The 288,358-nt window shown below is 39.8% G+C and overlaps 6 protein-coding genes across 16 annotated transcripts; 3 read left to right on the forward strand and 3 right to left on the reverse strand.

Annotated features, from left to right (window-relative positions):
- The first annotated feature begins 41,005 nt into the window (after positions 1-41,005).
- Positions 41,006-126,769, forward strand: ASAP2 (ArfGAP with SH3 domain, ankyrin repeat and PH domain 2). The gene is made up of 28 exons (XM_030447807.1): positions 41,006-41,326; positions 63,461-63,533; positions 66,999-67,144; positions 75,655-75,729; positions 77,395-77,444; positions 84,856-84,985; positions 87,079-87,164; positions 88,523-88,598; positions 89,094-89,180; positions 94,753-94,856; positions 94,970-95,039; positions 99,167-99,254; positions 101,007-101,055; positions 101,165-101,331; positions 102,817-102,950; positions 103,694-103,788; positions 105,418-105,607; positions 106,400-106,485; positions 106,684-106,799; positions 107,256-107,323; positions 109,105-109,218; positions 112,943-113,198; positions 115,610-115,771; positions 116,662-116,830; positions 118,009-118,076; positions 119,701-119,807; positions 123,705-123,827; positions 124,718-126,769. The coding sequence occupies exons 1-28, from the start codon at positions 41,201-41,203 to the stop codon at positions 124,790-124,792; spliced, it is 3,090 nt and encodes a 1,029-aa protein (XP_030303667.1). The 5' UTR covers positions 41,006-41,200; the 3' UTR covers positions 124,793-126,769.
- Positions 126,770-127,497: 728 nt separating this feature from the next.
- Positions 127,498-136,755, reverse strand: ITGB1BP1 (integrin subunit beta 1 binding protein 1). 7 transcript variants are annotated; one of them, XM_030448623.1, is made up of 7 exons: positions 136,674-136,755; positions 135,034-135,134; positions 134,109-134,187; positions 133,294-133,430; positions 132,001-132,093; positions 128,590-128,739; positions 127,498-127,888 (listed from the first exon to the last, which is right to left on the reverse strand). In XM_030448623.1, exons 2-7 carry the CDS (start codon positions 135,103-135,105, stop codon positions 127,817-127,819), a joined length of 603 nt encoding a protein of 200 aa, XP_030304483.1. In that variant the 5' UTR covers positions 135,106-135,134; positions 136,674-136,755; the 3' UTR covers positions 127,498-127,816. The 7 variants fall into 7 exon arrangements, with proteins under 7 accessions (XP_030304483.1, XP_030304485.1, XP_030304484.1 ...); XM_030448625.1 differs by having other exon boundaries at positions 135,034-135,131; positions 136,674-136,754; XM_030448624.1 differs by lacking the exon at positions 136,674-136,755 and adding an exon at positions 136,407-136,506.
- A 21-nt stretch (positions 136,756-136,776) lies between these two features.
- Positions 136,777-156,246, forward strand: CPSF3 (cleavage and polyadenylation specific factor 3). 2 transcript variants are annotated; one of them, XM_030448129.1, is made up of 18 exons: positions 136,777-136,878; positions 137,696-137,759; positions 138,419-138,516; positions 139,436-139,564; positions 141,358-141,535; positions 142,921-143,010; positions 143,992-144,142; positions 146,330-146,505; positions 146,877-147,035; positions 147,809-147,955; positions 148,946-149,098; positions 149,510-149,618; positions 150,353-150,451; positions 151,316-151,410; positions 151,930-152,017; positions 154,507-154,576; positions 155,093-155,189; positions 156,050-156,246. In XM_030448129.1, the coding sequence occupies exons 1-18, from the start codon at positions 136,808-136,810 to the stop codon at positions 156,149-156,151; spliced, it is 2,076 nt and encodes a 691-aa protein (XP_030303989.1). In that variant the 5' UTR covers positions 136,777-136,807; the 3' UTR covers positions 156,152-156,246. The 2 variants fall into 2 exon arrangements, with proteins under 2 accessions (XP_030303989.1, XP_030303990.1); XM_030448130.1 differs by lacking the exons at positions 136,777-136,878; positions 137,696-137,759; positions 138,419-138,516 and having other exon boundaries at positions 139,513-139,564; positions 141,486-141,535.
- A 779-nt stretch (positions 156,247-157,025) lies between these two features.
- IAH1 (isoamyl acetate hydrolyzing esterase 1 (putative)) lies at positions 157,026-164,695 on the forward strand. 2 transcript variants are annotated; one of them, XM_030448621.1, is made up of 6 exons: positions 157,026-157,293; positions 158,663-158,715; positions 159,160-159,308; positions 160,127-160,288; positions 163,589-163,707; positions 164,356-164,695. In XM_030448621.1, the coding sequence occupies exons 1-6, from the start codon at positions 157,213-157,215 to the stop codon at positions 164,521-164,523; spliced, it is 732 nt and encodes a 243-aa protein (XP_030304481.1). In that variant the 5' UTR covers positions 157,026-157,212; the 3' UTR covers positions 164,524-164,695. The 2 variants fall into 2 exon arrangements, with proteins under 2 accessions (XP_030304481.1, XP_030304482.1); XM_030448622.1 differs by having other exon boundaries at positions 157,211-157,293; positions 159,192-159,308.
- Positions 164,696-167,607: 2,912 nt separating this feature from the next.
- On the reverse strand, positions 167,608-202,459 carry ADAM17 (ADAM metallopeptidase domain 17). 3 transcript variants are annotated; one of them, XM_030448063.1, is made up of 19 exons: positions 202,267-202,459; positions 190,142-190,274; positions 188,571-188,704; positions 187,523-187,611; positions 185,819-185,987; positions 184,887-185,017; positions 183,356-183,445; positions 182,119-182,232; positions 181,465-181,609; positions 180,864-180,952; positions 178,645-178,797; positions 176,767-176,966; positions 175,653-175,756; positions 174,850-174,984; positions 172,988-173,118; positions 171,877-171,955; positions 170,862-170,950; positions 170,160-170,216; positions 167,608-168,349 (listed from the first exon to the last, which is right to left on the reverse strand). In XM_030448063.1, exons 1-19 carry the CDS (start codon positions 202,361-202,363, stop codon positions 167,999-168,001), a joined length of 2,490 nt encoding a protein of 829 aa, XP_030303923.1. In that variant the 5' UTR covers positions 202,364-202,459; the 3' UTR covers positions 167,608-167,998. The 3 variants fall into 3 exon arrangements, with proteins under 3 accessions (XP_030303923.1, XP_030303924.1, XP_030303925.1); XM_030448064.1 differs by lacking the exon at positions 202,267-202,459 and adding an exon at positions 191,542-191,627; XM_030448065.1 differs by lacking the exon at positions 174,850-174,984.
- Positions 202,460-225,729: 23,270 nt separating this feature from the next.
- Positions 225,730-248,699, reverse strand: YWHAQ (tyrosine 3-monooxygenase/tryptophan 5-monooxygenase activation protein theta). The gene is made up of 6 exons (XM_030446589.1): positions 248,522-248,699; positions 246,991-247,375; positions 231,674-231,797; positions 228,544-228,707; positions 228,058-228,153; positions 225,730-227,056 (listed from the first exon to the last, which is right to left on the reverse strand). The coding sequence occupies exons 2-6, from the start codon at positions 247,282-247,284 to the stop codon at positions 226,997-226,999; spliced, it is 738 nt and encodes a 245-aa protein (XP_030302449.1). The 5' UTR covers positions 247,285-247,375; positions 248,522-248,699; the 3' UTR covers positions 225,730-226,996.
- Between the last annotated feature and the right edge of the window lie 39,659 nt (positions 248,700-288,358).

The following is a 288,358-nucleotide window of genomic DNA, read 5'->3' on the forward strand; positions in this document are numbered from 1 at the left end:
ATTTATCTACCTTTTTAAATACTAGTTTTCTTGGTGGAAATCATAACCAATGGAACTTGCAGATCATCCATGGATTGTATACTTAAGAACAAAGTAATCTTGTAAAAATTAACACAAGTTCAGTGACAAAATAAAAATATAGAGAGTACAAAGGAAACTTACTGTGTATTTGTAGGGGGAAAACAGGATACATGACATAAAATATTCAGCACTTGCATTCCTACATTTCTATGATGTCAAGTACATGAAAAAAGAAATTACTAATATAGACTGGCATTTTAATAATCTTTAGCTGATGGGCAAACTGTGGTATGGGGTAGTTGGGGCAAATATTTGCAAGCAATGCAACTGATCTGAGCTTCTCACTTCTTAGACACATATTGTGTGCAAGTGGAGTGTGATATGAAGAGGTATTTATCCCATCCTTCTGGTCATGTGCTAATAAATGTAATACCAGTTCATGCACCTGAACACTTCAAGTCCCAGCATCATTATGTAATGGGGTGTTCAGCTGTTATTCACAGTAACTGCTGCTTTGCAGGCACTTTCAAGGTTAACAGTTTCAAAGCTGCTGTTCCCTTCTGTACAAGTATAACCTTTCATTCTTTTAAACTATTTGTCAATATTAAAACACAGGGTGCTTTTAGCACTGTGTCCACCAGGTGATACAGATTTTTCCTATAAATACTAGGCTTGCATTCTTAGTTTACATTCCATTAGGCTTTGAGCTGCACTAGGATATTACAGCTGCTTCAGTACACACCCAGGTTGCTGAGCAAACCCATGCTCCCAGCTGTCTCCAGGACTGACCAGTTCCCTTCAGCCACGTACCAGCTTTAAAGTACACAACACTTCTCCGTCAGTTCAATAGCTGGCAAGGAACAGATCTGGATGGATAAGTGGAATTTGTCTGCAATTTGCTAGCCATAACCAGAGAAGTGACATATTAGTGCTGCTCCCCGAATTGGCTGAGCTAGCAGAGTCAGAGAGAGGTTGGGACACTTCTTACCACCTTTTGTTGAACTATGTGAACATAATCTTTCTCTTCTCTCTAAATCTTAGGAGCAAATATTTTGTATAGTCTTCAAAGTTCCTGCTTCAAAATTTAGTTTGATGTATAGCTGCTTATGTACTTTAAATTCTGTAGTGGAGTTAAATCATGAAACTGAGTAAGAAGGGGGGAGTGTTTTCTCTACCCCACCTCAATTCAAATTCATCCAATTCAGTACATTATGTCTGCAAAAGCTTTATGCTAAAGTTTGGAGACAACTGTTGTATACAGAATCACAGAATCATAAACTGGCTTGGGTTGGAAGGGACCTTAAAGATCATCTAGTTCCAGCCCCTCTGCCATGGTAAGGACACCTCCCACTAGACCAGGTTGCTCAAGGCCCATTTGACCTGAACTTCAGCACTTCCATTGAGGAGGCATCCACAACTTCTCAGGGCAACCCATTTTAGTAGGTTCCTTGTTTAAAAATTTGCTGGTATGATAAGGTCAACGATGTGCAATGCCTGATATATAATGCATTGAATCTAAAGATTCTTCACACTAGGCTTCTGTTTTCCAGGAAGAAGACAGGGAAAGCAGTTCCCTCAGTTCTGGATGTGCAGGGAGAGCTGACTCCATTCTTCTTATGCACCTCTAGCATCTGCTATTTATAGATGTATATATTCTTTGTTCACAAGGATGGAGTCAACTATGTGGTCAGTGTAGTGTGACCTCCTGGTTGCACAGGGCTACCCAGCATTAGCTCTTGTAAACTAGAGCACAAATATGCTGTCTTGATGTTAATAGAAATGAACAAGGAATTGCAACTTTTAAATGCTTACAGTGTTATAAAATTGATCTTTTTTTTAATAGTCAGAATACATCTAGCATCAGTGTCATCTATATGTAATGTAGACAGGTATTTCTCCCCTGCAATCAGTATATCCATTTATTAAGGCAATCCCAGTCCTGCCTAGAAGCTACCAGTCTGTCATTCCTTGTGTTCCACTGGAACACATGGAATTTGCCTCAGCAGCTCTGCTCAATGTAATCTACCTTGTAAAATACTTCTACAGTCACATTTGGATCACCCACTTCATCAATTATTTCTTTAGTTTTTGAACTAAGACTTAGTGCCAAACACATAGCTTCATACTTATAAACTGAAGCAAGAAAAGTAGAATATAGACCAGCACAGGGACAAAGATGGCAGACATTTAAACAACATAGAAAACTGCAGATCTGCTTTATTCTTTCTCAGAACATTCAGGAAATATTTTGTTATATTTGATATTCTCTTAATTCAAAGATAATCTAATTGAATAAATATTGTAGCAGTGAAAATCCTTCCATCAAGCAAAAAAAGGTTTTGTGGTAAAACTAGAAATGCAAGAAGCTATCCAGACCATTATGACATATGCCCATCTCACTAGCTTGGTAGAGCTGATTTATTAATGTCTACCTAAACAGACTGTCATTTGTCTTAATTTTAATAAGTATCTTAAATATATGTAAACTCCACCTAAATGCTGAATATTCTGATCTTTAAGCCTGTCTTGCTACTGAACAACAGGCCCAGCTTGTTAAGAGAATTCCCTGTGCTACATACAACACAGTGGGCAGAGAGCGTGATGGGAGAAAGTAAATCTTGGGGATTTTCAGACTACCTCTCCTACATATGAACTGAGTTATTAGTTTCATTACTCAGATTTTTTCCTTGAGCTCTCAAAATCAATTCACCTGCATAGTTCTTGTTTAGCATGGATGATCTGATTAATGATGTGACCACCAAGATTTTTTATGTGGAGTTGTCCTGGTTTGGGCCAGGATAAAGGTGATTTTCTGTCTTGTATTTTCGCTTTCATCTAGGTCTCTTGTAAGTAGCTGCACTTGCTGAAATTAACAGCAAGTTTCTCAGACAGTGTGTGCTTCTAGGACTGATAACACTCGATGTTTATAGTTACTGCTAGAGACTGGTGTGCAGAGCCAAGGACACTGCTCAGCTCTGAGGAACATTTTACCCTCCAGAAGGAAGAAAGAGGTCCCACCTGCAGCCCTTCTTTGGGGAGGAACATACAAGATAGATGCCAGAACTGATCAAACAGAGTATTCCACCCCATACATGTCATACTCAGTATAAATTTGAGGGATCACAAGAGCTTCCAGCTTCTGGCCTCCTGCCCTTCCTGCCTTTCCTGCTTCCCTTTCTTCACCCGTTCCCTGTTTCCTTTGGCATCCTGGGAGGATTGCATCCGTTCATCTGCCTGTGGTCCTGATCCGTGCCAGCCCATATCTGTGTGTTCCTGCCTCCAGCTCCCGACTGCTGCCGACTCCAGGAGTCCAACCTGGACTTTCCCAGGGCTGCCCCGCAGCCTCGCTGGTGACGTGAGAGTTATTGGGGGAAAATGAGGGAGCAACGTGGTATCAATTTTCCTGTATATTTTTATATATTTAGCAATTTTAGTCTCTCTCCCTTATTCTCTCTCCTTTCTTTATCTGGGAGGAGAGAGATTAAAAGAGAGCATCTGTCACTCGGTTTAATTGCCAGGCCAGTGTTAAACCTTGACAGGAGTTTTTCTGTTCTTTGCTCATCATACTCAGCAATAATCCCAAATGTAGCCATACAGCCATAAGCATCCCTGCAACAATACTCAGCAAATCATATAGATCTACATATTCATTTCAAATTATGCCTTGTTTGTCAATCATATGGGTGTACAATTTGTAATTCACCAACAACATTCTGCTATTCCCCATGTTACTCAGTTTATTGCTGAACATTTTACTATTTTAGTTTATTTTTCATCAATTTACTGTTAAACAGTTAAGCAAGGGCACACATACATGGACACTGAGAAGAGTAAAGGAGCCAACATTTTCAGTTCATGGTCAGCTTACTATTTTCGCCTTCTAGCAGAAAGGTAGTATCCAGACTCCAAAATAAGATACTAATATTTTATTGCCAATGTTTGTCTGGCTATGGATAATAGATTTAAGGTCTTATAGTCCTAATGAGTTCACCACAGTAACTTAAATAAGCAACTGAACATGACAGGCAGTGCATTGTATGGGGACTATTGCATGCCTTCAATAAACCATACAATACAAAGCAAAAGATTTACACTACCAAGAAACCTTTGAAAAAAAAAATCTCCTGGCTGCCTTGTTGAAGCAAAAGAAACTAATGGAATTTTAAGAAAGCGGAAAAGAAAATAGATCAGTCTTGCATTTAGCAGTCTGAGGATATTTATCACCACTTGAAAAATCCGCCCAGAATACTGCAGTTATTTCTCATAGCAGGTTACATGGTGATTTTTACCCTAGAACCAGAAAATTAAGCAAGCAATGGTTTACTATGAGGTCTCATTGAGGTAAATTCAGTCTTCAGTATCTGAACAGCTCTGATTTCTCCCTATTGGATACTTGATCGGTGTCAAGCATAAGCAGCACTTAGGTACCAACGTTTTCATTTGATAGAGTCTTTACTGTATCTATATTGTATTGTATTTTGAAGGCAATTAAAAAATCAAACCATAAACTTCATCTTCATCTTTCTCCCCACATAGTCCTTGGAATTACCACTGGTATCAAATATCTCCTTCCCATCTTATATTTGATGTCAGTGAGAAACTGTCTTCACAGCACAATGTGATGTCCATTGAAGAGCAGCAGAGCAAGAGATGGAATTGTCAGCTTATCATGGAGTTAGCAAGTGGTCAAAATTAAGAAGGTGCCATTTCTATTTACTTAGCTGACACTTGGACAATAACAGAGATATGAGACCATGCCAGTGAAGGAGAAAGGGAGCTGTGAAGGTGCCTGATGCACTCCTCCTCTCAGTCCTCACCTCCATGCCATGGAGGCATTTCTGCCACTCACACCAGGGCAAGGACTGACATTCCCTTTGTTTCCTTTTCCTGTTATGTGTCTGTTATGCTCTCTTCCTTGAGCTGAAGATAATCACATTAGGAATTTACTGTGCTTTCTGTGTTTAGATCTCTAATTAGTTTACTCAGTAGGGTAAGCATAATTAGACTCATTTTGAGCCATCTAAGAAGATGAAACAATTCGCTCAATATCTCACCCTAAATCATTTTTATGTATGCTTTTATGTCTATGAAAATCCTATCAACCCATCTCTTTCAGTAATACCTTGTCACAGTTAGTTCCACATGGTAACTGTGTGACACAGCTCAATGTCAAGCATTTATTTCCAAGGAAACTCCAAACTAGATTTCTGCCCACCTTATGCCAGACAACTCACTGCAGAGGGTGAGAGGCACAGCCACACAGCAACAGCAGTGAAGCAACCTGCCCCATGGGGCACCTTGTCCTCTGCAAGGTAAGCAATGAAAAATGAATTTCTCCCTGTTTACTCTGATAATCCAGAGGAAAAAAACTCAACAGATTTATGTTGATATTTAATTTCTCCCAGTCAGCTATTTGTAAGCACACCACGTCTCAGTGCACATATGAAGTGACGCATACAGAGGTTAACTAATCTTAAAAAGACAGTTTGTGCTTGATGAATCCTAACCCAGGTTTCTGACCACTTGTATTGGACAGAAAATTTGGACTCATAAGCCACAGTCATTCAGAAAGTTCATCTTTCTTGGGTGGTTTTTTTGGTTTGTTGTTGGTTTTTTTGTGTGTGTGTGTCAGCTCTGGTTTATTGGATTTTTTCTTAAAGAAGAGAATGTTCAAAAGAACCTTGAAAAAAGTTTTTGGCAGTCACCTCCACAGAGGCACACGTATTCTGTTCAGCATGGTCATTATGTTGGAACACACAAAAACCCAGCTTTCATTCGTTGAGACTGACTTTTAAAAGGTTTTTCATCAGACCATACAATTTTGTCTGTGTGTACTCTTTTGTAGCCTTTATTAACTCCTAGTGTGGGCTATAAACCCAAGCTTCCTTACATGGTGCCAACTGGCATCTGTTGCCACTCTCTCCTTATCTTCTACCTCTGCCAGTTCCCAGTGTTAAATCAGGCCACTCCACGCTTCCGTTCGGATTAAACCTAATGCACTGAGTTCTATCTGCTGTGTTTATTTTTACCAACTTATTTAGATTTCCAGTCTGGGCATCTGAGCTCCAGAAATGCTGGTGGTTTAATAAGCAGTAAATCCACACAGATGCAAAGCCTGACTATTTTCTCTCGTATTTGTCCATGTGTTCTTAGAGAGCACAGAGGAGATGCAAAATCCTGCAGCCCAGGAGGCTCTGCGAGGGTTACTTCCATACCACTGCCATGTGTGTGTCCAGGGGCTAGAAGGACCAGGGAACACAAGGCAGGGCAATTGCCTGCCTGTGATGGGGGGCACCTGGAGCAGATTCAGCTAATGCTGTGCAGCTGTGACTAGAGAACTCCACTCCTATAGTTTCCTAGACTCGGTGTGTCCTCATTAGATACTAGGACATAAAATGGAGAAGCAGATAAGTGGATTTATAACTTCCTCTCATATAGAATAATGATTAGCTAAAAACTTTGTGATTGTTGTGGTTTAACCCCAGCCAGCAACTAAGCCCCAGACAGATACTCACTCACTCCCTGTGCATATAGATAGAAAGCTTTTATACATTACAAGAAATTATACAAGAAATTAGATAAATGAAAGAAAAACACTTCAAATACTGTGAAACAGGAAGATATCACCTCTCAGCAAGTCATTGCTGATCACTGAAGGATGTGTGCTGAGCTGGGAGTCACTGCATGCTTTCCTTGCTTGTCTGCTGCTTCCCAAACATCTTGTGTCAGCCACTTTCAAGGAAGGATTAATGAACTGGATGGACCTCTGGCTTGATTCAGTACATCAGTTCTTATGATTTTATTACCCATTTGGGGTGGGTGGATTGCTTGTTTGATTGATTTCATTTATCTACTATATCACACAGAAAGTCTGCCAAGAAAACAAATTGCTATATCTATCATAATGTTGCTGCGATGGAGGTCAACAGTGCAGAGCAGCATTTCTGGAAGGATAAAGGCATAGCTTGACAGCCTTGGGAGGGAGTTTCAGAAAGAGGTGCCCAAGGTGTGTGCTTGTGCGGATAAGAGATAAAGAGTGGGCAAGTTGCTCAGATTTTGCTCTTCACATAACTTGCATAAGTGAAAGTCCCATGACAGATGATTGATACTTCTCTGTAAGGTGGGTGAACTGGGAAATCAAGTAGCACCACATTTACAGGGCCCAAGTGAGAGGCAGTGATGATGATGAGCTCCCCTGTGCAGAGCTGCGAGGTGGTGCTGGAAGGAGCTGAAAGCATCAAGCATGAGTCAGCTCCATCAGTGCCTGTGCCAGCAGGATCCCCTGCCCATCAAAGCCCAGTGCTCCTTACCTGCAAAACATCAGCCCCCCGCAGTGCCACACTGCTTTAAGCTGAAGAGGACTCATGTTTTCCCTGCATGAAGTTCATCAGGATGAGCTCCAAGTCACTGGCTGAGGTTCTACTGGCTGAAACTTGTACTTTCAGGCCATTACAGCCTCAAGACCACACCTATGCACAGATTCGCCTTTCCTCATTTTCTTCTTTTTCTGTTTCACTCAACATCAATACTTGGCTTGTATCATTCTCAGAGCAAGGTAATTGAGGGTAAGTGTCCTCAGCTTAGCAACTCTACTTGGGTCAGTAGAAAGCGAAACAGTTGATGGAGACACAGAGAAACAAACCAGACTGGTTTCAGATCTCTGTTTTCTTATCACTTCATAGAAAACTATATTTATGTGGTCCAAGGAAAGATATTTAGATATTAAAGATATTTTTATTTAAATACTTTTAAAATTTTAAATTAAAAAAATCAGACTACTGACATTTCAAAAATAAACAATATTTTACAGCACTGGATTGTTTCTGTAAGCTTAAGTGCAGTAATTGATTTAGAAATATTAAGCCTAAACACATGATATATGGAAGAAAAACTGTGCAAACTGGTCATCCTTCAGCTTGATCCATTCTCACCTGGCATAATAGACCTCTGTCACATGCCAGGCATTGCAATTTACAGTCCTCACCAGTCAAATGCAGCTTCTGACTTTATCTCTCCATAAACAGATCCAGACATTAGAGGGCTAATAATTATTCAATTCTTGGAGTTTACTAGTTTTATTATTTTAGAAGATTTTTATCTGTCTACCAACATGGCAAAAGTAGGATTCATAGATCAATTACACACTGTTTTCTTGATAATTTAATATATGAGCTATGATAGTGACAAACATCTATGTTTCTCCATGCAGGCTATTTTTTCTTTTGGGGGAAGGGAAAAAATATTGCCTCTTTGTGACTACCAGTTTCAGTGCCCTGATACACTTTACTCCTATTTTTCTGTACTTTTTACCTTTCCAACATCTAAAATACTTGGGCCATGTACTCCACTCCACATGGTTTCATACTTGCTGAGGACAATTCTCAAGAGCCCATGAGTAAGAGAGAGCCTTGTTCATCTATTTGGTTTTACCTTACAAAACCAAAGCCAGATTGTATTAAATTATGTATTCAATTGTATTATAATAATCTTAGTAGATGTGTCTGCAGTAGTCAGCAGCTTACAAACATATATAAATAGGTTTATGCTTGAGATATTGACAGTGGTTAGGGGTTATTCAAGTATGGACATCCTCAAGTGTGTCTGTGCAAGGAAGGATCAGGGTCACAGCTTTCTGGGAAGTAATTTCTAGACAGGAACATGATAGGTTGTGCTTCACACTGTGACAGATCTCGTAGTAATACTCAAGTCTTCAAGAAAGATTCTCACCAGACTGTGACTCAAACCGGCCTCGACTGTCAGCATGAGTAAAGGTCAAATGCTCAGAAAAAAAAGAAGAAATAAAGCAAGAAACCAAAGCAGTGTAGCAATTCTGTAGCTATTTGAAGAGCAAAACCCAGCAGCCACCTGCCTTACATAGAGTTGGTGGTTGCCAATTAAAAGGAAAAATAAAGCTAATGAAGAATGTCAAATGGAGAATTAGTTAAGGGGTTTACATAATCTGACTTTGCCTTAAACTAGATGATCAGAGATAAACCACAATAACTCATGAACAACATATTTGATGTGTTCAGTCTTTGCAGAGATCAGAAAAACCTCCTTTTGAGGTCTGGTCTTTCTAACTATAAGAGCACAGATATAATTTGCAAGTTAATATTTATACAAAATATTTTTCATGACAAAAACTATTAAAAATTAAATATTTTCACAAAGAAGGACTGAATTTTCTATTTTCAATCCCACCTCCAGAATTACTGAGCACTGGAACAAGCTCCCCAGGGAAGTGGTCACAGCACAGCACCTGAGTTCAAGAAATGCTGGATGATGCTCTCAGGCACATGGTGTGATTATTGGGGTCTCCTACACAGGGACAGGAGTTGGACTTGATGATCCTGATAGGTCCCATCCCACTCAGCATATTCTATGATTACATTTACCACATTTAGTATTTACTTTTTTTTGAGGGAAGGTGAGCGTAGAAGGTTTTCTACATTATTTTGACTTGATAATTGAAAATTCTATTTCTCTCTGAAGTGTTGCTGTATTGTGCCTTTTGTCGTTGTATTAGATAAATGAAAAATATTTTTAGTTGAATCAGTGTAGCCATGTGAAGTTACAAACTTAATTGAATCATTGTAGCCATGTGAAGTCACAAACTCCTTATGACTGAGCAATATGTTATGGATGTACTTGCAGCCTATCACCTAGCCCTGTGCTCTAGACCTCTAACAATCCTGACAGCCTGCCATCCATTTTCTCAGCATCCATCCTAACTGCACAAGCCCTTCAATACACCTCGCTGGTGACAAAACTGAAAAACTATCAAATATATTAAATTAACTCTTTGTCTAGTACAGAAAAATGTAGCTACCTTTTATTATTATTTTTTTTTATTAATTACCTTTTTATTATTAATTACCTGAGATTTGCTCAGCTATTGCACATCTCTGAAGGAGTTTGGGTTTTTGTGTTGACTCTTTGGTTCTGGTACCACTCTTCAATATATAACAGTTGTTACTCATGTTTATTGTCATCCTTGGGGTTCTTCAGTCAGCACCATCTTTTCTGCTGTTCTCTGCTCACCATAATTGCTGAGATGTTACATAGAGCTATGGTGCTGCCTCTTCAGGGGTTTCATCACATGTGCCATGCCTCCTCAACATCCCCTCCTACTCATTGTTGATGCCATTGATGCCAACATTAAACCAGGTTAGTACAAGTAGAATTCTGGAAAAATTCATCACAGCTCACTCCAGGGGAACAGCATCTCAAAACCCTGTTATGACATATTTTCATTCAAATAGGTATAACCACAATCCAGTGAATTTAACTCCCTGAATTCAAAACACCTCAGGGATTTGCTTCCTGTTTACACCATCTCTTTGTGACTACAGCTGTTCCTCTATGTCTCTGTACGCTGCTCTTTGCTATGTCAGGAATTCCAGACACTCAGTAATGTCTACATATCCAGCATGAAAATTCAGTATTGCCTTCTCATGTAATGAATGATGGCTGGATGTAGTGAAGGCTTCTCCACATGACTGGGGTTACTGGGTCTGTGAACACCACAGCTTTTCCCACAGCTGGAGGGATTAGGATGTTTTTTCCAGTTCAGATTCTCTCTCTCCACCAATTACAGGTGAACTCATACTGCAGCTGCTCCCTCAGCCACGGTATTTATAGCTCCTGTCACCGCGCCCTAGCCGCGTAGTTTCATGAAACTCTAAGGAATCCGGGGTGGAACAAAGGAGCTCGGTTTAGGCACTCGGATTTAGATGGGAAGGATCTCCCTCTGGAGGCCTTCAACAGCAACTGCTTCTCTCCTGGGGTTTCAGAGTCCTGGCGTAGAAAGTTTTGATGGAGTCAAAATGTTGCTGCAAACCAGATACCTGAATGTCATTGCTTTCTGATTCTCCTCAGAACCCCAATGCTTTTGCCAAATGTGGCTGCACTTATCCAGAGGCTTCAAAAGCTCGTGGAAAACACCTCTTCTCCCTCCATCCCAAATGGAAAAGCAGAGAGAAGAGATGAGGCTGTTCCTGTGCGGTGGGCAGGGGGCTGAGGGCTGCCCAAGAGCAGCGGGGCTCCTCCTGTGGTTTGGCTCAGGAGGCCACGATCCCACCTGATCGGATGAGGAACACCAAGGTCAGAATGGGAATAAGGACGTCTGATAGAAACTGAGTCTCACAAAGAAGCTGAGGAACCAGAGGAAACTCTGAACCAAAATAAAATGACACTTCTCATGCAAACGTTTGACAAACATAAAAGAAACCCAGAATTTACTACTTAGGTCTTTGGATATGTTCAAAGATTAGTGCCAGGCATTTTACAGAGTTTTAAACTTACTTCATTATTATAGTCCCCCATCTGAACTATTGAATCACTTTTTTTCTTTTTTTTTCTTTTTTTTTTTTTTTTCTTCTTTTTTTTCCTTTTTTTTCTTTTTTTCTTTTTTTTTTCCCTTTTCCCCCCTTTTTTCTCTTTTCTCTTTTCTTCTTTTTATTTTATTTTTTCTTTTCTTTTCTCTTTTCTTTTTTCTTTTTTTGCCAGTATTTCTGGGCATAGGAAGAAAGACACTTAGGCTACCAGTTTTTCCAAAGAAAATGTTCTTGATGTTATAAAAACTTCACAGTTGTGAGTGTAAAAATAACAAAAATGCCCTTTTTTCCTGTTAACTAGAGTAATCCGTATCCTTCATTGTGGAGACCATGTTGGATTAAATCAGTTCTGCCCAGTACCTTCCACTTGTTTTACATTCCTTTTTTTTCTTTCACATCCAAACAACTAATTTGCATCTGTTGAATGCATGGTAATAATAAGATGGCCTTTGTTACACAGGTTATCATTGGTCTACTCCAATGAGCTGCAGAAGTAGGTATACCTAAAGGTATACCATTATATCAATATTTCTGTGTAAATGACAGGCTCCCATTTAATTTCTTAGCTGGTATAAAATTCCCTACTAAAGAAGAATTCAGATTGCAACCTTTTCTGAAATTCTAGTGGTCAGCAAATAGAACATGACGTAGGAAAAATAATCTTTAATACATTGAAGATGAGAAATTTAAAATAATATAATAGATTTTTCACGGACTTTAAAAGTATATCTAAGCTAAAAAAAAAAAAATACTAATTATAAGTGTCAGCCTATGATCTGAAAGTGAGATTGCAGTGCAAGCCCATGCAGAGCCATAAATGTAAAAAGAACTTTAGCTTGAATAGGAAGAATAATTCTCAGATGTAAGTGGTTGGAAGTTTGAACGTTTATCTGCTATGTTAATGACTTTGGAATCAAGCAAAGAGAAGACAAGCGGAAGTATTTTTGCTTCTATACTAACTAAATGCAGGGTTTACTTCTATCACTAAGAGGCGCTGCTGCATAAGATCCATGAGCTACTCCTGCCCACCACCCTGTTGAGGTGTAGACAAGACTAAGTATCTGCAATACACAGATGTTATTTATTTTATGCTGTAATATGTATGTATTATCAGTATATACATATATATGTCTGAATAATAATGTTGTTTCAATTAAAAACCTAAGATATTTCAATGAGAATAACCCATTTTTCTGCACGGCTCCTGTACCCTCCTTAAAAAATAATCCTTAATTTTCATTTAGTTATGGAAGGTTTACTGTTGGACTTAAAATCCTTCAGAAGTCATTCTGAAAGTTATGATGAAACAGACAGCAAACTCTTTGTGTCTGGGGCTGGTATTTTACAATAAAAGGAATTTTAGACCTAGGCAGTCAACATCATTTTCATGAGAGGATCTAAGGCCAGGCTCGCAGTGCTTTTACACTGTGATACACAGAGCATATCAAGCAATGTTTTACTCCTTCAACTGCAAAGATGGAGTTTCAGGAAGGGACATAGCTAAGTCAGGAAAAAACATAACTATTGTTAGAACTGATTATACAGGTAAGTTAACTGTTAACAGCTGGTACAACTTGTTCTAAATTGGCAAGGAGTTTTCCCCTCAGAGTTCACAGCAAGCTGGATGTGAACTGTGATGGAGCAGGGTAGGAAACCTGCCAAGAGTTGGCAGGTGAAGAAGGTGAATACACCTGTAAAACTCATTTTCAGTTCAAGACTAGACTGGCCACAGCTTTATTGCCTTTCCACTAAATTTCAGGTCTCTTATCCTCAATCTGCTTTTAACAGACCAAGCAGTTGGTTTTGAAAAGAAATAACTAAATCAATAGCAAGTAAAAAAAGAAGAGGGACCTAACCTTTAACCATTTGCTCTGTAGTAGAGAGAAAGAATCCTACTTATCCCTGACTTCACGTAACAGAGTAAAATATGTGTTCAAAAGCATTTTAGCTATAGTAATACTAAAGGTGTTGGTTGGAAATTCTGCCTAATTTCCAATATATCTTTGTATAATTGTCATTGTAACAAATTATCAAAACGTCATCAAAGCAGGCCACATGTAGGACTTTTTGGTATCTGTCTTCAGCAGTTGTCATGAAATGGCACATCCTTCAGAGGGTGAGAGTACACCAGCAGGAATGGCTTCAGAATTTGTTTTCATCTACCAGCATCAAGAGTTTGGCAGAAAACATTCTGAATAATAATTAATTGATGATATAATTATTGTATTTGTGCAAGTATTTTGCTTTCCCATGAGCTGAGTCTTTAACCACAGCACAGCATTAGCAGTGTCTGTCTTTGCTTTATTGTTCAAGTTCAGTCATTCTTTCCATTTCCAGAGTCACCACAGAATTTACAATTGAACAATTCCATGTAAAGGAAAAGTGTCTCCTGCTATAATTAAACACTCTCTGTGCTGCAAACATCATAATAATCAACAGGCTGAAATCTGTTCAAATAACTATAATTCTTGTATCTCAAACTCTGATAATGGTCCCCTAAATTCAAAGCTATAAACGACAGTTAAATATGAAATAATCTAAAGGAACAGAAAAGGAAAGAAAAAGGCAGTTTCTCTGGAAATAAAGTAGCCATGTTGTATTACATCCAAAAATGTCTAGCAACAGCAAGGCACTGACTTTATGTTAATCACTGAGCAAATTAAATAGCTTTTCTCTTTTGCTTTCCCCTGGTATAAAATTTGGAATAATAATCTTGCTGCATATTGCAGCTCCTACTTAAGTTCCACTGTAGGTTTTAATTCTGTAAGGATCTAAAACACATAAGCTCTTCTGCTAGTCCCACACAATAGGTAGCACAGAAGTGTAGAAACTCTAGATTGAACTTCAGAATGTCTGTAATTTTCCTTCTATCACTTCTAGAACTGGACCTTCAGAAGAAAATAGTCCCAAGACTGTGATAAAATCAGCAAAATTAGCACAGCATGGAAATCTAGCATTTTAGGAATATTACACAGTGAAGATGGAAAACTACAGTGGAAGAGGTAAAAGCAATTCTACATGCAGTACAGCAGTCACTTCAAGTTTAAACATTGTTTGTGTCACAGACATTCTTCTCTGTGCTGATTCATCCACACATCACATCATGTCTGTTCTTTCCCAATTAAATAAAATGCAATCTTACTATCTGATTGTTTTTCTGGCAAGGACACAGTGTTTTCCTCTTGCTCTTCTTAAAAAGAGATGCAGATTTTAAAACAGCTGGGCATCCAACAGAAATGATCTCATAAATCTGTAGCATCAAAACAAGACAGAAATAATCTTTGAGTGCAATGAATAATTTTTTACAAGATTAAGGTCCCACGTAGAAAATGGAATACAGAATTGGTTTTTAATTTTTTAATATGCAGAGGAAAGCTGAATTGACTTTTGGAAAGAAAGGATGAAGTGGACATTTTCACAAGGCTCTACCACAATTAAAGTTATTGTTGACAGGCTAATTGACAGGCTAATTCATACTAAAAGCTTCTGCTTTCTCCTTTGACTGCATGAGGAATTAGACTGCAGGATGGAGTAAGATTTTCAAGTACCCTTGGTAAGCTCTGCTCTTCCTCCCCATTACTGAAGCCATTTTTTACCTGAGTGTAGTTCTCAGCTGCAGTTTACACTGAGAGGAGAGCTCTCAAAAGTTACTGAAACAAATTCCAGAATATTGTGACTTGTCCTACAGGCAGAGCTGTAAATCATCATGCCCGTAAAGGGTAACCTTGAAAAAATAAGCTTTGTATTCCTAAGAAACTAGAATTTTAACATAAACTGTGAAATACCATGGTTTCCCAGGGTTAAGGTCCTCAGCTCCCGCTTTGTGCACAACTGCTTACTACCAAAGCATTAGATGATTTTAGATGATTTTCAGAAATGAGTGGGCTAGCCTAGTTTGCTTTTCTCAGGAGTTTTAGGGGATTTTCAGTTTAGTGGGTTGGTTTTTTTTTGGCTTTTTGTTTTTTTTTTTCCTGGCTCAGGAATTTTGATAAATTTTTTGGGTAAGCTGGAAGAGACTAAACCTCCAAGAATGAGAGGAACAGCTGTGAATGGAAATGTGCCTGCTCAGAATGGTCTGGTTTTCTCACATTTACTTGAAAAGTAGTTAAGCTTCTGTACATAGAATATAATTTATTTTAACAACAAACCATGGTCTCTGGGAACTGCAGCAGGGGGCTTCAGAGCAGCTGTGTGGAACGAGCTACATCTTTCCCTCAGCAGGCAGTGAGAAGAGCAGCCAGCCCAGTGCAAAGCTCAGCAGAGCCAGGGCTCTTGGTTAACCTCAGGCTACATCCCCCTGAATCCCTGCAGCAAACAGCATCTGATGGACTGTGACCAATCTGCCACAGAGGCTGCTTACACCCTGACTCTCTGACCCAAGCTCTCCCTTTTCCCACCATCCTGACAGTCACTCAGGCCATAAAAGAGGGGCTAAGTGTCTTTGCTCTTTTTTGGGGTGAGAGGGAATTTAAGAGGAGGCAGGAGTTTTGAGGCTGGTCTCTGTGTGAGGAGGACCACTGCCATGTGGGTCATGGAGAACCACATACAGCAAATTGTGCTTTCAGAATCCCATGGATTCAAGTGTCAGAATATAGTCCTCCAGATGGAAACAAACCAGCTGTCCCGTGTAAGCATTTCAGGGCCAGGCTGTCTTGTGTGCTGCTGTCACAGGCTCAAAATGACTTGGAACCAAGGACTATAAATACGTATGGGTTATGTCCTCCTTACTGAGTTCACAGTTTGCTCAGAGAGATGGCAAAATTGCTTGAAAATAAAGCAGCTTTGCCTGTAGAACTGGTTACAAAAAACCCAAACACTGAGACTTTTAAAACATTTTTCCCTAAATCATGATAAAAAGTAGATTTTTTTTCCTAAAATTACGAACAATAATAATTTTAATTATAAGGATAGAAATTAAACATTTCCTTCTCTGAATCATTAACTTTTTATGGAGAAAACAAAACAATTTTTTTTGTTGTTGTTGTTTTTTGTTTCGTTTTGTTTTTTCTTTTTTAATATTCCACTGAATGGATAAGAGACCAGCAAAACATCTTGATTTTCTAATGACCACTCTACAGGGGAATCACTCTGCACCAGAGTTTTTAATCACATCATCAGGTGATGTTTTAAATTATGTGGAAGGGGTTGAAAGGAGAGTAGCAATAAAAACAATAACACAGCAACATTCACCATCAGGATACTTCCCAAAATAACTTTTCTTCAACACATGTGTGAGATTTATGGTTTGTTTTTTTTTAACCTGGTGTTAATCCATTTTAGAGAGAGGATATTGAAACAGATAAATCTGTTTCAGACACCATCATCATGCAGCCACCATGATGGCCTCTTATCCGGCACCTTGTATCACTTCGGTGCACAATGAGACATGTCCTGGTTTGAGCTACTGCAATGGGAAATCACACCTTTTTTGTCAATCAGGATTGTCTCATAGAGATATGAAATGGGAAGAGCTATGGATTTAAACTAGAGGAGGGTAGATTTAGATTGGAAGTTAGGACAAAGTTCTTCACCATGAGGGTGGTGAGACACTGGAGCACATTGCCCAAGAGGTGGTGGAAGCCCCATCCCTACAAGTGTTTAGGACCAGGCTGGACAGGGCTCTGAGCAACCTGATCTGGTGGGAGGTCTCCTGCCCATGGCAGGGGGGTTGGAACTTCCAAATTCCAGCCCTGGAAATTCTATGATTCTATTCCAAAAGCTGAAGGAACTTTGTGAGACCAGGTTGAGCAGCCTCATGATCTCACTCAAAATGCTCTATGAAAGGAGACACACCAAACCTTGCTGCATGAGAAAATCTATGGATATGATTTGCATATTCTATTTTTTATGTTTTTCTAAGAACCAGTGCCTTGGAAAACATATGGTTCTTCAAGTAACCTCTTCTATCTAGAATTCTCTGAAGAATGAAAGATAAATGTGAGAAAACCTCAAATGCTGTAGGACACTGCTTCAGTTCCAGTCAATTACTCCATGTTTTTATGTATTTTCTGGGATTGTTTTTTCTCAGCACAAGAGCCCAAGTCACTACTTCATATTAGCGCCCACCTATCCTGGAATATGGTGACTGGCTTCATGAGCAACTTCTCACTGATACAAAGGTCCCCCAGGGACCTCTTTGGTGGACTACAAATCCCACTTGGATGCAAAACTGCAAAGTCTACAATCAGGAGAAGCTTTCTGCAACATAGGAAAGTGTTTTCAGAAGCCAGCTCTTGAGCATATTTTGGACACAGAAAAGCCTTATGTCTGCTCTTCTGTCTGCCCATTTATCACAAGTCTTTTAAATGGAAAAGCAAAGTTTACATAATTTATCAGAGCTTCTTTTGCTCAGCAGCTCAGAATTCAAGCCCCTTCTGCAGAACCATCAGTCTGGTCCCTGCTCTGACCTCCCTTTTTAAATTTCAAACTGCACCCAAATACATCTGAGCTGATCCCCCTACCACTGTCCTGGGCTCAGGAGAAGAAGAAGGAAGAAGTTTCTTGCCCTAGCAGTAATGAGAAGGGATGTTTTGCCTGTTGTCCTCTACTGTGTTTCCAAATTAAATCTTCTGTTCGAAATGTACCCTGGCAGATATACCTGACTGACTCCATCTGTTATTCCTGTGCTGGGGGAAAGAAAGTAATCTCTTCAGTCTCTGTAGGGAACCTGAGAGAAAGAAATTCTGAGAACCTAGTTGCTGTCTCTAATATACTGTGAAGGCTTAAACCAAGATATTTATATCTTGAGTTACATTAAATTTAGGCTGTTGGCAAATGCCCAAATCTTTATGCAAGTTGTTGCAAACATTTGTTGCCAATAAATATGTGACATGAGTATCCAGGATGTCTACTAGGAAGAGGTGTTAAAACAACATTTCTGCAGACAACTGCTTATATTTATCCTTGGAAAACTTGTAGCTGAAAAAAAATTTCTTTTTTTAAAAATGAGAATGTGCTCGAGAATGTGCTCAATAATGTGCTCAATGTTAAAACAACCAAAAAAACTGAGGGGGTAAGACAACTTAAGACTATGACCATGAAAACTAAACCCCCCTTATAGGAGTCCTGCTCTACACTTTGTCCTTTCAGTCAGGCTACAGCATATATGCATTGCTTTATTGTGATGCTTTGGGTCTATTAGATTTTTATCTGAACTTATAAAGAAGGGTGAATGCTTAAGAAAAAAAAAAAAGAATGTTAGTTAAATGTACCATAATTAACAAGATGGATTTCATAAGGAACATTGCTGAGAAGCTTGAACGATTTTTAATAAAATGTGTACTTCAGTTCCTGGGAGCTAAAAAGAAATTAATGAGTGCTTAAAGCTTGAAATGTTAGAACTTATTCATAAAAAGTCTGGAGGGTGGTAAGCTACAATAGTGGATACTAATATTCCTACTTTCTCTGCTCTAAGGAGAAATATCGTCATAGCTGTGAAATCTGTAGCTTAGAAAATTCTTAAATTACACGCTGTGTAGCTTTATTGGCTGCTTTATTCAAGCAACAGTTGGTTACACTGACATAGTAGTGTCAGAGGCTGTTTGCTTCATAAAACATTGCTCTGATTAGACTGTGGGCAGATATCTTGGCAGAAAAGCTACTCAGCTGTGGTTAATTTCATTGAGTTTTAGGAAGACATTTTCCTTAAGCATTTTATTTCTTCCTTCAGATAGTAAAATTAGGACTAGACATATATTCATCTTTCTTTTATCAAGGAATATTGTGATGGATCTCCCACACAGCCCTTATTGTTACTGTGACAAGAACCCAATGCTTCTCCAGTAAACACCCCCTTGAAAGGGACCTCAAACCTTTTTCTGAAAGATCTGTTCCTAGATTAAATTTCTCTTTTTCAAGATAGCAGTACTCTGTGGGTGACTGGGGCTTCCCTGTCTTTCCTGTTACTTTTTTCCCACTACTTCCAAGTAATGGGACAGGATCAACATCTTTCTGGAAGTTATTCAGCAGTTTCCAGAAGTGCTAAGTCATAATTAGGCATGAAGTACCATGCACCACAGATATTCTGCCAGCCATAGGGCAAGACTTAATGTCTTGTTTTCTGAAGACATCTTCATCACTGCCCTGAACCTGGTACTAATTTATATCCTAGAAAGTAAATATTAAGAAGTATCTATCAGAGAAGTATTATATTTATCTCAAATTTATAGCAATATGTATTACCTAGCAAAGTAAAGGGCAAAGGGAATCCATGTCCTCTATACCATAGAGCCAGCATATCATTGTGTTAAGAGATTTCCACATGGAATGTCTACACTTAACACAATTTTGAAGGTCATTCTCATGGTCTGCTACAGTGGTGGTAAATGGAACACAGTCTTAAAAAAAAAATACCAGCTACCAACAGACATTACGGTATCAATAGTAATCAGTAAGGCTAAGAGATTTCTGTGAAGACTGAAAAAGGTAAGTACTCTCTAGTCATAATTAACTCCAGTCCTGTGGACAGTAAAGGTCAAAACTAAAATATCTGGCAGACTCAGAGACTTACTGGATGTTGCCATGACCTAATTCTATCCAACTTACTACAGAGACTTCTTTATCACAACCAGCAAAATGATCCAGTTACAACAGAAAAAAATATCTGGTGATTTCTACAGTTTCTCTATTGTATAATAAAAGAGAAAATAACATCTCTGAGCTGTCTATCATCACCACAGTGAACTTGTATCACCACAGAAATGCAGTGGCAGAAAATATTTCCTCGCTCACTTAAAAGTGACTGTGATGAGATACTTAAATATTTTATCCTCTGTTATATGATTGCTTACATGTAAAAGAGATTTAATGCCTTCGAGGCTGGCAGCATACATGTAAACACATCAAATAATACCTTCTCAATAAGTAAACCCAAAGGTGCCTCTAGACACAAACTATTGCAGCCAGACTGCAAGGATTGGCCAGTGGGCAAAAATGGAGGCAGCAACTGGTATGTATGGAATTGAATTGTAATGGTCTCGAGCCATTTCTTTCCTCTGAAAAATGTGGAATGAAAGACTGAGTGGCCTTTTTTCGTTATTTAGTTCTTACTAATTGAGATTATTTCTGTAGTTCCTCTGCCATGTGCATTTTTTTTCTCGGCTTTCAGCTCACCACTGAAATGAATGGTTAAACAGAGAGTGCCTGTGAGGCAGGGTTAGTGCTGCAAGTAAGGAGGTGTAAAGCAGTGAGATGAAAGAACAAACATACTATTTTAAAGATTAACACTGAACATGCCATAACACAGCATGAATATATCAAGGCTTACTCTGGGAGCAGCTGGATTTGCAGCTCCAACTGCTTATCAATGTGTGCAGGGAGCTATTGTAAACAATGTGAGCTTTACTGCCATAAGGACACTACATACATGTTCCACTTCCACAAAGAAAAGCAGAAAGGGCTTTGCTGGTTGCAAAACTATGGAAAACAGTCACCACTAATGAAGCTTTGCTTTTTTGCTTTTCTGTGAAAAAAAGTCAACAGATCTTTTCAATTCACATGCAGGAAAGAGAGGGTATAGGAAGATGCTGACTTCCAGGCTCTGTTCATGCTAACAGAAAATGTAGTCCAGTGATTGGTAACTTATTTCTTGTCATTCTGTTATGAAATCACCATATTAATTTCTGACCAGTGTGGAAGGATTAGATACCATGGTGGTGTTAAGTGTCAAAAAAAATTCCCTCCAAAGGTCAATTAAATTTTCCCTGAAAGTGCTCATTGTCTTGGTATATGAGAATCCATTAATACTGCAAAGGTAGGATGCAGTAGGGATGGATGCATTTTAGGAGAGATTTACTTGAAACCAGTGGAAGACAGGTACAAAACCTAGCTGGATAACAATATGCTAAGAGTAATTATCAATGGACCATCACTAACAATGAGAGATTGTTCAAATTTTATTTTTATATCAAGCTGGGGGCTATAGGAATCTGGTCCAGATCCAGTTTCATTCAAACTTTCAATTGCAACCTGATTGATGGACTAGAGAACATTTCTATTAAGTTTGCACACAACATGAAACCGTGAGGGACTGAACTGACAGGATTAGAATTCAGAATTATTTTGACATGTTGTAAAAATATTCAGAAGATGACTGAGAGGAAATTCAGAGGAAGTAATACTAAGCTGTACACATAGCCCTTGTTTCCAAAGTTGTAAGTGTGAGATGTAGGCCATGTTTCTATAGTCCTAAGTGGAAGATCTGTGTGTTGTTCTGTTACCTACCATTACCACCTAGCTCTGCAGCAGATGAGTTTTACCTTAGCATTTGTAACTTACTACCACAGGAGCAACACACCAGTTTCACCTCTCCCATGAGCAGCAGCAGCAAGCTGGTTATCTACCTGGAAGCGATCTGAGAGCTTCGTGAAGAAGCACAGACCCATTCAAAGCACATTACATTCATCGAGATGAGTATGTGCAGAAATGGCCAATGAAATTATATGGTAGTCAATGGTATTTAATCTGAGCTGCTGTAGTCCTGCCATCTGCTGGACTTTATGACTACTTTCCCATCCTTTTCCTTTAGCTAGCAGTGCTTCTAATGCAGCCACATGCTGAGGCAGTTCAGGGGGCTGACAGCTGGCTCCACCAAGAAAGCGATAATTTCCCAGCCAGAGTATCTACTACAACCAGCTCATCAGATGAATACATGAGTTTGTGCAACACAGAGGACAGGAACATGCATCTAGGGTAGAGGAATACAGCAGCTCAGATGCAATCAGCATCAGGTACCACAGCAGTGTAAAAAGAGAGGACTCAGCTAAAACTTTGCAGTGAAGAGTTTACTCTAGCCATGAAGATAAATTGATTCCCCCTCCAAAACCACCTTATCCCAGGAGAAAAGATATGTCTCATAGCTATGAAACAAGCCCCAAATATGAGAGGATTTGCTGTAGAAAATGTGTTTGATCACCTGAAAGCCAGGGGAATAGCCCTTAAAAGGGAGAGAGTCAGGTCTCAGACTAACTTCAGCAGGATCCTGCTTCTCTGCTCTCTGCTGAATGGTATTTGCAGGAGCAAAGAGGAGCAGATGGCACAAGGCAGAAAGTGAGAGGCCCAAATGGAGCCACAGTCACCACCTGTGCCTGCCACAGCTTGTTCACTCACCCGGAATAAATGGGAGGGGCAAATTGTGCAGAATGCCCTGGCCGACTACTTTATGCAAAATCCCTGACTGCTGCTTGCTGTGCTGTGAAATTATGCATATGCTGGAGTGAAAGCAATAAACTATTGTTTCCTGCAAGTCTTGCTCCCAGTATTTTTTTAATGGTGCTTGCCCTGCTTCACAGCCCAGACCTCCAGCCCTCGGCAGACCAGGCACAGGTCTGGCAGAGCCTCTGTTCCAGCCGCTGTGTTATTCCATTGTTTATTCTCAGCGCTGTTTCAGTAGCCCCCAAAATAATCATGGCAACTTTTCCAAGTCTGTTAAAGTGTAACAGAATTTGTTAAAATGTAACAAAGGGCTGAGCTACACAAAGACAACTTCAGGTTCTCACAGACACAGAGTCTATGGGCAACTGCAAAGGTTTGAACCCCAGGATTAGTGCATGTGTCCTGCTACACCATCCCATCTTGTGACCCTTACAATCTGCTGTTCCTCCAGAGAAGGTAATTTTCAACTGCGCTACTTAGGGCACAAATGCTGAGGGTGGCACAGTGGAGGAAGCTGCAGATTTGCAGACTGTGGCAGACAGTGCTGTGGTCCCTTGGCCACTGGCACTAACTCTCCATCATCTACCTGCTCTCACTTCAACAAAGCCATAGAAGACACAATTATTTGGACAGAATCCATAAGGGAGCAATAAGAGTAACTGGAGTTCTAGAAACATAAGGAAAGATTAGAAAAATATACTGTGGAGGAAAAACAAAGGAAACCCTAAAAACAGTCTTCAAAACTTCCTAACAGTAAGAGGCAGAGAACTGGAATAAAGTGATTGCAGTGATGACACTCACCCTTAAGTCTTCAGGACCTGCTCAGACAAGGTCCTGTGAGGAATGATGATGGTACAATCTTGGAATGAATTGGGGGGCTGTGCCATCTCTGCCTAAATTTTTATGTTTTTATAATTAATACACATCATTGCATTTACATCCTAGAGTAGACAAAGCAACAAGGAGATTTACTAGGTAGGGAAGAGGATCAGGGGATTTAGTTAAGAATATTGCTGTAATCAGTGTCCCCTCTTATTACACTGAAAGGACTTTGGCTCAGAAATCAGAGGCCCAGACAATTGCAACCCATACCACTGATGCCATTCCTCTTCAATCTTCAAGTTATGATTCAACTGCTCTTTCAAGTACATTTATTATATATTTTTTTCAATAATAATAAAGACCTACTCATATTTACCAAAACTAAAAGTGTTTCATAACTTGGATTTGGTTAAACAGAATTTGTATAACTAGAATACATTTTCACCTATTTGGACATTCTGTGCATTTAGTACTTCTAAACCACATTAAGTTCTTCATCCAAATTTTCTTAAGTCCTTCAGTACTTGCACTAACAAGGATGCTCTGGATAAATGCTTCTGGAATCACCTCCTGTCTTTTAAGATAGCATCAGAATGGTTCCAGTACTTATTCTGAATGTCACTTAGTTCTATTTTAGTGAACTGCCTGCATGATCTGGCTTGACTATGCAGTGATGATAACAATGAAACAGAAGAATAGAAAAGGAACTGCTTCACTGACTCCTCACTTAGATCCCTCTATGGAAACATTGATTTTGCTAAATGTCTCCTCTTTTTGCCTAAGCAGAAAGAAAGCACCCTTTCACTGGTGCATTTGTGTACCTGAATCTTATTCTTTGCTTCATTTCAGAAGGAGGAAGCAGCTCAGGTTGCCTCCAAAACAGACAAGCTAAAATGTTGTTTAGTGCTTTGATACTGCTTATGGTCCAGTGCTGAATGACAATGTAGAATAGAAATTATGATCATCTGATTCCAGATTTCGTGGTGGTAAAATGACCCTTGGGAGAACAGACATCTTGGCACACTGCAGATTTATTCTGGATCCTACTAATACTTCCAATTCCCTGCTTCAAAATACACACCCAAATATCTTCCATCTGCAACCTGACTTAAAATGTCATTTTCTTTCTCAGTTCTTTTCTCCGCTCATGTACCAAACTTCTGTGATGAAAGCAATCATTTCATTTTTCAGCTGAATTTTGCAGAGGTTTCAAATATGCTTAAATTAGCTCTGTAGGCTCTATTTGCTGTATTTCCCTTGGTCTTTGTCTGCTCTTCTGTTTATTTACACTATATTAGACCTTTCAGCAACACTCAATAAATAATCATTTCCTTTCTGCTAAAATCTACCACTGTATAATGTTTATTCCAATGCATGTTTACTGCTGTTCTAGCTGAAAACCACCATCACCACACCAGCCTGAGGAAGCTTAATTCAAGAAATTGTTAGTGCAGGCTAGTGATTAAGAACTTAGCTCACAGAAATCAGGTAAATTAAAGCAAATGCAGCTACAGTTCAGCAATGTAGTATACACAGTCCTGCATGAAGTAAATGAAAGTCAAATAATTAATTGTTTATAATAACATTGTATACAAAATCCAGATATTCTTAGTGTAATAGCATTTTTTTTAACCATAGGACAGAAGAAGCCCGCAGAAATCTATTTACCATTGATATTGAGTAAGTAAGTCTGATTCAGCAATTTGCAGACCCAATGGACTTCCAGTCCTAGTGGAAGAAAGGCTAACTGCATGTTCTTCCATCAAAAACTCCTCAGAAAGAACAAACTAGACCTCAGGACTTCTGAGATCTTTAAGAGATTTACGTGTCCTGCTCATTTAAAATACAGCTTTGTGTTCATTAAGCAGAATAGTTCTTCCCTTTTCTCAGGTAGAAAATAAAAAGTGCAATGAGAGGTTTCATGCTGAAATCACTGTGGCACGCAGTATCTCAGCTAGCAGGTGACAAAAGCAGCTTAGAAAATGAGTTTCCAGCAAGATATTCAGTCTTGCTATAGTGCACCTTTAATATGCTACTCATGTAGGCATTCATCTGCCAATGCAGTTTTACTACTGCCTCCCCACAGTCATACCAGTAAGCACATTTTCTTCCTTTGAAACAACACACTTTGCTGTATGTACATGTCTCATCTGAAAATCATCCTGGGACCTCCCTAGCAAGGCAGACCCTAACATACAGTCTTTCTTTAAACCTTTGTTGGCAGGTTCCTCAGGAGACATACAATAAATGCACTCAAATGAAAAAAACAGGTCATCCCTCTGCATCCTGCTACTGAACCATTGCATATCTCCTGCTCCTGTGCCTCAGATGCAGGTACTGGGTTTTGCCACTCCATTATGTTTTATCTACTTTCCTTTCATAAAGTGATTCCAAAGCATCAAGTCAAAGTTCTCCACTTGTTCTGATGATACGTTTTATAATTTCTTATCATAAATGAAAGTTTTGCTACAAGAAGAGGTCATTAAAGGACTCCTATATTATGTCACTAAAGAGCTCATACAGCACTCATTATACATTATCCACTATTAAAAAGGAGCTACCAGAAAAAAAAACATGACAATGGCAAGGGTAATGATAATGATGCTTAGTTACCTCACAGTTGTTTGCAGATTTCCAGAAAAACATGGCTTTTCAAGCAAACAGAAAATCAGAGGCTGCTAATAATACCTTATAAAAATGACCAACTGTTTTGCAAAAAACCAAACATTAGGTTGATGCTTAAAGTCTAAACATTCTTTTGGACTAGAAAATTACCCCCAGTGTGCTTCTGGAAAAGCAGAATTGTACAAAGGAGAACTGCACTAGCTCAGACACATGTTCAAATAGTGGCACAACTGAGACCTCAATGCTTGTGAGTACATTTTATTATTGCTGTAAAAGAATAATAACTTGTGGTAACATGAGACAGAACATTTCTGCTGCAAACTCCTGTAACATTGCATTCATTTTAATTCCCAGAGTTTTCCAGACAGTGATTGTAGTCTATAGCAGAGCTGAGCTAGGATCACACAGCACCAGGGAAAAGCAGAGGATTATAACAAATAATGGACACAGGCTGTCACAGGGAACTTAGAATGAGGATAGAGAAAGGTTAAGCACCAGCAAGAGGTCATTTTATGTAAATAGAAGCAGAGAGCACTGTGTTTAGTCAGCTGATTATTTATCTCATATTAAATTTTGCTTGAACATTTGGCTGTGGGATATAAAAATGCTAATGTGACTCTGTGGATATTCTTGAGAGCATAATAAATTTGAAGAGTAGATAGATAATTTCATAGAAATAAATAATTTGGACCATGCTAAAATGGCACTCACGACAATACCATTTTGACATTAGGGATATTACAATAATTGGTTTCATGTAAAACTGATAGCTAAAGACATTGGATTGGTTCCCAGGAGTGTACTAGAAGACATCATTGAAGATAGGTTCTTTAATTGAATGCATATAGGAATAGATATAACAGCTTGAGCCATAAACAGTATTTCACAAACCTTAACAATCATGGCTACATTTCACTTAGCACACCATCCCATCCTCATAAAATAATTTGTTTCAAATTTAAAGGTACAGAAACAAATCTATTTGCTTAAGTGGAATTTTATATTCTTTGAGAAAGGAAATACATCATCCAGCTTTGTCTTGAAAAGAACCTAGTGCAGTCCTGGAGCAATATAAATAATAAATCTCTCTCTTACTCATTTATAAAGCATCCATCAGTATGATACATATTTAACATATGCACTTTAGATTTCATTATATATGTACGTGGACATTATCTCCACTTTCTAGGTTTCTATAAGCTGATGCGTATAACTGGCTTGTAAGTATGGGCAATGTATTTTTATTTTCCTTTTTTTTTAGTACATTTATAGAAGCTGAAAAACTGTTTGGAGCTATGTTTATTCTTTTCCTACTTGGGCAAAGTGGTATCTCTCTTTTTTTTTTTTTTTTTTTTTTAAAGGAACTGCCAATATCTAGACTTTTTTTTAAAGTAAGTGCAGGAAATGAAGAATTCTCTTTGGTAGAGTATATCTACTTTGTTCTGATTTTGCAGTCATAATATGAAAATGTGAATACAGAGCTACTCAAGCCAGAAGGACTACAAACTGCTGTGATCAAATAAATAGAAAACTGCACTGAAGAATTTCCTTCAATTCTTAATTTTTTTTTCCACAGTTAGGTATCATAAAGAGAATCATCTCTACCTTCAGCCAAAACCAACTGTGCACTATAATGGCTCTCCTATGAGAGTTATCACAAGACAGTAGCTTTGGAAATAAAGTGTTAGTGTAAAGATAGTGAAAATATGTGAATGGAAATCATGTGACTTCCTTGGCATGTTAAATGAAATCTCTTGACTACCTCTCAGATTGCTTTCAATTTACTGCACTAATTCTTTTCTCTTGGTTAGAGGCTTACCCAGCAGGTTTTACCACATTTAAAAAATGCTTCAGAAAAAGTCTGATCTGCTTTCAAAATGGCAGACGTACTTCAAATCATATGCTGGAATTTATTATAAGTTTTTGCAGAATCTGTTATTCTTACATAGGACCAAACTAGATTGTAAATGTCAATAAAAATCAAATTACTTTGCTTACAGTTGGCACCAGGGTGGCCTCACTTCAGAGGTGTTCAGAAACCACACACTCCACTCAAAACTGTGGAAACTACTGCCTCTGTTCTTTTGAACTTAATTTTGGACCATGTTGCATTATTTATAGATACTGTTAGCCTAAACCCATATGAATCATACAAAAATAATGATAACTTTTTTTTTTAATTCACAAATACAATCTAATTCAGGTGAGAAAGACCGGTCATATGGATAACAAAGCAAGAAAGATTTAGATTTGCATCTGTAAGTTTAATAAAAGCACAATTCAGGTATTTTCAGCTTAGGCAAATAAAAGCTAACAGTCAATATGCTGAGCTCAGAAAGCCTGGATCTCCTGGCAGGAGATCCTGTTGGTCTGAAGAGGGAATGGTTGCATCAGTTCTCCAACCAATGAAGAGCCTCTCTGTGACACACACATGGCAAGGATGGGCAAATTATTATGGTCATTGGTCATACTCTGACCCATATGTACAGTTCAGTTGTATGAAGCCAGATTTTCTGCATGTACTGCTCCTTGGGATGCCAGTGCAGAGGAATTAAAGGGCTGCCTTAGGCAGACTTCACCAAACTGTGTGGTGAAGTCAACATGCTGGAGAGAAGGGATGGCATCCAGAGGGACCTCGACAGGCTTGAGAAGTGGGCTTGTGCAAATTGCATCAAGTTCAACAAGGCCAAGTGCAAGGTTCTGCACAAGGGTCGAGGCAATCCTATGCAGAGATACAGGTTGGGAGGAGAAAGGATTGTGGACTGCCCTGAGGAGAAGGACTTGGGGAAGAGGGTGGATCAGAAGCTCAACATGAGTCAGTGTGTGCTTGCAGCTCAGAAAACCAGCCAGGTCCTGGGCTGCACCAAAAGAAGCACAGACAGTGGTCAAGGGAGGGGATTCTCCCCCTGTGAGACCCCACCTGGAGTGCTGTGTCCAGTTCTTGGAGTCCCCAACATAAGAAGGACACAGAGCTCCTTGAACATGTCCAGAGGAGAGCCACTAAAATGCTCAGAGGGCTGGAGCACCTCCCCTATGGAGACAGGCTAAAGAAGTGGGGGTTGTTCAACCTGGAGAAGAGGAGGCTGAGAGGTGACCTTGTAGCAACTTTCCAATAGCAGAAAGGGGCCTACAAGAAAGCTGGGGTAGGGCTTTTTACACAACAGGACAAGGGGCAATGGTTTAAAACTTGGAGAGGGGAGATTCAGGTTAGATATTGGGAAGAAATTCTTTTCTTGTGAGAGTGGTGAAACACTGGAACAGGTTGCCCAGGGAAGTTGTGGCTTCCCCTTCCCTGGAAGTGTTCAAAGCCAGGTTGGTTGGGGCCTTGAGCAACCTAGTCTAGTGTCCCAGCAAGGGGCTGGAACCAGATGACCTTGAAGGTTCCATCCAACCCTAGCCATTCCATGATTCTATGATTCTGTGAAATGAAGGGATGTTAAAAATAATTTTTTAATCAGATATACTACACACCAAGGAACATGCTGGCATGTGATTTCATTAATAATATGCTCAAAGCTTTTTGTGCCAAGGCACGAAAAGTTCATTTCTTAGTGTGAGCACAGGGCATTATATCTCCTTGGATTCTAAGGATCTGCATTTTCTTGATGGACTATTTAAACCATTTTTTTGAGGCACTAATCTCTCTCTTTTTTTTTTTTTTTTTTTTTTTTCTATTTTAAGGCACACCATGATTGTGTCCCTTTTTCGTTTTCTATCTAGACTTCACCAATGGATTGTTTTCTTGTTTTTCTCTGAGTACTGATGAAACATTTTTAGCCACTGAGAACTGTGCACTCATTAGCACTTTTCACCACCCTTTAGTCATTACATAGTAACATGAAAAGAAAGACTGGTAGATACCTTAAGAGAGTTAATGCAATGCTGCTCAAACACAAATAAAGCTGACGTTAAAGGACTGAACTTTGTGGCATCCACAAGTCTGTACATTTCTACTGAAGTTCGTCACTGTCTGCCACTAATCCTACAAAGCTTGGTAGGGATCAGCTGCTGATAACACCAATGAAAGAGGGTCTTTGTTATAACACTCCTGGGTTTTTGTACATATTGAAGACCTTGTAAACCTTATTCAGATTGTCAGTTACTTACCAAACATTAACAGTGTATATAATTCAGTGCTTCAGACAAATCTATATTTTTCTCTTTTTTTCCTGTTCTTTCCATTAAACACAAATGTTTTTATTTACAATTCATGCTTATGATTTAATTGTCTATTCACAAAAAATGTCTCATAAATAAACATCTGAGGTTTTTGGCCTTCTCTTGAGTCACAAAATAATGAATGAATTGATAAAGTTCAAAGCTAGAATGTTTTGCCTGTAGTGGATTTCTTATTACCATTATAAATGTTATCTTCAAAGAGTCTAGTTAGTTAGTTACCCCAGTCCTCCATGTTTAATGGAATTATTTTGTTTCCTTAAACTGTATTTAATAAGTAATAAAGGAGACTGGAAAACTAATATACATCTTGCTGCATTGATTTAGTTTTAGTTCATTCTGTTTTCTCTCTGAAGTCTATAAGCCTTCAGGTCCTATACAGTTTATTCATTTTTAACATGCACATTTTTCTACTGCCGAAGCACCTCTGCTGTCGAAACAGTCTCAGAGATTATTTAAACCCTTACATTTTGCTTTTTCAGCTGTTTACAGTTTCCCACATAATTTTATTAACCACTTCAAAATAGTATAATTGTAATCTAAGAAACTCTATTAGCATATCAAACCTAACTTAACATTGAACAGCATTATCCAAGCATTATCCCTGCATCCATTGTCCTGCAACTGCAGGGAAACAGCCAGACCCTTCTATGAATTCTAAAAGCAGCTGGCAGCAATTTCATACGTATGACTACATTTTAAAATTCATATCTACTAGTGTTGCAAAGTAATGACTTAGTAATAGGTTGTGCATAAATAGGTTAAGATGCAAGCAAAATTAAGACTGTAGTGCTATGATTAGTGCAGTGAGAACAGACTGTGTAATTATTTAGATGACAGCATAGGAAATACACGTGCTTAAAACACACAAAATGCTAAATTCAAACGTACAGCATGCAGGGCCACTGTGACAGAAGAACCTAGATTTAGCAAAGTGAGGTGCCAGCCACAGCATTAGTTAATATATTTAGGATGAGTGCAACAGTTTTGGGAGAGATCCACATTCAAAAATAGCTTCCCAAACATGATGCCAAGAGGAAAAGGGTGAAAAATCAATCTCTATACATCAGTCTCACTCTTTTATGGATATCAGACATAAAGAGATGGATAAGCATTTCATCAGTTAAACTGAGAGCAGGGATTGTATTGAACAAATTACTTTTTATTTAATTTTTCTCAAAGGAAATTAAAAATGCCTTCTTTGATTAATTTTATTTTTAAATTGGAATTTGAATTTTTCACTTTCTGAAGCCAAATACCAAAGAAGGGAGGTTAGATTCCTAGAACTGCTGCTGAAGAAAAATCTGGTTTTGAAGTTCAATGATTGCAACACTCTTACAGTCATTCTCAAAGTTTTTGTCTGTCTTAAATGACTTTAAAACAAAAATTCTAAACCTATGCAAGAGACTGTTCTAACAACTTAGCAGCATGGCAGACTACCCTCCAGAACCCATGCTATAGTTTTGTACCTTTAACTTACCTCTACAGATGTGATAAGCTGTCCTTCTCTATGTAGAATCACCATGATGTTTTTCAGTGAAGCTGTTCTCAGTTGTGCCTGCTGATTATGTTCAGTTGCATCGATTACTTAAATGTTTTCTGAAAAGAAAAAAGGACAATGTCTCAAGTCTAGAAGGCAGAGAACTCAGTTAAGGTAAGATTAAAATTGTTGGCTTCTGTATCTCAAGATAAACTCCCTAATGTAAAAAAAATATCTTAATTTGATAATTCCATACAATCAGATCCACAATGGAATCAAAGTTTTATAACTAAAATCCTTATACACAAAGCACAGCCAAAAATGTAAGATTGAAATGATGCACTTACACTACCTTGTAAACTCATCCTCAGAGATACCACCAAGGTAAAACCAACCAATGATGATTAATCCAGAGAGAAAATACCCTTGCATGGAATGTCTGACACATCCCCACTCATCTTAGCCCAAGGTTGCTAGCCACTCAACAGCTGCCTTCTATACTGTGTGCTGTGCAGAAGCCTGTCTGTTGTGATGTGCTACCTCAATTCCATTTCCTCAAGCAGGAGCAACTGAGATAGACACTGATAACACTCTTGAATAATTGCTACTTCTGCCTATAGCCATATAGCAAGAACATAAAAGCACACAAGTAGAAATATGACATTAATTCCAGACTGAATATTCTCCACACTGCCAAGGGAATGCAGTGTGTGGCTTAGAGCTGATCTGCCTCTTGTGTCATCTCCAGTCTGCCACTTTTCAGCACAGAAACAGACTGGAAATATACTGTAGAGATGAGATTAAGTTCTCCTTTGTCTTTCCAGGAGCCATGAAACTCTATGGACATCTCAGCTCTAATTTTTAAGATGTTACAAATACAGTTAATCAGGTGGCCCTGTGTTAATGTGACTCATCCTGAAGGATAGACAGACAGGATCACTGCTCCTTCATCGTCACTCTCTTTCTATCCTCATCATTTCCTCTACTTTTTCACATCTTGACCTTCCTTGCTATCACATACTTCAATGCTACTGGCTATTAATTCTCAAACTCTGGTACAAGTTCTGTGAGGCCCCTCAGATCACACAGGTCCATTTCCAAGGAGCTGGACAGTCAGGCTGGAACTCCATGTGGGAGCTTAAGACCTGGGCTGCTATGCAAACCTTTAGGAAAAGGGGTTTTATTGACTCAAGTTGATGTCTCATGCTCCACAATCTCATGCTATAATGGTATCATAAAGTGGGTATCATTGATGTTCTGACACTGTGATGCCTGACAAAGCATCTCCTTGTTAGGATACCTTAGAAGCATGGAAAGTAGTCCATATCAGCAACAGTGAAGACAGCACTAATCCATAAGGACAACCTAATCCTAACTTTTGTCCACTCCTAGCCTTTACTCTCAGTTCCCCTTTCTTTAGTAGTTAACTCTTGGGCTGAAGTTTGCAGACCATTAAGACACCTCACACTAACTTATTCCATATATCATTATGCCATGTAGAAGAAGATAATATTAAGAAAAAAAAACAAATACAGATGGAAATTTATTAAAAGATAGCAAAAAAATTTTGTGGAGATTAGATTCAGAAGTGAGAATTGAGGCTTTCTGTTGACAAAGGTCAGCAGTCAATTGAACCATGTCTAAACCAGCAGTGTTTTGTTGCTTTATGAAGATAATGTGGGTAATAAAACAGTATTGGTCATCAACTATAAAAGCAAGAGAGAATGGATCTTCTTGCACTGGACCCACTTTACAAAAGTTTTCACCCACAGCTGTGCTAGTATTTTTTACAAATTTGTGAAAACTACATAAGATTTCCTCCCTAGTAGTCTTGTCACATCTTAGCAATCCGCAAGGAAAATTTAGAGGTTTTTTTTTTCCCTGTCATTACCTATATTCACTGAGCCTGCTGTTGATAGGAAACTCAGTAAGTCAGTCAGGTGTCTTGGCAGTGAAGAGGGCAAACTGCATCCTGGGGTGCATCAAACACCATACAAACAGCCAGTCAAAAGAGGTGATTGTCCCACTCTATCTGTAGGTGAGGCCTCACCTTGAGTGCTCTGTGCAGCTCTGGGCCTCATATTGTAATAAGGATTTGAGGGTCCTTAAATGCATCCAGGGGAAGACAACAAAGCTGGTGAAAAGGCTGGAAGGCATGTCCTTTCAGGAGTAGCTGAAGTTTTTAGCTTTGTCTAGTTTGGAGAAAAGGAAGCTGAGGTCTGACCTCATTGCTCTCTACAGCTTCTTGAAAAAGGGAAGTGGAGAGGGAGGTTTCTTCAGAGGTAGGATACATGGATAGGGTTCAAAGCTATGCCAGGGGAAGTTTAGACTTGAAATTAGTAAGCATTTATTTACCAAGAAGGTGGTCAAACACTGGAACAGGCTTCCTAGAGAAGAGAGGTGGTCAATGCCCCAAGCCTGTCAGTGTTTAAAGAGAAATTTGGACAATGCCCTTAATAATGTGCTTTAACTTTTGGTCAGTCCTGAAGTGATGAGGCAGTTGGACTGGATGATTGTTGTAGGTCCCTTCTAACTGAAATACTCCATTCTGTTCCATTCATACAGTCCTAATGCTGTGCTCTACAAACTACGTCTTCTCAGCAAAACTCAGGTGATTACCTTCTCCCCAGAATCAGTCCTGCCTAAGAGCTTCTTAGGCATGAGGTTGCTCCAAGTTGTACAGATTCTGGAGGCTCCTTCCCTACTACTCTGAGCTGCTATAAGCACTTTCCCAAGGAGAATACAGGCCCTTCATAGGTCTGAAGTGACAAACTAGCCAAGTTCATGTGTCAGGAGCACCTGTAGAGCAGGACCTTGCTCAGGCAGAATTCCAGAGCAGAACCATGACCTCTGAAGGGAATTCCCTTCTGCATCACCCAGGGCCTGCCATAACCCCCATTAACAAGCAGTTCTCCTGCCATGCAAACTAACATTTCCTAACACTTTCCATGGATTCCAGATCATCAGCTGCAGGCAAGCAATCAATGTAGCAGGGGATTGCCCCTGAAATGCATCCAAGGAAGTTATTCCATCACTGCCAGATACTCCCATTCAAAGCAGGTGAAAAAGTTTGGCAAAAGTTTGAAGAAGAGAGGACTTTAACCATAAAAGGATAGAAGAATTAAGGTCCAAAGATTTATTTTTGTTTCCAAATGTACTCTCCACTTTAAAGGTCATCATATTTAATAGACATTCACCAAGTACATGATCATATATGATTCACTTTTGATTCTGGGAGATGAAATAAAGTTATGGTCTTTTGTTAAATTCTACTTCTTTTTTTCCTACTTTTTCTTCATTGTAGTGGGGCAACTTTGAATTTCTACGCTTATTTTCCACGTTAAAGCCAGGTGAACTGCAGTCCTAGTTCCCTTTTTTGACAGTCTTTCTTTCTCTGTCCTGCTCAGGCCTAAGCCAGATGAAACTGCATTTAATTTTTTAGCGTTTCATAGTATTCAAAGCTGTGTTTTTGAAGAGAGACCACTTCCTAGTTTCCAAATTCCAGAGGGGCAAGAGAGCACTGTTGTGTTCTAAAATGACTTCCAGAAGTCTCTCCTTGACAGCAAATTTACAAGAGAAGTAAAGGTACTTTGGTAACAATCCAGGTTTCTTTTTCCCTCTTCCTAAAAATGCTAAAGTCCTGAGACATTCTTCTTGTCTATTTGTGTCTCTTAATTGTGGGAACTTATGTCTCAATTCCTAAACTGGATTCAGTTGTCTTCCTGTCACCTGAAACTCTACTGATTGTGGGACTGATTTGTAATTCTGCAATTCCTCAAAAAAGACATGACCTTTTTCAAACTTATACATCAAGGATTTAATGCAATAGAGAGCAGTGCATTCTATATGGCCTGACAAGAGCAAAAGCAGTGAACAGAGAGCTCATTTTGACTATTTGCATTGATGATGTGGAGCTGCAGGGTCAGAGTAAGATCAAAAAGCCACACCTAGAAAGGCAGTCTACTTCCATTGTGTTATATTTTTCCAGCAAAGCTGAGCTTTCTACAGATAGAATGGGATTCGGGGTGACATGAGGCTTCAGAAGTGAGTTTCAATGATATGCTTGTTGTTGTGAATATTGTGATGGCTGTTGTGTTTAAGATTACTTGGTACTAAGAAGATCAAGTTTCCCACTCCTGATGATACCTGAGAGGTTGTAATGGATCCAGTAATGGATAATGGCAATCATGGAATCTGTACAGTATAAACATTAGAAGAAGCTTTCTGGGACTGTAGTAAGATAACTCTTCAGCTCTCAGTATCCCTGAGGTTCTCCCATCTCCCATCCTAGAGATGGCCCAGGGGCCTGCAGCTTGATCCATACAACACAATCCAGCCTGAGGTCCATGAGAGGGAGGCACCTGAGGGCATCTTGAATGAGTGGTGCAAACATACTCAGCCTGACACACTGAAACAAACACTGGATTCCAAAACCCTGGAACAGTCTTGCATAACACATGGGAGGACACATAGCTATCCAGAGCATACTTTACAAATACTGTGACCAGAAGATATTATAACAAAAACAAACAAAAACCCGAAGAAATCCAAACCTCAGTAAGCAAATTTCCCGTACATGTTCAAAGATGCACAAACTCAGTGCATTCCAGTTTCACCCTTTACATGACATGTTTCCACACTACTGGTTAAAAAAATGTCTTTGAGAGTTTTGAGAGAAACAGCACAAAAAGACCAACACTCTTCTCCATGTTTTCTTTCTTGCCTTTGTCTTCATGCTACCACTTATTTTCAGGGGGTGTTGTTACTATTACTGCTAGAGAAATCAGATCTTTGTAAATTGTCTGCAAAAGCCTGTGAGAGCAAAGGAAGGGAACATGATTACATGGTTAGGGTGGAAGGGTACATGATTACATGGTTAGGGTGAGGAAGCAGATGCTTGTAACAGAGGTTCCCAAGTAGACACTTCCAAATGTGAAAAGGACCTTAAAAATATAATCTTCTGAAGTAATTTTTTTCAGTTTGCAGAATTTGCATGTATTTGTAGAAATAAATTGCTAGAAATATAATGGCAAGTACATGATCAAATAGAAAGTATTTAACAGAATAATGACTTGAGTTCCTTCTTAAACAGCAGATATATTTGCTATTCTACATGCTGTAATCAGTATCATGAAAACATGAATTAGACCTCCCAAATCAGAAAAAAAAATTGGTTAATAATAACCAAATATCTGCTCTTTTGAGTGTTTGTGCCTTTAGAAATCATGAGAAGCATTCTTACAAAACTGTGAGAACTGATTTTCAAAAGTGGAATTTGTTTAGAAAGTGTTTATCTGAACACTCATCACCAGGGATTGATACTTACATTATTTGCATGTTTATTTTTTAAGTTCAAAGATAAGCAACAAAGGCAATGAGATTTTCCATGAACCACCTTCTTGTTGCGTTCCTTCCAATCAAATTTATGGAATTATCAAATACACTCCATCTTTGTAAAGGGAAGGTCAAGAAAAAAATTTGCTCAGACTATCTGAAGCTACCAAATAAAGAAATTCTATGAAAAAACTCTTAATATCCAAGAAAGACAGAGAGCACAAATCCTATGAAACTGTCCCCGAGCGATTCAGTGAAGGGCAACAATGACATGAGTGCTGTGGAAAAAAAAATTCCTTACATATCGAGTCCTATCCCAGGCAGCTGCTTGAGGGATCATGGAATATGTTAGCCAGCTCATCATGTTCTCTCCCTGCTATTCTCACAACTCCTTTAGCATGCCTTTTAATTAAACAGGCATTAATTTCTGCTTCTGTTTGATCCATGACCTTAACCTGCAACTCTCAGCCCTTAAATTTCAAGGACACAAAGTCTCATGCACATTCTCTCACCCTGACTGTCATTTTTGTAATATTTCCCCCCTTAAACATCCTAATCTGTCTCATAATCTGTCTTGAAAACCTGTCTTAAAATGTTTTAAGGAACATTTGGGCAACAGTGTGTGAAGATCAAAGACTGTCATACAGACCGATAATGGGCCAGTATTTCCTTATATTCACTCAATTGCCTTTTCAGCAGCTAATTTTAGATGCTCAGATCTCCAGAGGCTGCCTTATTGTTCTGTTTGTATAGCACCTGGTCCTTGGTTTGGTTTCTCACTTACTGGCAGTTAGGCAAATGTTTTGATATACAGATAAGATTTCTAGAGGCTAAAAAATACCCCAAAACAAACCAAAACAATAAACAGAAAAACAACCCAGAGAATAAAATTAGGTATTTTAAAATCTATCTTGTTATTCTGAAGGTCTCAGGTTTTTAACAACACTAACAGATGAACTCATTATACTGGTCAATGTGGAAATCAATGTTACACAAATCAAGTATTCTGATTTTCATCTCTTCTGCAAGGGAAAGAGACCTAAAGCCTGGTATTTTACACTGTTTTACACAGTTGTAGTCTATGCATAAGACAAGAAGCTTTTCAGCAGAGCAACATGCAGTACTCGGATGTTTGGAAAGTATTTTTGCTATTTATTTCCTTCAGCAGAAGAACTCCTAACTGCATGGCTGGGTAAAAGATGACAGTGGCATTTTATCTAGTATTAATTGCAGATAAGAAAGAAAAAAAAATTGAGTGTCTAAAGACAGAGGAGAAGGAGCAACGGTGAGCAAGCAAGCAGAAAAAACCTAAGAGACAAAACAGTAGTAGCAAAATGCCACATAGCCTCATTCACAGCTGTCCAGTATCCCACCACTCCACTGCAACACTTACTCATAGATTCCAAGAATGGGGCTGGATGCTGGAAGTTGCACTCAAAAATATCTAGAGTCCAGAGTGGACAGGTAGATACTATGATATTGGGACCAGAAAGTCTAATCACATTCTTTAATGTAACAGTGAAGGAGCAGAGAACCAGAATAATAATTTATTGAAGTATTACAACTATAAAAATGATTGAACAGCTGAGAAAATATCCTCTCACTGAGAGATGTAGTACTCTCACAGAGTAATAAAAGTGTTACTCCAGAGTAACGAGTTGCCACATTTCAGTTGACCCACAGTCACCATCTGTGTACTCAATCTTGGTTTGTAGCCAATGCAAAGCAATTCAAATTAGCGTCACCCTCTTTAAAAAAAGGGGAGATGATCAGCTTGGTTTATCAAGAAACAAAACTGAGAAATTATTTCATCACAGTGTACAAGAATGCTCATAGGGAGATAAGTCTGTATACCAAGTACTGAATAGCTCTTTGCCCTAGTGAAAAAATGGTAATATCAAGCAGAAGCCGAAGACATTGCAATCATGACCACCTATTGCTGCACAACATTAACAGTAGCAATGGATTCTACAAACTGTTAAGTCTTTATAACAAGACTAAATGACTTCTAGAAGGTTTGCCTAAGCACAAGCTTTTAGCTTCAGGAAAAGGAGAGCTGAGCAAAATGCTGTCTGTCAGCAAAAAGGCCTTGAGTTTCATTGGGATAGTAAGTTTTTTAATCTATTCAGTTAAAGAGCAGAAGATATCACTGCAATCATCTAACCTAACCTGATGTGCAAATATGATCTATAGACTGTCAGGGCCCAGCATTAAACCATGACAAGAATTTAAAGACACATTACACAATATTGTCTTAGTTGTATATGCTCCAATATCAAACTGAAGATGCAGCCACTAGATATTACATTGTTGTGCTGCAGATACAGACTACACCTGAAAGAAAAGCTGTTTCAAAAAAGCAAAAATCTAGTATTATTTGCCTTGCAGACCCCAACAGGGCAAAACAACATTTCTAAATAAATATGCTGCATTGGGAGATAGTTTAAGAGTGCTAGTTTAGGTTATAGTGTGAATAAATATTGCTTTAAAGGCATCATCATCAGCTGAAGCAAAAATGAAGATGTAACATCACACATAATATTAGCAATAATTAATATTTACATTCAACTTGGTCACAAATATACTAATTTATTATGTGACACAATTACAGACAAAAAGTTTAATGATTAGCATAGGAACAGTTTATACCTATACATGCCCCATTAACGGAAGTTTATGATACAAAATTGTTTGGAGGCAGAAATTAAAAGCAAAACAACGCTGGTGGATTTTTTATGAGAGAAACTGAAGACCAATTAGAATGGAAAAATAAGAGAATAAGGAAAGAACACACAGGTACTGCTCATTTATCTGCTTTACTACAGCCACTAAACAAATGCAGTTGACAAGCTTCATCATTCATGTTAAAGGAGAACTTTGTGTAAAAGTAACAAGGATTGCAAAGGGCAGTAAACATCTGAGTAGGCCTGTGGTTATTTATTCGGACATTTTACAAGCTGCAGCAAGAGTACCTGCTTACTCATCTCAATTCCCTGGAGAGCTTTAAATCACAGTAATAAAGAATCACTTATAAAAAGCTAGTAACTGTATCACCAGGGGGGAGTCAAAGAGCCACAGGAGAGCTGCTGGGCCAAAATACAGAGTTCTAAAGCTTTCTGCACTAACAGCCTGCAAGTCCTAAGGACTTCGAAGCCAACAGAAACCACTCCTCCTGTGCCCATCGGAAGTAAGCACCTTGCCCTACAGCTCCCCGATCTCCCTTCTGCCCCACAAACGCCACTGCTGCGGCTGAGTTTTGCACTTTCTGCCTCGATTAATCCTGTCGGTTCATAATAAACAACAAAGTGTCTCCTTCTCTGATAACAACACTTGTTCTTCAAGTACAGAAGAAGCTTTCTAAGAATTTAGATACAAAAGTTACTTAGGCTACAAGTGTTTTTGCACAGACATCTGGGGAACAACAGCGTTTCTCAGCTTTAGCTCCCTTGAAACTAGGCAGTGAACTCGTAAAAAAGATTAAACTGTTAAGATACAGATTATGAACTATGAGGAAAGAGACTGCCCCTGCCACCTCCAGGCAGCGACAGAGGGACCAGTATGATCACCTGCCCTGTGGGCTTCCTCCACCCGTCCTCCTTCCACAGGTAGGCATCGCACCTCACCTTCCCCTGCCCTTGCCTTCTTGTTGTTGACAAACACCATTTTAATTACACGGCTGGATTTGCCCTGCCTGTCCCCGGGATTACCGGGCCGGTGCCTGCCGTTAGAGCCGCACCGTTCCTCCGCCTTCGCCCGCTCCCCTCTCCGCAGCAGAGCTCGGGAGGATGAAAGGAGGGGGCCGCCATCTTCTTAAGGCGGGCGCCGGGGGGCGAGTGCGTGGCCGCAGGTCTCCTCCGGGAGTGCGGAGACTGAACGGGGCGGGGGGTGGTGGGGTGTGTGTTCATGCGGCCGCGCCTCGGCCCGCCTCCGCTCTGTGTGTGTGTGAGGGAGAAAGCGAGAGGGAGGGCGGGGTGTGGAGGCAGCTCCCGCCGCCGCCTCCCCCCGGTTCGCCGCTGGGCGTGTGCCCGGCCCCCGGTGCTGCGTGACCGCGCGGAGAGGAGGAGTGTGGGTGCGGGGAATTTCCTTGTGCAGCGACGGAGGAACAACACCGCTGCAGACGGCGGGGCTGCGAGGAGGGCGCTGCCGCCGCCGGTTGCCGAGCGATGTGAGGGGGGAGCCCCCTCTGGGCCCTCCCCTCCCCCCGGAGCCGCCTGCTTTCACCCCCTCCCCTCGCCCCACTCATCCCCGCCCCGCCATGCCGGACCAGATCTCCGTGTCGGAATTCGTGTCCGAGACCAATGAGGATTACAAGTCACCTACCGCCTCCAACTTCACCACCCGGATGGCCCAGTGCAGGAACACGGTGGCGGCCATCGAGGAGGTGAGCCCCGGGAGGGGAGGTGCGGCGGGGCGGGGGCCGGGCTGCGCAGCCCCCTCCGGCCTGGCTGCCCGCCGTGGCGGCAGCAGAGAACAAGGCGCTACCGGCGCTGGCTTCTGCCGCTCCCTCTCCCCGCCCGGCCCTGAGGAGCGCCCTCGGCTGCCGCCGAGAGGAAATGGGGCTCGTCCGGGTAGAGAGGGGAAGAAAAGGAGCGGGGGGGAAGGCTGAGGCGATGCTGCCCCCCTGCCCGCGGGGCTCGCGCTCTGCTCGCCTCTCTCGCTCGGAGCTCGCCCCTCAGCGCAGGGCAGGGGCGCCGGCTGCGCTCAGCCCCCCTTCTCTCAGCCTGGGGGCAGGGGAGCCTGAGTCTTAGTGTTTCCCTCTCCACCTGGAACCAAAGGAGCCTTGGGCCAGGCGGTTCCACCCGCCCTCCTGCTCGGGGGAGAACTTGGACTCTCCAGCCGCCCTCTGCCCCTTTATTCGCAGCGACACCTGAACCGCCTCGGCCCCGCCAGCCGCCGTGTGGGGCTTGCGCCCTGGCGGCACGGGAGGCTGGAGCGTTCTATTCCCCGTGTGTGTGCCTGCCTCCTGGCACAGGTGGGATTTAATCATCTTCCCAGTCCCCGCCCATGGATATTTAAACACCCTCCCCCACCTCGGGCATATCCTTAAAGGTCGCCTTCCATCAGGAACTTCTTCTCCGGGGTCGTGAGGCGATGCCTGCGCTTCCCTGAGAAGCGAGACCACGCTGTGCGGTGCGCGGGAGCCTGAGCCCCCGCTCTTTTTTGCCTCCTCTTGTGCTGCCTGTGCTGCGGACACTCCGTGTGAGCCGCTTTTTTAACGCGAGGAAAGCTGTTTGGGTTTTTTCCCCCCCGTCTTTAAAGATCCTCGAAACGTGCAGTTGAACCTGAGCGTAGGAGCCCTCCGTAGCACAGAGCGTGGCTGCCAGCGCTGGGGAGAGTCTCGCTTCTCTCCTGTTTCAAATGAGGGAAATCTGGGACAGGTCTGAACACAGTGAGAGCACATTCCACATCCTAGTCATATGCACAATGAAATGAGAAGCGACTCTGTATCTCGATTCCTCTGGCAGCTTCTCTGAAGTAACTTGTGGGAGCCGGGGAGGCTTATTTGTGATGTAGATTAATTTGTTCCATCTACCTGTTACCTCACTTTTTGCAGTGTGTATTTAGTTGGGGTTTTTTTGTTTTGTTTTGGTGTTTTTTTCAGTAAGCAGGTATTTTAAAAAGAACCTCTAAAGCAAAAATAATCTTGTCAGTAGCTGACGTCCCTTTTTACAAAAGAACTGCCACTAGCAATGGATTATTAACGTGTCTTCAGTGAACAAAACCCAGGCTAGGTGTTTAAACACCTTTTTCAAGATTTTCCTGTTTTGTCAGTTCCCAGAACCACTAAAGCAAGGAGTTGAATTCAAAATAATCTGCACAGAAGGAATTACTGTTTTGTTCCTGAGGTAATTTTCTTCCCTGCAAGCTTACACTTAAATGCCTGAATTTAATCATGCCTTAGTAGCCTGTGATAGTTTTAAAATCAACAATTCTCTATCAAAGGCAACGTTTTCCTAAATAATTTATAATACTGAACCATTTTTGTTGTACAGTAGAATTGCTTAATAATTGATTGATTAAAAATCAAAGTTATTTCAAGCATTTGGATCAAAATCAGTTTTGATAGATTGAGAGATTTTTATCATGAGTGTGATGAAAACTGTGGTTTCTTTAAGTCTCATTGTCTAAAGCTGTATGGTTGCAAAAATGTATGTCTCAGAAAAACATGAAAAAAGGTTTAGTTTTTCATTCTCATGGCTGATTACACAAAATTTATATATGATGACATGAAATTTGTAACACATCTTATGGTCTTTTAAAGGGTCAACTCAGTTGCATCTTTAAGACTTTTTTACAGTACAAGAATGATACGCATTTAAAAATTTAATATTTAATTAATATGGTGGATTCCTTATTTAATCTGCTTGGCATTTGTGTCATATCTCTGATACCCTGCTATTTGATTTTTAATGAAACTCAGTCAGTGTGTTAAATCTTTGTATCTCTGCATACTTCAGATATTAGACACTGCTGCTAGCTTAGGTATAAAAATTATCTTTAATTATGAGGAATGCGCCTACTGTCTTTCAGATCTAAGTAAAGTTTTCAAGGCAGGAGATGAGAGATTCCGCTGGCTATAGCCATTTTTAATAGTATTGGTGTGTCTAGTGCTTGTGCTAAATTTCAGGGGTTGCTGCCTCTTCATCCTGCTGTCCTAAAACATGTGTTAAAATGACTACTGATTTTTTTTTTCATTTGTGATTTATCAAGAGCACCAAACAAGTTTGCATGGTTTCAAAACTAAAATATTTTTTTCAGACTTGGACTTCTTTGGTTTGGAAATACTTAGGTCTTTTAGCACAAGTGTCTGGTTTTTCAGGTTAAATGTGATCCTTTGATAAAAAGTTGTCTGTTAATTGTGTAACAGAGAAATCAGGGCTCAGCACCTTTTTTCTAAAAGGCTTGGCACGAATTAGTTCTTTGGCTTGTTGTGAACAGAGATTTGGTAAAGAATTCAAGATGTATGGGTAATACAGAGAACCTGTGCATTTCCAGTGTCATAAATACTGAGAAGCATCAGTTTCCAGTGTGTGCTGCTCTGTACAAGTAGACAGAATGGTTCTGAAAACTAGGAAGCCTGTCTGTGTGTGACATGGGGAACGTGTTACTCAAAACAGTTAATATGAGAGTTGAAACCATGCTGACTGGAAGCCTTGTGTGTGCATGGATTTTAAGAAGTAAGAGCTGGTTTATTAGCTGAAGACGGTTAAGTTTTTGTTTTCCAGGATATTGTATGCATGTATTATATCAACAGATTAGCTATTTAATACTGATACTTTGAGGATGTCTCTTAACGATTTTACTCAGCAAATCTGGTTCTGCAAAGGCCTGCATGAATCCAGCTTAATTCTCCCTCGGAAGCAGAGGCACAGGGGGAGGCAGTGCACAGGAGGTGGGGGCTACTGTGCCTTGTTAGCCTCAGCTCAGCTCTGTACAAACACAGATAAATAACTGTTTCCACATCCCAATGGGAACTATTTTGCACTCACCCTTAAAACTGCTGGCTGCCAGTTTTGTAATTCTGTCTTAGTTAATTAGCACGAGTCTAATAGTGTCTTAAAAGTTTAGTTAATAAGGCCTTGCTTTCAGTGGTGGAGTGGAAAAGGCTTGTTCAGTGAGAAAGTAAGTAACAAGTTGGACAATTGTGTGTAATTTACCGATGTATCTCTGGGCAGTGGTATTGCCTTTTCTGAACTTGGATTAATTAACCTCTGTCAGTTGCAGAACATGACTGGTTTTTAGTATCAGTTGACAACAGTTGGAGTTTTACTGTTTTATGCGATTGTACACACTAATTACAAACCCTGGATTATGGCCTTTGAGATCACCAGAAGTGCCTACCTTGCATTTTGGGAACTGGTGCCTATTCAAACTCTTGGAGAAGGAGAATCTGATCCTTTGCTTTTGGTAGTGGAAAAGGGATTAGGAAAAGCGTGCTTGTGTGTGATTTCAAAGGAAAAGCAGTCATGTAATTCCTGCATTGTTCTCAGATTAGGATGTTTCTTAGCAAAATGTTTAGAATATTTAGCTTCTGCTAAAGCAAAGTGAGCAGTATATGCCACAGGCTTTTACAGGTTACTGTTTAATCTTTGCAGGTATGATAGTGACTAAGATTAAACAAGTTTTAATTGATAGAATGCAGAGTTTAGTCACATGACTGGGGGAGGGGTTGCTTGAAGTCAGTAATCTAGTCTGACAAATGCAATCTTTTTTGCTTGACTGTTTCCATTAAAGGCTCCAGGATCTAAAAATGTGTGGTGACCACTCTTAAGTTATGAACTTTTAAAAATCTGATTTTAGTACTGCTGTTACTTAGAACTTATGTCTTGCTTTTAGATGCTGGATGTAAAATAGGCTCTAAATTCAATGGAGTCTGCAAGGTTTTTAGAACATTATTTTGCAGAGTGATTTAATGAATTAGAATCCCTTTTTTATTTTCTATATATTTTCTATATATCTATATGTTGTTGTTGTTGTTGTTGTTGTTTTTTTTTTTTTTTTTTTTTTTTTAGCAGTGGAATAAGTTTTACAACACAGACTGGAACTGAAGCCCATAAAAATTCTACTTACTTATTTCTGTCCTACCTGTTTACCTTGTTCCAGTGATTCTGGACCAAGAAGAAGGGCAGAGGGCTGTGGTGCAGGCTGCTATGTAAACAGTGTAGCAGACAGTTATGTGCTGGAGACATTTCCATCTAAATCGGGACTTGAGGTGCAAAGTTTACCCCACCTACTAGAAGTTCACTCTACACAGATTTTTCCTATAAAGACAGGAGACTGGAAATGTTGGGAGGAGTTAAACAGGTTACTGCAGCATCCTCCCCAGCATAGTAGTACTTGCTACTGGGATGAATGTGTGGTAAGCAGTAGACAGGACAAATGTGTGGTGGGAAGATTTAAAACATACAATCAAAAAACAGTATAGTGGTACCAAAGATGGTCTTCATTCTTTGGAAAGAAATAGATTTTATTTGTTTGGGACATATTTAAAAGCTACTCTCCAGGAATTTCTGTAAAATCTGTGATATTAATATTTAAGCTGTAACTTGTAATATCAGGTGTCTACTTGCCTTTGTTCTGCAGGTCCTGTTCCATGGTTGTTACACCTCAATGATTCTCTGATTCTTACAGTTTAAAAGAGTTTATTTTGGTAACTTCCTCTAATAGGAATTCAGCATGTCGTTTCATTATCAAAACTTTTTCTTCCTCACTGTCAATTATAACACAAGTTTTTTGTAAGAAATGGTAGCAATTTCTTGCCACCTAAGGCAGTCTCTCAGTTTTCAGCTGGCTTGAAGAAGCGCAAAGGATCAATGTTTATTGAATTTCATTCCCTTTTGTATGCTAAAATTCTGTAATATTCTCTACTCCATTTTGATTTTGCAAAGCTAACAAGGGCAAGATGTGATAGCTTGGTGGAGTGGGGGAATGTAAGACAGAAGAAGTGCATACACTTAGTGCAAATTTTTAAGTATTTTAAAACGTGTCTTTAACATTTGATTTTTGCTTGATAGGTCTTTAGGACTGGAATTCTGTCTTCCTATATTGCATGATTCTTTCTTGCTTTTGGAAGCTATCTTAAGAAGGTGGTTTTGTATACTTTGAGAAGCAGTAGGAAGCATCACATGCTGTAGTCCATTTGGAAAATATATTTTGGGAACTATTATTTGTATATTTCCTTTTGATGAAATATACCTTTGAGCCAACTATGATGTGCTCTTCAGTAGAATGTATTTGCCTTCTTTTCTTACCTCATTACTGAATACAGTTCCATAAACACATGTTGTTTAAAACTTTTTTGTGTTCCACTTCTGCTTCCTTTCTGGAATCATCATTCTCTGTCATCAGCATCCAAAGGGGTTTCTGGAGAAGTCATTATGACACAAATGAGATCATGATTTCAAAAGGACTGTGGGATTTTTTGTTTTGTTTTTGAGAGGAGTTAGAGGATGGAAGTAGCAAATACAGGAACAAATCTGTAGGTCTTCAGCTGGAGCTTTGTGCATATATTAAAATACAGAATTCAGACCTTAAACCTTTAAAGGATAGACAATGTGTAATCAGTTAAAATAATTTCAAGCCTTTTATGTAGGATGCCATGCACCTGACTTGGTGCATCTGCTTCTTATTACAAAATGCCCCCATTCCCCATAGGGCAAAATTTCTGAAGTATTTCACTAACTGTGGCTTTTTTTTGATTTTTCCATAGTGCTGCTGCATTTCTCAGAGGTATCTCATCTAGTATCTTATCTGGATTTGGTGTACTTAATACCAATGCTAAAAGAGAATAGATGTGTAAAGGGGCTAATTCTGCTTAAATTTAACCCACCCAATTCAACTTCTTTTCAGTACAAGTCTCACCTTTACCTAGCATTGTCATATATTATGGTGCACAGAGAGCAACATGAAGGTGAGAAGAAGAAGAAGTGAAAGTGGGTTAAATTTAAGCAGAATTAGGTCCTGTGAAGACTGGACATGTGGCCTGTGTGCACTTTGGACTTTTTGTCTTGTCAGGTAGACATCTCTGATGAATACAGGTAGAGGAATCCAAGAAAACTTGATGCAGCTGGACTAGTATACTGTGTTCATACCTGAACAACTGTGGAGAGGTTTCTTTTTATTCATATTCATTAGAGTAGCAGTTCTTAAACATTTTTGTTCAACTTTCAAATCTTTTATTTTTTTAGAATTTGCACCTTCCATATGTGTCTATGTATATTTATTTATATGACATACAGTTATTCCTTGTCTAAACTCAGCTTCTGAGCATCATCCTTAATGACCCACATGATCTGTCTACCAAGAAGCAGCATTTGCAGCTGAAGCACCAGAAAAATTGAGCCTAGCCCTTTGTAGGGTAGTTCTTTCATCTGTTGTCTTGGGTACCAGGTGTTTCTATGCTTTCCCAGTTTTTAGTCTCTCCTTAGCTGTCTTAATTTCTTGATACTCCTTTGCTACAGGGGTTCTTAGTACTTTGCCCACCCTTGGTGGAGCTCCCCAGCATTGCCTCCTCCCCACCACTGCAGCCTTGGTCCATCCCTGTCCATGGTACAAAAGGTGTGGGGCTCAGTGGGGTTCACCCTAAGCTGGGGGATCCTCATGGATGGGCTGGAAGCACAAATGCTCATTGGCTCTAAATAGGTGTTTTGTTCTTCATGAAGTTTCTAGGGAGGGAAGAAGAGATGTTCTCTGGGTGAAATCTTTATGCAGCTTCTCCAGCTATGGGGATATCTTCCATCCTTGTTCCCCTTCTCACTCTATGTTCAGTGATCTGTGTGTCTCAGAAGTTTGTGGATGGTATAAAACTTAAGTGTTGGTAAGAGATATATGAACTAAGTGTTGGTTGGAAAACATGAAGGTGTGATTCTAAAAAAAACCAAAAAGTGTTTATCACTGAATTAGCCTGACTGGAGTGAGGGGGAGTCATGAGTGAGCATGAGGTTATTGGTGTTGCCTGCTAGTAATTATTAGACTCAAATTACACTTGATGCTCTTACAAGAAGGACTGTAAGAAGGATTACAGAAGGATTCATTGCACAGAACATGAAATGAAAGGTTTGGTATCTTGAGTGGATGTGACTGAGGGAGACCATATTTGCCAAGGCCCAAATGTTGAAATAATCTAAGATGAATGATATGATCATTGCTGAAAACCTTAGCTTAGAGCTAAGGCTTTATTTTAGAGCTTTTGTGCAGAAGGATTGCGTGATAGCCATGAATGACTGCTAGATTGCATAGTTCCATGATAGGTATGCATGGTTGATTGATAAGACAGGTTCCAGTTTAAGAGAACCTGTTGATTATGGTCTGGTAAGGCAGGCTGTCTGCTAACATTGCAGTCATGGAGGACAAGTGAAAGAGGAATAAACAGGAGCTGTATTTCAGCCACGTTATGGTGTCTGACAAGCCAAGATGCTGACTTTAACAGAAGGAAACAGGAGCAGGAGAAGCTAATGTGAGAATAGCTGATTTAAAGGCTGGAATCAAGAGGATGTTAGGCATGAGAGAATACAAGTGAAGAGTTTGTTGAATGGTTGGGGTTCAATTCATTATGTACTAAAGGCAAAAAAAAAGTTAAAAGCAAAATCGCTGCAAAACATTAATATTTAGGGAAGAAGTCCTTGAACTGCGAGCTGATGAGGTCAGCAGAACTGAAGAGTTTGTGTACTAGAGCATGAAGAATGTTTATGGAGTATCCTAAGAAAGGAGAAAATTACAGGGAAAACTGCAGGCTTGAAACACCCTGAGAAGCATGTCACAAATTAACAAAGCCTGTCAGAAATGAGAATAATAGCAAGGTAGTCAGAGGGAAGTTTTGCATTAAAGTATGTGTAAAGATAAAAGACAACTTTATAAAAGTAGGAATGACAGCACACAGTAATGAAAACAAAAACACTCTTTAAGCACATCAGATTGTAAGGAAAAAAAAGAAAGGATAATACGCAGTTGGAATGTAGTAAAATTCAAGACGAGGTCGGTACTGCCAGATCTAAATGAGTGCTTGAGTGCAGTTTTTGTGCTCAAAGTGTGAGAGAAGGTAGAATGAATAGTGGGAATAGAGACTCAAGGAAGCAAACCAGTAAACCAAATGTAGGGTTTAAGCACTCTCTTTATTGGGGCTGCTTAACTTATTTTAGAAGATTCTGGAAGAACTAGGATGGTAACTAGCAAATACTCCTAACAAATCCTCTGAAGTCCTCTCAGTTAAATGTTAAATTGTGGAGAGGTGTTCTTACTCAAATATGGCAAATATCGCTGGATGAGTGTCAGATTAGCAAAGTAACCAGTTCCCTTCCTGATTCCAGAAATGCTTGGAGAATATTGTAAACAAGTATTTACAGCAACTGCCACTGCTTTGCAAGAGGACATCACTTTAATATTTGCTTTCATTTTATCAGACGTGGAAGATCTTCACATTGGGAGAAATTGTACAGCTTCTTGTTTACTCTTGCATTGGTGCTGCCAATTTCTTATGGAAAAACAATTACAGAAAATCATACATGTAAATCTGTAGAGGGCGATTACACCCAGGTTCACATGAAGTTAAAATTTCTACTTTGGTCCATTTTAATTGAGACAAGTTTTATTCCCTACTCCTACTCCCTTGCCCCTCCCCTTAAACCCAGCTGGAAAATGGAGATCGAGTTATGGGACAAACAGAAGTTTGGTGTTTGTAACTGTTTTATTGCAAGCTGATGGTAGGATTGTTTTTCTCTTTTTCCTAGTCTTTTCCCTACACAGTCACACACATTTGTTAGCACCACACTCAGGCTCTGCTGTATGCCGTGTACTTACTGTTCGTAGTTTTTCTCTGTGGGGACAGAGATATAAGCTGAAAGAGTTTTGGTATTAGATATGAGATTTTATGTGATTAAGATGACTACTAGCTTCTCTTATTTGGACTAAATCCAGGTTTCTTTCAGGAAGCTTACATCAATGTAGGGATTAAGTTGAGGGAGTAAGTTTGTCTAGGAAACAACAAAAAATGGGAACACAAGAAAAAACAAAACTCTGGAAGTAATAGGCAACTGAAACATCTAAGAGGGAATAGGATGATTGGTCAAAAGTAAAGAGCGAGAAAATGGAATATGAATTAAAAGACAAACTGGGAGTCAAGAGTGTCATCCAGAGACAGAAGTACTGTAAGCAAGTTGAATCAGGGGAGGTTTAGGTTAGGTATGAGGAAAAGGTTTTTAACCAGAGGGTGGCTGAGCACTGGAACAAGCTTCCCAGGGAAGTGGTCACAACCCCAAGCCTGCCTGAGTTCAAGAAGTGTTGGGATGACACTCTAAAGCACATGGTATGATTCTGGGGGTGCCCTACACAGGGACAGGAGCTGGACTTGATGATCCTGATGGATCCCTTCCAACTCGGCAGATTCTATGGTTCTGTGATACTGTGATGGTGTATGAGGAGTGGAAGGTCAGGAATTGGCATATAGTCAGAAACATTAAGGAGGGGATTAGGAAATGCATCAAGAGTCTAAGGAAGTTCAAAGGAATCAGAATTAACAGGAACAGCAAAGGAAGGGGGAGTGTGGCAGTGTTTATGCAGGAAGTAAGATGAAAACACCAGACAGAGTATGTGGAGGGAAGGCTAATGTGAAAACAATCAGTGTAGTGTGGAGGCAGACAGGGGCATAAGGAAGGGACAGTGGTGGAGAAAACTGTGTAATGGTGATACAGCTACAACCTATTGTTAATCTGCCTGTAGTGGAAGAAGAGTTCTGCACGTTGTATATCCAGAAAATGGGACATAGTAGTAAGTACTAAGTAGGCATTATGACCTCTTGTATATATCTCAGTTTTATTTGGAAAGAGAAAATTTACTTTTTAGGCAAGAATTTATTGATGGAAGACCTGAGGTATGTAATGGAATAGCTTTTTTTCTCACGGGAAGTGCTGCTTTGCAGGAAATAAACTTCGGCAGGGTGATTCAGTACTTTTCATCTAGAGCAGTAGGCTTTGTTTTCAAGTGAGTAGGTGTTGGACAGAATTTGAAAAATTTGCTGCTTTGTATTTGTGAACTCTTTCACAATAATATTTACTGTCGAAGTGAAATGCTGTGCAGTGAAGTGTTATTTCTTTGGAATATATTCTTTAAGAGGTGGCTGTAATAGTTAACATGAATGAATGAACCTTAGGTATAAATCCTGGCATCTGACTTGTGAAAGAGAGAGAGAACTGAGAGCTGAAGCTCTGCTCCTCATTGTCTTGGGGCAGTATGGTGTATAGAACCACCTGCTATTTGTGGACCCCTCAGCTATCCCTGATTAAAGATCAGATTATCAATGTAGTTCTAGTCTGAAATCTATAATTCTGTCTGGGCATTATGCTAAGTGTGTGTGTAAATACATCAAAACAGCTGAAGTGATTAGAGCTGAACAAATTACTTTTACATTCCTGAGTGCTTTGCTCTAGATTTAGAAGGCATATAGGAGGAGAGAAAAAGTAGCAAAACAATGTGAATGTTTGTTTGGATTCTTTCTCATGTTTTATGGTTTCTGTTCTTTGTTAGTGAAATATTTCTTTTGTGGGATATGCAATTTCAAGGAAACTTGAAAATTCAAGGAAACTTAGATTGCATTCTAGGGAAGTCAACTTAGAAACAAATGCATTTACTAATCATTTTAAGCCCCTTCAGTTGAACAGGATTACTGTTTGGCTATAGAAATAAGAGTGGAAGTTTTCTTACTGTATGCAAACATGGAGTTCTTGCTCTGTGTCACTTGCAAAACAGGCAGTATTGAGTCTTTCAAAGCACCTTTTTAATAATTTGTTCATTTTCCAGAACTGTAGGTGTATGTTAAACAAAACGAGAAAACCTGTGGAGTCCTCCTACACTTTGAGCTCAATGTAGACTGCAGTGATGCTGGCTGTGCTGAAGAGCATAGCATGGAAGAAGCAATGAAATAGTAAATATTTTGCAAGTTGCTTTTTGCTTGGTTTCGTTAATTCTTTTGCTTAGTTCATTCTGTTCTGTTCTGTTGCTTTCCTGCTCTAGTTGTGGATTGTAAGCTTTTCATGTAGATATTTCCAGTCAGTGTTCTCTGTACTAAGGATGGAGTTGTGGTGTTTGCTATTGCCTTCCATGTCCCCCAGGCCACATGGATGTGGTGAAGGTGCCAGGACATGTGGTGCTTGGTGACATAAATACAGGCATTTGCCACTTCAGTTTCTCTCATTTCATTCCTATGTATTTCAAGAGCACAATAGAGGTGCTGACAGGCCTGGACCTGGATCTCTGCTCCAAACTTCTGTAATTTTAAATGCAGTTGTTGTTCAGTTTTTTGTTCCAGGTAGCAGCTGTGTATGAATTTACCTTCCTAATGCTCAGTGGCATACTAATTATTTTATCAATATCTTCTATGTACCTTCTAATGATTTTAGAATTAAGGTCACCTTAGGGAGGACAGGTTTTATTTTTACATCAGATATGATATGAATGGGTGTTTTACATCTCCTGTTTGCTACAGTAATAATTGTGTGACTTAAGATTCAGTTAAAATTTTAGGAAGCTGTTCTTAGTGACAGGAGTGCCTGAACTGTTACTTTTAGTTAAAGATATTGAAATTCCAGCAGAATTTAAGATTGTTGTATTCAAAACTGTAATATTGGGATTTCTTTAGTTGGGCACCTAAAATCAATGACAATATATGATAGTTTGGATGCCTTCCTTTATTTAAGAACATTTTCCCAACCTGAAATTCACATAATGTTTTGTTTATGCATTTATACAACAAGAACTCAAACTCTTTACCAAAAGCATGACAAAGCATCAATAAAATGAAGTCAGTGCAATTTATTTTTTCCATTTAACCATAAGACGAAGACACTGATGTTATAAAATGTTTGATTGCCATAAGTTTGCTTATCTCATATTTGCATTAGCTACTGTAATTATGCTATCATGCATTTACTTTTTAATGAAGAAAAACATATTTATACTGAGAAACCATGCAGAGATTTTCAAAAGTTGTATACTGAAATAAAGAGAGGTTGGAGTGAAAATCACAGGCATAAGTCTGGAAGCCACTGTAGACTAGAAATAATTCTGGTGTTTCAAGAGTAAATGAGTTTTGCCATTTGACACTGGGCTTGCATGTGAGAAACTGTAAGATTAACTACACAAAATTTATTAAATTCTAAAAGGAAACACCCCCCCACTGAAGAAGAGTAAGCTGTAGTAAACACCACAGGTTACAGGTAGATGCCTTTCATAAATTTCCACCCTGCTAGTAGAGAAGTGGTGTCTGATGTATTGCTTATTGACCTCTGCTTATCCTGATATTGACAGCTTCCTTCAGTGTTTTCCTAGGAATACTTGTTACATTTGAGGTGATTTGTCTTTGTCTCTTCTGGAATGCCCTCTGTTTACCTGCTGTTTTTTGTTGTGGGATTGTGCTGTCTGAAGGTCGTAGGTGTGTCATGAACTAGATAAAGTTTGTGTGCCTTTTATTCCCATTCAGAATGACTACTTCATTTAAATGTCTGCCAAAAGGGTTTGTAGCACAGGTTTGATTATTTATTTCCATTACAAAGTTCTCAGAGGCCTGTTAAGCTTGAGGTTTGATTGTGCTATGTTGCTGTAGACTCTTCATTTTTAGGGTACAGTAAGAGCATCGTAGGTAGGGAAAACATAATATTTAATTTGCCTAACTTTAGAGATATTGCAACTGGGATGCCTGCCTGGTTCAAGTAGAGGGTTTGAAGACTACTTAAACCAAATCAGACCTTTGACATGGGAACTTCTGAGTATCTGGAAAGTGTTTCATTTGTCGATTACTCCAATAAATAACTAAAAATTCTCTATTCAAAAAGCTTGTCATGTGCAGAATAAAAGGGCATTATGTTCTGCAAAGATTAGTTTTTGTTGGCTCTGATGGCTTATAAAAGGATTTAATACTAGGAAAAAGAGTACTGAATTGAGACATCTGTAAAAGGAAAATCCATCAGCCTAGCTTATCATAAATGCTGTAGAGTGATACAGGGTGAGGATCAGACTCCTCCAACAGCTGGGCTCCGAACCATAAAGGGCTTTGATAGATGCTGACAGCAGGCAGAAATGCAAAAACATGAAGCTAGAGAAGAGTCTTGGAGGCTGAGGACCAGAGAATTTTGACATGGATAAAGGGATGATAAAATTCACTTGGCTCTTCAGGACAGTTTTCATTGGAACTTTATCTTACTATCTGTGTTACTTTGTTTTACATAATGATGCTGAGGATGCTTAGGATGCTGAGGCATGTGATAAATGGATATTTGGAACTGGCAAGTGCATCTGGAAAACTAAACAACTAAGTAATAAATAAGGGAGCTTTATTTACATGCTCTTTAAAAAAGAGACACTGTAAAGAGTAATCACATTAGTTTATTATGTTTGTTTTGAGATCTGTATGTAAAGTCCAGTTATCTTGTCTTTGAAAGCAGGTAGCTATGATGTAGGTGGTGGAATTATGAAAAGAGAAGGGAAATATGTTTCTCTAAGTATATCTAAGTATAAAAGTTGGATAACGCAATAGGTGGATGCTGCTTAAATATCTGTTGCCTTTCCAAATTTCTGTTGAGAGGGAAGCATGTGGAAATCAAATCATTAATACGCAGATGCAGCACCTTTCTTGTTCAGTGAGCAACAGTATCATGTAGTGACTTGTATTAATGATGTAACATTTTGTAGGCTCTGAACCTTATAAATTTCTCTTCGCTGGTAGAAGTGGTTTGTTAGAGAATTCTAATTTTTAAACAATTTCCTTTTTTTTTTTTTTTTTTTTTTTTTTGTACAAAGTCATCATGCTCAAGTGTGGTTTTGTATACAACAGACAGCAGTGTCAGATTTTCTCATCTTTTACCTTTGCAACAGAATTCCCTTTCACTTACCACTGCTTTGGGAAATGAATGCTTTTATTACCTCTTTCCACCTTAGCTGTATGCACAGCATTTTAGAGCTGAAGTGTTTACTAAGTATTCCTGCCAGATAGACCAGTGCTTGTTCAAACAGATTGCCTTGGCAGTGGGCCCACAAGAACCACAAACCCAGATGCTGGAGAAATAATGCTTTTGTGGAAAGGGACTTTGCAGAGACAATCCTGCCTTAAACCCTGTCGTTTTTATTGTGTCTGTCTCTGTACCTTTGCAGTCTCCAAAGCAGACGTGTCTTACACCTAAGAGCTTACTTATACAAATTAACTGTTACAGCTACTGCAGAATATAATGTGCTGGAAAATTTCTTCACCTGCACAATCCAAACAAAGTAATTGCCCTAAACTGAAGTTTTTATAGCTGTCATTCTTCTAAAATGCATTCAGAGTCTAGAATGCCTTGCCCCAGAAAAATGCAGTGAGGGTTTTTTCCACCCATTGTATCAGTGCCTCCCAGCATGTGCCAGGTGATCAGTAGAAGGAAACTGGAGAGGATTTAGGAAAGAAACTAACACAGGGAGGGAGGAAATGACATAACAGTAGGAGAATGGGAAGAGAGGTTTTTTGGAGGGGGAATAACAGTTTAGGATGTTTTATACTCTCTTCTGTAACAGAAAAGTGGATTGAAGCCAACAGTAGAGACAGTTCATTTTTATTAAAAAAAATAACAAACAGAGATAGAATGTCTGTGGGTATCTCTGATCATTTGAGTCAGGGAGGATTAATTACAGTAAGTATCAGATTGCCTGTAAAGATACACCAGAAAAGCCAAATGATTGTGCTTGTTTGGTATGAGTATTCAAAACTTGACCTTCTTACTTTTTAGACAAGACCAGTTCAGTAAAGCACAAGAGGTGATACCTGCTCTGCCATCGCATGTACACATTATTGTCTCAATAATAATTTGATCACTTCTCTTTTCCTTACTAACTGACCAAACTTCCTCCTGCATCCTTTTGTTTTTGGAAAGGATGATCCTCTGTGTGTTCAGCGTCTGCAGCATCCTCTGGCATTATTTGTCATACTGAAATAGTGGAATGGGTGAAGTATACAAGAATTTCTGGCTATCGAGTAGCCCCATATTAATACAAATTCTGTAAATTGAGACCAAGATTAGATTTTGTTTTAAAGATATAATGAGTAAGGTGATTGTTAAGTTTTGGTTTAAAGTTGATATTTTTTATGTCAACTAGATGTGCAGTATGGGTAAGAACACGTAGGTTTCTGTCTCCAGGATTATTTTTCATATTACTTTAGGACTTATTTCCCCAGATTTTACTACTGCTTTAGCTGTACTTCTAAGCATTTTTGTTGTACTTGTTGTTCGAATGAACTCTTTTATTTCTTTAAAGAGGAGAAAAACACCTCAAGTAATTTGTTACCTAGAGACTTTTTATAAATTTAGATCTAGTTCTGTGAATACTTTCAGCAGTAAGTCCATCCAAATGACCAAAAATGTGAAATAGTTAATTTTAGCATGTCTGAAATGAAGCTACAGTGGGTAAGAAGAAAGGAATGTATAAGAGACTTTTAACTGTTTTAAATAAAAAATAGGGCAAAGATGATGCCTCCTCCTTCCCCTTCCTCCCTCACTGCTTCCCACAGTGGACTGTCCTGCAGTCATGAAGACTCTTACACTGTGCTGAAAGAAATCAAGTTCAGTTTTTTCTTTTCCCTTGCCTGAAGTTAGAAAACTGGGGATTCATGTTTCTCTTGAAAATATTTTGTTGCACTATGTTTCTAGACTCTCTCAGTCTTTTTAAACCGATTGCTGGGAACTGGGAGATGATCCTTGGGAAAGGATGTGAACCTGCTTTTATTTGCTTGCCGCCCCAAGCATCTCTTGTTGGCCACTACCAATAGAGGATATTGGGTTAAATGGAATGTTGATCTGACCCAATTAAATGTAAATAATTATTTTCTGAGCCACAAAGAAATAAGGCACTGGTGTAAGGACACTTGCATAAGATAATGACCCAGACTTCTGCCCTAAGTTTGGCATAAAAGTTGTTTAATGAACATCTAACCACTAGAGCTTGGGGCCTCTCCATTTATGCTGGTACTGTCCTTGTTTTCCCCACACCCTTTGATTCGGTAGAGTGCCAAAATCATCTTTAGGATGTTCAGTTACTTAGTTTCTGCATTCCTGCTTTTTTTTCCACACCCAATTAAAAATAGAAAAGTTTGTTTTCCCCCCACTCCACTGAAATGAGCAAATAATACATTCATTTTTATGTCGATACGTTAAATATATTAATTTGAGCTGATACCCTTTCCAGAAGAAAGAATCCTGTCTATTGCAAAGATCTATTTAGACAATACAGATTTTTGGATTGCTGGTTTTGAGGTTCTTTTTTTTTTGAGGTTGGGGGAAGGAAGCAGCAATGAACTGTTTGAACAGTGTTATTTCCTAGTGGGCTTAAATCTTTCTAGGCAACATGAACAGGTTTTTTGGTGTTTTTTTTAATGTGTGGCAAGGCAGATTTGTGGCATACAAATTAGGATGCAGAATAACATTTCAGGAAGTTTCAGTAACCTCAGCCTGATTTCTTCCTGGTGAGACATGTTTGGTTCTAATTACTTGGCACATTTTATTGTTCAGAGTAGAAAGCTTCGAAGCAGTTAAAATGGAAATTGGCCTTTGGCAAGTGAAACTGGACCTTGTTCATACATGAGGAAAAAAAGCTTTGCTGCTGATCACTGAGTTGTCTCTAGGGCTCATAAAAGCTGTGTTTTCTTCTGTGTTTATTTTCATATGCTTGTCCCTATCCCTGGTATACCTATTACAGACATGCTTGTTTCTAAATTCCTTTTAGGCATGTAGAACTTAAAAAAAAAAAAAGTGTGTAATTATTTCAATTGCTTCTTCTACACTCTGTATGGGCCTCAGAAATGTATTTTTGTCATCACTCTAATTTTGAAATTTTTGGCCTGTGGCACCCCAACACCTGACACTTGTGCTACTGAATACCTTGTGAAAAATACATAAGCATTGTGTCCAAAGTGTATTTGTGATGGGTGCCAAAATGCTAGTCTTCAAAAAATGCTAGTTTTCAAAAAAGTTGCATTTTGCAGGTAATTTTAGTTGTTTTGGGGTTTTTTTAAATTTTGTTTTGCTTTTTTTCTAGTGTATATGATCATGCGTGGTAAATGCACAGAGAGGTGAGCTAATTGAAGATACAGCAATAAAAAAAGAAAAATTACAGATTTTTCAAGCATAGCAAATAAATTTTGGCATCTTTTGTAATAATTTTCACAGTGTAGCCCCAGGTTGTAAATTAGAACAGTTTTCAAACTAAATCATGTTTCTATGGCATTTTAAGAGAAGTTAGCCATGCATTGTGAAAAATACTACTAATATGAGCACCAGGTTTGGTATTAGATTTCCTGACATTCGTGTATTTTTATCCAATTTGCCATTTATTGAGAGGCCTTGAAATTCATGTTAAGAGAACAAGATCAGTCAGTACCAGACTGATCATAGCATATTTGGTTTAGACATGTCAAACAAGTGATCTCTATGATCCCTGTATGTGCTACAGCAGCACCACATGGATTCTGATAGAGAAAGTAATTTACCTTTAAAATGGTTTCAGAAGATTAACATTACAAGTCACATTAAAGTAAATTACCAGAAGGCCTAAATACTGTGGAAGATTATTGTATGGACACACTCTGAGTTTATGTTTCAGTTAAGGTTGCATAGCACCACCTATACAGTAATTTAACTTCTGATGTTCTGTATAGAATTTGCTGTTTGCTGTTTGTTTTCTCCCTAAATCAAAGATATATTTAATGTTTTTTAAAAGAGAGAGCTCTCATCTGTAGAAACTGAGTAGGACTATGAATATTATTTACGTGGCCTCTTTGACTACATTGCTCTGAAATAAAGGTTACAAAATAAACAGTCTTACCATAGAGGTTTTTTACTTAAAACTAGAAGCACTACATGAGAGGACAAAAAGATCCCACCATGCAAATTACATGGTCGCTTTCCTTCTGGTTCAGAGGTTTCCTGGGCAAATGAAGAGGGTAAAAAGAAATGCTAGAATATGCAGCATCAGAAGCCTTTTTAACTTTCACTGCTTTGGACACTAATGAAAGTGCACGAAGCAGCTGAATCCAGGGAGGGCATCATCTTAGCATTTGTGTGTGTGCATCAGTGTAGTGTGTGTACATTTCAGAAAAAGTACAGGATTAAAAATTCAAAGCCTAACAAAGCTACAGCTGTATTTCATAAACTGATTTCTAAGTGCTAAGAATTTGGACAAAGAAAAGAATGAAGAAATATGAAGAACAGTACTAAAGACAAGAACTAACATTTTCAAATTTTATGCTGAAATTACTCCTTTGAAACATGAGTTGTAGGCACTGGTGTCTTCTGATTAAGTGGAGGCCCCCTCCCCATTTTTTGTTCTATAAGCAAAATTAAAATCCGGTATTAAAGATACAAAGCTCTTCAGTATTTTGTCCATTAATCTGTAGGCATACATAACCATCATTAAATGCAACATTATCAAAAGATTTCACAAAGGAATAGAGCACTAGAAGAAACCTCCTGCAGGAGCAAGCCTGGTTTCTTACCACAATTGGAAACAACATAGTAATATTTCATAAATTTATGCAGGTCCCTCTGAAAATGGTTAGAAATCTGTTACCCCTTTATCTTCTGTTCAGAAAGCTTTCCAGAACTGGATTTGTTTTTCTCAATTTCTAGTCACAGCTTGTTCAAATACAGTTTTTTCTAATTCTAATGTTATCTTGTAAAGTAAATATTTCATCATGTTTATGCCTTACAGTTCTTTGTTACTACCAGAAAGGAATTTAGGTAGGACATAGATAACAGCCCAAACACCTTGGATAGCCAGGGATTGTTTGAGGAAGGCAGCCCATTCATCATAAGCTTTATGCTTTTTAATTTAAAAATGTATTAATTTAAGCATTTTCTGCTTTTTATTTATTTATGTTTGTGTGGTGAGCACATTCCAGTTTCCTCTAGCTATCTGCTTGCGATAGCCAGTTTTAAGTTAGCTACAGCTTATTCCCAGTAATCTAATTACAAAACCAGAGCAGTTCAAGAGACTTTTTATTCCATTCCATAGCTCACGTACTGGTGGATGAAAGCAGCATTGGCTCCCATTTTGTGTGTGTGTTTAGCAGAATCAAAAAATCCAGTGTTACATTCAGAGAGACACATCAGCTGTCAAGACCAAACTTTTGGACCTACACATTTTTTATTTCTTTTTTCTACTCATTAGTTTCCTTGTCTCTGGTGGAAGCAGATCTCCTGTATCTTTGTTTTTCTTTTTCATGACTGTGTCACTTTGGCACCCTGTGGTGATTCTGCAATTGTCTGGTAAGCCAAACCACTTTATTCTCCTTAGGTTATTCAGATTGATCTGTCAGTTCATATATGTATTTTCCCTTGGACACACAACACAGCAGTCTTCACCACTGGATTTTTTCCCATTCTCATTAATCACAGCAGTGAATCGAATGAACAATAAAACACTCATATTTTTGAAGAATGAAGCAGTTTGTTTTTGTGACAGTTTGTTAATTTTGCCAATTGCAATATTCTCTTAGGTTTCATATGCAAATAGAATTGCATGGAGTATTGAATATCACAAATTGCTTCAGCTCCTCATTTTTTAATGTTTTTTTTCTTTTGTTTTCTTTTTTTACTGGGAGAGGGAAGAAAGTGCAAGTTGAGTCCATGTTACCCTTATACAAAGGTAGAATACTTAGCTACTGGGATAATATTTCTGTTCTCCATGGCTTTGGAACGGATAATCCACCTTAAAAGCTGAGCTAGTTCCTCAGATAGCTAACTTAGTGTTAGTCAAGGTAGTATTTAACCTGCTTCAGTTGTTTTGGTTCCCTGGATGTTTCAGTGTCATTCTACAGACCCACTGTTTGCTATCACCAGAAAAATATGGTAACAGTTTCCAGACAAACTGAGCTTAAAAAATCTGTTGTCTTGTGGTGAATGAACATGTGAAGATCCGATGAGACTGATATAATGCTAAGGGTTAAAAAAAAAAAAGTATCTGATAGAAATAACAGTGTAGTAAAAGTGGTCACCACATTCATGCAGCTACTGAATTCTTGTTCAGATCAACATCTGAAACCCTGGAGGTTTCTTCAGCAGGAGCACCTGGCCTGTGTTGGTCTTCCTGCTCATTCCTTTTATTTCCATTGTCTTTTCTCTTGGCTTGTGTTGTATCAAGGGGCTGCCTGATAGCCAGAGTTGGAAACTTGTCCCATCTGAAAAATAAGTCTTTTTTTGCCTATGCATCACAGTAGGCAGGGATTTCTTGTCTCTTGGGCTTTATGATGCATCCCCAAAAGCGACTGCACTGCCACAACTGAAAAGGTAAAGGGAGAAGGGAGGACTCAAAACAGCCTGACCCAGCAGTCCTGTACATTTTCACCACATCAGGGCTTCTGGGTTTTGCTTGTTCTGCTGCTCTCAATACTGTCTATGAGGTTTTTTTCCCCTGTCATCCTGGTTTTGAATTTTTATGTGGCTGAAATGTGGCTGGCTGAAATAGCTCAGTGCTTCAATTGTTATCACTGGCGTGGTAGGGGCATTAGCTATCCTTTCTGTTCCACCCAGGCTATAGTGGGCATTATGGGTTTGCTCTTCTGTTGCCTAATCCTAATGGAAGCAGGAGCTGGCTAAGAGAAGTTGAAAACTGAAATGGTTGTTTTGGTTGAGGAAGAGGGCTTGGAAGTATTTGCTTTACTGAGAGTCTGTGCTCTTTGAGAGAGCCATGGGCTGGAAGGAAGATTTTATGAGTTCCTAGGTCTGTCTGGATCCCTTACCACAGTAGTGCAAGTAGCTCATAACTTGTCCAATGTGTTTATCTTTCCAACACTTCTCTTTTTTTAAGAAGTACTGTCTTTTTTTCTTCCTTCACTTCCCCAAACTCAGGTGCAGAACTGAAATAATTTATTAACTGCTCAAACAAATCTGAGACTTAGCTGGGAAGTGGATCTGTGACTTTTAAGTCTCTGGCCATCAACTTTCTTTTTTGGACTTTCATTTGTAATGCTTGTATTTAGAGATATTCTTTTGGCTTTGTCTCTGAGAGGGTAATTGCCCTTTGATGAAGTCTTTGATGAAATTATCATTCCTCTGTAGTCAGCTGATTGGATGGTGCTTTTCTGAGGTTATTTTTAGAAGTCACTGAATATACAATGAGGGAGTTTACTTTGTGTAGTCCCATCCAGACAGGTGATGAATCTAGCATTTGAGATCTCACTCTATATAGGTTTGTTACAGTGAATGCAGTTCAAATTGATGAAGAGGGTGAAGAGAGCCGTGTGTGACTTTCACAAACTTTCTTGTTGGTTTGGTTTTTTTCCCCTCTGTACTTCAGAATTTCAGGTGAAAAGACCTTTGCATTTTTCTCCTAGTATGTTTCAGATGTGGCCCATAAAGATGCTGGAGGTAAAACTTCCAATGGATATAGCAGTACCATGACACTAAAATATTGAAACAAATTGGCTATAAGTACTTGAGTATTCTGGACAGGATTTAAACTTTATTGTTGTGTTGGTGAAAACTTTGCTTAGTGATAAAACGTGCAGAAGATACTAGAGAGATATACAGTTTATTTTGTTCAGCATTGCAGTCAGAAAGTTCATATGGTTGGAAGTGCAGTTAACTAAACTATCCAGGAAAACTGAAATAAAATTGCATTTTTAATATTCTGCCTTGGGAAGCAATGCTGCTTATTCCTTCTGCAGTGTCAGAACATAAAGTGGGTTGAAAATGTTATACACTTTAACAGTTTAACACAGGAAGAAGAAATGTGTAAATAGTTTCATTTTAGATAGTATTGGTATATGTGATGCTGGTCACCAGAAAAAAAAAAGGGGGAAGGGGGGGAGGGAGGGCGTATATTAATGGTAAGGGAACAGAATAAGTTATATGGATGGGTGTGTGAGCAATCATCAAGTAATTCCTTAATTATAGAAGTAAAGTTAACTAACATAATAGTGTCATAATTACAGAAGGTTTCCAGGGCACAGGTTTACCAGAGTAAAATATCCACAATTTCACATTTAATTTTTCCTCTTTTGTTTTAGGCTCTCGATGTTGATCGAACTGTTCTCTATAAAATGAAGAAATCTGTCAAAGCCATAAATATATCTGGTCTGGGTAAGTACATCATAATTCCTGGTAGTTTATATTGAAAGTGGGTGATGTAAATAATCAATTGTCTTATTGAATCAGAGAGAGCTATATATCGATATAGATATATAGTCTTCACAGAGCTATAACTCTGAGAAAAGATGCCTAGAAGAAATTCTTAGCTCATATAAAGCTGCATATGCATTGAAATCTGTATAAGTGGGATTAAGCAAGCACATGAAATGGTAAGGCTTTTAGGTATCATTGAGAGCTAAGGGCATGGGAAGGTTGAAATTACTGCTTGACAGTGCTAGGAGGTACATTGGCTCAAATTCTTTGTGAAACCTCACTCTTTCTGATTGCTTCCATTAATGTACGTAGAGAACTTCATGATGAGAGAGAGCTGATGAGCTGCAATTTTTTATTGTCATGATACACAAAGTCAGATATTGGTCTTACAACACATAAAAATACAAAGAGCAGTTGGCATGTGCATTTTTATGTGTGCCAGCCTCATAGAATTTTGTGTGTTTATCTTTCAAAAAGTAGCTAAGCTTTTGTGTTTGTGGATCAGCAGCATTTTGTGAATAACAAATTCGGTTTTGTGGATAGGAAACAGCATTCTGTTGGCTCTTGTTCTTGCTTTGCAGTTCATAGCAATTAGAGATAACAAAACATACTACATGCAAAATAGTTACACCATACAGCCTTGGAAAACCACTGATATTTGAGAACTTCTGGGTATGTTGGTGTTCTAATATAAGGCTGTAACAAGAACTGATGTTGTGGTATAATTCTTATCAGCTTATTGAAAGGAAGTTCTTTCTTGCCTAATGTAATGAGGCGGTTATCTTTGGAGATTGTGGAGGGTCACACTTAAGATTAATCTGGAGCTGTGTCTTCTGTTACATGTTTATGTGGCACCCTCCTGTGATTTTTTTTTTTTTTTTTTTTTAATTGATTTTTCTCTGTTTGGTTTTGAGTGCTTAACTATGCTTCATAATCAGCATACTTGGTAGGGAATTGCAGGAAATCAATGCCATTATTGTATAAAACCAGTACCTTGCCTAGTTTTTAAATTCATGCTGCCTACTCAAGACAAGTTTGTCAAGAGCCTCTTGTTCAGGTTTGAAGGCATTTCTCTTCCAGCAGCAGAAATATCACTAACCCGGGCACTTGTCAGCCCTTGGGCTTTCTTTTTCTTTTGAGCTGCTGGTTTATTGGCTTTGTTTAATCTGATACATAGATCCAGAAGAATGGTCCTTAGGATGATGAGGAATAGAAAACTCTTGGGGATGCTGTATGGAATAGAAAGTTCTTGTTTCCTAAGGTAAAAAGTGAATGGTTTAGCATGGTTCACCTGCTGATGGCAAATTTAACTACAGCAATTAATAGTAACAGCCTTTTCACCTGGTTTTCATGCAATGGCAGCTTTCTCTTTTTATTGTATGAATTTTGCCCCAACCTCCACCCTTACCTGACTTCGGATATGCTAAGCTGGCTGCAGGAAGTGGAGCAGAAAGCAATATGGAAATAACTCATCCTAGTGGGTAGCTCTGTCAACTTAGATGAGTTCTCACCTGCCACATCTTTTTTTTTTTTTTTTTTTCTGTCTGTGCCAGTTGGTTCAAAGATTGTTGAGGTACATCACACAATAGTAGTTGGACACCCTTACTTCATCCTTCAGTTCAAATACCAAAAAGTTTGATAAGAGTTCAGCCTCTGCTGTTGATCCTAAGAAAAAATAAATACAGTTCAGTGCTAGGACTGAGTTTTTTAATGGCTGCAGGCAATCTAGGTTTTATAGGCTGCAACTTCAAGTGCTCAAGGTAGAAATTTGTCCAATTAATGCTGTTTCTGTAACTTCAGTTCTGCATGTACATTGTCAGTCTTCAATTACACAATATTATGCCAGTACTCCACAGTGTTTTAGATTCATATATTGGAAATTAAAGAAAATTTGTAGCAACTTGAGAAATAAAGTTCTTGGATGGATGGTCAAATAGGAAAGTGAACAGAGAGGCTTGTTTTTCAGTTGGAATGTGCTAGGTTTATTAAACAGGTCGTATTGAACTAATTCATAGAAATCTGGAGAAACAACATGGCATCAAGAATCCAAATGGGCTTGAAATGAAACTGGGTCATTGATTGTTTGAGCAGATCAATCCGCTCTAAATAATCTTGTGGATTTGTGCTCATCTCATGTAATGACCAAAAAGGGATCTTTGTTATTATTAATGCATAATTTGATTTCTAGGTTTATTTCATGGTTTTGTTCGTTTTGTTTGTTTGGTTTTTTTAAAAGTTAGGAATTGGGCACAGTTCAAATAAGAAACAGGCAACTCTGACTCTCTCAGGTGTCCCCTTGGCGTGCTTTGTCCATGTGCTCGCTTCACGTGGCACTAAGCTTGGGTTCAGAAAGATGTTTTGTTCTATTGCACGACCAAATTGGCAGGGACTTTTAATGCCTTTTTATGTAAGCAAGTAATCTGATGTCTTAGGAGTGAATTGGCAGATCAAAGTAGTTAAGACTGAAGTCTTTCAGATTTCCTTTATATGTGAATCAGGGGACCTTGGTTTTGGCCTAGAGTTCATCTCATTCCTTGGGCTGAATGACACCCCCAGCACATGCAGCTAAAAACTTTCTGAAAGGAAGAAATGTTAGACAAGTGCTGGATGGCTTGTCCTGGTACAGCCAGGCAGTGATTCAGAACCTGCTGGTTCCATTATGCCCTGGATTGCTTCAGGGGCAGACTTCTGGTTTCATTGTCTCAGTAAGGAATCTGGTTGCCCTAAACCAAGCTGCATAAAAGCTGAACTGGCCTATGGTAAATGCAGACTGCTAGAATTTGTTTCAGTTTCCCACTGGTGCTCTACATTGAAGTACAAGCACAGATAGAGGTTTTGTCCTCATCTGTGACATGGTTTGTATTCTCATTTCCTAAGATGACTTGAGAGTTCTCTTTGATCTGTTGCCTCCTATTGTAAAGATCCAGGACTCTACCAACACACTTGATCTTCCCTTTGTCTTTGTCCAGCAGTTAACATAATAGCAAACTGTTAAAATTTGAGTGTCAATAAAAGACTCTAAAAGTTCATTACAGGAGTTGGGAATTATTTTGTGCTCTCTGGTATGAAGCAGAAATATTATGGGTCTTTCTAGAATGGGTATTTGTCAGATGATTTTTTTGTCTTAATGACACATTGTACTTTGTATATCGTGTAGACTAGGATTAGTGAGATACATCATTCTTCTGGTGAATCAACATTAGAATATAAATAATAAGTTCAACCTACTCTTTAGATTGAATTTCTCAATACAAGGAACCACTTTGGTCTTTGTTACCTTAGTAACAAGTAAACATTTTTAGCAAGAAATTTGTTAGAAGTTTGTCTTCATTTTTTTTTTTTTTTTTAAGAAAAGACACCTCAATTGTAATTTCAGTAACCTTTTATCTGCTGATGATATTTTCATGTTTTGCTCTTTTGAAGCTCACGTGGAAAATGAAGAACAGTATACTCAAGCACTGGAGAAATTCGGAGGCAACTGTGTTTGCAGGGATGACCCAGATTTGGGAACAGCATTTTTAAAATTTTCTGTGTTTACAAAGGAATTAACTGCACTCTTCAAAAATTTGGTAAGAATTGCTTAAGAAAAACATGTTGAAATTTTAAGGCTGTTCCAAAGGCTGTTTTTTTTTAATTATACAGCTCTTCATATTGAAGATAATTTGTGTTTTAGCAACCACTGTTCTTAAAAATTCTTGGCTCAGGAAAATGTCTCATGCCCCAGCCTTTCCACTTGCAAAACTAAAAACACCCAAAAAACCAATTCTGACATCTAAAAGTAGTTATGTATTATAAAATGTACATATCAATTTGCTTTAAAAATATGAAACCAGGAAAGCCCAACCTGGTTTACTCTGCATTACTCTGCTGCGTTTACTTTTTTGCATTTTCTGTTTGTATTTATGAGGGGAGATTTTAGCATCCCTGGAAGAGGGTCTCTTGCTTCTCAGGGAAGAGAGTCAGGAAAACAAAACCAAACATAATGCTATAATGACAGTAGTGTCCACTGGGGACCAATCCTGCAACTGAAGCCAGTAAGGCTTAAAAGCACACTCTAGTGAGCCAAATGGGATGGAGCCAAGTGGAAGAACAGGAGTTTTAATTATGAATGGAGATTTTTCAGCCTCAATTTTACATTATCAGAAGGCACAAAAAGAGCAGATTCTGACGACATCCTACTAGCTGAGTAAGCCCCAAATTTACTTGAAATGGCAGAACGCTTAAACCATGGGCTAAGAAGGGAAGATGTCCCACATTCCTACAAGCATTTAAAAGTCTGTGCCTGCTGAAAACAATGGGAAGTAGACACATCAAATGCTTTTGTGAAGTCTAGACCAAATGTCTGTAGCTCGCAGCCAGCTGCCCATAATCAGGTCTTTGGGGAATGTTTCCAGCTGATGGGATTTAGGGCAGTCCCATTCACTCCCTGGTGTCATCCTCTCTTTTTACCCAACTGAGGTATTGATGAGAGAGAATCTAGACCCAAATGTGTTTATCAACAGTGAAATGTTTTTCATATTGATCTGAATATCTCTGGATGTACAAATATTATCTGAGGTTGTGTGTCAGAAGAGGAATTCTTAATGAGCTTGAGTCTGTCAGCTATCCTGAGTCTCCCATAGAGAGGTTGTCTGCTCATGTGGAAGGGGAGATAAAATGGTTCTTCTAATTGATACCTTCTGTTGACTAAAATCCACCCCATATATTAATTGCAATATGGTGACTTCATTAGGCAAATGGATCTAGGAAATGTCATGTTTAGGTGGTTTAAAAAAGTAATCTACTAAACGCTGTGCCCCCTCCCTAGAAAAACCTTTTAATGTAATATATTTCAAAAAGACTTTTAAAATCTAAAAAATGCTGTTTTACAAAAAACCTTAGCTATTTTTTCTCTTAAAACCAGTAATTACTGGTTTTGTTTCTAACAAGAATAAAAATTTTCTTTCACAACTGGAAAGGAAAATAAAACCAAAATAAATGCCATTGGAAGTAGGATGCAAGTTGTTATTACCTTTTATTATACTGATAAGCATTTTGTATAATTCTCCAAGGAATGTTTCTAAACCTCTTCACTGTGTGCTTCTTTTTCATGAGCAACTATGTATTTTTGCTTTAGTTTGTATGTATAAGAGGGTATGTCATGAAGTAGTAGTCAAGACTTTAATTTTTCTCAATGTGTGGATTCTGATTTTCTGTATTTTTTAAGGGAATAATAATTTTTATGGATGTGAATGTAATGTGTTTTAATTTGTTTTATTTCTTTATTTTTAAGCAATGCAATAGTATAGGCACTTTCTCTCTTTAATACTGACTGGTGAAGAACAGGTCTCTTAGGTTCTGCTCTTTCCTAATATGCTCCATCTTGTTGAGGTTTGAAGCTTTTTGTTTTCTCCTGTCTAGCAAAGGAAGATTGAAGTAACAAAGGAACCTAATGGTGCTTGAATTTGTTGTTCCTCTAGGAAAATGGTTTCTTCCACTAGGAATTATTGATACTCACAGAATCAGCCAGGTTGGAAAGGACCTCTGAGATCATCAAGTCCAACTCTTAATCCACTACCACTGTGGTTACCAGACCATGGCACTGAGTGCCACATTCAGTCTCTTTTTAAAAACCTCCAGGGATGGAGAATCCATTACCTCCCTGGGCAGCCCATTCCAATGCCTGATCACCCTCTCTGCTAAGAATTTCTTCCTAATATCCAACCTAAACCTCCCCTGGCTGAGCTTAAGTCCATGCCCTCTTGTCTTACTGGTAGCTACTTGGGAGAAGAGACTCATTGCTTTGCAAATCTGTTCATAAGTTTGCTGCTGGGAGGTCTAGTTTTTTAGAGGTTAAAAGGGTACTAACTAGTGTAAAAAAAGTATCCTATAAAGTAGATGAAAACAATGATTTTTATCATAGCCATACCCACATGTGAAACACGCCCCTTGCACTTCCATGGAGTATCCAACTCTGAATGCTGTAAGCATGCTGGCAGTGGAAACATCCTTCTCCTCTGGTGCTTCCTTTTAGCACCCAACATATTTTTGTAGCAAGTAATTTCATCAAAAATGTATCAAGGGCCATACAACCTACTACTTTTTAAAAACCACTCTAAAAGATACTTTTTTTAAATAAGCCTATACCTGGAGTTTATAGGGAGCTGAATTTCCACAGAATATTTTAGCTGAAATGAGTTGGGAATGTGCAAGTGGTGAGAGAACATGTTCAGACTGGAACAGATGCCAAAGGTATTAACACTGGCAAAGCTCTAGGGCTACAGTCAAGTTTTGCTTTGTCATATATTTTGCTTTTGTTTCTAGAAGCTGATGTGTTCTGTCAGCTCTTGGCCTGGGTGGCATTTACAGCTGCAGCTCTAAAGTGCTTCTGCAAAAAAGATTTTTCTTGAACTTGTATTTAGTAAGGTAAAGAAAAATCTTTATAAAATTGTTCTAATTTAGCAGGGGGGTTCAGTTATTGTTTTCTCTAGTATTTTTAAAGGTTTCCCAAACAACATAGATGCTTTCATGGCCCTATCAAGGCATCAGTGTTTAAAAATTTCATTAACAAGTGATTTTTTTTTCTTGAAACCTAATTATTAAACTGCAAACTATTCAAATTAAAGTTCAGGTCTTAGTTAAGTGCATTAAAAAGTTATAGATATACATATTTGAGGTTGGGATATTATATGGGAAGCTTAATCATTTAAGTTCTGTTGTTTCTGTTTTTCCACTGGTACACTTGAGGAAAAGTTGGCTTAATGATGAGAGGAAAAATAAGAGGACTGTTTGATTTACACTTTTGAAGATATAAACTAAGATGTAATAATTCCTCCTTAGTGGCATGGGTTCAGCTCCGTTTGGAATCTTACCTTTATTTCTTTGCCAAAAAGATATTGATCCAACTGGAAAAAAATCAAAAGACAAAAACAAAGCAAACAAACAAACAAATTATAAGGGCTTGAATAGTTTGATTTTTGAAGAAAGCTTAGAACCATTTAGGTGTTTTAACATAGGTTAGAAAATGTGCAATTGTGAATTCTTCTCCACTCTCAAGGAAGATGGATGGGAATAGCATCAAGCCTCTTTCCTCCTTTGCTTTTGAATTTCTTCATTTTAAGTTTTTAAGAATACCTTTAAAAGTATGTTTCTTGTTATCTGTGCCATGCACTGCCTAATAGGGAAGTTCCCAGCCTGTAGTTTGTGCATTGGTGGTGGTACAGGGACTGTTTCCAAATACTACATGGTAGAAATGCTAGATAGCTAGATAGTGGAAAGGCATTATTCTAGGCAGATGAGCAGCATCTACATGTGGGCACTTGGTGGTGTTCAGCTCCAGCTTTGCTGGAGTCACTTTTCCTATGGCATACACGGGCAGTGGGTGATGTTCCACCTCAGCTACTGGCTTGGTGGGATGCAGTTTGTGCTATGGGACACACTGCATTGCAGGAGGACCAAGGGGTTAGGGCAGCTAAAAGACAGTGTTGTATCCCTGTGTGTGAAAGGGAGGCATGGTGCAAAGATGAAAGTTTGTGCTACAAGTCTGTATGTTATGGGATTTTCTGAAGACTTGGGGTCAGATGCTAAAAGCTCAAAGGTCTGACAAACAGTCTCATCTATAGCAGATGTTCTGATTTCAACTTGCTCCCTGCTGTGCTGATAGACCTTGTCCTACTAAAGGTCACATTAGTGAGAAAACTCTCGGAAAATATTAAATCAAAAGTATTAAATCAAATAGTACTTGCCATAAAAAAAAGAAAATAATTTGACAACAACTTTTCAGCAGGCACTGTCACACTACTACTGTCACTTGTGCACACCCAATTTCATTGGTTGTTGAGATGCCCACAGCAAAGTTGCATGGACTACATCTGGAATGTAGTAATGACAACAAAAGTCAAATCAAACACATGGACTGCCTGAATTTTAGTTTGAAATAGGCACATATTTTAAGGTCCACTCTGTTTATCTGCATGTTTATGAAAGTGTTTAACTTCTGAAGAAGTGAAAAGGCTTTTTTTCATTTCTTCTTTGGCTTGGATTTAGAAAACAAACCCTACTGAATACACCAGTATCCAAAGCTGTTCTGGATGAGAGTCATTAAACTAGTCAGGAGGGCTAACAAGTGAAAAGCTTCAGTGTTTAGCCATAGGCTCTTAAACTACTCGAAAATATTCTTCCCTCTTCACAAATGTTGACTTGCCTGTTGCCTCTACCATCACTTCTGGCTGCTACATGTTTGTTTATTTTTACGTTCTCCCTCCTGCCATTTCTTCTCTTCTGAGCCTTCTCCAGCTAAGGAAGTTTTAATTTACTACCCTGTCTGTGTCAACTGATCTTGCTGGAAACTGTCAGCGGAAAACTGTGAGTCTGCCAAACCAGCAGTTGTTGGAAGTGGAAACCAGGTCAACTATTTTTTTCTTCTGCTTTTTAAAACACATGAAACTTACTAGTGTTCCTCTGCCACAGGATGACTTTAACTTCTGTGAATCTTTCATAGAACAGAATAATTTGGGTTGGAAGGGACCTCTAAAGATTATCTAGAACAACTCCCCTGCAGTAAATAGGGAGATCCTCGATTAGATCAGGTTGCTCAGAGCCTTGTCAAGCCTCACCTTGAATATCTTCAGGGATGAAGCCTCAACTACCTCCCTAGGCAACCTGTTCCGTTTTTCCACTATGCTCATGGTAAAGAACTTTTTCCTAACATCCAATCTAAATATGCTCTTCTGTAATTTAAAACTGTTGCCACAGGCCCTTGCAGTCTATCTGCAGCCTTCCTGTAGCCCACTTTCAGATACTAGAAGGTCACTATTAGGTCTCCCTGGAGCCTTCTTTTCTCCATGGTGAAAAACCCCATCTCCCTCAGGCTGTCTTTGTAGGAGAGGCATTCCAGCCTCCTGATCATTTTCGTGGCCCTCATCTGGACCTGGGTCCATGTCTTTCCTGTACTGAGGGATCCAGAGCTGGATGCAGTACTCCAGGTGATATCTTACCAGAACAAAGTGACAGAATCACTGCTCTTGATCTGCTGGCCACACTTCTTTTGATGCAGCTCAGGATGTGATTGGCCTTCTGGGCTACAAATGCACACTGTTGTTTCATGTCCAGCTTCTCATTCACCAGCACTCCCAGGTCCTTTTCTGCACGGCTGCTTTCTAAAACCTCATCCCCCAGCCTGTACTGATAGTGTGGACTATTCTGACTCGGGTACAGGACCCTGCACTTGATCTTGTTAAGCCTCATGAGGTTCACCTGGGCTCACCTCCCCAGTTTGTCCAGTTCCTTCTGGATTTCTTGCACCTGGTGATTAAGATCTCTTACATTCTATGGACAGTGCCCCTGAAGATTTGCCAGCTCTGTCCTGCTCCATTGTCCCTGAGGACTGTTTCCCAGGGTGTCCTGTTGAGTAACTCTTGAAGAGCTGGAAGTTGGCTTTTCTGAAATTCAGGGTCATGACTCATGACCCTTAGCACTGTACATGCCACCAGTGTATGGTCACTGCAGCCCAGGCTGCCTCCAGTCTAGAGATCCCTAATTAGCTTCCCTGCATTGGTGACCAGCAGGTCCAGTACTGCCTCCCTTTGGGTAGGGGTGTCCATTTCTTGTCTGAGAAAATTATCATCAAGGTACTCCAGGAAACTCCTGGATTGCCTGCAGCTTGCTGTGTTACTTTTCCAGCAAATGCCAGTGTGGTTGAAGTCCTCCAGCTGGACAAGGGCCTGTGAGCATGGTGCCTCCCATAGCTGGAGTAGGAATACTTCATCAATAGGTTCCTTTTGACCAGGAGGCCCATACTAGACTCCGACCACAAGGTTCCCCTTGTTGCCTTGATCTCTAATTCCTACCCATAAGCTTTTAACTTTCTCATGGCTATTCTTTAGGGACATCTCCTTGCATTCAATCAATTTCTTAACATAGAGGGCAACACCTCTGCCCCTCCTTCCCTTCCTGTCCCTGCTGAACAGCTTATATCCATCAACAGCAACACTTCAATTGTAGGATTCATCTCACCATGTTTTAGTAATAGTCACTATGTTGTAGCCTTCCAGCAGCTTAGTAGCTTCCAACTCTTACTGTTTGTTGCCCATGCTGCATGAGGTTGTGTAAAGGCACTTCATCTGGGCAGTTGTCCATGTCACAATTCCAGAGAGATGCTTCTAAATTCCCTTAAGGTGTTTCCCTGATGTTTCCCTGTTGACTGCTCTTATCTCAGGAGCCCCTGGCTTATCTCTGTGAGACTTTGACTGTGTTGCTCTATCACGAGCATGCTCCAGGGCAACAGGCTGAGAGCCCTTCCTTGCCCCCCATCCCACCAACCTTGCTGCGTCATCTCAGTTTGCTGTATGAAAGCCTGATTATGTTATCCCCCTTCCCATTTAATTTAAAGCCCTGTTGATTACCCCTACAGTCTCCTAAGCAAAGAGTCTCTTACCCCTTGGAGAAAGGTGTCTCCTCTTAGGTGTCCACAACCCTGCCAATGGTCCTACCATTGTCAAAGAACCCAAATTTGGTGGTGGCACCAGCCACAGAGCCATGTATCTGGTCTGGATACAGTTATTCATTCCAATATCACTGCCTGTGACTGGAAAAACAGAATAAAAGATGACCTGTAAGGGATAGTAGCCTGAGGACCTCATCAGGCCAGAAAGTTTCCTAGTGATGTCTCTAACCTGGGCTCCAGGTAGGTAGCATACCTCCCTGTAAGAGGGGTCTGCCCAACATACTGGCCCATCTCTTCCTCTCAGAAGGGAGTCACCTGTGACTATAACCCTACTTGTAAATGAAGTTGTGATAGGAGTGATAGGATAGTGATAGTCTTTCTTGATTTTGAACATGCCTCTGGTGTAGGTTGCCCATCATCCATATCTGCATTTGGCTGGTCTTTCCCAGCCAGTCTCATACCTATTATTCAGTGGCACCTGGCAGGGGTGAGGTGGGAAAGGAATGAGGTTATCTGCTGCCTCGACCATGAGCTGTCCTCCATTCCTTCCCCTCATCAGTGTTACTGCCTTTGGTGTGACAGGGGCAGGAGGCAGGGGTCCTCTGGTCTTGAGTACTATCAGATGGATGCCCCATTTCTGATTCAGGAAGGGCAGGGTCTCGTTCCAGCTGTCTATCTCCCATTCTCCTCATGCTCCTGTATGAGTATGAGGATACTTTCCTGTACCTTTGTGCATGCTTAATTTAAAGAATATTTTAAAACATGAAACAGCCAAATTTTAGAGGCAGCTATATACATTTTAGCTCCCTGTATACACACAGAGTAGGACCTGCAGCATATTAATAGAAATGGGTCTATATTTTTAGATACTTCAGCTTATGCTTCTCAAGAAAGAGGAGAAAAACATGTAAGATCTTTCTTCTTTATATTGCTTGCTGATTTATAAATATGAGCTCGTATGATTCATCTGCCAAGGTTAATAATGACAAGTTCATGCATTATGTATGTTTACACTTGATGCAAATAAAATAGGAGCGTAGGGGAAGTATTGATCTTTAGGTTAGATATTTGGCTGCATCATACTGATAAAATAGAATAACAAAGCAGAAACCTTTGCATGGGATAATATGAGACCTCTTCAGCTTCTCCACCTGGACAGTAATTCTGGATGCACATACCCATAGGTGAATGTTCCACCTGTCACCTTCTAGAAGTTTTTTGTTTTTTGGTTGGTTTTTTTTTCACCAGAGTTTTCTGTGATTTAAAGCTTTTCACTTATCTCCTGTATTTAATTTTTTAATGTTTAGAGTATGATTATATTGATAAGCAGATGTTGTAGTGCTGCTGAGAACTTACAAGGTGAATGGTTTCCAGCACTGCCAGCTAAGCATGTGTAGATGCTGCTCCTTCAATTTTTATAGGAACTGTTTTTTAAAAAACTGAAGAGTTGAAATTTATCTTGTTGATTTTAAAGGGCTGTGGTTGATTACTGTGCTCTTTGATTACTGGGTGGACTGATAAACATCTTCATAAAGCACAGTTAGGAAAATAATATGTAAGATTTCCTTGTGAAACTTTCTGAAATGCGTGAATTGTGAGAGTGTATATTCTGTGTTAAAATATATATAATGTTTTGATGTAATTTTCTTGTTACAGATTCAGAACATGAACAATATAATCACTTTTCCATTGGACAGTTTGCTGAAGGGAGATCTGAAAGGAGTAAAAGGGGTATGTTTATCTTTATATATATATAAAATTATTGTTGGTACAATAAATACCATATTGTTATACCAGTGTCTGACAGGCAAAGTTTTACCAGTGTCTGACAGTTAACAGTATTTTTTGTAGTTGGCTGATCTCTTGAACTTCAGCAGAATTTCAACTGCTGCATTTTTAGCTAGTGTATTAATCATTTTTGATAAAAGGCATGGGATACTAATGTAATATATTATCTCAATAAGCAAGGGGGCTTGGGAGGCTGAGGTTTTTTCTGGTGCATTGAGTCATCCCTTCTGTTTGTGGTTTTATGCACAGCATGCTCTTCACTATATATATAAGCAACGTATAAGAAGCTTTAAAAGCAGCCCTGATACATAGAAGCAGAGAAGGAGGTGTAAGATTTAAGAGATTTATTAAGTTGAAGAGCAGGGTAGTACTTTATTTAAAAGGATTGCTATTTATTTAGCATGCTAAACTTTCCTAAAACTATATGGATTATTAAGAAAGACATAGTAGACTGAATGAGCATAGGATTTTTCTTAGCAAAGCTGAAAATTGTTTTTCACCCTAGGATATTTCCTATTTGAAAGAATAGCAGTCTAGGATTCAAATGATGATATGTTTATAGTACATTTCAAAGCCTATAGCCAACTCATTTGGCTTATGCTTCATTTACTACTGAGCAAACAGGAAGCAACTGGCAGCTATTGTTCTCGGACACTGAAGGAAGAATAATAATGTACAGAGACTAAAAATGGTCTTTGTAAATATGTCTTTGTAGAGTAAAGAGATTATTTAGTAAGATAGGCTTACTATCTTTGTATTACTTGCTTACCACATTTCACTGCTCTTGTTCTCTTTTTCTGTGCCAGAATACAATTATTACAATACAATGTTGCCCCATCTTCCTGACTTGAGAAAATAATTGTGTTGCTGTAGTTAATTTCATAATTGTCAAAATAACTGCCTGACATGTAAGAATTAGTTCCTAATCTGTAGTTGCAAAGCTTTACCGGTGTCTGACAGTTAACAGTATTTTTTGCAGTTGGCTGATCTCTTGAACTTTAGGCAGAATTTCAACTGAGGCATTTTTAGACAGTACTGAAATAATTTTACAACTTGTTAATTTTGTTTTATCTAAATTGACTTCTCAAAAAGAAAAAAACAAGGAATATGGAACACAAGTAATTCAACATTCTCACAGAATTAGTTATGTATAGCCTGTACTGTTGCTGTTAAGTCAGTGGGAAATTGATTTCTTAAGCTTTAATGTGATGAATCAAGTGCATAGCTAAGGTTATGCCACAGCCTCAGGACAGGCCCTTTTTTTGCAGTGTAGTCAGATGGAATGAGACAATAGCTGATTTGATTAATTGCATAGTGTGCTCTTGGAATAATAAAGGTAATACCTTTTAAGGAGTAAAATGGAGCTGTGAAAAGCATCTTAGGGATGCTTCTAAAAACATGAGCACATTAATTCTGTGTACAAGATCTTTTTTCCTCTGTGCAAGACTGCTTATACACAAGCCTTAGGTTAGCTACTCAAGGAAGTGTGGAGTCTGTTATTTTAGTAGGTGCTGCAAATGGCCAAGGTGTGTCTCCATTTTTAGACTGATCCACAGTATTTTTCATGTAAGTAACCAACTGGTTTGTTTGTTTGTTTTTTCTTGACAGGACTTGAAAAAACCCTTTGATAAAGCTTGGAAAGACTATGAAACAAAAGTGTATGTATCTTTTAAACTTTTAAGTAAAAGGGAAATCTAGCACAATTTTAAGATTCTTTTTTCATCTCATAAAATTATAACAATTCTCTGGTGAGCCACTGAGTTGGTGCATCTGAAGCTGTGTACTAACAGTCTTCAGCAGTTATTCCTGTAGGTGGTTTACTTACAAAAGCAACAAGTTTAGCAAGTTAGCTAAATTTCAACATTCTGTTTGTGAAAAACAATTAGAATGGTCTAATTTTACTTCTTTCTAGGCTTCGTTTGGTAAGGACCTGAGTGGCTTTTGTTTTTTGAAACTGGATTTTTGTAACGAGACATTCTGAAATATTGAGATAAACCTCTAGTTGGAGAGTCTGAATCTCTGGAAGATTGAAGCTCCAGTGTTTCCTGTTTTTAATACCAGTGAACAACCTCATTTCGTGCCATGCCATTTCTCAGCTGTTGAAGTACTTGAGATTTCTTATCATTGCCCATGGCAGTAGTTGATCTCTGAGGATCAGCTATAAAGAACAGTCCTATACAAATTTAGTCTGCTTTTGTCTACCAGTGCTTAGTTGCAGAATCTGGAAGCTTGTTTACTTAAGTATAACTTACTAATAGTGAAATCCCACAAATTTTATGTGCAGAATTTAAAATATAGTTGCACAGTGCTGGGACATGTACCAGGAACACTACTGATCTCTGATGCTTTTAGGATTTCTGGTGGAGTATTCACCAGGGTGAGTTATGTTGCAGTGGTGTAAAAATCTGTACTTTTAATCCACAGTTTAGAGCAGACAGTCTGTTACAGAAATATTTTAACTTGTTTTTTAACTTTGTTAAGGACTTGAAATGCAAAAATGCCCATGGAAATATATTTTTATATTTGGACTTTTTTTTTTTCTTTTGACCAATAATCCTTTAGAAAGCCTGTTTGATGACTTTGCTTTCAAATAGTACACCAGGTATTTGATCCAAAACAGGTCCCTTTTTCAGGTAGGGAGATACCTCTTCCCAAGTTACCTTTGTAGTGTCTGCAGGAATTTTTTTAACAGATGAATTTATGTGTCATATTATTAAAAATGCAAAAACTGAAGGTAGCACATGTTCATTAAGAAATTCTTTTAGATCCACTGCCATTTTTCTGTGATATTTCCAGGTGGTGGGCTGGTACAGTTGCTGTGTGCTCTGGTTATTTTAAGTGGTTAGATGAAAGCCTGGCATTAATGTTCCTGAGTTTAAAGCTCTTAGTCTAGCCTGTTGGAATCCTTCACTTTGATCAAGACCAAACCATCATCTTTAGGCTTGGGATAGGGAGTCTGAGAATTCTATGTACAAAAAAATTCTTTTATAACAAGGTTTTTTTTATTTGTTTGTTTTGGTAGTTAATAAATGACTTGTTGTGGTTTAAGGTTGGCAGTCAGGGAATAGTGTTTTTTTTCAGTGGAAGCTGTCTCGCTTCTACCAAGGAGCAGACCAATTTTCCATAGTTCTGTTGAGTTCAATTCAGAGTGGCACTTCCCTGAGGCTGCAGCCACTGCAGATTTGTCAGGCTCTTGCATGTAAGATCAGTTCCCAGGTAAGTTGAGATGTTGCCAGTTGTCATCATTGATCATTGGTCTTTACAAATCAGAGACACAAAGTTTAATGATGTGATTTTGAAGCTAAGGAGACAATTCTGAGACTGAATGTGTTCAGGTCAGGTTTATAATCAAAATTTTGGAAGCAGGAAAACAGTGAGGTTTTCCTGGGCTGCTTTCATACATGCCACTGAGGTTTCCTGAGATGATAACTGTTTGTGTTCTGTGGCTGTTTCACGTGGATATGAACTTCCTTATTGCGGTGCATTTGGTCATCTGTAACAGAGAGTGGATGCAGTCATCTCAAAAATTTGTACAGTTTCTGCCATAACAAAAAGGGCAAAAGGTCTGGGAGAGCTAAACACAGTCTCACCTACAACTTATCCCAGTAGTGGGATGGTGGATGTAGGTGTTAGCAGCCAGAGAACTGCTCCGTCTTCTTCAGTCTGTTACCTTAGAGGACTCCTTGTTTGGACTGTGGCTAAGACCTGTCCTACATTTATGATTAATTAGTTATCTTTTCCAGTGATACTTCTTCAAATATGTGAATATATCTTTTGTTTGTTTTGGCTTCCTTTCTTTGTCTTCTTCCTCTGGGTTCACAAGCCAAGGCTGTTTTGAGAGAGTGTTTAACATCCATTCTTGTGGTCTTGGATCACCATCCATCAATGTAGATTATTGTGCAGCTTCTTTGCTCTGTAGTTACCTAACTTGTTGAAGGATTTTCCTGAAGATCACCTTAGCTTAAGTATTTGAGGAATCTGGATCCATTTTTCTTTATACCTTTGGACTGTTCTCAAGTAAAGGAGTAAGAGGCTGATGCTTTATGCCAGCCTACCTCAACCAAAGATTTAGAACATCCTGAAGTGACATTAATGAATAATACATTTTTTCTCACTGTCAGTTATTAATATGCTTCAGTTGAAGCCATAAAGATTTAAAAATGTTTTTAAAGTAGTTAAAAGCAGTGCATGTCTCTTAGGACCTCAGTTACAGTCTTTGTTTTCCATGTAAGAGATGGGCAATGCTGCCTGCCACTACAGCACTGCAGAGGGATCAGTCTGTCTGCATCCTTTGGGTTGAATTGGTGCAGATTGGGCTCTTTTTGTTACAAAGCAGTTGCTTTCCCCCATGTACTTAAACACTAATGGCAGACCCACCGGGGAAGCATATGGAGAAGGAGTACACATGTCATAAACTGCTCATTCTCCCAGCAGGCTGACTGTATTCAATAAGGCAGTGAGCCAGATCTCACCCACATTCTTCAGTTTAATCAGTCATGTTGTGGTAGATTTTGAGGTAAAGATGTTGTATCAATTTTTCACAGGAAACAAAAACATAAATGTACTGATGCGTGTCATTTACTCCTTTTTTAGCTGAATAGTGGTGTCTGTAGCCCAGACATAAACCTGTCTTTCCTGAAAAGTAAGAATTGTTAATTTTTTTAATAGAGGTGTCTTATTTTTAGGCCTGTAAATATGTATTATCTTCAGAATTCCTCTGCTAGTAAGTGCTGTGCTAATGCTCTAACACATAAATGCTTAATGAAAACTAACAGGCTTTTCCTGGTAAGGCTGGCTTCCTCTTCTCCTTTGCCATTCTCCTTTTAAAAGCCTACCATGAGGTCTGTTATGCACAATTGAGTGAAGAGGACAAGTTGTTAGAATGTGCTTATGGGGTAATAAAATGAAGGCAGTAAGCTGAGGTACAGGAACACAAGCACTCATACCTAGATATAACACTGTCATTAATGATTTGTTTCTAAATAATTTGAATTCAAATGGAAGACTGAACAAATTCAACAGTCTTCTGTAAAGATGTCTGCATAGCTTTTTGATTATGTGATGAGGTTTCCAGCTTGATAAACTCATATTTTAAACTGTATCTAAAAGAGTTGTCTGAAAATTCTGCAAGCTTTTCTCAAATTACTTCTTCAAAGCTATTACTTGACTCAGTAGATCATTGATATTCATAGAAATTTCTGCAACATTTCTTTTTAAAGCATGCTCATATGACAAAATGGGGGTCACATCTTGAAAATAGTGGCATAGAATGAAAGTGCTAAACAAGGTAGCTTTAATAAAGAATCATAGAATAGAATCATAGAATCATTTAGGTTGTAAAGGACCTTTAAGGTTATCAATTCCAACCCTTAACCTAACACTACCAAGTCCAAAACTAAAACATGTTCCTAAGTACCACATCTACAAAAGTCATGGAGTTCCTTTCAATGCCTCCAGGGATGGTGACTCCACCACTTGCCTGGGCAGCATAATAAAGATATTAAAGAGAACTGGACCCAGCACTGAGCACTGGGGGACACCACTTGTGGCCAGCTACCAGCTGGGTTTAACTCCATTCACTGCAACTCTTTGGAACTGCCATGTTGCTCATTACGCACACTCCTTCCACATCCTCCAGTGCAGGATAAGTGCAGTGGAAAATCTTCCCAGCATTTCCAAAGGGAAAAGAAAAAGATTACTTCCTCATTCAGGACGGATTATGAGAGGGAGTCATGCTTTACTGTCAGCCTTGACAGACAGTAGGATAAAACAAGGAGGAGTCTCTCTCTCTGAAAGGTGTAGGATGCCAGGGGTGAAGTTGGGAGAGTCAGGCTGAAAAGGAAGACTAGATAAAGAAAGGATATTTGAAATTAAAATGTGTAATATTATTTTGTCAAAAAACATAGCCCTTGGAAGCACTCAAGAGTGCTCCCTGTTCAACTCTCTGCCTTCCAGGTGCTATTCCTAGTCTCTGCACCTTCTCCTATACTAACCCAGACTCAGCCTGTCTTACAGCTATTTGGAGAAGGAGGGGAACAAAGATGAAGTTGCTGCCCAGCCAGCCAGTTCAGCTGCATGCACACAGGGCATTCTAGGTGTTTCATCTTGCTCACTGGCTGAAAATGAATGCTGCTTTTCAGCATGTTCAACAGTAGAATAGGTTCTGCCCTTTAAAAAGTATTAAAAAACAAAAATGCTGAGCATGCTTATTTATACCATGACCTGTATGAGAAAATATTTTTCTTTGAAATAAAAATTTATACTGAAAAAGTTATTTCAAATTAGAGCTGTAAAAATAGTTGCATAGGGGAAAATGGGTGGGCAAGACTGTTTACTCTGTATCTGATTGACTTCTCTTGTGATTTTTCAACCTGTTTTTCAGTTTTATTTGTCTGCTACACAATCTGAGCTCACTAAGTAATAGCGTCATCAGATTTTATTCTTAGCAAAGTCTGTCTGTGATATATGCTGCATGAGCTTCAAGAACAACAGCTTTACAAAACATTTGCTTGCTTCTTAGTGCTTTATTTTTTCGTGATTATCATGTTAATTTTACCTAATTGGTCTGCCTGGAAAACCTGAATACCCTGAAATATTTGTAAATTCCCCAGTGGTACATTCTAGAGCTGTATTTGCCAGAAGGATTTGGTTAATGATACCGTAGAGTGACACTTGAAGCTTAGTTCACTCTTTCGTTTTTGGAAACACAGCTAACCTTTAGCACTCCGAAGATTTGTGTGCAAGACTGCTGTACGTGGGATTTTTTGTTTCCCTAGAAACAAAGTGTCCTATAATGTCAGTCAGATAGTTAGTAAGCTACTACTGTAGCAAAACAACAGGTTAAAACTGGATTACAAGGCTGAAAGTATAGTTAGAGACTAATACATAAATAATAAGGAAATGCAAATGTGAAATGCACCATCATGTATCTCTGGTACTTGCCACTAAGAGATGTCTTATTTTTTTTACAAAGCATCTCTTAAGCTTTTTAAGCCATGGAGCCAGAAGCTGCAGCAAATAGCTTCAAGGATGTCCTATTTCTGTGAATTACTTTGTAGATGCTGGTGGGCTTTAGTCTTGGTTTAACTACTTTCTGCCTATGGAATCCTTGAAAGAGTAGGAAGGACTCTTTCACCAAAAGCTAGCCTTCCTTTAAAAGGAATTCAGTTTCTTAAAACAAAGTGTGCTGTAATACTGTGCATAATGTTTGACTCTTGGGCAATAGCTCTCTTAATTTTAGGGGTGACTATGTCATCCTGTGTTGTATTTTTCTCTGTAAACTGTGAAAGTACAATTAAATAGCAATTGATAGTTATTATAATTCACATTTCAGTAAGTTCTCTGGCTTCATGAATTATTGATGTGTAAATTGAAAGTACTAAAATCAACCTCAATCTTTGCTCTGAGGTCTGACTTTTTTAGAACTATCAAGTTCTATAAGGTAAACTCTCTTAGAGTGGGTGCTAGAAAGGAGTTGCATCTTTGTTGTTGCCTGTGAATCTTCTTGTAATGGTTTATCTTCCTTGTTCCCAATGGATATCTGGTTAATCCTTTAGTTTGGGCTCTATATTCTGAAGCTACCAAATTACATATTTGACAGTAAGTGGGTAAGACTATAGACATTTTTAATGAAAACAGAATGTTCTAGAATCAAGCTTTTATTCAGGCAAGTGAAGGTTTTCAGAATATTTGTTTCAAAGAAGAGCTTCACTCCAAATGTCTGCTTCTGGTGGGACAGGAGGGGCTGAGCAGGAGTGCAGTGCTGGCAGGATGTGCTGGCTGCTGGAACCCTGCACAGGCTGGCTCTACAGTGCCTGCCAGTACTGAGAGCTCAGCAGGGCTTTTTGAATTGATGTTCAAAATGTTTCCCTGTGGGAGTGTTATGGGATGGGATTAATTCTAGTTTTCTTGTGATGTTTGAGGTGTAAGAGGAGACAGTTCCTCATTCTTGAGAAGTGTAAGGACAGACTATATCATTGACTGGAAGTCCTTTGACCATCTAGGACATTTCTCCATAACCTGTTAGGCTAATGTTAACATCAGGTTAGGAGAGCACTTGGGGCATATCATCTTTTCAGAGGGAGAGATGAGAGACACTTAACTGGCCAAGAGGAGGTAGGACAGTGTGTGTATTCTTTGTTCCTCTCATCTGCTTCCCGTATTCCTGTGTAATGCTTCCTCTTGTTCAGAAGCATTATAGCATTTCCTCAGGAAGCTATTTCAAGAATTTTCAGCTTCTAAACAGTACAAGTGCAAAATAGAAGTCTTTCTCCAAAAGCTAAACACCCTCATGTATCTTCTTCTATTAATATCTTGTTTCATATCTGGCTTGTCTAATTGTCTAGTGTAATTATGCCACTGCCTTCAGGAATAATATGGACAATAGCTGTAACAAATACACAAGTGTGTTTAGGGGTGTCACGCTGTATGGCAGGCCTTGGGTATTCATTTATATTCTGCAGGAGAACCTGTTTCATTCAGAACTCTTGGAAAATGTTCATGGAAACTTTTAGGGAATTAGGACAGCTGGTCTAGCAGACTTTGAAGTCTGCATCACAGCCTGCTGGCTGGCATTCCCAGTGCCAACTGGCTCAGTAGCAAGTGGAGATGGCAACTGTGATTTTGGCTTAGGAAACCTTGTATATTTAGAAGATGACTTGATGACGGGCAGGACTTAATAAATCTGGTGACATAATTGAACTCTGTTAACCTCAGTTTGGTCAGTTGGGATTAAACATCTGCCTATGTTTCAAATTAAAATCTATTACTTTTTTTCTAGATCTTTTTTCTTCAGTGCAAAAGCTTATTATCTTCCTCTCATTTGGTCTCGTCTATTGGAATATCTGTCAGGACATTATTTTAACAGATGACTGAATTAGATTTCAGCTACTGTATGCCATTACTGATCTTTAGTCATTGTCAAATTTCAAATGAAGTGTCATCTGGAAGTAAGTCATATGCAAAATTACAAGACTTTGGCTTTGCATCTGTCAATAGACTTTGTGAATAATCAGATTTCCTGAGAGGCTATGAATTTTTCACTTCATTGACTGATTCTTTGCCTTTTAGTACAAAAATAGAGAAGGAGAAAAAAGAGCATGCTAAGCTACATGGAATGATCCGTACAGAAATAAGTGGAGCTGAAATTGCAGAAGAGATGGAGAAAGAGAGAAGGTTCTTCCAGTTACAGATGTGTGAGGTAAGATTCAGTGTGAAATTCATACTGTTCTGTTAGTATTATTAGGAAGACTTTGAAAAACAAAATTGTTTAATGGCAACTGTGCTGTTAAGGTGAAATGCCAATTTATTAGTGGACTCTATTTGCTAAAACACATTTTTTTATCCTGAGGTGCTTACTTTGCAGAGAATGTAGGTATTTTCTATTTTCAAAAGTAAGTAATTAAGTTGTAGAATAATGTAAAGCTCAATTAAACACTAAGAGATCGTAACAACTAAGCCTTTACACTGCTATTTGACTAGAAGTTATTTTAAGCCCTAGACCGTTCTCTGAATTGTTCCCTGGGCTGACAGCTGTTGTGTTATTAGGAGGAGCAACTCCAGTCTAGCACATTGTTGGGTTGGTGCTGAAAAAAAAAAAGTGCCAAGGATGAAATCTTGTCTTTCAAGATTTTTCAGAATGTTTCTGCTTTGAAATCTGTGATATTGCAGTATGTTAAATCTGATGTGAATATATTCAGTTTTATTTGTTTATCTGCATGTCAGGTTCCATGGTTGGGAACACAAGTGTCTGAGCTTGTTCTTTCTCTGGTATGAACTCAAAAATATACCATGGGTGTTTCTTCTGGTTTTAGTATCATGATTAAAGGTAATTTGACTCATATGCCAACATAGCTTTACAGCAATTGTCCTGAATACCACTTTTAGTAACCACATACACTGATGCTTAGCACAAAAGCTTCACATTCCTACAGGGAGTCAGGCTGAAGTATTCAAAACTGATTAAGGGGTTTGAGTAACCAATAAACATATGGATGTTGCCAGCTAATTACCCATCTGTGTACTTTCTAACAACAAGGAACAGATGCTTCTCTCTTCCTGTGTCATAGTAAAGGAGGAGTTCAGTCAGTTGTAATGATAATAAAACCCAGGCTGAAGTCTGTGGAATTGAATCAAGTTACCTTAAATGTGGAATATCTGAAGTGTATCCTGTATTTCTTCTAATTTTGGGGAAAAGAAGTTTATGCTTGGTTGTCTCTGAGTCATCATAAAAGGGACTTTGGTTTTGTTGGCAAATCAGAAGTCTGATATATTGAAAGTACATCATGAGTACAGGGTATTTCTCTGTAAATTATGGAGGTAAACAAAAGACCAGATGCCAAGAACTCCATTTTAAATTTAGAAGAACAGGAGAGGTTGTTCTCGTAACTAAATACTATGTAGTTCTCATGTCTACATTTTAGCAAATCATCTGATCACCTGAACCAGCATAAAGAGGTGCAAGACTTAAAGCTAGCACTTGGATTCTGCTTTATTTCAGTGGGTTTGAAACATTCAGGGTGTACTGCAGACTGGGGAAAAGCAGACACATCAAAGTATTGCTAAGAAACTCATTCCTTTGCTAGGAGATCGCTGTCTAAGCAGGGGTTAAAAATTGTCAATTTAATGGGCAGTTGACTGCTGTAAATATTTGGTCAATCTTCCTGCTGCTTGCATGGCTGACATCTTTTGTGCTATGCATTCAAGGGAGGAGCTATCACTTCATAGGGACTTGGATTGTGCCTAATGCAAAAGGACACTAATCACACCTTTTTTTAACTTGACAGTAAATTTTTAAAAATCTCTTTCTAAGCTGTAATGTGCTGTAATTACCTTGTATAAAGAACCGATAGAGAAAACAATAAAATCAAGTGAAAGATTTTAAAAATTGTTAAAATAATTCCTGACTTCTTTTGAGCAAACAGCTTACTTCCTTAATGACATCTATTTAACAATGAATTTACACAACTAGAGAGATAGGTACTGAATGGGCTGCTAGGTTTAAGAATGGATTCCTAAATTTACTACAAAACCCCCTTAATGCTTCCTTTACGTAGCTTCCACTACGAGCTATGAAGGATGCTTTAACAATTTGAACTAATCGTAGTTAATTATTGGCACAGGGTAACAAAAATCAGTGGTGACAACAATTGCTTTCTTGTCATTAATGCCTGGTGCATTCTCTTTAGGGTCTTCTAAATCTGCAAGTCTAAAGTTTGAAATATAACTGAAAATAATGTTAAAAATACTGTAGCAGTAATAATTAATAACTTCTGTGAATTACTGTTTTAACAGTACCTGCTGAAAGTCAATGAAATCAAGATTAAAAAAGGAGTGGACTTGCTTCAGAACTTGATCAAGTATTTTCATGCTCAGTGCAAGTATGTTTTAATTTTGTTTTATATCTGCAAAATAACTGGAGCAGCATTTTTTTTTAAACTTCTTACATCATCATAACATGTTTCTAGATTTTTTCAAAATAAATCTAAGATTCAACTGCTCTTGGTGATATCTTTTGACAAATTGTTTTTGTCATAGATTAGTGATTGCTTTTGTTACTGTCTTCCAGAACATGTAACCAGGTTGAGCTTGTCCCATAGAGCATAACTGTCTATTTCAAAGGAGTGCCACAGAGAGTTTTGATATATTTTATAAATTGCTCTAGAAACAGCTATTATTTTGGTCTACCAGTTAGTGATCCATTCGTTTTGACTGGCTTTTTTGAGTGTATCTAGCAATAATCTAAATTAAGTCTGGGCTCAAGAAAAATAAAGTGCATAAGCAGTGGGATAAAACTATTTTGAAAGACTCTTTCTAATTAGTTGGAATGCTCAGGAATAAAACATAAAGGTCTCATTAGAATGGCGTGCTATTTAATGATAGTCTTGTAGATCAGTAATACAGCAATAAAGTCACAGCTATAAACTTGAAAGAGCTGCTGTTAACCTGTTCGGATCAGTAAGCTTTTATCTTAAAAGACCAGTCTGCATCTATGTAGGATTTTTCTCCATACAGTTTTGTTGCTTTTAAAATCAGTCCAGTTGCAGTATGTCATCATTCAATCTGTCCATTTAATATAATTTCAACAACATAAATGCTGTGTTGTCCTGTCACTTTCTTGTCTATTCCCCAGAGTGAAATTATTTTCTGTTCTAAATGACCCAGAAGTTTTAAACACCTGTAGTTGTTGTTTCTTTAAATTTATTTTTCCAATATCTTTTTTTTTTTAAGAGGAATATTTGGCATAGGTAACATTACTATGCCAATATAAAAATGCATATGATCCAATAAGATTGATCATATTCAGTTTGCTTATAGGCTGTAATTAATGCTTGAGAAAGAAAGGGGTTTTTTTTAGTAGGATTTTTGCATCAGATATGACATTATTTGGCTCCAAGAAGTCACAATTATTTTATATCTGCTAGAGCTTTTGCAGTTCTGCAAATTCAGTCTTGCTTATTCTGGGCCTTCTAAAAGTGGGATGAGAACTTGTGTTTGAGATGGCAATAAGGAAAACTGTGGCAGTGGATTATGGCAGTTCTCAATCTAATTAGGAGTTTTGCATCTTAAAATAAACTGATGGAAATAAAGAGGTGGATTGGTCAAAGATACTTCAAAAAGAAATGTTCAGTGTTTTGAAATTAATGGAATGGCTTAATAATATTCATGTCTTACTTTGGCAACTTTTAAAACAGAAAACAAGATGTTTAGTAACCGTGTGCTTGTTTTTCTTTTGAAGTTTCTTTCAGGATGGGTTAAAAGCAGTTGAAAGTCTCAAGCCTTCAATTGAGACACTCTCAACAGATCTTTATACAGTGAGTAGCAGCATTTCACATTTGTGTTGTAAACAGGTTTTACAGGAGAACTGGGATCAGAGTGGTTCGAGCTAGATGACATTTAATAGTCAGCATTTTAAGGTTTTTAGTACATTTTCTATTAAAGTTATCTTTTAATATAATATCCAGAAGCCTTAGTTTCAGTTCAGGGCCCCAGCATGTAAAATGTTAGGGAAAACAGCATTTGCTCTAAAATCTTTACTGACTAAGTGGAAAATTGATTTCAAATTGAACACAAGGAAGCAAGAACAATGTGGGACAATTGCAGTGTCTTAACCCAGCACCATCCTAGCCATTATCAGTTTTTGTGACGATATAAAGGAAAATAAACCAATCATGTTATCTTTTCTCTGTGTATTTTCATTCTTGCTGAATGTTTCTCAGGAAAATGAACCAATTGAGTAGAAAGTTTGTAAAAACTGCATTGAAAAAAACAATAATGTTATTTTTTAGCCGTGTTTTTCTTCATTCCAGATTAAACAAGCACAAGATGAGGAAAGAAGACAATTAACACAGCTTAGAGATATTTTAAAATCAGCACTCCAGGTTGATCAGAAAGAGGTGAGCATAGAAGGTGGTTTAACTACATGATGCCTATGTTAATGACTTCTAATGTAATACTCGTGTTTGAAATAGAGATATTTTAGCTTCTTCTGAACTGAATCCCCACTAAAAATATCAGACTTACTGCAAAAAATTTCTTTTTATTAGCAATATTGCAAAATACCCATATGGTGTACTCTCTGTGAATGAACAGGCAATGGTGTCTATGTTGCTCAAACTGAGAATGGGACAACTTTGGTAGTATCAAGGAGTCCCCAGTAGTAGAATGTTATCTCACAATAATACTTCAAACTGCATTAAGATTATGTAAAACTGAACTTCAAATAGAAAAACAGTTCATGTCATCATCTGTAAAGGTAACAATTAAGTTTGCTACTGGCAGTTTTCAAGTGTGCAAGAGCTGGGTCAGTTCAGCAATCTAATAAATAAGGGAATAAAGGTTCTTTGAGTTTTGATTATAATTGCTGTTAAATGTAAAGAACTCTGGAGTAATTTTACTTGGCAAACTGATTTGCAAGCAAACATCTTTTGTATAATCTAGTCCTAAATATTGAGTCTACTTTTGTATCAGATTGCTAGTGTTTCCTCGTAATATAAATAAATGCCAGCCAGCTTCCTTTGTGTGGCTGTTGGGCTATGAGTGAGTGATGAACGAACCTCCTGCCCCCTTTTCAGATTCTCTTTCTGAGAGGGATCACAATGAAACAGTTCAGTTTGTAGAGCTCAGACTCCTTTTATCTTTTCCAGTCTTGCTTTCATTTTCCCTTAAAGGCTGTGGTGACTCCCTAGCTCTTACTGGTGGCCAGATAATGGTTGTTGAGCAACCTAATCTAGTGAAAGATGTCCCTGCCCATTGCTTGGGGTTTGGACTAGGTGATCTTTAAAGATCCTTTCTACCCCAGACCATTCTGTTATTCTGTAACTTGCTGATAGGCATTCAAACAGCTTTAAACACTCTTCACTTTGAGGTCCTGTTTTTTACAGCATGAAGTTTATGATAATGACCATTTTGTACAAAGTCCAATACAGTTTGCAGGCACTTTCTTAGGTTCTGCCTGGTATTTAGGACTCACTGAGGGGTGAATTTGCAAAAACTTAAAAAACTGAGCTCTTGGAAATGAAAGACTGGTGATCCTTATGGAAATGGTGACTACTGTGGATTCACCATTGACTGCCCACTGTCAATAGGTGCTGTTCAGGTGTGTTAGCAGGCTTCCTATTTCATTCAGCTCTTTGCTCAACAGAAGTAACAGGAGCAATTTGGCGTTCATGGTTGCTAGAAATTGCTTCTCTGTGTTTACCTATTCATTAGTGATACTGATAATAAATGTATATGTGATGAGCATCCATTCTTTCACAGATTACAATAGAGTAATAATACACATAAATTGATTACTTGTATGGATTTTGTTGCATTTAAAAATATAAGTGTAGTAAGTGCTGTATGTGATATTTATTAATTCTACAAATTTAGATATAGATGTTTGCTTGCAGAGCATGAAAGGTATCATTATTTTTGAAGCTTTTTGAAGACATCAATTAGTCAGTGGGGTGCCAAATAATCCCGGTATAATTTGCTGTACCACCCACTAATATTATTCTTGTTGCACTGTAATTTCCTTTACTATAACTGATTTCTTTTTCCTTCCTGAAATGCATTTACATTTTGTGACCGAAGTCTAGGAGAGTAAGTGTTACTATGTTTTAATGAAAATAGTTGGCATGATTTCCATTCAGATTTCAAGAAACTGGATTTTTCCTCTGAGCTTTTTTCTGTTGGTATGAAAAGTCTGGCTCTTTTTTTTTTCCTCTTCCGTTTGCTGTATTAAAAAAAAAACTGTTCTCAGATTATTCTTGGGAAAGAAAATTGCTGTAAAACAAATTGGTGAATTCCTTTTCATCTCTTGAGAATTAAATCCAGTTGCTTGACTTGATGTTTTTTAAAAATTTTGAAGATATATGTATTTTTAAGTAAAATAGACTTCATATATGAAATAATAGAATGTTGAAAATTATTGTTTCTGTTCTATTTAAAAAGCAAAAAGATAAAAACACTTTTAGTGAACTTTTTTTTTGTGCTTGGATATATAGTTTCCCCTTCACAGAACCTCCTCAAATCTTGCGTGTATTGAAATTTCTTTTTGAAACCTCATTGTGTGTGTGCCTTCATAACTTTTAATTTTAAATGTTTATTTTTCAAACTGTAGAACACCTACGAGGTTTGGGGTTAACCTTAAAATTGTATTGCCTTAGTTTCTCTCCTATGTCATCTTTAATGATACCGACTGTAGTATTTAGATTTGCTTCTGCTTCTTCTACATGTTTGGTAGAACCTATAATCTACTTAGGCCATTCCAAAATTATAAATTTTGTGTTTTTTGACAAAAATTATGTTAGCTGTGCTATAGGAGAGGCTGCCTGACTGGGGTTCCAGCAAATACATCTTTTGGGGGCTCTGTGTAGCTGTAATAGATAACGGGTGGATCTCTGAAATGTCCTCTTGGCAGTGTTTATCCAAATGAAAGAGAAGCTCAGGCTCTTGAAGAGTTAAGATGGCTTTTTGGCAGCTTTATACACAGGAGTGATCCAGACAGTCTAAATTCCTGCTCCGTGTGAGTTGTGGAATGACTAGCCAAAATTTACTGTGTATAGGTTCAAGCACCTTGTGTGTGGAAAGTTCTGTTTTATTAAAATAGTGGGGCTGATAAAAATTTTTTTTAAAAAATCTCTCTTAAAAGTAGTCACAGACCATCTTTACAGTATGCTCTTTGCACATTTCTTGCATTTTTAGCTATGCTGTTCTGCTTGATTTAGAAGTTGGTTGGTCTTTGGAAGAAATAACTTCAAACCTCTTTATGGTCAGTGAAGTGGTGCACTATAAATGTACTGCAATTAAATGACTCACCTTAGTTTTGGTATGCCTATGTGCATTCTAAAGCTGATAAAGTGGACAAAGTTCAGTTTCTTAGGCTCATGTACTTCAGTCTGTTCCGATCAGAGTATTGTTAGGACAATACTCTGGGCTGGGTATGTCCTATATCCTATATCCTGCGGTGATCCTTTTCCTCCCATAGGTAATGTATATTGTTCCTCACCCCTTATCTGTGAATTGTTGTTTGAGATATGCAAACCAGAAATAAGGGGAGATCCTTTGGGGAGTCTGCATATGGAAAAGGCATGCTGAAATTGCCCGGAAGGATGTTAATTGTGATGGTGATTTGTTGTATGGCATCCTGTCTGTTAGGAGCTAGATCAAAATCATGGACTTGATTGTCAGAGCTGTGTAAAACCATCATCTCGCAGTCACTTTTATTACTTTTTAAATTACTATTTATTATTTTATGTTTATTTAGGAATGGCCTGAAAAGGGGATTTTAGGTGTAGAATCTCCTTGTTGTGTCCCTAAGTCCCTATCACAAAATAATTTAAAAATACTGTTGATCATAATGAATGTGTGGAAATACACGTCAGCTACAGCAGCTTCCTCTCTGGTTCAAATAAGGCAGGAAGCTTGTATTACTGGCTTGCCAGTCTGGCCAAACACAGCAGCTGAGCACAAACAACAGCTGAAGGGAGGTAGGTGAAATGCAGCAGAAAATATTCCACAAAAAGTAGCAGCGTAGTCTTCAGTAATGGGAATAGTGCTGTGGGCAGGCGTTGGAGGTTATCTGAAATCTTTACCTGATAGAGGACGTGGAGAACTGAAAGTAATTTCCTCTAAGGCATCTAATCTTGGGAGTGGAGTTCCTTTACTGAGTAATGGGAGGCAGAGATCAAAGGATTGGTAGGAGACAGCAGGTAGTGTCAGATCAGATTTTCTTCAGAGGTTGGTAAATATATGCGTGCAGTGATTCTTAATCAGTGAGGAGAAATTCTTTTTAAATGTTTTTCTGTCTTTATGGTGGACAGCCAGAGTGCAAAACCAAACAATTGTGTGTAAACAGGCTGGAGAGGAATGATAAACAGGCTGATTGCAATACGAAGAGATGCTTTGTCAGGCACGGACAGTTAAGTGGTGGTTTTGTAGTGTCTTTAAAAGCCTCGGATGAATGTTGTAGCTACCTGTTAGGGCTCCCTAGCTGAGAGACAGGGAAGTGGGCACAGGTTGCTTCTGCTGAAAAGGGGCACCAAGGAGTGCTGCAGCCTTGCCTTGAGCTCAGCTCACGGTTCTCAGGACCACTTACCTGCAGTGCTGCATGCAGGATCAGCCTGAAATCCTGCAGCCTGGAAGTGTGGAATCCAAAATGCCCTGGACAGGGGTGTAGGTGTTAGCTCTGCCCCTACCATCATATTTCAGACCTGTTGTGCATTGCCTCTATAGTAGAGTAGAATCCTGGACAGCTTTGACTGTGTTAGTAACTTTGGTAGCAGGATGTGCTTCTGGAGCTTGTAGAGGAGCAGAATTCCATCTGAGCTGGGAAAAAGCACTTTCTGACTGTGTTTTTAATTTTTGTTGGTCTTTTTCCTCTGCTTATATGCAGAGATGCCTTATACTTGGGCTAATAAAGTGTATGAAGCTAATTGCAATTATAGGGAAAATATCTGCTTAATACATAGTTTTTAGGTCACTGTATTTTATCATGTTTACACTCTGGAAACCCAGAATTATTTATCTTGTGATTATACTTCTAGGATATCTGAGGCACACTATCTCAGATTTAGAGTAAAAAGATTTTAAAAAATCAAATTACTTGGCTTATTTCTTAGTAGCTCAGATAGTCATTTGAGTGAGCTGCTTTCTTGTGGTTTCTTTTTTCCTTGCTGTGCTTATATTATCTGCCAAATATAACAGATGTTATTACATCCACAGAGCAAAGAGCATGGAGAACAGTAAACATTATAAGTACTAGTCATTGTTACTGTATACATTGAAAAGTCCATACCATGGTGTTACTGCTGCTAATATAGCATGACATATTATTTTTTAAGAAGCTGGACTTTTGCAGCAGTGAGTCCTACCTCTGGGTAATTCTGAGAGCAGTGAGAAGGGTTTAAGTTAACCCTTGTGTCACTTCTCCCAGAATTCTACTTTGTTTAAGCTACTTTAGTTTAAATTATAATTTCTATGGAAATAACTTTTGAGTTTTCCTGTGTGGCTCCTGAACTGTGTTTTCAGGAGGTCTCTTCTGCTTTCCAGAGAATAATTTGACTAATTTCCACAAGGAGAATTACTTTCCCAAATTTATGTATGTAATTTTTTTACAATGGAAGGGTGCACTAAGAACTGCAAGTAATAACAACCTTTAATGTTTGCACGCTGCAGTGTTTTCATGAGTTGGAAAGACCACTGCTCAATTTAAAACCCCATATATTAAGTCCAATAGTAAAAGTTAAATGAAAGCACATAAGAGGATTTTGACAGGTGACGATAATGGGTACTTCTCAGATCCTTTTTGTGCCCTCTGAAAAAAGAAATGGATCTTATTCTTTCTCACTGAGGAAGAAAAGAGTGCTTCATTTGGCCTGTAGGATTAGAGCACGAAGAAAAGGCTCTGAACCTCATTAACAGGTGGTATGTTTTGGTTGAAAGTGTGGAATGCATTACAAACTGCTGTTCTGTATATTTCAGGAATCTCAGATGCGTCAGAGTACAACTTACAGTTTACATCAACCTCAGGGAAACAAGGAACATGGCACTGAACGAAATGGCAGTTTGTACAAGAAAAGTGATGGGTAAGGACTCCTGGATTCTGTGGAAAAAATATTAGGTCCTAAGAGCTGAAGCAACGCAGTATTAAATATATTAAAATCTGAGTCACTTTTTTTTTTTTCCCCCTTTAAACCAGAATCAGAAAAGTGTGGCAGAAAAGGAAGTGCTCAGTTAAAAATGGTTTTCTTACAATTTCCCATGGTACAGTAAGTATTTGTTTACAGTATTTCATGTAGATGGTTGCTAATACAAGAAAGAAAGCTATGCTGGTCTATATTTATAAATTGGAATTAGCTGGATTCCTGAGGCAGCAGTTTGAAGATTATGGCTACATTTTTTAAGGCAGTCTTTCAGAAATATATGAAGACAAACACGGTAGCTAAAAATACAACTGTTTTAATGCTCATGACTGTTAATGGGGAAAAAAAATGTCTTTTTTAATCATTAATTTAGTTCATGTAAGACTGTTTATACTTTACCAGACTATCTAAAAGTACACAAATTCTAACTCTTTTTTTTTTTGAAAGACATGGTTGGGCATTAAGCCATCTTTTACATGTGAGTTAAACATCTTTTTTATATTTCCAAGGCAAACTGAGAGATTGTTGAATCTCTTCTCCTCCCCACATTTGCTGCTATATGGGGATTGCTGCTGGAGAAAATAAACTCTGAAGGCAACTTCTACCAGAATGACAAGAGAGAGTGTTAGAAGTCCCTCTTTCTTTGGCACTAATATTTGAAACACATTAACAAAATTTTAGTATTTATAGCTATACTCTATGCTTTCATATTTTCGACTTCTTACAGTTGGCTTTGAACTCAGATGTTTTTGATGTCCCATTACTTTTTTTATATTGCTTTCTCAAAACTTGTAAAAAAGTTTCTTAAGGCAAAAAAACCCTCATTGACAGTACTTCCCATTCTTGGTCTAATAAACAGTCCAGTTGCTTGATCCTGTTATGAACTGTTCTGTTCTTCATCCTGTTATGCCTGTTGCTATGACTACAAGCTGACCCTGGCAGCAAAAATGAATCAATCTCTCATTTGTTCATCTAATCACAAGCTATTGCCTTATGAATTGACAACCAGGAATTAAGGAGGAGTGCAAAACCAGCCTGCAAAGTAGAGTCATTACTACAATGGCTTCAGAATTGTCCATGAATTTGTCCCTGTTCTTGTTTAGGTGTCTGTAATAGAAAAGTCTACTCTTGTTTCTATACTGGTGTCCCTGTGTGCTGTAAATGTGGTTGGCATTTGACATGCTGTAGTGGTACTAGTGGAGTGTAGCCTGGGCAGCTCAGAGCTGACAGAGGCTACTAATTTTAAAATTTTAAATTTTAAAATTTAATTAAAATTAAAATTTAATTTTTAATTTTTTTTTAATTTTTAAATTTTAAATTTTAAAATGAAGAATTTTAAAACTTTCACAAGCAAGTACAGTTACTGAGTCTATGGAAATACTGTTGTTGTTCCTGTTTTATAAGCTGTCTACCAAATGGTCTCACATTTTTAGAAGTAGTAAGTTCCCAATGAAATCAGTGGAGCTGTAGCTGGAAAGCAGTTGCTGAGGCAGATACTTAAGTATGGGTTTAGATATGGGGGTTTCAAAAGTTTGGTCTTGATCTTTTTATACTACAAAATGAAGAGACTACCTTCTGGTTTTAAAATACACATCTAAAAAGTACTTTTACTTCTTTGTTCACTTTCCCCTTATGTATTGATGTCAGTTTTGTGTAAAAAAATAATGTTTTTTTCACAGGCATTGGAAAAGGTAGAAGTGATTTGTTAAGAATTTTCTGGGCCACTCTGTGTGCCTTTTGAGACTTTTGAAGCAACAACATTGATTTCCAGGCTTTCTCAGGGTTAATGCCTCTTGTTCTCTAAAATATAATGTGCCATTCTCACTTCCCAGCTGTTCATCAAAATGAACCATCTATCAGAAATTCAGTTGCCAGTTTTGGTTGCCTTGTCAAATACAAATTTGTAAAGGTTTTTCCTTTAAAGCCCAAGTATTCTTCACTGATTTCTTTTTTTTGACCACGTAGCCTCTCTTTATGAAGGACTGTTTTTTCAGCTAGTTCCTACAACAGCTAGTTCCTATCTTCAGCCAGTTGCAGGTGCTGTATTTTGGCTTAAACTTGCCCACCGAATGCTCTCCTGGTATGGATTGGGAGAGTATGGTTGGTTTGCTGTCAGACACCCAGCTATAGTGCTGAATAGATGTGTCTGCATTGGCATATGTACAAAAGTTATACTTCTAGACAACTAGAAGTTTCAATGACATCAGTATTCATAAGAGCAGCATACAAGGTAATGGCTGATGGAAAAACAGACACTCTTCTTTGTGGGATTTTCTGACATCTACCTGACCACAGTTTTAAAAGATGTGGATGAAAAAATTCTTCAAGCAGATTGAGCCATGTAAATGGGATTTCCTGAGTGATTTCCAGATCAAGAAGTCCCAAGGGAAAAACTTACATTTGAGGAACCTCAAATTCTTTGAAGTTGATTTGTGTTTACAGAGCTTAAATGGAATTTGGTGCTTGCAGAAAAGGAGTATAATAGAGGCTTATTATCAAGGAATCCTTTTTTTGTTGTGCTTTCTTTACTGCTGGAAACTTTAATCTATCATGATGATTAACTGATCAATCTTAAGGCAAGAGAATCAGATTAATCTTTTTGTATCTCAAATAAAACACTGTGATATCCAGAAAAAATAATGATTAAATCAGCCAACCAGTCTCTTAAGTAAGTGGACACACTTCTGTAAAAGTCAGCTCTATATCATAGCAGAGAATATAAGATGGTTGTCAATTAATTGTCATCTTGCTGCCTCCAAAAGCTCTCTTGGATACAATTTGGTTTACAGTTCCAGCAAGTGGCCTGCAGCTCTGTTGTTTCAAAGCATGCATGACTTGGTTATACCTGCTGCTTGTATTGGGCAAAGCATAACATGCTGTTTTTCAAGGACACCATGCCTTTTTTTTATCATTTTTTTCCCCAAGCAGGAAAAAATGTAATTGTTTCCCTTCTTATGTTTCTGCATGGATTTGATTTTTCACTGGTCTTCAGACATAGTTATGATAACATTATTTTTTGTCCAGCTACGTCGTTGTACCAGATTGTTTCAAGGAAAGAAGTACTTTTCAGACTTGTTCTCTCTTCTTCTTTGAAATAAATATTTTTGTCAATAAATTTAGAAGAGTTTGAGAAGATGTAAGTTTCTTATGATTCATTGCAAGTTAATTACATTATATGGTAGTTCAGCTTCATTTGATAATAGTTCTTGTTTAGATAATGAAATCTTGGTTTAGCAACTTGATAGATTAAAATTGTTAAAATGCAACAGTAAGGGTGGTAATGTGGATATATTACTATCTTTATAGTACTTCCTAATCTTTAGTACTTCCTAATGAGTTTTTAAAAATTATTAATTTTCAGATACTGTTGTCTAGAGCAGAGCCTCTGTAGTTAGATCTCCTTTCTGATTTACATCTTCTAAAAGAAGAGTGAAACCAGTTATCCACTCTAGCAAGTGCAAGCCATTCCTCAGGTCTGCAGGACAGGTAGCTAAATGGAAAGAAGAGATTATCACAGAGATGCTGCTTGAAAAGTCTTTGTAGCCTTTATGAGACTTGTTAAAAGTGAAGTTTGCTTGTGCATTTTTTTTTTAGTATAAGTGCCACTTTTTATTCAGTAAGGAACTGAAATAGCTGAGAGAAACTAGACTAGAAAATATGTATCTTTATAGAATATATTTTTGTTTCACTACATTTTTGATAATGAGGTATGTCAGTTTAGTTTTACATATATCTGTTGCAAGGCTACTCTTTGCAAACTTCTTGTTTTCCTTCAATGTGTCCCTTGAGTGACTTAAAAATTGAGCATTTGTTCTAAATGTGTTATCTAGGCTCTCTAATTTAAAGACATTAGTAGGAGTCAAAGTATTTGATTATTGAAAACCTAAAAAGCCAATCTCTTTTTGAAGTCAATTTCTAAATGTTAGATCAAACATACATAAAATTAATCTCTTTGTCATACTTATTCTTTCAGATAAATGTTATAGGTGAGGTGATCAGAGTAGTGATATTAACATGATTTTACCTCTCCCCCTAGCATCTATCCAATTATTAGTGAACAAAATAGCCAGATACAAGAAAACATAGCTTACATGATGCAGAAAAACACTTAAATCAAAACCTGAGTAACTTAAAAATTAAAGTAACAGCCATTTGTCAAGTCTTTTTGGATAGTGGGATGTTATTCTAGTTCTGGACTGCAGATTTCAGTCAGTATCAATATGCTAAAGTGCGTGTGCTTTGTCTTCAAATAGGCAAACCGACCTCCAGCAAAGCTCAATCTGTTAACCTGCCAAGTGAAAACAAACCCAGAGGAGAAAAAATGTTTTGACCTCATATCACGTAGGTTTGTTGTTTAGGTCCTTTTACTTGAAGCTAATATCAAAGATTTTGCACTATTTCTGTAAATGTTTCAATAATCCACTTGTTTTTAAAGCTGTCTTTGATCCTTCTTTCTATATAATTTTTTGTTAAAGTAGAGTAATAGTATTTTTACTGTGACTCTTTAAATTGAGAATTGTCACTCTTTAAATTGAGAATGTCTTAGCTGGTCATCTTGGAAAGTTAATGACTTTGTGTGATATCAGAAGAAGCTTATAAAACATGAAAAAAGATCTTAAAATTTAAGCACAGTGATTGCTTTGTAAGTGAAGAAAATAATGAAAAATTTTCTTTAGTTTTGTTGTCTCACCATAGATATTAAGGTGAGATAAAGAGGGTACACATTACAAGCAGCAATAATGAATGATTCTGGGAACTGAATGGTGTGATAAAAAATTGTGTAGTAGAATTCTTCCTTTGTTTTTTCACTGGGATGTTTTGGAATTATATTGCTGCGCTCAATAAAAATATGTTACTAAAATATATATCTCAAATTATTTGGGGAGAATATAAATCCATTCCTTGTTTGTTCCTTTGTCAGAGCATTTGTTCTTTTCTATTTGTCAATGTAAGATATGCTCCTTATGTTAATAGACTAGGACTCAAGTATGCAATGTAAAGCTTTTCTATTTCTGTACAAGAAAGTGGTCTTGCCTGTTTGCTTTTGTGCTTTTTCTCTCTTGATTACCATGTCACATTTTGCCCAATATCAGCTTCTCACATTATAATTTGTCTCATCATACACATAATAAGGCATAACAGGCCTCTTAGTTTTCTCCAGATCATTTTTTCACTTTGTTTTACTATAGGCTTTTAAACCATTCCTTGATTTTTTAAAAAATTCAGCTTGCTTGTATCATGGCAAGAGAAAATCTCTCATTCTTTGTCAGACACTTGTCTGTCCTTTCATGTACCCTCACTCACTCTCTTAAGATTTTCCATGTTTTAAACTGTCTTTTAATAAATTTTTGCCTGCATATTTTCCAAACTTTAGAAATTTTCAACCTATAATATCTTTTTGTCAGTAGCTTTGTTCCCATCAGCTATACTAATTTTAGCTCCCAACTCAATCACCAAGCTCTACTATATCCCACTTGTTTCATAGACTTAAAATGTATTATTCTTTTTTCTTTAATAGTACCCACAATACTTCGAATTACAAAAGTAGTAATCTCAAAAATTTTAGCTTGATTTAATTGAAACAGCTTGGAGTTTATCCTGATTGTAGTTTGAACTTTGTATCTGTCAAACTCTTTTTGTCATTTTTGGTTACTGTAGTTTTAAGAGCTCATTTGGAAACTTTAAGTCTTTATTATTTAAACAGAGAAACTTAAATACAGACTCTTATGTTTTAGTCACAATCCCCAGCACCCCCAGCAGAACTTTAGACTTGTGATTACTGAGATTATCCCTAGAACATGAAAAAACTTAATGTGCTCTCCTGCTGCTTATGTGATAGAAGCACAGCACTGCAGAAAACGTTTCAGTTTAAAGAACAACAACCCACCAGTGTAAATACATGTATAAACATAGCTGAACTGTAGGTAGTCTGAGTGAAACTTGCTAAATAGACTTTTTGCCTGAAAACCCCTCTTGTGATGAGACTAGAGACCTCAGGAATCGTACATTAGTTTTAGAATTTTCTGAGAGATTTCTGCAAAACCTTTTTTTCAATTGTTTTTTTAATCAGTATGTGAATTATTTATTGTGCAGACGACAGGACTTACCACTTTCAAGCAGAGGATGAACAAGAATGTCAAATGTGAGTTACTTTGCTAACTTTATTTCTGATACTGGTGTTCTGCTGAGACATTACCTTGAACTTCAGAAGTGCCAAAACATTTAATAGCAAAATATTACTGCCATTTTAGATGGACATCTGTGCTACAAAACAGCAAAGAGGAAGCTTTAAATAATGCATTCAAAGGAGATGATAACACAGGAGAAAATAATATTGTCCAGGAACTGACAAAAGAAATTATATCTGAAGTCCAGAGGATGACTGGAAATGATGTGTGTTGTGACTGTGGAGCACAAGGTGACTCAATTAAGCATACTTCTAATTGGTAAAAATTCTATGTGTCATGAGACTATTTAAGCTGGTGTTTTTACGCTTTCACTTTTACTCCTAAGATTATACACATAGTAGAATATGCTAATAATTTAATTGTACTGCTTCAGTAAGAGTGATTTGCTATATGCATATAGTCAGTGGGGAGAAAGGTTATAAAGAAGCTTATTTTTCTCTCATTTTTCTAATTATGATTTTTGCTTATATAAATCAATTGGTCTTATTTTAATAGCCCATAATTAGGTAAAAGATTTAGGTAAAACTGGGCAGCAGTAAGATGCTTCAAGCATTTTCCTAATGTGCCCTTCTTTTTTTTCTTTTGTGTTTCTTTTCTTTTGCTTTTCTTTTCTTTTGTTTTTTCCTTTTCTTTTCTTCCTCTTTTCTTTCTCATCTCTTTTTCTTTCTTTTTCCTATTTTTTTTTAAATCTTCTTTTTTTCCTTTCTTATTTTTGTTTTTACTTTTAATTTTTTGGCTTTGAGAGGATTAGCCAGGCAATATGTCTAAGACTGCACACCTGGAAAAGAATGCACCCACTATGGTTTGCAGTGTTGGTTTTGTAGATTGATGATTTTCTACTTTAATCTTCTTCAAATTATTTTTAAAATCCTACTGTTTCTTAGGCTATTTTATATTACAGAGGCACTGCAGGTCTTAAAATTTTTTATCTGTAACTGTAGCTGAAAATGTCAGACCTGAGGCTCTATGCACTTTATAAATCAATAGTAACCTCTAGCTATGGTATAAAACTGTGGGAAGAGTCAATCCTGCTGTCTTTAAAGGAGAAGATTCTACATAGCTACTACCAAACCTTTATCAAATTAATTAAATTCCTAAGATGACTAAATCTTCAGAAATTAATTATTTGTCTGGAAGATGAGGGAATGTATGGCAAGAATGCAAAACACCGGGAGAAAAGACAAGCAAGGGTGACTAAAGGAGAGGAATGAGACTTTGAAATAGTTCAGTGAGAATCAATTGTAGTGTGGTGCTGTGTTTGTATTTCAGAATCACTGCTGTCTCACTTAGTCTGAAGTCTATAGTTGAAATGAAAAAAGAAAACAAACAACCACCTGTAGACATTTTTATTCCTATTTGACCTGTACTTATACCCCCAATTGATAATGTGACACCATTATACTGGTGGTGGAAAAATGCAGTTCCAGAAAGTATGTGGAGAATTACAAACTATACCATTCAAGTACCTTGCTTGGACAGCAATGTCCATACAAAAAAAAAAATTCAGTAAAATTTGTATCTTCATTTCCTTGGCCTTTAAAAAAAATCCTGGTTTGTGTCCCCAGTAGAGTAAATTTAAATACATACTTTTAAAAAACCAGATGATTCACATACAGGAATCTTACTTTACAGCATGTTTTTTCTGCATACTACATTTTCTAGAATGAAATAATTACCTGAATAAATTTTAATTCTATGGGTGCTTTCTATTTCAGATCCTACCTGGCTTTCAACGAATTTGGGAATTTTAACTTGCATTGAATGCTCAGGAATCCATAGAGAACTTGGTGTTCACTATTCCAGAATGCAATCACTTACACTAGATGTGCTGGGAACATCTGAACTTTTGGTAATCTAATTGCTTTTATTAATTTAAAATTAGTACTATAAAATACTTCCAACAGAAGCATATTTTTGTCACTTTAATGACCTGTTATTCCAATCCTGAAAGTTGCCTCTTGCTAAAAATAATTTAAGAAAACTTAGCCTTCTGGAACCTTCTGGAGCCTTCTGGAACATAGAATCTTATAATAAACTTTGCCTGATCTTAGAATTCAAATCAAGGGAGGCTTCATATTTTTGTGTTTCCCAGTCTTTTTACACTTGGTTGCTTTTTAAAATCAACATAGCTGTTTGACATATGAATATGCCTCTCAGATTAAATATTGAAGGACTTTACAAATACTTCCCATTAATTATTTAGCATTATTCTGGAAGAGAACTTTAATCCTCAGAGGGAGGAAATGTGTTCATCTTTGCTGCACGAAGATGTTACCACATTATCAGCTGCTCTGTGACAATTCAAATGTGTGTTCTTACCCAGTACAAAGTATTTTGTGTGTATTGTGTGAACTGGTGTCTTGATGGATTATTCTGCAGTTACTTGTTCATGTACTAAATTGCAGATGAAGGCTGACATCCAAGAGGATGCCTAATCTGCTAATGATTGCTGACATAAAAGCAGAACTAGGAATTAGAAACAAAAAAAAATTCCAACTCCCATTTTCCCTTCCCACCCATTAGTATGTACATAGCCAGTAACTGAACATGTTCATTAAGAAAGCTGTGGATTTATTTTTTTTTTTAAATCAGCTTGCAAAGAATATTGGGAATGCTGGGTTTAATGAGATTATGGAATTCTGTCTGCCAGTTGATGAGATGGTCAAACCTAATCCAAGCAGTGATATGTAAGTAAAAAGCTTTACTTATGTAAGTAAAGCACTGTTCTGAAAAAGGCAGTGCTTTAGCTTAATATTGCTAATGAGTCGTGCCATTATGGTTTGCACCAGCAGGCCATGGAAGATATATATAACCTCATAGCCAAGAAGTAAACCTTCTTTCTGGTGCTTTGCATGTCTGTTTTATTTAACTTTATTGGCTTGTATCCTCCCATTATTTAACCAATACTCTGAATCATCATTTGTAGGACAGAAACTAATGACATCTGTCTTATTGGGAATTTTAAAGACACACAAAGGTAGACAGTAGAAACAAAGCTGTTAATTTTTTGCTACATAAGCACTACACAGGAACTGGAATAACATAAACATTTTACCTGAAAGATACTGAACACCTATTGGAATTCAGTCCATAACTGTGTGGCATAAAGACAAAACATTTAATTGAATTCCTCGAAAACACTGAACTGTGATGGCACAGACACAGCAAGGACAGCTGCCTACTTGGCTGGATACTACTCTGTCTTAGAAAAGCTTGTAAATGATACAGGAACAAACCCAGAAGAATTGGCTTAGGACTTTACATTATGTGAACCTTCACCATTCTGACAGAAACAGTATTGAACGCTGCAGTTTTAGTTATTTTCCACTACCACTATAAATAATACAAAATACTTATATTAATAACTAGAATTATGAATGACTTTACTGAATGCTAAATCAGCAGTATTCAAAGACTTCTAAAAACAGATATTTAAAAAAAAATTTAGTTTGATATCTCTACATATCAAATTTGTTTGGGTTTTTTTTTTGTGTGTGGTTTATTTGTTTTTTTTTTTTAATAAAATGAGAACCTGAAGATAAGTACTTCTTAAGAACTATGAAGAAATAGTCATACACGTTAGGAACAAGAGCTATCCATTAATTCCATTCAGTATTATTTGGATTTTGTAATTTGGATTTTTTCCATTGCATAGTACATAAAGGATGGCTTTACTGCATGTCCTGTGTGCCATGTCTTGTATACCTCATGAGAGCTGATGAGGAGTTAGGCCTTTGGGAGGTGTGCAAGCTCCTGTCTTCCTGTGATGGGAAGAGGAGTAGTCATTTGTTAGTTGGGTATCAACAACAAAAGTTATAACTTGTAATGATTCAAGTATATGAAGTGTTCAACTCAGTTTAGAGGCAAAACTAAAAACTCCACATCATCCTCCCTGTTATGGATGGTTGTTGTGAAGAGTTGCTTTACTGAATGTCCTCAGTGCTGTGAATACAGATCCAGAGCTTGAATGATCTGTGCCTGAGGTACAGGACAGATTTTTATATCCTATGCCTTCCATCCCTTTCCAGAATTGTGTAGAAGCACAACAAGTCAGGTAAAAATAAACCTGACAGGCTGCTGTTACAAATTAGTGGTCTGTCTTCATACTGGATACTTGATTCACTTTCTATAGCTACATTCCATACTGGGAATACAAGACTGCATGTCTTGCATGCATATTTGAAAAGAAAAATTACCATAATGAATGAGAAATCATCTTTCCCAGATTTTATTTCAAATTACTTGTGTGTATAGATGGGAATTCTAATGTGTATCTTCTGCTAAAAGTTAAAGAAGTAAATTATATTGATTTGCAGGAATGCAAGAAAAGATTATATTACTGCCAAGTATATTGAGAGAAAATATGCAAGGAAAAAGCATGCTGACAATGCAGCTAAGTTACATGCTCTTTGTGAAGCAGTTAAATCAAGAGACATTCTTGGACTAGTCCAAGTATATGCGGATGGTGTGGATCTCACAGAAAAAATTCCACTGGCCAATGGCCACGTAAGTGTTGTGTATTTTATTGAAAATTATTGTAAGATCCATGTGCTCTCATTAATTAAAAAACAACCTTTTTTCTTTTAAAAAAAATATGATTTGAAACACTGTTCTGAACACTTGTCCTTTTAATTATGTAATCTAATTATAACAAAAGGTGTTAAAGTTTACTATAACATTGTTTCCAAATAGTATTGTATTTTAAATGTGTTAAAACATGAAACATTAAATAATTCAAGAACCTGTTTGTATTGAGCCCATTTGTTTACTTTTAAGGAAAAAAAAGAAGCAGTGAAAGTCTTCGCAGGAGTTCATAGAATCATAGAATGTCAGGTTGGAAGGGACCTCAAGGATCATCTGGTCCAACCCTTACATGATAAGTCTCAGCACCCTGTTGAGCTCAGACTTAAAGTGGGGGAACCCACCACTTCCTCTGGGAGACCATTCCAATGTCTGACTGTCCTCAGGGTGAAAAATTTTCCTCTTGTGTCCAATCAGAATCTCTCCAGGGGCAACTTTTGCCCATTGCCCCTTGTCTTGTGCATGTGACTCCTTGTAAATAGGGAGTCTCCATCTTCTTTGTAGCTGCCCTTTAAATACTGGAACATGGTGATAAGGTCTCCCCTAAGCCTTCTCAAGGCTGAACAGACCCATGTTGTCTTTAGTGGTAGTTATTTTAATGGTAGCATGAGTGAATATTTTTAAATTAGATGTTTTAATTGACATAGTTTATGTCCTAATAAAATTTTCATTTCTCTGCAAATCAGCAGAAACAAATGTGTTATTTTGTTTTAATAGGAACAAGATGAAACAGCACTTCACCTCGCTGTTAGGTCAGTTGATCGAACATCCCTTCATATAGTTGACTTCTTAGTGCAGAACAGGTAAGTGTATGGAAAATTATTAAATATTATTTATACTGCTTTTATGTCGAGCAATACAAATACTAAATGAATGCAAATACTAATTCTAGCATTTGCAAATGTAATTTTACACTTTTAAAGTCTTGTATTGAGAGAAGCTCATTTCTATAAGGAAGGAAACTAAGTATAATCAGCTTTCTTCTTTTTTGTACTCAACAGTGGCAATCTAGATAAGCAAACATGTAAAGGTAGCACAGCCCTGCATTACTGCTGTCTGACAGACAACGTTGAGTGCCTCAAACTGCTGCTGAGAGGAAAGGCTTCTATTGAAATAGGTAAAAGGGTAATGTGTACCTCAATTTCATATTTGTCACTGCTTTAGATTAGAAATGGTGAAGGTGGAGTAAATTCATTTTCTCCTCAATTGTTTATTATAATGCTGTAAATATAATAATTATTTTAAAAATCAATATTTTCTGTATATCAAGTTTAAAATTTACTTATACTTGTTTTTTAAACAAATTTAGATCAGTAGGTAACAAGATTCTAAGTGATATGTTGTCTAGGTATATACTACCATATCATGGCTGTTACTCCAAATATATGGCATGTGAAGTTGCTACTGCTCATCACATTCAGAGGGTTGGTGGTAGGACAAAGTAAGAGATGAATTTTGGAGTGTATTGGTCTAGTATATACTATGTACCTGCAGGTTTGTCCTTGTCTTTACTAACAGACATGTTAAATAGTGATGCCTATAATTATAACTTCCTTTTCTTATTGTAAAACAGCTAATGAATCAGGAGAGACACCACTTGATATAGCTAAACGTTTAAAACATACTCACTGTGAAGAGTTGGTAAGTTTTGCATCTTTCTGTGTGTTTGTGCATTTATAGGCAGAATCATGTCTGAGTAGTTAACAATTTACGGTTGAATATTCAATATATGCATTCCAGATGGAATAGTTGTGTGAAATATTTACTTATATCAAGTTATATGTTTTTAAGAAGACAGTTATTTTTATGGATGCTTTGGAAATGCTAAATTTTGGGGGCCAAGGGGATGAATCCTGTTTGAGGTACTAGTCCCAGATTCACAAGTAAGATCCCCTCAGATGACACCAAGTTGGGTGGGCGTGTTTGTCTGCTTGAGGGTGCAAATGCTCTACAGAGGAATCTGGGCAGGCTGGATCAAAGAGCCAAGCCAGTTGTATGTGATTCAACAAGGCAGAGTGTCTGCTCCTGCACTTGAGTCACAACAACCTCAGGCAACCCAACAGCTTCAGGAAGGGCAGCTAGAAAGCTACGCACGGGAAAAGTACCTGGGAGTGTTGTTGACAGCCAGTATCAGGCAGCAGTGTGCCCAGGTGGCCAAAAAGGCCAGCAGCATCCTGGATTGTGTCAGGAATAATGTGGCCAGCAGGACTGGGGAAGTGATCATGCCCCTGTACTTGGCACTGGTGAGGCCTCACCTTGAACACTGTGTTCAGATTTTGAGCTCTTTACTTCAGGAAGCACACCAAGGTACTGGAGCATGTCCAGAGAAGGGCAGTGACCCTGGTGAAGGGTCTGGAAAACAAGTCTTATGAGAAGCATCTGAGGGAACTGGAGTGGTTTAGTCAGGAGAAAAGGAGGCTGAGGGGACACCATATTCCTTTCTACAACTACTGAAAGGAGGTTGTAGTGAGATGGATATTGGTCTTTTCTCCCAAGTAAGAAGTGATAGAACAAGAGGAGATGGCCTCAAGTGACCTAAGTGGGGGTTTAGGTAGGATACTAGGAAAATTTTCTTCACCAAAAAGCTTATCAAGCATTAGAAAAGGCTGCCCATGGAAGTGGTGAAGTCACCATCCCTGGAGGCATTGAATAGATATGTAGACATGGCACTTAGGGACATTGTTGAGTGTTGAACTTCACAGTGTTTGGGGTTGGTTTTGATCTTCAGGTCTGATTTTGACCTGAATGATTATGATTCTGATCACTAAAGTACTTTTTATGGGTGAAGGCTATTGGTGAAGGCCATTTTCTTGATGCCAGAGAGTTTGTAGATGCTCTGTCAATGGAAGTGCTCAATGTTAAGTTGCCTGGGTTTTTGAGCAATGTGATCCAGTGGAAGAAGTCCCTGCATGTGGCAAGAGGGGGCAAGGACTTGGTGATCTTTAAGGTCTTTTCAAACACAAACTATTCTGTGATTCCATGAGGAGAAGCTGGCTACCATCACTGTTTTTAATAAACAAGAAAAATGGATTAATGTGTGTCAAGGTTTCTTGGTAAGAGAGTCTAATTCAAAAAACCTGCCATTGCAGTTAATTTCTTTGACTTGCAATTTCTAGATCAAAATAAATAAGTTGTGCTTGTCAGAACACAGAGACAGAACCTATAATGGTTAATGAAAAGCCTTATCTATTTTAATTTATTTGTGTTGTATTTGGTCACAGAGGTTCATTATTTAGACTTAACCCAGTGCAATAACTTTCCAGATTACTGAATTCTGTTTTTTTTTTAAAAAGCAATATTTTAAAAGAAATATTAGAAACCAAGTTTCCTTCTATGTGAGTTTTTTGTTTGTTTTAAAATATTTTGTTTCAAAACAATGCTGCACATAACGTAGCTGTCAACAGTAATCTTTTTTTCCTTAGCTTACTCAAGCACTGTCTGGAAGATTTAATTCTCATGTTCATGTAGAATATGAATGGCGGTTGCTCCATGAAGATCTGGACGAAAGTGATGATGATGTTGATGAAAAGCTGCAGGTTTGTATCAATCCATTTTTATTTTTCTGTACACATATCTGTGTAAGCATACTTTTTACTATATTTATGAATACAGTGTGAAATTTAGTTCTGCAGTAAAATGTATTTTAAGTTTAATTAAATTATAGTTTGTCTTCTTTTTCCTCTTTAATATAAGCTAGAAAGCATATGACTGTGGTGAAGGTCAAATTATGATTAGCCAGATGTGATATCTTTTTCTTAATGGAGTCAACAGTTTGTTCAGTATATCAGGAATATTTAGATCTGCTGACTGTGAAGCAGAACTGACATGAACTAGGAGGATTGCCTTTACAAAGAGAGAGATGCCTTATTTTATCTCCTCAGGGTAATGAAATAGGTGTAGTTGATGGCTTTAATTTTGGAGCAGTTTATGCACTGGCATGTCTTCAGTGGAACTAAACTTGTCCATTTAATAAGCTGTGTCCATTTATAGGAGAGTAGGGTCTTAATTCTGAATCTTCATGTAAAAATATTTTTTGTTCTCTTCCTTTCCATACCTGAAATTTCTGGTGTTGTGATGGTGCCATTAGGTCCAGATTCACAGAATGTTTGAAGCTGGAAGGAACCTCTGGGAGTCATCTGATCCAACCTCCCTGCTAAAGCAGGGTCACATAGAGCCAGTTGCCCTGGCTAGAGAGTTTTTTAATATCTCCTAAGAAGGTCATTTTACAAGCATTACAAAGAATTCCAGTAGCATGGGAACTTCATTGCACTTTCAAAATGTAATTTCTCAATTTATGGACCAATTTCAAAACGTATGTAGGCACTTAATCATACAGGCAGGGAACAAACTACTATGTTTTGCTACCTGAAAAGCACCTTAAAATGGCTTAGATTTCTAGGGGGCAAGTAATTTGAAATTTTAAATACACTAGTCTAGGCTCCTAAATACTAATGACAATCTGAAACTCTCATAATTTGAAGTATTCCATTGTAAGCATTGAACACATTTTTGTTCTTCCTGTGTGTTCAGTGTTATAATTGCTTATGCCTTTTCTGCTTCCTACAGATAGTGCAAGGCATACACAATTTGCTTTAAATTAGTTAATCTTCACATTAGCACAACATTTTTCCTCTTCAAAATAGCTAACAAAAGATCCTTTCTCCTGTGAATAATGAAATTCAACTCTTTTATTTTTACAGATTTAGTAGTTTAGTAGTTTTCTCTTGCAAAGCCCCCTATCCCAGCGAGGGTGTGAGTTGCTAATGCTTACTCAGTAATGTAGAACCACATCTTGTGTGTTACATTTTTCTTTGTTTTCAGAAATATTAACCTAACAGTCATAAGTTCACTTTCTTTGCCTTCACAGAATGTCTTTAAAAATTCTAGGTCATGAGATCATTGAGCTGATTTTCTGTGTTGGAGGCTAATTTTGGCATCAGTTATGTTTCCTCTGTTGTAAAATACCATTTTTGCAAATTCTTGTTTGCAAAGGATTATTCTCCCTGTGTCCTGTCTCCTTAGTCCAAGATAGAAATTACTTGTGGTGCTTTAACTTGAAGTAGCTACCAACAAAGAGCAATAAAATAACCTGTCACAAGGCATCCCTGTCAAAGCACATTTGCTACCTTCTGGGGTGTTAAGATTTTTCTTGAGAATTTTGATATCTGTGCAAGAATCTGGTGTCTGTGAGCTGCTAAATCGAGTTCTTCTTGGTCACGTTTCAGATTATATCCAATATTTATGTATTCCTATATATTGTATCATCATTCAGAAAATAGCAGCAGTAATGATGATGTTCTAATAAAGCAGCTTGAAACTTTTTGGTTTAGAGATTTCATTTTTTTACAACTGTAAAACCTTTTGGGTTGTTTGTAACTACAATTCTTGCGAATCCCTTTCTGAGACACTCTTAAGTTTGTATTTTTGATCTGTTTTTTCCTTCACTGTGGCCAGTTGGCTTCTGCAGTTGAGTGTTCTCTTTTGGCTAAACTCACATCTTGTAGAGGAGGTTATCTGCTACTCAGAAATGAGGCTAAGGTAATAAAACTGCTACTTCACTGCCCACTATTAATAGGTTAATACTACAGGGACTTTTGAAAGGAGATTAAGGACTATTAATCACAGCCTGGTGTCTGTGACTACATCGAATACACTGGTGAATTCTGTTCCTTAATCAGAGTTCTGTTTATAGGTTGCAAGCTATTGGACTTTGACTCTTTCTGGTAAAGCAACTGAATAGGTTTTGTAGTCTTTATCAGAACAGGTTATGTCTGAAATAGAATTTTTTTTACTCCAGAAGTTTTCATATAAAAGAGATCCTACCTAACCTAAAAGAAGGCCAAGGAAATCCAGCTGTTTGCTGCTGCTGTTCCACACCCCATCAGCCTGCTTGTGCCTCATCTTTTGCCTCCATTCTGTCATACATTTATCTCTGCATTAAACTGTTTCAGTTTGGTAAACAAGTGAGAAGCTCAATCAACAAAACAAAATAAAATTTTTTGCCAGTTTAGAAAGCAAAAGCAGGTGTAGGATGAAACAAGTACCAGAACCAGGACAGTGGTGAGGTCAGGGAATGGTGAGTGTCTGCCAGTGAGGAGTGAGGCTGCTAAGCTGAAGTAAAAAGGGAGGGATTAGTGCATCTGGCTGTCACACACATCATTCTGATAAATTTCTGACCTATAATGCTTTGCTGTAGTATGTAGAAAGGCCCTCTATGATCAGTACAGAATAATAAGCATTGAATATATTCAGAGCAAGATCTATTGCTTATTTGTGATACTTTTGGTGTAAATATTTATTTTGCATGTATGCTATTACTAAAAATGATTATTTTAATTTCATGGAGATCGTGTGTCTGCAGGATGTTTATCTATTTCTAAAGGCATATTTCTACTCTCTGAGCTTTGGATTGTTACAGCCCATTCCTGTACTAGCCACACAAATTTATAACTCCAGTTCTTGTAGTTGTAATTTGATAACAATAATTGCTAAGCTTGCTGTTGAAACAAGAAAAATAATGCTAAGTGTGCATAGCAAGCAGATGACTTGCTATAAATCTCAAAGACATCTAATTAGATCTCATTTGTTAATGTACATGGGATGAGCAATGTTCTGTCCCAACTGCCAGATGAAGTAATCTCCCAAACTTGTCCAGTGATATTAGTGAGCTATAAAGAGTTCATGAGAAGTTTTGGCTTCTTATTTGTTATAGATTGAGCTACAAGTAGAGACAGTTAGATTTGGGGGTTGAGATCATGATCATCTTTTTGGATTAAAACACTGCTGAACTTCAGATGAGGCTTAGGATCCTCAGTTGTTTATTTAGTTGCTGTTTGTTATTATTTATTATTATTTTATTATTATTATTAACTAGTTGTTTATTATTATTGCCAGGCATTTTGATGCAGGGGAACATTACTTGATACAGTCTGAGTATCTGTATTGACTTACCTGTAGGAGTATAGTTCTGTGTATATAAGGATACAATATTATCCTGTAGGAGTATACTACAGGAGAAAATGAGAAAATTATAATTGTTTTGAAATGCAGCTCATATTGAATCTTTTTATTGGTAATGTGCACAATTACTTTGTCTTGAAGAAAGTGTGACGTAGGTTTAAGGTTGCTTATAAAAAGCAACAAAAATGCACTTTGGAAGCCATTTTTTCTTTCTATAAACTAACAACTTTCATCAACTAATAAATAAAATTAGTAAAATTAATGTGGTTATCAATGAATACTTTTGTTACTGTATTTAAGCAACCCAGTCCCAATCGGAGAGAGGACAGACCCGTCAGCTTCTATCAGCTTGGATCAAACCAGCTCCAGCCCAACGCAGCATCCTTGGCAAGAGATGCAGCAAACATTGCTAAGGATAAGCAAAGAGGATTTATGCCAAGTCTGTTACAGAATGAAACATATGGAGCAATACTCAGTGGCAGTCCTCCTCCTGCTCAGCCTGCAGTACCTGTTACAAGTAGTGCACCTCCTCTACCTCCAAGGAATATTGGCAAAGGTAGTAACACAGCAAAATGTTATTGTCTGTTAGAAGAATAGGATCATAACTTTTTTATTATAATTACATTTTTAGGTTTTTTTACATTTTTTCACACAGGTAAGCATTAGAACCATTTATTGATTACTTCATTTTGTATACCTGAAGTGAATCTGCACAGCCTGTTCTGAGTTTGATTTTCAGTGTACCTGCCAGAAAATACACAATTATTTGGGAAAATAATGCCTATGTAACCTCAGTGGAATTAAGCATTTTATTGAGAGGAGGGCTGTGGGCAATTTAATCCAGCATTTTATTTCTTTTTATATTCCATCTTTTCGTGCTTCTGTTTCTTAAAGGTGCCATTGTCCAAGTTCAATTTAAATGTATGATTTTAATAGCATTTAGGTCATGTGGATATCTGTTTAAGATCTGGGAAAATGGAAGGCAGATGCAGAATATGACAGATTTTAACCTTGTAAAGTCTTTTTTAAGTAGATATTTGCTTCAAAGATGTTGAAATAAAGGTGTAAATGTTATGATGTGAAGAAATGGAAGACGTTAGACAAGTAGTTACTGACTGAAAATGTATATACAAATTAATGGTTATACCCAAAGCAGCAGAACAATGAAAAATGCTCATCTCATCCTGCTCCAAAAGAGTTGCGTGCTTGCAAAACCTACTATTAAAGCTGATGCTGTGAACTTCATTTTTACCTTTATAATTAGTCTGTTTGGGTCATATTAAAGAAGCATGGACAAGTCTGTATAGGTCTGTGCAGTACATGTTTGGTGCATTTCAGTGTTTTAATATGTCTGTTAATCCAGCAGCTAATGAATGCTAAATTTATCTAAAGTTCAGTTGAAGAAAAATGAGTGTGTAAACACATAATTTTCTGTGGTGCTGTATTTCACAGTCTGTAAGAGGAGCTATGAGCAGCAATGTTCCAGGCATACGTGAATGGCTTCTGCTTTTGGAGCACTGTGCAGAGATCAGAATGTGAGACTCCATACACCAGTGTTCGTGTCTGAGTTGGCAGCCTGAACATCTGTCTGATACAAAAAGGCAGTATAGGTGTCACAGGAATGACTGCAGCATACAAATTGGATTAAAATGTGTTAGGATGGCAGAAAAACTGAGAACAATAGAACAGCATGGTATTGGGTAACTTCAAAAGGGTAGCATGAGACTGGGGAGAGTTTAGTAACCTATAAAACTTAACCAAGTTGGGTTTCCTTTATCCATCATTTTTGCATTAAGTCTAAGGTTAATATCTAGACACATGAAAGGAGTGTTTCCCCCACCAAATGGAAAAGTTCACCCAAGAAGCTTGCAGCATCTGTTTAACTGTTAGATTCTATCTCTGAATTAGTGATACAACAGTATAGTTTAAAAGCCTGGTTTACCCTTTGATATTATTTTAACTGTGGCCAACCATATTACTTTACCCACTGTTTGCCCTTGATTAAATGACGCTTTTCAAAGAGTGTCATTTTAATTTCATTCCCAACCCCAGACTTCTTGGCAGCAGTACAGTGCAACTCATGCCAAGAAAGCATGCTTACATTATTAGCTCTATTATTTACTCTAGCAATGTATTAGGCAATTATTTTATGTTTTTAGTTAAAAGCTGTAATAATATAATTGATCTTAGCTTCTTGCTGGTTGCTGATGCTGTTGATTTTATGCTTATGGTATATTATTACTCCTTTATCCTCTTAGCTTTAGGCTGTTCTCCAAGTCATCTGAGCCTTTTATGCTTTTCCCTGCAATCTAATATTTATTCATACCTTACTCTGTTTCAACTTTTCTTAATGTGATGCTCCTGTGCTGAGTAGGAAGGAGGGGCATGATATGTGCAAAATACTGACTTTATGAAGAAAACCTGTAGTCTGTTTTTAAGAAATGGGGAGGCAGCTCTTCAGCCTAAGGATGGAGTTTAGGAGTCCCTGAAGTCTTATTTTAACTATTTCATTACAAATTAATAAAGCTTCTTGGTTGGTAAAATTCAGAATTGCAGCTTTATGTCAATTCCACTTCAAAACTGATGTTTCACTTTGAGTCAGCAATGTCTGATAATGCTCATGCAAGAGCAAAGTTGTGAGATTACAGCTGTCAGTCAGGGATGAAAGAAGGTAGCAAGATTTCTGTCTTCTTGATGAGAAATTTCTGCTTCTTCCAGTGTTGACATATTTGACAATAATGACTGGAGACAAATTTTACTTAGGTAAAGTGTTAGTAAGACTACACCCCAAAATTTCTACACTATTTTTTATACCAGACTGATTTCTGCCCTGGTGTTCTGGCCAGATGACAGTCATTCCTATTGCTGACTATAGTGGCACCATTTTCAAAAGCACGGGTGTGAATATTAACACTTTGTGCTTAGGGTAAGCAATAATAATAATACAGTATTTTCCTCTCTTTTTAGTTCAGCCTTCAGTTCTTGGCAGTGGTATTCAGACAATTTCTTCATCTAATGCAATGTGGAAGACAAATTCTTTAGGAGTGGAAAGTATAAGCAGGCAGAGGTCTTCATCAGATCCACCAGCTATTCATCCCCCTGTGCCACCATTGCGTGTAACATCTACAAGTATGTTTCCACTTTCCCCTGTTTTCCCTGCTGCTGTATCTAATCATGGTTGGCTTATTTTTCCATTTCCACAACTCATATTTCCTCTTTTGGTGACTGTAGCTTTGGCCTATCTTTCCCATCCAGTAACTTTGTATGAACTGTCTTCTCAGATGTTCCAGTGAGGACTGTATGGTGTAGTGCAGGGTCAACAGGAAACACTGTCTACTACTTGAGCTAAAAAGCTTTTCACTTTTATATATAGTTTAAATAATGGATTTTTCACTTGCTGTGTTACATGTAGGCCTGGGGCTATGTCTCCACATTGTGCTTGATTCTTCCAGACAGTGGAAAGGCAACAAGATGTTTTAGTGTATTGCCAGCTGCTGTTATGGTGGTTTCAAGAATTCAACAGAAATTTTAATTAATTGCTAAGCCTAATGTGAAATTAGTTGGATGTTAATTGTGACAGGATTTTAAGAAAAAAAAATTCATCTAAATAAAAGTTTTTAGATATTATTCATTTGCTTTTCCATAAAACATAAGCTGAATGCCTTGATTGAGCCAACAATATTGGCACTTCATTAAATATATTCTGATCTACTGTTTTCAAGAATAGGACTTACTTGGGTAATAATTGTCTTTGCATGTACTTGAATGTTTAAACAAACAGAAGTATTTGCGAACTCTCTGACCTTGACTAGATGTAACAAAAGGTAAGCCTCTTCCTGAAGAGGTCCTCTTTCCAATGGAAGGATTGCTTTCTGTTCAAGTTACTGGTTTCGTATAGTAAAGCATTTTGCTTGAATAGGAGTAAATCCTCTAACAGGAAAACCTGTGGATGTGAACCCAAGAAACAAAATGGTAAACAGAACTTTAATTCCATTTCCCTGTCTAATTTTCTTCTACAGATGTGCTTTCTCCAGCACCACCACCTCCTGTGGCAAAGACAGCCAGCATTATAGAAGCTTTGAACCAGCAACCTAAACAGCAACCAGCTCCTCCACCAACCAAGCCAACCCCACCACCACTGCCTCCACAGCCTCCTAGTAGAATCTCTCAAAGAAAGCCGCTTCCTGGGTAACTATGTCGTTTTAGTACTTAATATATTTCATAATTATTAACAACCTTTCAGTTTTATGGCGTTACATGCAAGTCATCTATAAAGCATCCATGCCTTTGCCAATGATGTGCTCCAGAGTATGACAATGAACAGAAGGCAGGCACTAAGGAAGCAGACTACAAGGATTCCCACAGTAAAAATGAAACAGCCTGGTGATTAAAGATGGTGCAGAACATCTACAGAATGCTTAGCCATGCTGGAAATAAGAAGCCACAAAGAATAACCAATTTCTATGCCTCAACATATAGCAAAGAAAAGTTTATGGGATCCTATTTCTGATTGTGCCATTTATTGTTCACATGCATTGTGTAGCTTCAGTTCCATTCAGTATTTTCATTCATGGCAGGAGTAGAGAGACCTGGAACAGAAAATACTGTTTCTAAATTTGCAGGAACAAAGTTAGGAGGGACAAGTGTACTGGAAAACAGGATTATATCCAACGCGGCTTTTTTACATTTCATGATGGCTCTAAAAAATAATACTTTTGTTTAAGTTCTGTCAAGAATTGTTTAGTTAGACACTAGAAAAAGCTTTCCAAAAGTAAGCATAGGGTAGTAACTTGTTGGGGAAGTTTTTTGATTCTTTGACCCTGACAATTTGGCAGAGTACAGCCTGTACAAACTTAGATGGTTATAAGATACCTGCACACTTATCTTTATGTGAGATAAATGATATATACGGTTGGTCCTTTGTGAATGAAAGAGATAAACAACCTTTGATCTTTGATTTCCCTTTCTAGTCCTTTGTTTATATATACCATACTAAGTAAAAAGGAGATGCAGCTTCCTGAAACTTACTATAATGTGCAGATTAATATGGACACGTAATTTTAACAAGGAATTTTGTAGTAGCAGTGAAAGAAATTCCAGAATGTAGGAAAAGAAAATCTACTCTACACAAATGGCAGTAATTGAACCTACATTATTCTTCTTACATTTTTTAATTTAGTTCAACTTATGATTGGTGTAATCAAAATTGTGGCAGCAAAGTACTATTCTAAAAAAGTAAAATAGCTATCACCAAAGTGATAGTCACTCAAGGCATGACAAGAATCTTATAATTTGGCAAATACTCTGTATTCTTGCAGTTCAAAGACTTGTTTGTTTCTTAAACAAATTTCTAACTTTTTGCACAGGACTGAGAAATCATCTGGCTTAACTAACAAAGGGCAGTCCAGAGGATTTGGGTCTCTACAACAAACTGGTAATTGAAGCTTAGAGATTTATATTAATTTAATCATTAAAAGCCTAAGGGAGAGTGGGGTTCCTGTATTAAATTACACATTTAAATACAGTACCAGCTCTTGTTTCTCTTCTTTGTTGTGAATGTCTGATGCCTCAAGCCCTTCTCCATGAACAGTTATGAGCCAATTAATGTAAATAGTGGTGCCAAGTAATAAGAACAAGAATCACAGTGTGGTTGATGTTGGGAAGAACCTCTGGAGGTTATCTGGACCACCCTCTCTTCTCAAGCAGGACCACCCAGAGCTTGCAACCTAGAGTTGCCCTAGACCCTGTCCCTCGGGCTTTGCAATATCTGTAAGGATGGTGGCTCCACAGCTTCCTGGGCAGCCTGTGCCAGATCTCAGTCACCTTCACAGTAACAAAGTGTTTCCTGGTGTTCATATGGCACCTCTAGTGTTTCAGTTTGTGCTCATTGCCTCTGGCCCTGCTTTCCAGTTGGGTAGCCACCAGTGTATACTGGGGCATGGGCTTCTTCATCCCCAGGTGCAGGACTTGGCATTTCCCTGCTCCAGATTTTCCTCTCTTCTTAAGGACCTGGGGTTCCTGAAGACTGATCTCCCTAGTAAAGACCAAGGCAAAGAAGGCATTCAGGACCTGTGGCCTTTTCTGTGTCCTGTTAACCAGATCCCCCATTTAATTGAGCAATGGGCCCACGTTTCCCTAGATTTCCTTTTGTTAGCTGTGTATTTACAAAGCCCTTCTTGTTGTCTTTGACATCCCTTGCCAGTTACAATGCCAGGTGGGCTTTAGCTTAACTAACCTCACCTAAACCTCATGCAAACAAAAGGAGGCGTTATGAAAACTTCAGTTAGTTTAATGTCTTGTTTGCATGTCATTCACATTTGAGAATCGAAAAATGTGTTTCTTGTTTGAAAATCTGAAGCTCATATTATATAAAATTTAATTAAATTGCAAATAGATATTGCTCTTTTCATAATGAACAGAATTAGTTATTCATTCTGCTTTTTTCACTGCTCAAAGTGACTACTGCTTTGGGAGATTATATTAATGTCATCTCAATAAAATGTCCAAAATAAAGTTTGTGTGGATTCTGTGGTGGGTGTAGGGGAATTTCTTGTACCCATTTTCCCCTTCCACTGTATATGTTATGTTCATTGGTTCTTACTGTGATTCTGTTTTATTTCCCCTTGATATACCCAAGGAGAATTTGCTAATAACTATTTGCCATCTGTGTCAGCAGTCTTCTGTGAAGGATAAAACATCTTGATAATAATGGTCTTTACTGGGAACGAAGGGTTCTAGCATCACAAAGTCTGCAGTGAATGAACAGGGAAATGGGATATTTGATTCTGCTGTCCTCTGTTTTAAAGGCTTTTGTCTCTCTTAGCATATCTGCAGTATTAGAGGTCTTAGGTAATTTTATTGGGAAAAGTGGCCTTTTTGCTAAAAAAAAGGAAGAAAAATTCTGTTCAGTTATTTATAAAGAACCATTTAAAAAGATGACATATTCATGGGATAAAAAAATCACTTGTTTCCATTAAACAATAATTAGTTTGGTGTGTGTTTGTATCTATCATTTATTTTTAAAGCATGCCTAAAATTTACTTTTTCACTTACCTTAGCAGGAGGAGAGTCTGTATGCGAAATTCCAGTAACACAAACTGGTTCTACAGCAAATACTTTGGCACAAATCCAGCCACCAGCACCAATGCCAAGGAAATCACAGATAGTAAGTACATAATCTGGGGTCTGATTTTATTGAATCTTCTGCAGTCTATCAAACATGCTGTTGATATTATAGTGTATCCTGCCACAGCAAAAGTGTGAGAATCATGAAAAATACAAAGCCTATATCTGATGCTAAGAATGTGCATAACTTGTGCACTAAATGTTTATGAAAACTGCTCTTTTCTTGCATTTCCTATATGATAGGATATGATTATAAATTTAAAACAAAACCAAAAAACAAAACCACACCAACAGAAACTAAAGAAGCATGGATTCTTTGCTTGTGGCCAAATATGACCAGCACAATCCACAAGCTTCATGGAACTTGACCTAACTGAAGGTTAGATAAGCTTGGTAAGGGAATCACTTGTAGGGGAGCTTGGTGAGTAGGGAGCCCTCCCTTGGTAGGGAGCACTTGTAGATCATATGTAACTTCATTCTTAAACTTCACTGAAGTAAGTAAAGTGAAGTATTATTGTTATAATGGAAGTAGATATAGTTGGTCACATAGGTAGATGTGACCATCTGCACATCTCTTCAGACAACACACGTAAGAGCCAAGCACAAAACAAAATAAATTGGTTCTTTGTGCAGTTGTTTCTCTTTGCATCTCTTTGTCGTGCATTCACTGCATGACAGTAGAGAAATCTCTAGGAAAATACACAGAAACTATATCTTACTTGAGACATCCCCAGCCAGGAGGTGGTTGGAGGGTGAAGGGGAAGGCTGGAAGCATTGGGCTGGAGGTATTGTATAGTCTTCTTCTCCACCTCCCCCAGCCTGACAGTGACTGTTAGAGAAGAGATACTGGATTAACATGGACTCTTGATCCAATTGTGTGGCCTTTTTATACTCTTATTTACTCTTACAGTCTGGGACCAGTTTCAATACCTGTATTCTTATACTGATGTAGGTAAATGGATGTATTTGCATGTCAGATGAGCTTTTTTGGTATGTGTAGTATGGCTGGGTCTTTGGTCTCTGCTCAGATTTTGTATTGCTCTTATGTGATATATGTAAAACATCCATATGCTTCATCACAACAGTGTTTCTCTGCAATATGTAAATCACAATAAAGATAGTCCATACTTTTGAGATGCTCTATGTGACTAGGTCTGGGATGTTTCATGCTTTACATTCTGTTTAAGAATGTGGTTCAGTAAGCAAATAATAAACTGAGAGGTGGGAGACAGCTGTTCCTCCATCTGTGATTGTCTTATTAATTGGATGTAAGAAGACCTGGCTTCTTCAGTCCTCTGTCTCTCTCTCTCTCCCTCCATCCATTTTTCCATGACCATGTCTACAGAAATATAAACTCTCCTGGACAGATTTCAGTGTGTTTGTGTGCATAGCCTTGCATGTTTGTCTTGAGCTCTTAGAAGTCCTATTAGCTGTTTCTCATCTGATAAAGCTGAAAAGCCACAGAGACATCTGGAGTTCATCTTGCATTAGTTAGAAGTATAAAATCTTCTGTTTTCTTGCCTTACCCACTGTTGTTTAATCAAGTTACTGTCTGTCTTGCATCAAAGTAACTTTGATGTTTTAGGCCACAATAAAACTAAATGGTCTGATTAGTGTAAAATAAAATATCCCTTTTGCTTATGTGCACTGAGGCAATTGCCATATTTACTCTCTGAAGCTGTTGGACCCTGATCATGATTTCTGTTGTGTATTCTGGAATTCAGTTGTAAACACTGGATAAACACATCTATCAGTTCTGAAATAGCTCCTTACCTGGCTTTACGTATAAATTAGGGTTGTAGTAGTTCTCTGTGTTTTTCTCTCCTTGTTTTACAGGACTAATTGCTTTACTTAGGAGTGAATGGGGTATCCTGTCTGCTTTTTAGGAACAGTCACTGTGTCATCACAATGTAATATTACTTGCACCTAACATATGAAGAACAAATCTGACTCTCCAGATGTCTCTAGGGCTTCAGTAGGGTGAATTTCTCAGTCAGACTGAGAAAATCAACCGGATGATTTTCCTTCTCATCATGGGACAGAAAAGTAAGGGAAACCTGGCTCATGGAGTGTGTTCCAGTTAAGGTTCTTTAGCTAAATCTTTAGCATCTTAGCTGAGGTTTAGTCAAGGGCCCCTCAGCTAAAGAGCTTTAGTTAGATCAGTCTAGCTAAAGTACTTTGGCTAAATCACTCCTTAGCCTTATACTCCAGCCTTTTTTTTTTTTTCTATGTCTTTACCCTGCTAGAGAATCCAGAAGCCAGCCCAGATTTAGAAAATGATTGCAGAAGTGCTGTTTGAATACAGAAAAAAGAGGTCTTGTTATAGAGGCACATGTAGCCAGTGGCTTTATCTCCTGTACAGTGCATTTGCCTGACAGTCTGATTTTCAGAGGGAAAGTCCTGATGCATCTTTTTTTTTTTTCCAATTTATATTTTAGATTTTTAAAAACCTTTTAAACCATATTTTAGATACCTGGGAGACTTTGCTGAAATATATGAGTCTTCTGGGAATTTCAGTTTCTGTGTCTTCTGAAGAACAAGAAATACCTGTAACTCTGATGCTTTGAAGTTAGTAATTATGCCACTTTTGTATTGATGTGAAGCTTTTCCCTCTTGACCTAAAAGGCAGTTGAGGTGTAAACTTCAACTTCACTGAGATGAAGCATCTGTCAAAATTGCAGTGATGCAGTGCAAGGCTGCCAAGTCACAGGGGTGTGCCCCACAAATAGAGCCTAAGGGTGTGCCTGGTCTGGGCACGTCAGGTTTTTTTATAGTAAAATGCAAATGGATGCTTGCAGAGGAGCATAATGGTGATGCTACCTCCCTCCCTCCACATCCACCTTTTTCTGCATGGCACCCAGCTCAAAAAAAAAGGGACATTAAAAGGCTGTTGGGCAGTAATGTCCACAGCAGAGCATTTGCTGGTGGACAGCAGTAAACTTGTGGAAGGCCCTTCTTCCCTCACAAGCTTCCTCTTCCACAGCTGACTTAACTAGAGACTGGGGCAATCAGGACAGTATTTAAACCTTCTTTTCCTTATCCCATCTGGAGCCTCTGTCTCAAATACCCACTGCATTAACAGCTGTCTCTGTACCTAAATGGCACTTCTAGCCTGTGCTCTGGCACCTGGGTTTAGCAAGAAGAGATTTTTACTGGCTATCACTGGGCAAACTGGGGAAAAAGATGGATTCAAGGAAAAGATTATGCACTGAATTAAAGTCCTGTGCTTCTCTACTCCTTTAATGGAAACACTATGTCAGCAACATTATCGGTCTCCAACAGAGAATGAGGTGGCTGAAAACAAATGCATCAGCAGGCTGGGTTGCACTGGGAGAGCTGTGAGATTAGGATGGTGGATACTGTGATACCAGAGCAAAACATTTTCATTATCACTTCAGACAGAACACAACTGGGGTTGGAATCCCACTGTAATACTGTGGAATAGTACAACTCCTTGCTAAACTTCCCTGTTGGAAGAGTTGGCAAACCAATCCTGTGGTTTGCAGTCCTCAAAGCACTACAGAAGATACTGGGAGGGTTTGTGCACTGGTGAAAAGGATTTAGCAAGTATTGGCAGATGGCCTGAGCCTCTTTCTGACAGTTATGCTGCTGTTACATTTGCTGTGTAGCACTTGATCTTGAGCACCCTGTCTTCTGAATAAAACCATACTTGCAGCAGTGATGTAGAGCTTTGAAGAAAGGTTTGGAAGATTGCTAAGGAAATGGCCCATGTTGGTAGTGCAGTGGTTCTGAAAAGCCTTGGGTGCTGCCAAATTCAGCCTAGACTGTGAGCACCCAGCTTAAAAGACGTAGCTGAACTCTAACCTATGAAAAATAATGGTTGGAAGTAGTTCTGAAGCTTTCTTTAGATCAATTCCAAGTCTATTCTGTCTCTTTCATGCTGTATTATTTACAACTACTTGTTTTTATATTTCAGTCAAAAACTAAACCCAAGAGAGTAAAAGCAATTTACAACTGTGTAGCAGATAACCCAGATGAACTAACTTTTTCAGAGGGAGATATTATTGTAGTTGATGGTGAAGAAGATCAGGAGTGGTGGGTGAGTATATTGCATTTTCCAGCAACATACTTTGAAGGAAATAAAATCAGGAGGTTGACACTGACTTCAGAAAATCCCTTGCTGCATTTCTAAATAACAAGAAAATTTTAATCTCACAGGAATCTGAGAAATTTCTTTTGTTCAAAATCAAACTTCAGATAGTTTGCTTTTGCTTTTCTAGTTCTGGAAAAAACTCAAAACCCAAACCTTAGCGGGGTTCACAATATAAAGGCAACATGGTCTGTTTGATTCAGGAAATTCTTGGCAGGTGTCAGCAGTGAAGGAGTCTGCTACTGTTTTATCTTTCTTGAAAATACTGTGTGGTGAGACTCAGAAGACAGATTGTCCTAATTCTTCAGATGCCTGAGACTGAGAAATGGTCTATTTGAACTGGGAAACCATCTCAACTACTTATATTCCAGAGTCTCATCAGTTAAAGGGATGTTTTTGAAATTTGTTAAAATACTTGCCTTGCTCTGATTGTTAGCTAGCAAAAAATAGAACTTCAGCTTGCATCTAAATTGACAATAATGCTGTAGTAACACAAATAGATTCATAGAAAACCCCTGACTGATGAAGCTTGATCCATCCTTTTACCTCTCAGTGATTGTTAAGAGGGAAGTAGAAGCAATTTAACAAAGGTGGAAGATGGGCTGCCAGGCATGGATTAAACAGAATCTGGAAAAAAAAAAAAGTCTATAGCTGAGTAGCAGAGGCATCTTATCAGACTGAAATTTCTGGTAATGTTTCCCATTCACAAAAGTAAAAGACCAACACTGCAGAAAATAAAAGGGGCATCATACTACAGACAGGAAAGTCACTGGTATTAATTTTGGTGATACTGAAATGCCTTTTTGAGCTTAACTTGAAAAATATTTGGACTCTTTCAGATTGGTCATATTGATGGAGATCCCAGTCGGAAAGGAGCTTTCCCTGTATCATTTGTGCACTTTATTGTTGACTAAATTGCTACTGATCAATGGAGACATTTCTCATTTCCAGCAGTCACAGAAATAAGTTTTGCTCTGTTTCATTTCATCTACCTATCTACAGACACCTTGCCAGAACACTGCCCAAGTCCTAGGTACTGTAGCTTACTTTTTTATTGTCATCATTCTGATTTGGGGACTTTCAAAACTTTTTTCTATGTAGAAATTTCTCATGAGGAGTTGACACTTTAAAAAAAAACAACTCTTCCTGTATTTTTCAAGGTGAACTGAAAGGCTTTAACTATCAAAATCCATCTGTGGATGTGTGTGAACATCACAACATCATGAATGTTTTCAATCAATTCACTGTAATCTCCCTTTTGTAACATGACAATACCACTGTTCAGTGTTGCTTTCCCAGTCAAAGAAAATGTGTGCATCTAATAGGGCAGTGAATTTATTGAACTAGCATTGTCACTTGAAGTGTTGGAACCAAAACATGCAAGCTGCTGTGTAGTTCTAAATTGGACCCATTCAGCATCTTGCCATACTGGCTATCATCCACAGTGTCAACAATTACAGAAGAAGCTATTTTAATTGGGTGTCTTGGCCAGGTAAAAGTGAACTTTTATTTCAGTTTACCACAGGAGAAACTTCTTTCTTTCAGAATGGGTGTAGATATTTGCTTACCGTTACCTGAAGTATGTGTTAGTTGTTGAACTTTCTAGTTCTAATTTTGTGAGCTTGAGACTCTTCCATTTTTCTATGCTGCACGTGTGTAGAACCTGTTTTTTGAACGTTCTTTATGTATGTTACATCCATTTTGGTCATTTAATGTGACCACTGCTGGTGAACTGAACTATGGCAATATTAATGAGTTACTACGTTAACTCAAAGATACGAAAACTGCATTTCCTGAAATGTACTTAGCTGTGATGATGGATTGCAGAGCATTTCTTACATTTGTCTTGTTATAGTGTTTAGACTTTGTTTTTAAATTCTTGAACTTTCTTAAATCATCCAGCAATGTGTTCACAGAAGGAACATATTTGATGGAACACTTAGATAATTATCCTTGGTCAGTAAGATACCCGACACCTCACCAGTACACTACGTTATGTTCTGTTTCATAAAATTTGTGTGCCACTACATTGCAAACAGCAATAGTTTGCTAACTCACTCTGTATTTATATAATATACCCACATATATGGTAGCTACACTGTTGTTAAAATTTGTTTTACTAATATGTGAAGAAAGGCAAAGGCCATGGAGGGTTCCCAGTCAGTTGATGGAATACAAAACACCAATACAAATCTGGCCTCATTTTGATGTTTGTATATTGTGAAATTGTACCAGGTTTTGCTTATGCTACAGGAAAAAACTGATGGCATGGGGTAAGAAAAAAATCAATGTCTAGGTCACACTGGCTTTGATCACATTTTGTGAATATTGAATCTCTAGATTTATCAAGAGAACTTTGAATTTCTGACAAGTGGTGTTTAAATTGGCCGTTTCATCTTGAATGGAAGGGTGAATAGGCCACCACCAGGTATGCTGATTTGGAGAAAAATGACACTGTGTTAGTGCTGGAAGAGCAACACTGATCATCCCTTGTGTCACCTCTCCTCAATGGTACAGCCAGCTGAGGGCCTGGCAGGGGGGTGGGTGCACACCTAACCTTCATTTCCTAGAGGCTGTTGCTGCAGTATAAACAGGGAACAAACTGGAATGTTTCAAGATATTTTTGTTGTGAGATGAAGCAAATTAGTCTGTATTTTCAAAGTTCCCAGTAATATAGAGTAATAGTTTAGCACTAGTTTTACTCACTTACTGATACGTTCAGTTAGCAACACTATTTTGTATGTTTCTATCTAATTTGCCTTGAGTTCTGCTAGAAGAGGAATACACTTTAAAATGTCACAGCCCTGTTCACTTAGAAACCAGGAAACTTCTGGAACACAACTTAATAGTTGTGCAGACAGCTAAAACCTTGAGGACCAATAAAGAGCAGCTAAGCAAAATTTATCCCTAGATTTTCAATGTTTCTTGAAGTTTGCTCCTCTGGCAGAGAAAAAAATTAATTATAGAGCCTGTAGATATCTATTTATAATATAAAATTAAGAATTTTAAGTCCAAAATTTTGGCGTATTTCCTACAACTTTTCAAATCTGATTAAAATAATGATTCAGAAAAACCTGTTAATAGACAGACTATTAGGTTGCTGTGTTAACTGTTTAAAAAGGAGCAAGTGACACTTAAAATGCAGCTTAGAATGCTATGAGATGTATAATATTCAATTCCATTGTTTTTATTTTGTTTAGTTGCAGAGCAACTGTATATATTGTATAACCTAAAATCAACTCTTATTTTCAATGTCCTGGATGCAGTGATTTATAATTAGAGCATGATGAATAAATTTTACTCTTGTTAACCAGTCAAATGTCTGGAAAAATAAAACTACTTTTAAAATCATTTTGTCTACTTCTGTTACTCTGCATTGCTTAGGCAATATTCTTTTCAATGCCTAAAATTAGAAAAACAAACAAGTAGCACTTGAGCAAATAAAGGTTCTGAATTTTTAGCTGAATGTAGAAACTGTGCAGATGACACACCTAAAATTAAATCAGACATGTAGAGCACCAAATGGCTACCTGCTACCACTGCTCATGTTGGTTTGTTCCAGTATCTAGGTTAAGCAGAACTGAAGTCTATACAAAGAAATTGTTTTTCAGGCAAAGAGATAGAAGCAAGTGTCAGTTTTATTTTACATTTTTTACAGTATTGACATTAATATACAAAAGATGATTTAGGAAAAAAGAAAAAAGTTAAATATAAAATTCTCTTTTGTCCTGGAAACTGAAGCTGGAATAGTTTCTTCAAGTTGTGTTTGGGGAATGACAAAGTACCATGTGCAAGGTTGCACGGCTCTTCTTTGCTCATCACTTCTTTCCTAGATTTGTGTGTAACTACACCCAGCTCATGGTATCTATTGCAAAGGAGCCCCATTTCCTCCCAACACAAAGGCCTCTTGTACTACAGTCATGTGCTGCTGAAGAAAATCAGGACTTCTCTGACATTAAAACTGAATCAAAGGCTGTAGATAATACTTTGCAAATAGCTTGTGCTTGTTCCTGAAAAAAAACCAAATATGCACATCAGCACCTTCTAAAAAATTTCTGGACATCTCAAAGCTGAATGTGACCCTTATGATTGTTTTGGCAGAGCCATGCAATATGGAGTAGCACAAGTGAGATTTAATTTGATTTCTGTGGTCTGAGAGGACATATGGGAAGCTGTTTTAAATGAGCTCTTATGGAACAAGTCAGTTACCAGCTCTCATCATAGCATGACCCAAGTATTAATAAAGTTGGCTCATGTGTTGTCCCAGTGCTGCTAAGGGTGTGTGTTGTATCAGTATTGGCACAGTGAGTTCTGTGCTCAAGAAGGGATCACTGCCCATGCTTACAAATAATGCACGCTCTGTATTACCAGAATTGTTACTCAGTCCTGCCCTGCTCTGTCCAATCTTAGGAGGTTTTTGTCTTTGAAAATACAAATGGAGGATTGTCCTTAGCAGTTAGGATAGCACTCTTTAGACTGCAAAGAGCTTTTTCAAGCCAGTTTTAGGGAATGTAGGTATTTTTCCTCAAAGCTGATGAAATGCAGGGAGCAGGGCTTTTCTCCCCACCTGAGCCAGGGCACACTTAAACTCTTCTAATTGAGCAAACCTTCATCTGCCAAAAAGCCTTCACAAGGACCCTGGGTTTTACAATCTCCCTTTACAAACACAACACTGATGCCTAAATTAAATAATGCAAATGTGCACTCTTACCAAACTATTGCACTGATACACCCAGAGGCTGCATTCTTCAGAGGCTGCATCTGTTGTCTTCAAAGCCAGTAAACTTTTTCCTGCTCCCAGACCATCGTCGTAACAGACCATCCGTACAATTAAATAGAGAGCGTGCCTGTGTAACACATCCTGAAACCATGTGGAAAATAAAGGTTACTCAGGAACAGTGCAACAGCTGTTTCATTTTTCTACCTGTTTTGCTTTTCTCTCTTACAAAGAATACTTCAGATTTATTTACAGGGGGGATAAAAAAAAGTATTCCTTGGTAAAACTGTATTTTTTTAAGTGAGACTGTAGGCAAGATTTAAAAAAAATAAGTGGTGGTTTAACATACTTTTAGCTTTACTGTTTGCTTCTATTCTAGAATTGCATTAACATGTGGACTATGTTGCTGGCCATGCTACAGAAGCATGCATTTGTTTCTCACCTATCCTCACTTGCCTTTTCTGAGCAGGACAGGTGGCACAGAGTTCACTTATACCAAATTTTTACTTTTCCAGTATTTCTCCTGACAACCCCTTGAATCAGTTCTGTGAGGGAGACACACAAGAAACTGTTCCCAGAAGAGGGTATGGACAAGGTTAATTGCTTTGGGCAGGGGGTGAGAGAGGGTAGCCAGTGGCCTCTTGGGGAGGTGTAGTCTGGGAGAGTCCTTTCTCTACTACAGTTGCAGGGTTTAAGCACAGTCCCAACAGTTCTGATCTTGGTGATTCCAAAAGGCATTTGTTGATGTCATACAGTACAAGGTCTCTGCAGACCTATCCTATCTAGCTGGTAATATCCATCTGGTGGATTCCAGTCATACCCCCTCTAGGGTCCCCTAGCACCTCAGCAAAGCTCTTTTTCTGTTGGCAACATCAGCCACCTTGCCCCTATCAGTAGCTGAAGGGTCTACAGAATCATCCACTTAAACACAGAGCCTGTAAAAACAGACAGTGCACAGGATGCCTGCTATGAAACCCATGAGGCAGAGCCCTCTACAGAGCTCCCAAGGTCACCCTGCTGAAAACCATCTCCATCCCTGACATTCACTTGACCATCACTCACAATTATTCAAACCATCAACAAGAACCACCCCACACTGAAGGCAGCTGGAGCCAGCGTGGCACTTACTGGATCAGCTCTCCAGTGTCTGTAGGAAAGATGCCAAGGTTTCCCTACAAAACACTAACAGCTTTTTAGAATTACTTGCTTGGAATGTGCTACAGTGCCTGAGGATTATCATGAGAATGGGGAGGACAGAATTATTTACACAGTCCCCCTGTGAATTAATTCCCTTCCCTTCTTCCAGTCTTTATGCAGGAATTCCAGTTAAGAGAGAAATGAGAGCTGGTGAACAGCCAAGCTGTGCCACACCTCTGTGTGTGTGTGCATGTATCAGCTACAAATATGGGCAAATTAAAGCAAAGGAGGCCAATACTCCTGCATAACTTCTGTAAATAGTTCTTTTGTTTCCAGTAGTAGCATCCACAACAATGGAAATGCATCAGTAAATTATGTATCTCTGCATATTTCAGACATCAGAGGACTGGGAATGCTGTATGGGGAAAGGCTGCAAAAACTGGGTTTGTTCAGCCTTGAGAAGAGAGGGCTTAGGGGAGACATTATTACCAGTACAGAAAGGGTGACAATCAAGAAGATGGAGACTCCCTTTTTACAAGGAATCACATGGAAAAGACAAAGAGGTACTGGGTACAATATTCTGGGGATATTCCAGTTTTTCACCATGAGAACAATTACACATTGGACTAAACTCCCAAGGGAAGTGGTGGATTCCCCTACACTGGACACTTTTAAGACTCAGCTTGACAGGATGCTGGGCCACCTCATTTAAACTATATTTTTACCTAGAAAGGTTGGGCTAGATGATCCTTGAGATCCCTTCCAAGCTGGCATTCTGTGATAATGAAATATCATAATCATAATAATAAAATATTCACTGAAATCCATAAGAAAAACTTTGTATCCTGCAGCCAGTTCTCTTTTTGGCATCTGAAATAAACAGCTGCCTATACACCTGCAAAGGTATCTACAAATCACAGAACTCTCACCTCCCCCTCTCAAGTCATGAAAGGCTGAATTCTTTGTACAAATGCAGAGAAAACCTTTCATTCTGGAACTCTAAGAGCGAGGTGAGCTAACACACACCACACAGAAGTACAAATTAAATGTTAACAGTGACACAGATGGAAAAAGCCAGAATTTGGGAAACAAAATGCAATACAATGCCAGTGCAAGCTAGCTTAATCACAGCAGGCTTCATCAGTTTGGACATGCTTTCAGCCTGAAGCCAGAGAAATGATGGACAAAAGTTTTAAAGTACCCATTTGATCTTTATCAAAGTACAAAGGAATGTTAATATTTATTTAAGTAAATAATTTACATGTATCATAGTATACATTAAATGCTGTAACCCGTTTTCTTAACAAGAATTAAGAATTTAAGTGGACAGTAAAAACAGAACCCAAAAGAATTCAAAGTCTGAGTAACAACTACTCCAGTTCCTCCCAGGGATTAGAAACAAGTGTGTTATTTTCTCAAGGGGCCAAAGGGAACTTTTTTGGCTTTCTGCAGAGTATTCATCTACTGAGCAATGCAATTCACCATCTTCATATTCGAGGCTTTTATGAACAGGCATTGCTGGGCTGCTGATGGGTCATGACTTCATAAGGCCAAGTATTTATGGTATCCAGGGCTCTGAGGGCAACCAGAAGGAAACCACATGGCTGCAATACAAAGCTACACAAAGGCAGCTGTAGAGCCCTGGGAAAGAGACTGGATTTTTATTTTTAGCAAAAGAGCGACTTGAAGTGTGCTAAAGGGGAATAAACTACGTGTAGGGAATTAGACAACCAAAAAATATCCTTGATCAATAAAGTGTAATCATGAGGCTTTAATGCTGGACTGAACTAACACTCTTGGATGAGGAGTGCAAGGCTGGATCTTTAAAAAGGGAGACAATTCAGGTAGTTTTGAAAAAAAACATCCTTCTTTTTTCCCTCTCTACAGCAACACAATCAGGAAGGGCATTACTAACTCAGGCTGAAGAACCTATGTTCTCAGCCACCACAGTCATGCTGCTTTTCCACGTGAGAGAATGGCAGGACAGTCAGAGAGAAAGGAGATGTGTCCAGAGAGCATCAAGGCTTGCTTGCCTTTTGTCTGGTGCTCTGTCTCAAAAGGAACCTATTTTAGTCATGAATCCAACCAAGAAAATAGAGAGCCCCGAATGATACGACACGAAGCAGTGCTGCTGAGGGCCTTTTTGTTTATTTTATCTTTGCTTAAAGCCAGAAGTGACATCTTGGTCACACAGATCATCTATCAGAGAAATAAACAGAAGCACTTTTCAGCTCTCACCAATAAGACAGTTTGTTGTGAATCACTTACATACTGATCAGATGTTGAAACTTTAATGCCATATTTGGAAACTCCCATAATAAACTCCTCTTCACCTGGAACAAAAGGTAACTTTCCATCTTGCTTTGGAGGGAAACAAACAAAAGCCTTTAGCGCAGACATAAGAACATGAACTATGAAGATACACAATAGAAAATGTGTTTATGTGTCCACTGGATGAGCAACATCACTAACCCTGCTCATATCTTGCTGTGTGGAGTCCGACTGCCACTCCTGCACCCACTCCTGTCCCATCTCTTAACATTATGTGAAATACACTCAGAGGAGGCTCAGACTGGACATTAAGAAGCATTTCTTCACCAAGCCAGTAGTGAAATGCTGGGACAGGCCTCCTGGAGAGCTGTCAATGCCCCAAGCTTGTCATTGTCTAGGAAGCATTTGAATAATGCCCTTAAGAACATGCTTGAACTTGGTTAGCCCTGAACTGGGAAGGCAGTTGGACTCCATGATCGTTGTAGGTCACTTCCAAACATTTCAGTTGTTCAGTTCTATTCTTGTTCTATATGTTATGAGGTTACAGAGAGAAATTTATTGTCTCAGAGGGCAGTTTGGCCATGAGGTCAAATCAGATGTGATGAAAAATAATGCATGTTTTGTCATGCCACACTGACCCTGGGTGATTTATGTTCCATGCTAGCAGAAATCTTTTATTTGGCTGGAAAAATAGTTTTAGCATATATTCAGATACTTGAAATATCAAGTTGCTGTAAGATAAAGATACATTCTAGGCTTTTATAGGTATAACCATCAGCCACCTATGGAGAACAACCAGTTACAGCTTTCAGTAAAAGAACTAGTGCAAGCAACCAGTTTGGCAAAGATAATCCAAATATTCAGGTTCTTTGGTGACAGGTTCATAAGCAATTCAAACTTGACATTTTCCTCCATGGGAAAACTTGGAAATCCAGGAGATACTCTTTCCCAGATCCTAATCTTAACAGTGCTGAAGGCAATATAAAAACTTCCAGTTTTTATACTGGATACTTGTTCAGGGATTACTCATGCAAAGGGTCTTCACTCTGAGCCTGTCTATTCAGAAGGGCTTTTTAGCTGATCCTTTCCAGATTCTCAATAGGATGGAATTGAGTGGGACAGTTTTTGAGATTCATAGCTTAAAGTTTTTCAAAGTAAGCTTCTTTATTTTAAGGTCTGTATTCAAAGTCTAAAACTTACAGAGTCAGGTGTCAGATCACATGCTAATATGCAAGAAATACATCAAGCTTAAGATGTTCTGACGTTGGCATTCTTTTGTAACCCACTTACCTGTGCAACATCTATGTAATTTATCAAGTCCAACGGCCCTTCCAGACTTTTGCTCTCATTATATTTCAGTTTTTCAATGGCACCAATATATTTAACTCTGAATTCTGCACATGTATCAGAATTACTATTGCTTTGTCCTGCAACAAAATAAAACAAAGCAATTCCGAAGAATTCTAGAACAGTAATGCTGTTCTAATTGATATTACGGGACTAATCTATTAAATTCTGTAATTTTTGCAAATGCTCATCAAACACATAACCTTACCACAGTATATTAACTTAAAGAGAGGAATTGAGCTGTCCTGGGCTGATTCAGAACAGCCCTTGGTAAAGGCAGCATTTTTATATGAATCAGCATTTTATATGATACATTATTTGTATCATATAGTTTATACTAATTCAAATTTGGAGTTACCCACCCTGAATCAGAAAACATAGAAAAGCTGATTCTACTTTCATAAATGTATTTGTTTTGAATTAAATGCTTGGTCCAACAGTGATGTGCTGTGGTCTGGTAAGCAAGAACAAATAAAGTCTTACATCCACTATTTCAGTGCAGATGTTATAAAAGCAAGAAAAGGTACCAGATTTATGCTGTGAAAAGGACTGGTAATGAAACTAAGTTTTTCTTATTCAAACACTTTACTTTGAAAACAACAGACTTAATCCTAGATGAATCATGCATAGTAATTTGGAAGCCTAAATCACTCACAATTATTAAAAATATTAATTCTAATCTTGTCCATTTTCTGCTATCAGAACACACATGAGCTTAATTCTGCTCCACATAATGTGCTCAAACTCTGGTTACATACCTGAACTCTTTGTGGAGTCTGTATCTAGACTGGCCACAGTACTAGACCTGGAAAGTCCCCCAAGACTGGAATCTACAGACTAAGAAATAAATTGGTGTCATCAGGAAATTACTGAGAACATATTAACAATTCACTTTTAGATGCTCTGCCTCAACTCTTTTTGTAATAAATTGTGTTTATGTTTTAGTTACTTAACCAGCACTGCAAAATGGAGAGAACACCACCATCTATTTGTTTCCTGAAGTTATCTTTCTGTCTCACTGTAAATTATACTGACTCAAATTCAGCAGGAACCCTTGAGAAGTCCACAAATATTTTGAAAGGGGAAATAAAAGAAAAAGAGACAATGAACCTTAAGGTTATGTCCAGACTTTTCTGGTACTGCAATCATAACTTGAAGAAATTGACAGCTACACACTTGTCACTGGTGTCTGAAACACAGCAGTGCAAGAGGAGTGAAATAGCACTTTGGAAAATCCAAATAATCAACTGATCATTCCAAAACCTAGCAAACAAAATGGACACATTATTCAAAATGAAGAATAGGTTTTTTTAAATACCAAATAACCAACTGGTAAAAAAAAATCATTCTTAGAACACAGGCACTTTCTTAAAGACAGTATTTATCAGTACAGTGTATGTACTATTATTTTCCTCCAAACCTTACTGTGTGCTGCCAGAAACTCTTGTGTTTGTGGGGTTAACTCCAGAAGCAAGTAAGTAGACATCTGGGACAACAGCTGTATAATGGATTGGGGTTTTAACTCTCTTAACACAATCTGAGGCATAGTGAAAGTTCTCCTCGTGGAACATGGCAGTTTATGGAAATCTCATCCTACCATAGGTGCAAGTGAGCCACTGAACTCTCACCTCCTAGCAAACAGAAGGGTTTCCATAGGAAGAGTACATCCCAAATTCAGCTTACCTTGCTTTTAGTGCTGATTTCACTGCTTTGTGAGCTGCTGCTGCTGTGTCGTTTTTTTCCTTTTCTAAACATTTTTTCATAATTGATTCAAGGAAGATCTTCTGGGCAAGAAAAATAAAAATTAATGCTGTCATATCATCAAAGGAAGGAGTTCCTGGCAAACACCAGAGTGATTGTGTCCAAAGTGGACAAAATCTGGAAACTTGTAAAGGACTCTGAAAATGGAAGTAGGAACTATCCTCTGGTACTCTTCATATGTAACTGGGGAAAGCCCTTCAAGCTCTCTGCTAAAATTTCTCTCTCCTGAATCATCAAAAAAAATGCTGCTACACCTCATTTACAGACTGTTGCAAAGGCCAGTTTCTGATACATAGGAAGGTATAGATTTAGAAACAAATATTTCCACTTAAAAATGTTAGATGATTTTTATTTGTAACTACAATCTATATGACCTACAAAGTGCACCCAGTGCAACTCCTTCTCCAAAGGTTATGCTCCAACTAAAAAAAATAATAAATCTACAAACCAAACTCTACTGATTGTAATACTTCTAGGAGCAGCCCTTACTACTTAACATGTTCCTGAAAGTTAAAGCAAGAAGCATGTTACATTGACTGCTTTAGAACTGAGTTGCTGGGAGTTCTGAGGATACTCCAGTAGCCTTTTTCCTGGATCTGCCCTACTGCTTCCATTGCCTCATTTAACATTTGGCCGGACAGTGTTGAGGAACAGGATGCTGGCTCCCTGTCAGGGAGTGCTGAAACCCTATTTCTCAGCTTCAGAGAATATTTTCATTACAAAGCTTCAGAACTTTCGAGCAACTGGAAGCGAGAGGACAAAGGAGGAGGGCAGCCTATGGAAAATAGCTCACGCTGCAGAAAATAATGGAATATGCCGAAGGAGGAGCTTGGACCTCCGATGCAGTGCTGGATTACAGTCTCCAGATTGCTGCTGTGTTTGTCATTAAGCCAACACTTGATCCCCGGCTGACCAAAAGCCCCTCTGACGGGCAAGTGGTGCTGCAAGGAATCGTGGCACCCAGCACCCCCCCGGGCTCCTTCCAGCCCCGCACGGAGCCCGCAGCCCCCGCTGCCGCTGCCGGAACGGCCGCGAGTTCGCTGCTTCAGACGGCAGCGCCTGAGGAAGGCACAACTTCAAACGCACCGCTTGACAAGCTGTGAAGCTTCACATTAGATGATAAAAGAGCCCTCAGCGCCTCCTGACTTAGCACAAGCATTCTCTGCCGTACATCCTTCCCACCGGGGCCGCAGGAAGGGCCGAGTCCCGCCTGGCTCCGGGCTCCGCCGAGGCACGGAGAGGCCGGGCAGGGCAGCACCGCGCCCCGCCTTCCACTTTCTCCTTCCCGTTTTTACCTCCAACCCCGGATGAGTCTGACAAATGATGAAAGGGCACACCCGCTCCTGCAGAACGGAGCTGGGGCGCGGCCCCTGTTAGCAGCAGGCGGCGGCTGAGTTCCCTCCCCGGCGAGGACCCCTCTGCAGCTCCCTGCCCTCACCCTCCACGCTCCGGGAGCCGCTTCGCCTCAGCCCCTTCCCCAGCGCCGCTGCCGGGACCTGCACCACCCCCGACCCAGCTGTGGCCCCAGCTGCGGCCTCTCCCGCTCCCCGCCCGCCCCTCACCTCCGCCTGCCGCCGCGCGCACTCTCCGCTTCCGGGCGGTTCCGCTGCAGGCGCATGCTCGGCCCGAAGGCGGCGGGGAGGGAGCGGAAGGCGGGCGGGGGGCGGGCGGGGCCGGTGCCGCGTCCTGAGGCAGCATGGCGACCAAGCGGAAAGCAGAGGCCCTGATCCCGGCGGAGGAGAGCGATCAGCTGCTCATCCGGCCCCTGTGAGCGCCCGGGGCGGGACGACGGCGGGAGCCGAGCGCTGGGTCTCGGGGCGGGGGTGGGCGGCGGTGTGGGGGGTGGCGGTCAGGAGCCCCGTGCCGCGGGGGTGGGTGCGGGTCCCCGATCGCCCTGATTGTGCTGTCGCGACAGGGGAGGGGGGAGCGTGCGATGGGCAGCCCGAGTTAAACGAGGCCTCGATATCCTCGAAGGGTCCCTTCCTCCCCCCGAGCCGGCTGCGGGTTTATCGTTTGCCGTTGCTGTCCCGGCGAGCGGGGGAACTGTCACCCGCGGGTACACCCACTGCCTCCGCCCCCTGTGACAGACCGGAGAGTTGTCTGAGCAAAACCCCCACTTTTCTACCTTTTGCACTTCGACGGCATTGTGGGTTTTGTAGTATTTTGAGGTTTTTTCCTCGGGTGAAGGTGGCAGTGCAGCCTGAAGGTGTTTCTGGTAGCGTCACAAGAGTTGTCTTCTGGACAGCTTGAAGATTCTTCTTCAAGCTTATTCGGCCCAGGGTAGTTTCTTATTTAAGTAAACTTTCCATGCATTACACGTCTCAGTACTTCGGGACTCTGATGCTCCAGCATGAAATAAAAATTAGAAGAGAACAAAATTATTTCCCCAGGTTCTTTTTATTCCTGCTGTATTAAATAGGGTCTCATTTCCATTAAGATAAGTATAACTGCTCAGTTACTTTAAATATTTGATCTTAAAAGGACTGTGGAGTTGTTACTTTTACAGAAAAAGACTCCCATTCGAAGTGTCCATTCTATACAGTGTGGGTTGGTTTAATTTTATGATTTTTATATCCTTTTGCAGAGGTGCTGGCCAAGAAGTAGGAAGGTCATGCATTATTCTGGAGTTTAAAGGAAGAAAAATAATGGTAATTATTACATGAATGTGTTTGGATGCCCTCTCATTGCAGTACTTCAGATCACAAAAAGATGTTACGGGTTAAATTCAGCCTTTCCAGTGAAGTCAACCACTATGCTACAAGAAGCACATTTTGTAGCTTTCTGGAACAATAAAGCATATGTGATAGTAGGGACTGCCAAGACTGTCCTGTAAAATAAATCCATGTCCTCAAACAGAAAGTGTGTGTCTTAAACTTGGATTCTAAAACGTACACATACAAGGTTTCAGTGGAATATAAGGCTACTATTTACCTAGAGTTATGTGCTAACAGTCACATGTAAACACACACATGTTCTCTTTCCCTTTTCCATCTGTCTTCTCAGATGGTGGCTGAAATAACTTACATATATTGCATATATGGTTCTGTGTATCCAGGTGTTCTGGAAGTGTGAATGAAGGCATGCATAGACACAAAGTGATAAAGAGTGGGATCTTCTGAATGATTCATTTTCTTGGTGGAGATAAGTCATCTAGACAGGAGCCTGAGGTGTGAAATCCAATGCTAAAAGCAGTTTTTAAGGAAGAAAATACTTTTTTTGCATGATGCTAGAAGTTACTAGTCACTAGTATATTTTAGCTCAAAATGATACATTCTGTTAGAAGTTTTAACTTTCTTAAATTTTTCAGCTTGACTGTGGAATCCATCCCGGACTGGAAGGAATGGATGCTCTTCCTTACATTGATTTGATAGATCCTGCAGAGATTGATCTCCTCCTAATCAGCCAGTAAGTTGCACCTAAAAGAACAAATATACTGAAGTCATGGTCTGAGCTGTGTTCACTTGTAGGTGAGAAAGTCTGAAAATAGGTGTTGTATACATGGTAATGTATACAAATAAACTCTATCTATAATGTAAAAAGTTTAATTTCCATCTTTTTAAAATTAAGGATGTTCAGTCACTTTTGATATTACAACTCTTCTCTGAGCTCACTGTGATACCTGACTTTTTTATAACCTGGTCTGCTTTGATACCATTGTCACTCCTTCTAGAATGTGTTTTCTACATAAATACTGCTGAAGAGCATTGGTTGTGGTTTTTGCTCTGTTGGTTTTGAATGAAAAAGATTCTCAGAAGCTTTGAATATCGTTTAAGTATTGTTTAGTGGCTGAGAGAGGAGGAGAGCCATTTGTAAATGATTAACCAGTCATCACCATGTCTCCATACAATCCTGAGTTTTTGTGGTATATGCCTGTTCTACCTGTATTTCAAAAGTGCTTCCTTAAGGTAGGTGAAAGTAGAAGAGCAGCGAATTTTATTTTAGTATTTCATGTCTTAAACTATAGTGTTCAACATGCAAATTTAGGATCACATTTGTGAGCTTTTTTAAATCCTTGACATTTATTGTGTCCCTAGTTTGTTATTTTTTTCCTTCTAAATTTATAGGTAAATTACAAAACAGTTAATTCTTAGATTATATGGCTAAAATCTTTGCAACTAATGAAGAATTTTGTTACTCTTAACCTTTTCTTGGCTTTGTTTGCAGTCACTAGTGTACAGAATATAGACCAGCATTGTTAATAATGAGGCTTAAAATTCTGTTTCTGGATTTTCATTACAGTATGTTAATCCAGTCACCTAGTCATTCACATGTTGTATCAGTGTTGTGTAATGCTAACTTATTAATTGGATCCTTCTATCTTCAGTTTCCATTTAGATCACTGTGGGGCTTTACCTTGGTTTTTGCAGAAAACAAGTTTTAAAGGAAGGACATTTATGACACATGCAACAAAAGCTATTTACAGATGGCTTCTTTCAGACTATGTCAAAGTCAGGTAAGCTGACCTGTGGGTTGTCGCCTCAACTAGAGTTATTTCACCTATATATCCAGTAGGAAACTTAAGGTGAAGCCACCTAAGTGACTGGATAAACCTGGATGTTGCCACAAGTAGCAACATTATAACCAGATTAGAAGTAATGAATCATCTTGCTGCCTGATGGATAATGTGTCCTTACAATAATTTCCTATAGATAATAAAAAAAATATAGTTCCTTCTTTCCTCACATTTTTTTCATTTGCCTTCTTTGGACCTTTAATAGTAATCCTTGGTTTCCCCACCTGTCTCTCTTAAGCCATGCTTTTGTTCTTATGCTTTTTAAAGTCTGTTTTTTCTCAGGCTTCACAGAAGTAGTGAATTTTCAGCCCCTGAAAAGGTATAAATCACTCTTCAGGACAAAATCAGATTAAATATTAAATAGACAAAGCAGGCTCTACTACTGACAAGTTGTTGGTGTTTTTCCCCTCTTTTTTCACTTTTTCCTGTCTGTTCCATGCCTTGACACATCTCTTCTATGTGATGCAATGATCCTGTGCATCTCAACTCAGCAGATTGTAGCTTGGGTCAGCAACCTGCTGAACAGTCCTCTTAACTTGTTTGTTCTGGGCCAATGGGAAAAGTGTGGTTTAGTTTGTGTTTTGAGGACTGTTACAAGCTAAGTGGCAGATCTCTGCCCAGGGTGGGGAATCTGTTGGATTTTTTAGACAAGTACAGAGTAGAACCTGAACTGGAAAGACTATTCTAGCATGAATAGCCTTTAAAAAGAAGATCATCAAATCATGGAATGGTTTAAGCTGCATGGACCTTTTAAGGTTATCAAGTCCAGCTGCCCCTGCACTGAGCTGGGACATCTGCTACTTTAGGTTGCTCAGAGCCCCATCCAACCTGACCTTGAATGTTTCCAGGGATGGGGCACCTACCATCTCTCTGGGCAACCTGTTCCAATGTTTTACCACCTTAAAACCATTACTCCTTGTCCTGTCACTGCAGGCCCTGCTAAAAAGTTTGTCCCCATCTTTCTTTGCCCCTCTTTAAGTACTGAAGGGCAACAATAAGATCTCCCCAGAGCCTCCTGTTTTCCAGGCTGAAAAACTCCAACTCTCTCAGCCTTTCCACACAGGAGAGGTATTCCATCCCTCTGATCATTTTTGTGGCCCTCCTCTGGACCCGCTCCAACAGCTTCGTGTCCCTCTTGTCCTGAGGGCTCCAGAGCTGGACACAGGACTCCAGATGGGGTCTCACCAGCCTAGAGAGGGGCAGAATCACCTCCCTTGACCTCCTTGCCCCACTTGTGATATAGCCCTGGCTATCCTTGGCCTTCTGGACTGCAAGCACATGTCACCAGCTCATGTCCAGCTTTTCACCCTGAGTCCTTTTTCACGGGGCTGCTCTCAGTCTCCTCATCCCCCAGCCTGTACTGGTAATGGGAATTGCCATAACCCAGCTGCAGGACATTGCCCTTGGCCTTGAGGCCTCTTGAGGCTTACACAGGCCCACTTCTCAACCTCGTCCAGGTTTCTCTGGATGGCTTCCTGTCTCTCAGGAAGGTCAACTGCACTGCTCAGCTTGGGGCTGTCAGAGAATGTGGGCATGCTTTCAATGATGCTTTAACTCTGTTTAGGGGAACTACATTAGAGTATCTGGACTTGATCTCTAACACAGGAGATGTGGTGTTACTGAGTCTTACTGTCAGTGTGGAAAAAATACAAGAAGTTTCTTTTTTTTTTCAACTGTTACATAATCTAAGGTGGTAAAATGAGCTGATATTTAGCCATTTCACTTATATCCAGTAACATATCAGCGGATGACATGCTATATACAGAGACAGACCTTGAAGAAAGCATGGACAAGATTGAGACCATCAACTTCCATGAAGTGAAAGAGGTGGCAGGAATCAAATTCTGGTGTTACCACGCAGGCCACGTTCTGGGAGCAGCCATGTTTATGATTGAAATAGCTGGTGTGAAGGTATTTGCTTTTTTTTTTTATAAAGGTGAAATCACGCCTGAATCCTAACTTGGTCATTAATTATTTGTAATTGTCTGTTAAGCTTCATCACTGTGGCTGGAGCTGTCAAATAAACCAGAACTTAAGTCAAGGTGGGGGGCCCTGATTTAGAGCATGTGTTTTCTGATTGATTAGAACTGGCAAATGGTATGAGTATTAAACCAGGCAGAGTGTTTGGATTTATGGGAGTAAGTTATGACTCAGACTTGGAGCCAGTAAACATATAGTTTTCCTTCTGGTCTGCTCAGAAGTAGCTGTTAGCTGAGTCATTCTTGTGGAAGCTGCATTTTAGTAAAATATATGAACAGTGTTTGGTTTTGTAAGACTGATTTACTGCCTCTACCTGTCCTGAGTGCTTAAATAGCATTTGTTAAAGCATGTAAGTTACAATATCATAACACTTAAGTTATGAGAAGCACTGAAGTACCCAAAGAAGTAGGATTATATTAATTTAGGCCAGAGAGATGAAATAAGTCATTGTATAATCACAAGCAGCACTATGTCAAAAGCAGATACTTGAAACTAATCACATGAATTGGTGTTCAGTAGGATAATCGCTGCCCAAGAAAAGTTGCATTTGGCCTTGAAGAAGGAAGCAAGATGGTGGTCTGGAGACTTGCTTTGCAGTAGGATTTTGTTCATGGTTATAATAATTGAGAATTTTAAAAGTTTAAAAAGAATATGGAGACAGAACTGAAATTGCTGTGATATCTTAGTGAGTTTTTTTTCTGATTAAGGCATGATGGAGAAAGATTTCACTCAGTGCGTGACTCAAATGGATTAGGTTTTAATATCATTTTCTTTAATACCCTGTGAAGCAAACGAGGAATGTGGTAGTAGGTTACCTTAAACCAGTTACCTGCTGGTGTCTATATGCTTTATTATTATTTGCACTGGAATCTATGGAATTATTGTTAAGTAAAAAATGCTCAATTTTGAAACCATCATTTTGGGCACAGAGAGCAGCATTCTACCTTGCAGTGCAGACTCCATTAAAAATTGCAGTTACATAATACTTGTTGGTTAAATGTATTCAAAAGACTGAAAATAGCACCTTCTGTATCCCAAATTAAAACTAAAATCTTAATAATTGTTTACCTAGCTCTGTTGGAATTATAGTACTGCTTGAAAAACCTTTTCTTAATGTTGTTACCTACCTTTGTGTTACAGTACTCTTGATCTAGTATTGTCAGCACTGTCCACATCAGAAGAGTTTTTTAAGTACAAATCACCTTTTATCATAAATTTATTTAAAATGTTTTTGCTTTAAAAATATCATTCCTATCAGCAGCTTTTTTTTTAAAAGCAGGACCTATAATAACAATGATTATTTTTGTCTCCAATAGCTTTTATATACAGGTGATTTCTCAAGACAGGAAGACAGACATCTGATGGCTGCTGAGATTCCTAATATTAAACCTGATATTCTTATAATTGTAAGTTAAAAAACAATCTTTACATCAGTAATTACATATGTATTGGAGTAATACTTAAAACTAAATTCCATTTTAGAATGAGAAAAAGAGATTTAATGTCAGCATGTGATTTTTGTTAAATATCCAAGTTCTTGGGTGTTCAGAACATGCCAATGCTTCTTTTCACTGTATTAAAAAGTCAAATTATTGTTTTGTAATTCTTCTAATGAAGTTCCTTAAGCCTCTAGTCAAACCTTTTCAAAATGGAAGATTTATTAGGTTTCCACCAGATGTATTATATGACCCCCATGTTAGCAAGGTATCTTTCTGTAGTAGATCCTAACATACTTCCAGCTGTGTTTGTTGAGACTTTGCCCTGGGTCCTGTTCCAATGTTTTTGTTTTAATTTCTGAATGAAATTTTTTTATTCTGAATCCATGTTTGGAAAATCAGAAGCTCAGGGGAAATTTTAAAAGTAACAGTTTTATCTGGAAAAAAACAGTGGAATCTTTCAAAGTAACACTTATTATTTAATTTATTGTGTCCCTTCTGACTGTTTTCTGTAACTGATGTCATTTTAAGTCACATCAAAATCTTATATTTTGTTTAATTCCCATATTTTAGAATAGTTATTTCTAAACAGTAGCAAACATATCACTAGTGAGCCATGGTAATGTGGTAAACCATTAATCAAAGCAGTTGCAGCATTTACAGTTGGGGAAAAAAGCATGTTAAATGCAAAACCTCATCAAGCATCAAAATTAATAGTTATATTTTAAAATTATTTTTTCCAAATTGTTGGGAGAGGTTTTGGAGAGGAGAAATTTTGGCTACATATCTTGGTAGAGGTGGTTATGGGTTACCTCACTTCTCCATCCCTCTCCTTCCCCTCCCCACCATGTTAACATCAGTGTGCTTTTCTGCATTTTCTTATTGGATTCAGAGAAGATGAAGAATTAGTCTCTGTGTCAGTACTTTAACGTTTGGTTTCTCTCTCTGTAGGAATCCACATATGGGACTCATATTCATGAGAAAAGAGAAGAGCGAGAGGCCAGGTTCTGTAACACTGTCCATGACATAGTGAACAGAGGGGGCAGAGGTCTCATTCCTGTGTTTGCCCTCGGTCGAGCTCAAGAACTACTTTTAATTTTAGGTATGTGCTTTCCCACCTCCTCTGAAAATGGATGTAAAGTTAAATGAGAATGTTTTCATGTGCAGTTCTTCACATATAATAACTTTTTTTTACAACTCTTCAGCCATTTTTCAGTGTGTCAGTTATACACACTGAGAGAATTTATAATGCATGTTTCTTCAAATGAAAATAATCCTATGAACTAACCCAGGCAGTTCTGCTTTGTGAGGTAGGATGTAGACTTAGAAAGGAAAGACTAATGGCATGGTATTATGTTCTTGACCTTAAAGTTGGACTAAATGATCTTTGAGGTCTCTTCCAACCTGGCATTCTGGCATCCTATGACTTTTGAATGCTGTTGAACCAGGATTTCAGCAAATAGGGACTATCATTACAGACTGAAAAGTAAGCAGTCACAATAAGTGTCCTATGTAAGCTGTACTGCTAAAAAACCCATGTATCTTGTTCCAAAGTCTCACTATCCTTGTTCTTTAATTCACAATCCTATATGAAGGAAGAAGTCTTCATAGGAAAAGCTGAGAAGACGATAACAGACTTTTGGAGCATTCTAAAGTCCTGTTGATAATGGGAAAGCAAGTTAGGTTTTGTTAAGAGGAATAAAAGTGGGGGAATTATACATGGTCATTACAAGCTGCTTCACATAAAATATACAGGTAGTAGTTACAAGGTACCTCAGATAAAAAAAAGTGTAAAAAATATGTTTCAGGGCTTCTTTGCTTCTTTTTGACACCTTTAATCTGTATTATGTACGTGAATTCTCAGTAGTCCTTTTGCTCATACAAATGCTGTCAAGATAAAAAGCTACTTATCTCAAAATTAAAATACTTATGCTTAGGCAGGTTGAACCTAAAGGGTTACCTAAAATACTTGCAGTTCTTCTCACTTTCCATTTCAGTTTAGCTCCATATTAAAAATTAGTTTGTTTTCAAACTGTGCTAACCAGTCTATTCCAATGTTAATAAGAAATCTGGATCTAGGTATGGGGTAGTGCTCAATGTGGTAGGATTATTTACTACTTATCATTGGTTAAAGGGTTTTTGGTTTATAGAGGAGATAAAAACTGAACATTTGAAATCTTGTGTAGTCATTAGGTTGTCATTTGTTGGTTTCTCCTTGCTGTGCATAGGAGATGAAGCGAGTTTCTAAAGATGAGCTTGAACATACATCTAGTAAAGCTAGACATGCAATTGGATGTTTAATTAGGTAGAAAATGTGATTGCATCTCACATGCCTGCACAGCTAAGCCTGCAGACTTCTGTTTGTTTTCTTCTTTCCGTGTCTGACAAAAAATAAAATGCTGCATTATGATGATGGGCTCAGTCTTTTAATGTTACTGTAAACCCTGCCATTAGTTATCTCCTCTTGGCTGTTTCCACCCCACACTTGAGGTCATTAAGATGCTCATGGCACAGAGATTCTGATATGTTCTGAAACCTTTGTCTGCAAAGCAGATGATTTAAGCTGTTAGATTAAAGCCTCATCATTTTTAGTGTACAAATACTGCCAAAAGAAAGTACTTCCTTTTTTGGACAAATCTTCCTCAATTACACAATGAAAATATGTTTGAGACTAGCAGAACCGTATCCAGGTGGGCAAAATGAGTAAGTTATGTTTGTATGTTTATATTCAGATTTCTTCTCTGTGTTTAGGTCATGGCTGCTGTCATCAGTTGTAAAACAAGTTCTGGTTAGTGGAGGCTTTCATCTTGTTTCATTTAAGCTTGTAAAATGTAACAGTTGATGATATACAGGAAGACAGGCTGGATAACTGTGTGATCCTTTCACATCCTGAACTCCATGGATTTGTTTTACAGAACTTTGATACAGTGAATTCTCACCAACATATCCATGTGAAGATATCCCCAGCTGTTAGAAGTATAATTAATATTTGACAGAGTCATTTTAACTTTATTCCAATATTTTGGCAAAACTTCCATCATTATAAATGTAGATTTATTGCTGTCTAATATCATGTATACTTTATACATTGTAGCTGAAGTTTATATTTGACTGGAATTTGGCCTGCCAAAAATAGCTGAAGTTTATTTTTCTTGTTTGTTTGCCTGTTTGTACTAGCTGTACATTTCTGAGAAGCATGCATTTTGGAGATAAAGGTGGGGTGTGTGGGGGGGAATTTTTTGATTGGTGCTTTTTTTGTTCTTTTCAGTTTTGGTTTTTTTTTTTTCAGATGAATACTGGCAGAATCATCCTGAACTCCATGATATCCCTATATACTATGCCTCCTCTTTGGCAAAAAAATGCATGGCAGTTTATCAGACATATGTCAATGCCATGAATGACAAAATCCGCAAGCAAATTAACATCAACAATCCATTTGTTTTCAAGCATATCAGTAACCTGAAGGTAAGCTTGAGATAAGATTGTCTTACAAAAGAGGGAGGTTAACAAGAGTTAATATTTGCTGAATAATTTGCATATTTACTGTCCTAATAGATCAATTAGGAACAGGTTTCTATCTGAGTTATCTGTTATCCTCCTGTGTAGAGGGCTGGCTGAGGGGAGCTCATGCCCCAGCTTTTCTATAATATAGACCCCTGTGCTTAGAGTTTGCTCCTTATGGGCAAAGTAGGAGGAGCTTTCCTGTAAAGGACACTTTGTGAGGATGAGTTATAATATGTGAATGTAGGGCTCTACTTGTACATTGTTTGAGGGTGCAGTTAGGCTTTCATTCAATTGAGTTATATAGTAATTGATCTTCTTGTTTGTCCATTTAGAGTATGGATCATTTTGATGATATTGGCCCAAGTGTTGTGATGGCTTCCCCAGGTATGATGCAGAGTGGCTTATCCAGAGAGCTGTTTGAGAGCTGGTGCACAGATAAGAGAAATGGAGTAATTATAGCTGGGTACTGTGTTGAAGGAACACTTGCTAAGGTGAGTTTCTAATGCACCACAGGTACTTAAGGCAAAGTAGTATGCATGTTATCCTTGAAAAGAACTGTCTAGTAGCAAGTGATTTGTCTGGATTTACTGAGAAGACTGTTGTCAGGTATGCATAATTATGTAGTCAAATCTAATTGCTTTTAACTAATAATGAAAGGTACAGAAAATTTGCATATAGCCATTTTTCAGTGATGTTATACAGAACAAGCTTTTGTAGGAGCAGTTATCTTGTGATGAGAAAGATACTTTTCCTTATCTTTAGACCCCTCCACAATTAAACTTTTTAAGAGGGGGCATTAAGCCTAATTCTAGGGGAGTCAGTATTAAATTTTACACTACTAACATGTCAGAGATTAGGCTGCCTTGCACATATTTTGCCACTGTCTGGTTGCAGAGAATGAAATCTTTCCTTCCAAATTCCAGCATCTAAGGGTAGTCAGAGCACTTAGTTTTGCCTTTAGAGATGGAAATTACACACTTGGTAAAATTTTAATGCAGATTTGAGAGAGCTGTGTTTGGAAGAAGAATGAATTCCCAGCAGATCTGCTGGAGATGGAAAAAATGAAATGGTGTGTCTTGTGCATGCTGGGTTTTTTTTCCATTTGTGAGTGTGTTTTTTGTGAGATTTGAGAGATTTTTTCAGTCCTTCACATTTAACCTGGCTGCCGATATTCTTTCATTGATTTTTGAAATGTAGAGTATTAATTCTATGGTGTCACTTAGGAGGCTTTCAGTTTTTTATTTAAAGTGCTCTTTTTTCCTAGCACATCATGTCTGAACCTGAAGAGATCACAACTATGTCAGGGCAAAAACTCCCACTGAAGATGTCTGTGGATTACATTTCTTTCTCAGCTCACACAGATTATCAGCAAACCAGTGAATTTATCCGAGCCCTGAAACCTCCACATGTGGTCAGTATCCATGCTGCCCATTTAACAACTACATTTAACAACTGTATTTAAAAATGTAGTTAAAGCATTTCAAGCTGCTGTCAAGCTGTAGCCAGCATCACTATGCTTTAACTAATAAAAGGTGGGGATTTTAACTATTTTTTACCGTGTTACTTTAGCAAAGTAAAGATTAACTTGACTGTCAGCATGTGGGATATGTGGGGGTGATTTTCAAGAAAGTGGTATGGTCCTTCTGTTTCTTCAGCAGTGTTTTGTGCAAGTGAGATACAGTAGAGGAAGCATTAAGTTGGAGATTCTGGTATTGGAATCATTCAGTGGAATTTGCCCCAAAATAAACAAGAAAACATTGATTGAAAAAGAGTGTGCCAGTCTGAAAGGAGGTGTGTAGCAGGCAGCAAAAAACAAAGGCAGCATTTGTGAGGATGTGTATGAGCAATCACAGGGAGCAAGAACAAAGGGCCAGAACATGAAAATAGGGACTGGGATCTGAAACTTGATGAGACTGGGGGAGGATCAGTGTGCAGGCAATAAAGTAATCATTTAACTTGGCAAAGAAAATTGTGAACTTTATAAGCATCCTCTCTGAATTCCACATTTATTGTGTATATATTTATCTCCATGGAGACACAAAAATGTAAAGATAACTGTAACTATCGTTGTTGAGCTTAATACTTCTCTTTCATAGTATAACAGTATTTTGTGTATGAAAAGTTAAATGGGATCTCTGTGGTCCATTCTGCTTATTTGCATATATTTTTCTACTAATACTCAGGGTCATGAAATCCAGGCCTTTGGTACTACATAGAACTCAGAGACCCACAGAACTGGATGCAGTATCATTGAGTTAGTGTTTCATATATTGTGACCTGATGAAATTACATTTTTATAGAAATGAGGTTCAAGATGGCAGTTTTCTTGCATGTCTTCTTTGCTAAACATGTCTAGTTGGACAAATGACTTTTGATAAAAGGAAAACTGTCTTTCCTATAGATTTTAGTTCATGGTGAGCAGAATGAAATGGCCAGACTGAAAGCAGCACTGATACGGGAATATGAAGATAATGACGAAGTTCATATTGAAGTTCATAATCCAAGGAATACTGAGGCTGTGACATTAAACTTCAGAGGAGAAAAACTTGCCAAGGTGTAAAATCAATATTTTCCTATCTGTACAACAGTATTTTACTCTGGGATAAAAACTATGCATTTTCTTCCAAGCCTCTATTTTCAATTGGTTTTGGAATGTATATGTTTTCTACAGACTCAGAGTAAGGGAATGTTTTGGGTTTAGTGGGATTTTGTTGGTGTTTTTTTTTTTTCCCAAAGGGTTTGGGTTTTGTTTGTTTTTTTCTTTTTTTGGCTCTTCAGTTTTCATATCTTTTCTTGTATTCTCTCTTAGAATGTTTGTTTGTTACTCTGATTTTCATTTATTTTCAGAGTTAATTTATACAATGTTTGCTTTTTCTGAGGAAACAATTATTGCATCTCCATAGTTAACTTTAGGCTACAAATACTTCACATTTTTCTTTGCACTATGTGTGTTCTTTCTTTCCAGGTGATGGGATCTTTAGCAGATAAGAAGCCAGAACAAGGACAGAGAATTTCTGGAATCCTAGTTAAAAGAAATTTTAACTATCACATCCTTTCTCCATGTGACCTCTCCAGTAAGTAAGGGCATGCTCAGTAGGCAGTATGCTCAGAAAGTATTTGAAACTTACTGTATCCTTCTGTCATTAAAACACATACAAGTACTGTTGGGGTTTTTTTCTGTAATTTTGTGTTTGATAAACAATTAGTGATTATAATAATTTTAGTTTGTCTTAATTTTGCCATAAGTTGTGAACTGTAGGTGTGAGAAGCAAGGTAGTCAGTTCTTTGCCCACTGAAGTCTAAAAAAGATTCTGTTCTTTAAGCAGAAGAAGCAAAATTTAATTCCACTTAGTTACTTAGTTACTTAGAACTTCTGTATGAATACGCATGAACCATGCCAGTGAGAACGGAAGAGAACCTTGATGAGTTGTGCTGCCAGTTTATAAAACCTCACTAGTTTTTATTGTAACAAGCTACAGTGCAGTGAAAATATTGTGTATTGCTCTTGTGATATTTATTACTAAAGAAATGGAGCTATTCTCAAAGTAGAAGAATAATTAAATGAAGTTGTAATGTCAGGAGAGCTGGGGGAAAGCACTTAATACTGTCCTAGTTCATTGCTTGCTTTAATGGGTACAGTAAGGCCACGAGCTCTTGCTGATTTCTTAACCACAAATAATGTTACTTATCTTACAACAGACCTATACAAACATTCCTTTTCAACCCTCTGTCTTGAATGTATTGATCAGTTTTGGTTTCCTAGTTAGCAAATTCAATTTTTAATATGTACTTTTTAAAATTCCTTCAGATTATACAGACTTGGCAATGAGCACTGTGACCCAGACACAGGCTATTCCATACACTGGACCTTTTAATCTCCTGAGTTATCAGCTACAGAAACTTACTGGTGCGTATTTGGAAGAATATATATTCCTGATTTATAATCCTCAACTTTTAAAACAATTTTTAGTCTTCAGAGGTCTTCTGAGTGGGAACTTCTTTGCCAGTAACTGAAGTGCCACAGTTTGTTTCATATTTTACACCTTTCATTAGATTACATAGCTTCTCCCAGATCCAGTAATGAGTATGACACATCCTTTTTTGGGGGTTCTACTGTAGCTGTGCTATAAAATCATGAGTATATAGAAACATAGAGCCTAGGCTGATTTTTGCCTCCTGTCAGCCCCCAAAGGGAGTGCCATTAATCTCTTATCTCTAGACACAAAATAGAATAACAAATGCCATCCATAAAAAACCCCAAACAATCTGTCCTCCTTTTTGACAGACAGCCCTTTTTGTCCCTCCTTGAGAGGCAAGAATCTGATTTTGTTGTCTTTTTTTGAGTCAGAAGCTATTTAAATCTCTCACTAATGTGATCCTCAGTGCCTCTGTGTAGTTATCTTAAAGGTTAGGGACAACTCCTGTTTATGTAACAGTGGGTTATCCTTTAAGGGCATAAGAGGAGCTGGTTAATTCTTGTTTGTTTTCTTTTTATTTGGTGTACTTATATCAGTGTATTAAGTAAGCCAAATAATTCAAACAATTAAAATAGCCAATATTGCATAGTAAAAAACCCAAACCAGATAGAGCAATGAAAATAATATTGTGAGTTAAGGGAAGAGAGTATGTGCTTCCATTCTGTGAGTTGCTTTGAGCAGTTATAATAACAGACAGCATCTCTTGTTCTTAAAATTACTTGTTTTCTTATGCAGAAAAAGTCTCACTCTCAATATAATTTTATCCTTGCTAACCATTTGTTGTTGCTTCTTAGGTGATGTAGAAGAAATAGAAATCCAACAAAAACCAGCCCTGAAGGTTTTCAAAACTATTACTGTGATTCAGGAACCAGGCATGGTGGTCCTTGAGGTAGGCATTGGTGAGGGAGAAAGAAGTATTTTGTTCTTCAGTTTCTGTTTTAAATAGTTTTCTGGTGGATGATGAGTAGAATAAAAGCTAGAACAAAGTTCCCTCTTGAGCTATGATCCTGTGTTGATGCATTTTGTTTCATTTACCCACTGCTAGTTTCTTTTTTGCCATGAATCCAGTGTTGTAGTAGATTTGGTGCTGTTTTTTTGACAAATAAGAATTGTAAATAATGTCAAATGGTGTTCCCCAAATCTCTCCTCCAAATAGTTGTGGTAATTAATAACTCTTTAATAAATGTGTCAGAAGCATTCAACAGCTTGAATTTTTAATTGAAAGTTACTGGAATATACCAAATGAAAAGTAGTAAATAATGTAAAATATATGACTGTACTTTGAAGCTGTAAGTCAAAGACAATTAAGAGACTGCAATGAATGTTACACTATTTTCATGTTATATTATTCACTTGGCCCAGGTAATGAGCTCAAATTATAAATTAATTTGGTTTTTTTGTCTTCCAGTGGGTGGCAAATCCTGCTAATGATATGTATGCAGACACTGTGACAACAGTGATACTGGAAGTGCAGTCAAATCCCAAAATACAGAAAGGTAGTAAGTTAGTGTATGCTTATTTCATTGAGACATTTTCTCTCTTTTTTTTTTTTAATCTCAAGCTTAGATATAATGTCTTGCAATCCCACTATTGTACTTCTGCACATTATGAAACTGTTTAAGGTGTAACATTTGCTTAAAAATTACTTAAAAACAGAATTACAATTTGGCCTTCATTATTTGTAACACATTCATTTGTTGAAACTTTCTTACATGGAAGCTGACTGTGGAAAATATGATGTTAGGTGACTTATTTTACATAACGTAAATATTACTTGTTTTAGCATTTTTTTGTATAAACAATCTATGATACCTCAAATATTCCAGTTTTTCGTTTGAAAGTTATAGTTACCATTCTTGAGGAGTATTCCTATGTCTGCAAGTCAGACTTAGGTAGACAGTGCTGAAAAAAAGTCAGATTAATTTCACAATTCCCCTTATGCAAGCCCCATAACCAAGTAACATTACTGGGTAGTGGTAGCATCATCAGATACTGGGTTTGATGTTGCTGTTCAAGAATCACAGCAATCTTAATTGTATTACCAGTGATGATAGTTTATATTTTTGTACCACTGTTTTGCTTTTGAACATGTAAGTCACAGTTCTCAGAATCTGCAGCATCTGCTAAGTATTGGGTTGGGCACTGAGGACAAATGTTGGCAGCTTGGCAACCCAGTAGCACAGATAATTTAATGATAATCCATTTATCAAAATAAAATAAGGGTTGTTTTCTCTATTTTCTAGGGCTTTAATTCACTTTTTTTTGTCATTAACTGCATAGTTACTTGGAATATATGTTATTTTACTTAGAAAGATCTTATTATGGTTTGCCTTTGTGTACCCTTGCTCACCTAGTGAAATGGGTAATAGTTGGTATCCTGCTTAGAGCATTACTCATTTCCAGTTTGGATGTGGTCAGAACCCAAAATTGTGTTCCTTGGGTGGTCACACCTTAAATACTCAGAATCTGTGTCCATAATGCCCAGTGGTGAGTTCTGTGCCCTTAACTACAAGATCAGTGGCACAAATACCCCTACTGCCTTTTTTTCTTTGCAAGGAAAAGAGAATACTGGGCAGGAGGTGAGGAAATCTTTCTCATGGGAACCCACGGGACACCTGAGGTGTGTGCTTGAACCTGTGACCTCATTTCCCCTCCCATTCTTCTTTTTATGGCTGGAAAAAAATCTCCTACTGTTTCATTATTATTTTTTTAATTCATGTTGTGGTATCTGACTTGCCCTTACTTTATATAGTCCCAAATTTATCTGTACAATCTGCTACAGGTAGCAGCTAGATAACCTTTTTTCCCCCATAATTAATTAATCTTTCTATTTTTATATGCATTTTTGCATTCATTCTCATGGTGTTTGATTGTGGTGATATCAGCTTGTCTCAGGTGTGGCTTCTTGGAGGATATTTTCCCTTATTTGGGGCCAAAACCCTTTCCAAAGAGTTCTTACACTTGGCTGAGTTACTGTGTTCACAGAACCACAAGTGTTTAAGTATCACAAGAATTTAAGTATCTGAAGTTACAGCTGCTCAGTTGAGGACATACCCACTCTTACTTAATTTTTAATATAAAGTTGTTTTCTTAGTCCATTCTGTTACTGCAGCTTCCATAAGCAAGGGTGAATTGTTAGAGAAGTGCTTGCTTGGTCTCTTGCAATTAAGAAGTTCTTCAAAGAATTTCTAAGTTGTTCTAAGTACAGCTGTGTTTGGTTCTGTGAGCTTTTCAGGTGATTTAGAAATCTTGAAAACTCATTGTTAAAAAGCCTTCTTTTAAATAAACTCTAGTTGTATATCTGTTTGGTTCACTAATCTGTGGTGGTAGATTTACTAACTGGTAGTGACTTTCACAATTAGCTCTTCCTACAAACTTCTTACTGCTTTAATGATTAAACACTTAAATTTTCAAAAGAAAATTAATTGTTTAAAACTGTCTCTTTATAGTTTCACTACATATACCAGGTAGTATAAACCCCATATATTCATTTCTATTTCATACTCTATCCTGAAACATTCCAGGAATGCCTGTACCTGTTGCTGCTACTGACACATGTTCTCTATTGTATGTGTACTCTACATGCTTCCTGCCTCCATGATGCAGTGCTTTCCTATAACAACAGAAAACTGAGAGATTATGAAAAAAATATGATAATGTATTGTTTTCACTTCTAAGTAAATGAAATGTGAGAAGTTATGAGTATTAACAATGAAAAAATGAGTTGAGAACTGAGAATTAGATTTACAAAGTTGTCTATTTTAAGGTGTAATAAGAACAGAGAGTAGAAATGTTAAATGTATATACTTCCTTGACTCTTCCATCTTTTTAATACATTTTCTTAATAGTATGTTTAAGCATATATATATCTTACCTAGCTTTTAAGTTTGTTTGTCATGAAAGTGAATTAGGAACCAGATTGTATCAATTAGTCAATTTTCTCTCCCAGCAGATTTCTGTGAAAGTAAAATTACTTTTTTTTCAGCTGCAGTGCAGAAAATTTCCAAAAAGGTAGATATGGAAGTGTATAGGAAGCGAATGGAGATCATGCTTCAGTAAGTTGGCATATATTTTTCTAAAGAAAAATGATTACTCTTAATCATGCAAACACCATAAAAATACTTTGTGCAAATTTAATTCAATCTAATTTCTGTAAAGTTCAGGAATTAAGAACGAGATATAGTAAAAAAAGTTAGCATCATCATTAATTTTTTTAATTCAATAAATTTAATACATTATTTTTTTAATACAAGGCCAAATGATTTCTTCCAGAAGTGAAGTTTTAATTTGACTCTCAAAAGCATGCTATGAATGCTTCTGAAAATACCTTTTCGGATCACTTCTCTTTTAAAAGTTACTCTGATGTATGTTCTGTTACTCAGGTAGAACTCTTACCTCTTCTGAAATCAAAGGTATCCTTCACTTAATTTATTATGAGATTTTTTTTTTTCTTTAATTTTGTATAACAGTTACTGTTATGTGACACTCATAATAATTTAGCTTGGTACTTGTTAATTAAATCTAAGCTTGCTCTTTGGCCATGCCAGAGATGAACAGGTACTTGTTTTTAGGGATATGTTTGGAGAAGACTGTGTGAGTTCTAAAGATGGCTCTGTCCTGTGCGTCACAGTCGATGGGAAGACTGCAAACATTTCCCTGGACACTCGGGTAGGTACAGCAAAGCGTTGGCTTCTGTGTGCCTTATGCTTAGCAGAGGTGAGTCACTGTAGTATACAGTGTTGCTTAGAGTACTGTGTAACCATTTGCTAAGGAAATTGATTTTTTTGGGTGTCTGGCATCAAACCAGCTTAAGCCTATTCACTTTCTATTAATTTCACTGACATTCTCATCAATCAGTACCCAGCCTTTCTGGGAGAAATTCTGATTCAGCCTGTGAGCAGAGATGAGTTTGTTACAGGAGCATTTGTTAGTGATGTTTATGTAACAAATGCAGTACATTTGGAAGAAAACCCATCATTTTTCAGTAGTTTTCTGCTTGTTAAAAATTAACAAAGAAAGATTGTAGAGAAGAAAGTGATTTAACCCACAATTTTTTTAGTGTTCTTAAAACATAGGCTCTGGTTTGAATAATTAAACAATCACAGAGCATGAGTGATGCTGATGCTTTTTTTTTGGTCATCTTGATCCTTGATCAGGCTAAAATGAAAGCCTGAAACACAAGAATATTTAACAGTTTGCTAGTTAGGTTCGGAATCAAATGTCATGCATCAAATTAAATGTGCAAACTACAGAAATTAATGAATTTTAAATAGTAGTTTTGAAGCAAGATATTAATCAAACATAAAACTTAAGATCAAGCTTCTTGTTTGCCAGCAGAATTTACACAACTCTTCTCTGAACTCCTCTGCATGTTGGCAGACCCTTTAAAAATGTACAGTGCCTCTCTTGATGACTGTATTTTCAGTTTGCATGACTACTTTTTCCTTTCCCCTTATGAGCTTTCTTCACATGCTGAAAAGGAGTATGAAGTGATAGTTGTGCTAACATACCTATTTTTTTGTTCCCAGACAGTTGACTGTGAGCCAGGAAGTGAAGATGACGAATCCCTTCGTGAAATGGTGGAGCTGGCTGCACAAAGGCTTTATGATGCCCTCAGCCCAGTACACTGACCTCTGTAGATACTTAGGGACACACCAGAAAAATCTTTCAGATGTTAAGTTTACTTTGACTATTTTGCAAGAGTAAATAAATTTTCTTTTCTTCATTAAGTCCAGTGTATAAATTCTGTGACTGTGAAACTGCTGAGCTATTTCAAATAAGGGAGGAACAACCTTATAGCAACTCTATGCATATATATCTTAGTAAAATCAGGCAAAGTGGGCATACGTCCTTTCTTTCTTATGTGCTGATACAAAAAATAAGAAAACATTCTTAGCCAAAATGTAAAATTGTAAAAATTAAATTGAGAGAGTTTTATATTTTTTAAGATTTAATGAGCAGTTGGAGGATAATTTGGATGCTTTGGGTTTGCATATGCTCAGAATCAAGCTTGTTTGTAAAATGGAGCTTCAAAACTACACATGCAGGCACTGCCACTGACTGGACTAGAGGGGTAAACTCATCCACAAACCCAGTCGGGGGTTGGTACCTGTAAGAGCCTTAGGGGCCACGGTGCTGTCACTGCTGACAGAACCTTCTGGGCAACGTGAAACGAGGCATCAGAAACTGCAGCATGGGGAACAGAATTTCAGATCCATCGGTGATACAGCCAGTTAGCTGGGGCTGCTGCCCTGGAGTGCCTGCTGCTGAAAAATGGCCACAGAACCTGAGGGTTTTATGACAGAACTTTTATCTTTCCCTTTAACTCACAACTTTTTTTTTTTTCCCTTCCTTTTCTCAGCTGAATTAGCACCTGATAAACTTTATAGCATTATTAGTGTATTATTAGTATTAGCATAATTAGTGACGGCTTCCCTCTGCATAAGGTATGACATTAGTTAACACGAGTATGAAATCTTTAACAGGAGGTAACTGCCTTTTCTTAAAAAGGAGATCTCGCACAGGAATAGGTAAATCCCCTCTTTTTACGGGGCTGTGTGTGAAATGTGTCAGTGGGTGAGGCCTCCAGCATTCTCTCGCCTCCTCCTCGGCCGCCTCGTTTTCCGCCGCCAGAGGAAGCACCGCGGCCTCCTCCTCCTCGCCGGCTCCCGGCGGATGTCCGGCGGCGGCCATGGCGCTGGCTGAGGCTGCTGTCCCGGGGCGGCTCCTGCTCTGGCCCCGCGTCGTCCTTTTCGGAGACTCCATCACTCAGGTAGCGACTCCGCGGTTGTTCTCGCCGCGCTCCCTAGGCCGCACTGGGCCTTGCCCGGGCCCGCCGGGCTCCGCAGTTACTGCCTGGAGCTCCGGAGCCCCATAAACCATCTCGGTTCCTCCTGCCGGCAGCGGCAGCCCGCGGCGTTAGGCTCGGCGCCTTTGCCAAGCCCAGGGCTTATTGAATTTTACGGAAAAACGAGCAGCCGGCAGCTGCGGAGGGGAGGATCCCTGGGTCACGGCGGTGTGGCTGCCGCCTCGCCGGGCCGGCCGGTTCCCCCTTCATGTCGGGCGGGATCACGGTACCCCCTGAGCCGCTCTCCTCAGGTGCTGCCGCCCGCCCGCTCTGCCCGTGCCGGGGGCAGCCGCGCAGCCGTCCCCTCGGAGGGCGGGGACCGGCGTGCAGGAGACCCGTGAAACGGCGGAGTTGTGTCCCTGGTGGGTCTCCCACAAAGCGCTCCAGGGGCTTTCACACCCGGTGGTCTTTAGTGAGAGAGCCTTCTGCAGGAATTCGTACCCTTCCCACGTTAGCGGTGTTAAAGCTGCCGGTGTGTCGGTGGCAGCGGCGTTTCCCAGCCTGGGTCTGTGGTGACCCCGCGCTGCCCCCTCCCACGGATCCTGCTCTGTCCCCTCCGTGCAGCTCCCTGCATCGAGCTCACCGCTCTGCAGACCCATTCGGCATCTACATGGCCGAACCGTGGCTTGGTGAACATCTCATCTCCTCTGAGGCAGTGCCAGCTTTCTAGGGGGCATTTTAGGTCCCTGCCTTTTCTTGCGTGGGTTGCAGGGTGCAGTGGGTCACAGAGCTGCTCTGATAGAAACAGATTTGGCCGAAGCTCAGGTTTGTTTTTAATGGAGATTGGTTGTCTAAACCAACTGACTGAGCAGCACTGCAAGAGAGAGGATAGTGCAGCAGTGGGGATAAGGAGAAGGGATTAATTTTTTTCTGCTATTAGAAGAGAGAGGAATCAAGCTGTGCTCTAAAACAGCATGGGGAGGGAGGGTTTTTGAGAGCTGCTCTCCAGCGTGAAGGCACAGTGAAATGATCTAGAAATAAAGTAGAAAAAGATTTTTAAAAAAACAACCTCACCAGCCAAAATGAAACTAGAGCATGACAGAGGTCAGCTTTGGTTGCAAAGGAACCACAGGTTCCTTCCCTCTTTAGGTACAGTTCCAGGTTGCCTCTGATGCCAGTTGTGTGTCTGGGTAAGACCAGAGCTGCTTGACCTCTGCAGGGACTGGGCTGAGGTACTGCTGCTGCTGCTGTGCCAGAGGCCATGCACAAAAAGCTTTTGTGGAGAGAAGGTGCTGGTGACTTGCTGGGGAGTGACTGCATCCAGTGAGGGTCTAACTCTGTTCCATGCTTTCAGTTCTCCTTCCAGGAAGATGGCTGGGGGGCATTCCTTGCTGAGAGACTGGTCAGGTAAGAGCTTAAATTTCAAACATAATTTCCAGTGTTTAAGAAGACATACAGCTTTTCTGAAAGAAAACAAATACAAGTTAATATTTAATGTGTATTTGTTAACATTTTTTGTCTATTGAAGTGGAACTGCTGTAATGGTAACTTGCCCAGTATTGCTGGAAATACTCAAAGCTTAAGTTAAAAGAAAAAAAATCCTTAGACTATGAAACCGTAATAATAATAACAATCATGAGAATAATAACAATAACAACTAAGTGACTGGTAAATACTACGCATGCAATCTGTGCATGCACTCTCAAAACACAAAGTTATAATTCCATGTAAATCTCATCATTTCCGAGAGGGACAGACAGAGGCAGGTATCCTGACAGAATGGTTCAAAACTTCACAAGTTTTGTTCTGGTGGCCAGAGGAGAGGTGATCTTTTTGATATGTCTGTTTCAGAAAATGTGATGTTTTGAACCGTGGGTTCTCGGGGTACAACACCAGATGGGCTAAACTGATCCTCCCAAGACTGATCACTAAAAGTTCTGGCACTGAGAGTACTGTTGCAGTCACTATTTTCTTTGGAGCTAATGACAGTGCTTTGAAAGGTATGGTATCTTCTTTTTTATTCCTGTCTCTTAGTTTTACAGTTTAGCAGAAAAGGCAGAACATTGCACAAACTTTCCCTGACACTTCTCTGTTGCCCTCATTTGGTTTTATGGTGGGTTATATAATTTTAATAATAAGTCCTTTTATTTGTATTTAAACTATGCAATGTCATCTGTTTCTTTTCCTCTTACCAGGTTTTAATAATAAAAGTAAATTTCAAGGCACTCAAGAATTAGTCATATAAAATTGAAGTTGGTCATCTGGGTGATTTCTCTGCCGTTAAAGAAATCTGATGAGTTCCTGGAAGATAGGATGAGGAAATGAGGGAAAGTAGCATTTGGATTCTCTTTAAGATAAGCGTAGCAGCACTCAGAGCTAGTTTAATCAAAACAATAACAAAAACAAACTACACAAAGTCCTGACTTACAAAGTAATGGGAATTTCCAAAATTTTTCTGTGCATCCAAGAGAGTTTAAAATCTTAGTTTTTGTTTCAGGTGAGGGCTGAGGTTATTATGTGATCTAATACTGAGATGTGGAATTTTAAGAAAAAGCATCTTAAGAAGAGGTGATTTTTTTCCTCCCCCTGTGCCTTACTTATGTTAAGTGGAAGTGCTGTGTTTAAACTCTGGATTTGTCTGCTTTGGATATTGAGGAACAACATTTTCCTACCACACCTGCTGAATGAGTGGCTGAGGTGAACTACATACTGAACATGAGCACCCACCTCTTTATGCTGTGTGAAAAGCATGTTCTGCTGTGTAATAAACCTGCAAGCAATTTAACATCACTAATGCACGTGCTTCATCCCCTAACAGATCTGAACCCTAAGCAACATGTTCCTTTAGAGGAATATGCAGACAACTTAAAGAGCATGATACAGTATCTGAAATCAGTAGACATTACTGAAGACAGGATTATTTTGATAACACCACCACCTCTTCAGGAATCAGCTTGGGAAAAGGAGTGTCTTGCCAAAGGTAAAAGAATGATACAGATGGGTGGAATTTCTACATTTTACTGGCATACTACAGTTACTGGTCCCAGGCTGATGGATTACCTTTTGACAGGCTTACCTTTTGTGCTAATGCCAGGTTGCAGTAGTGTTCTTAAAGTTGATGGAAAAGGACTGCTAGCCATTTTGCTAGAAAGCTTTTGGATAAGCTTAAGGAATAACCCCCAGCTAGTTAATAATGCCCTTTCAGAAGTCTTGATTGATCGTAAAACTGCCTAAAACTCACAGAAGTGGCTGCCCTTTGAGATCATAGGCTTTGCTGAGGTGTCCTAGGCAGACTACATCATGTCCTAGCAGGTTCCAGAAGAACATAAATAATGGAAGAAATACTGACATTGTGTGCCTTAGAAAATGTTGCAAGTCACATCATGTTTCACATCTATTTGGATAAGTAGTAATATCCTGGCCAGGTTTATTTTAAATTTAGAGGGCTTCTGAAGAATATCATAATCTAAGGATGCTAATAAAAGTACCTGAAAATTAAGCAAAAGGTAATTAAATGATTTCTCATTATGTTGTTCAAGGTAACTCTAAAAATAGAGACATAACAGCACTGCTTGCTTAATGCTGCCTACCTGCAGGAAATTGCCATAATCCCACTGACTTCAGCAGTGACAGTTTATACCTCCTCAGAACATGTCCTCTTTTCCACTGAGACAGCTTGTCCAGTTCTTGCACATCTGTCACAGACTTTTGAGTTATAATTAGGTAAATACAGAGCTGCCACCTCAGTATTTGCAGAGTTTTCTCTGCGTTAGGTGGTATTGCATATCCTGAGTTCTCTACTCAATTAAAGCAGTTGCATTTTGAAGATAAAATCATGTTTAAACTGTATGACTTTGCATTAGGGGGCCTTGGTGTGTGGTATTGACCACTGTGCAAAATAGATTTTGGAGTATATGGACTTCTAGTCTATTCCAGCAGGGTAGTATTTATACTTAAGTTTGGAAAAGGGAAGTCCTAGAGTAGTACTCAGGAATTGTGTAAGCCAGCAGCTGCAGCAGGTCAGATCAAACACTGGATGTAGCTGGTGCTGGTGTGTATGTGATAGTAGAACCTTGGGTAGGACATAAGGAAGAGGTCAGGCATGGAGGAGCCTTTCTGGGCATGTGTGTTCAGCCCCCACTAAAGCTGTTACAGCCATAGCATGCAAAACTTGCACCCATGTTGTCTTTTGAAGATCTGTTAGGTGAGCACACCATGAATGCTGCTTGTCTGGCTCCTAGCTATCAAGTAACACTTCAAAAACGTTAGTTCATGTTTGTCTTAAAGCTAGCTTTTTATGAGGTAGGGAGGAAACTTGCATTTACACTGTTGAATCTGTCAACATCTGCCCAAAAGAGATTGCTGCCCAGGGATGGAGCAGAAGACCTGATCATCTCAGTCATGGGCACAGTAAGCAGCAATATCAGATTATCTGCCCTCAGCCAGTACCCAGGAGAAATGTTCTGCCTTGTTTTGTCAGATAGGCATCAGAGCAAAGGAGAGATGTGAAACAGGAGGATGTCAGTGTTCCCAGAACATTCATCCAGGTGCAAAAAGTGGTACAAGAAGAAACTCAGCTTCCAAATGAGAGTGCTGAGGGAGACAGAGTCAAAGCCCTTACTAAAGTCAGAGTTGCTCTTCATCATCTATGCAGCCATTGTTTTGTTGCAGAAGGCAGTTGGGTTGGTCAAGCACTGTCTGGCTTTGCTAAATCTGTGTTCATAGTTCCTTCTTGTCCTTCATGTGTTTGGAAATTAATCCCAAGAGGAAGTAACCCCAGTATCTTTCCTAGCATTGAGGTGAAGCCAAGTGATCAGCAGTTCCCCGGGTCCTTTTCCTTGCCTTTTGTGAAGATGAGTGCAGTGTTAACCTTCTTCCAGTCACTGTGGGTCTCCTGTTAGCCATGAGTTTTTGTAGGTGGTACACATGGCCCTCACCAATGCAATAAGCAGCTCCTTCAGGTGGGTGCCATGCACCCAGGTGCATCTGGTGTCTCTGAGTATCCCTGAACCCATTGCCCCCCACTGTTGTCTGTCTTCCTTCCCAAGCTGGGTGGGTATGTGCTAAGGTTGGTGCACATCACTCACTTTCTTCCTTAGTCCCTCAGGAGGCCCCTGTATTCTCTGAGCTTCCTTTGGCTGCTGCCCTTAGCTTATAAACAGCGTGTGCCTGCAGACTGAGAGCAGGCATGTGTTTGTGTTCTTTCAGAGTAGAAGAGGAGATGAAACAGTTGAAAGGTAATCCTAGAGATGAAGGAAAAGACAAAGGGAGAGTAAGAAATTATCAGTTCTGCTAGATTAGAAGTCACAGAAAGGGACAGGATTGCAGGATCGCACCTGGGGAGGTGAGGTTGTGATCAGTACAACAAAGGGAGCTCTGCAAGGTGGAGACTGAATGAGTTGAAGGGTCACTCAGTCTATGGGAGAGTTGAACTGGGAAGAAAGTTGAAGAAAACAAGTTAGGGAATGTACCATTGTGAGGAAAGGCCTATGAGGCTGCCAAGAATATTTTTATGATGAAAAGAAATCAAGGGAGGAAAGAGGTGGCAGTGTGAAGAAGTGGGCATCATTAGGTGCATCAGATGCAAGGAAGCAGTAGGGTAGGAGTTGATGAATTGCATTATAGCCCCATTTAAAAATGAAACCCCAGCAACGTAACTTAAATATATCCTGCCTCAAAGTATCACTGTGATCCATGCAAAATTGCTGGATTACAGCAGCTGGCACTGGACACACACTGAATGCCCAGCTCCCAGTGCACAAATGTGTCAGTTGCAGGTACTGATAACACCAAAAGTACCTCAGTTACACCAGCACCCTGCCCTGAGGGGACTGCTGTAAGAAGGTGTTAAATGTCAGATCTCATCCAGGAAGCAGAAAGCAAGATTGTAAATAGAATTATGTTTACTTTTTATTCTACATGCTATTAGTGGGTGTATGAGGAGTTTTAAAAATCTGTGCACTGATACCACCTGAAGCTTGGAAGAATGAGCAGCACAGAAAGAAGTGTTGTGCTCTGTGCTTGTTACTGTTGCCTCTCTTACCCATTTCACACCTCTTAACAAGAAACAAGCAGACTTCCAAGTGCCTCTGAAACCAGAGGTGCCTGGAAAGAGGCTAAAGGAGCTATAGTTTCCAGCCACTTAAATTGAGGTGCTTTGGATTTAGTTTGTCATGGACTGTGTCTGCTGTTTAACAAACTGATCACATGTACCACAGAAGTCTGAAATCAAGCTGTTTCAGTTGCAATTGCCAATGTTTTATTTGTTTCTGACTAATAGGTGAAAAATTAAATCGCCGCAATGCCACCACTGGGGAATATGCCCAGGCCTGTGTGCAGGTAGCCAGGGACTGTGGAACAGATGTAGTTGACCTCTGGACACTGATGCAGAAGAATCAGGTATGATGTAATGAGAAAGACTTTGAAACTGTCATGTATTATGAAATGCATCATTTAGCACAGAGGGACCACTAGTACTGTTTTATCACTGAACTGATACAAAATATATCCAAATAGTATTTTGGGGAAGGAAAAAAAGATCCAGAATGCTTCATAGTAAGCTATGAGAAATAAAGCCTGGCCACAGCCTGTCCATGATACTTGATTAGCAAATGTCCCTGAGGTGCATTACATGTAAACAACCCTTACCTTTGAATCATGGAATAGTTAGGTTGGAAGGGGGCTCTCTAGGCACCTGGTCTCATCCACTTCAAAGTTAGATCAGGTTGCATGAGTACCTTGCTGATGGTTCTAATCAAATACCCAACCTTGTGACAGGGATTGCAGAGTTTTCCTGTAAGCAGGTAAGTCCAGTTTGGACATTGACTCTTTTCCCTCTCCTGCAGTCCATGGTGCAGCAGATTCAATGTTTTGATTGCATCACTTAATTTTGGGATCTTCTCCTGGTGTACATTCTCTTTTTATATTTTAATAAAAAATGGAGAGAAACAAAACCAGTTGGCTTTGAAGAACTTACTTAAAATTTCCTCAAGACTTCTGTTTGCAATGAGCAGCTACATTAATGCATGCTTTTAACCTCCCCTGTAGGATTTCTCCTCCTATTTGTCTGACGGGCTCCATTTATCAGCAAAAGGCAACAGCTTTCTAGCAGCACAACTTTGGTCATGCCTGGGAAAAAAACTGTCAGCTCTTCCCTCACTGCTGCCTTACTGGCGTGATGTGGACTGTAGGAACCCTGAGGTCAGTCTTCTCTGAGATCCCCTGCAGCTGGGAGCTGAAGCAGCCACTGCTTACAGACAGCTGGTGTCCAGCAGGGCACTGCAAACAGGGCACCTGGGGAAGGGGGCAGTGGGAGTCCCCTGTCCATACTCTTCTCTGTCCTCCTTCTCTTGGTCTGTGGAGAATAAAGATGAGACTGCTCAGGGTGTGTCATGGGGTGGTTTGTCTGCATGCTGCTTGTGCTGGGAGCTTGAGCATCTGTGGGGATGAGCAGCTCTTTCCTTGGAAGACTTGAAGGAAAACAAGTCTCAGGCACCCTGAGGAGTTCCTGGCTTAGTTGAGCTTTGGGGACTACACCTTGATTAATGCTGTCTACTACCTTTGAACACCGAGGAGCTGCTAGGAGGCAGTAGTGTGGAGTTTGTCAAGAGCCATTAATGTCAGTCCAGATTAATTTATTGGATGTAATATAGCAGTAAAAGCAGTTATCTGTGGGTTAGTCTTCAGATAGTGATACATTGTCATTCAGAGTGAGGATTTTAAAGTTTAATTTACTGTGGCAGGAGCAGCTTCCGTTTAGACAGATATGGGACTGGACTAGATGACCTTTAAAAGTTCCCCTCCAACCCAAACCATTGTGTGATTCCATGATTTCAAACCAGTGCATGGTTTTGGGCAGCATAAAACTGGTGATGCACACACTCTGTTTGAGAAGCTTGGATCTGAACAAGGGTCTCCATCTCTGCTGCCAAGGCTGCAGCCTGTGTAATGTGCCATCAAGGTAATGAGACAGCTCAGGTGAGCTTTGGCCTTCACCTGGAATTTAGCTGGTGAATTAACAAAGTCCTGCATATGGTATGCAGTTTTTAGCCAAGAGAATACAAGCTACAAACTGGAAAAAAATTGCCTGCAACATGCTAAAATTCACCAAGCATGGAAAAAAACCAAACCAGTTTGAAACATAATTCACTAGCCAGCCAGAGAGCAGAAGAAACAAGGATGCTACAGGACCATGGATGAGAGTGAAATAAATACTATATCAATCACTGCAGCTAAAAAAACCATTGGCATACCAGCTGTGGCCAGTAGAGATGTGTTTGTTATGCACTGGGGGAGACAGAGACTGATGATGAGAGAGCATCACAATGCTGTGTGCTGTTAGCACCAGGGGCTGCCTTTGCTTCTCTGAGCCAAGGTGGCCAAGCCCTGTCATCTACTTTGTAATAGGGTTAGAAACTGGAACATAAGTAGGTTTGGATTCTCAGTGTGCCTGGCCCTAGAGCAGAACCTCATTTGATTTATAAATATTTATGGCTATGAAACTGCACTCTCCTTGCTGTAATAAATGGTTACAGTAAAAGCTGGCTCAATGGCAGAGAGAACTCCCTGGGGAAGCTGTGGAGTTTCCTGCATTAGATGTTGCAAAACATGATTGACATGCTCATTTTAGTTTCTAAGATACATCTCAGGCTGGGAGATGGAGTCTGTGATTTCCAAGGCCTGGTTTGGAGAAGGACCTTGTCCTTACAGATCTGTGGCAACCCAAAGGGCACTGAGCAGGCATCCAGACTGGAGGTGGGCACTGCACTGCCAGACCTGACAGTCACCACCAGGACAGATGTGGAGACAGCCCCCACTCCCCTGAGGAAGCAGCACTGCCCTGTGGGTGCAGGTTTGCTCCCCAGATGTCCAGGGTCTGGCCTCACAGCAGCAGAGTTTCAGAGGGGAGCAGGGAGAAGGAACCTGCTCCTGCCTGGCTGCATGCCAGGCTTTTAACTCTGGGTTTGACACATGGAGAATTCAGATGTTTTTTAGGACTGCACAGAAACAGCACTTGCTTAACAGATTATTATTTTTTAATATAAAAAGGTTTTATTGTATTGGGAATTTAAATTAACTCCTCACACATGTACTTTGCACTGAATCAAAAAAGAAAACCCAAACAACAACAAAATAAAACCCAAACAAAATTCAAAACCAGTATACAAAATACAACAGCTAGTCAAATAGGAATACCATAAGGCACACGTTCAAGTATTAGTGTAACAAGTATCCTTGGGTGGGGAGGAGAGGGGGTTACTCCTGCAAACCTTTCAGAGCACAGATTTGGATCCTTTTCCTCACAGGTAAAAACACAAAGGCTTTTTCTGCCCCTGTGGTTGCCCTGTGGCTGAGCACAGCTTGTAACAGCTAAAATGGTTCTACCTTTGGTCACATTTTATGTCAGTTTTATCAACAGATGACTGTGGGAGAAAACAGATGACAGAATTAGGATGCTGCTTTACCACTACAGCAATTGCTCTGTGACTGCACTGTGTCAGTCCATCTGCTACTAAGCTACAACAACACTCCCACAGCAGCCCCAGCTCACCTTAACAGATCCCCAGGTGCAGAGGGCACCATCAAGTTACCAGCTTCTAATGTCACAGTGTACTACCAGTGGGAATTTGGATTCTTTATACTTGCCCTGTTAGTGTAACAAGGGTTTTTTCTTTTTCAATAGAATTACAATTGTAACCAATGCCCCCCTGCAATTGAGTGAATTCTGGCCCCCCAATTTATTTATGCAACAGGAGCTCCCAAAGGTCACACAGACCCTGCAGACTGAGGCTCAGCTCTTTTAATATCTAACAATAGTATTACCTATTTCAAAAGAACATTTGGAGAAACCTTTTTGCATTGAAGCAACCACTGTAAACAGCTGGTTAAAACAGTCCTCATCTGCATAGATTACTTCTCCATTTACAATTCTTTCCCCTGCACCTACAACACACAAGCCTGGAAGTGCAGTGAGACACTTCCAACAAAAGCCTTTCTCTGCAATGGAGACACAAAGGCAAGACAACCTCTCTGCTAGATACAAGAGTTTCATCTCAGAGGAAGGTACAAGGTGTAACAGCCTCTGTATGACCCTTATTTTTATTTATTTATTTAGAAGCTGTGTATCTTAAGCTTCTCGATTCTGATTATGTATCTTCATTTAATGCTGTGAGACTGTATTTCTGCTTCTTTACTCATTCTGTTCTCAAGGCATCTGCTTAGAGTTTCACTTCTATGTACCTCAAACTGCTCAATTATCTACTCTTAATGGAACACTGCAGTGTTTTCATTTTGTTTTTAAAAGCCCCTTAATTTTGTCTATCAGTGCTGTCAGACTACAAAACATTAAATTATAAAAAAGGCTGATATACACACTCCAATATCCAGCAGGATTATTTGGTTTTGCACCACAGGTTGAAGGAAATGTTAAAGGTCAAGGAAATAGAAAAACAAATCCAAAAAGCTTTAAAAACAAGCCAGTTTTAGTTTGGATTTTCCTTTTTAAAAGATATAATGCTCTAATGTAATTTAAGGAAGGTCATACACATGACCAGCATCTGCAGTAGGTCACTTCCTTATTTCTCCCACTCCCTCACAAAAATATATACATATATTTATATTTATATAAATGAAATGGTTTTAGATCCTTGTTTTGCAGACACAAGTCATATATTTAGAAGGCAGCAAGACACTAGCATTCTGTTTCTTTGCTGTCCACCCGGTTCTGGCGCTGTAGTTTAAAGGATGAGGCTTTCTCACTCCTAATGACAGGATGGTCTGTCAAGTCCTCAAAAGATTTGGCGGCTGAGCTACTGTTTGGGAAAGGGTCCTTCTCAAACCCATCCTCATCAATGTGAGAGTCAGTGCTTGGGTCCTCCTGAATAGTGTCCATTCTTTGGTGGTCCTGTTTGGGCGCCGCGGGGGCGGTGGGCACGGCTGTGATGGGCTGCAGGGGCTGGTGCCTGCTCGTCGTCTGCGCCGCAGGGAAGGGCTTGATGATTCGAACAGAGGCAGAGTCCAGGCTGCTGAGCATCTCCACATTCTGCAAGACAAAAGCAGCCACGTCAGTGGGACAAACAACCAAGATCTAGGCCAGGGTTCAGCCTGGGCACTGTTCACAAACAGGCAATGGATGCCTTCTGAGGAACACCTGCACCTGGTGGAACCATTGCAAGCCTCCACTCCCAGCAGAGATGTGCTGACTGCCCCGTGCACCACAGCCTGAACCCTCTGCACTGCCTTGGAACAGTGTGGACTTTACATTATATTTACACTGACTGAAGAGCAAGGTAGCATCCAACAGAAGTAATATCTTGCATTCATTTTATTTTGAGAAATCCAGCTAGGTTAAGCACAAAAGGCAAAAAGGCCATTTATCTTTGCTTGTTCCTTCTCCTTATAAAACACCAGGGGTTTCAGCCTCACTGGGACAGAGCTGATGGCTCAGCCCCACCTCCACTGGGGCCCAGCACTGCTTTGGCAATACCTGGGCTGGAAATGCAGGGTCAAGCCAGATGACTCTGACAGCTCAGTGCAGAGCAAGTCAAAGATACAGCTTATTCCACAGTTCCAGCCCAAAGAGTTCCCTGTTTCACGTGCCAGAAGCTGCGCTGAACACAGGGTCAAGGACTGGAGAACCCACTATGAACCCACCCAACTTCTGCAACTCAAATTAAATCCCATTGACTTCTGCTTCCATTTGACCACGGTTTGGAAAATACACAGAGATTACTGCATGTTAAATATCTACACAAATCTTAGAAAATGCTAACACAGGGCAGGATGTACTGTTACCAGTACCCCATTTCCCAACTGTTCAGTTCTCAGCAGATACAAAAGACTCAAGATTTTGTTTGCTAAACTATTGCTGGTGCAAGCAGCCCATTAACTACCTGTGCTCTGTTGCTACATCTGCTTCTGGGATTTTCTTGATTGAGTTCAGGTGTAAAGCTTTAAGGTGACTTTTAAAATTACATTCAAGACTATCTACAGGGAACTCTTAACTAAGATCACTTTCAGTTACATCAGCACGGATAACAGAGGCAATCAGTGGTCACTGACTCCAGTCTGCTTCCCCCCGTGGTTGTACAGGAGCTCTGCAAGGCTTTTTACCCCTCCTATTACAAAATGACATTCCCTTAACAAATGTATCAGTTTTATTAATAAAGAAATGGGCTGCCAAAGCATTGGACAAGATACCCAAATAACTTTGTGAGAAGGTGCCCCATGCTGGACTGTAATTATCTCGGCACTTTTTGCTCTTCTTTGTTCCCAACTCATTATCTACACAAGGTGAGAAGTGTCACTGAACAGGTCCCGAGGTCAGCTCTCCCACAGGCTTTAGCACACTCGGCCACTGGCAGCTGACTCCAGCAACCAACCATTCTGCAAAGACACCACATTTTGCAGACATTTCTCTGCAGCATCTCTCCTCGGTGCTTTGGGCTTTGCTGACCCAGCCTGCCTGGAACAAGCAATCTGTGGCTGAAGCTGCCGAGGGGACCCCGTGCAGAGGTGCAGCCCCAAGCGGTGTCCGCAGGGGGGGGGGGAGAGGGGGGCGGCTCCCTGCCCCGGAGCTGCGGCTGCTGCTGTGAGAGCTGCTCTGTCAGCACGGTACAGCTCTCAGGAAGGAAGAACCGGACCCCGCCAAGCTGCAGGGCTTGATGTACTGAACACAGGCTTGCTCAGGAAAGCAGTTTCCCCTCAAACTGATTCATCCACCCATAGCGTGAGGCACAGGGCTCCAGGTCCATCATCACTTTTTTTATGAATACTCCACACAGCCCTTGGGTTCAGTCTCTAAATACACACTGGATAACTTTCTGCCAATTCATATTTAGACAGCAACTTACACTGGGGCAAAACAAAGACTTTGTGTTCTCCTCATACTGCTTGTCCAATTTCTTGTCCTATTGGAAAACAAACAAAAGGAAACCAAAACACACACACACAGAATAAGAAAGTTAGTTTCCCAGTCACAAGTTCCCTGTTTCTCTGCAGGGACACAGCAGAGTGTGGGGCTCTTTCCCCTTCCCCTACATCTCATGCCTTCCCTTCTATCCCAGGAGTGCTCGTGAAGGCAGCAACCATCTGCTCTAACCTCTCAGCATCATGACACATGCCCACACTCCCAGTTGCTGTAAGCTCCCTCTCTTTCACAATCCACCCAAGACCACTTTCTGCTCAGGGTCTCCCCACAGAATGTGGATGACTGATGCTCAGCAGGGCTTCAGACCACTTTGACTATAATAGAAGTTACCAAAATGAAACATGGGTAGAATTTGGGAGGCAGAGGAAGAAAATCTGCCTAGGAAAAAATGAGAAGGGCTCCAAGGAACAGTTAAGACACTGGGTCTGCCTCATCCTGGCAGAGTTTAGCCAGAGTTTTGCCTACTGGAGGAGCAGCAAGTCTTACTTATGCTGAATTCCCCCTCTTGAATTTGCTAAAAGCTTCCCACCACCTTCTCCCACAGACACCTGTCATTGTATGCATGAAGGGTGTTCTCTTACAGCTCAGTCCAACAGAGCAGTCATCTTAAAGGCAGCTTACTCACCACACAATGCACAAGGATGCTGAGAGGAATCCAAAATAGTAACGAGAAGACAAGCACAGAGCCCACTATATTATCCGCTAGGAACTTCCCTGTGAAATCAGTTCAAATCTGTTAGTTACCTACCAAATACTGTTTCATGAACATACACATCTGTCCCCATTCTGCAGCTACTGCAAGCCAAGCCACAGAATTGCTCCAAGAAGCACAGGCTGCAGGACTAGGCAAAGATAAAAGAAATTATGCAAGTTTAGAAAATTTTATCGAATGTGTTAACAATAGCAGGTTTTTTCCTCTGTTCTGCTCTGACAAGAAACACTGGCAGGCTGTAACATTTGAGTCGGTCTAGAACAGGCTATATTGGGCTACTCAAGCTGTCTCTCTCAAAATGCACAGGGTACCTTGGTGAGTCTGTTACCAAATTCTGCTTTTACAGTCAAGTGATAACCACCTGCTTCCACAAACAAAACGTGTGAGCAGAGATACACAAACTGCCTCTACCTGGGCAGGCCACACAGCTTTAACAATTACCAAGCTACTTGCTTGACGTGCACAGTGGGGATGAGGACTTAGGAGGTCCACTCACAGTCCCTGGGCAGTCAGTGCAGAAATAAATTTTTCCTCTCCCAGTCTGTTGACATGTAAATCCACTGAGAGCTCAACTTTGTACTACACCAAATCTAGCTGACTTCTAAAGAGACTGACTATTATTTCCTAAATGACCTATTCCTAAATACTTCTTCGTATTCAGACAAGAAACTATCAACTCCTTTACAAGCATGGAAAATGCCTAGAAAGTTAACAGAGTGAAAAAATGCAAAATGATCCCTCATCTTCTCAGCTTTAAAAGGTAAGATCAGTACTGTTAAACTTCAGGTAAAATATGCACATCAGAAGCATAGCTACTAGCTACCCTCATGTACAAGTGAGTACAACCAGTCAGCTCCTTCTGAGGTTTTAGACGTTCGTGTAATGAACTAAAAAAAACCAGCCTGAAGGATATGGTTACATAGCTTACCAAAAGTATTGATGCTGAGCTGGTCTATAAAATCCCAAAATCGTTCAATCACATCCTGTACTTGCTTCTCACATTTGCCCTGCAAAAGTAAACACAAAACAATCCTATGCTAAGTGTTAACTGCTGCCTTTATGGAGAGGGAAGAAGACACAAAGATGGTAAGGAAACAAAAGCTACAGACACAGCAGCACTTGACACACGTTCTGAATACAGGTTTGCACTCATACTCAGTAGCAGCGTTCCATTTTCATTGCCTTTATTTTTGGCAAAACACTTTGCAATTCTATTGCTGTCTGAAACGGGTGATGTTTTAATGCTGGAAGCATGAAAAAGCCACCCTATCCTTGCCCCATTTTAGGGGACATAAAACTGATTTTTCTGGAGACGTCTGAGCACTGGAAGCCTAAGTTCTCTTTGCCCACTGAAGAGGCTGCAGCTCTCAGGAATCCCAGGTTACAGACAGATGCCCAGACCTGCCTGTGCTGGTTTAGCACCGTAGATCACTGGTCTTTTAGATCTGCAGCAGAAGGGCTGAGGTGTGCCCTCTCAAAATTTATTTCTGTTTAGCTTTGACTGCTGGAGTGTGCAGGTGATGTGCCTGTCCATGAAGCTGTACCATGGAAACAGTCACCAAGTGTCAGCAACCCATCAGCTTCCCTGCCATGGGCTCACCCTTTCAGATACTGCCAGATAGATTTTCATGTGATTGCTCCCTAGACTGGATTATTTTAGTCCAAATTAACTGAGCTAACATGAACAACTGAAATAGCAAGCACTGCAAACCTAGCTGAGTTTATGGCAGTGCTCATTCACCTCCTCTGCAAAAACTGCCAGCTGGCTGGGCCATGGGGAGCAGCAGAAGGGGGTAATAAGCAATGGCAGAAGGTAACAGCTTCACTGTGCACAGGTGTCCCCAGAACTAATTTACACCTGTAGTCACAGACACCCTTCAGTATTACCCCAGGGAGAAGTACTTACACACAGCACCACCATGCTCAGCAGCTTGCCAAGATTCCTTTTCTCTTTATCAGCACAGAGGTCTCACAGAGGCCTCTCCAACACCCACAGCTGAAGCAGAGGAAGCAGTGCACTGACACCTGGAAAAACTTACATTTGAGTCACAGAAGCCCACAGTGCAAGGCTTCCCCTTGCGCAGGAACAGGAACTGCTCGTTAGCATCGATGTACGGGACGCACCTATCCTGCTCGTCCCGGCAGCACACCTTGCAGGAATTATCTGTTTCTGTAATAAAGCAACAAACTCATTCCTCAGAAGCACCAACAATCACCTGCAAGCAGTAAACAGCAGATACATAACCCCGCGTGTTCGCTGGCTGTGCTCCTGCCCAGCTTCCCCACAGGAAAGGCAGGACTGCGAGAGCCACTCTTGATGGCCAAGCATGAAACTCAACTAAGTGCCCTGTGCGATGTGTTAGGGACACAGTCAGGCAGAGCTCTCCAAGCTGATACCCTAACACTGCAGCAATCAACAGGCAAGTGAAGGGGTTCTTTGGGTCCTTCTCCTTAGCTGTGCCCCCCCCATCTCAAACAGTGGAACTCACAGTACTTCCCTGAACTGCCCCTGTGAAGCTTTCCTCCTGCTCCCAGCTCCTTCAGCAGCTTCAGGAGCTCAGATGGAGAAAGCAAGCAAACAGTAAAGCTTACTGACAGTAGTATATGACAGGCACGTTTGCAGTAGCTGGGGGCTGGATTCAGGGATCCTGTATTCTCAAGACACTTCATACAATATGCATTTATAGAACCACAAAATGGCTTGGGTTGGAAGGGACCTTAAAGATCACCTAGTCCCAACCCCCTTTCATTGGCAGGGACACCTCCCACTAAACCAGACTGCTCGAAGTCCCACCCAATCTGGCCTTGAACATTTCCAAGGATGGGGGGGCATCCACAGCTCCCCTGGGCAACCTGTGCCAGTGCCTCTTTAACCTCTTCAAAGTATCTACCCACTTGTTGGAGGCTACCACTCCTTTGTGAGATGCCTGGTCCAGAGTTCGGTTGGGATCTCATTACAGAGAACAGTCAGAATTTCCTTCCTGTCTGTCTGCAGCAGAGCAAATGGAAGGTGGAAGAGTGTCCTCTCCTTTATCTGGAGTGTCAAATTGTTTAGTGCCTGATCACCAGCAGTGTGCCCTGGTGGTCAAGATAGCCAACAGCATCCTCGCCTCTACCAGAAAGTGGCCAGCAGGGCCAGGGAAGTGATTGTCCCCCTGTACTCAGCACTGGTGAGGCTGCACCTCAAGTACTGTGTTCAGTTTTGGGGCCCTCACTACAAGCAAGACATTGAGGTACTGGAGTAAGTCCAGAGAAAGGTAACAAAGGTGAAGGGTCTGGACAACAAGTCTTATGAGCAGCAACTGAGGGAACTGGGGTGGTTTAGCCTGAAGAAAAGGCTGAGGGGAGATCTATCATTCTCTACAACTACCGGAAAGGAGTAGCAAGGCAGGGGGCTGTGTTTTCTTCCTATTAACAACTGATAGAATAAAGTAAAATGGCCTTAAGTTGTGCCAGGAGAGGTCTAGATTGTACACTAGGAAAAAATGCTTCACTGAAAGGGTTATTGAGCACTGGAACAAGCTGCCCAGGGAAGTGGTTGAGTCACCACCCCTGGAGGCATTTAAAAGACAAGCAGACATGGGACTTAGGGATGAGGTTTTGTGGGACTTGGCAGTGTTAGGTTTACAGTTGAACTCAATGATCCTAAAGATTTTTTCCATCCTAAAGGATTCTATAATTTTAAGTCTCATCTTAATGTCTTCACACACAGACCATTAGAGGACAAGATGACATTTACATTCTTTCTCCAAATAGAAAACACCAGCTCTGAAAAACTGACATTTAAACTTTTTCAGAAACCAGAAACTCTGCCCTCCAACAGATAAGGCCACAGTGAAGCCATCTCTCTCCGAGGAGCAGAGATGAAGCACACACTGCAGTGCAGTCCTGTGTCACCCACCATTGCACGCACACGACCGCAGGTTCTTCTCCCTCTCGCAGAAAGGGACACACTCCCCATCCTTGCACTTCCCCATGTCCACACAGACTGTGTCATCTGGAGCATTCCCTGGTGGAGGGCACTCGCTGCTGTTCCCTATGGATGGAGGTCAATAGGGTGGGAGGACTGTGTTAGAGAAAAGGGCAGAGCACCTAATGTGTGCAGAAGGAAGAAGGCAATAAATAAAATCCAGAGTCATGCTGGGGGGAAACCTAATAGCTTGCTCTAGACTTTCATCTGCAGGCTGCCTGCCAGCTTCTCCAAGCAACAGCAGCTTTGGAGGCCTTCAACAACTTGGGAATTGCAACACTCTGGCAACTCAAGCAGTCGGTAGCAGACCCTAGAGGCATCACCAGCAAAACAGGAGCTCTAATTTGACTCCCTGCCTCCAGAAAAGATTATGAGGAAGTAAACAAGAGGGAAAGTGAAGCAGGGTTGCAATAATTCCATCCTTCCATGGCAAGATTCAGCTCTTTCTTGTCCCCCCCCAGTGATACACTGTTTTGCTTTTTCTTCTTTGAGGGGAAACAAAGAAGAAGAAGAAAAAAAATGGACATTTTTCATTTTCTTCCTGGCAGTAAATCACCAAGTGACTCCTGAACTACAATGAAACTCATTATAGGGCAATTTTGTGATGCTTAACTGGTCTCTAAAATTACATGTACCGGATGAATAAAGGGCACTAGTTTGAAAGCAGACTGAACAGGACACTGAGCCTGAAGCACTTGGCTAGCTGACGTAAAGGGGACAGAACCATGTCCTACCAGTGCAAAAAGACTCTCCTTTACAAGTGGCATTTATGGCTTCCTGGCATTTCTTCTGTGCACTTTCAAACTGGCAACCTTTACAGCAGGGACTGTTCCGATCACTATGAAAAGATCAAAATGGAAGGAAGAAATATGAAGCCTTTTTTTTTTTTTTTTTTTAAAAAAAAGCATGACAAAGCCAGGGAAAAAAAGCATGTTTGGGGAAAAAAAAAACAACAAAAAAGGCAAGCTACTTTACTGATACTGATTCAAAACCTTTGCCCTCTCCAACCCCCTCCCACAACCACCTTTCTACATACTCATTCACTCTTCATTTACCAAATGTAAAAGCACTGAGAAAGCACAACATAACAAAGGGGTCTGTGCATTTATTCAAGACACCTGGATCCTCTTTTCACTTGCTGTGCAACTTTGGACAAGATCTTCCACTATTTTCTCTACACTTTTCTCCCCCCATCAGCTCTGAAGGTTACTGATCTTTATTCTGCACTCTCTTTATTCTCTTTGTTCTGCATCTAATGCAAGAAGGCCCTTAGCACAAACACAATCATTAACGTTGAGAGAATTTCTGGCTCAGCAGGAGCTGCATGAGTTCTCTGCTGTTACAAGGCACAGAGCTGAACTCTGAGAAACCAGATTGGGCATTGCATTGCAACAGGGCCACGAACGCCTCAACGGGTAAGAACAGAAAGAGGACTCATTTAGTGCAGCCACTGTGTTGTCTGCTCCAATACATTTTGTAGCAGTCTTGAAAATAACAGCATATAATCCCAGTTTAAAGCCTCCTTGCAATACAAGCAAAAACTGTATTTGCACAGGAAATATTTATTATTTTTGAATGCCTGATTTTACTCTTCAATATAATAACCACCATCACCTTCAAGCCTGTAGCTCATAGCAGTTCTCAGAAAAAGTAACAGAACACTTTAAAAATTAACCTATGCAAACAGTGTTTGCACATAGCAGCCTTTCCTGAAATCTTGTGTCTACACCTGACACATTTAGCCTTAAAGCCAGGAAACAGGTCTGCAAGCAGGTGGCTTGCAGAACTTTCAGCCCAGCACATCACTCTCTCCCATGTTAAGAGAAGTCACAGCTTATTTCCCCTTACCTGCATTTGGCACCATCTTTCAGTTTACAGTCTGCAGAACAGCAGGGATCAGCCTGTTGGTACAAGAGGCCAGGATCACACTCCTCTCCTTCATCCACCCTGGAGTTCCCACACACTTTGTTGTTGCGCTCCTTGAAGCACTCCTGGGCTTTGATCTCTATGGTTCTGTGGATGGATTTTTTGCTGCAGCTTGAAAACATCTGGAGAGTCACAAGAGGAAAAAGCAGCACTGAAGTCTGTACCTTTCTGTCAACAAGTGGCATCAAAGACAGCCTCCTTGAGCCTCTGAATTCTGGTGTCTCAGAAAGCAGTTATTTTATACTGCCAGCTTCACACCGTGGGAAAATTTTAAGATGAGAAAGTAACAGTTGGGCCCATAGGAGGATATTGCTACAATGCAGGAACACCCCCACATGCAGCCTCTCTCAGAGCCAAGGAGCCTGCTCCAGGTCTCCAAGAGCTTCAGGAGCACTAGCGACCACCTCCGGGAAGGGATGCGAAGTTGTAGCAGAAGGGAGAGACTGTGCTGCCTCATGGCAGTGGGGCTAGGCATGAACCACAAGTCAGACCAGACTGCAGACAAATCATTCCTTCCACACCACAAGCTCAAGTTTACAAGACTGAGGAGCATCATGGCTGTGGCATCTGGCAGTCCCTCTCAAAAAAGAAGAGTTACGGACCACCCATGTGCTATTTGGTACTAAATGTCCTGTATCTCTTGCTTTTAGCAGCATGGGGCCACAGCAAATTACAAGCAACTAATTAAAAAAGCACCTGGGCATGCTATGAATGCCAGCAGTACTCAGAATCCAAGGATGAGCTTATCTTGCAGAGAACCTGTGAGATTCCAGTCAAGCTTTGCCTCAAACAATAACTGGCAACCTGAAGCACTACCTCCCCCTACAACAAATGGCATAAACAAGGGAGGAAGAGAAGGGGGAAGAAATGTTGCCTGCAGTTCCACACAGGACTGGCCTATCACCTCATGCCACAGAATCCTGCAGGTGGTGACACTCCTCTCTCTAATGAGTGGGATAAATAATGTATTGTTTCAAGCAGTCTGAAGGCCTAGACAAGAGATGGGGAGTGAGGCCTTAAAGCTTGAGAAGAGACAGCCTGAGAAGAGATAAGAGGCAAGTCATAAAGTCTGAGAAAAAACAGCTCCTGGACAGGCCCAGTTTAGATACTGTAATGAGGAGAGACAATTAGGGGAAAACACCTATCCAGAAACTGTTATCCAGAAACTGCTGATGCAGCAGACAGCAAACTACAATGGGGGCAAACACTTGATGGAACTTTCCAGGCCAAGTCAGGAAGAGCAACAATTGGCTGCAGCTGTGGTGCAGCAAGAAACGGATAGCATAAAAGCAAGAGAGACTTTGCCCTTCTCCTAGAAGGAAACCATAACCACCCCTCCCACACACACACTTCTATGACATGAGCCCAACAGAACAAAGCTGGATCCCTGGGTGGTGACTTTCCTTTCTCTCTCATTCTGTCTCCCTCCCTCTACCTTTGGGTGATGCTTTTTTTACGTTTGCTTTCTCTTTTCTCTCTCTCTCTCTCTCTGTAGGATTAGGCTGACAACCATGGTTTTAATGCCTGCCAGTTCTGTCTGTGTTTAATAAAATTGTACAGTTGCACCCAATACTGCATTATCTTTACTTTCCTTGTGGGATCCAACAAGAATATCCATGTTTCCAGCCTTTGGAACATGACAGAACCCAATAGCATGCAAGTATGTTTTCTTCTTATGGCTAATCCATTACATTTCTAATGATTTCAAGCAACAGCAATCATGCACTAAATAATTTCCATGCAAAGGGTCACTCACCACAGTAGAAACCTGTATATGGAAGCAAAACTATGCAATTATACCTTGTTGTTTTCATGATCTCCACTGACAGCAATTGGATACATCACGTATTTCCCTCCCTGGTCTTCAGTGGGGGCACATTCTGGAAGACTATCAGGATCATGCTCTGCTCCAAAGTTATGTCCAAGTTCATGTGTGGTAACCAGGTCAGCCTCCTGTTTTGAACATGAAAAAAACAAAAATACAATGCTGAAAAAAATTAGTCTGAACAGGACAAGACAGAAGATCCCAGCTAGTTCCAGGCCACCAGCAAGATACACTGAGAAAGAAAGGCATTTCACTGAACACTTTTTTTTGGTTTTTTGGTTTTTTTCAAGAAGTGGGAAACTGAAGGCAGATAAAATCATCTTCCCAAAGTCAAGTTTTCCAGGACTAAATCTGAATATTAAAACACTCTCAAAGGCAAAATGCTGTCCTAGAATACTGATTCAGTCATGTTTTCAATGCAGTGCAGATACTTAAAATACAAAAATTTGCTTTTAAATAGCTAGAAGGCATAAAAAGTTGAAACAAACACAAATCCAAACAAACACCAACTACTAGGATTAGTCAATCTCTTTTTAATGTATCTTGCCATTAGAATTATTCTAAATGGATGATGACACTAGGAATGCTGAATAAGCACTGCAGGATTACAAAGACATCTACAAGTGTGGCCCAACAGGGATGGAATTCCAACATCATTTATGCAAGAGAGGATTCCTCTGCTGAGGATCCCAAACCTGCTCTGCCTCACTGCACTGTGCACCTCCCTTCAGTGCCCTGACCAACCTTTGGTGTCAATCTCAAAAGGTGACAACCACAAACAAAGCTGGCAAAGAATTTAATCACACAGAACTGAGCAGTTAGAGAGAGAGAAAAGCAAATTTGAGGGAATAGTTGTCATTTCAGCTGCTGTGCAGTCAGAGGAAGGACCAAACACTATAACAAGAAGAACCCAGTGTAGGCACAGCTAATGCAAGAGTCAAAGACAGGAAAGCTGCCCAGAGATCACTCCCATGATTTGTTGTGTTTCATGTGGGGAAGGATTTTAAGCAGTTTTTGGGGGGTTTTTTCTCTTTCAAAACCCAAGTGGACACTGAGACACTCTCCCTGTGAAACCAATTCATAATCTGTCTGCTGCCCCATGCCAAGCTTTGTGACTGTCACTGGGAAGACAGAAAACTCAATTTTCTTTGTAATCCAAGGCAGAACTCCAGACTGGAGATTGAACAACAAATGCAAATAGCATGGCAACAGCTAAAGCTCTTTGTCAACATCCCTCTCACACAAAGCTTCACTGTCTTTTTTTTCCTAGCTTCTTGACAGCTTCTGTGCCAAGTTTTAGCCCACACATAAATTATGAATTCCCTTTATAATCAGGCTACAGAAAAGCACAGCTGAGAAGTCAGCAGAAGAGAAATATAACCAACTGCAATGATTTGGTAGATGCAAACACTGCTCTGGGACCTTTACAAGTGAGACAAAGCTCATATTCAGGCCTTTATATATATATAGTATCTCATCAAGTATTAAAAAAAAAAATCCAGATAACATCAATTTACATTAGGCTTAGTATCACCACTAATAAACCTTGCCTATTACACTGTTCTCTGCTCTACCTATTCAGGGTACACACAAAAACCAAGTAAAGGAATTTTATTAATAAGCCCCAACCTAAACCTGTTACTTTGCCTGCACCATTTTCATTGCTTGACTTTAAAAACAAAAAAGACCAAGTGTAAACAATCCACCTCAGCATATTGTAGGTGTATGTACATAGCAAACGCACAAGTTTTTTCTTATTTGAATCAGCAGAATAATTTCATTCTTTATCTAAAGTGCTTGTTGTATAATACTGCTTGTTTCTGAGAGTTTGTTTTGAGTTTGTTTGTTGGGGTTTTTAAAAGTAAAACACATTTAAATTAATCTTCAGATATCAAAATCCTGTTTCTATCTGGACAACCACAGCTCCTGTTATACACTAGCTGTTTCCTCAATCCTGTTTCCCAGCCAATTCAATCTTCAGTTCCATTCAGTCCTGAGCCCCCTTGTCAGCAAGACCAAAATTGATGATTTTGGTTTTGTGATCCACATCCTTGTCTCCAGGGACCTGACTCAATCAGAAAGACAGCAGACTGTTTCTGAGGCAGCATGGAAGCTTGTCAGAACCCCACAGCACACATCACCAACACGCACATGTACCCTGTATGTTCAGGCTCTGCAGAGAGCACTCTCCTACCTTTGTGAGGATGGTCTTCCCATAGTTCTTGGTGCTGGTTAAGCCACTGTTCAGATAGATGTCTTTCTTTGCAATTTGACTGTAATAAGCTGTAGAAGTGAGAAAGAAACAAATCAAAAGGGCCCAACATTTTTCTTTGGTTTTAGGGGTTTTTGGGTGAGAGAGTGATAGTTGTTTGGGGATATGAACAGCTTGATTGTTCTCACTGGCTCACCAGTGAGATCCTGCCTCTTGCCAGTTTTTGGAGTGGGGAAATCTTTCAAGCCCAGCACAAACAGCTCATGTATCGCAGTAAAGGGGAAAATACAAGAGATTCCAAGACAACAGCATCTGCCATTCCAGAAGCACTGCAAGATGCACCCACACAAAGCAGCCCTTGGTCTAGGATCCAGCCAACTTGTTCACACAGACAGCTTAGTGATTTTATCCTTCCCTTCCTTCTTTCTCCAGCTCCAGCCAAGAAAATGGTTATCTATTCCAGCCAAAGCCAACAACAGTTGGTCTAACACATGAAAGTTCTCCATAAAAGTTGGAGAAGATTAAACACAACTAAAAACTAGCTTTCAACACACAACTGGGAGAGATGAGAAAGAAGCCTTACCTTTGGGACAGATGCCACCATGGCTGTTCGGTCTGGGAGAGCCAACATAAGCCAATCCAAGTGTTCCCATGTCAAAATCTTGATATGTGAAGAGATGAGCAAGGCACACGTGAGCTGCTTTCTCAGCAATATCAAAGCTAAATTGCTTTTAAAAATAAATTATGAAAAAAAAAAAGTGAGACACTTTACAGTGCATATCAGAAGACTACAAACAAGAAAAGGTAGACAGGTACCTTCTAGATCTGGATAAGTCAGAAAAATCAGCTGTTATCTGCCCTACAGCTGTAGAAAACTACATGAATACCCAAGTACCTTGTACACATGCATTTAGAAAACATGTCTATTCATTTCTCCTTTTCACTGAGAGGAGAAAACCAAGTATAATAATTTCATGAAGGTCACAAGGCAGTCTGTCTCAGGGTGAGACATATCAGGACTTCCCTGCTGACTCAGGCCAATTCTGATGTGTGTGTGTTGTATCATTATGCAATGGAGCCCTTTACCATAAGCTACAGGGCACATCAGCTCGTCTGATTTTGTGTAACATCTGTAAGTCATGCAAAGGAAGTACAGGAGTTTCATCTTTTACTAAAGAACAGTTCTATGAATTAGTAATTCTTTAAGTTGCACAATTTAGCAAGGGTTATAACCTACCTCTAGGAGCATTTTCACATCCCAGGCATCTTTCTTTTCATCTGGGTAACTTTTTGCCATATTGTAATGCTTTTCTCCATGTTTTACAAGATTTGGCTCATTGTGGATGATAATCTACATTTCAAAAAGGGCAACAACAATGTAGAGGAATTTTGATCAATTTTACAGGTACAGAAAAGCTTTCAATGTAATCTTAAATGTCTCAATTGATCTGCAAGAAGAAAAATTCAGACTCAGCATGCTTCTAATGTTAACTTTTCAGCCTCTGCTAGTTAAGATACACTGACTACATCCTAACCAACTAGATGAGCCACTTTACAGAACAACATCAACAGATTGCTCCTTAAGATCCTGCTTTGAGATGCATGTTACTCTGTCAAAAAAGACCACCCAAGTACAAGTAGGGTTTACATCTAGTATAAATAGCCCCAAACCATTCCAGAGTTCCAACTAACCAAAACGTATTTTAAAGGATTCTGCTTTCCCTGTAACCACTGACTCAAGCCAGTGCATCATGTTCTTTCCCCCTCCCTGTCCAATTAACTCTCCTTCCTGATTCCTGTAGATCTTTTCCCAGCAAAGGGACAGCTAGCTTGTACCATGTGTGTTTCACATCATAGCTCTTGTAGTACTTTACAGATTTGTGTGCACTAACCTTCTGGAGCCATCATTTAAATTGTAGTCACTGCATCCTATGTGTCCAACCTATACCAGTCTCTCCACTCTGATGATGTCTAAGGGGAGTTATTAAAGCTCTTCAGGCAGATTCCTGTTCATCCGTGACTGGGGCCTGCTCAGGATTTTTAAGTCAAGCACTAGCCACAAACTTTAAACACATGATCAAGAATATGTCTGACAGAAATAAGAATTGCTCATATTTTGGAAAAAGACACCCTTGAATTGAGAAAGATTTTCCCTGTAAACTCACATTTCAAAATATGTAAGGAACTGAAAGTGGGCATTCTGTGTCTGAACATTAACACCACCTCTGGAAAGATGTTATTTCAGTGTGCTCCTGGCTGCATTTAATAATGTAGGATTTTATTTCTAATATAATGTATACAATATACATTATATTATATATATTATATATTTATATATATTATATATATACATACATATATTTCTAATATAATTTATATTTTATTTCTAAATCCAGATAAAATTGTTGGAAACCTTGATGACCAAAACATGTTATCTTTTCCACAAGAAAGCTTTTGCATAGTTCAGTGAGTACCTGCTCTATCTGTATGCCATACCCATTGAAGGCTCCATTGTCCCAGGATGTGTTTCGGTAGATGTCATCTACTCTGTCTATCAATTCAATCTATGTAGAAAAGAAAAACAAGTTATTTAGTGCCAAGCTTTCATGTAATAAAGCTCAAGACATTCCAAGAAGCTGCAACACTCACTAGAAACACTCACTTCAAATTAAAAATGAAACCTCATATAACATGACAGACATACTCACTGATCCCAAAACAGCAGCAGCTGGATTCAGAGGGTATTATCAAATATTCCTGAAACCTTTCCACCACAAAAAGCAGGACAAACTCTCACATTTGTCACTTTCATTCGTGCAATGGAGGAGTAACAGGATTAAGAACAAGACATCCTGGGAGATGCTTTGTTCATGTGCTAGTTTTCTGGATTTCTTTGAAGGGAAGGACAGAGGAAGGAGTTGTTTTTACTCCTTTGTCTTAGCACAATACTTTACTAGTTGAACTGACACTTGAGGTCTGCTTCCCTCTCCCAACCAAACCCCTATTATTTTCCTCATTATAGTTCAAGCACAAGGTTCCATAAAATTTATCATCAGTGCTCACTATCAATACTTCCCTTTTCACACTGTTCTCACCTTCTGCTAAATATAATTGATCAAACATTCTCAGGATGAAAAGTGACATTCAGGACCATTGCATAATAATTTATGCTTTAGTTTTCCAGTCACTGTATTGTTTACAGTAGAGATCTACCCAGGAAACACAACAGTAGGTTAGCCTGGAAGAGTCATGTCAGATGCTGAGATAATAACATTTCTGCAAATACAAAACTTGAGTCTCTATTACCTGGGAAATGTAAACATTTCTGAGGACAGAATGGTCAAAAAGTCAGCAAAGATGAAACACAGTGATTAGCATTTCAAAGATTAAGGATAAGAAAGAGACTCTTGGCAAACAACAGGCCTCCAAGAGTGGTTTTGTTTGGTTTTGTTTTGAGTTCCCAAACCCATACTCTCCACTTCTGGTGAAAGGCTGCAGGTAGATGTTCTGTTTTGCAAACACCTGAAGTAGACAGCCCCACTGTACTAGTTTTGCCTGGGTTCATTGGTAACCAGTACATATGATGGAACCCTGCTGTTCTGAGGATGGCTAAACACCATCCTGCAGATGGAAGTAGTGAATTATTTCCTAATTCTTGCTTTGCTTCTGCACACAGCTTTTGCTTCATGTACTAAACTGCTTTTATGTCAACCCATGAGTTGTCTCACCTTTACCCTTCTGATTCTCTCTCCCATCCCATCAGAGAAAAGTGACATAGTGGCTGAGTAGGGATGAGTGCCTGCTGAGGTTAAGCCACCACATCAAATTGTTTACTGCTCTTGCTTCAATTTTACTGTTCTGGACAAAAAATCCTGAAGACTTGAAAATAAAACCTACATAAACTGGACTTGCCTCATATGAGCTTTAAACATGTTTTTTTAACTAATGAATTGCTTTTTTCTCTTCTGTTTACTCCAGCAAACTGTCAAAAGTGTATTTACTTACCAAATAGTTTATAGTGGTACTCTCTTCCCCACGGCCCATATACTTGAAAAAACGATGATCTGCCACTACCAACATCTTGCAGGTGTTTTTTGATTTCTCTGGAACAGCTCTTTTCTTCCGATGGATGCTTGCTAATGTGAATATTTTGAATAGAATTAAATAAACACTCAATAAAACTGTCACTGTTGTGTCTAGTACCCCTATTGAAGAATGCATGTAAGTTTGGGTGGGGTTTTCTGGGGGGGACTGAGGGAGACTTAGTCTTGGGTTTGGGTTTTTTTGTCTGCCTTTTTTTTTTTTTTATTCTACAGAATAATTCTTAAATTCTGTATTCCTACAGTCCTTAAATTTGCTGTAGGAAAAGGAACAGGCGGTAGTGAAACTGACACAGTCAACAGATTTACCAGAGTGTTTATGGTCATCTCAGCCATAACCCTCTCCCTCCCCCTGGTTCCTAGTCATTATCCCCATACCTCTGTCACTACAGCTGAGGACAGAAGGAAGAGGTACCCAAAATTCTGGAAAAACATCATAACACAAGACATACTCTTAGAGTGACCAAGGCCTAAGAGGTGCTGCTGCACAGTGTACAGTAGTTGTTTTAATGTTTGCCTACACTGCTGCCAGGTATCACAATAAACACACACTACTTAGGCCTGGTGAAGTAGCTTCCTCTCCTTAGCCTATAACCTGTGTAGAGCTAAACATGCTTTCAACAAGCCAGGAAGAAACACACCTAGTAATAGTTTCTTCCTTTCATCAGTTGTTGGGGCTTTTTTGGATTGGGAGCAGGCATGAAGAGGAAGGCTGCTTTAATAGTTAAACTAGAAGTAGCAATATAGATTGCCCAGGTTCTGATCTTACTTGCCTCCACAACCAGAATTCAAGCACTGGTTTCAAAGATGCTGCTCTCCTCTGGCAGAGACACTCACCTTCATTTTGCTTCCTGTCTTCAAGTCCTTTTGGCAACAGTTCTTCTTCATTCAGTTTTAAATAACCACACACTTTGGGGGACTGCAATCGTGAGAAATCCTTAATATCTTCAGATCTGTAGACCAGCAATCTTTCATCTTCCACATTATCTACAAATCGCCACAGTGGCTGACAGCCCAAGAACAACAAATATGCAATTAGTTACCAACACAGTGAATGTGAAGACTAAGTCTATATTAAAAAAGTATATTTATATACCATTAAACCTCTCAGCTTTATGTGTACACACACAAATACACGGGACTACAATAACTGAATCCATAGCAATAAGTCTACTGATAAAACAACATCCCCACGAAGGCCATCAGAATTTTGTATTTTTATGCTACAAAGGCATTCAAAACTCTAAGATCACCTCAATGAATGATTGAGATACAACCTACGTACACAGTGCAAAGCACTTGGGTCTGGGTTGCCTCTTGCCCTTTGGCAGTGGTCTTTCATCTTCAGACAACTTACTCTGCTTTCAGGACACATCAAAAAGATGCACAGGCTGTGCTGGCCTTGCAGTTGTGTGTCCACAGTGTGAAACTGAGGGCACAGACTTCGCATCCCAGGGCAAAGTACAAGGGCAACAAGGGTTTATAGAAAGGTCTGCAAACTTTTGTGTAATTGCAGGAAACAAAGGAAGGACATGGAGGAGTGGCTTTGGGAATGGCACACATCATCTCTGACTTAACATGGACAACATCTCCTCCAGGCTGGTTAGGGGTCAAAGCTGATCCTGGGATGCTAACAGGTAGGCAGTGTGGGCAAGCTGGAGCCTCCAAACTACTCTTGGCCTTTATGAAGCTGTACAGACACCGTGGGGAGCAAGAGGATTGGGTGCATGGGAACTGAAACATGCTTACATTACTCTGGACCACAAACACAAAAATGCTTTAAACCACAATCAAATGCCTACTATATGTTCCTAATGCAAAACACAAGTCCAGTGGTTTGGGTATTCCCGTCACATTTTAACACAATTGAATTTCTCAGGTTTACCCATAATTCTGCATCTCTGTGGGTCTGAAGACAATTACAATATGCATATAACAGTCAGCCATAATTACTGTTATTCAGCCATTCTCATACAGCTTGTGTATGGGAATATCCTGCACTGAACAACTCATTAGGATAGTCTCTAATTATATATTTGTTGAATATTTTTTAAACCAATAGTTTAAAATAACAGAAGCTATGAAAATGGTACAACAACAGAAACAAAGCAGGGAAAAATACCAGATTTTCAAATAAAGCTCTAAAACCAGGAAAAAAATCCAAAGCATAACAAAGCCAACATTTTAGAAAGCTCAAAAGACCTCAACTTTGCTCAAAAGGCTACAGTTTATTATTGCAGAGGACATGATCACCATTAATGACTTAAGTTACAGCATTTCTGTTGCTAAACTCCTTTCCTGTTTAAAACATACCTTCACCCTGATGTGTATAAAATATGTAAATGCCAGAGAATGTCACTCACTAATAAAACTCAACACTTGCGAAAGTCAAATTGGTTTCACATTTCTCTCCCTACTCAGAACAAAACAAATACCACCACCAAATCTATTTTGAGCTAGAGGTGTCAGTGTGACTAACTAGAAACACCCACAGGGAAAAGAGAAGGTTGTTTAAATATTCCTTTCAACAATAAAGCTTACCTCTATATTGTATTCTTCTCCATCAGTATTAATTCTTACTGTAAAATCTTCATCACCAATATGTGCCACAACCTTGGAATTATGCTCTCCTTTAACATAAGCAAGGAAAAATAAAATTAATTTATCTCTATTTGCACAGACATTGCTGTGTTTTTTTGGAACTGTTTTTAATCTTCAAAGCAAACTATCTTCCCCAGTCCCTGAAGAACACTATATTGCTCAGTTTAAAGAAAAAAATAAATGAACCAGCACTCCCCTCCAACCTTAACTTCTCAGTGGTCATAGTCATTAGGTCTCAGATTTAATCGATAATTTTGAAGATGTTGGGATGGCTGTGGGGATTAGTTATGGGACTCAGAATAATCCTGACAACAAAAGCAGCTTGCATCTTCCTAATATCATGCAGCAGTTTTATGGTATCAGTCTGCATTCCAATGGAAAAGACTTTCATCACAAAGGCCATGAAAAATCAAAACAACACAGCAGAAGCATTAGTGTTGGACTGAAGTGGAGTAACTCTCATTTTATTTACAGAAAGATACTCTTTACTTACAGAAAAGTAGCCTGCAAAGAACCATCCTAAAAATCTTTCAGTGTAACACACTGGACACCACTGCACCATGACTTACTACCTTGGCCTTATGTCCTGGGACAAGGAACATTCAAGTCCTACATTTCAGTTGGAAATAAGGCCACCACTACAATTTTAAAAAATAAAACAAAATAATTGTAATCTGCTGCTTGACTAATTACACCTTTGAGTTCTGCCAAATTAAACAGTAGAGTCCCATCTCAGAAGCTTGATACAATAATTCACAAAACCCCCACCACCCACCAAACCATTAAAAAAACCAAAACACAACCAAAACCCATCGCAAAAACTCCACAAAAAACAAAACCAGAAAACCCAAGGAGCATGAGAATTGCGTTTACTTGTTCATCCTAACAATATCTGATCAAAATGAGGGCAACACAACATTTACTTTGGCCACGAGACTTGTGCAAAGCTGTGCTTTCTCAGCACTGACACAGTCCAGTCCATACTAACCAACAACATGTCCAGTGAAGAAGTCTTGCCACTGAACACGATACTCCTTTTCCTTGCCTTCACCATCCACAATTAATGCTTGAAATTTTTCTGAAAAGTGTTCAGCAGTTGCTGTTAAGTATAATTTAAAGTTCCTGTAAAAGAATTTGTTTCTATTTATTTTTAAGCAAAGTAAACAGAAAGCAAATATATCCAGTCTCCATTAGTGATGGTTCCAAAGAAGTTGGCATTGATTTTGATAAGCAGACTACAAAAACATATACAGTGTAATTCAAAACTGTGAATATTTTTCTTAAGTATTTTTTAAGTGTCAAAGATGTTTAAACACTGAAAAGTAAACCTCAAAATCCAAAACAGTTATGGTTTGCTCATGATGCATCTCCTCCACTTACAGTCACATAAAACCAGTTGCACATAAGTATTTAAAGAAAACCAAGGAATTTGTTCCTGTATTGTAAATAAAATTATCTTTAAGTTCTTATTTTCTGAAATAATACAGTCAGATGACCATAAAAAGAAATATGAACTCAAGATTTTTATGATACATTACCATAAAAACTAAAAACTAATCCAAGAATTAAGTAGAGAACCTTCTCTGGAAGGATCCTCAAGGGCTCTTGGTTTATGTGGGCTTTGGGTCAGAGATTTTTGCTATGCCCCTCTGCAATTATTCTGTAATTATAATTGGCAGTATTGCAACCTAACCATAAAGTCAGAGTGCATGAGGCAGAGCAAAATAGAGACAGCCAGACATTTGGTCCCATTAACCTTTTATATTTGATACTTAAAAGTTACCCCTTCAAACATTTATATTAAAAAACTACGCACAACTTGCACCACAGTTGTAGCTGTAACTGGGAGATGGGAGAAGGCACATGAGCACAGTGGACAAAGATGTCAGATGAATAAAATCAACATACAGTCTTCAGTAAAAAACATTATTCTCAACCTGCTCCTCCAATTCAGAGTCAGAGTTTCAGCACTCAGATACAAGGCATTTCTGACACTCAGAACAGAATCTCTACAACCTTCATGCCTGCTCTTTTCTATCTCTCCTTCCCCTTTCTTCTGTGCTTCTATTTCCCACTATATAAAAAAAAATATTCAAACAAGTGGGTTTTCAGCATGGGAAATAAAATACTCAGTAGGAAGAGGATTAAATCTCCATTAAAAAATACAATGAATCTCTTGGGCAACATGCCACACACAGTCCCCAAACTGAAGGCATAAGTTTTCAAGAACCTGAGGACAGTCAAGAATTTGACGTGCTGCCAGAAAAGTGGATCCAACTCAGCTGAAAGAAGAAGTTAACATTAAACTGAAGCTAAGAACACAGCAAAGCAAATCTTATATCATTGCCACTTCAGCAAACAGAGTAATAAAATGTAACTCATTTTTCTGTTTCCTCTGAGCCTCTCTGGAGTCACATTAACTATGCAGATTATTAACTTAGGAGAACTGGCCAGTCATGACAGAAAACAAAATAAGTATTTTTTGGTTTGGAAATGCACATTATTCCTCACAAACTGAAGGAAAATATTATACTATTTCATTGCTAGTGATTAAATTACCTTTGCAGGGCTGAAAAACTTAAGAGCCTCTCTACATGTGTCTCAGGCTGAAGGTCCCTCTTCTTCAATGAGTGCTGCTGGATGCTAGACTGAGAAAGGATGTCGTAGTCTGAAAGCATGGACTCAACTGTCTCTGGAAGAAAACAAGGAAAGTTTTAGTTTCAAGAGACCCTATTACAAATGCACACATCACACAGCAGAACAGAGCCTCCCATTTCAACAGCAAGACCACAGTGTGCTCTAGTTTTAGGAAACATACAACAGAAACTGTTGTATGTTTCTGTAAAAGTGCATTTTGTGTAGGCAAATAGAAATCATACTGTGAGACATAACATGATCTATGAGAGGCAAAGAAGTTAATTCACTTCTTATAGCAATTATTGAGAAAAAAACCTCAACATTTTTACTGCCACAGCTGTGCAGAGTTAATGCTCTGCCTGGCTACCTCCAGAAACTAAATAAGAGAGAAGGTACCAATTTCTCTGCAGTGAGTCTCTCTCCTCACCTGATGGTACCCATCTGAGTTTAAGAAAGAAAATAATTTCACCTAAGAAACTTCTACCAAATTCACTACAGATGAGGACTGCACTTACTACCTTTCTGTCCAACAGCAGCCAGAAAACAGAGATGTCTGCATAGCATAATCAATCACCTTGCCACCACTCAGACCTCCTTCGATTTCCCTACACAAATCATGAAAACTTGCACAGAAGATGGAGACCAAGGGCCTGAACTCCTATATGGAGAAGCACACAAACTGCAGATTCAGGTCAATTTTCTGCACAATGTGGTCTTCAAACCCTGTCCTGTTGATAAAGCCTCCTGCTGGTTTCTAAGGCATTCCTTCACCAGGAACACTCACTCGTGGTCCTCCTTCTCTGCAGCACCCACCACCTGGCAAGACACCTGGATCACCACCTCTGCTTCTGCATCAGCTATTTGCTGCCTTAAACAGGGGCCCTTATTCCCACATCAGCACCTTTCTTCTCTGCCAGAGGGGTTCACTCTTTCCACTGCACCAAATGAGGAGTAAATAATGTTTTACAAGAGGCAGAAGTGCTCATCTGGTCATTCTTTATTTTTAAAATTCCCATTTTCTCCCCTCCAATTTAAGATGTGTTTCTAAACCAGACATGATAGCTACCAAAGTGGGTTTATATTAACAAAGATGGCCTGCCACTTCTTCAGAGGCCCTGGTCACTGTCTTACACCACTCAGCCAAGCAACCTCACACATTTTATAGACCTTTTAGGTAAACAGCACCATTAGTAAGCAGAGTTTTACTGCCTCACGTGAAACAAGTCAACTTGAAACCTAGATTGGCATAGCCCCTGAAGTGGTTTTTTTTCTATTTTTTAAACCTGAACACTAGGTACTATTGTTTTTCCCTAGATACATACCTTTGAAGTCCAAGAAAGCCTCTAAGGATAGGTGCACTGTTGGGGACATGGTGAGCACCTTGCTTTTTCTTTGGTGAGGGGCAGGTGGGGAGAATTAACCACCACACCAGTGTCTGTGCACACACAAACTTCTGTGCACTGGAAGTGAAGGAGCTGCAGAAACAAAGATTACCCTGCCAGCCCTCTTAGCACTGGACCTACTAGCAAAGTGATGGATAGCCAACACCATTGCCTACTCCAGCAATAGCTCCCAGGATTCTGCCTCCCCAGCTGCCCCTCCCCTGCCATTGAGCAACACAGGAAGGGCAGTGCACTTCCAATTTCCTGATTTCTGTTTACAACCCACAGGTTGAGAGCACCTGCAATCGATTACCATGTGCTTTGGGTTACATGCAAAAGCAGGTTTCCACCACCTTCTTCCCTGTGGTGTGTTTTAGTTTGGTTTGGTTATTTTCCCTTATGTACCTAGTAGGAGAAGGGGGAGAGGCAGGGAAAATCAATTATGAAAAAAAAACAAAACCAAAACACCCTCATTAAACCATCCAGTCCTAATTTTTTAAAATTGAGATTCTTTCAACACACTCAGATAGAGCAGACCCCTAAACTAAAGCAAATGTTGATATAAGGGATACCAAAAATTCATTTGAGATAGAGAGCAAATGTGTGTGGTATGTGGGCCATGAAGCAAGAGAGGTGTGGTACCACTGCTAGATTGTTCAGGGACTTAGTGACATGGGAACTTTAAGAGCTCAAGGTCTGCCCAAGAGGCATAACTCCAGGTGCAAAACTCTACTTCTGATCCTTTCCACCTCTACCTTCAAAGTGTGGCCCAGAACCAGGGGAAGGTCACGACAAAGAGCAAGATGCAGCTGCCATTGTAGCCAGACAAAAAAGCCTCCCAGAGATTTCTGACAAAGAAAGGAGTTGTGTTTTTATGTGATGGGCAAGGAGAGCTTCAGAAGTCCTGATCCACCTCAGCACATACAAACACCCTTCTGGGAATAGCTCAGAGACATTGGAAGGGTAGTAAGAACAAGACCTACAAAGTTGATGAAGATGAGTAAGATGATTCTGTAAAAGTAGAAATGAAACACAGGACACTCCTAGTTCCTGTAACCCTGAAACAAGAATTCACTTGTTTGTATTTCCTCTTGCCCTTCCTAAATTTGTTTGCTTTAAATTTTACTTGCAACATAAGTAAAGACTTGAGAAATACTGCTGCTAGACATAAACCTGTGAAATAATTCTGGTATCAGACAGATGTCAAAAATATTTTGGTAACATACTCAAAACAAATTTTTTCTGTAAAATTTTCATACGGTGAAAATGAATGCATGGTCATAGCTTATTAAAAATAAAAGATGAAGCATCACTATTTTAAGCACAATACAAAACTGTACAGCATTCTGTGGATAGGAGCCCCAGCAACCATACACTCAATTTAGTTTTTGTTCAAATTTAATAATCTTGCTGGCATTCCTTGCTCATGATCTTCACTATGGCGTAAGAGTCATTTCCCATGGCCTTCAACAGCACTGAGCTGATTCAGGTTTTCACAAACCACTTTCCTGTGGTTCCTTCCCTTCCAGCTTATCCTAGATACATGCATTCCTTTCTTTTTGGAGAAGAACACCCTAATTTCATCCTGATATCCCAAATATTATTTGCTATTGCCAGCCTTCACCTCATTGCACCTTCTCTCCTGGGGGGCAGCCTCCTGAGAACATATCAGGTTTGTAAGAGAAACAGGGAAGGAACATCAACATCAAAGACATTACCCCAAAGTTTTCAAGAAGAAAACCACAGCAGTGATTTTTTCCTCTGACCTCAACTTCGAACTCACCAACTCTTTCTTTCCTCTTTTACCTTGTTTCAAGGCTAAAAGCCTACTGCCACCAGCCTCTACTACTTATCATGGGCAAGTGTCTTTTAAATAAATTATGGGCCAGTATGCATTCCAGCAGCAAAGGGCTCAAGAATGTGCTGAGCAACAGCTTAACTGACTGAGTTGGAGGCCAGTGAATATCTTTCAAAAGAAGAGTTTTCACTTCCAATTCAAATACCAATGGCACCTTCTCAAACCAGCTTTCATAAGCAGAACAGTAAATTCCCATGATCTCATGCCCAATCTATTGCCCAGAAAGCAAGAAGTAAACGAGGCATGTCAGACATTTCATAAGCATTATTTTGCACTGCATTATTTATAGAAAGGTTAAGCTTATCTAGAAGCACAAAGTTTTAGCTCGGAAGATATTTTTACAATTCTCTTCACAATTATGAGATTATAGAAAATACTTCTACTTAAAACACAAGATACAGTAATATTTTAAAATAAGACTCCTGTGGCTTAAAAATGATCACAAAAGGGCTTGCATGAATGACTGCACTTTGTCCAGTCATCCCAAAGGGAATAAAAATAGAAATAAATCTCCTGTCAAATGACACAGGGATAGGATGGCAAGCCTACAGAAAGTAGACCTAGAATAAACACTTCAAACACACTCCAGGAGGATTTTGCAGATGCAGAATGACTCTTAAAACACTAGCATCTCCAACACTGAAAAACAGGCTTCAGTCTGTGTTTTGTGTAGAACTCATGAACTACAGCCTGGGTGCTGATCTGGAGCTGATTTCCAATAGGTATCAAACACATGATAAGCTTGTGAGCAGATAATAACAATTTTTCCAATTCAGATGGGAAGTGACTGATTGAATGTAATATTAATTGTTACTATTTAGTTTTTTATTCTCCTAATTATGCTCTTCTTCATACATTAAAATACTTTAATTAAAGTAACAAAATACAATCACTTTAAATTTACAGCTTCAGTCAGAATTTGGACCAGGAAACACTGACTGTAGTCTTTAGAACCCTAACTATGTGAGCTAAAGCAGGTCTCCATCACCCTATATACAAGAGCTGCCCTTGTGGTTTTGGTAACAGCTGGTTACTGGCTGCAATAGTGAGATCATTGGACTAAAGCCCCATTCCAGGGAATGCTAAACAGAGAAGGCAAATATATTCTTATCTCAACTGGGCACAGAAAGAGTCTTCACCAGGCAAGAGGTGATGCAGTCATGCCTAAATATTTATGGGTACCTTCTCTTAACAGTTTATACTGCTTTAGGAGACTGCTGATCAAGAGGACAAACTGAGAAGATCCATCCATGGGAAAGCTGTTCCATAACAGCTCATTACAGCTGCTGTTATGTCCTTCTCCAGTACATCTGGCACAGAGTCATTGCCAAAGTGAATTGAAACATTTGCTCCACGCAAAACAGACCATGCTTTTTACAGTTCAGAGAAATCATGTTTACTTGTTTGCACCAAAGAGCAGCCAGTGTCTTCCTCAGCAGGTATATGTGAACTTTTGTGATAAACAGGTTCAAAGTAAGAACCAAATGTGTGCCAGCCTGCTTATAAATCATAACAGGATAAAGGTTTACACGCTGTTTAAACACATTTCTAGACAAACCTGGTAGTAGGAGAAGCCAGGCATATCAGCACTGCTGAATGTTCTGCAAGGCATGCTTTTGACTCCATCTCAACTGCACCAAACTTGCTAAGCCATGTGAGAAATGGGGTGAGACAGAGGTGGTGCTGGGAGGTAAGGCAGGCTGCTGATTTCCTGGCTACCAGCTGTGGGATGCTTTTCCTGCAGTTACACAGAGTAAACTGCTCTCCACACACTGACAAGTGCCCAGTGATGGATACCATGGGAAAGCTGATAACCTACAAAACACCCTTTAGCTCATCTCAGGGAAAACTTGTTCATATTGCTGCACCCTTATATTAATCCAAAGGTTTTCCCTACAGTAAAGTAGGCATCTCTTTATGGACAGTGTATTTCTTTAAGGGTGCAAATTCCATTAGGCAGTAGCTGTACAGATAATTAAACTGCCATTTTTGGTGGGTTTGAATACAGATGAATACCCTCAATGGCTCCTACACATTTCTAGCCTTGAAAATTCTCTCCTTCACTAAACACATCTTAAATAGGGACCAGAGAAGAACAAAATTTATTCTGCTGGATCTCACAGATTTTGTAACTTTTGTCCTATTACTGAAAAGAAGAAAGCACTTTCTGTAGAAAAAACCCCAAACAGACAGCAAAACAAACCACACAAACCCCCCCAGCAATATTCTGCCTAAATATTGACATTATAAAATACATAAAGGGAAGCCCACTGAATTAACATCCTGCTATTCAAAGTGAAACATGGGCAATACAGCTGTCTCATCTTAAAACCAGAACAGCATCATATGACTTGATGATCAAAAACAAACAAACAAAAAAATCAATTAAAAAAAAACAACAAACCCAAACCCAACATGCTTTCATATATCTTGCAGACAAGAACAGCCAAGTCACAGGACGTAGTGTTCTCTGCAAACAGATAATTCGTCTGACTCTCCAAAAACTGTCAACCTCACTGCTGTGCTTGGATACCACACCACAAAATCCTCCTGTCTCACAAAATACATTTAAGTGGAGCTGACTCTAGGTACAGACTAATTACTGCCTGGACTACACTTGGTGAGTCTAACTCTTCTCCCCATCTAACTGCATCTCTTCTCCTTGTGAATACAACTTTGGACTCACTCAGACCTGACCTTCCAAAATTCTCATCATGCCACAGGGACTGAAGGACTTTATGATTTCTGTAACAATCAGAAAAGGTGAGAAAGGAAATGAAGGAATGCAAGGGATACTGTGAATACCATGGTTTTATTCACCACCTCAGTAATTAGGGACCAACACAGAGTGGGGGGCAGCTATAGCTGCCTCCCTGCATAACAGAGCCACCTTCCTGTCTCTCAGTTCAGGTACCAACTTCGGTTAAAAATATAAGTACCAAGGAGTACATAAATAAAAGTACAAATAAATCATGTAAAGAGCAGTACAGAAGACAAGGATGTGAAGAGATACTGGGCACAAGCAACATAAATATGGGCAGGACAATGGCATAAAACTGCAAGAATAAAAGACACCAAGAAAGACCATCAGAACCATTGAGAGGGTTGCAGGATAGCCCCAGAACAAGCAAGTTTGTGTCTGGCATACAAAATATGCAGAATGGGACAGGAGGATGTTCTGCTCTTTGTTAAAGAAGCCTAGATCTTGGTTAACCTTTTATTACACAGAGCAAAGGGCTTCCCCTGATCAGTGAGGGGAACAGGCAAACTCAAGACTTCTGCAGTTTATAAAAGAGCTGGTGGGAGAGGGGGAAAATCAGCCTGTTTATAGTAGAAGTTAAATATAACTTCTATCTCAAAGATAAATCTCTACTTACTACTAAACACATAATTAAATCCTGGTGTAATGTTACGAGTGCAATCCAGAGAACCCTGCACTGAAGAGCTGGCTGGCTGTGCATCCTTACTCGCCCCTTTCAGCTGCAAAGCAGAAAGCCTCAGCAGGGCTTTTGCGCACACACAGAAATTCCAGAGCAGTGAAGGGTGAAACTGAGATGAGTCACTGCTGCTATGAGCAATGAACAGAAGCAGTCAAGTTGTCTGGTTTTAAGATGGGGGAAAAGAAAATAGAACCACACCAAATCTTGGCACTGCTGAAAACCAAACTCACACTGAGCATTTGATCTGTATGTTAAACCGTGACAATTACCATTACAAAAATCATGTAACAGTTAAAGGTAATTCTTAATAATTAGAATTCAATCTAGTATTGACATTCTTTAGTTTGTCTACTTTCTTTGAGTACACAGTGTCCTTCTTCCGGGAATTATGCTTTTATCAGATTTTTTTTTTCCTCTATGTGGTGCATGGTGAGATGCACACCCAACCTTCTTGGTTGTAGACTCAAACTGCAAAACCACCTCAGTTCAAAATAACCAGCTTGCTTCAAAAGATACTAAAATGGGAAAAGAAATGGTAACAAAAATGGCAGATTACAGCAGGGCAATTAGCCATTTGGCCCTTCACTAGACCCTCAGTCTCCAAGAGATGCTTCAGTCCAGAAGGAGGAAGTTTAATCTTGTATAAGGATTTTATCACTAATTATCTCACTGCACGCTCTTAACACTGAGCTAAACTTTTAACCTCTTAACACTTTGGCAGCCAGTTACACTCCTGGCCTTACAGACTTCCTGTGTTATGTCACACCAAGAGTGAAGTAGAATTCAGAACTGTGAATGACTTGAAGCTGCCTTCTGTGTCACTCAGCTCCACCAGTCTGTTCATCAACACCACCATGATTTGTTTTATCCATTAAACAACTTGTAAATTCTAATCTTTTGATGTGCATTACATAGGTTTGTACTAAACCATTTTTACTGGGTCATCTCTTCAGCTCATGCAGCTTGTTTTGAGTTTTGCATGGTATTTGTGTGGAGAAAATACAACTCAAGCCTAAGCTACCTGCCTCAGATTTTATTAGTGCAATACAGCAGGTAGAAAAAGCCCTCTAGTGAGTGATTCAAAGGGTATCATCTGCTCAGGATATGAACAGCTGATTTCTTTTAGTTCCCTGCCTAGCTTCCCTTTTAGTTCCCTCCTAAAAAGATCTCATTCAAAAGAGGAAACAGTACAGTAAGGCACACTTTACATCCAGACTCAGCTCTGGGCAATCCTTGATACATGCTGCTTATTGGCAGTGCTGTGGTGTCCGTGCTGTAGAACAGATTCAAGCAGTTCTTTAGATACACTCAGTGATACATCCAACAGCACTGAAGCTGGGCATTTGGAATGCTGCCCTTTCCAAGGTCTCTCTCCATTATCATTCAGACCCATCTGAGCTCCAAGACAAACAGCGTTATCAATTAATAGTTAAAAAAGTTATCTGCAGAGATAAAGATCTGAGATTTTTTTTTTAAAGTTGGCATTAGCTTTTCAGAGTGTCCTGGTTTGGGCCAGGATAAAGGTGATTTTCTGTCTTGTACTTTCGCTTTTAGCTAAGTCTCTTGTAAGTAGCTGCACTTGCTGAAATTAACAGCAAGTTTCTCATAGAATCATAGAATAGGCTGGGTTGGAAGGGACCTCAGAGATCATCGAGTCCAACCCTTGATCAACTACCACCACAGTCACTAGACTATGGCACAGACAGTGTGCGTTTCTAGGACTGATAACACTTGATGTTTATAGTTACTGCTAGAGACTGGTATGCAGAGCCAAGGACACTGCTCAGCTCTGAGGAAAACTTTTACCCTCCAGAAGGAAGAAAGAGGTCCCACCTGCAGCCCTGCTTTGGGGAGGAACGGACAAGATAGATGCCAGAATTGACCAAACAGAGTATTCCATCCCATATATGAAATACTCAGTATAAATTTGAGGCATCAGGAGGGCCAAGCCACGCTTCCAGCTGCCTGCCCGTCCTGCTTTTTCCTTCACCCGGCATCCTGGAAGGATTCCGTCCATTCATCTCCTGTGCTCCTGATCCATGTCAGCCCATATCTGTGTGTTCCTGCCTCCAGCTCCCGACTGCTGCTGACTCCAGGAGTCCAGCCTGGACTTTTCCAGGGCTGCCCTGCAGCCTTGGTGGTGATGTGAGAGTTACTGGGGGGAGAGGGGAGAGGAACGTGGTATCCATTTTCCTGTATATTTGTATATATTTAGTCATTTTTCCTATTTATCATTACTGTTTCATTAAGAATGTGTAGTTTAGTTTCCAACCCATCAGTCTCTCTCCCTTATTCTCTCTCCTTTCTTTATCAGGGAGGAGAGAGAGATTAATAGAGAGCATCTGTTACTTGGTTTAATTGCCAGGCCAGTGTTAAACCGTGACACAGAGGTAAAACTACAATAAGTCATTGTATTGACTGGTAAAATCATTCATCTCCCAGACATTAATCACTGCTGTCAATGTTGTTAAAGAGAGCACCAGTTCCAAATCATCTAAAGGCAACAGGCTGAGGTGGACTTCACAAGCAGAAAACACTCAAACAGAGATGCCCTACTCCTTAACTGAAAACAAACAAAACAAAAAAGGCCTCCCAAGCAGCTTAGGGCCATGAATGTGCTCAAAGGAATGGGGAAAGGGATCAGAAATCTGAGGCCAGGACTCTGGCAGTCCCAATTTAGATCAGTTTAGACTGCTGGAGCACCACACCCTAAGATTACTTCATCCGAAAAATGCTGGGAAATGACCTACGTGTTTTGATCTATTTACTCTTTTCTTCGTCAAATTCACTTTTTCACTGTATAATTCTTTTCCTTCCTGAAAAAGCAAGCTTTTGGAGAAACCAGAAAGTTCTTAATAGAAATCACAAAACTATAATCCTTGAAACTTCCTTAAAGATACTGCCTGCCAGCAATCTGATTTCAGTTCACAGAACTCAAGCTCTGAGGTTAAACAGAACTCCTAAAATAGCATAGTTGAAGTTATTTAAAGGAAAAGATATTTCAGAAAACCAAGCTGCAAGTAAGAAAAGGACAACAGAACTCCAGCAAAAGATGAACATAAAACTACAGTAAAGTAGGCAAAGCTATTTTGAAGAGCAGCCTGTAATGCCATAAAGTTAAAACTTGAAATAGCTTTTACTATATCAAAAGAAATAACCCAGCCAAGTAATGAAGGGGCTTGTAAAGCAAGTAAGCTGCAAAGATGACCCAAAGAACATATGCTAAAGGCTGGTACCAAAAAGTAAGAGAATTTCTGACCTTAGCATTCACTACAGAGGAGACTAAAGACATTGTCTTTATAGGATTAATCTAAAGACCTGCCTCCAGTTAAAGACTCAAGAAAAGGTGCTTTAGAGCAAACCAACAAAATAAACAATAAGGCAACAGGACAAGATGTACAAACCAAAGAGTTATAACAGAATGAAAGAATGAAACGTGTCGCAATACATAACACAGTGGAGCACAGTGGCATTTTTCAAGCTTACTCACAAAATACTTCTAAATATTTAGTTCACTGAATGACAGAACATCAAAATGCTTGATGATATTGGATGTCTGGATAAATGTGAAATAACATGAGGAAAAAAACAATCCTCACTATATCTGTGCAGCAGAGTATTTCAGTATAGTTATTACTACTTCAAATTTTTTTAAAAAAGAAGAGAAAAAAACCCAAAAAGCTCTTGGAGTGACTAGTGGATAACAAAAAAAGGGCAAAAAACTTCTTGGAAAGAAAGCATAACCAATGCCATTTACCATTATAAATCCCCAGTAAACTTTTATCAGAAATTCTTCCTGCAGTCCAGGTCAGACACCTCAAATTAAAAAATAAAAAAAATTAAAATCCAATACAAATAGAAAGTGTATAGACAGAATTAGCATAAAGTAATAATATAAGAACATAAAGTAATTCTTTCCCACACTAGGAATTATTATAGAGAGTAAGATTTTCCCAGTCAGAAAACCAAGATTACAAAAGAGAAAAACTACATAGGTCTGTAAGTAACTAAAAGTGTGAAGAATATAAGTGCTCTTTCCATAGTTACCATTTCTGACAACAAAAGTAGTCGAAGTTCAAAAACAGAAGGAGTTTTCCCTCCGTGCAGTATTTCATAAAATTGCACTCACAACCCAGGCACCATGGTGTGAGGCAAGAAGGTATCAAATAAAGATGACACAAACTCATAGCAGATAGCTCCTTTAGAAGGCACAAAAATCTGACAGACCAAGACAGACCTATTGTTTGAGAAGCTCCCTGACCTGACTGAAAGGACAGGCTGTGTTTGTTACGCTTCCTGCAGCATCCACCACTGAACCCTGTCCTTCCCAGCTTCCTGAGGTCACCAGTTGCTGAGGTCTGCACAGAACCACAAGCCCAGCAACTCAGATGTGGGAGAAGCACAGGTTAGACACCTGTTGGGAGATCTAAGCAAAGAAAAGGGTCTTGAAGGGAGTCAACACCAGCCATGGCATCTGACTGGGTACAACACCACGACAGCCTCAGGCAAATGATAAGTTTTTGTTAATTGAACAGAAGTTTGCAACTTCTTTACTCTGAAGTTTAGGTGCAAAACTAAGTTTACAAAGCAACGGTCCTCATCCTTCTTAAGCTTTTCTAGAAGTCATATTCAGCTCAAATAGCTTCAGGCTCTCTCTGCAACAGTGACTCTCCAACCAGAACTATGAAGGGAAGCCATTTATGTGATTATCCTCCTTTAATATAACGCAAACTCCTGTGAGGAAAACTCTTCACCAGACCTTGAGTGTGAGGACAAAGTGGTCTCATCACAGCCCTGGAAAGAACAATGACCCCCAAACACTGCCCAGCAGTGATGTCTTCAGCTACCGGGGGATCACCGCCACACCGGGACAGGGCGAGGCCTACACAGTCCCCAGGGTCTCCCGCACCCCCCGGCCGGAGGCAGGCACGGACCAGGCCGCGGCCTTGCCCACCGCCCCGGGCCGTCCCTCAGGTGGAGGTGGGTGTCCAGCTCCGTCCCCTGCCCCACGCCCCTCTCCCCACTGATACTCCTTGGCAGAGCTGGGTGTGCACCCTTCCCCCGCCCCTCTGATGTGCGTTCTATCCCACCTCACCCGTTACTGCATCCCTACCCCCGGCAGCGGCGGCCGTGCCCCTCTCCCCCGCCCCACCGCTACCCCTCAGTGGCCGGGAGCCCCCCTCTTCCCCTCGGCAGTCGTCTCTCCCCATCCACCCTCTCCATCCCCCGCCCCGCCCCGCCCCTGGGCAGCGGTCCCTCTGCACCCCCCGCTACCCTTCGGCCGTGGCCCTCTCCCCCCGCCCCGCAGCAGTGGGCTCTCCCTCACCCCCCCTCCCGCGGCTGCCGTGGTTCAGCCCTGCCCCTCACCGTAGCTTTGCCGGCGCGGCGGGCGCCCCAGCGCCTCCAGCCCGCCCGGCGACCACAGCAACAGCAGAGCAGGGACCAGCCACAGTCGGAGCCTCATGGTCCGGGCGCGGCGCGGCGCCGCTCCCCTCTGCTTCCCTCCGCTCCCTCCGCCCGCTCCTTCACACCGGCTCAGGGAAACTCCGCGTTCCGCCCACCCCGCGGCCCCTCGCGCCGTGCCGGGCCCGCCGCCCTCCTGGGCCCGCACCCGGAAGCGCGGCGGCTGCCGCGGAGCATTGTGGGCGCGGGCGGGGCCGCCATCTTGGGCGGTGGGGCCGGGGGCGGCGGGACCGAGGGCGGTCTCGGCACCGCTGCTTTCCCCAGCGACTGCTGCGTTGTGGGGGCACATGGAGGCGCCGGGTGCAGCAGTCGTCCCCTCACGGGCACTGGCTCACCGGGGACACGCTCAGCAAGATGCCCTTGCCGGGCTCCCGTCTGTCACCTGGACAGGGAGGGGACCCGAGTTTTCTCAGCCCCTCTTTGGGATGACCTCGGGATGCAGCCTTGCCCTGGGGGAGACTCCCCCTGCGCTCTCAGACGCACAGGAATGTCTCGTATAAGTTGAGTTTGCAACTCGTAGAATGTAGTTTCTTCTCAGTCCACGCAAGTGACTTCCCCAGTTGAATTTCCCAGGTTTTATGTGATTGTCTAAGCGTGACTGGGGACTGGGGCACTCAGTACAAGTAGTGACAGTGATGGATCTGTGATGTGACCGTTCCTGAACAGCACACCTTATTGCATTAAAAACAAGTTCCAGGAAACTTCAACTGGCATGCTACAGCCCAGCAGTAACTAAAGTACTTTTTCCCAGAATTAGCTTGATCTGTTTGCAGATGCCTCTAGCAAAGGTGTCTGCAAGTGATGTACTCAACAAACCCACCATCACCTGTATTTCTTTTTGCGTCACTACTCGTTAGCCAATGTGAAATACTTAAGTAGCTATATCATGAATGAAAGTATTTACATTTTCCTAAGAACATAAGGACAGACATAATGTTTAAACCAAGAATGTATGTCTCCCAGTTTCTTGTTACCAAAGATGAGGAGACTAAGAAGCCAAACCACTGGTAAAGCTTCCAGTGGGTCCGTTTTGAGTTTCCAACAATTTGCGTCTACTGACTTCCTAAATCAGAGGAGGTGTCTTCTTCCTTAGCAGCTCAATGTATCTCGTCCAGATGTTTGGCCAGCTGACCCTCTGCAGCTTGTAAAGGTGTAGCATCCATAACATCCTGACGGGGGGAGTTCCATGCTGTAATTATATGTATAAATGGTATCTTTCTTTTGCTTTCAGTCTGACATGTCCTGACACCATTTGGTGATTCCAGCTTCTTCCTTTTGAAAGGACAGTAAACAGTTTTACTTTCTTTATGCCAGTCATCACTTTATAGGCTCCATGAGATCCCCTTTCAGTCTGGCAAGGCTTCTCTTGCAGACTGACAAGTTCAAGTGAAATTTAGTTCTTCTGGTGGAAAGTGTGTGTTGGTATTCTGTGAGCTTAATCAATTCTACTATTTGTGTTTGTGGTGGTGGGTCTGAAACTGCATCCAGTTTTCAAGGGCATGCAGTGGATTTATAAAGTGGCACAACAATATTCCCTATCTTTTTCTCAATATTGTTCTTAAATGTTTGTAACATTCAGTGTGCTCCTGATCTCCACTGAGCTAATGTTGTCCTACAAATCATAGCATTGGTTGGGTTGGAAGGGACCTCAGAGATCATCAAGTCCAACCCTTGATCCACTACTGCTGCAGTTACTAGACCATGGCACTGAATGCCACATCCAGTCTCTTTTTAAATATCTCCAGAGATGGAGAATCCACTACTTCCCAGGGCAGCCCATTCCAATGCTTGATCACCCTCTCAGTAAAGAAATTCTTTCTAATATCCAACCTAAACCTCCCCCGGCACAACTTAAGACCATGCCCTCTTGTCTTGCTGTATAACACTAGATGTTAAATAACACTAGATGTCAAGAATCTCACTCCTGAAGAGTAAGGGTCAGTTCAAACACCATTTTTTTACATGTAACATAGAACTCTGTTTTACCCAGATGCTTTACTTTGTATTCCCAATCATTACTATTTCACTGCCACTCTCTGAAGACTCATTGCAGTTGCCCACATGTTGGTGTCTAGAGCTGTTTCAGATGACACAGGATGCCTCACTGAGGCTTTGGAAAAGGATGAGTTCCCATGAGATCCTGTGCCAGAACCATTAAGATGTCTTCCATATCATCGAGCATGAGTGTGGGTAATTGAGCCCTGAGTACTGAAAGGTCTTTCTGCAATTCTCAGCCACACCTTCTCTTCCATGAATAACACAACATCACCAGCAAGCTTGTCTCATCACTCTTTGCCTCCTTATTCAAATTATTTATGAATAAGCACAGAGATATGAAGGTGCATTAGTGGCCTCCTTTCACTGTGAAAACTGACCATTTACCCTTGGACTATTAATCACATTTTAATCCATGCAAGGATCTTCTCATCCCATGGTTGCTTAAGAAACTTTGGCAAAAAAGCGTGGAAAGTCTTTCGGAAATCCTCTTATTCAAGTGCTTGTTTGTTTGCAAAAACAATGGCTTCTGTTTGCAAAAACAATGTTGACAAAACCCATGTGTACCTCTCCCTAGTAAGTATCTGTCCATGTGTGCTCTAACTCTATGCTACTACTCTGTGCAGATCAGGTATCACCTTCTATTGATCAGTAGTTCTGCAACTTCCCTCTAGAAGTATACTTTTTTTTTTTTTCAAAAATGTAACATTTGATACAATCTACTTCTTAGATGCTAAGGAAGTTTTAAACAAGAATTTACACCACAACATTTCACGTATTGTATCCTCAGGTTTCTTTGATGGACAGAATCTGTTGAGAATTCATGTTGTCTACTCTTAATTCATGAAGCTTTTTCAAAATATCATCTCAGTTTGAAACAGATTGCAGGGAAGGCAGGTGATGATGTGTTTCAACAGAGAAACACAGCCATAGAAATATCTTGTAGGTTTACCATTATGGCCTTATCATCTCTGAAGGCTGCTGTTATGGTCTGTTCAATTGTTGGGTTTCAGAACCTAGCAAGCTTCTGGCACCTTATACACAAAGATTATTGAAATCCTCTTAAATCCTCTCAAAAAGGTTTTGTTGTTGGGTTTTATACATTTTATAACTGTTTCCTTTGACAGGGAGAGATCATGAGATCTCTCAAAACCCTCTGAGGCTTTTTTTTCCCAAAATGAGAAGTCTTGTTTTAGTCTTCCGTAGTATGGAATTATTTCATATTTGTGCTTATTCTAGTTACCTCTTTCTGCATTTTTTTAGATATAGTATACCCAGTCTGAAGTATATAATATAACCTTTTCATCTGCTCATGTCTTAATTTGAGTGACTTTCCTATTTTTTGACCTCTGATGAGTACAGAGATGAGATCTCAGGTAGTTAGTTGATGCTCCATCAGCTTTCCAAGATCTCTTTCCAAAGTAGGGAAACTAAAGAAGCGCTAATTGCTGTGAGTAATTGTTGTGAGTAATTGGTGGAGGTTATACTTGGCATGTATAAACATCAGCCTTCATTTCCTGTTTTATCTGATGCCATTTAATATAGCAGGGTCTTTCTGAAATTCCTAGAATCAACTTAAAGTGGAACTAATGGGAGAGGTTTGTTTTATCTGCTACCTAATTATCCCTATTTTCTGTCATATATTGGACTGCAGAGGTCTCAGTACAGATTCATTTTTATTCACCAGTTGACTTTACTATCTCTCACTATTTTGTAGCTTGTAAAGCAAGACAGAAAGGCAAGTAAAAGTTTACACATATAAAACAGTACTATAATAAATAGTAAAATATAATAGCAAAACAGTAAACAGTAATTAGGAAAAGTCTAATTGATTTAGCAAAATTGCTTATTCCATGTTAATAACAATGATTTATTTTGTATCAATAGGTTAGTTTGATAGCATGTCTGGGTGTGATTTTTTGAAAGCTTGCTTATACAGAAGTATCATCTTCTGTCCAAAATAATTTCATATACATAGCCAGTAAAATGTGCTTTCCTCTGATAATAATAAAAGCTGGAGAAGTACAGAGACAGCTAACTGGACAGGAGCTAGCCTGTTCAGAAGAGGTCTTTTAAGAACAAGTATTTGATAAAAGAGGTTAGCCTGTTAACCAGAGTGATTCCTAAATATATACAATTAATAATTTGCTTAGAAAGGAAAGTAGATTTTTGTGGGAGGCCCTGAAGGAGGAGGATTACCTCTGTTTTGTGAATGTTTGAATAGTAAATGATGCCCCAAGGAAAAAGGCCTGATCCTGGTTCTAAGCTAAAGAGATAAGCAGAGCCTCACCCTATCCATGTGGGAGATTCTAGGCTGCATAGAGCTGCATATTTTCCCATGGGAATTCTTGGAACCCCTCTGACTTGTGGCTTTTGATTCTAAGTTGGGTGAAGTTTTGTGAAGCGTGGTGGCTTAGAAGGAGTGGTCTTTCTTTGGGAGGGGGATGGAATGAATGAGTTCATAAGTCTCTTCCACCCTCCTCATCATCTGCCAAAAATTTCCTTAAAAGCATTTGGGGTTTCTCAAAGTAAAATAACCTCCAAAACACAGAGACAAACCCATCATCAAGCCATCATCCATGTCTGTGTAACACAACTAAGACTTGGTGTTTGATTGATACCATGGACCATGGGACCCAATGGTGAGAAGAGATCCGCAAAAGTTACCAGACAAGAATGGCATCCTCAGGTGAGGCTGAGTCCTCTCCCTCTTGTTGGAGCAGGCTGTTCTGATAAACAGGATCTGGACTCTGGTGGCATACCAGTTCTGTGCTGCTCCAGGAAAAACTGAAGACCTTTGTAGAATTCCTCTCTCTTCCTTTTTGTTTACTATTCTGTTCCCTTCCATGCCTGTCTTTCACCAAGGCATCTGAGTTACTCTTTTATCTCCATAGATGTTTTTTTCCCCATACAGCCTTTCATTACTCTGAAGGCCTCACCCTCACTAAGTGCTGTTTGCCCCATTGTCCCTTTCTAAATGTGTATAATAGCATTCCACATTAATGATCCAGCAGCTTATGGCATTAATAGTCTTTTCCACTATTTCCCCTACCTACTTAGCAAGACAGAAACCTGGCTACAACTCTTGAAATCTACATATTCCATTATTTTCTGACTACAGGGAACTTCTGTGGTTGTCTATGGTCTTCCAGGACTATACTAGTACAGTGCAACTAGACTAACTTAGCCCCTGTGCTAGTTTTCAAATCTGATATTATTACAATATAAGGGGAAAAAGAGAGGCCAGCATGAGAGAGCTTTTTAAAGGTTGAAGAAACCTGAATTTGTTCTTTATAACTGTGTGTGATCTCCATGATTATAATAACACATGATGCTTTTCTTTCACAAAGCGTATCAAAGTCAATCTTCTTAGGGAGGGAATATGCTCTCATGAAGTTATTTCCTTTAATGATCTTTTAAAATCCACAAAGAAGTTGCTTGGGCCTATTTTCTGACACAATGGTCCATATTTCTTCTATCTGCCAGGAGATGGTGCTGCCAGTCTTCTCTCTACTCCTTTGGAGTTCTTTGGAAAGGTGGCTCATGTGTGTATAGAATTGGCTATACAAATAATGAAGATACTTCTGCCATCTGGATGGTGCATTTTGTCCTAATAAGGATCTGAAGGGAAACAGAAAACACCTTTCCATATTAAAAGCTTACTACTGTCTCTAGAACTGGATATGCATATTTAAGATCCATCAGATGTCAATGACAAAGCCATTCAGGAGTTTTCCAGAGTTTTGTAGTGTTCCATGACAGGATGATGAATAGAAACCATTCATCTTGGTGATTTGTGGAGTAGTTTCACATCAGCCTTTCTCACCTTTACAGATGTCTCTGGATGCACTGGTTCATGCTTCCATAGGCATCCCAGCCGTGTTTAGAGAGCCTTAGCTTTGGCACCACTTTAAATGGAAGCAGGATGTGGATAAAATTTAATATTATCATAAATCACTTGAGGCAATTTAGGCAGTTCTCTTTGCATCAGTACTGGTATTAACCAGAGCCTGGTGCCCTGGTTCTGCTGTGTACACTTCCTGATATTTGGCTTGAAAAGAAGTTGCAATGTGTATTAGGGTGACACTCTCTCTTCTCTTTGATCATTGTGATAGCTTATTAATAATGCTTAATTCAAATTGCTTGGGTTTGTTATGTTCTGGGTCTAAAATACATCCTGGTGACTTAAAATATATCCTAGTGATTTCTCTTACCCGCAGAACAGCCATTACAGACACTGGTAAAATTTACATCTCTGTACCAATCTACTGATTTTCAGAGGACATCAGATATCTTTATTAGTTCTCTTTTTTCTCCTAAGAAAAAGCCTCTCTGCTGATTTGAAATATAATAGAAGAAAAGAGAATCTTAAGTATTCAGGAAGAAAAAGTGTACTGATTGTGGGCAATATTTTTGATCACAATAATGTAACAGCAGGAAGTATTGCTAATGCAGCAGCTAACTTGGAACTTTTGGAAAGTAATGAAATGTGGGCTGATCTCCAGGTGTACTATTTTGGTCTATGAGACACAGAGGGAACTGATTGCCCATGTAGACCAGCAGCCCAAGCAAAACCTGGCAGCTGGACAATCAAACATCTACTGAACTGGAAAAAAAATAATAACTGATTAAATTTGCTGGCATTTGAATTTGGAAAGATCTGCTGGGAATTTATCTTATGTTGACTTCTTCGGCCATATATTTGAGTGTATGAATACACGTCTATGTCTACATATACATATGAACAGTCCCTGTATATGCTTAGAAGTATACAGGAAACTTTATAAGAAACAGATGAAAACTTTTCAGGCAAACTCTGAAATCTGTATTTAATGGCTTCACAACTGAGATTTATTTCTGTAAGTGAGAGTTGCAAGGTAGAACTCCAGTTTGTTTTGTTTTTTTCCCACAGGATATGTGTACATTACAGGACTTAAGTCTAAATGGAGACAAGCATGCTATGACAAATTAATGTATTGAATGCTGTACAATCTGCATTACAAAGAAACAGAAGAAGAGTGGGCTAGAGAGAGGCTGTACTGGAATAGATTGATGCCTTCTAGGATTTTTTGGCAAGATCTCAGATAGAGAGCAATTCATGGAATACATGGAATGTAGCATTGGACTCTGCTTGGTATGCCTCATTAGAGCTGTAGTAGGCCATACTTGTGAATGTGCCATTGCTGACAGTTGCTCTGAAAGAGACAAATAACTCAGCCAAGAAAATGAAACCATGCATCTTCCTTGGTTCCCACAGTGATGACAGGAGCCTGGAGCTTCCTGAAGAATGAGGTACTCCTGAAAAACGATCTGCTGTGACAGGGTGTTGCAGTGATTCTCCTCCTGTATGAGGACAAGTTGTGTGTCTGTCTTGATTCTCCTCTGTGTACCATCTTGAAGCTTTAATGGATGGAAAAGACCATGATAAAAGGAAGAAGAAATTCTGATCTCCTCTAATGATTTAGTGGCCTTGCAGCAGGACAGGGCAGATTTGCCCCAACTTGCATCACTGGCTGAATGAACCCATTCACCCCAGAACTGGAGGAACACTGGAGGCAGCATTTTGCTGAGCTGGTGCAGTCTGCAGTGTCAACAATCTATCAGTCAACCTGTTCAGAGGTTTCATTCTTATTCCATGTTTTTGACCTTGTCAACTCATTGGTATCTGAGCAACCAAAGGGAAGGATTGCTGCTCCAGGCTGGCAAGTACAGGTGGATGCAACTCCTCACAGTTCTTTCTAGGACAAAATAATTGTGCTGACTATGTGAGTGAGACCAAGAGGTTTTATTTTTAAGTCACTTGTTTGCAAAGAGAAGTTCACCAAATGCTCTGTGTCTATGAACACTATACCAAAATTTTCACATGACCAGAATCCTCACAAGGCACCTATTTTTAAAGAGAAAAGGAAACCTGTGAGCAGCCTGCGTCAGGTACTCAGTTCATCACTGCAAAATGTGTCTGTGTGTATCTTTGGCTTGCAGACAGCCTCCTGATGTCAGGCTTGGGAGCACCAGCTGCCTCACTTCATCTGACAGCTGGAGTTCAGGTTACTCAGCCTGGCCATCCTCATGAGGGAGCTTTGATGAATGAGCTGCACTTGAACTGCTTAAGACCTACATGCAATTCAAGAGTCACCTGCCCATCAGCTGAGATTGCAGACATTATTTTTGTATGCCTTTGTATTTATATGCCTTTGATCTCTCATTTTCATGGTGCCTCATTTCTGTCAGATCTTGCAGTTCTGTATGCTGAAAATGTGAGTCATACAATTGCCACTCCCCAGCCCTACCTGATTGCACTCCTCTGAGATTTGCTAACCAGGTGGGTATGATACAGGACACACAATAGGAAGACAAAAAGAAATATATTTCCAAGGAAGACTTCTGCCTCAGGGGAGTGCTGCTAGAAGGCATGTTCCCTCGCTACACCTGTGCAGATTCTCATCCTTCTGGCTTCCCTGGAGAAATTTTGTTGCAAGTATACTCTTCTAGGGAGTAGTGGCAATAAAAAGCCTTGAGCAACCTTCCCTCTGGGTCAGCAAATATGCCACTGAGCTATTTTATTCTTTGGGCTGTGACTTAGATTTCACTGGTAACATAGCTGTACCATCAAGGGATCTGGGAGCACTTTGGTGATTCTTTAATCACAAATGTCAAACTAGCTCAGTAGTCTCTGAACAGTTTGGACCACTGGAGTGCATTAAACTCCCAGAACTTATTTTTCCCTGTACTTAAAAGTCTATTTGAAAACATGTTTTCATATGTTTCTGCAGAGCACATACCAGTGGCTCATGGAGCACAGTAAAGAAATCACTGTCCAAAATGCATCTTCAGCTTTGAGTAACTCAAGGTACTCTACATGAGTGGGGACTTTGGCTAAGTCTCTTCACCTTTCTGTGTGTGAATTAGTTTTCTAGTGGTAGAGTGTGATTGTTGATATACTAAGTGTGTAATATAAGTGGCAAGTACTCACAGTTATTTTACACCTGCTGACCTAAAACACCAATTTAAAGAACTAGGAAATAACCTGAACATAAGTGCAGTGCTAGACCCATTTTAAGTTATTTATTTTAGAGACGAGAAAAATTTCTTTAGGAAAAGTGAGATGGATACTTAGAGCTCATTTCTCATGTGTGACTGCATACTGTTAATGGTGAAGAACTGGTAGTTAGGAAGATTCTAAAGTTTCTAAAGCAGAAAGCACAGGCACAGTTTACTGCAAAGCTAGGGTGGGAACTTAGATTTGGTTATCACTCTTAATGTTTTTTATCTCAAAGGAATACTGCTTTATATTTAACCAGGGATGTTAATATGGCAGTTTGTAAATGAAAGTATTTTTGCACTTGAGGGAAAAGATAATAAAGGGAGTGTTTGAGTGAATGTCTGTTTTGAGCAAATGCATGTTAGTTAAGATAGTAGGTTAATAGCACTGTAATCAAAGGACTCAAACTCTTTTGAAGTTGCTGAGGAAATGTGTGACAAATATCATCAAGAATGCAGTTCAAAGAGTGCAGTTTGTATCTCCAAGACACACACACAAATCCTGATTCTGATCTTACACTGCTGGTGTACCTGACTTCATCTGAATCAAACTTACTCTGCTGGCAGAAACCAGCAGTGGGTCCCTGTTTCTCTGAGACACTGAGAAAAACTGACCCCATGGGACAAGGGCAAAGCAGGACTCTGAAACAGGACAAAAGGAGGCCATGGAAGATGAGGATGTCAACAAGGTGAAAAAAAAAAAAGTTTAAGGAAAAAAAAATCAAACTCTGTAATGCTGTTTAAGCTTTTGCTTGTGCAGTTAACTCTGATGTATCTGTTAGTGGGTTAGTGAGAACAGCTATAATAAACCATATATTAATGGTTTTAATGGTTTGTGGGGTATTAAGACTATTTAGCGTCAAGTGTGTTTCAAAGACAAGGCCCTGAGGAGCCTGTAACTTTAAAGCTGGACCTGGTCTGAGAGGAGGGTTGAGCCAGGTGATCTCTAGGTGTTCTTTCCAGCCTTAATGATTTTATGACTCTAAAGCACTAGTGAAACTAGGATGCTTTTATTGAAATATTTGCCCCACTAGTGGCTGTCAATGTTGTCTACTGATAAGACCAATGCAGGTGTGATGTTAAGCTGTAAAAAATTATGATGAGTGAAGTATAAAAGCATAAACCAGTGGCTGTATTTTATAAATATGAGTGCAATTTGTGCAATGTAAAGAAACATTGAGATGTTTTTGTCAGGTCTCTGATCTTATTATATTACTTGTATATAAACACACAAACACACATATATACCTACATTACTGTATATTACTTGTCTTGCTTCTATTAATTTAGTGATATTACAAATGTAATAGCAAGTAAATCTGAGCATTTTTTTTTGTATGGTGTGAGCTTATTAGATTTTTACATTGTTGTTTTTACTGTCCAAGCCTGTAATATTTCCTGTAATAAACAATGTTCAAATGAGCTATTTGAAAAGTTGAATTTAATTAGAATGGGCATTTAACTGGCTACACCTATGTAAGTCTGGAAAAAGCATGCAGAAAATAAGAGTTTATCTCTAAGGATTTATACTTTTATTTCTGTTCTTCAGACAACACGACCAGTAATTACTGTGTCAAATGTTGTTTCTAAATAGTCTTCACCTAAGACACCATAATCAAAATCAGGTATTTGATGCAAAAAATTTACATTTTTCTGTCCCTATTTGAGTCCAGAATTCTGAATTATGCAAAGACATGAGTGGCTCAGAGCACTTAGAGCTGATGATGTGTAGTTACTGGCATGGGTTCAGGGTAGGTCCTTAGTAACCAAAAGTTGTTACCATCTGATTATAACTAATTTCCAAAATGAAATGAGTCAGTCTTCTGCAAGCAGATGTGGTCACATCTCAGAAATATTATACTATATTGCATATATTTTATATGTATTTGGGTTTGTTTATTTACTCATAAGTAAAATATATTAATTTCAGTATACACACACCAGCACAAATGAAACTAGTTGGCATGCTACTTATTATTTTCTTATGCTTTTACTTCCCACAAAGTTGCTGCATCTTTTAGGTTACGATTTTAATATGGGAATTCCCAAATACTCTTGGTTTACTGACTGAAATTAATTGGAGTCTTGCCCTAGATTATTTCACTTTATCCATTAAAACCTTTTTTTGTGAACTAATTTCTCTGGATAATGTTCAGCTCATCTTGTTTATTGTATTCATCCCATATTCTCCCCATTTCCTTGATTTACAGGCATCAGGACAAGGACATTTCATTCTGGAACACTACAAAACAGCCTCCCACACCAATAAAGCACAGGGAGACTAATACAAGGTTGTCTTTTGATGCTTAATTTTTTTTTTAAATCCAAAACCCAACTGCAAAGGTAGGAAGATGATTGGATCACACAGAATACATGAAAATTGTACTAAGACAATTTTCTTACCATGTTGGTGTTCCAAGGTGTCTGCCATTTGGATAGATGGTTCTGCTAAGGATATCGAGGTTCCTTCCTCAGTGAAGTTCATAATTTCTGTCTTTTTGATATAACTCTTCTTTTTGTGCAGTGTACTTCTGACTCATGGGAGCTTTCACTACTGTATTACAACCAAAGAGAATTTTATCATACAGCCCAAGTGAGTGCAGATCTGGTATCACTTATTTTAGTCCAACAACAAACATGACAAAACCAGACCAGAATCCCATACAAACAAACCTGCTTTGAGTCTGACAAATTGAGGTATTCAAAGAGGCCCTTGTCCTCAGGCTTTTTTTTTTTTTTGCATCCACATCTGTCCAACACAATCTGCACTGTCATGGGGAGGGGAAGTCCTCCTGGTCTCTCCTCCCAGGCATTTCCCTCACTGCAGAGCTGACTCTGGTGGGTCAGCACCTGCCTGGGGAAGTGATAAGTGAAAGGCCCATCCTTTTCTTCAGTTTTGCCTAATGCCACTCTGAGGGAGGCACTGGGGACACCACAGATGAGAAGGCAGAAGGTTTTGGGGCAGTTCTGATTTACCTTGTACTACGTTGATCACACAACCACAGCTGCAGAGGGATTCTCTGGAGCATGGATGCAGGGCTGTGACTGACAGTCAGCAAGGGGGCACAGCCCAGGGGACAGGCTGCCACTGGAGCTTTGTACTGCAGCATTCCCATTTATGAAACAATCCTCAGACACCACTGGCAGCAAGGATCAATCAGCATTGCCTTTGGGGTTCTCTAATTTATCAGGCTAAGGCTGATACATTCAGCTCAACAACATTTTTAAAAGCATTTTAAGCCAAAGACCTTTAAAATAGAAAACAGGTAAACAAAATTACTAATAGCAGAGTTCTGAGTGTGGGTGGATGCAAATGAATATGAAAGCTGAGTGACAAGGAAGAAACCAAAGAAAAATCATCAAACTACATCTGCCTAGTTACTCTAGTCTGAATGAGCTAGATCTCTGAGACAGATTCCCTGAACAGCAACAGTCTCTTTGTTACATTTGGAAAGAAAAACATGGGAAAAAAAATCACAAGTTTAAGGAAAAAAAACAGTAAAACCAGAGAGGAAACACACTGTTAAATGTAGGATTTTGCATTTTTTTGTCATTTCTTCCAAAATGGGCCCTCAGTAGTCAGACATTCCTCATTTCTAAGTGTTAAACTTATTTTTTCTTATTAACCAAATAAGGTTTTGTAATCCATGTTTAATTATTTGTATTTCAGAAGATTTTTTTTCTCAGTCTGTTTAGAAATTGGGATCACTCTTTAGAGGAAAATACTTTAGCAAGAGGAATGCAGGGAATGGAAAACAATTCACATCCCTGTATTCTTGTCCTTGTCTTCTGGCTCCACAGATGGCAGGGTAAAGAGAGTTTCTTTCTTTGACCCACAACAGGAGGAAAGAACTGATTGCCTGTGCCAAAGGAACACAGGACTGGTCTGAACTTTTACATCTAAGAAAGCCTGCAATGGACATCTCCTTCATAAGCTCCACAAAACATTTTGTTCATAAATTTGAGCTACAGTACAGGTTTTCAACATCCTGTATGTAACACAAAATACCTACAGAAGAAGACTGAAAGCTACAAGAATTAAAATAAAAGCTACAAGAAGAGGTCAGAAGAGCAGTCTCTGCAGTAGTAGAGTAGACATCATAAAGTTGCAACAAACAGCACTCTACTCCACTTTCTTTACAGAGAAGGAAATAAAACTTAGGGTATTTCTTCAAAATGATTCAGAGGCAAATTCTTCCTGGGTCTTGGTTGGAGGAGCATCCATCCAGTATTTGGAGATCAGAATTGTGAGGAATCTCAAGGATCTTACCCACTTTCAGACAATTGGGAGGTTTTGTGTAGTTTTCCAACAACAACAACAGTGTTCTTGGTCAGTGTAATCTGCTTTTTGAAGTTCAGTATCTTGTACACCCTCACTGCTTGTCACCTAGGTGAAAGTCTTTCTAAGCTCATTTTTGTAATCCTTTCTCACCCTAATGCTACATTCAGGATTCTTTTCACTTAGTAGGTTATTTGGTTTGTAGGTATGACATGAATAATGTTACTGGAAGAATGATATGGGTGGGATACATGAGATGGGAGTAAAAATTTCATGTACAAACTCTGCAGCATGAGATATGTTAATAACATAGATTACAAAGATGTGTCCAGTGGATGATGATGTTGCATTATCTAAATAGTGATTCCAAAATTCTTAATATCCCAGATGGAGAACACTCAGCAAGAAGCCAACTGGAAAGTGAAGGGAAAGGAAAATGTGGCAAATGGTCAGAAGAATATTTTACTTGCCAAAAGAAATATAACTTTAGACCATGACAGCCAGATCATGGCCATTGTACAAAACACATTAAAAAACATCTTAACATGACTTTAACCAACTACACAGGCAGTGTAAATTTTACAGTGATAATTTCACAGTGTGGTTGATATTATATGGCACAGCAAGCCCATCTAATTTGTGGACAAGGTGTGATAATGTAGTAGTCTGCACAGCATTACACTTCCAAAATCCTGTTGCAGATGGTTTGTGTAGGATAGTATTAAAAAAAGGGCATAGACTGTTTTACCCTGACAACTGCTTCACTGCTCTGTACTCAAAACTTGCTTGTGTTCATCCATCAGCTGCACCAAAGCAGATCTCTGAAGCAGCTGAGAAAGCAGTTCTGAATTTCCAGGCAGAGCATGTCAAGTCAGTTCTAAGGCTTCATCCAAAGGACCAACATAAAGACAGGAGGCTTATGGCATTCAGTGCATCAGCACTTGCAAGGTGATGGACTCAGGAATAGCAAGATTTATTTGTTATGCTTGGAGATATGTTTCCATTTTTTTTATCCTTGTTGTCGGTCATGTGTTGCATTACTAGATGGGGAATCAGAGATGGCTCTGATGGAAAAGAAATCAGGTCATTTGGTCCATCCTGACTGCCAGGGCATGACTGTTCCCTGCAGTATATCACTTCCCACACAGCTATCTTTCCAACTGTCTTCTGTAAGATGGAAATGCAATTCAGAGTCCCATTTGGCATGACTACCAGAGCTTTTTAGGACTTTTCATTTGGACAAAAATCCTTAAGGAGAGGCTCAGAGCTGGCAAAGTTAAACACATCTAAAATAAAATTTAAAAAAAAAAAAAAAGTAGAAAACACATTTCAGAATTCCAGTCTTAGTAAAAACTTTTTAATAGGAAAATTGGTGCAATATTTAAGATAATTGAGGACACTGTTTTTCATTCAGAGAGGAAATAGTTTTCTATGACTCAGTACTACAAATTAAACAATAGGTTTCCTGCTAAAGAATCAAACAGCCCAGTTCAGTAAGTAGTTCAGGAAAGGCAGCCAAAGGACTCGTGATGCTCTGAGCAGAGTCTCAACAGGAGACTTGGCACTGGTGTCATCTGACAGTAGATGTTCCAGGTTGCCTTGATAAATTACTCCAAGAGCTTGGCTGCCCATCCTGCAGCAGAACACCTCAGTGTGCAAGCACTTGGGACATACAGAGCTGGATTGGCTTACTAGGGAAAAAAATGAAGAAAAATGGAAAAAGAGTGATAAAACTTACATGTAAGGAAATGGCAAACTACTTCCTTTATGCTTTAGCATTACTAATTTCCATGCTGTCTGCAAATGACAACAACCCCTTCTTTTAGCCCCTTGACTGCCTCACCACACTCACTGAGTAAGTCCAATGGTTTCAAACATGTAAGTGGCAGTCCAAATATTTCCCTATGGGTTGATCTCCTTTCCCAAAGGACCCATTGCTTGGCTTCACCAGGATGTGCCACCACATTCTTTGGTTAAGGATTGACTTTCCTAAGTTAGGCAGGGGGTTCTCCAAACTCTGCTCAACTTTGCTCAACATTTCTTTCTGCCACCTAATTCTCAGCCTTCTGTGCCTTCATATACTCATGATCAAGTCTTGTAGTTTTTTGACCACCATCCTTCACTGAAGAATTCTGTTTGCACTACACCTTGCAGAAACATTTTCATTGGAGAGGATCCAGGAGCACTTAAGGAACTTCAGCAGAAACCCAGCAGTTCAGAAACAAGCTCATCATGACAAAATGAGTAATTTCTTCTCTAGATCCTCTCTGAGATTACAATCACTGCAACTTCAAATATAAGTGCCTGTCATTGCTCCTTATATCCCACCAGAAAAACCATAAGATTTTATTGGTGAGAGATGCCTTTTTCACTCCTCTAAACAGAGTGAGAAGAGTGCTTCTGAGTTCAGGATTAAAACCAGATCAGCCTCTATAGCCCACCTGTGCCTAATTAGGGTGGGCCCCCACGCATGAGCAGGATTAGGGGGCCAATAAAAGGTAAGGCACAGGTGGGCTTAACACAAGCTCATGCCCACTACCTGGCAATTAGTGGCACCTGGTTGCCTCACTTCACTACAGCTGCATTATTAAATCTGCAAACTAATCCATATAGTTTTTCCTTGTCTTCAGCAAATTAGACTTATCACTACAAACATGGCAGGTTTATTCCATCACAACTGTAAATCCAGAAGTCATTGTCAAGCTCTTACCATGATACTTATCCTTTCAAGTGCATAAGAGCACTCTGTGTTTCATTCTTTTACAGAAATAATGCTTGACCTTGTGGTAGTATAAATGTCCTGTTAGGCTTTTACTCCATGGTTCTAGATCGTCATTGAAGCACTCAGCTGGTTACCAAAGTCTGTCAAAAAGACATCAGTCATGAGCAGGGGCTAGCATGTCAGCATGTCAGGTGTGGGTTCCTGGGGACATGACTTTTCTGGATACTTGTATATGTAGTGCTCTCCACAGCATGGCTGTAAAACTTTACTGTAATAAATAAAAAAAAAAAAAGATCCATTCTGACATGAAAAAATTCATTGGTATGTCTTGAAGTAACAGGTTTCTAGATGCACTGGTAAAGATCATAGAATCATAGAATAGTTTTGGTTGGACAGGATCTTAAAGATCATCTGGTCATGTGCAAGGGCAAGGACACCTCCCACTGGACCAGATTGCTCAAAGTCCCATTCAACTTGGCCTTGAACACTTCCAGGGATGGGACACCCACAACTTCCCTGGTCACACTGTTCCAGTGTCTCACCCACCCTCACACTAAGGAATTTCTTCCTAATGTCTTATCCTAAATTTATCCTCTTCCAGCTTAAAGACATTAACTCTTGTCCTGTCACTACACATCCTGGTAAAATGATGTGGTAACTAACAGAAGAACACACTAAGTTATGGTGCTTTTGTAGGCAAATCTTTAGCAATTTCATACTGTTACAGAAAAAAAAAAAACCAACCAACAACCCCCCCCCAAAATAAAACACATTCCAGTATTACAAATCCACAGAACACAGAGTTTGTTTTCTTTCCTGTTGTTTTTCCTACTGAACTTTTTAATTCTAGACATTTATTACCTAGCAATGAGAGCTGCCTATATGTCTCAACAAGTGAAATTTTGAAAGTCAAGGAAAAGACATGAAGTTCCAGGATGCTGATGCCAATCTCCTATTTGCATCTGTCTGATAAAAGGCATTTAGAAGTCTTGAGCATCTTTTAAAAATTGAAGTGCCATTGACAAGAATGATCCACCCTTTCTCCTCTGATTCTAGTTGGACAAAAGTAGTATTTACTGTTAGCCCATCAGTCAAGACAGACAGATAAGCAATATTTCCTGCCAGTGACTAACAAATTTTATCTCTTAAGAAAAGTTAAATAACAAGTGATCTGTCCTTTAAAAGAGCAGCAATTTGGAGAAAAGAAATAAAATGTTTATTTCTTTTAATGTCCATGCCATGCTGTCAAAGATCATCCTATTAGGTCAACAAAATGAGAACTGAGAGGTTCCTCCTTGCTCAGATGGTTTTTTCCCTTTGCAATTTAGGCTCCATACACATGCACACAAACCAAACGTCCTTCTTATTGACCAAATAAAACATTGACAAAATACAAATCTAATTATTGCAGACGCACTTAGAAACAGAATCACCACTAAAATCTGCAAAGCCCTGAACAAAAGATTGTGCAGCATTAGGACCTGCCTCTGAAAACCAAGTACTGTTACAGATACAACAAAGCTCTGCAGTTCCTACCATCTCTGCACAACACTGCAAAAATTTCATGGAGCACTCTCTTCTATTAATCTAATAATTAATCTATTAATCCAAGATTCCTCTCTGTGCAGCCATCCTGACAGCTGAATGCTTGCTGGATTTTAGCCAACAGGCCAGTACTGACACAAAAACAAGTGAGTATAAACTGGCTAAGAGTAAGATTTTTATTTGGATTTCTAGATGTCTAGGAAGGTGAGGACCTGGACAGGCTTCCAGTGGCAAAGAAGGAAAATAATTTAAATGGTTAGGTTTAATAAACATGCTGTGTAGTGCCTGTGATGGGACTGAGTGGGATGGGATGATCTAAGGGACTCCTCTGATCTATTTTAAGTACACAAACCACAGGATCCATTGTCCCAGTTTGAAGCACATGGCTCTAATTGTGGCAGGCATGCTTTCTCCTCCACTGAACCATTCATATTATTATTTCTATAAATTAATACTTTTTGTTATTTATCAAAGCTGCTGATTTTGAACCACATCTATAGACCCACCAGAGATGACTGTGCACTCTGGATATGAGCAGCACATAGATTGTCCCCAGTGCTTGTAAGAATGGAGCACTGCATACATTGAGCTATGAACATCTTTTCAGCCTTGACTGTAGAAGAGACCTTCATGTCTCTACATGCCCATACATCACCACCTCCAGTGACAAGGTATTTTAAATTTTCCCACTTCAGAGGTAATAACAAGAGACAGTCATGTTTGCATTCAGTACTTCTCGGAGCTATGGGCACTCTTCATTTTTGTGTTTCTCTTACCTTACCCTGCACTTCTGGTAGTGATCATCTTGTGCATTTCTGCCTTCCAGAGGTCTCACACAGCTTGCACCTGTATGCAGACACATCCCCTCCAACAGATATTGTCAAGGTGCAAGATATCAGAACCACTCAGAGCTTCCAGCACAGCAGCTCTTCACTGACCCACACCGTGCCCAGCCCTCACTCCAGATCCTTAGAAGGACAGGTAGAAAGCAAGGCAAGTCCAAGGAGAGCTGGAGGGGAGCAGAGCAGGAAAGTGACCAGAATATTGGAAACGTGTAGAAATGTAAGTTCTACAACAGAGGAGTTTTTGAACTCAGCTGGTAAGTAATTAAAGAGTGGCCCTAACAGAAGCCATTGCTTTGTCTCCCAATGAGTGTTACTGAAACTGTCACAGATGGGATTTAAAACTGAGGGAAGGGACAAGATGGATTCAATTAAACTGCCTCCAGCTGTAATACTGCTGCACACAAAAACCTTTCTAGTGATGCTTAGGTATGGCCTTGTGAGGTTCTTCCTGTTCCTCCCACTGATAAAATCAACCAAAGCACCAAAGTTTAACAGCAAACTGACACGAGAGTAGCAGAGTTTCCACTCTGATGAAATAGCTTACCAGGCACTAACATATATTTAATATGTTTTGGCATGGCTACATACTAGCAAAGAAATACACTTTGCAGCCTCAGAATAAAAATATATTTTACATGGGTATCTCTAAAACTAACACTAGTCTTGTTTTCATAAAATCTTACTAAAGTCCTATTGATAAAACTTGAGTTATATTCTCGTGGCCCTGTGTTTAAACTGGTTAATTCTAACATGAAGGGGTGAATTAAGCCATTAATAAAGTTCACCACATACTGAAACTTTTTACATCAGTTAGCATGATCTTGTTAAGAGCCTTCACTCCAAACATGATTTTTTAATTAGCCATATAAATGGCATTTAAACCACCAATAATTGTAACCAATGGAAATTACACTGACACAGAAAAAGCAACTTTTTATGGCATACTGGATTTTCCAAAAGGATGAAAGGGCAGAAAAACCTTGACTCTGCACTTCATGAACAAGCCCCAAAGGATTCTGTTATTTCCCATTTCACACTGACATAATTTTTTTGTGTGCATAGAAACTTAAGTATTTTCTAACCTAAACCTAACTGAGCTGATTCACACATCCTGTACTACAGAGACTACAGTACTTATAATGTATGCACAAAACCTCTTTGGAAGACTGAGTTATATGAAGAACATTTTAACATACAGTGTTGTTATTGCTCCTGCTGTTGAAACCAAATTTTAACCACTCCTTGGCTGTACACAAGGAGTTTTACTGGGATAGTGAAATCTAAGTAATTAGACATGGAAACAAATATCTCTTCTTTCCCCTACCTCTTACAGGGCCATAGCAAGCCCCTTCTATAATTTCCAGCAGATTACAAACAAATCTGGAAATACCCAGCATCTGCTCAGCCAATAAACAAGATCAGCAGCCCTAAAAAATCCCCGTGCTTCTCCACCCCAAACAGGTTTTACAAACTGTCCTTCTGCTTCCAGAAATAGAGGAAATTTACAATTATGATGGCCACAAGAGCAGGAAAAGCATTTAACTAAGCAAAGAGATTGGACAACTGAGAATATAATTTGCAATAACACTTTAAGAGCCACTTCTAATGGCACTTACAGAATCTCACCACAGGGATTCTTACACTGATGTCAACTCACAGATCCAACACTACAGAAAAACCTGCCTTAAACAACTTTGCATGTACAGCAGTTTAAGTGTTATAATGCTTGATCACACTGTTTGAGGCTACAGTTCAATGCCAGAGATGTATTCATGTCTGTTTATCAATTTAAGGACTGGCAGATGATGACAGAGGCATTCCTCTACCAAGTGGAGTCTTTTCAGTGTAGTGGAAAATATCATGGCAGTAATCCAAAACTGGTACTAACATTTTACCCTTCCCACACTGGCATTTTATTCATCTGAAAGCTGGCCAAGCTGTAACTGCTGGAGCTTCAGCAGGCATGTCATCCAGCTATGCTCACACAAGAGGACAGCTAGTTCTTGTTACAGTGGTCTGGGATTTCAGTTGTACAGTTGGGATTTCAAGGTTGTGGTCTTTCAATAATGTTGGGAAGAAATTCCAAAGTTTGTCCTTTTCCTTTTTGTGATGATTTACTGCCTGATTTTGCCCTCTTGGTTTAATATGGAAAATAATTTTAGGTGGCATCAGACCATTTCTCAGATATATTTAGAATATTACTTACTTTGAAAGCCACATTAACATTTAAAACATCAGTATACTTCGTATGCTCAAGTAAATTCTGGTTACAAAAGCAGTATTTCTGCTGGCTTCATGTGTCTGTGTGATGTGCGTGCCTAAGTCAAAAGCTTTCAAAAAGGTCCTAAAACAAACCACTCCCCCAAAACCCAATTTACTCTGGTCTCCTACACTGCTTTGTACTGCACAAAAGAAAATAAGGTGCAAAGTAGGAAGTGCACAATTTGCTTTACAGAATCATAAAATAATTTGTCTCCTGTATGGCAGGTACCTGCTATCAACAGGAATATTGGGACTAAACTTAGAGACAAGGAAAATAAAAGTATTTCTGGAAACTCATTTCAAAAAGAATCTTCAGAAATTGACTTGGTTTGCTGCTGGACTGAGTTACAACAACACCTCAAAAGGCTGGCTTAGCATAAAGTAGCATCTTTACTACCATCAACAGTGAGCAGAGAAGTGAGCTCTTTTAAATTCTGAAATACTTCTAAAAATACTAAGAAAGAATTTTGAAAAGGTTAATGAAGTACTGTGACATTAGCTGTAGATGTTAAGGCAGTAACTCTGCCCCACAGGATTTTACTGTATACAACTTTATTCAGCATAAATCATTAAGGTTGGAAAGACCTGCAAGATCACAAGTCACCATAATCAACAACCACAACCACATAAACATATCCTGAAGCACCACAGCTGAACACTTCTTGAACATCTCCAGGGATGGAGACTCCACCACCTCCCTGGGGCTGCCCATTCCAGTGTCTCACCACTCTCTCAATAGAGAAAGTTTTCCTATATCCAGCTTAACCTGTCCTGGCACAACATAAATCCATTTCCTCTTCATTCCAATCACTACTTAACTTGGGAGAAGAGACTGACACTGACCTCTCCTACAACTTCCCTTCAGGTAGCTGTAAAGAGCAGCAAGATCTCTCTCTTCTCTTTTTCAGACTAAATAACCTCAGGTCCTCAGTCACTCCCCATACACCATGCCCTCCAAACCCCTCAACAGCCTCGTAGCTCTTCTCTGGACAAGTTCCAGAACCTCAATGCTTTCTCTTATACTCTGGTGCCCACAAACAAATAAATACTCAGGCTGTGGCCTCACCACAGGAGGTGAGGGACACAATCACTTCCCTACTGCTCCTGGACACACAGTTTTTGATACAGGCCAGGATGCCATGGGCCTTCTTGGCCACCTGGGCACACTGCTGGCTCACGTTCAGCCACCCACTCACCAGTACTCCCAGCTCCTTCCCCACCAGGCAGCTTTCCAGCCCCTCTTCCCCAAACCTGAAGCCTTGCTTGGGGATATTGTGACCAAATTGCAGGACCCAGCACTTGGTCTTGTTAAGCCTTGTCAAAGCATCCCATCCTTAAGCTAAAAAGACACCACTGTTTTAACTAAGGAGTCTGGGATAGTACTGTCAGTTGTATGTCTGGTTTGCAATAAGCATGGGTTTGAGCTGAGGTGTTGGTGTGTCCAGTGTTCCCTAAGTTGTGGGGCACATCCTCTTACATGAGGTAGGACATGTAGTGCAAATTATCTCCTGGAACTGGAAACCATCATTCCACATGCATCTACCCAATTACTCTGGGTATTGCACTTTCAACTTTTTTTTTTTTTTTTCTTTCTTTTAATGTAGATGCAATGAACTCGAGCCAGCTAGAATTTGCTCAGCTTGACATACATTGGAAAGAAAATTTAGTAAATTAAACTATCATCTAGATACAAGGCCAAGGTACTGCTCCTGTAAGGAAAACTGACAACTCTCTTGACAAGTTGCAAAAGGAAGGAAAGAGAATGGCATTAGCTGACAATGTAGTGCAAGCTAAGACAGTACTCCAGAAAAGAGCAAAGAAAGCAAATGCTTAAATGAGCAGATAGAGCTGACCATTAGCATGTCAGGACCAAAACATTCTTCCTAGAGAATGAGAGCACTTAGGAGTTAAAAACCTTCATGAAACAAAGGATCAATAAGAAATGCATGGGGGAAGGGAAGAAATTATGAAACCAAAACACTGATTGAGAAGCATATGAGTTTATGTAGAATCCTGCCACACAATACTTGGACAGCAATTCAAAGTGACTTCATGAAGAAAATGGAATTGATACAATTTATTTTTTTAAAGCAACGCATGTCAATTGAAGCACATAATCTGAACAGTTTTATTGTTGGAACACTCACTTGTGCACACGCAGAGAATGAACAAAAACATGGAAGCTGGAGGATGTACCATCAGAAGCCTGCAAGGACTAGTAAAAAGTCCTTTTTCATAATGTCATATCCTGTCTAGCCAGGACACTAAAAGGAGTTAAATATTTTCAAAAACCCACAAACATGGGAAACTAGGAGGTAGAGGTTTAGAAAAAAAACTCTTAAGTGATTTAGGGGAAAAAAAGAATAGAAAAAAAAAAAAGCAGAGCAATGTATTATTACAAAAAGCTTTGAAAACTGGGGAAAATGGTAATACTAAAAAGCAGTCTAAAACCAAGAGGAAGCAGATTATGATGTGGCAACACACAAACTAATGGTCTAGCAAGCACAAATTCTTCCGCATTCCTAAAAGTGTGGCTGGAATACTGTAGTAATAGTTCTGACTATCAGTGCAAACACACATCAGGAGGACAGATGGGAGAATTGCAAAGGATTACAATAAATTGCATAATTTAGAAGATCTGCAAGGCATGGAAAAATATCAGGAAATTGGCTGTTTTCTCTTAAGTAATTATTGAGGCGAAGCCATTAACTCCGGCAGATTCAGTTAAGAAGTCCACATGTCAGCTTAATTAAGAAAAGTTATCCAGGATATATTCATAAATGAACACTGTTCAAATATGAAATGAGTTCTTTTAACAGCAGACTTTTTAGAAGTACACTAAATTTGCGAAGACACTCGTAGCACAAGATACTTACATTTAAGTTTAGCCCTTAAGTGATTACATGGAATTGTTACAAGTCAACAGTAAGTGGTTTATAAAATGTAATTTTATTTCATGTTACTTTGCTGTTACAGAGGGCATAACATTTTCACAAGGCTTTTTTGGGACTACAATCAATGATTAGCAACACACAATAGTGGTCCAAACTCTCTAAATAACAATCACTGGACAAACTTGACACCTTCTCACATGTGCACAAACCTGCATGGAAAAGTACTAAATTTTATACTTGGACATGTGAACTTCAATTGGTTTTCCCATTCCAGTGTATTAAGAAATGACATGCACTTTAGTCTGCCAAAAAGCACTGCCTGCACTCCGGCAGTAACATGCTGCTTCTAATACATAGTAAAGTGAATACCAGAACTATGAAGGCAGGAGTGTAAGTGAACTTTTATTGGGAAGGGATACCAACTTAAACAGCAGCAACTGAAGGATAAGAGAAGCCCCTGTTCTCAGACACACAAGCTTCTGTATTACATGATACAGGAAGTGACTCAATTTGTCATTTTCCAAACTAGAAATGCTCAACTTGATCTGGCCCAGTACTTCCATATTCCTACTGAAAAGAATACACAGTAGCATGTGAAAGTCAATTATGGAAAGGAAACCCTGCAGAATAAGAAGGGAATGTGGAGAATTAAAAGCTATGTGGAACACTCTTTAGTTGCAATTAACTACATTTTCATATCTTACTGTAATACAAAACACAGTCAACTGGCAGGAACTGGTTCAGATTTGTCTTTAAATACCAGGTACACTTTAGTCCGCTACATAAGTGTTTGGAAGTTACTTATGTTTATATGAAATGAAGCTATTAATACTTTTCTACAGCAGTAACCGCACACCAGGAAGGCCAGGACAAACACAAATCAAGGAATGGAGTTTTCCCAAAGCTGCAGTGTGAAAAGACTATAAATTGATTTCCATACACATGGATGGGTTTTCTTTGCTATAGGAAATCCAAGTGGAGCTATAAGGAATGGAGACGTGTAAAAAGGTTTCTTGAGAAGGAAAGGGAGAATGACGCCCCACGTGCAGTTTTAGTTTTCTGCCCCTTCTGCAGCATCACATTCTTCTCCTGCGCTGTCTGATGTCCATAACTAGAAAAAAAGAGAAAAGTGTCGTATTTCAGAAGGGCAGCTTTGCTTCCAAAGAGGGACGACTATTGACTGTATAGAAAAAATTACACTGCATTGGCCTTAGAGATGTCTACAAAGTACCAGTGCACTGGAGGTGTACAACCCTAGCACTTGCTCAGAGGTAACACACAGGGCACAAGTGGCCATGCACCTCACACATCACCTCACACAGAGCAGACTGTGTAGTAAACAAGCCCAGGCTTCTGTGTTTAACAGTGAGCTGTGTCATCGATCCTAGATCATTCAACAAGTCTGAACAGCAGCTCTGTGAGTAACATCCATTTCAAAAGCAGCCATCTGAACCCTGAAAGTGAAGATTACCATTTTGATTACTGAAGCTAAGTATTTTATATTGCTAATAAAAGATATGTCTAGTGAAGGAGTACTGCAAAATAATAAATGTTGCTGTAATGTTAAATGCAGTGAATATCCAGAGAGAATATTCCTAAAATATTGCTCTAGTTACATATTTTAATAGAACAAAGTGATTCCATTAGGTGCTTTTCTTAAATGGTTAATCTTTAAATTACTTATTCAAACATCAACTGATTTTATTCCTAATACATTGGAATTCCAAATGGGGAAAACGGATGAGGCAAGCTGCACTGGATGCATAACTAAACAGTAAGTTTTGGTTTTGAGGCTGTCATTTAAAAGTTTGCATAACAATCCTTAACAGATGACAAGGCTACTGGTCTTTGACCTTGTGTAGTATCTTCTAGGTTGCTAGCTGAATGCACCTTCTCCACTGAGAGGCTAGAAAGCAACTACGAATACGAGCTATCTAATCATGAACTTACACTACATTCAAACTAAGTTACAAAAAGGTATAGTAGGGTAAATAGCCCAAATCACTGCCACATTTTTCACTAGAGTGAAATGTGTTTTGTTTCATCACAAATTCAGTCTAACTAAGCAAAGAAATGGTTACAGAACAGACAGCACATAAAAAGTCAACTTACTGTTAGGTTGTCTCTAAGCAACTGCATGATGAGAGTACTGTCTTTGTATGAGTCTTCATTCAGTGTATCAAGTTCTGCAATAGCCTCATCGAACGCCTAGGATAATTAAATTGTTTTTATTCTTTCTAATAACTGATCATTAAACATCCAGAAGCTAAATTTATCAGTAAAGTTATCTTAAAGCAAAACAAAGAGCAAGCAATATGACAAGTTAATGACTTGAATTGTTCTATCAGAAACAGAAGCATAATAAAGGCATAATAAAAACTTGCTGTGTTGCTGAAGATTTAAGTCACATTGTAAATACACCCTGTTTGTACCCCCCATTAGGACAAATAACACTATCAGCTTGGAAACTAGATACAATAAATACTAGATATATATCATTTCCTACATAAACTCTAGGAAATAATAATTCATATTATTTTAAGCATAAACCCTTTTCTACTGTCCCTAAAGGCATACAGAAGAAAAAAAGGAACTTACTGTCTTTGCCAGTGTGCAGGCAAGCTCAGGATTGTTGAGAATCTCATAATAAAATACAGAGAAGTTAAGAGCTAGACCCAAGCGAATCGGATGTGTTGGCTGCATCTCCTTCTTGCTGATATCAAATGCCTCCTGATAAGCTCCCTGTGAGTTTTCTATTGTTTCTGTTAAAAGAATGAGAAACATTAAAAACAAACCAGAAAAACCTTAAAGATACGACTATCTAAAGTAGTCCATTAGCTGAAGACTGAACAGTACTCTGTTTGAGCCCCAGTCTTAGAAAAACACTGCACTTTAATCAAGGTCATGATTTTGAACTCATTTTAAGCACAGCTGCCACACTGACAAAACACTGGGAGCAAATTAAGCTACTACAGAGCAAAGGTATTCAAGAGACAGATAAACACATATAAGTCAGTAAATGAAAACATCCAAGATGACTGTATTACCTCAGTGGCTCTGATATTTTAGGTACAAAAGAATGAATATTTGCGCATTACTTTTTCTATGGATCTCCTGCTTCATTCCTTGCACAGGATGGACATGCTTGTGTGAGCTAGGTGTGCAGAGTAAGGAAGGCTACTGACTGTATGGCCCTACTTCTTGAGAGGTTTGGAAGGTATGTACTTCATGTTCCTGAAAAACTGGAAGTCTGCCTCCAAAGACTGGGGGGACAGGTCAAGATAAAAAACTCAAGATCAAGCCCAAAATAACTGGGAGAAATACCACAGAGGAAAGAGGACACCAGGCCAGAATATACTTAAAGAATGCTACACCTAGTCTAGTCCAGATTCTCTTCCAGGAGACAACCAAAGGACAAACAGACACCCTAAATATGCCTGCAGAATGGAAGGAGACCACAGGTAAAAAAAAACTCAAAATACAGTCCTCTGAGGGAGATAATACCATATTTGCTCTTGAAAATACTGAAGAAAAAAAAGTATAATCTCTGAAGTATTTAAGAGCATCACAATATAGACTTGGGTTCTCCAGTATCCACACTGTAATGAGTGCTAATGAATTATTAATTTTTGGAGAACAGGTGAAAAAAAGCAAAAAATGCAGCAAATGCAAGAAATGTATTGGCTTATAAGCACACACTACATATATGATGCAGAGAAGATAAGCAGATGCTTAGAGATGGGACATCAGAAAAGCTTCAAGTAGAACTATCCTAGAAGTTTGTGAGAAGTCAATCAGAAAATGTATGCATGGTGATACCTACGGCTTCTCAGCAAAACACCAAGATGTGCTAAAAAAGGCTATCAATCAGTCCCTCTTCTACAGTAAGCATCAGTACGCATATTGCTTTCAATGCACTCTTTTTAGCCAAGATAAACTGGTATTTCTCTGCTCAGAGAAGCCCACAGATTTGTAACTGTTGCTCAAGACAAAATATAAATCAGGCCACCTTCTCTAAAGCCAAAGACAAGTTGTTTCTGCTACAGTTAGACCTGCAGCTGTCATTCGAATCAGGTGAAGAGATAAGAATTTCTGAATTCACCACAATAATGCAAACACTTTTACTAAATTTTGTATATTTAATCTTTAAACATAAACATTCTAATACATTAAGGAGACTAACAAAGGCCTTACTTAAGTGACAATCAGATCTGTCCTCTAACTTTGCAATTCAATCGATTTAAACTGCCCTACAGACACCTGCAATGCCAAATGCAAAGGGACAATCACAGCAGCACTCTGCTGCTCCAGAAGCCCCACATCTCCTTTCTGTGTCACAGCATCATTGTAGGACTAATTTTAACTTGTGATGTAGAAATGTATCTCTAGTGTATGCCATACCAAGAGTTTTTAATATCACAACAGCATTTGGACACCTTGCAAAACAGTTCTTATACTGAATTCAATACAACTTATGAATAGAGAGTTAAAATACTCCCCAGAGGAGCTTCTAGGGGTATTTACAACTACTTATGCATGGTTTAACTTCTAGGACTGTTCTACATTCTCAGGATGTCCAGTATCAAGTGACAGTACTAGCTGGAAAGTTTTCCAGGACTTTTCTGCTGGATCAAAAAGGGGCAAGCTAAAATTACAGGGATAGTATTATCCCCGTGAACATATACTACTTCTGAGTGCAGCTCACAGGTCTTTGAGTAGAGTACTGACCTAAAAATTCTGTTGTCTTTTTATAAACATAGGTGACTACAATGAAGTCTCCTTCGCTCTGAACTGGTTAAAACTTACAGATCAACAGGACTTTATCATACACTATAATGGTGAGGCCGCACCTGGAGTATTGTGTCCAGTTCTGGGCCCCTCAGTTCAAGAAGGACAGGGAAGTGCTTGAAAGAGTCCAGCGCAGAGCTACTAAGATGATTAAGGGGGTGGAACATCTCCCTTATGAGGAAAGGCTGAGGGAGCTGGGTCTCTTTAGTCTGGAGAAAAGGAGACTGAGGGGTGACCTCATCAATGTTTTCAAATATGTAAGGGGTGAGTGTCAGGGAGATGGAGTTAGGCTCTTCTCAGTAGTGACCAGTGATAGGACAAGGGGTAATGGGTGTAAATTGGAGCATAGGAGGTTCAAGTTGAATATTCGGAAAAATTTTTTTACTGTAAGGGTGACAGAGCCCTGGAACAGGCTGCCTAGGGAGGTTGTGGAGTCTCCTTCACTGGAGACATTCAAAACCCGCCTGGACACGTTCCTATGCGAGGTACTCTAGGTGGCCCTGCTCTGGCAGGGGGAGCTGGACTAGATGATCTTTCGAGGTCCCTTCCAACCCCTATGATTCTATGATAATGTTGCAGAAATCTGTTTACTCTTCCTCACTAACTTTAGTGAAGAAATACAAACTAGCAACATTAATTGTGTTAGCAGACCTTCATCTGATTTTTTTTTCCAAAACTTCTGAATAAGCCTAGAGAACATCTGTCCATAAATTTAGGATCCATGACAGGAACACCAGTTACAATTCCCTGGCACACTATGCTTAAGGTCTATTCAGAATTTTGCTCTGTCTGCAGGAACACTGGAGATTTCCAACTAATAGAGCCATTCCCACTCAGCTAACTCACATGAGCTGCTGTAGCTCATTTACTGCTCCCTCCTCCACAGCCCAAAACTGAAGTTCAGTAGCTATGAAAGACCTGAAGATCAAAAGATACTCACGTTTCCTGTCATCACCACAGGCAACTTCAGCAAGGTATCGGAAGTAGTCTCCCTTCATCTTCAGGTAGAATACCTTGCTCTCTGGATTAGTTGCATTAGCTATTAAATACTTGTCCAACAGCTCCTGAAACAACATCAACAAGATAGGCATATTACACACACCATTGCAAACTTAAGTTATATCTATTTTTCTTCTCTCTAGAAAGTTTGGATGGACTCAGGAGTCCTTGTTTGAGCCCAGACAAAACCAATTTTCTTTCTAGCAATTTTACTTATCAGTTAAGTCTCTTCTAAGTAACTGCACCTGCTGAAATTACAGTATGTTTTCTGTCAGTGTCTGCTTCTGGAACTGATAATACTTGGTATTTATAGTTGCTACTGGAGAATGGTATGCAGAACCAAGACCACTGCTTGGTTCTGCTAAATATCTTATGCTCTGGAAATGAGGAGGCTGTGACCCTCCATTATGGAGGAGTGGACCAGACAGGGGACCAAAATTGACCAAATGAAGCATTCCATCCCAGACACATCATACTCTGTGTAAGTCTGAGGGATCATAGAATCACAGAATGGTTTGGGTTGGAAGGGACCCTAAAGATCATCTAGTTCCAACTGCCCTGCCTGGGCAGGGATACCACCCATTAGATCAGGTTGCTCAAGGCCCCATCCAACCTGGCCTTGAACACTTCCAAGAGGGGGGCAGCCACAACTTCCTTGGGCACCCCATTTCAGTGTCACCCTCACAGGAAGAGTTTTTTTCTAATGTCTAACCTAAATCTTCCCTCTTGAAGTTTTAAACTATTTCCCCTTGTCCTCTCCCTTGATTGAGCTCTCTTTGTTTATGTCTGGCATTCTGATGTACTCTGCCCTTGATCCTGGATCTGTGTTTTCCTGAATCTCTGTGTACCTGCCTGCAGCTCCCATCTGCCAGTGACCCCAGGAGCTCAGTCCAGGACTTTCCCTGGGCCAGACTTGCAGCCTCGTGGTGATCTGAGAGTTATGGTCGAAGTGTGACCTCACTCTTGTATATATTTTATTACTCTTTTTCATCATTAAGCTGAGTAGTTTAGTTTCCAGCCAGCAAGTCTATCCCTTATTCCTTCCTTTCCCTCTCTGAGGAGGGAGAGGGGTTGATAGAGAGCATCTGTTACTCGTTTAACTGACCACCCCATCTTAAATCATGACACTCAAATGTTTGCTACAGGGGAAAGTGAGGTTTTAAGGGCATTTTAGAGATATCCATACTTATTTAAACAAACTGTGGAAAGGCACAAAGTTAGAGACTACATTAAAATGATCAGTCAGAGACCAAATCTGACTGCACAAAAACTCAGAAGAGATACATTGGCATATAGTTCCAAAAAGCTTAGTTTCAGGATATATGATTCTCACTTCAAAAATGTTGCTGCAAATGAATAAGCTTTTCCTGAAAAAAAAAAAAAAGCAGAACATTTCTAAGCCATTTATAAATAAGAACTCATTACCACTTCACGAGGAAAAAAGTACAAAAAACAACTCTGCTATTTTTGGCACAAATTGCATTCATTAGACTCTGATAAGGAACCTCCAGCCCACCTATCAGAGAGAGCCAAGGATTGGAGCCTCTCCACTTGGTATCCAGCCTCACCAATACATACCAGCCAGGACTTTGTGAGGCTGTGAAGTACCACCCACTCCCTCTAGCATAGTAGGGAAGCATCCTTCACATCCACCCTGCTGCTCTTGGGAATGGGAAGAGCCATACAGTGCTCTTCAGCACACGCTAAACTTCTGCTGGCATTGCACCCCTGCCTCACAGGTCTCCCACCTGATAACCAGAGGGACAGGTAATGGTACACAAACCTCCAGTAAGAAAAGAACAGTCTCCTTCCAAGGCTGCAAGGCTTTCTAGTCCTCCCAGAAAAGAGAGTACTTCAGGAAACTGGCAAGAAGAACAGTTGCTTCTGGCTGACCTCCAATGTCCCTGAGCCCCAGCAGTTTTACCCAGCCCATTACCACAACCATCCCATGTTTTCTGGAGTTGACAAAAGATGTGAATAAGCAAACCCCACAACACTCAGGGCAACTTTACACTAAGAACTTAAGTGATAAAGATCTGCATTCAGTTACTTGGAAAATAAACAGGTCATAAAAGCAGCAGAAAGTTTCCACAAAGCTTGCAAACTGTGGCTAGATAAGTAAGATTTTTGTTAAGGGGACGTGTATCCAAATTCATGAGGCAGCTACAAAGAACATATTTTAGGAACTGAGAGCTTTCAGGGCAAAACCCCTTAGCATTTTAATTAGCAACTGTAGCACTAAAACGAAAACGAGCTAATTTTAGACACAACCCTATTCCCTATGCATACCACCGTACCATTATTACTTCCTTAAATAATCAACACCAGCAAAGCAATCCAGCTCCAAGTATTTACTCATTCCAAGTCCATTTGAGGTCTTAGCAATTTTTTTATACCAACACTTCTAGTAGTGCACTTCAAACTGGGTGAAAAAAGGCTTTTTTTCCACCTACGCAGTATGCTTCTCGTGGATGTAAGATTGAAGACAGACAAGCTCTCTTCAGAGAGGCCCTTAACAAGGCAGTAAGAAACAGTAAAGAACTACAAGAGCTCTTATTGCCACCCCAGAATTAACAGTGGGAATGGTAAGATGATACTGAGCACGACACACCCTTTCACCTAAAAACATTTTTAGGACTTTCTGTAAGACCAGAAAGCCACAGCCAAAGACCAGACACTGGCTATGGCATAGGGTTAAGTGGGGGATTTGCCTCAGTTTAACACAATGAAGCATGCAAGCACAGTGAATAGTAGATCTCCCTGGTGCTATGGAAAAGCAGCAAAACAGGCACATTTCAAAAGAAGAGACTTAGTAGGCAGATGGGTAATAAAACCCCATATTAATACCATTGTTTTTTGTGAGTCATTCCCATATTAGCATGAGTTATTCCCACTCTGCACATTTCTGCACTGAGAAAAACTTCACATTTTGGCTCAATGTTTTCCCAAGGCTTCTCTCCTGTCAGTGCTCAACACTACACAAACCAGTTCCAAAGACTTCAAGACAACAATGCAGCAACCTCGAGTTTCACACAAGTTTTTGTAATAGACCAATACTTCCGCCTATACTTCTGAAGGTTTGCATTAAGCAGCAGAGATGTGATTTATCCATGTGCTCAAATGTGATGTGAAAAACTACAGCAGTCTAAGGAGCACTGACCAGGCAAGGAAAAAGATCCATTGAACAGGATTTTGAACCAGCTACTTGACTAAACTGTATCTTTGATTTTTCTTTTAAACGCCAAAATAAAACTTCAGGATGTCACAACTACATCAACAAAGGAACGAACACGCACTTTTCTTTTATGCCTTCCAAAATCTAAAGATTTATTGTAAACTTAGCACACAAAAAATATTACTGATCTTATTACAAAATTCTGCCCTTGAGACAGCTCTAACAGTTGAGTACCGGCTGTAACTGATATGGCTTGGTTAGGGCTTAAAAATATGAGCACCCTGGAATCCAGTGTACATGAAAGAATGTTTAGGGAGGGGAGTTCTAGCATGTCTAATTTAAGCTGAGCTCCAAACCTACATTCCCTAGAGCATTAATGACCATTTTTTTTTTCCCCAGGCAGGGTATGCCCAGCACTTCTTCCAGAAGCACAAAAGGATTTTGCCATGGCCCCAGACCTACCACAAGCATGTATAGTGCTGCAGCCTGTGTGTCACAGTGCATCCTGAAAGTGCTTCCTGCACTATGCATGTTTTAAAACCAGTGGTTTTATGCAGATTTCTAAGAAACTTAAGAGAAAAAGTGAATGCTGAGAGTGAACTGTGGTTTTCCAGACAGCAAAGAGTGGTTTACAAACTGCTTTATTTCTCCCAATTTATCTCTAGAACCTCCTATCCTTACCACAGCACATGATAAGGGAAAGATCAGTGCCTCTGTCAGCTAGGGTGAAACATCCTTGTTCTGGATTTTGGGTTTTTTTGTTTTTTTTTTTCTTTAATAGCCATATGGAACAAGATATCATATATGAATCATGTAGAACATAACAGAATACAAACAAACTTTGAGTAAAGCTAGTTATTTATCTATCCAGACATCTTTCAAATCAACAATGTACACTGGTGCACTTAGTGATCCATTCATCTCTGGACATCCTCTGAATTTCTTGGAAGACATCTTACCCTCCTTCTAACAGACAAAACGTTGGCAGAGCAGTGAGAGCAAGCAGACAGCATAAGCTGTCTAAGCTAAATTACTTACTTTGCACTGTTGTGAGTCAGTAATAGCCAGGGAAACTCCATATTTCCTACATCTCTTCTCCATCTTTCCCCACTAGAGCTTTCCTATTTTTCCATCAGAACACAATCAGCCATGAACTCTCATTTTAAATATCAGATGATAGGAAAGCAAAATGTCTAGGAGTATCCTGATCAATGAAGCTGACCTCAGACAATCTCAAAATTTATTATGGTAAATTTTAACTAAATAGAGCCTGGCACTACCCCAGGTATGATTCTGTGATGAAGTCAGCAAATACTGCCATCCATGTTCACATACAGCAAACATGCCCACTTTTTTTGGGTCAAAGTTATGTATTAAAACACAGTTGCCACCATCATTAGGAACTGTGATTGTTCTCACTACCTTCTAAACCAAGACCTGAACAACCAGCGATTACACACTCAACAATGTCAAACATACCTCTCATTGCCATCAGAAGCCACAAGATGTTTGAACTGTCTGCCCTGTTGATGGGTGACTCTCAGAACCACAAGCAGTAGCAAAAAACAAGGGATCAAAATCTGTCCTCGAGCCAGACCCTTCAGTTCACTGTGCAGTTGCATTAGAACAAGCCTGCACTGTGATGGTGTGTGGTTGGTATCTGACACTTCCCATACACTGATACATAATTCTGAAGTCACACACTGCTCCTCCTGTAGTGTGACAGCATTTCCCACCCCACTTCTCATTACTGTTGCTCATCTCTCTTTTTTCCTACCTTCACTCTGCTAACACTCTTGCTGTCCTAACAGCATTGTATTCTCAGGTGTGATGTATTTCTCCCCTGCAAGAGAAGGTTTATTTAACTATTAAAAGAGATGCCAGAAACAAAGGGCTACACAGTCCCTGGAACAGATCTGCAGCTGCCTGAAGGAGCCATGGGGAGCAGGCTACGAGCCTGACAGTCAGCCACTTCTTCCCCCTTCAGAGACGTAAAGAAACTTACATTTCCACTGCCTTTTTGGATCCTTCTCCAGTTCCACTTTTTTTTCTTTCCCAGCTGAGTAACTTTCCTTTCTAAGTCTCTTTTCCCTTCTGCTTAAGCAGTAACAAAGGTTGAACATGTGGTTATAGTATCAGATCATTGCAATTAACCGGAACCAGAAATATTAAGTTTAATTCATCTACTCTCATCACTTCTCCATTATTTCCATTTTATGAAAAGCAAACCCTGGAGGAATATGCCAGCTGTTATCCCAAAGTGCCTGATACAGAGAAAGCTGCCTGAAGACACAGCTCCTTGAGAATTATTTGTTGCATATGTATCCAGCCAGGCTCTCCTTAAATACACTATGCATGCAGCAGCTGCAGTTCATGTACCAGTTCCACTCCACACCTGCTTTCTGTTACCTGTTTTCAGGAAAATCCCAACAGAAAGTCCCACCAACCACTGTCTGCCCCCTCCCCATTATCTAAGCCCATTTTAAAAGGTAAGCTTAAGACTTCCAAATTCAATTACACTGTGCACTAAGCACTTTCTGTACAATTTAACTATGTGGCATGTTCAAGTGTCAGAAAAATACCACTACTACCTGATATGTGCTGTCCTTTTTTCACACACATTCAACTATAAACAATCTTAACAGCAAAGATGAGTTTAAAAAAAAAATAAAATTCTGGAACAAACTGACCTTTGAGCTGCCGTCAGCACTTCAGCCATTTAGAATTTGACTTCAATAAGAACAGTAAATATATAAGTAGAAGTCTCTGCATATATCACAATTCTACCAGCTAAAAGATAAATCCTTCACACTTATTCATTCACTAACAGAAGATGAACATGAACCAGGTCAGCTCCAGAGACTACCAACTGATGACAAGTAGTTTAAGGTCACTTTTCAAAGCAAGCTAAAGATACCATGTGCCTAGGTATGACAGAAGTTCTCAACGTGGCAAACTGAAGGAACTCAAATGTATTTACAATGCCAGCATCACTCAGACATCGACACCTAAGATATGTTTGGGTCACGTCACCAGCACCAAGTTATTAAATGTCATACTATTAAAAGAGTGGTCTACATTACCATCTGCATTTCTCACCAACCTGTAAATATAAACTGGTTAGGTTGCTGCATGACCTTTAGCAAAGAGCAGCATGCCAGAGTTCAAAATTGTTGGCATAGGATTTTGTGAATGAAGTCCATATGAAGTTTATTTTCAGGCTTTTTCAGCAATGTTCTTGAGTCTAAGGCAAATAAATCTTACTTAAGTTTGTTTAAAACACCTTATTTCAAAACCAGCTTGCACCCCACAGGCACACTATGTGAAGTGTGTGACACTACATAAATTCAGCCAGGACTGCAGTGCGCAAAAATACTTGGAGAAATTCTTCACTCCCAAGTATTTCTGAAAGTCCATTCAGCTACAACAAGGAAAAAATCACCAACAAGCAGCATATGGGGGAATTGTTTCCACCCTAACTGCAGTCAAAAAGTAAAGCTAAGAAGTTGGTGAGGCACCTCAGACCATTATATTCTCTTAACGTAACTGTTATACATGAATTTAAACATGTTCAATTTCCAAAGTGTTTGGGAGCAGAGATGATCAGTCTATGTTTCAAGAAGGCTTCTACTCACAAATGACTGCCTGTTTTAATCGTCTCATAAACTGGTAGTAAGAGTTCTTGACTATTTCAAGTATAATCAGTCATTCCAAAGTCCACAGTATGACTCACTGAAACCTCTGAAACCTAGGTGTGTTTTAACATTCAGCAGTTGTTTTCTTGACAGGAAAGGGAGAGTCCCCTGCTGCAACAGTAAGGTCAATTTACTTTCAGAAGTATAATTCAGCAGAAGTAAGCTCTTCATCCTTTTGGATTCAAGTTCTATGCATTAATTCCTTTTGGTAGAACACCGAACACTTTTCATACAGATCTCACAACACCATTAGTATTTTAGTTTATATATTGAAGCAAATACATTCATGACTTTCCAGTAATGGCATGGCCTTAAGATGACCTCACAAAGCAGAGACAAGTGTACCTGGCATGGAAACAGAGAAGGTGATCTAATTCATCTTTTCCATTTGGTTCTGAACCTTTTGTCTACATAGTTTTAAAAACTGGCAGTCAATATTTAGGATTGGCTCTGAATGAAGCATCTGGAATCCCACTTAAGAGATGCACTGGAAGCCTTAGCTACAGCATGTCTGTGTACACTATTCTCACCTGGGGCTGAGATTAATTTAATCTAAAATTTAAATTCACTGCTTACATTTCTCATAAAACAAGAAGTCAAAGTTCTGTGGTCCCTAATGGGCTATTAAGCCAGGAACTAGAAGTGTGTGGAAATGCAGTTTCTTTCTCTAGATTTTCATTACACAAAACCCACTATCCAGTGAAAGTCAAAGAATTATTCAGGTTTTATGGAAGAGCCTGAAGTTTTCCAGTTTCTCATTGCCAAAAGTAAAAGATGAGTCTTAAAAAAAATGCTATTTCCCTTTTCAAACATTGTAAATTTTTGCTTAATGGCCATAAAACACAATCAAATTGTTGGTTATCTCAAATTGATTATAACATTCTTCCCTGATTGCATTTTCCATATTTCTAATTCCTCAGAATACTTCCAAGTGTTATTCTTCACGTGGTAAGCATGCATCACTAACATCAAATTTTTCCCTTCGGAACTACCTAAAAGTTTTTTCCAGCATCCTACACATTTGTGATCTTTCATAATATGACAGAATCAAACAAAAGTCTAAATTTGCATTTTAAAATATTTTTATGCTCTGCAGCTAGAGAAGCCCTGAAGGTATGATTAAACAATTGATATATATCTAGACTCCTCAAAACCAACAAACCTACATTGGTTTAGGTTATGTTGCCCTTGTAGAAATTAATGATTTTTAAAGCCACCATCTGTTGATTATAAACAAATTCTCTCAGGAAAGCCTGAGAGTTATACTAGCTTCAGTTCTGCTGCCTGGGAGTCCTAGATCAGAGGCTTGTGATCACTGAAATCTAGAAATATAATGAAACTGATGCTCTTTCTTCCCATTGCTTAGTATACCTGAAAGTCTTCTGCCCTTTTGAACATCACCTTGAAGGAAATACAGCCATATATTATTTCATTCAGTGCATTAGGTGTGTAATTTGTTATTCTCCACATGAGACAACCCACAACAATAAAATCTAACTCTGAAGTCAGAAAAAGTTGAATTCAGCATTTCAGATAAACTTGTTACAACAATTTCTTATAGCAAGTGAACCCTGACACTCTTGCTAAGGCCCTGCTCCCTACAATTCCATTTAAAACAATTTCTGCTTACAAGAATTTTGCAAAATGTATCCAAGTTCTACAGAACAGAACTTCCGAAGTGCTATCCAGGAAATATGAGGCAGTCAGTCTGATAACAGTGTATGTAATGCATTTAGAAAATTTAGCAAATGGGAAGTTTTCTTTTTTCAGAGCCTAGCATGACTCCCATTTCCCTACTACTTCACCAGATGGATTGTACACGAGAGGACAAAATAAAGATCACTAAATCAAGGAATAAGCTTTTGTCAGTGTTTGAAAGTGCTAAATAAAACCCTTTATTCCTTTAACAAAATAAGAGACAAGTGTAAGCAAAATCACAATAGTTGAAATTGATTACTTTCTAGTTCATTGGTCTTAATATCTAACGTGTTTTGGTCAGTGCACAGAACCACAGGATATGAAACTCAGGACTCAGATTATTCTCACTGCCTCCTGTGTCTAACAACCTGATTCACATTAACTGCTATTCAGATGTACAGAGCAAATTAGCAAATTACAATCTTACAAGACATCTGTATGCTCAGCTGGAGGATGCTTCCCAGCATCCTCAGAAGCACAAAAGATGAGGAGGTACCTGTAAAAGCCAAGCCAATGAACTCAGGAGGAAGCACCACAAATAAATGTAGTGTACAATAACAGTATTAATTACCTTACCTAGTTATTATATATTATAATTATATCTTCAAGTTTATGGTCAAGTACAAAAGCACTTAAACACAAACAGCAAGTAACATCTAGAGGCACTAAGCCCATCATTATCAAAGTCCAAGAGCATACTTAAAAAGGGGCAAGATCCACACAAGTAAGAGAACACTGATTTATCACACACCTTCACCTACTGAACTTAAAAAGCAAGTATACTCAGGCACTTTTACCAGTCTTTCCTGTCTATCTAAGGCCTTCCTCTGAAAATCAGGTATCCCTCACTACTGAAAACCGAAGCTTTTGTGCCCACAAAGAAATGGGTACAATCTACCGCATTAATAAAGTGCTAAACAACTTCAGTTTGTGCTGTAGCAAAGAAATCAGTCACTAATAACTTTCAAGCTCAACTATGCTCTTTCCTCATCAAGTTCTTTCTCTCTGATATCATAGAATCAGAGTGGTCTGCATTGAAAAAGACCTTATTAAATGCCTGCTATGTCTTACTTCAAAAAGGCTGCTATCATATTAGTAACTCTCTGGCAGGTGAGAGTGGAAGTGATTTACAAAATAACAAAAATGTTAAAAGCTTCACTGCATTAGCAGAAAAAAAAATAGAATTTGTGTCTTTGCTGTCCCATTCTAACTAGTTGAGCACATCGTACTTTCTCAAGGCCACCAAACCTGTAAATGTCCTCCAGGAATTTTAATTCTAGATGTAAGAGTGGATGGAGCCATAGTATAGACAAAGCTTTAATACCCTTAACTACAACCAGGCTAGTTAATCTATAGCTTAACATCATTAAAAAAATAGATTTGACAGTGAGGATAGATGAAGCTTTGACTGCCTAATTCTCAACAGCTGGTCACCTGCACTGGTATTACAATTTCCTATTTTCACTTACCCTACCTACATCCTGCTTCTCACAGGCTTTTGTCATTCAGGACAGGCCTTTTGAAGCTGTTAGAAGCTATGACTTTGCAGAACTGAAGTTTGCTGGTGGTCATTTCTAAAACTTCAAAGAATAGCAAAACCTGAAAATCAATGGATTTTCTGCTTTCAGTAGGCATTAAATTAACCCTATTGTCAGCCTGACCTAATGATGGAGATACCCATGCAAATCAAAGCAGGGACCTAAACTTATCCTGGTAGCTTCTGAAAAAGGAAACAACATAAATAACACAATGGCACAAGTTTTCAGAATCTCAAAAATAATACCTTGCTGCCATTCATTTTGTATCGTTCACCAGCTTGCTTGTGTGTTTTAGAAATTCAGTATCCAGTTGCAAGGGGAGGGGGCAGCAAGGGATGACTGCAGGTGATGGCAGCCTCAGATACCATCAGAATTCCTTGGACCATTTTTGGTTGGGTTTTAACCATCTTCAAACTAGGCTTTGTTTCTACAGGTGTAGGTCCTTTCTTAGAAACTGATTCAGTCCTCCTTGCACAAAAGGAGCAACAGATTTTAACAAAGGGCAAAAACTGAAGTAAGAAAAGGTATATCTGTGAATAAGTTCAGATAATGAACTAAAGTTTTGAGTGTACTAAATCAGAAAAGATTCATGCATTGTTCCACAGTACTTACTACAAATGTGTTAATACTTGCAAGAAGTTGTACTACAAACACAAAGGAGAATCAATTCTCTACCACATATTAACTTTTATTAAAAAAAAACCCTATTGTTATTCCAAGCATTTTTTTAACATTCACTCCAAAAGTCTGGATTTCCCAAGAAGTTAACATTCCCAACCTAAGATCTGGCTTTGAGTCATGAAGTAGCTAATCCTTTTAGTCATTTACTTAAAGAGGATGAGTCAATAGCATTTGCTTTGATTTATAAAATGATAAAAAAAAGTTAATACTTGAAACAATGTCCCAACCTCTATCAGGACAACCAAGGTCCAAAATAGTAGTGACTTCAGTGATTAGTATGCCCAATCTTCAGATTCAACTGCAGCATAAATAGCTCCCAATGTGTAATATCCTTTTACTCAAAAACCAGTGTCACCTCTACAACACTATGCATTTCTGTATAAACTCCAGCTGTTCACTGAAAACAAGAAAACAGAGGGAAAGGATTCACAATACATGAAACTCTTCATGGAGCAGCATCAAGCAGATACTTACTGAATCTGCCAAACTTCTGCACGTATAGTAAGAAGCAGGATTTCACTTTTCTGAAGGCCAATGATAACAGGAGAGAAAAACAGGGCTGCTATCAAAGCTTATTAATTATCCAATGTTAATCAGGTATTTTAGGTGACACAAGGAATCTATTTGCTACAAGAAAACACCAGCTTTATTTTCAATGAAACAAGGAAGTGCTGCTGAAAAATGCTGCTTTGAACATTACCTCCTAGTATGGAGATTTCTGTTTTGTTTATTTTTAAGTTATTTACTTCAGAACTAGATCTACAAAATGGACAAAAGTCAGCAGTGGACACGGATTTTAACCTTTGGTTTTATTAGAATTTTCTGTTTCTTAATTAAGCAAAGCAGAGGTACTAACAACACTGCAACCTGGGGAGGAAGAGAGGGAAATTACAATAGCAACACATTTGACACACTTTCAACAATTAACACTGCAACCTTACAGAAGGTTAAACATTTACAAGCATCCTCTCAATCCTAATACAGTAATAACTGAAAGTATATACACCTCACAGCTCAAGACTATTTCATTGCAGGCATTGCCACAGGGTATCAAAAAGAATCAAGAGCACAAGAAATGCTACTGTTGGTCCACTTTTGAAGGCTCATGGTACCCTTGCTTATTTGTAGTGAAACTGCCCAATATAAGCCTGACACAAGGAAATGTAAAACTGTTTACGGCAAAAACAGAAGTTTGGAAATTACTGAAAAGCTTCATACATCTAGCATTTATATGGAAAAAAACAACTTCAAAGCAATTAAAATAAACCTTTAAGTTTCAGCTACAGATACAAAGAGTCTGCATCTTCAAGTTTAAAACTATAAAGCAATAGATTTCATGACTGCTTGCCCACAAAGAACTCTAGCATCAGGATCTAGAACTTGAACATATGGAGAGCACCAACAAATAAAAAAAAACATGAAAAAACCCCAAACTCTACCATTGCAGGTGAAGAGTAAACACCTTCCAGGCAACGACTGATGTCTTGTCTTCCTTTACATCAGTTCTCTCTAAAATATGAAGCAGCTTGAATGCAATGTGAATTACTGCTATGCAGAGGCCCCACAAGGCCCTCAGCAAGCCCAGCAGTTTTATCTACTTCTCCTTAGAAGTTACGATTCAGATGTTACCCTTTTTGAAAACCTGAAGCCACTATATAACAGGGTGTATACACAATAAAGCACTGGTCTTGTACCATATATACCATCTTCAAACTTTCACATGTTATTTAACTATGTGAAAGTTGCTGCTGCACTCAGCCCTTCTACGTAATCCAGTATCTCTGCCTTGAAATCAGGGAATATAAAGAAACATCGACTTTGTGCTCAGGGTATATGAAACAACATACTTAAACTTTATCTTGAAAAAAAAAACCCAAAAAACCCACGTTGCTAAGCTGTTTGTTTATTCAGGGACAAAAGTTTCAGGAACAGTTTTGAATCATGCCTCATGAATCACAGTCAACATAAATCCTCTGTATTACCATAGAAGCAGTCATTTAAAACGGAGACTTCAATAAAAGCTGCTAGTGTATGTTTCAAATAAAGCATTCATGGAAGAAGTTTGACAAAGTAATACCAGTTCTTCATTAAAAAGCTACTCTCACCTGAAAGACCAGTCACAGAACTAACAGCTAAAAAGGGTTCAGATCACATCACCTCCTAACTTGCAAGGCAGACAAATCAATGTCTTCACTGCGTGGCATAAGATGAAATATCTTACTGCGAACCCCAATAAAGTTGTGAATTAAATAATTCATAAAACTTTTAAATTTTATTCATAGATATGTATTTCATTTATATCAACATAATTTCGAATGTTTGTATTCTAGTGGTTCTTTATCAAACCATGGCAAAAAAAACCCATACCTATTTTGCTTGAGCTATTCTTTACATGAAAAACTGTAATTGCAGCTAGAGGGTTGCTAGCTTTTAAACAAAAAGGCAGAATTTTGTAATGCCAGCAGAAGTATTTCTAAATGAATTTTCTAAACCAGATATATTTCACTTTGAAAAGTTGTGCCATACCAGTAATAATAATTAAAAAAGCCTTCTGAAAAAACTGTTAGTAGAATGACTAACAGCAGCCACACTCCACCCAATGCATCCACCCTTGCTAAATCCAAATACTCCAGATGACAAGCAACCTTTCCATGCTACTTGCCAGAAGTCATTTCAGTTTAGCTGCCTTCCTGGAACTAAAAAAGCATATTTGAGATTCAACTTAAGAGATCTGAAAAAGCAGTTACTATAGCATTAGTACAGTAGAAATTATCATTCAAAGAAGGAGGAGTCAAAACCAGTTCATGTCTCAGCTTTAAGAAGCCCATCCTTTGTACACTGGGAGTTCCAACCTCTCAGACGCTGACTCATTAATCATAGGAGTGGTAGATGGGGAAGGAAACACAGAGAAGCAGAACAGAACACAACTGCACATGGACCTCAAAGGAAGAGTAAAAATCATAAGGCTTGCAGTAGATGGCTGACATCTGAAACCAAAGGGTGGCACATCTTTGCCAGCAGGGCTGAACAGGAAAAGCATGCACAGCTGTAGGTTTTGGTCTGCACTACTTCCTGCTGCCTTCCAGACAAGAAGAGAGAGCTGTCAAGCACACCACCTTCTCTTAGGAACTAGATTTGGTAGAAGGACAGAGGGAGATTAAGAAGTCTCAAGAGTGAGCTTTATGAGGTCCCAATAAGTTAGTTCTTAAGTGGGGTATTGAGGAACAGAGACAGAGAGTAACAACAGTACAAATCCTAGCACCCCATCACACAGGTTCTCGTAAAAGTCTTGTCACAGGAAACAGGAACCAGTGCCTCACATGCTATTTTCGCAAAGGTGAAAGTTTTACAACTTAACCACACCTGTTAACTGTGGAAAAACATGTACTCTTCAGTGTCTTAAGGAATTAACTGATTCATCAAGCTATTAAGTTTCCAAGTTGTTTTCAAGGAAAGGTAACTCATTATGACCGATTTAGCAAAAAAACCCACCTAGGTGGCAGTATGCATGGAAGCATACAGGTATTTTCAGCACAATCAAAAGAAGCAAACAAACCACTCCATATTATTTGCCACACCATTACTATTACATTACATACATGCAGCTTAGCACAGAATAGGGTCTAGCAGCTTACACACTGCTGACTTGCATCTCTCCAGCTCCCACTACAGTGCAGCACAGTTTCACTATCGATAGCATCTGGAATTCTGCTCCTTGCACAGAAATGTACTCCTGAGCTATGATGCATGCTTGAGGTGTCATGCCAGTATTAGCCCCTCAGTTTTACAGTATTCCATAATTACTGCAAATTCATCTTAAAGATTCCCCTGAGAAGTCAGCTCTAATTTGACCATCAGTTATTTCCATTCCTCAATATAAATATCCTACTTTATAAAAAATCATATTTTATATCCAAAAACTTAAAACATCTCTTGAAGAACCTTTAAGTGTATTTTTCTTTATGCAAAGAAAGAAAACGCATACCTAGTTACTTTAAATGTTTTAAATGGGTTACTAGCTCCAATCTGAAGAAATAAAGGTTTCTTCACTTTCTTTTCAGTTTATCTCATGAAAAGATAAACTTACTAAACAGAGCACAAATAGGAGTAAGGCTAAATTCTCTCCATTCCTGCAATCACCTAGCACAATACTGCAAATAGATAGTCCATCCAAAAACATACTCTAATTACACATTCAAAATTTAGTACCTCAAATATCTCGACATATATGGGCCCCACAACAAAGTGCATACAATCTTCTGTCTCACAGTACCCCATTCAACATTGCAGAAGTTACTCTACTGACTTCCCCCATGCCAGCTTAAGACTTTGCATGACATTACCCAGTCAAGTTCCCAGTCTTAGTCCCCAGGACAGCAGCACACACAAATACTTTATTTCATTTTCTTAAAACACAAAACAAAACCCAAAAGAGAAATACAGAAGCATAAAAAGAAAAGTCCCCACTCACCAGCACAGTGGTGCAGATGGACCTGAGCTCAGACTCCACCTTCTCCCGATAGTCCTTGATAAGCTGCATCTTCTTGTCACTGGTGTCTGTCTTCTGCTCAATGCTAGAGATGACCCTCCAGGCAGAGCGTCGGCCCCCTACTACGTTCTTGTAGGCGACTGAGAGTAGGTTGCGCTCCTCGTTGGACAGCTCGGCCCCTTGCTCCGTTACTGCCTTCATGCAGGTGGCCATGTCATCGTAGCGCTCAGCTTGCTCAGCCAGCTTGGCTTTCTGGATCAACTCGGTCTTATCCATGGTGGCTGGCAGTGGGGCAAGAGCAGCACAGTAGGAAAAGCAGGAGAAGCTGGGGATGTCACACTACCGACCTGAGAATGCACCTCAAAACCTGCCAGAAAGAAGACAGCAAGCATGCTAGGATAAAACTCTACTGACCAGGATGTTAAGCCACCCTCTAAAATAAAAGGGGATCACAGTGAACCTCGCCTTGCCTCCCCTTCCCCATCTCCAGGTGCTTCTCGTGGAGAGATGTACTGTAGCATCCTATTCCTCTGTGCAGGCCTAAGGGGAAAGGCTCTCGTCTCAAGGGTCCACCCCTAGGGAACCCACGACCTAGAAACCCAACTGGGGAAGGCACTGCCAGCACTAGCCAAGGGACAGCAGACTGAAGACCAAGCGCTAGAAATAGCTCTTTTTACATCAGAGCTTAATTTTTGTCCTCATCCTGCTTTTCTTCCTTGCCTTATGTGAATACATTAACACGCTATCAGGGACCTGGAGAAGGACACCGAGTTACCACCGGGCCCTGGGGCATTGAGGGCAAAGCCCTTACCCCGTGTGCCGCAAGCCCTGCAGGAGAGCCGAAAAAAGGCGGGTGCTACAGCCGGGACAAGCGGGGAGAAAGAAACGATAAAAGGAGCCAGACGAGCTGGTTCCGGGGGGAGTGGTAAGGAAGGGGTTAAAACCCCACGGGCTAGGAGAGCGGGCCCGGGATCCGCCTCTCTCGGACACTCGCGCTCCGACGCTCGAGCGAGGCCCGGGGCGCTCGGGGCGGGGCGGCCCGGCGGCCAGGCCGGCAGCCCAGGGCGCTTCGCCTCCTGGCGGCGGGGCGCGGCGGGGCCCGGGCCTCCCCGCCTCCCCCCGGCGGCCGCGGCGGGAGTGACCGCAGCTCCCGCGGCGGGACGGCGGGCCTCGGCGCGGAGACCCCGCATTGCCAGCGGGGGAGCGCGGCAGCACGGCAGTGGGTGGGGTCTCGGGCCCGGTAAGGGCGGGGGCCAGGGGCGGCCTCGTCCCTCGGGACGGCGTGGGGCGCGGGGCGGCCGGCGCTGCCCTCGCGGCGGCGGGACGGAAAGAGGAAGCCAGCGGTCCCGCCGGCTGCGAAATGGCGGCGCTGGCTGGCTGCGCCTCCCGCTCCCCGGGGCCGCCGAGCGCTCCACGCCGCGATCACAAAATGGAGGACGCGGCAGCAGAAGCAGGCAGCGGCGGAGGGCGGCCCGGGCCCACGACCGCCGCCGGAACGCGGCACCGCGCTCACCTGAGTCCGCTGCGCTAGGCCGGGCCGCGGGCGCCACCCGATCGGCTGCCTCGCTCGGGGCGGTGGCGGAGAGAAAGAGCCGCTCCCGTCTCCGGCGAGAGCCAGCGCTAAAGGGCGTTGGCACGGGCAAGCCTACCCGCTGCTCAGCCCGCGCCCACGCGGCCAATCGCAGCCCGCCCTGCCAGCCCGGCTCCGCCCCTCGGCGCCCCGGCAGCCAATCCGAGCAGAGCGCGCCGCCGCGGGGGCGAGCGCAGGCAAGGCACAAGCTCGGTTGGCCCGTGGGATGCGGCTGGGGCCACGGGGTTTCCTCCAATTAGATCCAGGGTGAGATGACGTCACTGTCGCCATGGTGATGCTGCTACAACCCCCCCCCCCCCCCCCAACCACCACCGCCCTCCCCCTCCCCCGCCGTTGCCCCTCCGCCCTTCCCGGGCAGCCGGGGCCCGACCGCCGCACGGGACAGAGAGGGGGCGCGGGGGGAGCTCCCGGCGGGGCGGGAGGCGCCGGCCGAGGCGGTGCCCGCGGAGGCGGCGGGACTGGGCGGTGGGAGGGAGGGAGCGAGCGAGCGAGTGAAGCGGACCCCGCCGCCTCCCCGGCGGCTCTTTGCCGCCCGAAAGGGCAGCGGCCGCTCTTCCGCCTGCGGGTGGCCGCGCCCTCGGCCCGCCTCTCCCCTCAGCGGGCGGGCGGGCGCTCCCGGAGGAGCGGGCCGGTGAGCCCGGCCCAGTCCGGCTCGCTCTGAGATGGCTTGGGCGGGGCTGGAGGAGCCGCCACGGCCCCGCGGCGGGCGTTGGTCTCCAGCGGGGCCGCTGTGCTGGGGCAAAGTCCGCCCGGCCGCGGCCCGGAGGGGGGGGGGGCTCAGCGTGACCCGTCGCCCCTCCCTGTCTGTGCCGCGGCCCGGGGTGGAGGCGGCAGGAATGTCACGGGGATTCTGTTCCTAACACGGCTTTTTTTCCAATGGCAGGTTATTAAAAGGGTATTTCAAGTGAAGGTGTCTGGGCTCTGCCTCTGGGACCCCGGTGACGGGAAGGTGTTCCTCAGCAGTTCATGTTCTTGAGGCCCTGTGCAGGGCAAGGCCAAGCATTTTACATAAGCAACAAACAATATACACACACACACACACACACACACACACACACACACCTTGATTTCTCCTTAGTTTTCAAGAAGTCAGAGAAGTGCTGGACACAGTCTGGAATTCTAGGTCCATTCTACCATGCTATTACAAACGAATAAAATGTTATTATCTACCTATGAGTGCATAAACAGAAGGCACCTCTTGGCGTAAGGATGTCCAGAACACTGGCAGAATGGATGCATGATTTTTTTCTGTGCTTGTGCTGCCTGAATCTTAGAAGATGTGGTAAGAGCACAGCGAGTTTGCACTGTGAGTCTCAGCAATTCAACAAAATCCAGGTGAGGATCAAACACATCTGGTCTGTCAGGGCTCAGGCTAGTAAGGGTTTGCTGGTGTCTTTATGCTATACCAAGTCTCAGCATGAAGTGATGAGATTTCTCACCTTTGGTTTCAGCATCACCAAATATAGTAATGCTGAGGAACTTCAGCATCCAGATGGGATGATGAATTCTCTGAATCAACCCCAGGATGTTATTGTCTCAACTCGAAAAGCTCTTGATCTGTGTTTGGACTGGGACTGGGATTATGTACATGGAAATTGAATCTTTGCCATGAACAAGCCATTCTTTTTGTCATTTGAGTTTGGGAAACATTTGTTTTTGCCTTTTTGCTCTTCCTTGTCAGTAGGATGCTCTCTCATTTTCACTGAAGTCCCTAATGATTATCTTCATTTGCACATGAAATAAAGACTAAAACTGACCAAATGTACAACAAAACCTTTCTTGGTTAATATCATGTCTCCATCAGAGATAAAACTAACCATTCCATCCGTACAGCTCTGATGAGTGGGTTTTATTTGAGGAAAGACAGCTGACCTAATCAAGATCACTTCCTTCACTGATTCCCCTCAAAAATCAGGAAGATACTAGAATTACCCTAATATAATTCAGATCACATCTCTCTCCCAGTTACTGAGAGGTTGCATTAAGAAATGCAAAACCACCTTGAAAGCTGGGAAGAGCTGGGTACAGCATGTCTGCATGCATAGAGCTGTGAGGTGGATCCAGGCTCAGCTGCCTGCATGGCACAGTCTGATGCAGAGGTGCAGAGCAGCTGCATGGCCTCTGTGTCTGGCATCAGACCTACAGTGTGCTGCAGGTGCTTGCTTTGCAAGTTTGGGTCCTGTGGGCATATGTGACTTAAGACTGCACTGTGATATGTGTTTTAATCACATAACCACAAGCTCATTTCCCCCGAGGAACCGTTATGCTGAGTAGGAATGATGTTCTTTGGGGACCTCTTATAAGAGGCTCAAAAGAATTTGTTGTATTTAATTTAGAAAAGTAAAGGTTAACATGAGATTTGATGTCTCAAAAAGAGAATAAAGAATGCGGATGTAGAATTGTTACTTAAATGGCAGACAAATGTGTGTAAAATTGACATTAATGAATTTAGACTGTAAATTGGAAGATCTGGAATTTTCAGAGCAATGAGGTTGTAGAACAGCTTCCCTGTGCTGAGGGCAGGAAGCCCATCCACTTTGAAAGGTGGAGCCTGATCAGTTTATAGAAGTGCTTATGTGATGTTGTTGTCTGACATAACAGGACACTGAACTCCAAAAGCTTTCCAATTCTGCCTTTCTATTTAATGTGGCAGTTTTTTATTGCTTATTCCATGTCTAATTTAATGTACTGTTTACTGTGTAACATTATCCTTCACTGAATTAAAAAAAAAAAAATTCCTTCAGAGCATTTCAGGAGTGCTACTAACCTAATGACCTAATCCTTGTCATACCATTTAGAAATGGTTGGCATTATCCTGTCTTATATCCAAAAAAATGAAAATTATCTACACTTCTGGGTACCTGGGTGGAGAAATGTAAGACCTTAATTTTCACAGTGGTAAATATTAGATCAAAAACCTTAATCTCCAGGGTAGTAAATGCTCTATGTTACCCAGCATGTACTGAAGTCCACCACTCACCAACTTCAGATGCACCTACTCAAATTCAGAATATCTGTAGCTCACACCACAAATTTTTTCAGTTTGGGGGAAAAATGAGGAATAATGCAAATTCATTAGATTTACATATGAACCTTAGGAAAGAATTAGAATCCAGTTTTCCAAAGGCTCAGTTGCTCCGTTATTTGCCAGTTATTTGTAGCTAATAGTGAGTGCTGTTTCATGCAGCCTGTTTTCTTCTGGTGGGAGAAGAATAATCAAGGAATACTTGGGTTGGGAAGGTGACTGTCGGTGTGGTACAGTAGTACCCAACCTCAGTTTTGCTGCTGAGTGCCCTTTGGCCAGTTTAACCAGCTTCAGGATAAGTATATCTCCATGCTGGGTAGTTTAGTCTTTGCTTGCTAAGGATGATATTGATGAATATTGATATCTGCTGCAGGGCAAATGCTGTTGAGATAGCTACTGATCATGGTTATAGAAAAGTCTTAGCCTTTGACATTTTTCTCTCCTCTCACTGTTACAGTAGTTGATGTTAAATCCCATTCCTCTTTCTAGGGCTGCAATGTATATCACCATATTGAATGTAACAGTGTTTTTCTGTATCCTTTCCTTCAGTGGCATGGGGTACTGAAGTGTGGAAAAGGTTTTGGGGAGCAGAGTCAAACCTATGTTACCTCTGTGAGGTATCTCCCCACCTCAGACAGGTTTCCTTTCTGCCTGTTGTTAAATGAGGGAGGATGCTGGCTAAACAGAACCATTCCCTTCTTTGTGCTCTTGGCCTAAAAAATACAGGTTTCTTAGTACTTGCCCTAAGCAAGTCCAGTGAACCTCTCATGAAGTGTCTCCAAACCCTTTGGCCTCCGTGTACTGCACATGCCAAGAGACAGTCATGGAGCAGTCCCATAGGGGATTCCTCTCCAGGAATACCTTGCACCTTACTGGTCTAGTTGGACAAAAAGCTTTTGCAGATCTCCCTTGGGCTTCTTTAATGTTTTCCCTGGCTCTTTCCCACCAATTGTGACTTACAAGCAGAGGACAGAGGAGCCAGCTGGAGCTCAGTGGTATCTGTGAAAGTTGAGGTGTGTTTTTTTGTTTTTGTTTTTGTGGAAATGAAACAAATAGCCTTTTAATAGCTGCTGTTCAGTTAAATGCAGCTTGCTGTGCCAAATCATTATAAAGGGCCCCCTTTTGCATGTGTAAACAGGAGTGACAATAGTCAGTGAAATTGTCAAGTAAATTTTATCCTCCTATCAGAAGGCAACAGTAGGGCTCGTAGAATTAAGATAAATGAAGCTAATTTCCTTTTCATAGTGATTTGATTATTCTTTCATTACAAGTAACTAGTTCCCTCTGCTAATTATATGGCTTGCTTTTATCCAAGAAAAATTATCCAATTTATGGGAGTGGACCATTAAAGTCAGTCATCCATGAACTGTTGATTGTGGTGCTATGAGATTTCTGGTTTCAGAAAATGTCTGTATTGAAATAGATACATGTAGATTTTTGGCTCTTCTGCTGTTTTGTCAACAGTCATAACAAGTAAGAAAGCAGGTAGTGGGTATGGATGTGCAAGGCAAAAATGAAATGCAGAAGGCAGAGAGCAAAAATCGTGCACACATTTGGCATGTCTTTAAGGGAGTGAGATGGACTGGAGAGAAAGGAAGGCACTGGGGAACAAGACAAGTGCAGAAAGGTGCACTAGTGCTTTGAAAGGCTTTATCAGCTGGCTCTCTAGTAAATTCAGGGAGAGCTCTGTCTGTTATGCTGCTGATATCAGCATTCATTGCTTTTTATCTCTATCTACTTCTTCTCCTGCTGCTGCTGTAGGAGCATGTTATCCAAACAGGAGAAGGGAGATCAGTCAAGCAGGTGACATCACAGGGGCTGGAGAGGAGGCATTGGAGGTGTAGTTGGGAGCATGGTGAGGTTGTGAGAAAGGCTCAGGTTCTGCAGGCAGGTCTCTGCAGGCTACTCTGAATAGTTTAGTTATAAACTCGAGTAACTTTGGTAAGCTAGGGAAGTCCACAGACTAAGCTGGTGCAGAGAGACACCATCTCATACTAGATCATTTAAAAGTCAGAAAAATAGACAAGAATTTGATCTGAGAGCACCCAATGTAGTTTCTCTATGTAAGCTAAACATACTTTTATTTCTGTGCCATTATTAACACTGATGAATATTTGAAGGCCAAGTGCCCCTCTGCACGGGGAAACTGGTAAAGGAATAATGAATAATTATACCTGTACACTGTTGGTAAGCTGGGGTAATTCCCCACATGGAAACTCTGTTCCAGAAAGAAAGCCACTTTTATTCTGAAACACAGTGCCTGCTAATAATAACAAACTACAATTATCAGGTTATTCCCAGTGCAGACAAGCCATAAGAATAAAGGAAGGAAAGGCAGAGGCCACAACAGACAGAGATGGAAAGAAGCAGCTAACCAGAGACAGCTGTGGCAAGATGGGATATAGCTATCCTTTCTCATGTGCACTTCACAGGCTAAAAGAAAGCTTGTGGAAAGCCTCAGAAATCTGCTTAAAGGTAAGATATTTTTTTCAATATCAGTTTTGAAGAGTTTTTGCTCTTCCATGAGCAAAATGTGGCAGCAGGATATGTTCATATTGAATTTTTCCTTACAATCTGTAATGACAAGGTTCTTGGGTATGAGGTCTAAATACTGCCTTCCATGTACGAAGATCAGGAATCAGAGGACTGTGAAAAGTGTGTGTTAGATCTCTGGCTAGTTCTGATTATGTACCTGGTACCCCATTAATAATGATTTATTATAGAGAATTAAATAATCCTTCAGTGGAAGAAGGGGATGGTATATGCACATATATATATTTTGGGATGATATGCTCTTTGACAAGCTAAGAACAAGAAAGACACTGTAAATACAACTTTAGTAACTGAATTAGTTTTGGCAGTTAATGTGCTGCATCTTTGCTTTACTGAAATGCTTTCACTCTTGTACTTATTTGCCATCGTTATAAGCAAACTGCTTAATGATGGCCTGTGCTAATGCAAATTATATCACATAATTACTTGCATTAATGTTGTAGGAAGCCTCAGATACACAGAATGAGTGTCCATGGAGCTACAAACAAGAAAAAAAAAAAGCTTCAAGCTAGTGAAAAAGCTATCTAGGCAATGGATTGTCTTCTACATTAGCAAGATGATCTTACCAACAGGAGATGTTGCCTTCTGGAAAATCCTAAATGAGAGAGACATTCCCCTCTCTCTCTTTCCATGTTTTGCTGCTAATGAGAGAGTAGAGCTTTCTGTTGAAATAAAGAGCTACACTTATAACACATAGGCCAAAAAAGAGCAAGATGGGAAATGTGTTTGCTGTGTTGGTTGGTGATGTCTTTTCTACAGGGGGAGATACTTTTGAATAAAGAGATTGACATGTGGACCTGATACCTGGATGTGGACATGAGGAGTTTATTTCCTAAACATGATGTTAGCCAGTGATGCTGGGGGAAGTTTTCAGATCTAATTTCCATGTATTTGAACACTGAAGACTTTCAAATAGAACACACAGGAAATCTGTAATTAAATCCCAGTATTTATTTCATTCTGCTTCTTTGTGGGATTCCTTCCACAGCAGCTAAATTGTTCCTGTTCTTCTCAAATTATTCTTCTTTGTGTAAACTTCAGTAAAGTCTTTTTGAAAGGTTAGATTTACAATGTTTATATAAATGTCTGCCTGCTTTTCTGGTGTCACAGATTACCACTTTATTTTATTTAAATGTTCTCCTGGAGAGATGGTGCCTTTACTTCCCTGGGTGTGTTACTGGAGGAGTACTGGTTGGCCAGTTTGCTTTATTGTTCCCATTCCATTGTCACCAGAGCTGGATAGGAAATTAATGTCCTGCTCTGTTAAACTCTTCACAGATTCAGGCGTCTTACCCTGCAGAAGGAGGTTGCAGAACTTTTCTCATGAAAAAAGTGAATCATGTTCCTACAATATGAATGAAAGCCCTCACCTAGTATGTGAGGTCTCATTTCAAGTTCTTATTTTGCCATTTTTTAATTCACTGGGTTATTTTAAATGTAGAGCGATCTCTCCTGTCTTTTCCATATCTTCATCACAAGAAGCTTTTCAAAGTAGAATTTTTATTGATTGTTAAATTTCCATCAGCCCCCCCCACATGCTTCCACAGTTAACTCTGGACAAGGACCAGCTGTTTTTCCTGGCTTCAGTCCCAAATTGCCCCTGAAAATAAATATGTAAACTCTCTGTCCTTATTATACTATGGAATCAATGTTCATAGTATCAAAGAAACATCTAGCTATATAATAAGATGCAGAAAGCTAAACTTTTAGTATTTATTGTAAATAGGTTTTTCGTCTTGGCATGCTTAGTTTAAAAAATAAGTTGTGGCTTTTATTGTGGCTCTTGCACTATCCAGTGTTGGAATCTATATGAGAATCATAAAAAATGCTCCATGAGAAGTGAAGCTTGAATGACATTTTCCAAGACATATCAGAACATATCACTGTGTGTGAACTAATTAATAAAATTCATCCTTCTCAAGGCAACCATCCATGCCTCCTGCTGCAGATTCATCAAAATCTATGGCCTGCAGTTATTGTTTCCTAAATATGAAATATTTTGTCCAAATGGGTTAGATCTTGCTTCATGAAAGTCAGTTTCTGGCTTCCTTCTCTGTATATTCACTTGCATTCATTCTCTCTCTCTCTGTCTCTCTGTCTCTTTTTTTTTTTTTTTTTTTTTTTTAATTTGATTTTTATTTTTATTTATTTAATAAATTCTTTTAGATAGTGACCATCAGCTATACCTATCAAACATTATATTTCTGCTTGAAATAGTGTTAGTGGGATATCACACAAAATGCTGTGTGATTTGGTATCATAATGGGCCAACTTTCTCTTTCGACCAGCACACTGTTGTGTTGAGGGTTTTGAACTTTAAGGTAGTTTTACCATTTCAAGTAGTTTGTCTTGATTTCAGATATGTTTGTAAGAAAAGGGACCTTTGGTAAAGGTGATTGGATTTTAGCTGCTTTAGAATGGGCAAGTATTTATTACTGAGAGCAGAGGAATCTTAAATGAAAAAGTTTGTGTGTCTAGGAGGGTATTCTAACTGACACATATTTGGCTTGACATGTAGCTACCCAGGTAAGATTTAGACATGGCAGGGACAGAAGTAGTTGATACAGTAGTGATGTGAAATATTTGGTTTTGTATACTGGGCACTCATTTGAGAAATAATTTGTTCTCCGGCTGTATTATGAGTTTAGAGGGGAATCAAGTACTTTCAGAGTCTTGTCTAACAATTTAATTGAATAATTAAATTCACTGGGCATATAGTGAAAAATCACTGGGTATATAGTGAAGATGTATTTATCCTTATAGAATCATACAATCATAGAATGGTATGTGTTGGAAAGAACTTTTAAGGATTATCTAGTCCACTCTCCCTGCCATGGGCAGGGACATCTTTCAGTGGATCACATTGCTCACACTCTTGCCCAACCTGACCCAGAACACTTTCAGTGATGGGGCAACCACAGCTTCTCTGGACAATCTGTTCCAGAATCTCACTATAAGACATTTCTTCCTTACATTCAATGGAAATCCATCCTTTTTCAGTTTAAAAAAAATTTCCCCTTCTGTCACTAAAGGTCCAATAAATAGTTCCTCTCCATCTTTCTTAATAGCCCCCTTTATATATCAAAAAGCTTCAGTAAGGCCTCCCTTATAGATTAATAGAAGAGTCCATCCTGGAAATGTCAAATTTGTTTCCCAAGAATTTGTTAGGACCCTACACAAAACACAGATGTATTTCTCTTGCAGGCATAATTCCAAGCTGCTGAATTTTTGGCATAGTAGCCCAAATCACCTCTTTATAGCCATTGGAAAGTGGATTTTAAAGCATCTCTTTATAGCCAGTGGAAAGCATTTCCAGGGGACAATTCTTCCTATCCCACTGTACCTCTGGAGGTGTCTCTTTCCAGATCCTTAAGCAGCTAAATAAAATGAAATAGCTTGAACATAAGCCAAAGCCTACAAATAAGAGAGCAATTTGATGAATATTCATAATGGCTGAAGGTTATTCCTAATAGACCAATAGAAAGACTATATACTAATTGTGGGCAGGTTGCTCACTCAGGAAGCACATAAGGAGTCATCAGTTCTGTACGTAGGGCTGAATTTCATACTGTTTAAAGTGTTATTTGTTAGTGGAGTGAATTATTTAAATTTTCCCTTTCCATATCATACTTGTATATTTTCAGTCGAAGTCATACATTTTTTCAGGTCAAGCAGTATATTCTGTACTGCCAGTGCAGTAGGTTTTACTGTCATTCTTGGCACACAGATGTTTAAATGATTTGAATGAACAGCAGTCACAGGGCCTGATAAGTAAGATGATTATCATCAGGAGGCATTTAGTGCTTTGCCTTCACAGAGCAGAAACTCCTTTTGATTCACATTCAAAAGATAAAGCCAGATTTTCAACTAGTGTAAATCAGAGAAAAAAAATGCTGTCTCTTATGAGTGTGTGTCTTCTGTATGTGATTAACTTGCTTGAAGATTTTTTATGTAAGTCTATTGTAGGGTTTGTACAATGTCATTTAGTCCATCCTTGTTTCTGAAATTCTTCTAGTACACCTCTGTGGGTATTTACTGCTTCATGTATGTCTTTGTGATGGGGTGCTTTGCACTGAACACTGCTTGCAAGTGTTGACTCTATTGATTTAGGCAGTGGTTTAATGCTTTCAGGACTTTTAATGCTTTTCAGGACTTTTCCAGTGCTTCCTCATATTCTGTCATCTTTTTAGAGTGATATGAAACGCTATGCAAATGTTCTTATTTTACTGACCACATCAATACTTAAATGGTTTCTTCCAAGACTGTACTTGATAACATGGGGTTTCCATTATTTTGTGTTGTCCATTCAACCAGCATTTGTTAGGTATGTATGTAGTTTTTTTTCACAACCTCATCTCAGGATTCTGTTTGACTGTCAAATAACATTGTGTCACTCATAAACTTGCCCTGTTCACTCTCTTTCCAGATCATTAGTCAAGACATCAAGCAGTAGCCTGCATCTTTAGGCAGTGTGCGGTTAATATTTGGCCTGAGTGAAAAGTAAAACCTGTATTACCACTTTTTTTGCCTACATCAGGGACTGATGGATCTGAGACGGTAGCTAAATAAATCTTCCTGTCCTTGCAGACTTCAGCATTGGTTGAAGTTTGAACCAGTTGGGATAGTAAATTGTGCTGTGAGCTGTGGCATGAGAATCTCAGGGTGGTTCCAAGAAACCTGTAGGAGTTGCAGGTGTGGGGCCCGTGGATGAATGTCTGAGGGTGGGCAGAGCCTTGCACTTTTTATCTGGAGTCCAACTACCTCAGACTGCCCGTGGTCAGGAGCTGATCACTCGGGTGGGAGGTGAAGCATGGGCTAAGCTGATGAGTGTGTTCTGCTCTCTGCAATATGCATCAGCCTGGCTGATGCTCTGGAGATCGTACCCAACAGGCTTGACTGCACTGGGATCAGTGTAAGTCTCTCTGTACTTTTTTCTCTTTCTTCCATCAGTCTCTTCAGTCATTACCAGAAAGGGGTGTTTCTGCACATCCCTTGTCATCACTGTGCTCACTCTATGAGCATGGGGTAGTACCAAAGTCCTCAATCCCTCAAATGCTTCTCTCTTTGCTATGTTGTATTCTCAGAGCTTAAACATAGCATGACCAGCATCTTTTATGTTCCCAAATGCTTATCTGACTCCCAGTCAGAAAGGGGTTTTCCACTCTTCTCATATTACTGAAATATTGATTCTGCTTCATTGCAAAAGAGCTACTTAAGGCACATGTTTAAATACAAAAGCCTGATATGAGACATTCCCTTCGTATCATCCCTCAGAAGCATGTGGGAAGCTTGTGGAGGGAATGGGTTGGGAACTGGAGAAACCGTGTGAGCAGATGGGTAAAGATGGGATCAGATATCAAAACACCAGGATAGGAGTCCCAGCTGAAAAATCCTAGCAAAAAGAAGTGTTTCATTAGTTGGAAGAAGGTGGTCTCATCTAGTCCAATTTGGCAAGGAAGATCCACTTACTTTTCAGCATTTTGCTGGATCAGCTTCTGAGGGAGCTGGTCCTGCAGGCCTGTCTGCACTCTGAGGTTTGTCTTTATGAACAGTAGAAGTATGCTGGGGGTGCCTTTGGGAAGGTGGTATGAGGGGTGCTGGAAGGCTCTGCACTTGTTCATTGAAGCACAAGAGTGAATTCTGTGCATGTTTCAAGACAGGAGCAAGTCTGGCTGCCTGTGTCTGCCTCAAATGCTGCAGTGCTACCTTACAATTCTTGCATACTGCCCACACAAATGTGCCCTAAACCTTCCCTGTTCTAGCCCCTTTTCAGCTTCCTCCTTCCCTCAATCCTCCAAAGCAGCTTCAGCACCTCTTGAGTCTGTATTTGTTGTTTTTCAAACCAAAAAGCCCAGTGTCTTAGAGCATCTGAGTGAGATCCCAGTAGGACTTAAGGTGCTAGCACATTCACTCTCTTATTGGTGAAAACTACTCTTCTTATACTTCTTGGCATCATACTTTAGTTTCTCAGCCCTGCATCACATTAGCAAGGGCTTGTCAGATTGTGCTTAGCTAGAAATATCAGGTTAGCTTCTATTTTGCTGCTAAATTATGGGCTTCTAAATTTATAGCAGAAATTCTGGTCTTAATTCCTAAACACATGAATTTATAGGCCATGATTTTTAGTTTTATCCTGCCTATTTTACTCCTAGCCCACCTGTATTATATTCTGGTCTTCCTCTGCACTGACACAGCCTTTGAATCTTGTGATATGCTCCAGTTTCATTAGCATGTTTTCATTTTCTTGTGCCAAGGTTGTTAATGAAAGTATTCAATAAGACTGGTTCCAAGGTCCCAAGTTTGAAGAAGCCTTAATTGGTTGTGCAAAGTACTTTTTGTAGATAAACAAAGGACATAGCTGAGATCCTCATGGGACCAAATCATGGTGATCTGCTCACATCTAATCCTGGTGACTTCTGTAGAGTTATTCTGCTTATTCATAGGATGCTGCTTCATTTCAGTCTTTTGTCTTGCTCACTGGTAGCAAAACATTCCTATGTCCTATGGCCTGAGTAGCTTTATAAGGACAATGAAATATGATTTGGAAGAAGCATGGTTGGATGGATAACACTAATATTGAGGTGGAGGCAGGGCAGAAGTACTAGTGTCTTACTGCTGAGTGCATTTTGCAGCAATTTTGTAAGGGAAAAAACATAAAAAGGTCTTTAACAGATGTGGAAAGAGGAGGTAGATACAGGACCTGAAGTCCCTGAATAGCCTCACAGAAATGCTGTATATTCTTGGGGGCATAAAGTCAGAAATGCATTATGCTCCTGGTGGGACTCAAACAGCCACTTGTGAAAAACAGAGATTTATTTTTATAAAGCATTAGTCAAGATTATTGCATGTCTTCTTTTGTATGGATTGTTGTGATTCATGTGTACCATATACCTTATTTTATGTGCAGAATTAATCACACTTTTGTGGAGTGGAAAGATATTTTCAGTGATTTTAGTGATAAGTAGCAAGAAGTACATAGATCTAAGCATTGCACAAAATAAAACTATCAAGCATCTGAATAGCAGCTAGAGCCATGGGCCCAGAAGGATTATCTGCTTCTCCATGATCTCCAAGAACTGTTGTGTTCTATCAGTCCTCTTTTTCTCTTCTCTTCTCTTCTCTTCTCTTCTCTTCTCTTCTCTTCTCTTCTCTTCTCTTCTCTTCTCTTAATATACTGAAGCTCTGGGGAAACACAAAGGAGAAGAACAAGAAGATACTTCCCAACTTACAGGCATTAACCCAGTGCAGATGTCCTTTTGCTTTTTCTTCAGGTTTGGGTCTTCATTCCCACAAAGTGTTTCCAGACCTAAACAAATCTGAAGTTACAAGGATTTCATCTTTCCAAATTTTTGCTGGTCCCCTGGACCTGTTGTATACAGGCAGTGGTTTTCTGGTAACTCAAGAAGTTTATGAAAGACAGCATGGATTTTTAGATACCCAGGGAAGGAGTGAGAGGGTAGAAAGATATCAGATGGGGGGAGGCTTTGGGAAGTGTTTGTGTCTATGCTGGGAGGGTCAATGGCTGCTTTTGGTATGGGGTAGCAAAGTGCATGAGGGGCCAATTAGTAAGTGGGCACTTTTAGGGCTGTCCTCACTTGCAAGGATGTCACTGTCAAACTTGTTGCCAGCAGGCAAAATCAAATATTTTAATAAAGGTGAGGACAGAGGAGGAAAAATAGATCTTATTGCTTCATAATACTGCCCCCAGACTGGACACAAGAACAATCCCAGTATGAGCACCACCAGAGAGCTGTGTCAATGTGCAGCCTCTGTGCTAAGGGACAGCACTACTTTTGGCAGAAGTTAATTTAATTCCATCAGGATGAAGTACACAGCAAAATGACAGGAAAGCTGCAGAGAATTCCTTATAGCAACAGTCAGAATTGCTTTTCTTTGGCAAGTGTCTGTATAGTCTGAGCTCAGCAATTTCCCTCATAATTATAATTTATGCTGGCTCAAAACTGAGGGCATCAATTAAATTATAAGCCAGCAACATATCTCTAAAATTTCCCCCTTGCCCTTGTCCAGTAAGCAGTTAGAATAAAAGAACTTTTTGTTCCAAGTGATGTTTTTTTCCTTTAGTTTTGGAATTCTTTGACTGATATAATGTCCTATCATCTGGGCAAGAAGGTCAGTGAAGGAAGCAGGATGCTTTGTGATGGATGTGGAAGGGTGATCTGAGGGGCTTCAGCAGGTTGTTGTTGTCTGCAATCTTATTTGTTTTGAAGATAGATATTTTTATCATCTCTGAACATGTGCAGTGTAATGTATCACCTGATATTGTTTGGAATGGTCCCATCACCAAACTACAAGGTAACGTGATGTTCCTCTGGGATTCAGGGAGAACCCAAGCATCCAGGTCTTCACTAATAGTATGCAGTAGTTGGTCATATTACTTTTTCTTAATGCCCTGGTACCATTCTTGCAGCCCAGCTCTATTTTATCACAGTGAGGGCCCTAACCAGAATTGCATCCATTATCTGCTGTTTTCCCTGCACTTAGCACTTGCCAGTGATGTGGCCAAAAGGCAATCTTCTCAAAAGGTCATAAGCTCCAGGCTTCAGTAGAGTTGTGGTAAATCAGCTTGCCACCAGCTAGAATACTGAAGACTAGCATTGGGCTCTTTGCCAGGACACAAAAAACAAGTACCAGGTAGCTGGCAGATCTCTCGTCTGGTTCCAAAGGCCGAAAGAGAGAAGGTGGAAAAGCTTGTGTTTCCTTGGCTTGAGTCTCACCTGCATGTGCAGTATTGTCCTTTTTCATTCCTATATTAATGTTTATGCTGTTGTTCCACTGTTGTACTAGTCCTCAGGCTTAAGAAGCTCTCTGAGTGCACTGGAAAAGGAATTTTCATTCCACCTGGATACAGTTGTTCCTGTTTACTGTGTACTGAGTGTTTCTCAGTGCTGTTAAGGTCAGAGCAAGTTTCTGAACTGCACTATACACAACTCCTATCCCTCTCACATCCATACAGCTTGGAAAGGGGAAGACAAAAAGCTGTCTCCTCATAAAGCTCTTCTCTTATTGTAGGAGATCACTTCTGTTCCATTTCCCCACATTCTTTGCATTCTTTTGCAGTCTGGGCTGGGTCTGGAGTGAGAACCAGTCAGACCAGGTGCCTCCTAGGGCCTGAGGCAGAAGGATGAACCTTATCAAATATTCACTTGAATGGAAGGGGAAGTGTGCCTTGTGGAGCATCTCCCTCTTTTCACTGAAGGGCTAGGGGCTGTGTCTCCAAAGGAGAGGAGGGACCATTAGGGATGAATATCTTCTGGTCAAATCTGTTCCCTTTCAATGACAGGGAGAGGAAAGGCTCCCACTCTCCAGTCAAAAAAGCAGGAGCAGCAGTAGAGTTGGTCCCTGAACTCAGGACATCATATTACCTACCTTCCCACATGAATTTTACCGTTTGTATTCCCCCATATCTGAGCAGAGGTTTCCTACCACACTTCCAGGAAGATGTGTCCAGTTATGCTATAAGCACAATGCCTTGTATGTACAGGAATGGGTTCACTCCCATTTCAGTTGCAACCTAGCACTACCAAATATTTGGGAGCAACTTATTTCCTATACTAATGCAGGTTTATGTATGCTAGTTGGATCTGTTTTGATTGTGGTATTTAAAATATTTAAATTGCAGTCCAAGGACTGGTTTATAACTCATTATTTTAACTGAAATCATTAGGAACCCTGAAGCACTGGTTGAGCCCTAGGCCGGAAACATTTCTCAGCTCCTTTTCATGTTTCATAAGTTTAGCTTTCACCCATAGATCTAAAGTTCCTAACTGTTACAATTGCCTCTGTTTATGAAAAAAATTGAGATTGTATTAACAGATGTCATGTGGTTTGCACACTTAATTGCTTGTGAAATACCTCAAAAGCATCATTAAAGGCTGTGGGAGTTGAACACTTACTCAGGTGCACTGGCTGATGGACTCTGACACTGGGAGGAAAAGCCAAAGCAAGCCAAAAGCAAAGCACATTTCACTCTCTAGATCCTTTTTGCAGGTCCTTTCTTAAGGCATACGTTGTTGTTTACAACAAAGGAAATATTACAACTAAAACACAGTTCCCAGGGGGCACTTCCCTGTCTCCCTTAACTGGAGGAAATAAGACACACTTTTCATGTGATCTGAGAAACTGCTTTCTAATGTGCCACACAGACCTGAGGTAGGCAGAGATGCCAAAACCATCCTTAGGCTGCTGCTCTACCTTGTAAAACATTGCAGCATTTGTTAACACATGCAAGCTCTAGGGAATTACATGTTAAAAAGCAATGCAATGCTCTTGAGTACCTCACCAGACCCCTTTTCCACTTCAAAGGTTGTGTATTGCTATGACATATCTTTAAATAAGAAGAGCAAATCCTTCTTCCAGACAAGTTGGAAGTCGCACTGCACACTGATACAGATATGCTGTCCTATTTATAACATGGATCATTTCCCACCAGTTGCAAACACAAGCTTGGCTTCATGGAAGTGTTGCTCAAGCTCTTAAAGCTTGTTGGCTTTAGTGGCAGCTGGGGCTAATATTGTGTTGTGGGGGGTTCTCAGTGCTTTACAGGTTTTTAATACTACAGCAGGTCTCTTTGTGCTTCTGGATTATAAATTTTGTCCTTAGGTAGGTTTCCATATTGAGAGTGGTGTTATTGAAAAGGTCAGTACTTTATCAATGTAGTTGTCTGTATCTCAATTTTGAGGACAACTAATATTTCAGAAGAGCTGAACATCCCTGATTCCCAGGCTTCTGGAAGCTCTGTTCTGAGTTTTGTTTCTGTGTTTAACTATGATATTCATCCTGCGTTTGTTATGCAAGCCATGAAGATCCTTTTAATAAAGCTCTTTTATTAATAATAGGTTGAGACAAGTTACAGTGCTTTTTACTCCAGATACTTTGTTCAGAGCTAGCTTTTGATAAATGCTGAACAATTTGATGCCAGCAAACATTTTCCATTCCTTCCAAGATCATTGCCATGCTGTTAGGCTTCTAAGTAGACTACATGAGAATCCTGCATATTCTCTGGTGGCTGCTGGATCCCACCATCTGCAATGGGGCTCTGAGCAAGATGCTCAGGCCAGGCCACATAAACAGAACCCTCATCTAAAGAAAACAACAAAGACACACCAGTTAAAATACTCTTGCAGAATGTTCTAATTCAGTTCTAACCCAGTTCTAATCGGCAGAGGTGAGCAAAACAACAGGAAAAACTGGGAAAAACCCAAGGATTCTCCAAAAGCAGCACTTTGAAATGTTCCCTGATATAACTTGTTGAAGTCACCAAATATGAACTAGGTCCAGCAAACTCATTCAAATTTTTATTCTATAAATAGTTTCTTCTCTGCAGCAGTATGAGTTTAAGGCTTAATAGCGGTTTGGCAGTTTCCAGGGAAAAATCTGAAGGCTCTGCCAGTTTGCTGCGAGGGAGGGGCCGAGGGGTGGTGAAACACCCTTCAAACTCGTTCCCACCAGATCATACTGACTTCAGGTTTAAACTTAACCCCTTTGTGGGATTCAGTATGTCCGATTATTTGGAAAACACAGGAAAGCATAACCCCGAGGGGTGGCTGCTTTCCCCAGCACCCTTCCTGCCTCCTGACTCCGCAGGCGCTGGAGCCTCCACTGCTCTGCCCGCCGGGCTCCAGCACCTCGGCAGGAGGGAGGTCCCGATGCTTTCATGCGTATCAGTTTTGCATAGTATTTCACATTGGGTAACAGCACCAAAACGTTTGGGCTTTGTTTATTTTGGGGTTTTTTTTTGTTTGTTGGTTTGGTTTTTTTGTTTGTTTGTCTTTTGTTTTAAATAATTTTCGTTTACAACTTGCTTTCCCAGCTCAGTTCTGTGTTGCTAAGTGGAAATGCAGAGTTAAAGGAGGCAGCACTGGAATTACTAAAGAAGCCAGGCAGGAAAGAGAAAACAATGCCTTGGATAAAAACCATTCCCTGAACAGAAACGGATAACCATGCTGAGAGGGATAACGGGGGACCCCTGAGCTCCATCCCGTGTCTGGGAGTCAGCTTTGGGAAGGATGGGGAGAAGCAGGTGAGCTGAACTGTGGGCATGGGAGCCCTGCAGCAAGGAGGGAGCTGGGGGCTGCTGGGGTGTGTCGGCAGGAAGCTGGAGATGGATGGAGCCAGCTGTGAGCAATGCTGGCTGCTCCTGAGGCTCCTGAGCATGATCAAATGGGACTTGCCTGGGCTGGGAACAGAGAGGATACATGTAGGTAAGGGAATATTCTGGGAGAATTATATTTGTGCTGGGGGGGCTTATACCTTGGCCACGTGTCACTTTGATTTTTGGTGGGGATTTAAAAAACAAGTTTCTTGTTGCAGATTCGTGGCAATCAACTGGCAGAAAGCAAACATTTTTTCTGGGAGACTTGAGGCAGCTGTAACTGGTCACAGCTCAGTGTGAGCCATGGCAAAGCCCCCCAGGAAAGGAGGGAGGTACAGGAGCCCCTCTGCTGATCCAACATCCCCACTGAGATTCCAGGAGTGGGGACAGTGTCTTTGACTCAGCAGTCACAGTAGGACCAAGTTCTCATTTATTGTTTACTATTGTTAAGTCTTCAAAAACCACACAAACACATCGGAGTCATCCCTGCCTCTGCAGTGGATCCTCGGTTTGGAGGAGGCCCCAGAGGGAATTCTTTCAAGGGCAGTGGGCTGGCTCAAGTTATAGACCTGCTTCGTATCACTGTCACAGCTGTGGGTGCAAAGGTAGTGCACTGAGAGTCTGTCTCTGCATGACCCAAAGCACTTCTGTGCACTGCAGGAGCTCTCCCACATAACAGGGAGAGACTGCAGGGCTGGTGGTCCTTCCCACCACCGTTAGAGATGCAGCTAGCACTTTCATTTCAGGAACGTACCCTACTCAAACAAGAAAGGGAGAAATGTCGTCTCCAGGAGACACCTGAAAAGATCAAACAAAGAGAAAGAAACCTCGTAAGATTCTCCTTAAGGGAGCTTTTCATGGGTGTCCCCTGACATGACAGAACATGACATTCATTCCTCAGTAAGTCACAACTCCAACTCTCATCCCTCACAGTTCTGCCTGGATTTGTGTATATCCTCATGTACTAGTGTGGCCCAGGTGATCCACACAAAATGTCAATTGTCCTGCCTCTTGTTTCTAGAAGTGTTTTGCTGCTGATTTTCAGTTCTGTGCTTTTGCTCTAGGATTTTGCATCCCCTTAATAGTCCTTTCTGCTTCAGGGCAGGGCATCATCATGGTCATCTCGTGTTCAGGGGCACCAGTACAAGGCCTGTGGAAACAGGATTCATTGGCATCTCAGCTGGCCCAGGTTTGGCCTCTTGCTCCTTGCCCCCCATGAGTGCTGTGTGTGGCTGGGCAGGGAGAAAATATCTTCTCTAAAGACAATGTCCTGTATTGCCACGGCATAGCCCTGGGGCAGGTATTTCCATCTCATGCAGAAAGTGGAAGCTTAAATAACAGCTTAAGCTGTTCTTAAATCTTGTAAGAGTGAGGTGTTTTCCATTCATAAAACTTTCTGAGATCCTTCTCTATTTGTCTTTTCTGGCTTTCATTCATTGTGCAGAGAATAATGTATGTATGTTGTTAATAAATAAAAATACTAAATATTTCATTAAATAAAGTGTTTTATAACAGGCACTCCTGATTCCATATGCTAGTTATTTATGGTAGTTTAGGGTAAAAGTGCTGCTTGAAGGAAAACACTATATTCTTCTCCCAACACAAAATGTTTCTCAGCCCTAGTCATTACAGTTACTTTACTGTGACCCTAATCAGCAGAGTAGTGCAATTAGTTCATAAATTGACTTTTTTATTAGAGGCCTGATGAAAGACTACAGGCTGCAGACATTAAAGATTGTGCATGGCATTATTTTGGCAAAGTTGTGCTGTTAATATTCAGATTCTGGCCAATTTTCAAGTCAGATAACTAGAGGTTCCCACGTGGACTGTCTCCTGCACGTGGAACGAAACCTGGTTCTACCAAAGGCAGTGCTGGACTTCACAAAGATTTGGGCTTAGATTCTCATTTAGGGTAAATTGTGTTTGATATATGGACTGCATGTGCCTGTATGCAATACATCTACATGGAAATTCATGTGGGTTTGGGCTTGGCTTAGACATTTAAATATGACACGTTATGCTATTTCCATATAGAGTACAGTATAAAGGAATACAGTATGTTCTTTGTAGCCTGATAAATTGCCAGTGAGCTTATAGGTCTGATGCAATGCACCTGTGATCAGGGACAGCTGAATCAGGGATTGAAAATGAGCCATCAAAGGAGGTGTCATGAAACCAGGTTCAGCCCAGTGTGCCAGCTCATCTAACCTTTGGCTGTGGGGGGAAGATGTGGGTGCATGTTCTTTCTCCTCCTGTGGTTTGGGATCTAAACCGACTGCATTAGTGACTGAAAGTAAATAAATTAAAAAAAAAAAAAGGGCAATCTATTTCTGTATTCTGTTTCAGCCATTGTTCAAGTGGTATTTTGTGAGGACCACAGTCCTATAGAGTAAGTGGTTTGACATCAGATAATTTTGCTGGAAGTTGTAAATGAAAATGAGAGAAAGGAAATTTCTGTTCTTTCTTCTTTACCAAAAATTGTCGTCTCCCTTCTTGGTCATACAGATAGGATAATTCAGACACAATGGACTTGTGCACCTCTCACACACAGCAGCACAAATCAGTAACTCTACCGGAGTTAGGACTCATCTGCATGAAAAGTCACACCACTGTAATTACAGATTTATTGGTGTAGTTATGCTATATAATCTCCCCTGTGGAGCTTCTTATTGCAGGATAAAGAGTGACTCTTTTTCAGCTTAGTTTAAACTACCTCTTAAGAAACATCAACTGTGTTAAAAATGGCCACAGCTCATTTTGGAAGAGAAATGCTCACCTGGGGAATTAGGTTGCCAGCATGATTAATTAAATTCACACTTTCCTTTATACTGGTGTAATTCCCCTTATCCCTGGTTAGTGTCAGGTTCAAGACAGTGCTAATCCTTCTTGCAGCCTTTTGAAAGTTCTGCTGAGAGTTGGCTGGTAACAAGCTGTCCAGAGAGCCTTAATTCTGACATTTCCCCAGGAATGTCCTTTCTGCTGCTGCATTGTGGCTGGGGAAAGCCAGAAGTCACCAGTGTAATCATGTCCCTCAGACCTCAAAGCAGTAGGCAGTGTCTAGTGAACGTTACTGTCCCCAGTTTTACATCCTTTTTTATTTGTGCTTGGTATAAAAAACAAAATTTTGCCCCCATTGAAGTCAATGGCAGAAACTGGATAGGGTTGGAGCAGGACAGGTTTTTTCCAGAGACCACAGAGCAGTTCTGCAGGGGCTGGCTACCTTTGTCTTGGTTCCCTCAGCCCAGGGCTCACTCCATCAATCCACGGTTGTCTTTTGAAAGATTTAGTGACTTCAGTAAATCTGCAGTTAGTTAGTTTTAGTTAGTTTTACCAGCTGTGTTTTCTATAGGATGCAGCCCTATGCACAGAAACTTGCTCAAGTCTCTGCACAAAGGCTGAGCTTGGGCTGGTAGTCAGGACTGATTTTTAGCCCCAGGGCCATCTGTCCTGGTTGTTTGTCAGGCTGCTCTGTAGAAATTAAAATGATCTTCCTTCCATTTCTTAGTCTGACTGGCAGAAAAGGTGCAATATTGTCAAATATTACAGTCAGCAGGCTTGGTGTCAGAAGGGCAAATCCCAGCAAATCCCAGCTGGCTGGCAGGATGCTGGCATCATGGCATGGTGGGTGACCTGCCCCTAGGACAGGGTGCAGAGAGCCTGCTGCTGGCACTGTTAGCAAGGTGACTTGATGCCTTTTTGTTCTGTTTAAAGACAAACTGAAGTAAAATGGATATTTTTTTGTGTGATTATTAGATGCACATATTCCTGGTTTATTCCACCAGGAAAACTAAATCCTGTGGTTTTGCTTTAGTGCATGCAAACCTTTGAAAACCTAGGTTAGAAAGAAATTCAGAATGCCTTTATAAGCTGCTGAAAATGCTGTGAGTAAAGCTAAATCACGAAACAGCTTCTGCCTTCCAATTTGGTTATATGAAGGTTCAAAGCTGAAATCTGATGTCAGAAATCTTCCTTCTGTATCTTAGGGTTCTGGAAGGTTTAAATCAGAAGTAGGATCATAGAGTCACAGAATCATAGAATGGCTTGGGTTGGAAGGGCCTTTAAAGATCATCTATTTCCAACCCCCCTGCATGGACAGGGGCACATTTCACTAGATGATGCACATCACTGAACATGAAAGCTTTTTTTTTTTTTTAAAGGAAAAGTGTGTTAAATTATACTGTCACTGAGACAGATTTGACCAGTGCCTTACTGTGAGTAAAAGATGTTAAAACCTGAATTCTGCTTTCTCCATAAAAAAGTGCACAGAAATCCCCTTCTGCTTTCATTGATGGAGGACAACACATGGTACCTGCACAGGGATGACCCCAGCTTAGAAAGGGTGCCATACACATGGATCACAGCTAAATGGGGCACTGATATCTAAAGTCAGGGCTGGTTTTTGTCTCTCTCCTGACACAGTTTTCTTCTACATGAGGCTGTAGAAGGTGGTGCAAGCTGGAGCGTATTCCTCTTACCACTTTCAAAGCACAGCTTCACATTATGTATGTGATAGCTACAGAGCAGTTTTCCATACAAGAAGATACCAGTCCAGCTTGCATCCAGACCAGAATGATTTCTGTGACCAGACTGCTCCTCAGTCTCAGCCTCCAGCAAGCTTAAATCCATGCAGCATGAGAGCTGATCTGTAAAGGTGATGATGAACATTTATGGCGCAATAAGGGTTCTTTCTTTAGCTGTGATTTTTCAGGGACTAGCTCAGCATTGTTCAACCAGCTCTACCAGTCCTTAGAAGTGTGTCTCTTTCTGCTCCAAACCCAGATGAACTTACTTGACCCAGTTTCACTGATAACAGGGCACATCAGGGAAGATGCACCCCTGAAGCATGGACATACCCCACTCTTCCTGGGAAAAGGGAGAGCATCACAGCTGATGAATGTCAGCTACCCCCATGTGTTACTGGATGAATAGATGATGCACAGGAATGTACAATAATGTGCTTTTCCCTACAGCTTGTGTCTGTTCCTTTTCCCTTAAGGGATTCTACATACTAGACCTACTTCCTCAATACTTTTAAGTCATTTTATTGGCCTGATACATTTGGCATGCAGAGGTGATACTACTGATCTGAGTCAGTTCCGTGGGATGAGGTGATGTCACTAATGCCTTCCCTACATGCTGGGGCAGCAGCAGCTTTCTCCTGTAGAAGTGGGGATCCAGAGGTGGTGCAGCTGATCAAGGAGTGCTGCTCCTCCTCCCAGACCACACTGCTGCAGGGGCTATGTTCTCTATTTTTTATTATATAGATTAGCCCCATTTCTTCAGGCTTACTTTATGCTTTCTTTCCTGTACAACCTGTGAGCAAATGCCAGTCTGGCTTTGCTGATTAATGGGGGCACAGATCAGGAAATCAAGGTTTCCTTCTTATGCTGCATGTGAACATCTTCTCCATGGAATATGTCCTCCCTGCCCTCTCTGCAGGGTGGAAGCTCACACCACATCCTTGGAGGACACCTTGGCCAGTGGGAGCTCCATGTGTCACATTACTTCATGCCAGTGGGTGTCCCTTTTTCCTTGCAGGTGTCCATGCTACCTCCTCCTACCCATGCCTGCATCCCTTTGCATCCTTCTGTGACCTTCCTGTACATCTGGGTTGTGAGAGTGAAGTGTTGGGCCAGTGGGCAGCCTCCTGCTCCTCCTGCTTCCCCTGTAAGGAAGCTGCCAAACCTGACAAAGCAAGGCTTGCTGGAGGCTGTGCCTGCTCTCTTTACTTAGAGGCCATTCACACTGTGTGGACTATAGATTTTTTTATAGTTATGTCACCTCTGGCCCAAGTGCTGTTCCCCTGGAGCAGGCAGGTTTACCTCCAGCACAACAATGTACTCATAGCCCTGCTAGAACTGGCACAGGGAGCATACATCTGGGGACATGCCCAGGTGCTCAGACAGACCACCAAAGTATTGTTTTGTTTATTTTTGAAATTTTTATTATTTTTTAAAAAACTATTTTATATTTCTCCCAGCCCCCTTCCCTGTGGGCAGGTACAATCCTTTCTGGCAGGTTGTGGCCCCAGCACATCCCTGTCCTGGGGACCACTGAGCATGCAGGGGACCTCGTGACCAATCAGTTGTTATTTGCTCTTGCAAAATTGCCAAAAGCAGGTATGAAGCTCTAATGCCATCATAAATTCAGCCTTTCTGGTTATGTGTTGTTTTCTGAGCTAGATTGTATACATACCAGTGGGTGATCTCTTGCACAAATCTAATATTAATGATGGATGACACTGATGAGCCACAAGTTCTCATAAAGAAATGGTCTTCACCAGGACTGATGAATGCAGGACAGGGTGCTGTTGCTGTTGTGCTATATGCTGTTTTGCTTTTTTTAACCATTTGTCCCAAGGGCATGCAGCAATAAGACAGGGAGTAATGACTTTAAACTGCAAGAGGGTAGATTTATATTAGTTATTAGGAAGAAATTCTTCAGTGTGAGAGTGGTGAGACACTGGAACAGGTTGCCCAGGGAAGTTGTGGATGCTTCATTCCTGGAAGTGTTCAAGGCCAGGTTGGATGGGGCTTTGAGCAACCTGGTCTAGTGGGAGGTGTCCCTCCTCATGCAGAGGAGTTGGAACTGGATGATATTTAAGGTCCTTTCCAACACAAACCATTCTGTGGTTCTCTGGTAGTCAAAAGGCAGATGACACTTCTGGCACCTCAGAGTTTCTCAGAAGTTTCCCATCACTATGAAAAGTAATTTAGATCTGTGAGGACTGCCACCATTGCATCCCTCATGTTCAGTTGCTGTTTTCCACAGCTACTTTCAAAGGAGAGGCTCACAGAAGATAGTCACAGGGTGCAAGTCATCTACAAAATACCTGTACCCTCCCCAGGCTGTTCAGGAACCACCTGCTAGATTTTATCAGAACACTAAAGAAGCTGAAGCAACACTCGCTAGCCTTTAAACCTCAGATTTAAGTGGAGAAACATACTGGAAAGGCTGTGAAATTCAACATCTAGCTTTATAATAGAAACACCCACATACACATGAGAGCAGTGGTACTTGCTTGTCTGAAGTCTTCAGATTTCTTATGCATGCTGTGACATTTCCCTCCCATTTAATGGCACTTGTCCTACACTAGGATTGCCTTAGCTTGTTGCTGGGATGCTCTTCAACCCAGCAGTTGCTACAGTTGAAAAAATGAATACTTTGTGGTGTGCAAAACTTGCACTTGGTATTATTTTTACCTTTGTGTTTTATTTTTCCTAAATTCCAGCACCGCTTTTCTCTCTCTCCCTTACTTTTGTGTGTTACTTTTGGTGTAGTGTGAGCCCATCTGCATTTAGCTGGATGAGTGGGAACTGTGGGCACGCAAACAGTACGTGATCCCTTCTATTACATAATTAAATTGCCATAATGTATATGACTTAGGAATATGTCTGAACAAGTTGCTATGAATCATACATTTTTCAGCCTGAAACTGCCCTATTTAGCTTTTGTTAATCATTTCACTGTTCCTACTTTTTGAAGGAAAGCTTCCCTTTGCTTCAACTCGAGAAGCAAAAAGATGGAAAGGGTGAAGCACATTTCCATCTCAGTTATTCTAGTGACATGTGAACATAAGGTAAATTACAACACGTGCAGTTGAGATCAGAATCTGGCACAGCATCTCTGTGCCCCATGATAAGAAGTTTCTGCAGTCCCAACCTACAGAGTGATCAGAATCAGCAAGTAGATGGGTAATTGTTGGAGTTCAACATCTCAGACATTTTTTGGCACAGGTCTGCAGGGCAAGTGGAAGCTTTTTAAAAAATTGGTCCTTAAATCTATTGTTTTCTTCTCTTACCAGTTGCCAATTATCAAAATAAACAAAAAATAAATCCTTTTCTGAACAAATCCTTATCTTTACCAAATCCTACTCTGAGCAAAATCTATCTTGTCTTTTTCAGAACCTCTGTCTGATCAGAGAGCATCTGCCAAAAACATGGGAGACATTTGGCTAAAGCAAAATGCAAGAAGTCAGTGGTAAAGGAAAAAAAAAAACCACCTAAGCCTGCTTATTTACTCTGTGCAAAACCTCTTTATCACTTAATTTAATTTAGCTTTCACCATGCAGTTCAGAGCAGAGCTTGGTGCTTGAGTGCTTGAGGTTTTTTCCCAGTCCAGTTTGAGTTTACATTAAGCAGACAGAGTAGCCGAAGTGGTGCATCTGGGGAGCAGAAACATGCATGAATCAGAAGTAACATTTACCACTGGATTAAAGAAACCCACCTGTTTAAGGGAGCCTCTGCTACAGAGCTGGGACCATTTTGGGAGGCAGCAAGTGCTTACCTGGTGCCCTGGGCTTGCCACCGTTTAGGGCAGGGTCCCGTGTCTGGTGGCTGCCACCAGCCAGGAGATCACTGGGAGGGCTCAGCTACCTCCTGATCTCTGGGGGAGTCTCCCCCAAAAAGCCAGTACCGACAGGCAACCCGCGTTTCAGGCTGAAGCCTCGCTGTACGGCGGGTTTGGTGATTCACCCTCCTCCCTGTATTTCTGTGCTCTTTCTGCTGTGTCCGCAGCACAGGGGCCGTATCTAAGGGACATCTCATTACCATGCAGAACTTTAGCCTGAACGAGCAATCAAACCTCTGCAATGTATTTTAGAGTCAGGCTTGCAAAATCTCTGGTATAATGAAGGAGCTGACGGCCCTACAAAGGAAACACAGCGCAGTCCTGCCCGGCGCAGGGACAAGGTAGTGAATGTGTGTGTTGTGATGAGAATTTCGTCTTCTGCATCTCGCAAAACATCCTCACAGCACTGCCTGCATGGGTTCAGCCTCTTCTTTCCACATTGCAGCATGGAAGCTGCATGAAGTGAATAGCGAATAGTTTTCATAGTGAATGCCATGTTCCTTCTCCCGGCATCACAAAGCAGAAAGAAGTAGCAGTTTGGAAGGGGAGGGGAGCGGAGTCTTTGTCATGCAGATGAAAGCACTCGCATTCATTCAGGCAGAGGCTTTCTCAGCAGTCTGCGATCTCTCTGCCGCTTTGCTCCTTTGATTAGAAGATTCACCAGTGTTTATTTTCTATTCTCTTCTTCGTATAGATGTCTAGCATGAACTTACATTTCATTCAGAGTCTACACCACGGTTCTAGTTATGAACAGTTTACTACAGAGCACAATTAGAAAAGTACAGGTGGTGTGAGGAAAGAGCAATCGCCCATTGCTTTCCCTGGTTATGCCACAGAAGTTTCCTCTCTTGCACAGTGTACAGTTGTGATGCCAGGGCTGTAGGACACCTCGTAAACATTAAGTAGTAATGTAAGTCCTGACTTTTAGACTGTGTTTACTGGATAAAAAAAAGGTAAATTACCTTGCATAGCAAACTCAAACATATAAAACACTAATTGCCATAAGGCAGGGTTGTACCCACCCTGAGATAATTAATTAAAGGAAATCCCTGCTGGAAGCTGATGATGGGAATGACCTTCTCCAGCTGCATAGAAGTAAATGTGACCTGTATCTTGCCTCCCAGGGATTTTCCATTTTAATAGAGCTGTTTGGACATACGTGCTGCAAGATACTCTGACACCCAATAATTTTAGCTAAAGCTGAGAGAGCTCATCACTTCTGAACCCATCCAGCTCTAAGGAGTAGAATTTCAGATGCAGTCAAGCATCCTAAAGGTTAAGTACAAGGCTAAGTGCTAAGTGCTATAGAAAATCTGGCACAATATGATCCTGCAGGGCAGTGGCACAAGCATGAGGACAACCTCAGAGGTCAGGCCTGCTTTCCAGTCTCACATTTGGCCTGTGCACCAACTCTGCCATGTGTTTTCCCACTGTAATAGTGATTGCTTAGATATATTCTCCACACAGTAATATCCTTTGAGAACTGTCATACACTGAAAATACGGGGGCTTTGTCCAGGTTATTTCTTCTGTATTGCTTTTTCAAGATATTTATAAAACAAGCCCAATGTATACAAAGTCACAGAAATTACTAAATAAAACTATAAAACTGACCCTATATGAACAATACAGCCTATTGTTTAAAATAAGAGTCTGTTGAAGGTTTGTCTCTGTGGGTCCAAAAATAAAGAAAATTGCTAGAACCTAATCTTGGAAAATATTACTACATTCTTTTAATTAATAATTTTGAAATAACTATTCCAGTGGAAATGGTGCAGATGCCTGTGGAGGAGTGCTCCAGGTTTCCAAGCTCATGAACTTGGAAGAACTCAGCACTTCTGATTCCCACTACAGTCTTTCCACCTAGACAGGCCAGATACTAGCTTTCTGGATGTTGCCTAATCCACTTTTTCCTGGGAAATTCATTAATTTCTATCTATACTAGTCACTTCAAGTTATCCCTCAGTTTGGAGCAAGAAGTATTGAGCAAAGAAGTACATGCTTTACTTTTTGCAGAGACCAAGAACCACTCAAAAGAATCACATTATCTTTATTACAGTTCAAACACTATGTAACTATCTTCAGAGGAGCATGCTTCTGCATTTATCTGGATCTTTATAGCTTCTGATCAGTTCAGGGAGGGAATAAATGAGAAGGCACTACAGAAACTAAGATCCGTGATCCTCCCTACCATGTATTTTCATTTTTTGAGAGCCTACTGAAAAAGGAGTTAAACAAGATGTGCAAGTAGGTGCACTTGATAAATTATGGCACCAGTTTAAATGCCATATCCTAGAGTCAGATGGTTGCTCTCAAATGTAGCACCTTGACTTTGTAGACTGCAACAGCAGAGTAACCAAACAACCAGACAAGGACAACATTAGAAAAGCGGTCCAGATCATTGTCATGTCCAAAACTCTTCTTAGAAAACTGAAGTCAAAATTATGCTTATTCATAAGGCATTTGTAGTCAACATTTCATTCCAGGCAAAGGTTTCTTTAATTATTTTAAAACATGTCTTTCTATTTTTATCACTGCTGATCAACCAAACCAAATCAATTTGTGTTAAATTAAAGAACTTCCTATTGAATCAAATTAGTTTTTAGTGAGACTCTCATTTTTTACTCCTAGTACAGCTAAAACATCTGCCTTATGTACACATGATAATAGTTTCTTTTGCTTAACATGCACAGATGTCCTGGAATGCAAGAGGATAAGGACTTGGGGAAACTAACAGGTTCAAGTAAAAGATCTGTTACTAAGTGTTTGCCTTTAGGTCTCGTTGGTTTGTGGTTTGCTTCTTTTTAAAATACTGGAAATGAAAGTAACTCAGGAGAACATTATTTTGTATTGAAGTCGGGAGATTTCATCCAAACCTTGTGAAATGCAGAGTTTTTTCTTCTGTATTGGGTGAGCTTTGGACCAAGTTCCTGGTCATTTGCTGCAGAGGGCATCTTTCTTTGGAGGTACTGGTACCAGCTATGTGATGGTGCAGAGGGCTGAAGGGGGTGGGCAGCAGAGCCCCACTGGTGCTCCAGGGCTCCTACCCCAAGGGTTTGGGCATCCTTGGCTGGCATCAGGCAGCAGATCTGAGAACTAAACAAATAGACAGTTGTCCATGTGGTTTCAAGGCATGCATATTTTTTAATAAACTAATTTGCTTACTTACAATTGACTTTTTAATGTTCCTAAACAATCTTTAAAAACAATACTGATTTTGTGCTACTGAAAAGCAGCCCTGGTAATGGAAGTTATTGCTCCTGCTTCAGTGAATGATCAGCAAAATCCTTCCCTGTGCACTGCTGGCAGTCTGCCTCATCTCTGGCCAGCGGGAGAACTGCCTTTGAAGTATCAAGACAGGTTATTTGGAAAGGGTGTGGGGCTCCTCAGAGTCTCATCTCACCCTGGGCTTATTGCACAGGCAGTGGGCTGGAACGATTGTCAACACTGACTGGATGTACTGGGATTGGTGTGGCTGATCTGCAGGCTCTGAGGCTTGTTTGTACCATGCTGGGATATTCAGGTCCTTGCTATGTGCTATGTTACCCTTTCTAAAGTCAAGCCTGTTACCTAGAAACAGAAATTTATTAAATCTAGAGCTGGTTTAGCTGAAGAAAGTCTTTCCCTCCCCAGATTGTGAAGATCTCTCATATGGCACACTCAGTTCATAACAGGTTGTCTTCTGCAGACTATGCACTTGCAAGCAAGCACTAGATCCACAACTTTCACCCTTCTCCAAAGTGCAGACCCTAAAGTAGGCTTAGAAGTAGCTGGTAACCAGTACAGGAATGTCAGATGTGGGTATGGCTTAGTTCTGCCTCTAATCAGACACTGGACTTCTGGTGAAATGTGTCCAAGGACAAAGATGCTTTTGGCTGAGTCACCTGCAAGTTGCAAATCTGGGAGTTTTATGTGGAGAAATGGTGGAGTAAATTTTCAGAGAAACTTTTACATATGATCTCATCTCTGGACATCATTAAAAATATTCTCTGTGCATCTCTTCTGAAGTGCCATTTTCCCCTCTACAGTGGTGCAGAGCCCTTCCCCCTGCAGCTTTCCCCATCAATTCCTGTGCTCCATCTGAGGCTGAGGGGCTGGACTCCCTTTTCTAGCATTGCAGTTATTTTATCTGCTCAGTGAGTGAGGGATGTCTGCCTCTCCTTCCTTATTGGAGAGCAGGAAATGTGCCTGAGTCTGGAGAGAGAGCTGGACTCAGAGCTCCAGCCAGGCAGTCTGTAAGCAGGGAGCCTTCCTGTACCCACTACTGAGAAGAGCTCTTGGGCTCTTCCCTGCACTGGCTGGGGAGGGCAAGGGCACCTCTGAGTCTGCACTGTGATGCTGAAGGGGCTGAATTCCCTCAGTGCCTGTATTTTGAGGTGGCTGGCAGTGGTATCTAAGGAGATGCAAACTGTGATTAAATCTTGTGTCTGACGCTGGGAAATAATGCCAGTGTACCAAACCGAAAGCAAAGGAAGCCTTTCCTGGGACACTCCATATGCAATTATCTTTGGAACTGCAGAAAGGGAAGAAAAAGCATGTTGTTGTTGTTGTTGTTGTTTTTCTTTAATGAATGTCCTCTGCTGAAGGACATTATCACAACAGTAATTTGGCAGTGGAAGTGAGTTGAAGCTGAAAGACCAGATGCTCAGGTGGTGTAAAATGGCATTAGCTTAATGGAAATCAGTGGAGTTTCATTGCTTTACCCTTTACAATCTGATTCATAAGCCCTAGCACATTGTTTCTAGCTGCTAAAACAACTTTTTCTCTTAAATAATACTTGTAGGATGATATAAAAAAACCTTTCACTAGATCAAACAAACAGAAAATTAAAACCTTTTAAATTAACAGATTTAACTGACTCACCTTATTTTAGTCCTTGGGTAGCTTGCTTTTAGGAAATGAGATGACATGAAACGGGGGAAAGGGACTAAAAATAAAAACCCAGCTGGATCACATAACCAGATAAGAACCAACACAAAACCCAAATGCTTTTATTTTAAAAAGTAATTATGTGATGCAAACTCTTCTCTTTTGTTGATATGGCAGCCCTGGGATAAAAGTTTGCCTAATGCATTGGGGTTTTTTCCATCCCATAACTCTCACATCCCATCAGTGCTGTGGGGTCCTTCCTAGCCCCTTCCCCACCTGATTCAGCTGTAGTCAGTGGCTGATGGGGCAGCAGTGGAAGATCTCCAAGCTTGGCAGAGCTGTGCCTTGTGCCTGGCTTTCTGCTGGTCCCTTACCCAATGGCCACAGCATTTCATTTGGTCTCATCATCATGGAGCTTGGCATTCCTGTAGATTTTTTCCTCAGTGACATTAGACTGGCTGTGATAGTCCTTAGCACTGCCTTTATCAAAGGCAGAAAATCCCATCACGTGTAACAAGCCAGTCTCACACTCTCTTATTTCCCTTGGCACAGTGCTGCTTGCATGTCTCATCACCTTATCCCCAGATGATTCTCACCTTCAGGAAATCTTGGTTGGGGTATGATGCTGTGCCAGACCACTCCTTCAAAATGCATATGGCAGCACATTGAAAAATACAACAGAAAGAGACTAATAGACTTCATACCCCATTTTTTCCTAAGAATCTAGTAAGCAAAGCTATACTTGAGGGCCCCAGCATGCCTTGCCCAGTTTGGAGTGGACATAACAACACAAATAGTAATCTCACAAATGCAGACATCTGCTTTTGGACCAGGTGATGCCCAGACGCCCCTTTCAGTTTCAGCCACTCTGGGAAGCTGTGCTTAGAGTCTAGTGCCATGCAGTTGCAGAAATGCAGTCACAACCTCCATCTAGGAAGCACTCCTGGAGGACTTGATCCTCCACCAGGATAAATAAAGGGGCTGTGCTGAGGAGGGGTCACAGCATCTGCAGCAAGTGGGCTCCCAACCTGTGATGGTGCTGCCCTGCCCTGCTCTGAGATATTTGGGACTGGTTTTTCCCTCCCTATGTATGGATGATGTCATTGCAATCACCATGAGATCATCTTCTGGGAGAGTTGCTGACATGGAGAGGGAGGAGGAGTGAGGCTTCCTCATGCCACACCTGCCCAGGCGGGTTTGCTGCCGGCAAATCTTGGGAGCGCTGACGCGGAGTGAAAATGTCAGCAGCCCGCAGACAAACCCAGTACAGCAGTTTCTACACTTCACCACCCTGAAAGCACAGATCAAAAAGGAACTGAAATACCAGAGGATGAAACGATAAAGCTGGAGCAAACTGACTTTTAATATTTTCAGATTTATTTCTGTGGTATTTGTAATTGAAGACCAAGCGACTAAATAAATAAATAAATAATAATTCACGTAATTGCTGAACAATAATAAAAAAATCTTGGCTCTTGGCCTTAGTAAACCATCTGTCTTATACCTAGCAGGAGTTTGCACCTAAGCAATTTTTTTTCTTTTTTTTTTTTGTCTGCTTGTTGTATGAGTTATTCCTTGCCCTGGATTTCTTCCATCTCTGCCTCTTGTGAGGCTGAGCCAGTTGCATATGTCAGGTTTCAGCAGGCAGCAGGCAGCCAGCCCAAGTAGCAGATTTAATGAAAATTCTCTCTTTTCCCATCCAAGCAAGCCAGTTATCATCCCATGTGCACACAGGAGAGGCACGATGGTCTCCCAGGCCAAGAGCTGCCTCATCAGTGACAGACCCCTGGTGAAGGGCTGCCAGGGACAGCAGTGTGTTCATGAGTGCCTCATCCTGCTTGAGTCCTGAGGATTTACTGTGTTTGCTGACATATTTTAAAATGTCCCCTTTGTTTCCATTTCCTACTCAATATACAACTTTTGTTGTTTCACAAAATGAGGCAAGCTATTGGTACCACAGCTGAACTGTAAACTGCACCTATGTATATGTATGTGTCTAACTAAAACACTACAAATCTCAAATTTCTTCTTTTGGGAGATTTTTCTGATTTTTCTCTTCCCCATAACTGTCCCAGTCCTGTAGAGCAAGGGTTTCTTCTTCAGGAATTCAGGAGGTGAGGCTCAAAATCCATTGCATTGAATTGATTAATTTTTGCATGCTGTGTTTCTACACTGTTCACCTTCCTTCAGATTTTAAGACAGCAGACTAGGAGTTGTTGTAATGAAGGAGATGCTCTTGGCACCACAGTGCTCTTGGCACCCTTTCTACAATGGGGTGTTACTTGTGGAAGAGGAGGAATTACCTCCCTCATTGCAGACCCCCTGGGACAGGGAGGGAGCTATAGGACAATAAAGATACAAAAGGAGGGTGTGAGGGTTTTATTTGTTTAATTGTTCATTATTTGTGAAGATGAATGGTTAGCAATACTAAAGGCACATACATGCTTTGTTTGCAAGCACATGGCAGTGGGATACTGGTCAGGAAGCCAGCACTGCTGGGAGATGGAATGGTGACCCAGGTTCTTTTGGTCAGGGTCCCCAGGGTGTTTATAGCACTGCAGACATCCCCTGCTCTGTCCACAAGCAGTTTTCAAGCAACGTGAGGCACATGGGAGGGACAGCAAAGTCAGGAGCTTACCAGCTTGATTACATAGATGAACCCCAGTCTCATCTCTCCCATCTAACAAGATATTGCACCATTTGTCTAAAGAATTCTAATCCAAATCTTTACTGTTATTGCAGTTACAACAGCTTCCCTAAAGTAAGACTGAACAAAGCTGTGTCACTGCTATCTAGTTTAAAGTGGAATTATTATTTCTGGATGAAGTGTTTGACACAAGGATGGTGGCATTCCCTGTGGCAGCTTGACACAGAGTGACAACAAGATGAGCACTGTCTAGCTCAGTCCCACTATAACATTTCAAATTCTTTTAGCCCAATTGAAAACATTAGGCACTGGAGGCACAGCCCAGCCATAATCCAGTCCAGCTGTAGCAAAGCTCAGCCAGATGGTTCATAAAACTGTAGTTCAGAGGTCAGAAGGACTCATCAGAAATAAATTAAGGGTATAAGAAGAGGAAGGTATAAGAGTAAAAACGGAAAGTAAGTCATGGAATTTTGCAGACTTCAAGACTGATTTCTATGTTATATCAAGCCTTCAAGTCAGCTAAAGATGCTGTGGTGCTACCAGGAGGAGCCTTTGTAGAGCAATGAGCTCAAGCCCTGCCTGGACAGGGTCACCCACAGCAGATCACTTAGGACTGTGACCAGCTGTGTTCTGAGTATCTGCATGGATGGAGACTCCACAAGCCCTCTGATCAACCTGTTCCACTGTTCAACCACCCTTACAGTAAAAAAAAATGTATTTAACTTATTCTAAAAAGAATTTTCTATATATATAGTTTGTGTACATTTGCTCTGGTCCTGTCACTGAGAAGAGCCTGGCTTCATCCAATTTACTGCCTCCCCTTCAGGTATGGAAAGACATTGAGAAGATCCCATTTTTTTCCAGGCTGAACAATCCCACCTCTCTCAGCTGCTCCTCTTGTGATAGATACTGCAGGCTCTTCATCACCTGGGAGGTCCGCACTGGACTTTCTCCAGGATGTTCACATCTCCCGTATACTATGAGGAGACTCTCAGCTTCCAGATCGTGTAACACCAGCCTGACTTCTGCCTCACAAATCCTGTACATGCTGTCAAATAATAAATAGCCATCGCTCAATTAGTTTTTGAAAGCCTTATTTCACAGGCAAGTCTATTTTAGCCTTAAATAAAACTTCTGGATGACAGTGGAAAGGTGTCTGGGTAGTGGCAGCACTGGGGTACACAGGTTGAGTTGACTGCATGACTGTACAGAAATAACCAAAGCTCCAATAGTGCATGCAAGGGAATGGAGGCCATTTGGAAACCTGTATAATTAGCACAGAGCAGAGAATATTTTTTCCCTGGCCACGTGCTTCACCACACTAACCCATTTGGCTTATCCTAGAATAGACTTTCCGCCTTTACAGAGGTGCTTGATATTAAAATAATTTGGTCAGGGGTTGAGTAAATACATTTCCCTGAGAATTTTTTCATTCCCCAAGATAATCCGTTGTTCATGCTGCAGGAAAAATCACCCAGCTCATACAATGGGATTTTTGCTTTCTGAGCATCTGACTGCCAATTTGTTCATGCGTTTCAGTGTGGCCAAGCAGCAATTTCCTGCAAGCTGTAAGATCAATGTCTGTCTCCTGAAGTATTTATGATGCCTTTTTCCTACAGCTGCATTAGCAAGAAGTTAGTTTGTAGAAACAGTAATTGAAAGTGAACAAAGTGTTTTGTGTGTCATCTAAGCATGAAAAGATGGAAATGGGGTAAGACCTAAGCATCGCATACCTGCCAAAGACGTGTGAGCTCTCTCCTATTGCAAAACAAAACATCAGTGGCTGGGTGGTTACTCCAAGCTCAGCCCTACCAGGGCAGTCCCCAAGCTCTTGCACAGCAGAGCCCCAGCACTGCTCTCTTTGGTGAACACCACCCCAGCTTTTTCATCAGGATCAACAACCTGATCAAAGTCAGACTTTTTGACCCTTAAAACAACACACATGTAATTACTTCAATATTTATTCCAGCACTTTTTCCCCAGTACATAAGGTAGATAATGTCTGTACCTAGTAAAACCACTTGGTTTTAAAGATTTAAAGAATAGGCTCAAGGCACTTGTGAACTTGTGTGTACAGAAGAGAAGGCTTATTGCTGAAAAATATTGCTGCCACAATACAGAAGAGTCTCACTCCATTATATGGTTTCAATTAAGTAATCAAGCATCTTTGCAAGCAAAAGTGTCCTGTCAAGTCTTTTCTGTGGAAATCTGTAATCTCTCAATTCTAACCTTTGTGATAGAAAGAATTCAACTGACTTCACTTTTCCATTTCTTTAAAATAAAGATGTGGTTGCACTATGCCAGTTAAAGGTTTGATCTTTTGCAAATGCATTGGGAATATTAAAAGCCTGGTAAAAAATACTGGGTTAAGAATTGTATATTTATCTAGCACCTAGTACAGAATGATGTGAGTGGGTCACTGGGAGCCCAAGGTTCCATACAAGTTGTGAGCTGTTTATGCAGTGGAAACGATATTGAGATAACAGCTCCTTGGTACAGCCACTTATTTTAAGTGGTTTTTTTTGTTGTTGTTGTTTTGTTTTTTTTTTTTTCTGTCAATTATATCACTGTAGTTAAAATAACTAAACATTTTGAAACTTAGGCCAAGCTTCAGAGTTGTAAATGTAAATGAAGTTTGATTCAATGAAATAAAATGATAAGCAGTTACTATTATGAATAAAATAAGAATATTTGTTCAAATTTGGCTTAGTACAGGATACAAATAAAGGCTCCAGAATATGTGTTTGGGACCAAATTCTTGTTTCCTTCATTGTTTTCCACTCTGTCATACTTCCACTGAACTGAGTGAGGATCCAAGCAATGCCCTTGTGTCAGTTTGAACTTTCCAGCTCCCACTGGCACCACTTCACATAGTACAAAGCAATTTGTTTCCATTAGAAAAGGACACCAAGGTGATGTAGCTGAAATTATTTTGTGCCCTAAATCAACATAATTTGTTGCTCTTGAGCAAATGTGCTCAGCTTCCATTACTACAGTCCAATACCAGCAACCCATTTCATCTTCCCAGACCTGTCACATCAAGTATTTTTTACAGCACTGTTTTAACTTCATTTCAGAAAGCTACTGTGACAAAGACAGGGCTGCATTAGATTCAGTGTCAATAATAATCTGATTTGCCTCTCAGAAATTTCATTAGACAAAAATAAATTAGAAAGTGACACATAGAGCATAAGTAGTTCAAAACCATTGAGAAATTAAGCCCTTTGTCAAAGTAGTGCAATTCCCAGCGGAAGCACCCTTGACCACTGATGCCTCCTTAGCAGTGACATGACCATTGCTGGTCCCATCCTCTCTGCTCTTAGCAGCTTCCAGGAAAACCTTTGTTTTCAGACCCACATTCTCTAGAGATACTTGTATTCCCATCAAGGTGTTTGCTTCTCAAGTGATCAGGCAAACGCTGGTTTTAAATAGCAAGAGATTAAAAACCAATAAAAGCAGCAGCATTGAGTAAAAGGGACACAGGCTTTGGTGGGAGGTGTCTCTGTGCCCAGAACAGTGGAAGTGCTGCTGCTGTTTTCTATGTGTCTGGAGGTACTGGAAGGGGCTGAGACAAATGTATTCAGCTTCTCTGTGCTTTCCTTAGCATAGTGCATTATTCCTACTGCCTTTCTGACCACTAGACAACTCTTTTGCTTTTTTAAACCACATTCAGTGCTCTTGGTTCATTGCACTGCTTGTTCCAAAGCCACTTCTTCTAAGACTCAGTTCTTCTTAAGGCTGGTCTACCTTGCTTGGCTCAGACCAACTTTGTATTTTAGTGCCTTTAAAAGCCTTGCTTTTGAATAGTCTCAGTTTGCTATATACTCCAGATCTTTCTGTCCTCCCCAGCATTTGCTGCATTTGAAATTTTACCAAAAGTGGTTTTTTGCCTTATAGATAATGGATAATAATTCTGGAGAGGTACCAAGCTCCTACTGATCTTTCTAAGATGCCATAGATAGCAAATATGTTTGATGAACAAAATACTTTTGAGTTGTTTATTAGTCACTTCTTAATCCACTTAATGCTTCATTAACAGTGTATATTGATAATTTCTAATCAAAATGCCAATATGGTGCTCAGAAAAAAAAAAACCTTGCTAAAATCTGTTATGTTATGTCTTTGCAGTTGTATAACCTCCTCAAAGAGTGAAATTTTCTCTTTGGCAAGCCTTATCTTCCATAATTATATTTCTACTCCTGTCCTTCATCATTTTTTTTTTTTTTTTTTTTGTCTAATGCAAAAATTCACTGTCGTTCAGCAATTGGTCAGAGCTAATCTGATATTTTTGAATATGCTACTGTGAAGTCTAGAAGAAAGCTGACGTTTATTCAATAGCACCAGCAAAGGCAACATCGCAACATTTTATTGTCATTCATCCCACCAGCTAGGACATTTTCTTCTAAGAACTTAGTTTTCTTTACACATTTCCTACATTTTATAATAAGTTTTGATTCCATGTAAGGCATGACATAGGTCAGAGCAAACATCTAACTGATGTCTTCCTTACATTGTGTACTGACATTTAAAGGGCATTTCAGCAGTGCTCATGTAATGACACAGCATTGGCAGAAGCCCTCGTGGGACAGGAGAGTCCCTGGGGATGCTACACAGCCCCACACCAGCACAGCAGACCAGACCCTGCTCACATAGGTTTTACCAACAGTGGGGTCCATCCAAGTCAATGTTTCTCAAACTTCTTAAATGTACAACATTGTTTTGGGCTCATTTATCTGGATACAGCTCTCCTGAGCACAGACCCCAAGGTTACCAGCCAAACTCATCCTGTTTCTCTGCAGAGCCAGTCCACATTTAGTGGATCACTTCCTTTTAAAGTCTGTGACCTTAGTCAATGCAGAGCTTGTGTTCACACACCGCTGGCACTCCACACTCCTGCCTAACACCTGCTCACCTCAGATGAGGCAGCAGAAATTTGGTTTCTCCTCAACACAAAGAAACATCTTCTGTTTCTCTGTGAAGTGTCTATACCGCTGATTACCTTCAGCTGCTAGCAGATGCTCAGCACACCCATGGTGAGGATGCAGTGTGTGTACCTGCAGAAAGCAAAGGTCTGGGGGACTCTCCTTCCTCTGTATGGGTGTGTGATATGCACCTTGCAGATGAACCCTAGCAAGTGGATGGGGTGTCCAACACCCATCCTGGGAAATGTGGCTCATAGCTCATTTTTGCACCAGTCTGGGCATCACATCATAAAAGAAACCCATGAAAAAGTGTTTGCATAGTAGACCTCAGCAGGGATTTTGCTGGCTGTACCCAACACTCCCTTGCTGGCCTGTGGTGATTTGGCTGTGAGTGAGAAGGAATGCACAGGAGAGAACAGCAAACTTATTTACAAGTTCAAGTATAAGTTCAAGTACCAAAAAAGGCTTTTTTTGTTTGTTTCCCATCATATAACAAACAAATCTTATTGTTTTCATCTTCACGATTAATAATTTATATAATTGTTTTTTGTTTAGTTTTATTAACTTAATTCTCAACGACATTAAGCACACTGCAGACACTACACACTACTAACTTTTAAATTAAGCTCCCTGCCAGCCAGAAAGCATTAGGAGCAGCTCTGCACTGCTGAGCCTGGGTGGTTCATTGGTCAGCAGGTTGTCTGTGCCCGTGTTGGGAAGGAGAGATAAACATTGTGCAGGACATGGGCTGCTGCAGATCAAAAGATGTCATGATGAGCAATAGGATCATAATTTTTCACTGTTGCCATAGAAATCCTCTTTTTTAAGAAGCACCAGTTCCTTTTGTGACCTGTGTTAACATACCCTTGTGTAATTTAGTCCCCTGTAAGCTTGACTTACATTTCTACTACATTTCCTTGCTGCATCCTCACACTCCTGGCAGGAATGCAGAATGAGATTTAGAACTATAAAGAAGTTAAAGCACACAAAAAATAGGATGACTGAAAGTGGATGCTTAGAGAAGAACATGTAAATATGAAAGATATAGGAGAACTTCCCCATGAGGCTTTTCCAAGTAACATCTGAGTAAAGTATTGTATCTTTATGATAAATAATCCTTGATATATGCTGTCTTCCTTCAATATTTTCCATTCACTGTTTGAGCACATAACGTTTGTGACATCCACCAATACAATATGCCAGCAAGTTCCCCAGTCTAATGACACACTGTGTACACTTCTTTTTTTCAAACCTGCCACTAGAAAGTTTTAGGTGAAGTCCCC

The sequence above is a fragment of the Calypte anna genome, chromosome 3 (genome assembly GCF_003957555.1).
Source record: "Calypte anna isolate BGI_N300 chromosome 3, bCalAnn1_v1.p, whole genome shotgun sequence".
NCBI classification, from domain to species: Eukaryota; Metazoa; Chordata; class Aves; order Apodiformes; family Trochilidae; genus Calypte; species Calypte anna.

Excerpts from the sequence above, each read along its gene's own strand:
- ASAP2 (XM_030447807.1), top strand. The coding sequence starts at position 41,201 with ATGCCGGACCAGATCTCCGTGTCGGAATTCGTGTCCGAGACCAATGAG. Across the intron at positions 89,181-94,752 it reads TCCAGGTTGATCAGAAAGAG|GAATCTCAGATGCGTCAGAG; the intron begins GTGAGCATAGAA and ends TGTATATTTCAG. Across the intron at positions 118,077-119,700 it reads TGGGTCTCTACAACAAACTG|CAGGAGGAGAGTCTGTATGC; the intron begins GTAATTGAAGCT and ends CACTTACCTTAG.
- ITGB1BP1 (XM_030448623.1), bottom strand. The coding sequence starts at position 135,105 with ATGTTTAGAAAAGGAAAAAAACGACACAGCAGCAGCAGCTCACAAAGC. Across the intron at positions 128,740-132,000 it reads TTTCAACATCTGATCAGTAT|GATGTGTTACACAGGCACGC; the intron begins GTAAGTGATTCA and ends ACATGGTTTCAG. Across the intron at positions 127,889-128,589 it reads TGTATCAGTGCAATAGTTTG|GAACAAGCACAAGCTATTTG; the intron begins GTAAGAGTGCAC and ends GTTTTTTTTCAG.
- CPSF3 (XM_030448129.1), top strand. The coding sequence starts at position 136,808 with ATGGCGACCAAGCGGAAAGCAGAGGCCCTGATCCCGGCGGAGGAGAGC. Across the intron at positions 143,011-143,991 it reads AACCTGATATTCTTATAATT|GAATCCACATATGGGACTCA; the intron begins GTAAGTTAAAAA and ends CTCTCTCTGTAG. Across the intron at positions 144,143-146,329 it reads AGAACTACTTTTAATTTTAG|ATGAATACTGGCAGAATCAT; the intron begins GTATGTGCTTTC and ends TTTTTTTTTCAG.
- IAH1 (XM_030448621.1), top strand. The coding sequence starts at position 157,213 with ATGGCGCTGGCTGAGGCTGCTGTCCCGGGGCGGCTCCTGCTCTGGCCC. Across the intron at positions 157,294-158,662 it reads TCGGAGACTCCATCACTCAG|TTCTCCTTCCAGGAAGATGG; the intron begins GTAGCGACTCCG and ends CCATGCTTTCAG. Across the intron at positions 160,289-163,588 it reads AAAGGAGTGTCTTGCCAAAG|GTGAAAAATTAAATCGCCGC; the intron begins GTAAAAGAATGA and ends TCTGACTAATAG.
- ADAM17 (XM_030448063.1), bottom strand. The coding sequence starts at position 202,363 with ATGAGGCTCCGACTGTGGCTGGTCCCTGCTCTGCTGTTGCTGTGGTCG. Across the intron at positions 178,798-180,863 it reads GGAAGACCATCCTCACAAAG|GAGGCTGACCTGGTTACCAC; the intron begins GTAGGAGAGTGC and ends TGTTCAAAACAG. Across the intron at positions 174,985-175,652 it reads AGGAGAGTCTTTTTGCACTG|GGAACAGCAGCGAGTGCCCT; the intron begins GTAGGACATGGT and ends CTCCATCCATAG.
- YWHAQ (XM_030446589.1), bottom strand. The coding sequence starts at position 247,284 with ATGGATAAGACCGAGTTGATCCAGAAAGCCAAGCTGGCTGAGCAAGCT. Across the intron at positions 228,154-228,543 it reads CCTGCACACTGGCAAAGACA|GCGTTCGATGAGGCTATTGC; the intron begins GTAAGTTCCTTT and ends TAATTATCCTAG. Across the intron at positions 227,057-228,057 it reads TGCTTAGAGACAACCTAACA|TTATGGACATCAGACAGCGC; the intron begins GTAAGTTGACTT and ends CTTTTTTTCTAG.